This window comes from Sarcophilus harrisii, chromosome 5, assembly GCF_902635505.1.
Source record: "Sarcophilus harrisii chromosome 5, mSarHar1.11, whole genome shotgun sequence".
NCBI lineage: Eukaryota > Metazoa > Chordata > Mammalia > Dasyuromorphia > Dasyuridae > Sarcophilus > Sarcophilus harrisii.
Window position 1 is genome coordinate 230661883 of NC_045430.1, and position 288358 is coordinate 230950240.

A 288358-nucleotide genomic window follows, 5' to 3' on the forward strand; every position below is an offset into this window, starting at 1 on the left:
TTTCTACCCATCACATCTTCTGTCTTTCCCTTTTCCTTTTGCCTTCAATATTTCCCAACATTGGGATCTTTTCCAATGAGTTCTGTTTTCTCATTATGAGCTCAAATTAGTTAAGCTATAGCTTCAGTATTTAACCTTCTAATGAATTATCTGAATTAAATTTCTTTTAAATATGAACTAATTTATCTCCTGGCTGGCCAAGGGAATCTCAAAAGTCTTTTCTAACACCATAATTCAAAGTTCATTCAATTACAAAAATCAAATATCCTCAAAGTGTACATTTAGAAACAAGTAAAAGACAACACTTTGTCTCCAAACTATTCACCATCCTTGGATCCCTGAAAGGTAAACTAGTATCCCCAATATAGAGAGATGGAAATATCCTTGCATGAAAGAAATCTGGGAAACCAGCAGGTGAGCTGCAACATAATCATTCCAACATCTGTGCTGTCTTGCCCTGGCTTTCCTGATGCCCTTGTTGACTGTACAGAACAATCTTTTATAATTCTTATCTAAAACATGAAAATCTTATACATAATTTTTTTTCTTTCCTTAGTGCACACACTGATTTTTTTATATCACTTATCTGGAGAAGCCTTTGCTCCAAAATATAGGAACTGAAATGCACAGAAAAACTGTATCCTCAATTGAAAAGTCTTAGAACTCCTACCAACAGCTCTCCTTTAGACTATTATAGTGAATTACTCTAAATGGTTCAATATAATTGGACCCAGGAATAGGGTTCCTTTAGTGGGGTTAATTCATACTTAGTTGCTACAATTAAGTAAAAAGCCACAGAGCAAGATGCATCTAATTCATCTCTGCAGCTTACCCCACTCTGGTTAGGTGGTATAACAAAGCTTTCTCTAAAAGACCTGGAGTGTGCTTATTCGGTTCTGATTGTGTTATTTGTTCGAGCTATGCTCCACAGTGCTGTGATGGCAGGCTACCCCAGGTCATATTGAAAAAGGGTGGTCCTGGAGTGAGGAAGTCTCATCTTCCTGAATTCAAATCTTGGACACTGCCTAGCTTTAAGCAAGTCACTTAATGCTGTTTGCCTCAGTTTCCTCATCTGTAAAATGAACTGGAGAAGTGTACCACACCAGTATCTTTGCCAAGAAAATCCTATGCTTAGTATGATGTGCTATATTTCACAAAGTCATGAAGAGTCGAATGTTACTGAAAGACTGAATAATAACAACAAACATTCACAATTGCTTCTTCTTAATTGTTCTAGAATTCTGTCGGTCCTTTTTCCAATCCATCCTCAATACGGCTTCTAAAGTGATCCCTAAAACACAAGGCAGATCACATCATTCTACTCAAGAAGCTTTGTTGGCTCTCTCTCACCTTTAGTCTAAAGTGCAAACTCCTCTCTTGGGAATCTGAAGCCTTTTATAATGTGACTTGGACCTATCTTTCTAAGCTGATTACACTATTACATTTCCTCTCTCATCTCATCATCATCATAACTACCATTTATATAGTCCCTACTATGTGCCAGGCACTATACAAAATGCTTTTCCAATATTATCTCATTTGATCTTTACAACCACCCTGGGATATAGGTGTTGCTATTATTTCCATTTTTACAAATGAGGAAACTGAGGCAGACAGTTTTAAATAATTTGCCCAGGATCACACAGCCAGTAAGTTTTTGAGGCTGTACTGAAATGCAGGTCTTCCTGATTCCAGGTCCAATGTTCTCTCTATTGTGTCAGCCCAACCTATTTACTGTTCCCTATTCACAATACTTGATCTCTCATCCTCATGCCTTCACAAGGGCTGTTCCCCATATCTAGAATGCTCCTCCTTTATACATCTGCCTCTTGGAATCCCTAGCTCCCTTCAAATGTCATTTCCAGGGTCACCTCCTCTGAGAGGGATGCCTGTCTTGACTTTTAGCAATTGTTATTATTCTCCTTCCTTCTTCCAGTTTCTGATTTATTTTGCATTTACTTATCTGCACAAATGCACCTTCTTTTCAGTTGATTGTGAGCTCCTTGAGGGAATGAACTATTATATATTTTTGATTTTGTGAGACAGGACTTGACTTGGCACAGAGTAACTGCTAAATAAATGCTTCTTGGATTAGACTGAACAATCTCATTTGAACAAAAGAGAAAGGAGACCTGACTTTTAGCTTCATCTAAAATCTGTATCATGTCAGTAAGACATATTCAAGGATCAATTTACTTGCAACTTTTCTACCTTGCTAGTGGTCATATCTGAACTGTCACCAATATTATATTGTTATGTTTTTTTTTTCCTCCAGGCCAAATCCCATTGAAATGAACACTCAGGGACTACCTGAATTTCCTTTCTTGATTTGGTTGTATGTTGTTTGAAACTTTGCCTTGGATTTGGAAATACTGGAAAAAGAAAGGAGAAAATAATGCATGTAAGTGTGTTCACAGAAAGTGAAACTGCCATTCTGTGGCAGTCAAATCGGCACTATCTTGCTTTTGACAGCTGATGTCAGAATGCTATTTCAAGTAGCCAGTGGATGGTTCAATGGGTAGAGCATTTAGCCTGGAATTAGGAAGACCCAAATTCAAATCCCTCATTAGACACTTACTAGCCAAGCAAGCTCCTTAACCTCTGTATGCCTCAGTTTCCTCAACTGTAAAATAAGGGTAATAATCACACTGACCTTGTAATGGCAACCAAAAATCCTCCTTTGAGGCAATGCCCACTATTTATATAATTTATTTTATGTAAGTTATAATTATATCATTTATTATAATAAATATAAATTATATAATTTAAATGATCACTAAGATTTCAAGACAATAAAGAGCTATATCAATGAAAAAGCTGAACAGGAAAAAGCATCCTGAATATGGAGGGAAATGGTTGGCTAAGGCTGGACGAAGGAGAAGGAAGGTTTATTGTTTTTTACTCTGAACCAGCCTGTAGCCATGCAAAAACATTTGCCTTGAAGAAAGGTGTAGTGCTTCTAAAGTGATCCCTAAAGCATATAATTCTATATTCAAAAGTTTAATTTAAGGTTAAAAAAAAAAGCTGCTAATTTCAGACTGACACAAAATTCCAACCAAGCTATGCTCTGAATAAAGTACTAGATATATCCTTATGCACAATATATCATGGTATCATAGTTCAACTGATAAAATGTAGATCACATGGGCAGATAGACTCAATTATCCAGTAAAAGTATGAACATGGAGAGTAATTAAGAGCTTCATCCTCATTCTGTCTTAAGTTCCATATTTAGAATATCAGGAAAGCCCTTTGGCTTCCTTCTTTAGTCAAGGGGAAGGGAAATAGAAGGAGAACGTCTTGACTCCCATTTTTATAGCAGTTTAGCAATGCATACAGGACACACATTTGTAAAACATGTTGATCCTGTAATAATTAAGAGACTTCACAGAACTGTTGACCTCTGGCCCTGTTTAGCTCATCAGTTGTCACAGTCAGCAGCTCTTGTGGGGGAAAAGCTGGCATGGGTAAACTGTTTAGGCAGGAGTGTTAATGCTGACTTTGATCAATTTTCAGGAAGTTCTTCACCTGCTTAAAAGCTGCCATTCAAAACCACCAGGTGGCTGAGAAAGCACATCCTGAGGAATCTATTATCCCCAATTAGCAAAGTGTTGAGTTTCTGCCTTGGAGAATTGCACCTCTCTGGCAGAATTGTATAGGGGATGTGTGGTTGAGCCATACCGTGAAACCACACAATAAGGAGGTTTGACATTCTGTGTCCATAAGAGCATAGACCCGAGTCACGACAGATCAGTGGAGGTCATCTAATCCATTCCCGTGGTTTTCTCAAAGGAGGTCACTGAGGCACAGGGAAGCCAAGGGCCTTGCCTATGGTCACTGGGGAGAGTAACTGATAGAATCAGGGACTGCAAATCCAGGATTCTTTCCATTGGACTACACGGCCTCCCACTGAGATGTAATACCATTATTCCCATCAAAAAGCGAACCATTGAAATGTTATTCTGTGCTGTAAGATGGATTGAGCAAATAACTATACAGTTAGTCTCCATCACTTTATTTTTTAAAAAGAGTCCAATTAAGATGACCTTAAAACAGTTGTCAAAAGCAGATCACAATCATTATTAGCTCCTCAAAGAGAGACTTACAAAAGAACAGTGCTGAAAAAATGTAGGCAACCAAAGAGAAAAATTGATTTTAATTATGTGGACCTTACCAGTAAGGCATAGGCAGAGATGTTAGTTGCCACATGCTATCAATATTAGCTACTTCATTGTGTTCTTGTTTTCACCCCTTTGCAGAATAGATTTACCTCACAGATTACAATATCCAACATAAACTCCGAGGCTCAGACATCTAAACCTCTGTTCGGACTTGGCTTTCAGATGGATCTTGTAAATTTGGATAATTGCTCCATTTTTCCTATGGGGATAAAATAATATCTGCTCAAACATTTACAGAATATTATAATCTTCTTAAAAAACCCACCTTAATAATATTTGGCCCATGATCATTAGCAGGTAGAAATCATCTCCTAAAATATAAACACATTTCTCTTCTGGTCACTAGAATTTATTGTTGTTCAGTCCTTTTGGTTACGTCCCATGGGAACTTCAAGAGCTGATTGGCGTTTTCTTGGAAAAGATACCAGAGTGTTTTGCCATTTCTTTCTTCAGTTCATTTTTACAGATAAGGAAACTGGGGCCAACAGGGTGAAGTGACTTATCCAGTATTACAGTTAGTCAGTGTCTGAGGCTGGATTTGAACTAAGGAAAATGAGTCTTCCTCATTCCAGGTTTTAGCACTCTGTCTACTGTGCCATCTATCTGCCCAGGTCACTAGAATAGGGGATTTTCAAAGGTCCAGGTCCAAAAAGAGGTTTAAATGTCTTCACCTTGTAGTTAACATTGGATATTATGTTCCTTGAGATAAATTTATTCTAGCTGGACCTTATTCTAGGGAGTGGGGAGATGGACAGGGAGGCAAAAACAAATTAGATATCCAAATACATTTCTTAAAGTGACTTATTCTAAACTAATATTGTCTTTACAGAGCATATAATTTTCTTGGGGAGAGTTGTTTTAAGGAAATCATTCATTTTACATTACCAGATATCTTTCATAGATGACAATTGCTTATTTTTTTTTTCCCTCAAAAAGGGGGCTGATTCTAAGGCTTTGCCAAATGTGCCCTATAATTGCTTGGAAATTATAAATACATCCAAATCTTACTGGTATGATCTTTATCCAAAATTATATCAATTCTGAGCACTGTGACGGAATTCTAATTACTAGAGGGAGATAATTACAGGCAAAACAAATAGAGTTAATCAAAATCATTAGCAGAATTTGCTAATCAATCATTTAAATCCTGTTTGGCTGTCCAGAAGCTTAACAAAATAGAACACTGAGTGAAATTATTTTAAAGAATTCCCATAGTACCCCACTAATTGACAAAGGTGCTACAATTTCCACAAATTGTGCTTGTAAAAAGCTAACTAAAGCTAGTCTTATAAATTGTTTATATGTAGTTTCTACATTTCCATGGAAAAGAACAGTCAGCAACAAACTTCAGTGATGGTTGTTCTCTAAGATGCTTCTAGCAAAATATCTCTATTTATAACTTTGAATTGCCACCACACCACCCAAGTGGCTGAGGCAGGGGAATGTGATCCAAAATAGTTTTTTCACTATTTCCTGTCTTCCTAGGAAATTGGTTTGACACCAGCTCCTGAGTTAGTCTGTCTTATTGACTCTTCCCTGGTCACCTTTGGATGCCTCCAAAAGAAGGATGGTCCAAGACTTGTGTGATTTTATAATTTCAGCCAAATTTACTCCCATTTTATCTATTTTTAACAGACTAATGCTCTAAAGAAAGAATATAGTCAAAAGGAATTTATAAAGAAAGATACAAAGAAGATTAGATATATCTCTATCTTGTTTTAAGATTTACAGAGTACTTTTGTCATACTCATGACATACATGAAGTATGAAGTGTAAATATTATTATACCATTTTATAAATGGAGAAAGAGGTTCAGAGAAGGTAAGTAATTTTCTTAAGAATCACTAAAGCTAGTAAGATTAGAACTAGGATTAAAATGAGTAGGGTTCAGAAGGGTGTTTAGATTAATGGGAGTGGGATAAGTTGTGTAGACTATGAAAATGGGATAAAGAGGGAAGGGGAAGAAAATAGGGAAGGGATCCATGGTGGGGTAGGGAAGGTTAATAAATAGCAAGGTAACTTAAGGAATAGAAAAGTAGAAGAGTTAGCAGAGATAGTAAATAAGAGATATACAGAAACACAATAATAATGATAAGAGGAAAAAATAGCAGTAGTAATCATTGATCTCAAATAAAATCAAACTAAAGATTCAATCAAGAAAGAAATCTAAATTATATCAGCCATATTAATATTATTTTAGATGTATGTCTATGTATGTATATATATATATATATGTGTGTGTGTGCATATGTGTATGTTATGTGTGTGTATGTATGTATGTACAATAAATATATCTGTAGTCTGCTGGGGGAGAGGTGAAAGAGGGAAATAATAAAGTAAAAAGTGCAAAGCAGAAAACAGAAAAAATCTACAAGGAAGCAAAGATGGACAATCATGACTATAAGGTCTTCTGTTATTATATATGCTTTCTTGATATGAGACTTTATTGTTATATATTTGAATTTTCCCTGATGTTCTGCTGGACACATGACAATTTTTTCCCCTTTTTCTATTTTCTTTTCTTTTCTGTTTTTTTTTTTAATTTTGTATTTTTTTTAAACATACTTTTTTTAAAAAAAAATGAGAGTGATGAGAGAGAATCATTTAAAAAGAGTCAACAGCTTAGGAAAATAAAAATCCTTAAAAAGTGGAATTGGCAAGAGGATTCTGGGAAGATTGCAGAGTGGGTCAATAAATTTCAAGCTCTCCTGATTTTCCCCCACAAATTTGTGCCTCAGAGCAAACATACACTGGTGAAAAATCAAGAAGACTTGGGATAGAACAGAGGTCCTCCTGATACTACGGGCCCAAGGCTGGGATTAACAAACACTTCAGTCTAGCTCCAACAGAATCACCAAGTGGTGCTCCTAGGACTATCTGGGTATGGCTGGAACCTCGGCAGGAACCACAAGTACCTTCACTTCCCTGACTGTTGGTGGAATCGGGGTCTGAATCTGGGAGCGCTGAGGGAATCTTGGCTGATTGGGAATGCCAGGCCCAATTGGGCTGCAGGACACAGCCTTAGGCTAGAAGGATCAAGCACCTGTGAGTGCAGAGGCAATAGGGCAAGGATGCTGCTGGCTGTGGGCACTTGCAGGAAGGGGGAGTTCTTGATTTGGAGTGCCTGGTCAGGGTGGAAAGCTGAAGTAAAGCCAGAGATACCATCTTCCCCATCCCAGGATTAGGGGTGCTTAGACTAATACTGCTTATTAAAAAAGTGAACTGACAAAGAAGAAAGAACCCCATCATAGAAACATACTATGGAAACAGGGAAGACCGGGGTTCATCTTCAGAAGAGGACACTGAAGTACAAAAAAGCTTCTACCCCAAAGAGTAACATGAAATTGCTCACTGACCAGAAAGAACTGATAGAAGAACTCAAAAAAGAATTTAAAAATCAAAAGAGAAACATTGAGGAAAAACTAAACAATAAAATTTTTTTAAATCATCCAAGAAAAACAAGATTATGGGGAGAAAAAAGTTAACCAACTGGAAAAGGAGATGCAATCTCAAAGGTGAAAATAATTCTTTGAAAATGAGAATTGGGCAAGGGGAAGCCAGTGAAAGTATGAGAGACCAAGAAATAACAAAACAGATTATAAAGAATGAGAAAATAGAACAGAATGTGCAACATCTTATAAGAAAAATGACAGGTTTGGAGAACAGATCAAGAAGAGAAAATATAAGAATAATTTTCTTCCAGAAAGTTCTGACCAAGAGAAGTACTTTGACGCAATAATTTAGAAATAATCCCAAAAAAAAGTTGTCCTGGAGTTATAGAACATGAGGGGAAAGTAGAAATAGAAAAAAATCCACTGATTGTCACCTCAAAGAGATACTATATAAAAAACACATAAGAATATTATTGCCAAATTTTGAAACCCCCCAGATTAAAGAGAAAGATTTTCAAGAAACAAGGAAAAAACAATTCAAATATGCTGGACCTAAAATTAGAATTCAACAGACACATTAAAAGATCACATGTTCTGGAATCGTACCTAATGACAAAAGAACTAGGCCTATGGCAAAAATATCATATCCAGCAAAATTAGCTACAATTTTGAATGGCAAAAAATGGACATTCAATGAACTTGCAGATTTTCAGGACTTTCTATCAACCAAACCAGAACTTAGAAAATTTAACATATAAGATCCAATATGAAAGATCAGTTTTTAGGAACTTAATATGGGCAAACTGTTTAAACCTAGAGAAATTGTTTATGTTTTTTATGCTATGTATGTGTTGAAGATTCACCTCAACAATAGGATAGCTCAAAATAAAGACTAGCAGGATTAAGGCAAAAATAACAATCATACAAATGAGGTACAGAGGAAGAATAGCTATAGAGGCATTAGAGGGGGGCTTGTAGTTTTGAAAACCTATTCACATGGGGAATGGGTTCAATAGGCAATGGTACACATATACTAAGAAGGGTATGGCACCCTCCAAAATCTATAAATCTATATCTCCAAAATAAGAGGGAAGGAATAGGTGGATGGGGAAGCAAAAGTTAAGGGAAAAAGACAAGGGAGGGATCCTTGGCAGGGGGAAGGGAGTTAAGTAATAGCAAGGCAAGTTATAGAGCAGAATTTAAATAAAGAGACAGAAAGGATAGGAAAGACATGTATATGTATGTGTGTGGGGTTTTATATCTATATCTATATACATAAATATTTTTTCTTAACTATAGCTTGCTTGGGAGTTGTGGGGGGAACAAAAAGGAGGAAAAGAAAAAAATAAATAAGGTGTGGAATAGAGAACCAAAGAATAATTTATAAGGAAGTAAAGAAAAAATGGCCATTCATGAATATAATTTCTTCTACTAATATATATATTAGTAGAAGAAAAAAATATATATATATATACACTTTCTTGATCTGGTCATTTGTTGTTATATATTTTGAATTCTCCTTGATGTTCTGCTGAGTACATGACAATGTTCTCATTTGTTCTGCTTTATTTTGTTTTGTATTTCTTTTTTTCTTTTTTTTCTTACTCTTTTTTTTTCCCAAATAAAAGAAATTAAAAATAAAAAAGAAATAGAGGTCAAAAAAAGTGAAATTGGGCAATTGGAAAAGAAGGTACAAAAGTTAACTGAAAAAAATAATTCCTTAAAAAGTAGAATTGGAACTCTGGATGGAAAATGCCATCTGCCCCCATAGAGAGAATTATGAAGACAATGTAAATCAACACATGCTATAATCATTTTTTTTTCTGTTTTTTTCTTTCATTTGTTTTTTTCCTTTTGTTCAGATTTTTCTCTCCCAACATGATTCATAAGGAAATATGTTAAAAAAAAAAAAAAAAGAAGGTACATGTATAACCAAAAAAGGTTGTTTTTTTATGTGTAATTGGGAAAAACAAAATTTTTAAAAATAAAATTAAAAAGTATAATTGAGCAAGTGGAAGCTAATGACTCTATGAGACATCAAGAATCAAACAAAATCAAAAGTAGGGGGGAAATGCAAAATACCTCCTTGGAAAAACTACTGATCTAAAAAGTAGACCTAATTTAAAACATAATTTAAGAATCAGTGGACTTCCTTGAAAGTCATGATCAAAAAAGGAGACTGAACAATATCTTTCAAGGAATTATTAAACAAAACTATCCTGTCATCCTAGAACCAGAGAGTAAAATAGTAATTGAAAGAATCCACTGATCACCTCCTGAAAGAGATCCATAACAAAAACTCTCAGGAATATGATGTCCAAAGTCTATAACTTTCAGATTAAAGAGAAAATACTGCAAAAAGTCAGAAAGAAACAATTTAACTAGAAAGGACTCCCAGAATTACACATGATTTAATAGCTTCAACAATAAAGGACTGAAAGGCTTGGAATATGATATTTTGGAAAGCAACAGAACTTAGATTATAATCAAGCATCATCTACCCAGCAAAATTGAGCATAATCTTTCAGGAGTTTTAAAAAAAAATTCAATAAAATAGAGACTTTCAAGTTTTCCTGATGAAAACACCAGAGTTGAACAGAAAATTAAATTTTTGAATATGACTTAAGAGAAACATAAGGAAAAAAAAAACATGTTATTCAAAAGATTACACTGTTTACATCCCTATATAAGAAGACGACACTAGTAACTTTGAAAACTATATTTTTATTAGGGCATTTAGGAGAAATATACATAGAGGGTACCAGTGAAAGTTGATAAAATATTTTAAAAATAAAGGATGAAGAAAAGGATTGCACTGGGAGAAGAAGGAAAGGTGAGGCAAAATGGGATAAATTACATTTTTGCAAAAGACTTTATTACAGTAGAAGGGGGGAGGGAAGAAGTATGCATTATTTGAACTTTTCTCTCATTAGATTTGGCTCAAAGGGAATAACAAACATACTCAGTTGCATATAGAAATTTATCTTACCTATAGAGAAGTAGAAGGGGAGGGGAACAAGTTTTATAACTTTTTTTCTTTTAAGAATATCCTTTGTTATATAGCATGACTCTCTTGGAGTGTACAGGAGAAGGAATACAAGAAAAATTAAGGCAATATGAAAACAAAAAATCAATAAAATGAATTTAAAACAACAACAAATTAAAATTTTCAACATTATCCAAAATATTCCCAATTTCTGACAAAATTTCAAACCATACTCAGTACAATTAGCTCCAGTGGTTTCTGTTTTCCTCCAGTTTCTTTTTTTTTTTTTTTTTGTGAGGACAAAATTAAATATTTTTTTTTTTATTTAATAGCCTTTTATTTACAGGTTATATGTATGAGTAACTTTACAGCATTAACAATTGCCAAACCTCTTGTTCCAATTTTTCACCTCTTACCCCCCAACCCCTCCCCCAGATGGCAAGATGACCAGTAGATGTTAAATATATTAAAATATAAATGAGATACACAATAAGTATACATGACCAAACTGTTATTTTGCTGTACAAAAAGAATCAGACTCTGAAATATTGTACAATTAGCTTGTGAAGGAAATCCAAAATGCAGGTGGGCATAAATATAGGGATTGGGAATTCAATGTAATGGTTTTTAGTCATCACCCAGAGTTCTTTCTCTGGGCGTAGCTGGTTCAGTTCATTATTGCTCCATTGGAAATGATTTGGTTGATCTCGTTGCTGAGGATGGCCAGGTCCATCAGAACTGGTCATCATATAGTATTGTTGTTGAAGTATATAATGATCTCCTGGTCCTGCTCATTTCACTCAGCATCAGTTCATGTAAGTCTCTCCAGGCCTTTCTGTTGGTCATTTCTTACAGAACAATAATATTCCATAATATTCATATACCACAATTTATTCAGCCATTCTCCAACTGATGGGCATCCATTCAGTTTCCAGTTTCTAGCCACTACAAAGAGGGCTGCCACAAACATTCGTGCACATACAGGTCCCTTTCCCTTCTTTATGATCTCTTTGGGATATAAGCCCAGTAGTAACACTGCTGGATCAAAGGGTATGCACAGTTTGATAACTTTGTGAGCACAGTTCCAAATTGCCCTCCAGAATGGTTGGATTCGTTCACAACTCCACCAACAATGCATCAATGTCCCAGTTTTCCCGCATCCCCTCCAACAATCATCATTATTTTTTCCTGTCATCTTACCCAATCTGAGAGGTGTGTAGTTTTCCTCCAGTTTCAAATATAATATTTCCCATTTGGTTTTTAAATCCCTTCATTATGTGACTCCTTTCTACCTTTCCAATCTTTGTATTCTTTATTCCCCTTTACCTATTCCACAATCCAGTGACACTCAACTCCTTGACTGGACTACCCCATTAGGTTGTGAGCTCCTCAAAGGCAGGAATTATTTTCCTGTTTCTTTGGATCCCCAGCACTTTGCCTAGTGCCTAGCACATAATAGATGCTTAATAAATGTTTGTTGACTAAGCATTGAAGTAATCTCATAGTCTCTTGAAGATTAATATAATGGGATTAATACAGGCAGAGAGAACAAAAGATATTCCTGGATTTAAAGGATAATTGCTAAGATAATCCAATTCACAAGGAGTGTGTGTTTCAATTCTAAGGCTCTTATTGTGTTATTATTAAATCAATTTTAGTTAAAAAACCAGTACATTTAGTACTTGTTGATCAAGTGCTAAATGTATTTGAACTACTAGTATAAGACTTTAGTTTTGGCTTAAATTGGCTATATGATGTGGCTCCTTGAGCTCTTTTCAACACATTTACCCCATGTTAACCCAATTACAGTATTCTTCTAGGTTTCTAAATATTCTTTGTAATTGAACCTCACAGAATCCTATGATACCAGGATCTTCAACTATAAAGGACCTCAATTCATTGATGACACTTACTGGAAGCATTAAGATGAGTAAGAAAAATACCAGTTGACTTAAATATTTGAGCTAAAATGAAATAGGGTGGGAAGTAAATGTAACAATAAAATTGGTGAAAGGAGATAAGCTATATTCACAGAAGCTAGAACAATGCAACAAAAATGACTTAAATTTTGATAGGAAAGAAGAATATCCTAAATATGTGAATCTGATTTCCACTCCTTGGAGGGGAACAAGTGATGTCACTGGTGTGGGCATTCCTTCCAATGACTTGTTATTATAAGATTATAGCCCACCTTTTCATGGGTTGTCACAACCAAAGAATTCATCAACAATTGGCCTGATTAATGATAATAAAACACTGGAATGTATGACTAAAAGATCTTATCAAATGTCTTCTATATCCTTTTAAAATTAGATTTTTTCTGCACCTATATACCATATTTGCCCTTTAAAATTTGGTCTGTTACCTCATTTATTCTTCAAGGTGAGATGGAATTTAGTGACTCCCTCTCCCCCCCTCACCCCCCGCCAGGATCTTTTTAGCACTATATCTACAATTCTATGAGGCTAATTCTTTTATAGAAGTAATGTGTCTTGGGGCATCTAGGTGACCCAATAGATAGAGTATCAGCCCTGAAGTCAGGAGCACCTGAGTTCAAATCTGACCTCAGAAACTTAACACTTCATTTAACCCCAATTGCCTCAGATATACTATATATATATATATATATATATATATATATATATATATATATATGAAGAAGAAGAAGAAGAAGAAGAAGTAATATGTCTTTTTCATGAAAATATACACATATACACATCCCACTCTGTACTCCAATCAAATTTTTCCCAGCTAAATAACAGATCTAGGGGGTAGAACATGACAATACAAAACTTCATTCTCCTTTGTCCCTCTTCAAGCCCAACTTAACCACAGAGCAGGGAACTCTTACTCATACTGACTGTTGGGCAAGAAGAAGGACGGGCCCTGAGAACTCTTTCTCTGATATTTCCATCTACTTCCCAAGACACAAAATTCCCAGGCTTGGAAGAATAAAAGACAAGCTGTCATTTGGGGCTCAGTGGTATTTTTCCCACAAATAGCTTTCATTTCTGATCTCATCTTTGCTCCATCTGGGGGGAACAAAAGTAAAAAATATAACTCATGTGGCATTGCATTGTTTCACTCCAGGGTATACTTTAATACTTTTAAAAACAAAACCAAAGTAAAAGAAATGTCTTGTTGTCATTAAGAAGAAGGCAATATTTTTGGTAGCAAAAACCACGATTCCCAAACAACAATCTCTTTGACAAAATGCCAATAGACAGCAACAAGCTTCTTATAAATGAATAATTCAAACATGTTAACTATTTCTTTATAAAGTGGATCGTGACCCAGTAGGGACTAGGGTGACTTAACCTTTCTTTTCTTGGTTTCCTTTTCGGCAAAATGATGCTTCTTATCAACTTCAAACTCTTAAATGATAATATTGTTACAGGGAGTGTGAGGAGGCTTGTGAGGAACAATCATTCATTCCTGGATTATCTTTTCATCAAGTGAATCAAACCAATCTTGTGACTTAACTGGTATTCATTAAATGAAATAGCAAATTAAAGATGTAGGGATGAAAGAAGAGTTCATCTATTTCAAATTAAATGTCTTGATTTTTTTAAGGACAAAGTATTCCAGGGATCACTTTGTAGTTTGGGGGGAAAGCAATGAAATTAGAGTTAGTAAATAAAGGTTCACTTCCTGGCTCTGTTACTTAGAACTTAACAGTATGTGATCTTGAGCAAGGAAGTTCCTTTCTCTGAGACTCAGTTTTCTCCTCAATAAAATGACAGAATTGGATTTGGTGGTCCATAAAGTCCCAGTTCTGAATCTATGATTTCATCCATTTTTAATTTTCATTACAAAAAAAAATACCTCGCCATTGCTTTTTGGTAACATCAGAAATAAAGTATTGGTTTCATAATTTTTTTGCACTTAATAGTATATTTTCCAATTAGATGTATAGTTTTCAACATTCATTTCTGTAAAATTTTGAGTATCAAATTATTCTTGCTCCTTTTTTCTACCTCTCCCCAAGACAGTAAATAATTCAATATAGGTTTTACATATACATGTATACATACACATATATATAATATATAATCATGTTAAACATATTTCCATATTAGTTGTGTTGTGAAAAAGAGAATCAGAATGAAAGGGAAAAAAACACAAGAAAGAAAAACCAATAAAAAGTGAAAATAGTATTCTTTGATTTGCATTTCGACTCCATAGTTCTTTCTCTGGATGTGGATATCATTTTCCATCATAAATCTTTTGGAATTGCTTCATATTATTGCATTGTTGAAAAAAGCTAAGTTTATCAAAGTTGATCATCATCGAACAATGTTGTTGTTACTGTATACAATATTCTCTTAGTTCTGTTCACCTCACTTTGCATCAATTCATGTTAGTCTTTTCCAGGTTTTTCTGAAATCTGCCTGCTCAGCCTCATCATTTTATAACAATTGTAATGATAATAATAATTATAACAATAATAATGATGATAACAAATATAACAATAATTCATATTTATGAAGCAGCATGGTCTTATACCACAGTAAGAAAAAGCATGACAGAGCTGGTCTCAAAGAAAGAAGGACATGGATTCACATCCCATCTCTGTCATATACTAGCTTTATCACTAAGTGACTAGACAAGTCATGTAATTTCTTTCTCAATGCCTTAGAAAAGGGATTCTTAAATATTTCCCACTCACAACCCTTTTTTGTCTGAGAAATTTTTACACAACCCTGGGTATATAGGTATATAAAATAGGGATACAAGTCAAACACTTACTGATAACAAATCATAATTTCATAACACCACATTCAGTTATGAAACCCTATATGGAGTTTTGAACCACAGTTCAAGAAGCTTTGTTCTAGACCAGTGGTGTCTACTACACTGCCTCAGCACCTAACCAGATTAAAATATAACTGAGAAATGGTTAACAAAATAAATAACAAAACAAAATAAATAAAACAATACAATAAAACATAGATAATGTTAATTTGTAGTTTTCTAATTCAGCATAATGTCTGCAGGAATATGTTTTTATTTAAATTTGATATCATTGCTGTAGGTAACTCTCAAAAGATTGTAAGTTTCAGAAAAGGGATAGATTAGATTTAGTAGAGGCAGTTTCCTTAATCAGTTGTTCCCTATAATCATGTTTGTCCTTTATTTTCTATCCTTTTATGCAATATTTCTCATAATCTCATTTGATCAATAGATGCAATTATGTGCAGTTACATATTTGTTGTTGTTGTTCAATTACTTTTGTCATATATGATTCTTCCTGACCTCATTTGGAGTTCTCTTTCTTGGCAAAAAGAGTGTTTTGCCATTTCTTTCTCCAACTTATTTAACTAATAGGGTTAAGAGACCTGCCCAGAGTGGTATAGCTAGAAAGTTTCTGAGGCAGGATTTGTTTTTTTTTGTTTTTTTTGTTTTTAATTAATTTATTTATTTAATAGCCTTTTATTTACAGGACATATACATGAGTAACTTCACAGCACCAACAATCGCCAAACCTCCTGTTCCAATCTCCCACCTCTTACCCCCCCCCCACCCCCTCCCCCAGACGGCAGGACGACTAGCAGATGTTAAATATATTAAACTATAAATTAGACACACAACAAGCATACCTGACCAAAACGTTATTTTGCTGTACAAAAAGAATCAGACTCTGAAATATTGTACAATTAGCTTGTGAAGGAAATCAAAAATGCAGGTGGGCATAAATATAGGGATTGGGAATTCAATGTAATGGTTTTTAGTCATCTCCCAGAGTTCTTTTTCTGGGCATAGCTGGTTCAGTTCATTACTGCTCCATTAGAAATGATTTGGTTGATCTCGTTGCTAAGGATGGCCTGGTCCATCAGAACTGGTCATCATATAGTATTGTTGTTGAAGTATATAATGATCTCCTGGTCCTGATCATTTCACTCAGCATCAGTTCATGTAAGTCTCTCCAGGCCTTTCTGAAATTATCCTGTTGGTCATTTCTTACAGAACAGTAATATTACATAATTTTCACATACCACAATTTATTCAGCCATTCTCCAACTGATGGACATCCATTCAGTTTCCAGTTTTTAGCCACTACAAAAAGGGCTGCCACAAACATTCGTGCACATAAAGGTCCCTTTCCCTTCTTTATAATCTCTTTGGGACATAAGCCCAGTAGTAACACTGCTGGATCAAAGGGTATGCACAGTTTGATAACTTTTTGAGCATAGTTCCAAACTACTCTCTGAGGCAGGATTTGAACTCAGGTTTTCCTAACTCCAAACCCAATGTTCTATCCACTGCATTATCTAGCTGCCCTAGTTATATACTATCACCCCCATTTTACAGATAAAGACACCAAGGCTTTTAGAAGAAAAGAGATTTGAATTACAAGACCCACCAACGTACTTCAGACTACATTTTTGAAAATTGTTGGATTAAAGTCAAATGTAGCACTCATGAAGTCAAAGGTCCTGAATTTAGTTCTAGGGTCTTCATCACCTCTCCCCCAGTTCCCCCTTCATTATTACATCAGTCTCCTGTTTACTCTTCCCATCAGTCTCTCCTCTGTAAAGTCATTCTGCACACTGCTATCAGATTAATCTTCCCTTCACTCCCTTTGCCCAGTTGAAGTTCATCTAAACTCTTTTGGCCCAGCTTTTAGAGCCCTGTAATATCCAGAGTTCTCTAATTCTCTTATTTCCCTGATATCATTTTATTATTATCAGAACGATCTCTCTATCACCCCCCCTCACAACAACAATAGCATATTGTGCTATATTCTCTGTCTTCCTGCTTGGGTTTACACTGCTCTTCCAGCCTTAAATGATGCCCCCACCCTTCTTTTATCTTCCCAGCTAGACCACAAATGCCTGGAGAGCAGAAAAGTATGTGGCACTTTTTATTCAAGTCTCATAATCCCCAGACCATAGTATTTTCTCATCAATACTTGGTGAGTCTAATAATAACAACTCACCCTATACATAGCAATTTTAGGGTTTATAGTGCATTTTCTCTACTTGGCCCGATTCTCAGCAGAGTGCTAGGGGAATAAGGACATGGAATGTTGCATATGCAGTCTAATGTGGTCTTTCTGGTCATTGATTTTGCTTAACTTTTTTTCTTGGTTACAAGAGAAGGCTCTACTGGGGTTAGAAAAGCATATCTCAGGAAATGAATGAGATATAAAAAACAAAGCCATCAAGAAAGATTAAAGCTAAACAACAACAAAAAAACAGATACAAATTAAAATCTGAGTAGCTCTGTCTTCAATTTTCTAATAGCAGCAGCCTCATCTTCATCCTCAACATCCTATTTACATATTCCTCATGGTCTCTCTTTCTGAAGTTACTTCCTCACCTAGCTTAGCTCATTCTGAGTTAGTTTCTAACACTATTCTTTTAGGAAAGACTGCATTGCTTTTATATTTACCTGCCGCTATCTTCCCTAGGTTTCATCTACTATAGTTATTTTTAAGGGGCCATTTATAATAATTTATTTTTAATATTATTTCCTCCAATTACATGTAAAATCAACTTTATCATTTTTTAAAAGTTTTGAGTTCCAAATTCTTTCTTTCTTTTCCTCCCTAACCCTGTTCCTGAGGTATAAACAACCTACAGTATACCTATCTTTTAAAAGTAAAGATAGTTCAATGGGTTGGAAAGAAAGCTTTTCCTTTTTATTTCTCACTGAAATTGTTTTTGTTTTGTTTCCACAACTAAATTCTTGGTAGCTTGGTAGCTTCCTATACCTGACAAATCCGGCCTTTCCTCTCTCTGAGTTCTTTGATATTTGCTAAAATTTCTCCTAATAATCTATGTTACATGTCAGACTATGCCTGGCTTTCTGCCTCTTTCATGAATTCTTAGATTGGGAGATCTCCTTCCTAGACAGTTCTGATCACTTCTCTTTGAGCAACTAGTTCTACAGAGTCAGAAAAAGGTCAAGGATAAAAGCTCCTCATGTTGCCTCTTTGAACGATGAAATAATAAAGGCAAGTCAAGAATTTATACATTAATATTGTCAAATATAGATCTCATTATACAATGGAATTATGTGATACCTCCAAAATTCCTGAACTTCAAAATTCCTCTCTAATCACAATCTTCTATCTTTCCAATTCTGATTCCTCAGTATCATTAAACCTTGCCCTCATTGTAACCTCCCATATCATTTATTTCTGTTCATTAGGTTCATTTCCCCATACTGGCTTTACTTGCTCCATTACCTGGCAAGATCATCTTAATTACTTACTAATTATCATACTAGAATCCACAAGCTCAAAACCTGTTGAAGTTTACTACCTACTAATCCTCTACCTTACTCTTAACTTGTTCCTAGGCTGCTGAGCATTGCTGGAGAAAATCACAAAATCAGGGTCTTTGACCCACTATAAATGCTGCTGGTGTATAGCTCAATAGGGACTTCTTTGCTGCTTGAAAGTCCTTATACTCTTCTCTACTTCTGCTCATTGATTTTGTATTTCATTCACTAAAGAAAAAAGTGTATAAACAGAAGAGAGCTAAGGAGACAATCTTGAAGGATGCTTATATTTAAAGTATGAAAGCAGGTAAGCAATCAACAAAGGAGAAGTGGTAAAAATAGTCAAAAAAGTAGGCAGAGAACCATAAAAGTACAGTTGACATGAAATCTGTTTTGGGCTGGGCCTGATTCATCGCAGGCCCCTGGAAGTTTTAAATATGACTAAGAATAAAATATATTGTACAACAAAATAACTGTTAGGACATGTATACTTATATTATATTTAATTTATACTTTAACATATTTAACATGTATTGATCAACCTGCCATCTGGGGGAGGGGATGGGGGGAAGGAGGGGAAAAATTGGAACAAAAGATTTGGCAATTGTCAATGCTGTAAAATTACCCATGCATATAACTTGTAAATAAAAGCTATAATAAAAAAAAAAAGAATAAAATATAGGTCATTCAATAGTTAACAAAGAGTTTTACTGAACTATAGTAGAAGAAAAATGTATCCAGATATGTATCCAGAACTCCTTGAATTAATTCTACTTCAACCTTTTCCTCTTTCTTCAAGTCTCCATTCATTCAAACCAGTACTTGAAGAAGTCCTATATTTTACTTAAAATATTGAGGGGATCTAACATGAGTTCCCCAAATCCTGCAAGTTTTTCAATATAATCAGCCACTCTCTTCTTTCCCTCCTAGGACAATAGGTTTTCTTACATTTCATTAAGATTAACAGCATCTAATCCCATCCCCTTCTACCTTCTCTACCAACCTTCCTTTCTCTCTTTTACATCTTGTGTCTTCTGCTTCCTCAGTGGTCCCTTCTCAAGTCTATAAGGATATTCCAATTCTTTTCAGGCCTAACAAAAGGGAGGCAAGAGGTTGGAGTGGGGGCCTTTTCTTAACAACTTTACCCCAATCAACTGAAGTAACATGGTTCTCCTACCCCTTATGGTCAAATTTCTTAAAAAGTTGTTATAATTCCTCCTGTGCCTCTACTTTCTAAATATCTACTCATACTTTAATGCTTTATAATATGGCTCTCCTGGAACAACAATTGATTTCTTCATCACAGAATCTAATTGATTTTTTCAATATTCTTATTCTTTTTTATTTTCTCTGAAATATTTGATATTGTGGGCTACTTCCTCCCTGTTCACACCATCTCATTCACTGGTTCCGCTAGTAGGAAAAATATTCTTGCTCCCTACTCACATACAAATTAGGAATGGTATCTTAAAAGTTAGTGAATGAGATGAGGTGAGATCTTTCAAGACAGTTGTGAAAATCGAGTAAGGCTTCATCTACTTCAGAGTGTGGATAGGCCTGAAGGCCCTCGAAGATTGAGTCAAGGGTATACTTAAGTGCCCTTCCTGCTATCCTCCCATTACATCAGCGTCTCCCTATTTCAGTCAAATATGGGCAACTATCTACTTATTGGTCAAGTTCAATTTCTTGGGTAGTTCCCGCATTTAGGATGTAAGATCCTCAGCCAATAAGGATGAGGGTCAGTGGTGGGAGGGGGTATTTGCATTAGGGATTAAAAGTGTTGACACTGCCCCCGAAGGTACTGCCTCCCTTGGATTGTGGGATGCCCTTCTTGCCTATAATAAACTTTGCTTGGCTTCTAGAGATCTCTCCAGTTTTTTTTATTAAATGGTGACCCCTCACCATTTCTGAACCACACATTAGGAATGGTTTTGGAAATCATCCTTGAAACTTTACTAACTCAGGAAACTAAAGGCTTGGGCTGCTGACATCACTTTCTAGTCATTTCGGTATTCACTGGAAGTTCCAGATGCTCTCTGATACTTGGCAGTCAGACTACCATGGACAACTCAGAGGCAGCTTTATCCAGCTCAACAACTTGAATTGTTCTTAATTCACAGACTAATTGAATATACTTTCCTTGTTATGCTTAAATAAATTCCCTTTTGCTACCTGTTGAGTGATCTATGGCTGTTTCATTTCATTCCGATATCAGACTTAAAGTGGTTGGTTGGCTGTTGTCCTTTGTTCTCAAAGAGGACCAAAATGACATCTCTATGTTGGGCCAACTTAAACTATGTTCAACCGTCTCTGATCAGACTTAAACTACTAGGGAACTGGTCTAAGTCAGGCATGATTCCCATGACACTGAATTTTCAGGTTCTCTCTCTATCTATCTCCTTGACTATTTCTGCATGTCTTCTCATACCTTTTTTTATAGTTTAATTGTAGATGTCTTCCAATGTTCTTTACTTTGAACTCCTCCCTATATTTTCTCCAGTGATGATTTTACTCTCTTCTCATGATTTCAGATTACTGATAACTTCTTTGTCTGTATGTTAATTCCTGGTTTCTTCCAAGAACCCAAACCCTGAATTTCTAATGTATGCCATATATCTTCACTTGGATACCTTATCCACATCTCAAATTCCGTATATCTAAAATCAAGGCACCTATTTCACCAAATGATCCTTCAGTCTCACAGACTGATGATCCTTCTAATCACATTCACCCTTTTCCAATGTTCAAAACCCATATGTAATATTTTACTTTTTCCTCTCTCTTCTCTCACACTCAGTTGTCACAAATTCCTCCCTTGTCTATAGATCTGACCAGTAAATTATTCTTTGCTCTCCTAATTTGTTTATGAGGTCACTGTCCAATCAGTTGTCAAGTATTGTTGATCCTACCTCAAGACAGCTAGACAGATAAACTCCACCTGGAGTCAGGAAGGTCTGAGTTCAAAATTGTGTGCAAACAATTATCAGCTGGGTGACTCTTGGCACGTTACTGTCTGCCTCAGTTTCCATCTATAAAATGGGTATTATAATAGCCCCTACTTCTCAGGATTGTTGTAAGGATCAAATGGGATAATATTTGTAAAGCACTTTGCAAGGGTTATATAATTGCTGGTTGTCCATGTCTTGCAACCATCCATTCCTCTCTATTTCTACTGCTTCCTTGATGGTTCAGGTCCTCATTCATCCTCCCAGACTATTCCAGTAACTCATAAGTTGTTCTTTTTTTTTTTTTTTTTATCTCATTCTCTTTCCTTCAAAACCATTCTTAATATCACACTACCATAATTATCTTCTTTATGCATATATCTTGTCATGTCACTTCTCTCCTTAATCCCCTGTGATGGTTCTCTATTGCCTATCAAATATACTTCAAACTCCCTTATTTGGTACTCAAGGCCTGATGCATTATGGTGCTGTCCTTCCAGGTCAGGGTTGCCTCACATTATTTCTTCTCTGCTTTCTAATCAATCCAGCCAAACTGGATTAATGAGAGAGCTTTACCATCTGATGAGAGGAGCAACATTCTTTAGTCCAAAGAGGTTAGTCTAATTATTTTCCTTAAAAGGTCCTGAAATTCTCCTTGAGATGTGATTGGCTAAGAGGACTGACTCAAGCTTCCTGGTTGTCTGAATATAAAAGATGAGAAGGCCCTAGGCTCCTAAGACTTCTAACTGTAGGCTGACAGCTTGACAAACACAGAAAAGCTCTAATTCAATGCGATGTTCTCACTGAATAACCTTCACTTTACAAATTCATTATCAATTCCATTCAATAACTGACCCATATCTTATTGGAATGCCACTTGGCTAAATGTTTATGTAACTAGAGATAAGATGACATTTTAAATGCAGAAATAATTTGTCAATTTTTAATGGGGAGCATACAAACACTCAGCTGTGGCTAAGTGAACCTCCTTTGGTTGAATGACTTACAAGTATTTTTATTTTGTTCTATTATCAGACTTAAATTACCATGGGAATGGCCGGAGCCAGGCCCAGCCCCAGCTTCCTCATGCTTTGCAGATGCTTGGAATATTCTCACCTCTCCTTGTTGAATTCTAGCCACTCATTTAAAAATCAAATCAACTTCAACCTTCTCTAAACAATCATCTAGTTTGTAATGATCTTCCCCTCAGAGACCACACAGCATTTTGTCCCTTTTATGTATCCATATCACATTTTATCCCATGGCTATTTGTAGATGTACTCTCTCTCTCCTAGACTATAAACTCCACAAGGGCAGAAATCCTATTTTATCTAAACTTTGTATCTTTCCCTTCACTCTTATGTAATGCTCTATACAAAATAGGGATTTAATATAGCTTTACTGAATTTAATTGAATATTAGTCTTTGAGGTGACATCTTCATTTGGAAGTATTCAGAAAAAGATTTTGCCTTCTTTTTTATGCCCATGACCATTATAAACAGAAATGAGCGCTGGGCAAGCTTAGTGAACTAGCTGTTTCTTCTTAGAAATTGAAGTTTTGCTGAACTATTTAAAAAAATATTTATACATTCTAAAAGCCTGTTCTGGATGTTCATAACTGATCATTTTAAAGGAAATATAATAAGGAGAATGTGTTGAGCAGATTCTTTTGTACTTTAATTTGACTTACTTTAATTTGACTCTCTCATGAGCACAGAGTTTTATATCACCAGTCACCAGCTCTCATTTGGGACTTGTTTTAGAATGAATTTTCAAACCTTTATGGATGACTCACTGGAGATTAGAATTTGAAAACAAAATAGATAAGATGATAATGCTGATTAGAAACCACAGGACCTTACTTCAACATGTCTCCCTCAGTGTTTACACCTCCCTCTCCCCTCCCCTCTTCCCCCCCCCCTTCTCCCCCACCCAAGATTGCCAGAGAAAATGAGGATCCTTATTTCCAAAGGGCTAAAATTATGTGAATCTGCTTATTAGAGGAAATTAATTCTCTTTTGTGATTCTAGGCTCAGTTCCTTTTTTTGTGATTGTTTTCATTATTGTTAGTTTGAGCAATCTAAAAATAAGAGGAGGGAAAATTGGGGGTATCAATGGGCTCACACTACTATTAAAATGATTGTCTCAATAAGCCAATAAGAAGCAAGGTTCTTTCTATCTAATAAACTGTAAAATTATTCTTATTTAAGCCTGTATTACAATGTTTTAAGTATATTATAAATCTTAAATAGCCTTTCTTGTCAAGTTTCATGATATGGATTGATCTAGACAATTTCTTAAATTTCTTTTTAACTCTAAAATCCTATGATCTCAATGAAAATTTGTTTCTGCATGACATATGGGCCTTTACTTGGTGTTAAGTCAAACTCCATATATTACAGTGAAGGCCCAAAGCTTCCAGGGGACAAAAGTCTAGAAGGATCAAAATTTTCCAACCTTTCTAGGATACTCAAATGCATAATTCTCTGTATTTTATTATGAAGGATAGATTAGCACAACACATGCTATTTAGACACAGTTTTACTTAAACAGTTTAAATACAGAACTAGAAAAATGAATTCAATCCTCATTGTTGTGAAATCACATCAATTTCATAGAACTAACCCCTCTTCAAAAACTAATCCATGTCCAGATTCAACCAACTTTAAGGGTTGATGCTGTCTTACTGGATGGGTAACAGTAATAACAATAGTCTACAGAGACAAAACAGTTATGGAATAGTGGCCAGAGAACTGGAGTGCAAGTTAGGTCCCCTATATTCAGATCCTATCTGTAAAACATACTGGTTCTGTGGCCCTGAATATATCACTTAAGCTCTCTCTTTTACCTCCACAAAACTCTCTAAGACAGTGGTCCTTTTCTGTATCACTGATCCTTTAACAGTTTGGTAAGAACTAAGGATCCTTCTCAGAATGATGTTTTTAAATGCGTAAAATAAAGTATGTAAGTTAAAAAGGAAATTAATTATATTGAAATACATTATCAAGTTAATCAATCCCAAGTCTAAGACTAAAAACTACATTTTTTGCTTCACATTAGTAAAGAATGTTAGTTTTTTTTTTTTTTTTCCAGGAAAAATCTTAGATTGATGAAACCACAATTTTTTTTTTAATGTCTATAGAATGCTGAATATAAAACAGTAAAAATAGGTTAAGGACTCATCATTAGAAGTTAATCAGATGAGATGAATGAGATAGCAATAGCAAAAACAATAATAATACATTTGCTATGTCTGTGATTGAAAATTGGCCAGCAAATCCAAGGGCAGCAGAGCTGGCTGTGGTCTGCCCTCATGTGGTACTTGCCAGTGGTAAATCAGCAGTTCCACTACAGGACTGAATTTTTATAAAAGCATGGAAAACTATATGGATGGAAATTAGTAAGATGATATTGTATCCAATGAACCTCTTGCAAATGTTGCCAGAATTGCAGAGTATTTTGATAAATACACAGTGAAAAGGACACTGGAGATTGCCTTCATAGTGGGGATACATTAGGGAAATTCTGGATGTCTCTTGGTCTAAGACCCTTTAGGAAATAAGCCTGTATCTTTAAAGGGGGATCACTTATGGAACATGAACTCTTCTGCTATCCCCAAGCTCCCCCCTAAAAAATAGTTTTGGTGAGTCTTGTGTAGAAAGATGGACTACATGTGTGTTTCTAGGATTCCTGGAGAAATTTTTAGTTATTTCAGTGATCCAAAGGATTTTGGTGTAGCCCATATAGGAAAGGGATTCAGGAAATTTTATCAGAACCTCCATTTGGATCTCCTATATGTTTTGGAGATTCACTAAGACAATCTGAGCAATCTACATATTTCAGGGATCCTGAGGAATTTTATAAGATTAAACTAGGTCTGTGAGTATAGGTCCAGAATAGAGGATAGAGGGGAAATTCTCCTAATGAAAAAAAAAAGAGAGGGAGAGAAAGTTTACTAATTCCTAATCCAGACCCAAGTGCCAACTTGTTGCATCACTAGTGCCTGCTGTTTTTGTTTTTTTAGTGTTCATTTGTGTCCAACTCTTCATGACCCCATGGACTACAGCACATATCAGGCCCTTCTAACCTCCACTATTTCTTGAAGTCTGCCCAAGTCCATGTTCACTATTTCTATGTCACTACCTACCCATCATCTTCTGTTACTGCCTTCTTCTTTTGCCTTCAGGCTTTCCCAGCATCAGGGTCTTTTCCAGTGAGTCCATCTTCTCATTAAGTGGCCAGAGTATTTAAGTTTCAGCCTCAGTATTTGATTTTACAGTGAATATCTTGAATTAATTTTTTTAAAGTACTGACTTGATCTCTTTGTGGTCCAAAAGACTCTCAGAAGTCTTTACCAACACCACAACTCAAAAGTGTCAATTCTATCGTACTCAGATTTCCTTGTAGTCCAACTCTCACAGTCATGCATTGTTACTAGAGTGTGGCTATATTAGCCCAAAGTCAAATTGGTTTGATTTCTCATCTGAAGGATAACTGGGAACTTCCAGGTCCCTATTTCCAATGGGTGGAACAAGTCCTGGATATCCTGGGAGCTCTGTAGGGACCTGATTTTCTTGTCTTTTTTTTTTTTTTTTTTTCATTTACTAGTTGGGTATTGAGGAAGACATTTTGCAATCATTAAAATGAGTAATTTAAAGGAACTTAGTAAAGTTATATTTTACATATTAGATTATATAAGTGTGTGTATACATATATATATTCTTATTCATTTGGAAGTATGAAAGAACATTAATTTCCAGTCTTTCTGTTATGAATGGTTCCATTCTGAGACTCTTTTCTGGATGACAGTGGACAAGCAAATGAAAGCTTCCTCAGGATCCCCAGGAAATGAAGATATAAACACTGTGTCCAAAATGGACTTCAGCCAATATGTGGAGAATGCCAAAATTACATTTTTAGGGGGCAGAGAAGATAGGAGTGGAAGAATGTAATGAGGTGCTGGCTAATAAGGTCCCATTCTTGCAGTGTGTTCAATATGTCTTGCCTGGTTCTTCAAAATCCATGTAGGTATTCTCTAAATTTCTTGTGGGTTTACTACATGGTCAGGAGAAATAATGGTTCCTGAGCAGAACTAAGTAAGCATACAAAAGGATAGCATGGTTGAGGAAGACTTTTTCAGGGAAGCACATTTAGATGCTTTGTATTCCCACTTGTAGAGAAGGGGAATGACCCTCCTTACCTGGCCCAACAAGGAGCTAGCCAAAGTAAGTAACCTGTTCATCAGCTATGTAACACTTAGAAATTAACTGAGAGGAAGCAGCTGAGGGGAAAACTGCTATGTTTTGTAGCAAATGTTTTAAGCTTGAGTCCACTTTTCCTATGGATCAGCTAGGTATGCAAAAAGAATGAATCTTTGATTTGGGGTATACTTCAGTTCTTGCTATTCCTTCTAAGCAGTGAAGTTCTGGAGTCCACTTGTACCGAGAGCCGACTGTTAAATTTTCATTGTGAACATTTTCACCTTAAATATCAGCAATTATGACAAATTGTTTTGTTGTTTTGTTGATTTCTAGACTTATAGAAGAGAAAATGTTAATAATAGACTAAGCTAAAAAATATGTGTCTGGCACATATTTTTCCCAGGGAAATATTTATAATAAACTCTATAAATGTAGGCAAGTCACTTATCCTCCCTGGATCTTATTTTTCTCCTGTATATAATGAGAGAGTTGGACTAAATGACCTCTAAGATCCCTTTTAATTCTTAATGTGTGATCCTATACTTTCACATATATAAGAAAAACTGAATTAGGCAAACAATTTGTCTTGGTGTAATAGTAATTAGGCAATATCACAATGAACAAGATAAGAATAATTTGTAAGAGGAATATCAATAAAATATTTATGATGTTGCATGCTAGCTAGCTAGCACACAATAAGTGTCTACTGTGTACCAGGAATTTTACTAAAAACTGGAGATTTGAAGAAAGGAAAAACACACTCTCTATTTGAAGGAACTTGTAATTTAACACAATATGCAAACAGCTATGTACATATCAAGATATTCAGGATATGTTAGAGATAATCAATCTTAGATTGTCATTATTTCATTAAATTCCCAGAACATCCCTGTGAAATAATTAATCACAAGTACTATTTTTTTAACTGATCAGAAAGTAAACTTGTAGATAGATTAAGCAACTTTCCTTGATCACACATCTTGAATTCAAGTTTCTTTTCTTTCTTTCATTTTCTTTGGAGGGAATCATAGATAATGGCTCATTCAGGGTCACACAGCTAATATCTGAGACTAGGTTTGAACTCAGGTCCTCTTGATTCCAGAGCAGGTGTATTATCTACTCCATCACCTCATTGCCTTGAACTTGTCTCAAAAAAAAGTGAGTTCCTCGAGAATAGGGACTATATTTTTCCTTTCTTTGAATATCCAGCACTTTTTAAATACTAGCTAACTGATTAACTTTCCTTTGTTCATCTCTATCTACCTTACAGTAGAAATTAATGTTCAAAATTATGACACTCGAGGAACCACAAAATTTTTCATCATGAAAGGATGAATAGATTATGGTTACTTTACTCTCATTATCTAATTTGGGTTATTTTACCATAATTATTAAAGCAGAAAAATACACTGATGCATTTTAGAATTAGATTTTCAAAAACAAATTTTGAAATGAAAAGTTATTTTTCCAGATAATTCAAGTCAACATTTGTGGAGTATTTAATAACCCAAGCTAAAGATGCTGGGGATATGAAGACAAAAATAGAACAATTCATGCCCTCTAGGACCTTATTATATTCAACTGATCCTCCTAAATCAATTAGAAAATTCAATTAACCCAAAACACCCTGTCCCCCAGACTATATATAAATGGCTACTTCTAAACTACCCAAGCCTGACTGCTGATTGGTTATTAAGGAAAAATTCTTCCAAATGTTCTAAAAAATACTGGGTATTAAAGCAAAAAACAAACAAACAACAGAAAAACCTTAACTGTTCATATCTGTTTCCTTAGGTAAAATCCACTCCTGGACAGGTATCTCAAGGAAATCAGTGACAGAAAGATCACATAGATATCAAAATATTCTTACTTCACTTTTTGTGATTAAAAAAAAAGAAGCTGAAAACAAAATCAGTTCCCATTTATTGGGGGATAGAGGACCAGATTGAGCTCAGTGAATTTTTGTAGTGAATAAAACAATGAACAAGAGGAATCTAGAGAAACAAGAGGAAGTCTGAATAAGCTGACAAAGAGAAAAAAAGCAAAATCAAGAGAGCAATATAGTTGATTTGAAAAATACAAAATCTGACTCAATGCTAATAATAAAATGATACCAGGTTTCTTTTAATATAATCAAAAATTCAGTTAATGAGATGGATGAAAACTAGATAAGATTTTTTTTTCATCAGTCTGCATTTGCCTATCATCATATGTGGATGTGATATGCTATATGCAATGAACAGTTTGTGTTCATTTTCTTAGCACCCTTAAGAAAATAAACAAAAGGAAGATTTCAGACAGAAATAATATCATCCCCCCTACAAAATTTTTATAATTATTATTATAGTAGAAAAAATGTATATAATTGAATGGCACAAATATGGTCTGAATAATTCTAAAATACAACAGAATGTTGCAGAGCTTGAATTTAGATTATTGAATATAAAATATACAGATGAAATAAAAGTAAAAGGCAAAGTTGCATCAGCTTTTTTGTGATTTGCAAAAAACTACAAGGAATAGAAATGTTACAATGATAGTAATGGAGCAGCATCCTTTAGCTGTATGCAGTTGAAGACTGCAAAGAAAAACGCCTTTCTTGTTGCAGAGCATCCATTCAGACAAAAGCTTCAAGTATATTTAAGGCAGTGAAAGCAAATAGAAATGAATGGTGAAGTTTTTACCGAATGTGTTGGCTTTGGAAATCAAGTTCAATTGCTTGAAGTCCCAAAGAAGTGGACAGTGCATCTGAGGATGCAGCAGCTGAATATCTTGATATTTTGAAGAAAATAACAAATGGCAGAGTTACTAATGGGTAAAGTTCTAATATGGATAAAAGAGGCTTATTCTGGGAAAGAATGCCTTTTAGAACTTATATTTCTAATAAAAAAAAAATCAACTTGCATTGAAAGTGCCTAAGAATTACTTAATACACAAAGGGATTTTTAAAACAAAACCAATGCTTATCTATTGGAATTAAAATCCTGGCATTCTAAAAGGCTACACAATCATAGATTATTGCCAGTTCTTAAGTGGTCAAATAAAAAAGCAGAGGTGAACAAAGCTACTTTCAAAGACTAGTTTTCAAGTTATTTTAGTCCAGATATTGAAAGATATTACAAGGATAATAATGTTATATTTAAAACATTCATGATTTTGGATAATGTGAGAATATGAGCATACAAATTCATAAAGATGTGGATGGAGCTTTAAAGAAAGAGAATACAATTGAATCTACACTGCTAAAATGTTTTAAAATAACAATAAAAATGCTTTTATTACATTGTCAACATAGGCTTATCTTCAGGTATAATAGTACTTTAAAAATCTTGTTCTCTATGGCTACTCTATTACTATGTAGTATACCTAAATCAGAAATGCATTTTCTTATTCTTTGGTATGTTAATAAATAGATAAAATCTTACTGTAAAAAATTTAATTGACTATTTCTATGGGAATGGAACCAATTTACATATAACTGAAATTTCAATTCAAATAATGTGACCACTTCAAAGGATTCATTGTTCTCCCTAACTAGGACCTAGCTGTATACATGATAATAATAATGCAAATTTAAAACAAAACACAAAACAATAAAAGACATTTGAATTCAGATTAAAGGCAATAATCAAGATTGATTCCAGAGTATACATATTGAAATATACTTCCCTCTTCTTGGTACAGAATTGGGATGGGGAGGAGGCATTCCTCCCCTATCCTATGTGATAAATGTTATGTACACTATTAAATGTTATTGTTCTGCCCTTTGCTTTTGTTTAACTATCTGTATCTATATCTTTATATACATGAATATATATGTTTATATTACATTGTATGTTACATATATATTTTAATAAGAGTGAATTTTATGTGTGTGTGTGTAGGGGGGAAGAGAACATATCCCCAAATGATCTGTGATATTAAAAAAGGGCATCAATAAAACTTTAAATAAAAAAAATATTATCGCTTAAGAGCTTCCCCACTGCATTTCTCTCTTTTTTATTTTTTTATTTTATTTTATTTTATTTTTTATTTAATAGCCTTTTATTTACAGGTTATATGTATGAGTAACTTTACAGTATTAACAATTGCCAAACCTCTTGTTCCAATTTTTCACCTCTTACCCCCCCCCCCTCCCCCAGATGGCAGGATGACCATTAGATGTTAAATATATTAAAATATAAATTAGATACACAATAAGTATACATGACCAAACTATTATTTTGCTGGACAAAAAGAATCAGACTCTGAAATATTGTACAATTAGCTTGTGAAGGAAATCAAAAATGCAGGTGGGCATAAATATAGGGATTGGGAATTCAATGTAATGGTTTTTAGTCATTACCAGAGTTCTTTCTCTGGGCATAGCTGGTTCAGTTCATTACTGCTCCATTGGAAATGATTTGGTTGATCTCCTTGCTGAGGATGGCCAGGTCCATCAGAACTGGTCATCATATAGTATCGTTGTTGAAGTATATAATGATCTCCTGGTCCTGCTCATTTCACTCAGCATCAGTTCGTGTAAGTCTCTCCAGGCCTTTCTGAAATCATCCTGTTGATCATTTCTTACAGAACAATAATATTCCACAATATTCATATACCGCAATTTATTCAGTCATTCCCCAATTGATGGGCATCCACTCAGTTTCCAGTTTCTAGCCACTACAAAGAGGGCTGCCACAAACATTCATGCACATACAGGTCCCTTTCCCTTCTTTATGATCTCTTTGGGGTATAAGCCCAGTAGAAACACTGCTGGATCAAAGGGTATGCACAGTTTGATAACTTTTTGAGCATAGTTCCAAATTGCTCTCCAGAATGGTTGGATTCGTTCACAACTCCATCAACAAACACTGCATTTCTCTCAAGAAAATGTGGAAAATATGTCTGGCCACACATATTCATCATGACATCTATCAGAACTCAGTGTGAAACTCAGAAACACTCATTCTGTCATCTCAGTATTAAACCTTTATTAGTTCAGGAGAATGAAGTCAAATGAGCCTTCAGAAGCATTGCTAACAATAAGGTGATGGAATTCCAGATGAGCTATTTAAATTCTTAAAAGATGAAGCTCTTAAAGTGCTACACTCAATATGCCAGCAAATCTGGAAATCACTGAGTGTGTGTTGCCTCAGACAAACTGAGACTTGGGAAAGACCTTAATTTAAAAAGGTCAAGGTCACTCATTACATCCAGGGCCATCAAAAGTTATCTTGATTTTTGTCTTGCCACAAGTTTGAGGACTTTGCACAACTCTACCTCACTTAAATACAATTCAGGAGTAGGTCAAGATATCAGCCTATGAGTTCACTGATTCTCTTTGAGAAAGAAGGACAAGGGGCAACTAGATGGTACAGAGAATAGAGTATACACTCAGGAGCACCTGAGTTCAAATCCAGCCTTTGACATTTAACATTTACTAGCTTTGTGACCCTGGGCAAGTCAGTTTACCCCTATTGCCTTGCCAGAAATATAAACATAAATAAATACACACACACACATTTATATATATATATACACATACACACACACACACACACACACATATATATGTCTCTGTGTGTATGTATTTATATATATATATATATATATGTATTTATTTATGTTTATATTTCTGGCAAGGCAATACACACACACACACACACACACACACACACACTGAGAGAAAGAGAGAGAGAAAAAGAGAGAGAGACTGTCTTCTCTTTTTTAATGTATCTCCTCTGTTGCCAAATCTTGTTCTCTCCCTACTTCAGTCTATCTCCATTCACTGCCAATTTCTGAATGATTGCAATATTTTCTCCTTGACTTGGGAGTTCTAGAATTTGACTATAATATTTCTGGGAGTTTTCATTTTGGGATCTCTTTCAGGAGGTGATTTGTGGATTCTTTCCATTTTTATTTTTTTTATCACGACTTTCAGATAGACCAATAATTTTTAAATTCTCTCTCCTGGATCTATTTTCCAAGTCAGTTTTTTTTCCAACAAGATATTTCACATTTTTTCTATTTTTTTACATTTTTGGTTTTGCTTTAATGTCATGAAGTCATTAGCTTCTATTTGCTCAATTCTAATTTTTAAGGAATTATTTTCCTCAGTGAGCTTTTGTACCTCCTTTCCCATTGGGCAAATTATCCTTTTTAAAGTATTCTTCTTATCATTGGTTTTTTGTATTTCCTTTTGCACCACTCTCAATTCTTTCTCTAATTTTTCGTCTACTTCTCCTCACTGATCTTCAGAATTCCTTCTAAGCTTTTCTGTGGCCTGAGTTTCCATTCTTATTGGGTATTTGTTATCTTTTTCTGAGTGAGTGTTTTGATCTTCCTTGTCACCATAATAACATTCTATGGTCAAAAACGTTTTCTGTTATTTGCTCATTTTCCTAGCCTATTACTTGGCTTTCAACTCTTTGTTAAAGTAGGACTCTGTTACCAGGGGGAAGGATGTACTGTCCCAAGTTTTGATAATTTTGTGCAGCTGTTTTCAGAGATGCTTCTAGAGACAGGATACAAGGCCTCATTTCTGCCTTGGAGTTGTTAGGAGTGGCTTGGTTCCACTGTAGCTGTAGGATCTAGTGTGCTAAAGGAACCGTCTTGCTCTGCTGACAATGGGGCTAGAGCTGCCCTGTAATGGGCTGTACTGGGATTGTGGGCTGGGCTCCCACCCTGGTTCCACAGACCTTTCCTGCTGATCTTCCAAATCCTCTTTGATGTCTCTGGGCTGAGAGGTCTGGAAGCTTCCAGTCCTGCTATTAATGCAGAGGTCAGGGCTGGGGCTAACTCTGGGACCAGTCCAGGACTGGGACGGGGGCTGTGCTGTGCTGGTGCTCCCTGCATCAGGACTGATTGTTGGCTTTTCACCCTGGTGTCATAGACCATTTCTTCTTCTTCTTTTTTTTAAGTTCCTTTTTTTTTTTTTTAAATTATAACTTTTTATTGACAGAATCCATGCCAGGGTAATTTTTTTACAACATTATCCCTTGCACTCACTTCTGTTCCAATTTCCCTCCCACCCTCCACCCCCTCCCCTAGATGGCAAGCAGTCATATATGTTGAATATGTCGTAGTATATCCTAGATACAATATATGTGTGCAGAACCAAACAGTTTTCTTGTCGCATAGGGAGAATTGGATTCAGAAGGTAAAAATAACCCGGGAAGAAAAACAAAAATGCAAACAGTTTACGTTCATTTCCCAGTGTTTTTTTTTTCTTTGGGTGTAGCTGCTTCTGTCCATCATTGATCAATTGAAACTGAATTAGGTCTCTTTGTCAAAGAAATCCACTTCCATCAGAATGCATCTTCATACAGTATTGTTGTTGACGTATATAATGATCTCTTGGTTCTGCTCATTTCACTTAGCATCAGTTCATGTAAGTCTCTCCAAGCCTCTCTGTATTCATCCTGCTGGTCATTTCTTACAGAACAATAATATTCTATAACATTCATATACCACAATTTACCCAACCATTCTCCAACTTATGGGCATCCATTCATTTTCCAGTTTCTAGACACCACAAACAGGGCTGCCCACAAACATTTTGGCACATACTGGTCCCTTTCCCTTCTTTAGTATCTCCTTGGGGTATAAACCCAGTAGTAGCACTGCTGGATCAAAGGGTATGCACAGTTTGATAACTTTTTGGGCATAACTCCAGATTGCTCTCCAAAATGGTTGGATTCGTTCACAGCTCCACCAACAATGTATCAGTGTCCCAGTTTTCCTGCATTCCCTCCAACAATCATTATTATTTTTTCCTGTCATCTTAGTTAATCTGACAGATGTGTAGTGGTATCTCAGAGTTGTCTTAATTTGCATTTTTCTGATCAGTAGTGATTTGGAACACTCTTTCATATGAGTGGTAATAGTTTCAATTTCATCATCTGAAAATTGTCTGTTCATATCCTTTGACCATTTGTCAAGTGGAGAATGGTTTGGTTTCTTATAAATTAGAGTCAGTTCTCTATATATTTTGGAAATGAGGCCTTTATCAGAACCTTTAACTGTGAAGATGTTTTCCCAGTTTGTTGCTTCCCTTCTAATCTTGTCTGCATTAGTTTTGTTTGTACAGAAGCTTTTTAATTTGATGTAATCAACATTTTATATTTTGTGATCAATAATGATCTCTAGTTCGTCTTTGGTCATAAATTTCTTCCTCCTCCACAAGTCTGATAGATAAACTATCCTATGTTCCTCCAATTTATTTATAATCTCGTTCTTTATGTCTAAATCATGGACCCATTTTGATCTTATCTTGGTATACGGTGTTAAGTGTCACAGACCATTTCTAATGAACTTCTAAGTTGCCTTCAGCTCAAAAATGTTCTACTTCTTTTTGGGTGTTCTCTATAATTTGTTGAAAGCCATTATTTTTAAAAAGTTGGAGTAGTTTTGGAAAGAGGCTGGGCAAAGTTCCTGCCTTTACTCTGCCATCTTGGCTTTGGCTCTACCTCCAACTCAAAGTAATTTTCTGAAAGCATACATGTGAGCATGTCAGCCCCCATTCAATGATCTCCAGTGGCTCTTAATTACTTCCAGGGTCACATATAAAATTCCTCATATGGCATTCAAAGTTCTTCCTCTTATGCATTCAGTGATCCAACTACATTGTCCTAGTTGCTGTTTAGCATATACAACGTAGAAAGTCTTTCACAGGGCTATCATGAGTTTCACATGTAATTTTATCTATGTGCTTATAGATATCTATCTATATACAGAGTATATCTATATATAGATACATACTGATTATGTCTATATATATTTAGGTATGTGTTTATGTATATATGCACAATATAATACATTTATGTATATTTATATATATATATATTTATATGCATATACACAGTTCCAAAAGTCTTAATAATTATTCATTATTAAATGCAGTATACAGTCCAAGAAGCAACAATTAAAATGAATGTGGAACAACCAATTGGAAATTGGAAAAGGAGTACAACTCTGTAGGTTGTCACCTTATTTATTTAACTTATATGCACAGTACATCATATGAGATACTAGGCTGGATAAATCAAAAGCCAGAATTAAGATTGTTTGGAGAAATATCAAGAATTTTGGATATGCAGATAATACTACTGTGGTAGCAGAAAGTGAAGGAAAAATTAAGAAGCCTCTTGATAAGAGTGAAAGAGGAAAGTATAAAATTTGGCTTAAAGCATGAGGCCAGAAAATGAAGATCTTGGCAACTGGTCCTATCACTCCATGGAAAACAGAGGGAGAATACATGGAAGTAATGTCAGATTTTATATTCTTGGGCTCAAAGATCACCACAGATGGCAACTGTAGCCATGAAATTAAAAGATGCTTGCTCCTTGGAAGGGAATCTATGGCAAATATGGACAGCATACTAAAAAACAGAGACATCATCTTGCCAACAAAAGTCCATAGAGTCAAAGATATAGCTTTTCTAGTATAGGAAAAAAGGATGGCCGAGGATGAGATGTACAGATAATGTCATGGAAACAATGAACATCATTTGGACAGACTTCAAGAGTCAGAGTAGGATAGAAGGGTCTGGTAGAGTGTGTTCTATAGGATCAAGACAAGTTGGACACAATTGAACTACTGAAAACACACACACAAACACACACAAGATCTTAAATATAGAGCAACTTCAGTTCAACAAATATTTATGATTTAGTGCCTATCATGTGCAAAATTTACTATATGTTGGGAACATAAAAACTAAAAAGGGAAACAATCTCTGCTCTCAAAGAGTTTACATTTTTCTGGGAGACAACCAATAAATGAACAAAAATGAAAAAATAATTATGTAAAAATATATATAATGGGGCAACTAGGTGACGTAATGGATGGAGCACCAGCTCTGAAGTCAGGAGATCCTGAGTTCAAATTCGACCTCAGACAACACTTCCTGGCTGTGTGACCCTGGGCAAGTCACTTAACCCCAATTGCCCTGGGGGGGGGGAAATATATCTATATCTATCTATCTATATATATATATAGATAGATATAGATATATATAATGTTTAGAGACTTTGCAAAGACTGCTTAAAGAAATCAAAGAATAAAAAAAAATGGAATTGTGTGCTGTTGGGCAGTGCTTTTTTTCTCTAAGTTATAGATGTAATTTTTATAAATAACAATGCTATGTTATATAAGCCCCAAACTGGGGTGCATGCTAAAACTTGTCCTCCCTCAGTCTTCTTTTCTTTTTCCATTCCTTTCTTCTAAAGTTCATTCTTTCTCATGAGCTCAAATCTCAACCATAAAGCCAATGACTCCCAGATCTTTATTTTCAATTTTATCCTTTCATCAAGATTTCTGCCCTTTATATATCCAAATGGTTATTAGAAATGTTCACTTGGAAGACTGTCACTTCATACCAAAATATAAAACTAAAGAAAGTCTCTCTGTCCTCAACCATACAAAAATATCCCATCTTTATCTATCAATGGTACTACAATTGTTTCCATGAGAAAATAGATTTTAAATTTATCATTTTGTTTTCTACCACTTTTCCAAAGAATGCATTCTTTAGAGAGTACAAGAATGGATCACACAGTGTAGTATCTAGTCATTGTACATTGTCTCACAATGTGGGTTTATTTGTTGTCTGTATCTTGACTCCCCACCTAGATAGCAAGCTCTATGACAGCATGAATCACATAATATTCCTTTTGTATCCAGTATCCAACACAATGCTGAATACATAGAAAGTCCTCACCAACGGCTTTTTCACTGATGCTATTTCAAATACAAGGGCAGCTAAATAGGACAGTGGATGGAGTACTGGACCTGAAACTAAAAAGACCCGAATTCAAATCTAGCCTCATATACTTATTAGCTGTGTGACCCTGAGCAAATAATGTAACTTTTTTTGCCTTAGTCTCTACATATGTAAATGAATCCAGAGAAGGAAATAGCAAACTACTCCAATATCTTTGTCAAGAATATCCCAATAGAGTCATGAAGGGTTGGACAGGATTGAAAAATGACTCAAAAATAAAATAAATATAACATCCCAGTAAAACAAACAAAGTGATAGATAATAATTTTGTCTAAGATATAACATGATGAAAATGAAACTGGAAACAGAAACTGGATACAGAAAATGAAACTGGAAACAGGATACAGATACAAATAAAAGGCAAGAAAGGCATTTTTCAGACCATCTCTAAAAATTAATTTAACTTAATAGAAATTTAAAAATAGTAGGGGAGCAAAAGAAGGGACAAAAACATAGTAATTTAAACATTTTATGTGGCTAAATTATGAAGAATGATAATCAAAGACTTGAAGAATAAATATGAGAAAGACACCTCCTTTCCTACCTTTGTGGAGGTGGCAGGTCTGTGTATATGTGTAGAATATTTCATACTTTCAAATATTTTTTATATAATGATAACTTATGCTAATTTGGGGGAGTTCCACTTTTTCTTCCAAAAAAATCCTGTTTATAGAGGATGAATCTTTGTGAGGGAAGATGAGACATTAGAGTGAGTTTAATTGATGTAAAAACAAAAGATATCAAGAAAAAATTTAAAGAAATAATCCAGACAATTCTATTCAATGAACTTACATCCTAAAATGAACACAGATGGGATTGAATTGTTAAAGATGACAAAAAAAAGTAAAATGACAAATGTTGACAATGTGGTGCAGCTGTGAAATAGCCCAGCCAGTCTGGAAAGCAATTTAGAACTACGCCCTTTAAATCACTAAACTATGTATGTCTTTGGAGCCAGTGATACTTCTACTAGACCATTTCAAATGGGTATACCCAAGGAGATTAAAGCTATTTTGATGGATATACTCCTAAAGTAAAAGGACCTACAATTCTAGCAGCTTATTTTTGTAGTGACAATTGAGGAATAACTGAAGCAATTATAATTTATTAGGTAACTGAATATTACAGTACTCTAAGAAATAATGAAAGGAGTCATTTCAAGGAAACTGAGGAAAACTTGCATGAACTGAAACATAGTGACATAAGTAGCAATACACAGTTTCTAAGTAGCAACCTTGTAAAGACAAACAACTTTGAAAGATTTAAGAGTTGATCAGTACAATGCTTGATTAGAATTATATTTATAAGATCTGTCCTAAATATTAAGCAAGGGGAAATAATTTTTAGGTTCAAGCTGAGATTCTGGTCATTAGCCCTTAATGGAAAAGGGGTGCTCCAAGCTACATATCAAAGACTTGATTACTCTTCCATCAAAGTCTAACTCAACAAAGACTACATGTGGAAAATAGCAAATAAAATTATTTGAACTGAAAGAAAAGAGAGATCAGAAAAGTTATACAGATGAGATTATCAGAGATAATACACAAAGCTCTCCAACTTGGAGCGAAACATATCAGTTTAATCAAGAAAATTCCAGATCTCATCCAAAGAGAGGATTATCCAGCCCTACTTTGTCAAGAGGTTGAAGGATCCGGACCTTAGAAACAATTCCATTCTTCAAGTTTCAGATCTATCTGTTTCTTACTGGTTTACAATACAGTACAATTCAAAATCATCTACCATCATTCTTTATAAGGTATTATAGATGAAATAATACAATATAGATGAGACAATACAATACTTTACTGATATAAAGTAGTCTTACCTTTGATTGACAGGGCTCTCTTCTCAGCAAATAAATCAAGAATTCATTGACTAAGGAATTTTTAAAGATTATTTTTTAGCTCTCTCCATTACCCATTTATTTAGTCTCATCAAGCCTGACCTCCTTGGACCATTTCTCTGCTTCCACTTCAGTGGCCTTTACATGCTGGCAGCAGCTCCATTCCTATAAATTCCCTCTCCAATTAGTGAGTTCTTCCCTGCAATTTCTCTATGAGGTAGCACCTATATCAGTCAAGTCCACTTTAAACCTAGTACTTCTCCCCATTCTTGTTCTCTTTTTTTCAGTTCCCTTATAATGTTGTTTTCTCAACTAGAATATAAGTTCCTTGAAATCAGGAACTGTCTTCTTTTTGCTTGTATTTCTATTTCCATTACTTAGCACATTGTCTGGCACATAGAAAACATTTAACAAAATTTTTTTTCTTTATCTTCATTAGGACATTTGATAAATTTCTACAAGAAATTGTTAAAATTATTTTTATATCCTGTCTTCATAAACAACTTTGAGAATATTTTGTCTAATACAGTTGGTACTAATATTCATTTATGAGATGGTCTATAATTTTTCCATTCTATTTTTTCTCTCCCTGGTTTAGTTATCAGGATCACAAAAAGAGTTAGTTTAGATGCATTCTTCTTTATTTCTTAGACTAATTTAATTTTTTAAAATTTTATTAAATTAGAAAAATGTTTTTAAATGCCTGATGAACTTTTTTTTTGTAAATCCATGCCCAGAAAAGGGGATAAGAAGATGCTGAGAATCACAGTTTTTGAAAAAAACTATGAAAAGTAGCTTAGGTGTTTGTACCTTAAGTGTGAGCTTTTTGTTCAATGACCAATGAATAGAGATGCTACTGGAGTAACTAAATTGAAAGGGTTTTGATAATTCTCACTATTAATGAAACCTAAGACAATAGGAAAGTTGCAACTAAATTGAAGTCAACTCATAGAATTTCTCTGGAAAGAGGCGAGTAACAGTTGGCAAAATTGGTTTTACTATACATTCAAGGATAGAATAGGACACTTGTTCGTCTTATATTGAAGTATTCATGATATGTATTAGCAAAAATGCCATCATGAAAATGATTGCAGTGTCTGTGCCAACATTTGTTGCAGAGGATATGAAGTAGTGAAATTATATGAAGAACTCTTTAAAACCCTCCAAACTAAATCAATATATACTTTGTGGTGAGTTTGATGCAAAGATAAGAACAGATGAAGACAGTGGAAAATGTATTGGTTCAAGGGCAAAGAATCAGAGACCAAAGATGTAAGCTAACAGGAGCCTTGCTTTCTTTCAAAAAAAAATCACAAGGTACTTAGTAGCAAATACTGAATAAAAACATAAAAATTATAAATATAAATTGGGTACATTTTAGCAGACAGAAAATGATTCATTATTGATGTAGGAGTCATACTTGAATCAACAGCTTATATATAGTCAAACTATCAATTTGTTAGAGAAAAAGTCAAAATAATAAAAATAAGGAAAATATATGTTTTAGTGTTTAGTGTTTAGTGAAAGTAATTCTAATCTAACCTATTTAAATCAGATTTTGTTCTCCTTCCCCCCAAAGGTAATGCATGAAGAGAAGAATACCAACACAAATTATAGCAATTTGTATAGATATTTAGGCAATATAAATTAGTTGCCTCACTGAAAAAACCAAATAATTTAAATACTGCCTTAGTCATCAAATATTTTAATTAATTGCCAGCAGAAAAGTCAAGATCAACAAACATTTATTAAGTGCTTACTATGAGCCAGGACTCTCTTAAGTACTGAAAATACACATATAAGCAAAAAGAAAGATAGTTCCTATCCTCACAGAACTTTCATGCTAATGAGCACAGACAGAAAATGGAAGGAAAAGAAAAAGAAAGGAGGTGAGAGAAAAAAAGAGAGAAGATTCCTATATAGAGGAATAATGGAGAATAAAGTCCAAGGATTCAAAAATGAAATCTAATGGAGTAAGCACAGATAGAAATGGAGGTTCTAAGAAAAACTCTCCAGAAGAGGGAACTGCAGGGGAAGAGTCATCTTCCACTGTAGAATCATGATAGAGAAAAAAAAAAATTAATCAAAACATGGCAATGAACTGAAAGATTGGTTCATAATATAAACTCATTTGTAAAACATTTTGACCAGCACCAGGAACACTGTTTTCCCTCTTAGAATTAGGGTTAGGATTAGGATTATTATGGAGAAGTATGGTGGAAGATTGTGAGCTGTATGACTTCATAAAACAATGAGAAGCAATGAAAAAGAAATAAAACAAAAGTTTAAAGTTCTGTGAGAGACCTCAAACAGGAACTCAGAGGGCAAAGTTCTTCATAGATATGTGATGTGATTTTTTTTTTAAATTTACCAGTAAAGCTACAACATTTGGACTTTTACATCAGGTTGTGCTGATAGAAAAGTGGAAATGATACACAGACAGGGAAGCAAATGTGGGGAAAAACACTCGTACTCGAAGTAAACATACACAAAGAAGGGAAGATTCATGTTGAGGGAAGTAAAACAATTCTGCCAGCATTGAGACTAGTTCTCAAGAAAGCTGAAGGAGAAAGATAAGGGAAAAAAATCTCAGAGTTTATATTATAACTATAAAACAATGAACAAGATAATCACAATAAGAGCAACATAGCCCATTTATTAGAATTTTTATGAGAATAATCTATAAACATACTAAAGGTATTTTTGTTATGGGCATTGGATAGCAAAAGACAAGCTTTTGCCAGTGATATTCTACCATAAAGCACATCTTTACTATCATAAAATTGACTGAAAAATACAGGATTCCATTGTACTTATTATTTGTTGATAACAAAAAAGGATTTTATTCAGAAGAGCAAAATGCCATCTTAATTGCTCTAATCCAACATATATATGTCCCAAACTATATAATATTCCATGAATGAAAAAACAACGGAAAATCTTGTTTAGTGGCACTTTTCTTATTGTCAGGAAGAAGATAAATAAAGAGGTATATTCTCACCGAAGTAAAATTTGCCACTATTATGGGTGTAAGTCAGCAGAGAAGCCAGGCTGGGAAAGATTACCTATAAATCATGAATTCTTCCAGATGTTTCTGTATGTGGAAGGCATTGTACTGAGTTGAGCCCCAAAACACTGCAGATACTCCTAAATGAGATTCATAATTACTTACAAGAGACTGGTTTAACTAGACACAAAGGAAAAATTAAGGGGATGAATAAAGCCTGTGACTCTGTAGACTACAGTATGGGGTTTAATGGATAACCTGTGGAACTCATCTATCAGTCTGTATCTTGGACAGACACGGTAAATAGACTGAACTGAACACAAGAATGGAGTGGATTTCTTTAGGGAAACTCACAAGTTATTTTAAAGACTCCAAGATTCTCCCTGAAACAAAGAACCATCTTCTTAAGACCAATATACTTCAAGTGCTGGAGCATGCCTGCAAGACATGAAATAATATAGTCTCCAAAGAACTGATACTGAGGATCAGCTCAAGGAAAGCCAGCTGCAATTCTGCATCTCTTACAATGAATCACTCAGATTCCCTCAAATAAACATTCCTTCAAATAAAAGCAAATCCAAATTTGTAGGACCCCCAGTTCCTACTGGGGTTAAAAATCAGTTTATAGGAAGATTAAAATAATAAAAGCTTCCAGCAAGGAAATAAAAATGAGCAAAGAAGTTTTCTGGGAATTTAGGGGCTCACTGCCAGAGTCTTAGAGCCAAATTTATGCCCTCTTTGCCCAAAGAGCCCAGAGCTGGGCCTTTGATCAATCTATATGGGAGCAAAGTTAACTGAAACTGCCCAAGACTTTCTTTGCTCACAAGAAATGGTATTATGGAAGTAGGGGTCGGGGGGGATGAGGGAAGTTTCTAAAACCTCCTCAATTCTACGAGTATCCTGGCCAACAACACACCGTCATGGTCTCTGGCTGCCAGTTACAGAGGCAGCTGGATCACTATGTCAGCTTCATAATACAACAGCTCACCCCTTTTTTCCTTGCAACATAGTAAGGGGGACCTGTCAAAACAGTAAAAAAGGATTGCTTAGGGTCCTCTTGCTAAATAATGCAATTAAGTGGCTGATTGGGGCCATCCTATAACTGCTTCTGTTCTGCTCAGCAGCTTCAGTCCAGTTGATCCGGCTACTTCCAGCCCACAATAAATAGAAAGATGCATGGAGGATGTGAGTGGCCAGCTACATATTATAAAGGAGGAGAAGTGATAAAGCATATCAGCAAAGAAATGTATGAGCAAAAAAAATAAATAAATAAAACCTAACCAAAGTGATCTGATTAAGTGGTGAGATCAGTGGAGCAGCTAGGTCCTCCACTGGCATCTTTTCAATGTTCTTAGTAAGTGATTAATTACCTTGGCATGTTGAGTTCTATAATAACCTAATGGGAAAATGTGGACAAGAGTAACTGAGAATGGGATTGCATGGATAGGTTGTTATTTGAATCTTTGAAGGGAATGCCTGTATTCATGAGACCATAGTTCCATTTGAATATTTTAATGTCTACTCAAATAATTTTTATTTCAATTCTGTTTAACTGATTTTTAAAATGTATTGCTTTATATTGGTTTGTTAATTAGTTGATTCTCTATTGTTTTTGATCATATTATTATATTATATTCATTAGTCATCACTTTCTTTCTTCTTAATATATGTTCTGAGATCTATGTGTTCTGAGTATAGCCAGGATTATTTTAGCTGCATTCCCTAAATTTCAATATATTATCCTATTTTATATTATTTGATATAATTTATCAAAAAGGTAATATATTCTATTATTTCTATGATTTTTTCCTTTGGTTTACTCATTATTTAGAATAGTATTACTTAACTTCTTTTAAGTCTTAGTCTTTTATTCACATTTCCTTTATTAATAACAATTTAGCATTATGTTTCTACACATTTGTATCTACATTTATTCATAAATACTTTAAAACATCAAATTTAACTAGATCCATAAGAGGCATGTAAATGTTACCTGCAATTATTATTAACCTTTTCTTTTTATAATTCCATTGACTTTTGTATTTAGTGCTATGTCATTAAATATGCCTATATTTAACATTAATATTGTTTTATAATCTATGGTTTTTTTAATTTAATGTAGTTTGCTTGTTTATCTCTGTTGAAAGTATTTACTATAGTCCTATTTAAATCTTTCTATTTTTGGTTTTAGATTTTGGGTTGTTTGGGATTTTTTATATTTAGCTAAAGTATAATAAATTCTCCCTAAACCTTTTCTCATTTAACTATGTGTGCCTCTTCATTTTTTAATTGTGTTTCTAGGATTTATATTCTCATATATCAAATAGTAAATTTAAAAGGGTTGTTCTCTAATCCATTCTCATGCCTTTGTTATTTATGGTTATGATTAAATTTGATTTTCCTCCAAGGAGGAAAATTAAATCCAGTAATAATATTTTTTCTTTCTTTTTTTTTAAATGAAAAATTAGCACTGGGAATATCCAGTTTGTTTTGCTTGGAAAAAATTGATTGCAGTCTTCTTCCTTCAAACCCCATTATCTAGCCCTGATCCATATCATTATTCCTTGATCTCCTCCTTCCACTTGTGATCTGCCTTTCAAAACTCTGTTGTGTCTAATTTAATGCAGTATCCTCCTTGAGACCCTCTCACAAACACATTCCTTTATCCCCGCCATAATTTAATCCACTTGCCTGTTCACTTTTTTTAAGGGATGTGCTGGCATATGATTAATTGAGTCGCTCAAAAAAAAAGTTCACACGACACACTTTTCAAATTTAGTATGCATTATTAACTTTTTTCATCACCTTGCAAAGTCTAGGTAATCAACAAAACAAGAAACCACTCCCCAGTTTGAAATGTTTACCAATTTCCAAGATGTAAATATTCACGCTGACAAGTTAATATTAATTCTTGAGAACCAATTTTAGCTAGCCCCAGTATACTTTTATCCTGACTTTTTTCTTGTTACATTTTTTTAAAAACTGTTCTTGTGCTCAGGTAAAACTATAAATCAAAAGCTGATACCTTGCCCTCTCTCCTATCTGTGTTCTGGAATGATCATCATCTATAGCACTTCAAGTTTAAGAAATACTCAGTTCCTTCATTCTCTGTCGTATTTCTTGTTGTATATACAACTCTACCTTTCTTCAATGAAAGGGACAAAGGTACTCTTGTCTCCCTCTTTTAGGGGAATTTTCTTCTCTTTTTGATGAGCAGTCCTTTAAAATTCAAATTGGAGTTCCTTGAAACGTAATATATCTTCTTACTCCCTTGCAATATTTTCTCATATATTAAGAAGTGTTGAATCTTGGCAATCAAATTGAAGGGTGAGTTAACTCTGAGATTTCTTTTTAAGTGTATATTTTGGATTCTCCCCATAAATATTTTATTCTAGTCCTGAGAATTTTTTTTTTATTTCCTGAAATATATAATTCTAGATTTTTTTCTTTTGATTTTTGGGACCCAGAAGTCCTTATATGGTTTCTCTGTCTTCTACATCTTTGTCTATAGAGATTTCCTATGTCTTTATTTTACTCTCCTTTAAATTTGTTTGAATAACATGTTGTAACATATATCTTTAAGATCTATCTTCTCTATTCTTCTTCAGAGTATCCGCTACTTTTAGATTTTTCAGTTTCTATTCTGCTTACATTTTGTGTTTTTCATTAAGAGATCTAATTTCATTTCTTGTCTCTTTCTTAAATTATTTCATTATCCTCAGCCACTCTAGGAGTCCTTGTGCCCATTTCACTAATTTTTTTCCTAGTTGTAGTTACTGCAATGTTTTCCCTTTTCTTCAGCTGCATTCTTTTATCCTACAGCATTTTCTTATTGTTCCTAAAGGTTTTTCTTTCTTCTTCATTTTTTTAGCCTCTGGAAAGATTTTTTTTTTTCATGATTTCCATGCAAGAAGTGCTTTTCTTTTTTTCTCATTTTTGTTGTATCTCTGACTTTATTTGATGCATGTCTTACTGCTTGAGGAAAAACTCATCTTAGACACAATCTCTCACTCAATCACCTTACTGAAAGTCTCTCAGCTGTAACTTTTCGAATAACTTTCTATGAAGCCTTTAGCTCTTTTATTTGTACTCTTGACATTTTGCTCTTCCCGGGATCCATGATCTTTCTACTCTCTATATTATTAGCCAATTCCCATAGGTAACAGTATTCCTCACTTTATTATACTCTTATTTTTCCAAAATATTCTCATGAAGGAGACAGTCACTTTCATCTGAAATAGAAAATGGAGTTTCTACATCTCATCTTTGCCATCTTGGATAGAAATTGTAGAATTTGAAAATGTAACAGAAAAGGAACCTTGGAAATCATTCAAACCACTGCCTAATATACAGGAGGAAACAAATTCAGAGTGATTAATTCAATTTCCCAAGGTCACACAGCTGCTGAATAGTAGAGCTTAGATTTAAAATCATGTCTCCCTCATTCCAAATTGATTCTACTATCCTGTTTTTCATGACAGTCCTGCCATCACTTTTTGGCATATCACCATTCATTTAGTAATTTAGTCTTCCAAAATCTAAACAGTTGAAAGAAAGAAATATTCTAGGGCAGGTTCCTCTCACTCTACCCATGAATGCTATCTAAGATCATCCAGCCTCCCCAATATGGGTATTAGTTTAGACAGATTATTAAATTCTCATCCCCCACTCCCCAATTTTAATTCCACTCAAAACTTTACCCCTGTCATTCCAATATTACCCTTTCATTTTCTTGGATCTTGAAGACTTTCTTCTTTTTCAACACTTTTCATTTCCCAGAAAAGGAAATTGAAGCCTGGATAAAGTGGCTTGCCAATAGTCATATATTAGTAAAAATAAATGAGAACCAGGATTCTAACCCAGAGTTATAACTCCCAATCCAGAGTACTTTCTACTACTTGATTTCTGTACTGTGTTCTCCTTTCAAAACTTAAATATCATAAAGAGGAATTCCATATTGAATCTTATGAATCCTTAATGATTCCTTATTGGTATCAGTTAACAAAAACCTGAATTGAGACACTGAAAGAAGACTTCCTCCAGTTGTCTGGAGGAAGCAAAGAAGCACAAATAGGCAATATGGGAGTGCACCAATTCTAAGACTACAGTTTTACTGAGAGCCTAGATGTTATAGTTGTGTGTGTGATGTGTGTATTGAGGGAAAGACTAGGAGGAATTATCTCAATAGGCCATTTCCCTCATCATATCCCCTGGTACATACTACTTCTCATTCCCTGTTCTCTTCAGGAAGCCCCTGCATCTAGAATTTTTGATGCTCAAAACCTTCCAAGATAGAAACTTTTATCTCTAAACTTTCTAGTGAGATGAAGAACCAAGAGTCTTTACCATTTGCCTTCCCACTATATTCTTCAGTCCCCTGGGTACTATTATCGGACCTGCTGATGCATCCTAAGGTCTTCTGGGTCTTGTCATCCATACCTCACACGTGGGGACTTTTGGGTTTTTCTATTTAGCCTGCAACCGAATTCCTTAATATGTACTGTCTTCATCACTGGGGATGTGAGCAACTTGAGAGCGAAAACTATCTCCTTTTTCTTATTTGTAAGTCTTGTACGTAGTATAGCAGAAACACTTAATAAATATCTTTTTTTATTGATTTCAGTCTTCTATATCACCCCAATGAGTGATGTCTCTCTATCTCTAACATCAAAAGTAATAAATCAGTCCAATGCCTGATCATCTGAAAGTGACTCCCTATAAAAGACTCCCTTCTCTTCTTTCTTCCAGTATCCTGATGCTTGAAGAAATGATGAAAACAGAAATCCCCTCCAACAACTGCCAAAACCGTGTAATGATATACTAACTTCTGGGGGCAGACTGTCACAAGACCTTTTCCTGACATTGTCTGAACACTCTAATTCTTCTTTCTGGCAACATCTTCAGTTGTATCCCTGCCTTGTCCTTTGTTCCATTTGGGAGATGGAAGTACCATAGGAACAGTTACTGCCCCTTGTTCAGAAGGGTTGCTGCCATTAGGGGAGTGAAGGTTGCCCAAATAATCTTCCCTTATGACCACTGCTTTTTTCTCCATGTTTCCAGACCTGAGGTGCATAAACATACCAAATAGAAGGGCCATTATTCTTCAGCATTAACTAGATGATTGTCCAATTTGTCTGAAATCTTGAGCCTCAGTAATGAACCATAATACCAGCCATGCTACTCAGAATGATCTTATTGCCATCTTTAACACAGGTGCCTCAATTACCTCTAATGTACAAATGTATTCATGTATACAGCATATATATATATATATATATATATATAAATATATATACGTATATACACACATATATTGATAGGGTGACTTTATTTGGAATCTGATAATCTTTGAAACAAAAAAGTAATCAATTTCATTTAGTAATACTTTTCTGTGATGACTCAACTGGCATTATTATCTTAAAGGCTCTGTATGTGTCGATTTAAAGGGAGTTGAATGCCTCATCTTGTTCCTGATTTTCTATTTATAGCAAAAAAATCACAAGCTGGGCACGTGAAACTTTTGCTAACTAGAAGGAGAGCCAGAATTACGTGTGGCTCCTTGGTGTGTGGGAGCATGACATAAGATTCAGAAAAGGACAGAATCAAAAGTGAGTGGTAATTATCACCTTAAGGAAGCTAAACCATATGTCCTTCCTAATTGGTCATTAGTGCTTTTATGTGGTTTTGAATCTAATGCATGTGATCAGGAGCCTTGAATCCCGACAAAGCTAGGATACATTTGTGTTACCTCTATGGATAACAACTTGCAAGTGCTTGGTAGATTTAAATATGTAGTCCAAGAGAATTGGGAGATATCTCAATCAGGAATTTTGCTGTGCTTCACACATTTTAGAAGAGCCTCACACAAAGGTTACATAACTGTCTTTACAGACAAACCCTGTCATTCAGGGCTGTTTTCGAAGCATGTCAGCAGCTGAGTGTTTACTAAATCAAGCACTAAAAATGAGATTTACACTGGTTGTTCCGAACTGAAAGCCAGCTGCAGCTGCCATTAGAGCAATTCAATTTCTTCTTTATAAAGCACAAGTAAGGCTCAATTTACTAAAGTTTTATATCCTTTTTATGCATCCCATATGCTAAGGGAAAAAATTAAGTTTATGAGATTAAAAATGAGTTTTATGCTAAATGTTTACAAAGTTTCAGCTGGTTGCATTAAAGAAACCCTAAAACTTAAAATGTCTGACTTCTGTCCTTCATTTTTGGGGGTTGTTTGCATTCTTCACAAAGAAGAGATTTGTATTTGCAAAAGGAAATTACCCTGATCTGACCTTTCTCTCTGCTTTCATCTACCACTAGCTGCCTACTCCTCATCACATAATATCATAACTATTGAGTAGGAAAGATAAACAAGATTTTCTGATGCTAAGGTTTTTCAAGAATTTTCTTGCATTGACTCAATTACTCATCAAAACTTTAGCTTTCCTTTCTCTGCTATCTCTGATTTCTTTCACTTGCTGGTATTTTTTTCAATTCTGTAGGTAGATCTGAATATTAATACCGTTCCTAAATTAGCTATATTTACTTCATTGAAGGAAATAACTTAGATTGCTGAATTAATAGAATATATATATATGTGTATGTATTTAGACAGAAAATAACTTGGATTCAAATGAACGCAAATGAATAAAAAAGAGAATGTTTATATAAGACTCCAAAGTTAACACTTTCTTCAAAAGGAAAATCAGAAGGTTCTAAATATGTCAAGAACAATAAAATAAAAAGCCTACATAGCAACCGAAGACTAGTTATTAATTTGGGAGCTATTTCAATATCAGCTATATCTATATGGTCAAATCAACTATGTACAGCAAGGTTAAAAAAAGAAAGATAAAGAAAAATGAAAATAAGATTCTACTGGTAGCTAAATTGCACCAAAGTTAATGCAAAAAAAGGAAATGGATAAAAAAAAACACACAAAAAAAGGAAATGGATAAAATTAAAAACATTCATTCTGATTAAAGAAATTTAAACAACAATAAAATAATTGCGACAATGGTAAAAAAGCTTGCCACATTGTCATCTCTTTGTCAAGCAGAAAAATATGGCAGCCAATAGCAACAGTGGTTTAAAGCACGTACAAATATGTTGCAAAACAAGACAGAAGCTGAGATAAAGTTACCAGCATCATAATCTCACAAAACAACAAAAAGTGAAAAGAAAAACAAATCTTAAAAGTGTTCAAAACCCAACTAAGCTGGATCATCTCAAGGGCAATTACAGATCAAACTGGAAGAAGGATACTGAGCAATTACGAAATGGAACTTATATCCAGGATTTCAACAATGATCTCTTCTTATCATTAATGACAGGGGAATCATCACAATTTCACTCACTCACTTTAGAACAGAATATGCTCTGAAAAAAAATTGATTCAGTATTCAAGATGAAGTTAGGGGAAATAGATGAATCCAAAATACATGCTAGAGGTCAAACAGTGTTAAAGGTATTCAGGGAACGGTTTTAAGATATCTCAAAAAAGGAAATATTTCAAGAGATTGGAAAAGATAGAATTAATACTTCATGTCAAAAAAAAAGGCAACCAAGAAAACATCACAGTAGCTACCAAGCAATATTTCACTTTTTCATCTCTTTAAATTTTTTATGAAAGTAGTCTATGCATACATCAAGTGTATTAGTGATAAAATTAATAATGGAACAGATACTCTTTCACAGGTGATTTGCTATACCAAAACACCTCTTTACCATCTTCCATTTGACAAGATATATAGAGAATATAAGCTCCCAGTGTGTATTAGTTTAAGATTAGTCAATATAAAAAGAGTACTTGATTTAATGAAGAAAAGAATAGACTATTTTAAAATCATAAAAGATTCTAAGAGAAATGTAACCACTGAGATAGCTTTGTTCAAAGATTCACTGACCATTGATATCAAATGAGGCATCAAAAAAAGATGCATGTTCTGGCTCTCTTCAACAATGAGATGAACCAAATCAGTTCCATTTATTCAATAATGAATAGAACCAGCTACATCCAGTAAAAGAACTCTGGGAAATGAGTGTGAATCACTACGTAGCATTTCCAATCCCTCTGCTTTTCTCTGCCTGCATTTTTGATTTCCTTCACAGGTTAATTGTACTCTATTTCAAAGTCCGATTCTTCTTGTGCTGCAAAATAACTGTATAGACATGTATACGTATACTGTATTTAATATATACTTTAACATATTTAACATGTATTGGGTCTACTTGGCATCTAAGGGAGGGGATGGAGAGAAGAAGGTGAAAAATTGGAACAAAAGGTTTTGCAGTTGTCAATGCTGAAAAATTACTCATGCATATATCTTGTAAATAAAAAGTTATAATAAATAAATAAATAAATGTAATTTTTATTACCAAAAAAAAAAGAAAAAAGAAAAAAAGATGTATGTTTATTGGAGTACAGACATTAGATAGGAGAGTGAAAGAATTAACAGATGGACAGTCAAAATTATCAGCAGTCACATGAAAAAAATGTTCTAAATCACTACTAATTAGAGAAATGAAAATTAAAACACCTGAGATCACCTCACGCAGATCAGATTGACTAATGATGGAAAAAGAAAATGACTAATGCTGGAAAGGATGTGGAAAAATTGGGCCTCCCTCTGAATAGTTGGTGGAGTCCTGAACTACTTTCACCATTCTATAGAATAATTTGGAGCCACACTCAAAGCGCCATAAAACTGTGCATACCCTTTGAACCAGCAATACTACTACTAGGTCTGTATCCCAAAGAAATCAAAGAAATAGGGAAAAAAAACCTATATTTACAAATTTATTTATAACAGTTCTTTTTGTGGTACCAAAGAAATGGAAATGGAAGAGTTACCCATCAATTGGGGAACAAATTGTGGCATATGGTTGTGGTGGAGTACTATCGTACTCTAAGAAAAGATGAGCAGGATGGATTCAGAAAAACCTAGGAAGATTTATAGTACTAATGCAAAGTAAAATGAATAGAAGCAGGAGATCATTGGACACAACACCACCAATAAATAATATTGTTAAGATGATCAAGTATAAAAAAATTAGCTACTCTGATTAAGACAGTGGAACAAGATAGTTCCAAAGGGCATATGACAAAAAGTGTTATCCATCTCCAGAGAGAAAATTGATTAATTCTGAATGCAAATTAAAGCACATTTTTTCACTCTTTCAATTCTTCTTCAGTTTTGTCTGTTTTCTTTTACAACAATGCTAACATGAAAATATGTTTTACATAACTTCACATGTATAATCAATAATATAAAATTGCTTGCCTTCTCAAGGAAGGGGAAGGGGCTACAGAAAGGGAGAATTTGTAACTCCAAATTTTAAAAACTAAATGTTAAAAATGTTTCCATGTAGTTGGAAAATACATAATGGAATAAATAAAAATATTTTAAAATGGACAGCCATTTGTTAACGGACAAGGAAGTTTATTAAATAGACAAGAGCTACACTGGTATTTACAAAAAAAAAAATTAAAATAGCCAGAGGAAGATCTCCAGAATATTGGGTAATTGTCTACAGAGGATTTGTGGGAAGTCGTGAAGAAAAATCTAATGCAGTGAGAAGGCATAGATGGGACATAATCTTCACTGATAAAATGAATAACCAATATCAGTGAGATCATAGATCTATTGGTGTGTTTGAGTATGTCAAAAAATAATTGATTAGTACACTTTGATATTCCAGTGGATCTATTATCTCATTGATGTGGGCACTCCTTCTGATGCTACAAATTTCAACCCATCTATGCCTTCTATGCATTTATTTATCTTTCCTCTCCTGCATGGCTGGTCTGACTCTTTTATTAGTCATACATTTTCTCTAAATAGATCCTTTATGCTGTTTCTTCTACATAGTTCTTTCACTTAAATACTATAGTCCATATGACACATTTATAGCCACATGGAGTCATTGAAAGAATATTGGTGAAGAAAACAAAGAAGGAAGGGAGGGAGAAAGAAGAAGAGAAGGAATAAAGGAAGGAAGGAGGGAGGGAAGGAAGGAAGGAAGCAAGGAAGGAGGGAGGGAGGGAAGGAAGGAAGGAAAGAAGGAAGGAAGGAAGGAAAGAAGGAAGGAAGGAAGCAAGGAAGGAAAGAAGAAAGGAAGGAAGTGAGGAAGGAAAGAAGGAAGGGAGGGAGGAAGGGGAGGGAGGGAAGGGAGGGAGGGAGAGAGGAGGGAAGGAAGGGAGGGAGAGAGGAGGGAAGGAAGGAGGGAAGGAAGGAAGGAGGGAAGGAAGGAAGAAAAGAAGGAAGGAAGGAAGGAATGAAAGAAGGAAAGGAAGGAAGGAAAGAAGGAAGGAAGGAAAGAAGGAAAGGAGGGAAGGAGGGAGGGAAGGAAGGAAAGGAGGGAAGGAAAGGAAAGGAAGGAAGGAAGGAAGGAAGAAAGGAAGGGAAGGAGAGAGGGAAGGAAGGAAGGAAGGGAGGGAGGGAGGGAAGGAGAGAAGGGAGGGAGGGAGGAAAGGAAGGAAGGAAGGAAGGAAGGAAGAAAAGAAGAAAGGAAGGAAGGAAGGAAAGAAGGAAGGAAGGAAGGAAGGAAGGAAGGAAGGAAGGAAGGAAAGAAGGAAGGAAGGAAAGAAGGAAAGGAAGGAAGGAAGGAAGGAAGGAAAGGAAAGGAGGGAGGGAAGGAAGGAAAGAAGAAAGGAAGGGAAGGAGAGAGGGAAGGAAGGAAGGAAGGAAGGGAGGGAGGGAGGGAAGGGAGGGAGGAGGAAAGGAAGGAAGGAAGGAAGGAAGGAAGGAAGGAAGGAAGCAAGGAAGGAAAGGAAGGAAGGAAAGGAAGGAAGGAAGGAAGGGAAGGAAGGAAGGAAGGAAGGAAGGAAGGAAGGAAGGAAGGAAGGAAGGAAAGGAAGGAAGGAAGGAATGAAAGGAAGGAAGGAAGAAAGGAAGGAAGGGAGGAAGGAAAGAAGGAAGGAAAGAAGGAAGGAAGAAAGGAAGGACAGGGGTTAGAGCAGAAAAGAAAGGATAGACATTTGTTTCAGGGAAAAGTTTGAGATCATTAACAGTATTTCATTTTTTCCCAAAATCAGTCTAAACCATCAATCCTTTTATTCATTTCAGGACCCAATTCTTTATCTATCTGAAGAACCATCCAAAATATATGTACTGATAGTTCATCTGTATGAACAGTCCACCTAACTTGTTCAATCATTTCATTCATGTCCAATTTCTCATGATTCCATTTAGAGTTTTCTTGGCAAAAATACTGGAGTGATTTGCCATTTCCTTCTTCAGTTCATTTTACAAATGAAGAAACTGAGGCAAACAGGGTTAAGTAACTTGTTCAGGGTCACACAACTAGTAAGAGTGTGAGGCCAGATTTGAACTCAGGAAGATGTCATCCTAAATCCAGGCTTAGGGCTCTACTGTGCCATTTAGTTTCTCTGTTCCTCCCATTATACCTGTTTTTCTAGACATAGGTTCCATAGAATGATTTCAAGGAGTCTGTGAAATTGGATAGGAAAAAAAAGTCTTGATTTTCACAAAACTCTAATTGAAATGATCATTTCCTTCGATTATATAAAAGATTATTCTGAAAAGAGGTCCATTGGTCTCACCTGTCTTCAAACAGTTCCATAACACAAAAACATTAAAAACCTCTGCTCTGGCCAAAAGATATTTTTAATGTAAGCATAATAAAAGGAAAAAAAGAAAATAACTATAAATGACAATTATACTTTCTTTAATACTGCATGGATATGTGATTTCACTGGTGTGAGAGTCTCTTCACAGATAGATAACTCTCCTCCTGCCTTAGAGGATTATATTCATAACTTGCTAGAACTAAGAACATTGGGGGAAAATATTTCAGAAAGGGGCAGCTAGGTGGCGTAGTAGATAGAGCACCAGCCCTGAAGTCAGGAGGACCCAAGTTCAAGTCTGACCTCAGACACATATCCTAGCTGTGTGACCCTGGGCAATTGACTTAACCCCAACTGCCTCAGCAAAAAAAAAAAAAAAAAAAAAAATATATATATATATATATATATATATATATACACACACACATATATATATATATGTATGTATGTATCAGAGTCTTCTGATATAAATCCAGCAAAATAAAAAATAATAATAAAACATAGATTTTGTATGATAAATTGGGGTAGGAAAGAAAAAAAATTCATCTCAAAGGAAGAGAACAGGATAAAAGGAATGTAAGTGAGACGGGCATATCTGGATCCAATCAAACCTGAACCAGTCCTTGGATGACAGACCTACAAACATACAGAACTGAGCTTCCCATTTCGGCAGACTCCAGCAGACCCTGACTTCACAGGGTCACCTAAGCATCATGGTGAAGCATTGGAGCATGAATTTAGGGGAAATAACTCTTGTCCATATTACAATAATAATTCACATTCATTTAGTGCTTTTATAAGGTTTATAAATCACATCCCTTTGCCTGAAAGTTACTGAACAGAAAGTAAGAACCTTTATTAAAAATAAACATGCATCTTTTCAGGTACCCAGAACATTCATTATAAAGAGATTTTCATTAGTCAAATTCCTCTCTTTTGTTCCATAAGGATCTCATCCAGAAATTCTTCCATGTGACTTTTAGATCACTGGGAAAGCATCATTTTATTATTATTATTTTTACAAGATATATGCATGGGTAATTTTTCAGCACTGACAGTTGCAAAACCTTTTGTTCCAATTTTCCCCCTCCTCCCCACCCCCTCCCCCAGATGGCAGTTTGACCAATACATGTTAAATAAAGCATCATTTTTAGCACCCAAACTTTGGAAGATGATTGAGGAAGAGGAAGGCAAGGACAACTACAGGCAGGGATAGGACCACAATTCAAATGACCAACTTAATTTTTCTATTTCCTTTTCTCATTGATGCAATTGGTGTAGTCTTGTGGTCAGGAAGACCCAGAGTCAGTGACCTCAGACACACTAACTGTGTGGAAAAATAAGTAAACCTCTATTTGCCTCAGTTTCCTCAATTGTGAAATGGATATAGCAATAGCATTTATGTCAAGATTGTTGTGAAGATCAAATGAGATGATCTGTAGTATGCTTAGCACAGTTCCTAGATTATAGTAAGTAAAGTAGACATGCTTATTCTCTATCTTCCTCATTTTCTTTCCATCTTAAGTATAAGAGGATTGACTAAATCATTCCAAGTAGCAAAGAAGGAAATTTAAAAATATTTGGGTGTATTCATAGACTGTCTGTGTATGACAGAACAGAAATAAAAGCAAAGAGGGCTCTCTTTGGGGAAAAAATGGTGAAATAAATTAATGAATGTAATGGAATATCACTATCTTGTTAGAAACAATAAACAGGAAACCTCAAGAAGCATAAGACATAAAGAAATGTCTAATTGAATAAATAAAGCCAAGGAAAAAATATCTACAATGACTTTAAACAATATAACTAGGTCTCAGAGTGGATAGAAAGCTTCATTTAGAATCAAGAAGACCCAAATCCAAATCCTTCCTTAGTGTGAGACATTTATTCTCAGTTTCCTTAATTGTAAAATGGGGATAGTAATAGTAATAGCATTTATCTCATAGGGTTGTCAGAAGGATCAAATGATAAAACATGTAGAGTACTCTTTAAACCTTAAAGTGATAAATAAAAGCTAGGTATTATTATTATTATTAGTAGTAGTACAACTATATAAATGGAAAGAATAACAACATTTATCAAAATTATAATGAACATGCTTGACGCTAGAGATAAATAGGAAAAACGAAATTTCCTTACTTTATTAAGGAGAAGACTGTATTGAATATACTATCAGACACAATTGGTATACTGATTGATTTTCCTAAACTGCTTTTATTAACTTTCTTTTAAAATTTTTTTAATAAGGGATGGCTCAGTGGGTAGGAGAGGGGTGAGAGGAAGAAATATATTTAGAAATTAATGTCATATAATTTCAAGACAGCAATAAAAATTAGGTAAAATTGAAAGAAAAAACAAAGATATATTATGAATTGTGATAGGAAAGAAATAATATAAGACAAATGAAGATATAAGAAAAATGAAAAACAAGGGAGACAGAAGACCTAGATTCATTCGTTCTGACTCAATGAATAGTCAGTGCCTCCTATGATAGAATTAGAGAAGTCTGAGAGAAAATATAGAAGAGGAGGGAAATCAATATTATACAATTAAATATTATTCATTTGTGATAATTGTGATCCTTTTTCTTCCTATTTTTGTCAAAACCTTACTCCTGAAAAGTCTAAACAGTTTCTGAAGCAGACAACTGAGTAATGTGATCATTCCTAGCACCCAAAGTATTTGTTCCTTAACTTGTTTGGACTGAAACTCAGCAGAATCAGACTCTGGCTTTTGTTTACTCTTTAAACAAGAACCAGTTTGAGTTAGATGCTCCCTCAGGGAAGATGAGCTTTGACTATGCTCCCTTCATTAAAATTGGGGTTACCTGGTCTACAAAGTATTGCCAGTGAAAACCTGATTGGATGGCTCGTGTTTTTCTGGTCACAATTAGGAGCAACTTGCATTTCTTACAAATCAAAGGGAGGGTGTCTCATCTGATAGGCTAACCCTGGCCTTCTTCTTACTCAGATGTTTCAGTCTTGTGTCCAGCTCTTTGCTGGACCAGTTGGGGTTTTCTTGGCAGATATACTAGAGTGGTTTTCCATTTTTAATTCTCTAGCTCATTTTATAGATGAGCAAATAGGCACATAGGGTTAAGTGATATAACAAAGGTCCCACAGACACTAAGTGTCTAAAGTGCATTTGAATTCAGGTCTTCTTGACTCCAGGACCAGTCCTCTATTCACAGGAGCTGAGAATTCTTAGCCTACATCCTCATTAAAATGTCCACATTTGGAGTTGCCAGGGGAGATCCCAATAATGTACTGTCAACTCAATCAGAAAACACACCGAGGTACAAAAGATCCAACCAGCTCTCACTCAGAGTCTTTGACTAGCCATTGACCTGTCCCTGATTAATAGATGACATGTCCAGATTGATAAATTATGTTATGCTCAGAGGAATGGCTTCGTATTATTTGCTGGTTAAATTTCCACTGCAACAAAGAGGAGGTATAATTCTTGCTCTTGAGGACTTCAGAATCTCATTAGGAAGTAAAAAACATACCGATAAAACAACAAAAATGATTAGAGAAATGAGCTATGTGGTTCTTACCATCAACATAATAACATCTCAAAGAAGGAGAGAGCTAAGTGAGGTGCATTCCTGAGTTAGTACTGAGATAACAGGTAGGATTTTGAAAGTCAGAGAGGATTGCTGAGGAGGTAATCCAAGTGATGGCAAACCACAGAAACAAAGATATCTGGCATGGTTTGGGGACAATCAGGAGATCAATAAAAAAGTTCTAAAGTCAGAGGGGAACTTAGAGGTCACGTAGGTCAACCCCATCATTTTCTAAATCAGGAAATTGGGGCAAAAAGGGAAGGCTGGAGAAGAAGGCTCCCTTTGGAGAAAGTAGGGGCCAGGTGGGGGGAATAAGGGAATAAGGAAGGATAAAGTAATCAGATTGTAAAGGAAACTAAATGGTAAAGTGAGTAGTTTGGACTTTGCCAATAGCTAAAGTTTTTGAAGAGGGCAGTGAGAGGAAGCATGCAGCATTTTAGGAAAATGAAGATTCATTTCTATGAAATCTCCGGCACTGCCTTTGTTCTAAATGGAAAGTATAGCTCTGTAATACTGAAATTAACCACAAACACCATGGAGCTGAAGAAAGGGTGAATTGGAGGTAGAGACTATAGGCAGAAGGGACAATTGGAAGAAACTGATTGTCATAATTTCTTATGGACTATGCTTGCAAGATTATTTGTTAATAATACTCTTGGATATTTAGGATGGAATGGAAGGGAATGGATGGACACTGTGTAATCCTTGTCCCTGACCATTGCTGGGGGTAGGGGGAAGACCCACCTACGATTTCATTTGCACATAACACTCTGAGTTAAGAAATTCCTTCTTCCAAGGAGATCAACAATTGATATTTTATAGCCTTGGAGAAGTATGTAGGTACATAGAGTTCAAGTGGCCTGTTCACAAAAGAAATGAGATTTAAATGCAAATCTACATGACACTGAGTAAGCTCTCTGTCCCCTATACCAATCTCCTACTCTGACTGATGGAATCTAGGAAATAAAGTAAAGGTTTAGTCAAAAAAGTAGCAACTTATACTTTCGTGCTTCCCACATATTCCCTTTTGTAGAATCTCTGCCATCCCATCTCTCCCCCAAATCCTAGTCTCTCTTGTCCTCCCTCCTATCTGTCAGCTCCTCTCCAGAACCATGTTTCTTTCAGCCCAACACGAATTATCTGTAATTAACTTCTCCCTATTGTACATACAGCCTCCTTATCCTAGAGTGGAATTCTTAATCTGGGGTCCATAAACATACTTTTATAAAATGTAAGTTCCTTTATAAGTATAATTGATATCATATTGCTTACCTTCCCAAGGAGTGGGAGAGGGGTGGCAAGGAGGGAGAGAATTTGGAATTCAAAAATATTTTTAATGAATTGTAAAATGTTTTTCATGCAATTGGGAAATATTTAACAAAATAAATAAATATAGTTTTACAAATATATGTTACAACCTAAGGCTGTGAGTCTGGGTTAGTGATTCTATTCATAGAAAAAGGGACACAAGGAGAGGGTGTTAATGTTCCCAATGTCTTCACTGTTTCTTCATATTTAAGTTTTAAGAAATAAGGTTCCATTAATTGAATTGAATGCTGAAAGTGATCACAAAGAGAAAATATTGATGTGTCCTTTTTGTTTATAAAGTGGTCACTGGTGAACTTCGAGAGGTGCACTTCAATAAAGATGGAAACGTAAAATTTAGGGGGAGCCTAAAATTAAGTAAAAAATGAAAGGAGACTAGTGATTATCAAAGACCAATAATAAATGGAAGAAGGTAAATAGAACAAGAATATATATATATATATATATATATATATATATATATATAGACTAATCAAAAAGTTTTCAAGACATAGGGGGCAAGATTATGTATAATAGTAGAGGCAAAATAAAAATGATGGAGTGGAAAAAGGATGGGATCTAAGGATCTAAGGGAACATTAAAAAGATGGTCTTAGTGAGAAATCCACAGCAAGGATCCCTTAGGCACAAGGATTTAATCCCAAATGTTTGTGGTTTATTTAAATACTAAAAATGGGATGTTTCTCATTTAGAACAAAGCTAGCTCTTGATATTTTGATAATTAAGGTCCAGCTGTGAATTGCAAGCTAGTCTGAAAATAAAATAAAAAAATCTGTGTGGCAACCCATACTTTCTTGCTTCCCACATATTCCCTTTGCAGGATCCCTGCTGTCCCCCCTCATACCCAAATCCTACTCTTGTCCTCCCTCCTGTCTGCTGTCTCCTCCTATACTGTATTTCTTTCCCCAACATGAATTGTCTGAAGTTAGTTGCTCTCTGTTGGGTATTTAGCCTCCTTACTTTAGAGAAAGGGTTTTTAACCTGGGTTCCATGAACTTATTTTGTAAAATAAAATAATGACTATCTTAATGTAACTGGTTTCCTTTGCAGTCCTATGTCCTTTATTTTCTGCATTTTAAAATAATATACTGAGAAGGGATCAAGACGCGAATTTAAAATCCAAATTTTATGAACACACCTGCCTAGGACCTGATAGGACTACCATGCAATACATTTCTTTTTCTAGAAAGGTCTGAATTACTGCCAGTTTCTTGGGGACAATCCTTATGTCACCATGTGCCATGCCAGTGTTGTTATGAATACCTGAAAGGAGACAATGGACAAAAACTCAACTATCAGAACCAAATAATCATGACCCATTCATATATGCTACCATCGTTCCTACCTTCCTTCCCCCTGCTTTGTAATCACAGGCAGATATATACAATACCTCAATTTGGAGGATGCAGATAATTCCTTTGGGGTCTCCTTTCAAGGCTCATTTGCACTTATACCTCTAATTTTCCTTGCCTGAGTTTCAGTGCTACCATATTTAAGCTTTAAACAGGCCATCACAAATCTCTTGTTGTTTCTATTCCCTGAACCTATTTTCAGCATGGTGTAGTGTAGACAGACCCATCAATGGCAATGACCTGTCTTTATGTGGCTAGAAGGGATTCGGGATATTCTCCCTGCCCTTATCCAAAGGTAGCATGAGGTCAGAGGCCATTCTGTTCTCCTAAGAGAGAGGGGCTACCTGGCTAGAAGTATATCTCTCGGCTACCTTTAAATCATTCGTTTAGGTGAATATGATCAGGTAATGCCTAACTTTGGTCACTTTGTCCTTTTGTGGGGAAGAAGGACCTTAAGTCCCATACTCAAGACTTGACTCCTTCCCCATCAAAAACCAGTCCCACAATCGACATACAGAACAAACAGCAAAGCTTGCATGCTGTCTACTCAATTAAATATACAATTTAATCCTTAAGGACAGGGACTATCTTTTGTCTCTTTCAATATTCCCAGGATTTAGCAGAGTTCCTGGCACATAGTACTCCCTTAACAAATGTTTGCTGGTTGGTTGATTGATTTAACACATTGATATCTCTTCCAGCAATGCAGATTGCAAACCCTACATGCTTTAGGAGATAATTTCTTGAATTGTTTTGACCAAAAATGCATCAACTGATACACACACAAAAATTAGTCTTTCTGAACTCTGTCCAGATAGTGCACTCATTTCACCAAGGGAGTGCCACTGTCCAGAGAAGAACTGGCCTCTAAGTTCCTCCCTCCTCACTGCCTAATGGGGCAGAACTGAATCCTTCTCAGTCCTATTCTGTCTCCTTTTCTCCAGTCACTGACCTCTCTTCCCTACATCTTTTTTTTTTTTCCTAGAAATTCAATTAACTATAGCATGTTACAACAATTATATATTTTTAGGTTAATTCAATACTAACGACCCTTAGAATCTGCTTGACCCCTTTCTGTTTTATGAAATTTATTAGAGCTCCCCTTTGATATCATCTTCCATCTGCTTTTTATGTATTTTGTAGTATTATGTATTTTATAGATATAAGTATATATGCTCAGTATATCTCCTCACACAAAATAAGCAGTTAAATGCTTTTTCAATGGCTGTTGTTCAGATAGTAGGCATCACATGCAACTTCTGACCTCTACTTAAGGTGTTTCCTATTTGTTAAGATCCACTCAAGTTTGTTCTGGCACTAATTTAGCCTTTAAAAACTAAAGGCCGCCTCAATGCCACATGGATGGCATGAGAAGAATACTCCAGTGGAAGAGGAAGGTAATAAAGTGGGTAAATTAGGAAGACCAAGTAGTCAATTCTCTTGATTGATCTTTATTTTAAAAGAGACTTTTTAGAGATATTTGACAATTTTGGCAAACTCGAACTTTATTTACTTAAATTTTTTAAATTACATCCTTGGAATGACAAATGAAAAAACCACTGCTCACAGTTAACAAGGCTTACTCTCGGCTCTAACAAGTGAAATCAGCAATAAGAATTGAATGATCTGAGTTATGCTTGAAGCTATTATGTGAGAATAGATACAAAATGGAAGCTTAATTTGATCTACAGTTCCCATTTAAGGAAACCTAAAATTAGCCACAGTATATTTTGGGTATGGAATGTATCTCATAGACCACTGAGCAGGTCTGTAATTAACTTTGGTACTTTGAGTGTAAAAGGATGTGTGATTGATGATGGGCTGGACAACAGAACTGGAAAATGTAGCTGTGTCACAGGCTTCTTATTCAATGTTACTTTTAGTTTAATCACTGATTTGTATCTGAATAAATGACTAGCTTTTGTACTTCGTCAATTTGCCCAGTAGAACAGAGTGGAAATAAAATGCATTTGAAGCATGAGTTTGTAATTGATGTTAGTAATTTAAAAGAGAAAAAAAATCAGTAGAGTGTTTGATATCTGTCCCATTAGTGTATATATTCAATCAATCAATACACATTTATTAATACTGTGCTGAGCATTATGAATATGATGTAAGCAACAATAACATTCCTACTTCCAAAGTACTACTTCTAACTAGGAGAAGCAACAAGGATATATTTAAGAATATAGATCCAGAAGTGGGGATTCATTGAATCAGTCAGTCAACTCCCCCCACTTCCACTCAAAATTAGTGGAATTGTGAATTAGCACTCAAGATGTTATGCCCTGATACTTTAACATTATTTAAAAAAAAAAACTTTTTTTATTGATCCAATCATAGATTTTGTACTAAGTAGAAAAAAAATAGTTCTTGGTAAACTTAGATGTTCTTTAAAACACTAGATAAACTAGAGTTTTTTTGCACAGGAATTATATTTGGATTGACTGAGGAAATTTGTTCATACTTTCTGTGTTATCTATAAAATGGTAGGCCAATTTGGAAGTCAGAGATTTGAGCATCTTGTGGATGAATATTGAAGCCTTTAGTCTAGTCTCTGAGTAGATTAATGGACACTGGGGAAAAGACAGCATTTAGGAGGAAGGGGAAGAGCCCTAAACCAGCCACCGCTTTGATTTCGGGTTTCTCTGTCCCCATTCCCTTGTTGATAGGAATGCATTATGGACATTGGCAAACCAGAGGATTTGGATATTTTATCAGTGTCCTAGTAGTTACATGGGACAACAATAGCTAAATAGTATATGAGTCAAGAACCATGGATAGACTGAACATAATGAGGAAAGAAAGATGAGAAATCTAGCAGAAAGGCTATATCTCACCTCAGGGGAACACCTGAGAACTGTAGCAAAAGGGCTAACAAGAGTTTTATTCCCTTGATGTGTATTCTGTAACCTTGAGCTCACTTTGCTCTGGACTTTGCATGTATTGATGGGAGACTGTGACAGAATTTTGGGGAGATAGTTCTATCAACTGTTCTCCTTTTGCCACTCTAGAAAAATCCCTTTTCTAAAACCAAACTGTCAGGTCAATTAGATATCAATCAATAATTTGAGGAAAGACTAATTGTGGAGACTTCTGGGTTATAGCTTCCAGGCCTTGAGAGCTTACTCTAGAACCTCAAGTGGAGATGAAGCTCTGAGGACCTGACCTAAGAGTGTGAGAGTTGTAATAGTAATTCCAGAGGCAATATCACATATAGAATAAATAGTGAAAGAAATAGAGTTACAGATAAAGCATAGTCATTAAATGTAAGGTGATTTGGAAGGGAAAACAGCAATTGAGGTCAAGAAAGGCTTCATGTAAGAGAAAGTGCTTGACTGCATTTTGAAAGAAAAGGATTCTAAAAAACAAAAATAAGGAGGGAAGCATAAAAGTTGGCCATGTAAAGACATAATGATAGGAGATGAAATCTTTGAGTGTGGAGAAAAAACGAAGGTCAGTTTGTCTGGTATGGCAAGTATAGGGGGAAGAATAAAATCCAATAAAAAGGATAGGTTAAGGCAAGCTTTCTCCTTACTAGTGATGTCAGTTGCCATTTTGTTAACAGTAACTGAATAGAAGTAAATATCATTACACATTATTTTCTGAGCTAAAGATAATATTCTTAGAGGTAAAATAGAGTTGAAAAGTTATATGAAGTTTTAACTTTTATAAAATGTTACCTTCTGTCCATCAATTAATACTAATTAAAAAAATCTAAGTCTATTAGTGTTACCTTGACTTAATTCAGTCCAATTACATTAGATATAATGCTAGAAAGCTGCTAAACTGCTTTTTAATGTAAATTATAGTTCATTTACATTATCTTCAGGAGGCTCAGCTGACTGAAATTCTGTTTTACAGTGTGGTTAGAGGAGAGAGAAAGTCCTGGATGTCTAAAGATGTATTTATTTGTTGCTTGATTGTATACTTAACATTTTCTACAAACTTTCACATTATTTCTGATCACATTATGGTAATAGTTGGTATTATAGGAGATTATCTTAATGTAAATTATGACCACATATGGAATTTTTATGAAAAAAGGGGAAATTAGCCCACAAAATAAATGTATCTGGTTATTTTTTATCATGGAAAAAAATGCAATAATAAAAAGACTTAAAAACTTACCCACTGCCTCTGAGAACAAAATGTCAGATGAACTCTGGACCTTTTTGTTTTCCACTGTATTTTATTTTTAATTTATCCAGACATTTATAAAAACTGCCTGCTTTATTTTCTAACAATCATTTTATTTATGCCTTTTAGCAGCAAGCGACTTGCAGTACAAGATGTGGCCTTTCTTCATCCAGAAAGCTAGAGTTTGGGGACAGACCTTGCAACTCAAAGCCATCCTTATGTCGCAGTAATTTATTGATAGGCAGGACTCCCGAGGGGCTAGGATATGACTACGATCGATCAAACCGGTTGGCTTGAAGCCCTTTGCTCTTTACAAATAAAATGAAGGAGTGAATCTTTGCTTTCAAACATTAAAAAACATCATGTAATAATATTCTGTGGCTACTCCAAAGAATGAAGTGGTTTAAAAAAAATAACTCAAGGAATGGAAATGGTGCTATAGATTTTGAAAGGAAAGAGAAAAACAGCTTTAGATACCTTTAAAGAGGAAATGAGGAATGAGGAACTTTTAATGAGAGGACTTCTTAAGTACTTCAATCAAGAATTGTTATCTCCTTAGTTTATTCTGCAGGTATTCTGCTCCCTGTTACATCATAGGTCCAATAGGAACTAGCTCTACTTGATGCTTTGCTTCTCTTCCAAATTGAATTTCAGGCAGATGATAATCTTAATGAAAGAGACTTATTCCTATATCCTGAGTCTGAATAATGTAAACCTACAGTAAGTCAGAGAGGATTGTGCCCATCAGCCTTTAAGCTTAATTAATTAATTAATTTAATTGGAGTATGGCCTCCAATTAACTGAGGAAGCAAAAGGCTCCAGTTTTTAGGAGACAGCTACATGGACAAAGTAGCAGAGATTTGGGGTTGAAGTTTTTAATTTTTTTTTTTTTTTAATTTTGTGAATCCCTTTGGCAGCTAATCTGGTAAAGTCAAAGGATGCCTTCTCAGAAGGCATAAAATAAATTACAAAGGATTATGCAGGAAAAGAAAAGTTAGTGAAAATAAAATCTAATTTCTCCCATATGAGTCGATGGATCCCTATTTGTAGGCCCATGGAGATCTACTGGATCCCAGTTAAGGACTCTTGATTTGAAAATTGAAGGGGCCTTCTAACAATCATTGTCAAGTTCAAATAGAAATATATGGACTTAGAAAATCACAAATTAACTTTATCTTTGTTATACTGGGTTTTTTTTTTGTTTGTTTGTTTTTTTTTAGAGGCAGCAAATAGAAAGCTGAAATAATCAGGAAGACCCAAGTTCAAATGTGTTCTCAGACACTTACTAGCTGCCTGACACTAAGCAAGTCACATAACCCGTTTGCCTCAATTTCCTCATCGGTGAAATGGGTTGGATAAGGAAATGGTAAGAAAATCCCATTGCAAAGTATGGTTCATGGGATTGTGAAGAGTTGGACATGGATGAACACAACACTGTATTTTCATTTATTTTGTTAAACATTTCCCAAGTACATGTTAATCTGGTTCCTGCCATACTTGGCAGATTTATAGGCGAGGTTGCAGCCAGTGGGCCATATGTTTGACCCTTTTCCCTTAAGAGTTCCCTCATTTTACAGATGAGGAAACTGAGATCCAAAAGCAATTTATTTAAAGTCATGCAGGTAGTAGATAATAATGCTGGGATTTGAATCCAGGCCTTTCTGACTCCAAGTCCATGCTCTTTCCACTCTACAAATCCTTCTGCCTCTAATGAGATGGAAATAAAAGAGACATCAGAAAGCTGGCCATTCTGTCTCTCTCGGAGCTGAGCAGTATTTCCCTTCTTAACAGAGTTTTCTTTTTTCTGTTGAGACATCTTTAATATTTTCCTTTGTCATTTCCTATTTGTCATTTGGCAACACTTAGGTATCTTTGTTTGGCTTAAAAGAAAACTATTGATTCTCCTCAAGGCAGCCATAACTCAGTTTCAGCTGCAATAATAGCAAGTCCTGATACTTGGTATTCATATCCAGGCACCTGACATTTAGATTCAATTTGAATGCAGCATTGTAAATGCGGTAGAAGCTTATTATTGCACAACTCATTAGTGCCCAGGTTCAAATTATGTTTCCTCAAATGTAACAACAACCTATAGTAAAAGCTTGATATAACCAGTTAGCTCATAAGGAACACCTTGGGCCTAATTCCAACTAATGTATTATAAACATATTCTGGTGTCTTCCAGGAGAATGGAAGCTTCTTGGGGGCTGGGACTGTTTTCTGTTTGTCTTAGTACCCCTAGGACCTAGCTCAGTACCTCACAGATAGTATATGCAAATTAGAAACTTCCTGAATTGAATAAAATTTTAACAATACTAAATCATTTTTAAAAAACACACACAAAATGGGATGATTTTATCATACAGCTAAGTTTAGAAAGTTAAAAGCATCCATTTCCATTGATCACCTACAGACCTGAGACCCAAGACAAGCACCACAAGGGGATCAAATATTATATAATATATAGAAAGTTATATGGAAGTGCAAATATTATATAATATATAGAAAGTTATATGGAAGTGTTAGCTATTGCATATATATATACAATGTATATATGCAATAACTAATACTTCCATGGCAACTTAAGGTTTGCAAAGTATTTTGCTAAGATTATTTCATTTAATCTGTCATCTCCTTCTATATTTTCATTTTCTTAGAAAAGCCCAAAATCATAATAATAAAATAGGTGTGTGTGTGTACACACACACCTATTTTATTCATGTAATCCTCATATCAACCTTGGAAATTGGGTAATTGTCCCCATTTTCCAGATGAAAACAGGGAAAATAAGAGATTTAAATGATTTGCTCAGGACCACATAATTAGCAATAGTTTGAAGTCTTCCTGACTAATTTAAAGCTTTTCCTCCTACTCCTTGATGCTTCTCAAGGAAACAGGAGAACAACATACACAATAACTACAAGTAAGGTAAATAAAAACAATACTAAAAGCATCTATACTCAGATTAAATACAACACAAAGTCTTACAAAAATGAATGATGAAAACTATGTATTTGGGAAAATAAAATATCATTGAGAAAAATTAAGTAAAAAGAAATGTTCATGTATCACATTTTTGTTTATTCCTCCTTGCACTTTTACATTCATTCCATGACCATGGGATATTGACAATCCACATTTATGATTTTGTTGAGAGTCTGAGACTGATGGTGGAGTTGACTAAGGTTAATCCACCAGATGGGGCTGCTCAGGACCAGTCCAATCTGTACTTTGCAGAAACAGAAGAAGGAAAAAAGATCATCCTTGTTTGCATTTGCAGCAGATCTGGGGGGCAGGGAAGGCAATTTTACACATTTTCAAAGGTTTTAGGATGGAACTAAGCTAAACCACCTGCAGTTGTCTGGCATTTCTTTTAAATTGGACTGTCCTTGCTTTCCAAGTAACTATATTCTAATCAGAAGGCATCTTCCAGAGAGTTTTGAATGCAGATTAGAAATTAATGAAATGAAAACAGTGGAATGAAAGATCCGAGCTGTAGATTTGAAGCAAGACAAATAAAGCAATATCTGAAAGGGCGTCTTACTTTCAGAATAAGGGAATAGCTGGGGGAAACAAAATGACATTGTTTAGAATGTCTAGAAGCCAGAAGAATTACTCACCCTGAGTAGCCCTTCTAATAATACCAAAGGACATACTCTCCTCAGGAACTCTGCAATCCCAGCTGATCCAGGTCTAACTTTTCCCTGGTGCCCATAGGGAGAAGAAGTAGCTTCCCAGCCCCTTGTCATAAAGATAATGAGGGAGAGTCAGAACAGCGACAACCACAATTACACGAATAAATGTGCAGCCTGTGCCCTTATGCTTGAAAGAGACTATCTTCTGTTGAAAGTCAAAGCAACCTAACTGATTCACCTCTACTCTTTGGTGACTGGAAAGCATCATCACCAACTTTGGAGCCCTCACAGTGCTGATTAGTTTAGAAGATCTAATTTCACAATGTGGGAATCATTAGCATCTTATTCTTAGAAGCTTCCAAGTAGAGGAATAATTCTCCAGAGAGATTCAGTAAGGCTTTCTTTGAAGATGAACTAAAATGCCAAAGAATCAAAAATGAATGACCACTGTTGTAACAGTTCTGTCCACTTCTGTGTAATCATTATTGTTTGCCCAGAATGTCGCAAAGGTATTCCAAGGAAACTCCAAACTGCTCTTAGAAAAACCAAAATATTTACTCTAAAACAGGAAAGGAAGTAGGGTGTATGAACTGTCAGTGCTCTATATATGTTAATGCCCTGGGGCAAAGCTTTGACTGATCCCATCCCAGTTACAATTCTTCCGGTCTCCCAAAGAATAATTTATAAACCATCTTGCATTTGACAGACATGCTTTTTAAAGAAAATTGTGGTTTTTCCATGGAATTTTGGATCTGGCAGGAAGCTTAGTCACCTGGTCAAATGCCTTCAGGAATTACAGGTAACTGATGTTGAAACAAAGACAGCTGTTTGCTCAAAGTCTTTCCAGGACATGAGGGAGAGAATTTGTCCGATTCCTAAGCCAATGTACTCTGTGTTCACAAAACCACATAGTCGGCCAGTCTGTAGCTAAATTCCTCAGCAATATAAATTAGAAGCCATTTGTAAATAGCAACAGGTACGCAATGTTAGGTGCAAGACATGCGTTTAGAAATCCATACTGATTTAGTAATGAAATTTATACAATTTGACATTGTGTGCTTAAAAGGGAAAGCATAGTTTTAATCAACATTCTAATCTCTTCAAGAAGCATGATTCAGGGGACAGCTAAGTTGTGCAATGGATACAGCACCAGCCCCAGAGTCAGGAGGACCTGGATCAGACCCTTACTAGCTGGGTGACCCTGGACAAGCCAACCTCCATTGCCTCAAAAAAAAAATATCAATGGAAGGGATGCTAGATTTGTAATCGGAGAATCTGCATTCAAGTCCTGGTTCTGCCTACTTTTTACCTGAGACTTTCTGGCCTCAGTTTCCTCATCTGTAAAATTAGGGAGTGTGGACTAGATGATTTCATTGATTTGTTTTTATTTTTAACTTTTACAAAGGAATACTTATTTTAAAGATAGAACAAGGACAGAATTGTAAACATTTCCCTCTAACATCTGGGCACACTGGTCTCAGATTTAATGCAATTGTTTCTACCATCGAATTCAATCCAAATGTGCCATCGCTGATGGACCAGTTAGTCCCATTGGGGGTTTTCTCGACAAAGGTACTGGAGTGTGTGTCATTAACTTCTCCAGCTCATTGTACAGATGAGGAAACTGAGGCAAGCAGAGCTAAGTGACTTGTTCAGGGTCATATAGCTAGTAAGTGTCAGAAGCCGGATTTGAACGCATGAAGTTGAGTTTTCCTTACTCCAGGTCCAGCACTCTGCCCACTATACTACCTAACTGTGCCCTAGTTGTGTGGCCCTCTATAATAATCCTTTAAATGCTCTCTGCCTTAGTTTCCTCAATTGTAAAATGGGGATAATAACAGCATCTACCTCCCAGAATTGTTATGAGCATCAAATGAGATAACATTTGCACAATACTTTGCAAATTAAAGTGTCACATAAATTAAATTAAAATGCTTTATTCATGCTAGCTCTCATCATTGTTATAGCAACTGAGAAAGATCACAAAGGAAAGAGAAACTAGAGGAGGAGAGAATATCAAAGAGGAGGTGAAATGGGAAGAAAGAAGGAGGAGAAAAAATATGGGGGGAGGGGACATGTTGGGGAAAATGAATTGAAAGGGGGACTCTTAAAATCTAAGACATAATCTTTCCCTGGCATCAACACTCAAATGGATGTTTATCCCTGTACTGCCACCTTCAGGACATTCAGAAATTTGTTTCCAGTTTGGCTATTTGCTTTTGTTAAACTTTTAAAATTTTTCTTATTATTATTAAGCATTTTTGTTTCACAGACCCCTTTAGCAGTCAATGTGGCAAATGCTGTGAAAGCCTTCTCAGAATTACACTTTAAACATGTAAAATCAAATACATAGAATTACAAAGAAAATCAATTCTAGTGAAGAACACTTATCAATATGTTGGGGGGGGGAACGAGATCAGAGACCCCAGATTAATAATTTTCTGCATCTAAATTTGAAAGGCATATATAATCCATTTTCACGAGTTTTCCTCCCATAGCTAGTTACAATGATCCTTAGTTATAACCAGAACCAATGAGAATTCTTGACAGCAGTAAGATTAGAGGAGGTTGGACTATTGAATTTGGATGGTCAAAGGTACAGAACAGAAGAATCCAAGGTCACAAATTTAAACTTTTTGCAAATAGAGTTACTTTTTCATTTCTTGAATGAGTATTCTCAGTACCCTGCAGTGTCTGCCCCAAAGAAGGCACTTAATAAATACTTGTTGATTTGGTTGATTGAATTTGGAGAGATGGTATTGTAATGAAAGCTATGGCACAAGGGAGATTATTGGTATTGTTCAATCATGTCTAACTCTACGTGTTCCCACTGTGGGGTTTTCCAGATAATAGAGGTAGAAGATATTAATTTGTTAACCAACCGTATCACAAAAAGATCATGAAAAGTAGAAAAGGACCCCTATGTGTAATATATATATATATATATATATATATATATATATATATATATATATATATATATATATACATACACACATATTTATAGCAACTCTTTTTGTGATGGTAAAAAATTAGAAATTGAGGAAATGGCTGAATAAGTTGTAGTATATGAGCATAATAGGATAATATTGTGCTATAAGAAATGAGGAGCAGGTAGATTTTAGAAAAACTTAAAAGTTACATGAACTGATGCTGAGTAAAGTGAGCGGAACCAGGAGAATATTATACATAGGTAAGAGCAATATTGTGTGATGATTAACTATGATATACTTAAATCTTCTCAGCAATACAATGACCCAAGACAATTCCAAAAAGCTCATGATGGAAAATGCTATCCATATCCAGAGAAAGGACTATGGGATCTGAATACAGATCACAGAATATTTTCACCTTTTTTGTTTTTTTTTCCTTGTGTTTTTTCCCACCTTTTCACAATATGACTCATGTAGAAATATGTTCAAAACGATTGTACACGTGAAACTTATATCAGGTTTGCCATCTTGGGAAGGGAGAAAAAAATGGAACTCAAAATCTTATAAAAGTGAATGCTGAAAACTACCTTTATATACAATTGGAAAAAAATAAAATACTATTGGGGGGGGGGGAGATTTGCTAAGCAATTGCAAAATCTTACAAATACCTGTTATATTTGTAGATACACAAAATGACTTCCTTATCTCAGTTTTTTTTTTTATATTTTTGTTCTAAGTTACTATCACAGTTTCCTTACTTTTAATCTAAGTTTTAAGGCTTCTTCCTGTCTCAATTTGGGACTAAGGTAGTCTTTTCTGTAGTTGCTTCCTTTGAATGTTGTGGAGTATTTTTTTAAAAAAATTATCATGTAGTACATATGTCCTCCTTCCTTCAAGACTCTTTATCTCACATACACACAAGACTACTAATTTCCACTTCAAAAACTGGTAAGTTCCATGTAAAATTCTTAAAAATTCTGCCTTTTAGGAAAGAAATTAAACAAAGAGGAATTTTGCTAATTTGTAAAATATTTTTAAACATAAAATGAAAAACTTAGCTTTATCTATTCACTAATTACTAGTCCTATTTACTCACTAATTAGGAATTAATAGACAGAGGTTGAACAGTGGCACTGCCACTGGCCAGCAGTGCCACTGTTCAACAGTGGCAAATACCTTCCTGCATTCTACCACAATTTTGCAGAATTTGTGAAAATTTTCTGTTCTACCTTGGCATTCCCTTGGGGCTCACTGATCACATTTTGGGGCCATGATTCTGGGCTCTTTAACAAATCCCCCAAGAAACCTAAGCTCCTCAAGAATATGGTAAATAATAATTCCAGCATTTACTTAATTGTATACTCGCTGACTTTTTTTTAATTGAAGAGATGTTTTCCCAAAGCAAAGATTTGAAATGATTTAGGAGTAATCTTAAATGGAGATGGTAGAGTGCCTTAGATGCTCTGGATGTAGTCAAAAGTTATGGCTTCAAGAATGTCTTTAAGCAGGCCAGTTAACAGAATGGGCCCCAATATCTTATTTGGATAATAAGGAAGTTGAGCAAGATGATCTCTAAAGTCCCTAAAAAGATCATTTCTCAAAATATGGTAACTTGTAGGGAAGGCACAGTCCCCAGTATTCTCACCAGAGTTCATGGGCTTCAGGTAGCTCCCCATCCTAGCATTTAATAGACAACCTTGAGTATTTCGCTACTAAGGCAAGTCAACTTTGAGCAGCAAAATAGTTAATTTTCCCAAAATACAATGCAGCAATAAAATGGTAAGGTCTATATTCCACCCATGTTCTTCTTTATCCCTTAATTTCACTTTTCTCACGTTCTCAGTAATCTAAATAGATTTCATTCATACTGTGATATAAATCATGACATCATCATATTATGATATAAGTTCAAACTATTATACTATTATATGTGTTTCCATAAAACTGGATCATCATTAAAAATATCTTAGCTACTCTTGAAAGACAATGAATTGGGCCCAAAGAGTGTCCTGAGTTGCATTTAAGAAATTAATGGCATCAAAAATTCCCTTCAAATAAAAACCTGTGTTTTTAGTAGGGTCCACCTTCTTCACTGGCTACTTGAACTCAGCAACTGGGGTCCACAGAAGGTGATGGTTATTACTCTCTTCAGAATTCTGTGGGTAACCAGGAGGGGTAAGTCTTTTAATACCATAGCTCCTAAATTCCCTTCTGTGTGTTTCCCTTTAACATCAGCTTGAATTAGTTTTTAGAAAAGACATTTGTGGTATACCAAGGATAACTGACACAAAACCTTACCACCCCCCCCCAACCAGGGACACACTTTTCCCTTATACACACAAGGGCCCTAAGAAGAATGAGCCCGGCCATAAAATAAAATTGTAGTGAGATACAAACGTAGAGAACGGTGAATGGTGGGAGAGGTAGCTCCCTACTCCTCCCCATCAGTGAACTCCTCATTAAGTTAGCCTTCCTTATAGATCTCTCTACTGGACTTGCTCCTTGAAGGGCACAACACTCCTCGGAGCCCAGCTGCCTCCCATCAGTCCCTGCAGATCCACAAGGTGAGTGCCCCAGCACATCCCATTGCAACCTCACTGTTTGGTCCTGCACCGATTTGTGTGACTGCTTCCGCCTGTTCTTGGTCCTTCTGAATCGGAGCCATGGGGGAAAGATGCTGTGATGGGCAGTCTGCTCTTTTGTAAGCGTACGCCGTTCCAGCTCAGCAGCTCCTGAGCCTGGATTCTTCCAGCTCCACAGCCAACAGACTTTATCCTCATTCCATACTCGAGTCTGGAAGCTGGTTCACCAAAGTTTCACATGGTTGTATTGGAAGCTGGCAGAGAAAATCTGCACTAGTCCTAAGGACTGAACCTCAGTGGGCAGCCCTCACTAGATTAACACTGACATTCTACTGCTGGGAAAGTCAGTTATCCATTGTTTGCCTTAGTTCCTTCATTTGTAAAATGGGGATAATAATGGACCCTGTCTCAGAGTTGCTGGGAAGACAAAATTGAGATATTTGGCAAGTAATTTGCAAATATTAAAGCACCATAAAAATGTGAGAGATATTTCTGCCCAATTCTTCACTGATAACGTGTTACAGCCAATCCATGCTCACATATACTTGTGAGCAGTGCCTCTAATACTGGTAAATGCTAGAGGTGATGTTTTTGGTAAATAGGCGGGGCTCATGCTTGCTGAGTACCTTTTATTCCTTTTAATCTTTCCTTTATATGCACGCCTGGGTTGGGTTAACAAAGTGTGTTGTAGGGTACTAGTATGTGGTTATAGTTATTTGTTTGGTTAAGTGTAAGCTGTTGTTCTGATCTGTATCCATACTTGTGCAAGGAGAATACGTTCAGGTTACTCATTCCTCCTCTTTCAGGTGACTTACAACTTTAATTCCTTCGAGGCTGGTATTCATGCTTTCCTCAGAGAGCATCACCGGTGTTGGAGCCTGTAGTGGAACTTTCTAACCCTAGGTCCAGTACTCTATCCACGTTGCTGCCTAAAGCAGTGTAAACAATGGCTTCAGGAAAGGATTTGGTTTGTAGCAAGAGTAATATATGACAAATGGACATCTTATGCTCCAGTGGTATTCGGACAAAGTCAGTAGAGTAAGAATACCATCACAATGGGTGAACCACCATAGAGAATTGCTAGGAGAACATGTACAAGAGTCATAAAATTTAAAAAGGCATATATACAAATGCCATAATATGCATTATAAACTGTAACACTGGAGAGAACATCCATATCAGTGAGGTCAAAGGTTTACCGAACTATTTAAATACTAGTTGATAGTTTTAAAAATAAGCAGAGAAGGGCAAAGAGGAAGGTCAAAGGTCTCAGGTTCATGCCATATGAGGATCAGTTGAAATCCAGGTTCTTTCATTTGGAGACGAGAACATTTTGGGAGATCTGAGAATGACCTTCAAGCATGTGAGGAACAATCATATAGAAGAAAAATTACACTCATTCATTGGAAGGCAAAATGAGGAGCAATAGAGAAGAAACTACAGAAAAAAACAGATTCAGGTCTGATGTAAGAATAAGACAGGTATGTCCCAGTAAAATATCTAAAGGGCCATAAGGCTTCTCTAAATGCCTAGGCCATGACTTACTAAGTGTATGTATAGACACTTCTGGAATTCAGGCCAGGGAATGGTGCAGTTTCTGCCTTGAGGGAAGAAGTAGAAGCTCTCCAGAATTTTTTCCTTCCTATCTCCAAGAAAGGTCAAATTAAATCTGTCTGGCTTCTCAAATATTTCTGGTCTAGCCTAAGGGTACAAGTCTGATTCAGAAAAAAAAAAAATTCTTTCCCTCATCACTTTTAAGGGGGAGGGTGGAGCTTAAGGTGTCCAGCTCAGCTTCTTCCCACCAAACACTAATTACTCAAAAGATTTTCAGAATTGGAGAATAGTAAGTAAAACCATTTATCCAAGCAAACCACAGACAAAAGGTGGAGAAGTTAGGCAGATACACAATATGTCAGAGACTATACAAGAGTGAATGAGCTCTTTATGTAGGGGCAAGATGAGGTCTCATCTCAAACTAAGAGAGGGAAAGGGGCTCAATCTAATCTAAAGATGTCTACTTTAGCAATCTCTGGGGAGACAAGCTAGAAATCAAGGATATGCTTGAGGAACCATCTTTCCTCACATTTGGACTCTGTCTCTTTGTTTTTCCCTTCTCTGTCTTATTTGCCTCTGATCTTTCTGCCTTTGACTCTGTCTCTGTTTCTGTCTGTCCTGTCTCTGTCTCTCTTTTTTCTGTCTGTTTCTCTTTCTCTCTGTCATGTGGGTCTCTTTGTCCCTCTGTCTGTCTGTCTCTGTTTCTGTCTGTCCCTATCTCTTTGTCTCTGTGTCTGTCTGTCTGTCTCTGTTTCTGTGTATGTGTGTGTGTATCTGTATCTATGTGTGTGTCTGTCTCTGTTTCTCTCTCTGTCGTTCTTTATCTCTCTTTGTTTCTCTCTGTCCCTGTCTTTCTCTGTCTGTCTCCTATATATAGATATAGATATACAGATCTGTCTATGTGCCTGTCTGTCTGTCTCTCTCTTTTTCTGTCTCTGTGTCTCTTTATATATATATATATATATATATATATATATATATATATATATATATATATATATATATTTAAATAGATAGATATATCTGTCTCTGTGTGTGTCTTTCTGTTTCTCTGTCTCTGTCTCTCTCTGTGTTTCTGTCTCTTTATCTCTGTCTCTCTATCTTTCTACATATAGATATAGATATATATCTCTCTCTATGTGTCTGTCCGTCTGTCTCTCTCACAAAAGAGTTTTGGGAAACTAAATTTATCTTTCTCCTAAGAGTTCCTGATAGATTATATTGCTGACAGAGATCTGTAGCATCATGCATATTCTGTCAATGCAGTCATATCTCGTTGCAAAACACCCCAGATTGGGCTGGAAGCCTAAACAAGGAAAAACTTCCTGTCCATCAGTTTTCCAAAGGGAAAATGGGCTGCCTTGAGATACTAGACATCTTCAAGCAAAGACTGCATGGATATTTGAAGGATGTGTTCTTGTGTTTCTTATTTACTATGAAGATACTAGATGATTTTTAAAGTCCCTTCTCAGGTCAAGATTCTTTGATCTCGTTCCTCTTATATCTCTATGCCTCCCCCATTTTATATTTAAATATGTCTAATATATTTATATATTAGGCATTTTTAAAATCCAAGCAGAGGACTTTATATTTCATCTGGACCACTGTTTTTAGTGTTGGGATTGTTTTGGATACTAGCTCCTTTGATAACTTATAAGTTATCTCTCTCAGCTTTGATGAATATACTATCTATACCTTAATCCAAGTAACTGATAAAAATTCTGAATAGCAAGTGGCCAAAGGAAATTTCTGGCACCCTACACCAGATAACTCCTCCAACTCCACAGGACGCAAGAGTCCTACGGAGGGAGGTAGCTCAGTGGATCGAGTGCTGGGCCTGAAGACTTGAATTCCTCAAGACTCAGATCTTAGACACCTACAGGCTTGGTGACCCCATGCTTGTCACTTGACCTTTTACTCAATGGAGAAGGAAGTGATAGACCAGTCTAGTATCTTTGCCAAGAAAACCCCATATGGGTTCATAAAGAGTCAGACACAACTTAAAAAGGTCACAAAACATTTCAATCTCATGGGCTTCTTAGGCAATAGAAAAAGCACTGGTTTTGGAATAAGAGAATTTGGGTCCAAATCCCAGCTGTACTTCTTATTACTTGTTGGAACTTAAGCATATCACTTCCTTTATCTTTTCATATGTAAACAGAAGGGGGTTAAAATTGCTAACGCTTTCAATTTTCAATCTGTGATAAATGATCCTATAAATTAGTAAAAAGCTGAGAAAAAGGAGAGAATGAATGAGACTCACAGTTGTGAAAATGGCATATTTCTTCCCCTGGGCTGAGCTATTCCACCCACATCCAGCATTTACTAGCCCTTCCTAGCCTGTAATCAACAAATATTTATTAAGCACCTACTATGTGCCAGGCACTGTGTCAGTCACTGGGGATACAAAGAAAGGTAAAAGGCAGTCCCTGCTCCTAAGGAGTTCATAGCCTAGTTTGGTGTCATGGCCTAGTAGTGGAGAGCCTCCCACCCCAACACAAGGAAAAAGCCTGAATGACTTTACCAGCAGACTCTTGTGACTTAGAAATTTGAGGCTATTTCCGTAGTCTCATAGATTCAGAGGTGAAAGTACTCTTAGAGATTATCTATTGTAGCTGCTTTTTTTTACTGTGAGGAAACAAGATCCAGACAAATCACAACACTTGCTTCAAGTCCTGCGGACAGCATTAAAAAAAAAAATAATTCTTAATGAAATAATTAAAGAATAAATTAATTAATAAATTCTTAATGAAAGAATTAATATACATTCTTATTAATGGAACTCAAACCTGTGGCTTTTAATGTCAAATCCGGTAATCTTTTTTCTATACCACAATGTTTGAGAGAATCATGATTCCATGGCAGTTTATGTTGGAAGGAAATCAGGAGAAGTTAGTTGATTACAGGTTCAAGATGAATCAACAGGTAAGCATGGCTAATGCACACCTGTGTGATTTGTCAGTGTGGACAATTGTGAAACCGTTTAAAGAGCTGTCTGGGCTTCAGAAATATTAAATGACTTATCCATGGCCAAGGAATGTAGGGTTTGAGCTCAGGTCTTCAGTTCTAGTACTCTATCCATTAGACCATGATATCTCTTAAATAAGTCTGAGTGGCAGAAAAAGGAATAGTGTCTAAAACAAGGATATTTATCATCCCTCTGCACTCCTCTCACCTGGTCAGAACACATTTTTGGTTCTGGGTACCATAATTTAGGAAGGACATCACAGACTTGGATAATATGCAAAGAAAGCTTTCTAACAGGCTAAGGAGAAAGGAAACTGCCCTACAGTTACAATTATCAAGACTGGAAATATTCTCTTACTTGGTTCTCCCCTCCCCCTTACAAAAAAAAAGGACGAGGAGTAACAGGTTAAATTTGAAGGTAGGTATATATGTAAGGAAATACTACTTCAATAATTAGAGTTGACTAAGAGGAAAGACTTGCTTCAAAAAGTCAGGAGTCCCCCATCACTGGTGGTCTTCAGACAAAAACTACATGACCACTCACTAAAAATATTGTGGAAGAGTTTTTTTTTTTATTTTTATTAAAGCTTTTTATTTTTCAAAACATATGCATGGATAATTCTTCAGCATTAGCCCTTGCAAAACCTTGCAAAAAAATTGTATTCCAATTCCCCCTCCCTTCCTCCACCCCTTCCCCTAGATAGCAAGTAATCATTATATGTCAAACATGGTAGAAATATATGTTAAATCCAATATATGCATCCATATTTATACAATCATCATGCAGCACAAGAAAAAAAAAGCAAAATAAAATGCAAGCAAACAACAACAAAAAGAGTGAGAATACTATATTGTGAACCACACTTAGTTCCCACACTCCTCTCTCTGGGTGTATATGGCTCTCTTCACTGAACAAGAGGAACTGATTTGAATCATTTCATTGTTGAGAAGAGCCGCATCCATCAGAATTGATCATCATATCTTGTTGTTGCCATGTACAAAGATCTCCTCCTGCTCCTTTCACTCAGCATCAGTTCATGTGAGTCTCTCCAGGCCCTTCTGAAATCATCCTGTTGGTCATTTCTTACAGAAGAATAATATTCCATAATATTCATATACCATAACTGATTCAGCCATTCTCCAACTGATGGGCATCCATTCAGTGGGAAGACTTTCTTGATCAAGTTTTGTTTGTTTCCCAAATTCTCTCAGCTACTGTCAAAGGTGTGTTAGACACAATTATAGAATCAAAATAATTTTATTAATAAAACAGATTTTCCTAAAAGCACAAGCATAAAATGAACTAAGGCTAACTCCACAGTAACCATTAATGGAATTAATTAGATTGTGAACTCCTTAAGGGTCAAAACTGTCTTTCACTTCTTTTGTGTCCCAGTGTTTAGCACAGTATCTGGAACATAGTAGGTACTAAACAAATGTTGATTGATTGATTGAGTCTAATATAGAAAATAGCCAAGAATAGGGGTTCTTAATCTGGGTTCTGCAAATTTGGGATTTTAAAATATTTCCATAACTGATTTGAAATATTAATTAGTTTCTTTTGTAATTCCATTTATTTATTTGAAAACATTATTCTGAGATGAACATCTCCTCAGCAGTCACCTAACTGCTGAAAGAGTTCATTAAAAAAAAAAAAAGGCTTTGGGCTTTGAATCCTTGACCTTAAAAGAATTTACTACCCATAATGTTCTTTCTCAGTCTTTAGAACATTATATGGGTAGCCCTTCATGCTAGTTATTAAGCAAACATGGACTAAATCTCTTCATACAATCTCCTATTAAAACAAGAAGACGTATAGCAGCTTTCTTAGAAGATAATTTTCAAAAAGCACAATGTAGCAAAGTGCTATATTTTGCTGTGTGAGTAAAATGAGCATTGCAATAAAAAAAAATAAAATAATTAATAATTGAGATACCCCTAGAGTTATAATAATTTGCAAATGACATAAAATCAGACCGAGATGGTACATTTAATGAGGGAGCCCTTTGTGTGCCATTAAACTTCATGTCCAGTTAATGGAGAACAATGGGACAAATTGTTGCTAATAGGAAGTAATTCATGAATATGAGCCTCTAAATACTGTTAGAATGTCTGTTCCATTCCAATCTTTGTGTTCTATTTTGGTTCTGAAAAGGGCACATTTTTCACACAGAAAAATTGCAACACAAAGATTGAGTTATTTCTAGTTCAGATGTAGTTGTATTTTTCTGTTGACCCAAATAAAAAGCTCCGGAGATAATAAGTAGAACTCTAAAATGCCCAAAGATTGGCCAAGAACTCACAGTAGGTGTTTGGGCAAACTTGGGAAAGGAATGGAAATCTATTCATTCAAATTCAAGAGGTTTTTCTGACAATAAAGTTAAATAAACACTAAATCCTAGATCAGCTTCATTTATGTTCCCTGATCAGGTTCATACCAAACAGCACAATTACAAAGCCTTTGGACAAGATTTAAACTATTCCCCTTATCATGAAACTAGACCAGCAAGAATTATATTTGGCTCATGCTCTGGGAGATATCGCTCTGAATTGTTAAAGACATGTAAAATTACATGTTCTTTAATGGGGGATTTTAGAAACAATTTTAAATTATGTTTTGGTGCTAAACCCTGAATTATTCATTTTTATTTTTTAACCCTGAATTATTTTAACCACACCTTGGTAACATGGTTCCTGTAGCAAGAGAAGGCCTCAGAAAGAGAGAGAGGCCTTATAGATTTGTTTTACCTATGATGATTTAGAAACAGATTATACTTAACACTGGACAATTTTACACTGCACATACTTTTGGAAATTTCTTGATTCCTACAAATTTTACCAGGATAGAATCAGTCAATCTCTTGAATTGAGGAAAAATCACCCCCCCAAAAATTGTTAAAATTCTATAGGAATTTCTTTTTTTTTTTTTTTTTCATTTTATTAGCCTAAAACTATTCTTAGCTCTGCATCATTATGGTAGAGTACAATTTAATTTTTTTCTTCATTCATCTTTTGAAGGCAGAGTGATAGTTTAATAAGCACTAGTTCTGGAATCAGAGAACCTACATATGAATCCTAACTCTCAATATACCACAAGTGACTCGCTTTCCCACAGCCTCAGTTTTTTCATCCATAAAACTAGGATCAGACTAGAAGGCCTCCAGATCTAAGATCTTAGGAATTGCAATTTCCTTGGTGAGGGAAAACCCCAGCATAGAAACTCCCTTCACCAATATCAAACATCAGATCCTTTGTAGCTTTTACTCTTGGAGAGCTTCCTGGAGCACTGAGACCTTAGTCATTTTGCCCAGAGTCACATAACTGGGGTGTGGGAGGAGAGTCTTGAACACAGGCCTTGTGAACTCCAAGGGCAGCCCCATACTCCATACCTTGGCTTCAGCTCAGGATCACTGCTGGCCCAGCCAAGTACCACAAGAGAGAGCATTAAAACCCTCGCCTGACGGCTGGTCAATACCAGGCTTTACTTGACAATATCTAATCAGTGATTGCTGGGTGCGGCAGATTTCTGGGAACTTGTTTCTTGGATTTAGCTCACCCTCATCATACTTTTCCTGGGTAGGATGGAATACATACTCTTGTTTTCTTAGAAAACCACATTGATATTACCTATGTTATATTGTATTTACATTTGTTTTTTAAAAAATATTTCCCAGTTATATTTTAATCTGGTTCAGGTCTCACTTGTGAGTGTTATCTCAGAAATGCAGCTCACTGACTGCATATTTGACACCTTTGCTCTACATCATATAAACTGATTTGGGACATATGACTGGGAAATATATATTTTATTTCTGTTTATCTAAAATTTTTATTTTTGTTAATTTTATTTATCTTCATTTATTTGTTTATTCAAAAACTGGATTTTTTTATTTAAAATATTTTATGCAAATATTCAAAATTTTATTCAAATCATTCAAATATTCAAAAAATGGATTGAGCCCTGTGCTCAGGTATGCTATGGTAGCTATACAGGGGTCACAAAGGGGTCTTCTAGGAGTTTAACAACATCCCCTCCTTCAGAAGCAGGGCCTAGAGCTCCACCTGCATCCATTACATCCTGAGTGAGAAGGTGAGGATGCTGACAAGATAAGGGCCAAAAAGAAGTAAGTGGCAAGCCTTCCTTCCTCAACATTTGTCTCCCCGGTAGCACACATGATCCCATTTAATCCAGGCTGAATGTTTCCCTGGTCAGTGCTTGTTTGCAGCTTTGCTGTGTGGTCAGCCACAGGCTTTCCTCTGTTGGGCACTTTGTGATCTCTGGAATACATCAAAACCCGACTTTGCAATCACAACCGTCTCTGGGTCCCACACGAGTCATTTTCCTTCTGTGCCCTCTCCTCCACAGTTGCTAAGCAAGTCCCTAATAAACTTCATGAAGCAGGAAAGCCAGATGCTAGAAGAGAGAGCAACAAAACCCTGGCCTGAAGTCTGGCCAATACCAGGCTTTATTTGACAATGATTGCATCAGTATTTGTAGACTACAGGAGAGTTCTGGGAAATTATTTCTTAGCCTTGGCTGACCCTTAGCATACCCTGCCTGGGCAGGATGCAATATGTCCTTTGTACTTCCATGAAGTCTTATAGAGTTAGAGATTTTTCCTGATTAACTAACTTAAACTCAAGAGGGAAGAGAGACAAAATGGAGAGCAGAGAGTGGGAAACTGTCAGTGAGCCACTGCAAAACCTTCAAAGGCGGATGGGTCTAGACCTAGCTGCACAATCAACAAGCCATGGGAGCTCAGGCAAGTCATTCTCGGAGCCTCGGATTTTTCACTTGTAAAATATAATCCTATATAGCCTTCACCCTATCAATTAGTAGATTTGAAGTGAACCTCTTCAAACATTCTCCTGCAAACCTGCAGAATTAAAATAATCATTTTTTTAAAGAACAATACAAGTTCGAAATGCTCGCCACAGGTCAGACACATTGAACACTGGGGAGGATTCTCTCATTTTGCATATTTCACAATTCCTTTGGGCTAATTCAATTCTGCTTTGCTCACAGAACATAGCACCTTTTCTGATGAGGACTCACCATGCTGGGTTTTATATAGTAAATATGTATACATGTATCCATGTATACACACATGTGTACACAGGTATATATACATTTATATGTGCATACGTGTATGTACATTTATGTATGTATACATACATGAACTATAATGTATAATCCATAAGCTTGAAATTTAGGTTAAAAGAAAAAAGACATTTATTACCTAATATAAATGCTAAGGGAGTTGCTTCCATAAACATTTATGCTTTAAAAATATGTGGAGAGACAGAGACAGAAAGAGATGAATGAAGTGATCTTTAATGTCTCTTCCAGTTCTTATAGAGGGATGGAGGAAAGAGTGCCAGACTTATCATCAAAGACCAGGATTCAAATCCCATTTCTGACATTTATTAGCTGTTTGATCTTAGGTAAGTCACTTAACTTCTCCCAATTTCCACAACTATAAAAAAAAAAATTAGCAATACACATGGTAACCTCATAAGATTGTTGTTAGGCTCAAATAATTTAATATACATAAAGTACTTTGCCACGTGATGTGTAAATATCAGTTAGTATTATTACTATATCAGGCATATATTAGGTACTGGACGATGATGAATGAATGCATGCAACAGCTAAAAGAGAAAATACGTATTGGTTGTTTTGACAATGGCAATTTCTATATACTCATTTGTGAGTGTTTTTGTGGTTTCTCTCAAGTACAAGAGATATTAATGATCTTAGAGGAAAGAGAAAAATAATACAGTAGGATTGTTATCCAAATCAGTCTATCCAAACTTATTAAAAAAGCAAGTATAAAATTTCTTCTCAGCACAGTTAAAGGTTTTAACAAATTAGTGAAGAAAAATGTAGTTACTTTCTCTCCATTAACTGTATAATCCACATTTTGAATTAAAGAGACGAGATACTGTTAATCAGATAATATGTGATAGAATGCATCACTATAAGATTATAGTGCTATAGATGTTGAGCCCCAAAGCACCTTAATTTATAATTTCATTGTGTGAATGAAGAAACTGAAAAAAAGAGAGATTAAGTAATTTGAAGCTCATACCACTAATAAGCAGAAAAAGTCAAGATTTGAACTCGGGTACTCTGGTTCTATATAGTTCTAAATATAACTATATGTTACTGTCCCCCATTAATAGCCCTTTAAATAGATTCTGAACTGAACTGGAAGAGACTTTATAGACCATCTAATCCAATCCTTTCTCTATACTAATGGGGAAACTGAGGTTGGAGAGGTTTGATATATATAGAGTTAGTAGCAGAGCTATATTTGAACAGCCATTCGCTCCCTCCAATTGTGGGCTGAGAAAAAGTGGAAAAAAAAAAAAAAACAAGGTAAGTAAAATCAAGTCAGAAGATCTGGGCCTTTACATGATTCTGTCACCCATCTCTATGGGTAGTTGTGATTGACTTAAAAGGAACAAAGATGGTCCTTGGGAAAATGATGAAACAGATGAACTTTGCCTCTACTCTCCTTCTCTCATGATCTTCTCTTCCTGACCTTTCCAAGGAAGCATCTCAAGATCTACCTCAACTAAATACAATTTATCTTTGCTTAATGTCCTGTTCAATTCTTTGCAAGCTAGCAACTAGCTATTTTTTACCAGTGGGATAGCAAGAGAGAATCTCCTCTCTCTAGTTGAAATACTTAATTGTAAGAATAGATTTTGGGGTATAATGTACTTGCCTTTGTTACTCAAAAAAAATTACTTTGGTGATAAGCATTTTGGATCAAGTAGGAAGAGACAGGAATGTTATAATAGGGTAAAAGGAGAAGATATTTAAGGAACAGGTACTTCTTAATCACAACAACCCAAACAATAGGCCATTCTCATAGTGGGAGCCATCCCACTATATGTATGACCACTCTTAGTTTCCACATCATAAAATGAGGGAATTGGAGCATATTATCATAAAATCCCTGGTAGATCTAAATATCTTACTATTCATATCCTGGGATCTTAACATTAGTAATCTAAAAGACAGATCCTGTTTTGATACATACTTTGAAAGAGAGTACTGACTACCTGGAGAATTCTCAGCAGATTGAGAAATCTATCTGGAATATATTTTGTATCAAAAAAAAATCCAGACATCATTCATAATTCAAAGTCTAACCCAATGTATGGAAATCATGTAAAGTTAATAACATTACTTCCTGAAATCAGCTGTTTAAAATATTCTATCATAGTCTGGATCCAACAATAAAAAATTTTTGAAATTTAAGAAATAATGCACTTGAGAATCTTTTAATTCTGTTGCAGAAAAATCTATAGAAGTAATTTCATCACAATTTCAGAATCATAAAAGACGTAAAAATCATGGTAAGGTTAAGTCATTATCTCCTAAGAGAAATAAAAAAAAAATCTCATATCATCTTTAACATTAATTACAAAAGATCCAAACTTTTGGGAAAAAATTCATTATCTGACAAAAATTTCTGGGAAAACCAGAGAGCAGTTTGTCAGAAAATGGGTATAGGATAATATCTTATACCCTATACCAAGATAAGGTCAAAATGAATACTTGGTTTAGACATAAAGGTTGATATGAGCAAATTGGGGAAGCATGAAAAATTTTACCTGCCATATCTATAGATAAGAGAAAATTTTATGACCAAATAAAAAATAGAGAGGATCATGAGAGTAAAAATGGATAATTTTGGTTATAAGTTAAGAAGGTTTTATACAAACATTTTCAATACAGCCAAGATTAGAAGGAAAGCAGAAAACTGGGTGGGGGGGGAGATTTTATAACAAGCTTCTCTGATAAAGACCTCATTTTTCAACTACATTGGGAATTGGAGTCAAATTTATTAATATGTGAGTTACTCCCCAATTGTAATGGCCAAAGGATATTTATAGCCAGTTTTCAGAAGAAGAGAGCAAAGTTATCTATAGCCATATAAAAATGCTCTAAATCACCATTAGTTAGAAAATTAAAATTAAAACACCCTGCACCTATCAGATTGACTAATAGGACAAAAAAAAAAAGAAAAATATTGGAAGGGATGTGAAAAAACTGGAACACTAAGACACTGTTGGTGCAGTTGTGAACTGATCCAACCATTCTGGAGAGCAATTTGGAACTTTGCTCAAAAGGCTATAAAACTATATATACTATTTGACCCAGCACTACTAGTCTGTATCTCAAAGAAATCAAAGAAAAAGGAAAAGGTCCTAGATGTACAAAAATAGTTAGAGCAGCTCCTCTTATTGTGGCAAAGAATTGGAAATAGAGGAAAAATCCATCAATTGAGGGGAGGCTGAACAGGTAGTAATATATAGTAATATACAATCATGATGGAGTATTATATTGTGCTATAAGAAATGATGAGGGAGATAGTTTCAGAAAAACCTGGAAGGACTTACATGAATGGATGCAAAAGGAAGTAAGTACAATTAGGAGAACATAGTACACATTATATCAATATTGTACAAAAACCAACTATAAATAACTTAGCTATTCTGATCAATACAATAATCAAATACTATTCAGGATTTAGGATGAAAAATGCTTTCTAATTCTAGAAAAAGAACTCATTGAGTCTGAATGCAGATGAAAGCACAATTTTTTTACTATATTTTCCTTTCTTTTTATAATATAGCTAATATGGAAATATATTTTTCATTTTATATGTATAATTTATATCACTTTTCTTGCTTTTTCCATGACTGAGGAGAAACAGGAAAGAAGGGGAGATTTCAGAACTCAAAATTTTAAAAATAAATGTTAAAAATAAACAATAAGTTAGAAAAATAAAATAAAACCTGGACTGACCAAACTGAATCAATGGCATGGATTATCATTGAAACCAGGGAGCTCTCAAAACACTCACTGTATATCTTTACTATAATGTATTAAGAACTCATTTTTGTAGCTCTACCAGTAAACTTAACTTGGAAGATCATTCAAGTCTTGTTTCTACTAAAATCACCTTTATTTGCCAAGCTTCCCTACCAAAGCTGGGACAAGCTATGTAACCAAGCAAACAATAGCAAAACCAGTTCTTATACAAGAGGAACTATATCACCCTCCCATTAACATGATTACAAATATTTGGCAAAGAATACTTTGATAAGACTGCCAAGCACCACGTATTTCTGAGTGTTTGAGTCAAAGTGGATAGAGGGGAAAAGTCAATACCCAGTTTTTAAAACCTGAATAAAATTTTACATGAAAGCCATTAGTTACTTAGTTGGTTCTATGTTCCCATCATTCATGGACACTTCCTCTACCAGTGCAGCTTAGACCCCCTACACTCTATTTTCTATATTATTTTTTTCCATATTTTCTCTATAAATTCTTCACCAAAATCCATTCAACATGATGGAGGCCTTTCTCTAGTGGTTTTCCAGTCACTTGGACAATCCATCTGCTTTCTCTCATTTTCAATAACCATCAGGCCACTTCCATTGCTGTTAACACAACTCACTTGTATACGGATCTGCTTATCCATGAGCATCTACTTTAAGAAGCAATAAACTAAGAGATACAATGACATAGCAAATAGAGAGCTAGCTTCAGTATCTTAAAGATCTTTTTCAAATTTGACCTATGACACATACTGACTGTGGGATCCTGGGCCCATCACGTAGTAACTTTTCAGTGCCCTTAGACAAATCTTTAAGACTATAAATTAAAGAACATTTGTGATTTTTACTGGTGGAAGGAATTTTTCTCATTTAAAATTCCCTGATCTCAAAAGATTTTAGATTAGGGCAGCTAGGTGGCACAGTGGATAGAGTACCAGTCCTGAAGTCAGGAAGACATGAGTTCAAATGTGATCTCAGACACTTAACACTAGCTGTGTGAATCTGGGCTTAACCCCAATTGCCTCAGCCAAAAAAAAAAAAAAAAAGATTGATTATCTGTCCATTAGACTAGGAGAAAAGGTTTTTTTTAACCTTTATTTGTGGAAAATATGTGACTGGAAAGAGTTTATTAAAAAAAAAGAAAACTGAAGAGTTTAATAAAATACAAGCTCAAACAAGTAAACGGTGACATAGCCAAAAACACTAATTTAATCTCAAGCAGAAATAGAAGCAAAGTGACTTTTCCTTTGTCAGGGCACATATAGACTAGGCATGAATATTATCAAACATTTTTATTATAGAACATATAGGATATTATGATTCTATATATTATATATCAAGTACTTTATCCATATTATGATTCTATATATTACATATAGAATAGTATGAGTTTACATTACAGAATATATAGGATATTGCGATATATATAATATAGGATATATATGAGATCACATGTTATGATCTCATGTAATGTTATAGAATATTATAATATTTTAGGTAGTATACAGAAGATTATGGAAGACAATTCTAAATGTCACATCTTAAGTAGAATATTGACAATCTAAAGCTTATACAAAGAAGAGTGATCAAGATGATGAGAAAATGGAAATGGGTTATTACCCACCATGGTTCAGCTTCCTTTTAAGTGTGCTCTTCCTCCACCAGAAGATGAGCTCCTTGAGGCCAGATGTTATTTTTGTAACCAAGGAGTCAAGACTTTCATAAGACTTTCTTCATTGATGGAGATTAATTATTCTCAATGCTTCATGTCCATTTGATTGGCAAGAGTTTGGGATAAGAGGGTCCTGGCTTCTTTTGGTTTCTACTTTCAAAAGAGAAAAAATACACATCCAGCTTCTCTTCAAGGAAAAGTCCTGGAAAGGACAGGACTTGAAGAAGAAGCTAATGTGTTGAGAACCTAGCATGTCCCTAAACCCAATTTATCACAAGTTCCTTTTGGGTGATATCTAGGATTTTCTCTTTCATTCTCCCTCTCTTCCTGTCTCTCTCAAGTTCTCTTTTTCTCTCTTTCTCAATCTCTCTCTTTTTCCCTCCCTCCCACTCCTTCTCTCCCTCCCTTCCTCCTTTCCTCCCTTCCTTCCCCTCTCTGTCTTTTTCTCTGTTTCTGTGTGTGTGTGTGTGTCTCTCTCTCCCTGTTTCTCTGTGTGTGTGTCTCACTCTCTGTCTTGTTTCTCTGTTTTTTTGTTCCTCTCTGTCTTTCTGTCTCTCTCTGTCTCTGTCTCTCTCTTACACACACACACACAAATACCTGATTTGAGATGTTTCACTCCCCAGTAGGAGTGCCCATTCACTCTGTATTATTTGACATATTTTCCTCTGCATAACTTTTCTGATTTGTGTTTACTACCATCTTGCATAAATGCTATTTACTATGTGTGGTCTTCATGTAACTAGTACTTGGTGGGAAAGGAACCAAGCCAGAGGGCTGGGTGCTCTCCTTTCCCATTTAAAGACAGCAATTGAAAGCTCAGCTTGAATCTAAAAATTATTTCCCTGAGATTAATGACATTTAGGGTAGGGCAGATAGATATAATTCTCACCCAGTATCTTCCCACTGAGGAAAGTAGATTGGCCAATCTCAGGACACCAATCTCCTGTTCCCCTCTAGGCAGGAATCAGTTTCCCCTGGAGAAGAGTAAACGGAGGAAACTCTAGAACTATTTCTCTTTCTGCCTCCCTTTGAGATGCATCTAGATAGACATAATTTACATGGAAACATACCCACCCTACATTTGTATTCTCAGCACTTTGCAGAACAAGCACTTGATAAAAACTTCTTGACTTGACTTGACTGGTTAGGGAGGGGAAAGGGATATGTTAATTGTCTTGAAATATTTGAGGGATTGCCAGGTTGAAGAAGGATTAGTGACAACATGATTTATTCTATATATTGTCAGATTTGGCATAGGAGGGCCTATGTTCAGATCCCAATCCCTGCCTTTTCCTGCCTATGGCAACAGAAGCCTTTAAGCAGCTGATGAATTGGTGTTGAACTTTCCCATTTACGAGCTGCTGGAACTAAACTAGATGATACCTCAGTATGGGACATTGTTGAAATAGCATTAGATGGATACTTTAGGACTTGGATGCAAATCCCCGCTGTGCTCCTTCTCACCTCTCTGATACTGAGGAAGTCATTTATAGCCTCTCTAGGATTCAGGGTTCTCATTTTTAAAATGAGAACATTGCACTGGGTGACATTTAAGGCTTCTTCTAGCTCTAAATCAATCATCCTAAATTTATAGTGTTAATTTTTATCTTTGAAGATATTAAAAAATACATTTTAAAATCTCTTTTTTTTTTTTTTTTTTTTTAGAATGAAAAGAGAATTTTAAAAAAAATCCCTAAGCCTGAGGAAATCTCAGATCCACCTTTAACTGGTAGAACAAGGAAGCATTCAACAGGATGGATTTAAACTGGCCAGGAGCTCAAGGGCCCTTTTGCAAGATAATAGATCATACAGCAGGAGCCAAAGTGAAGCCATCAATGAAGGCTAGGAGGAACTATTTTGTGGGGTGTTATTAACCAGTGAAAAGTACACTACAGAAATCTACTGCCTGACATTTATCAACAATGGAGGGTTTCAGACCAAGGGTCTAAAACAGGAACGCATTGCCACCTACTGCTTACAGCTGATTATTTTTCTTTCAAACCATAATTACCCACAGGAAAACCAAATGCCACATACATCGTTTCAACTCTTAAAGTTCATCCATTAAAGTTATTGCCGTGCATGCAATTATAAAATATGCAACATAAACAACGAAATCACTTTTAGCACAGAAAACTTCCAAAGTCTTGCAGTGGTCTGCCAAATTATCCAACTCCTATTACCACTGACAAGTTAATGTGCTCTCAGCAAAAGCCAAATGTGCTCCTTCAAGCAATTGACAGTCATCTTGGCTCCCGCCTTCCTCGTTGCATATATTTCTGATGGCATTTTGGTCCCAGACTTAACGGAACTCATGAATCCAGTTACCGTCTTTATTAACTGTACCTTCAGATCAGCTTTGCAAACACCAAATTGTCTGAGCTTGCTTTGCCTGCTTCATTTCAAGTGGCCCTCACAGGTATTCATTTACAAGAGAATAAGGATACATGAGCATTTGGCAAGATCTGGAATCTCCTTTTCCAAGTTTTAAAAAACAGCCAGCTAAACCCAAACCCACAGAAACAGAGTGGCCCCTGGGAATCTGTATGGTTAACAAAACACTGAGTCACCTTTGTGAGAGCCCAACTTGGGCAAAGTTCTGAATCTGTTTGCACTCCACCCATTTCCAGTATTACTCAAGTAGACTCCTACTAAGCCCAGAGGACCGAACCAAGAGAATCAGGAGCAAGGGCAAAGGCAGGTTTAGCTCCAGAAACATTTTCTAACAGTTGGTGCTGCCGAAAAGCAGCATGGACCCCCTGGAAGGGTATGAGGTTCTCCCACCTTGGAAGAAAGCAAAAGATGAATGGATGCTTCTTGAGGATTATGGATAGGGCTGTGATCCTATCATTGTGTGTTGATTTCCATCAATATAGCACTTGGGTATGAACTTGACATACACATAGAAGCCCTTGCTAAAGGAAGGTCTTTAAAGGCTACATTTTGCTCTATAAAGTCTTGTTTTTTTTGGTATCCCTGGTGCTTAGCACAGAGCCTGGCACATTGTTGGAACTTAACAAATGCTTTTTGATTCACTGACTGACAATAAACACAAGGGGATTGTGTATTTCTTGAATTTGTTATCAAGTTGCATGTTTATATTTTATTAAGTTGCTGAAGAGCCTATCTATTGCTGTTAACTTATGTTCATCAAGGATGCCTACCTTTGATGTGAATAGTCGATTTCCACTTATTGGACCTGTGATTTCTTCAGAATAGCTAGTCTCCCTCTTCAAGTGCAATTTATAATCTTGAAGTGGGTATTATTGTTTTTTGATTTTTTTTTTAACAGCTGAGGCAACTAAGGCAAAAAGGTTAAATGACTTAGCCACTGTCACATCCCTAGAAAGTGTCTGACTCCCAGCCTAGTTTTGTTTTATATTGATATACAGAAAATATTAAAAGACCTAAAATGGCCTCAACCTGAAGAATTTACACTCCAGTATGATCCAGAATCCCACAGAAATGAATGGGTTGGGCAAAATCATCAAAGTAAGCATACCACTTTTCTATTTGCAAAAAAGCTTTTTATAATCATATTTTTCATTAATTTCCATAACCGCAGTATGGGAATAGTCCATTATTCACTGTACAGAAGAGAAAACTTGTGAGAGATGGGCAAAGTGATTTGCCTGAGAACATTCAGACACTCACTGACATGATTTCCCAAAGACTTTTTTTCTATCTGTGGCCACAGTCCCACTTCTCTCTTTCAAAAATGATAATGTTAAACTACCAAGAGAGGGGCTATTCCAAAGAAATCACGTCCATTAAGTGGAAATTTGTCTTTCTACTGGTCCTGATGGATTTTTGGTAATGTTCTCTCTCTTTCTCTCTCTGTCTCTCTCTGTCTCTCTCTGTCTCTCTCTCTCTCTCTCTCTCTCTCTCACTCACACACACACACACACACACACATACACACACACACACACACACACACACACACACACAGAGTTATTTGTTGCTGTTTACTGTCACCAGCCTAAGTCAATAGCCAAGCACTGTCCAGGAATGGCCAATGAATCCAAAGAGTGATGGAGCAGCACCCAATGGTGTCCAGGAGGACATCATCCAGGGCAACAGTAGTGTCTCCCAGACACCTCTGGCCCTTCATGACGTATCCCTAATTCATTGTACATCATGGCTGCATTATTCCCTATCTTTACGATTCTCCTTTTATGATTTTTGTTTGTGTCTACTCTTCCTACTGCTGCTATAAATACTTGTGAGGGAATGCATCCCAAGTTTATGGGAAAGATGTTTTATGATTATTTTATTCTAGTAAATATCTTGGCTTTGAGCTAACTTTGTCCTCTGGCTGGGTATTCAAGACATGCACATCCATCAGAGGGGACACAAAAGCCATAGTTTAGAATTGTGTTCTTGAAGTGCTTGTCTAAATGGCTTCCAACTCTAAAGGCTTAGTGGATAAGGGAGAACCAAGGGATACACTCAGAAAGGACATACAAAAGCAAAAGCTATCAATGAAGAATATTTAAATAAAAATTTGCCTTACCCATTTTAGATCCCAGGCGTAGATAAAAAGCATCAACAATAATCAACTGAAGGCCACATAGAGACAAGGTTGGAGCCCTAGGCCTACTCTAATTATGAATTCTTATGTACAAAACAAGGAGAAACTTATTCATGTTATCATAATTACAACAGGCATGTGTTCATCACTTGATGTTTAGTATGTTTTTCAATCAACAAACTTGTTTAAGCTCTTACAAAAAACAAATTTTTTTTAAGTGTGTGGACCCAGAGAAGCCCTTGAAACTGAGGTAATCATCTTCTAGGACAAAGGTATCCTGATGGCTCAGAGTAAGCTGTTTTGGTCAGAAACCTAAGGGTTCTCTCCCTCCCTGATTGATTTTCTTCTTCTTCTTCTTCTTTTTTTGACTAGGTAAAAGAGGCCATTCTCTACTTCATTTCTTATATAGCCTTAATCCCTGATTGGGCACTGTCTTGGTCAAACTGAGATCTGTTCAAGACTTTAGCTTAAAAATGCCCAAGTCTCCCACTGCATCCAGGGTCATCTCCAGTCATCCTGATCTCTCTCTGGCCACTGGACCCAGATGGCTCCAGAGGAGAAAGTAAGAGCAGGTAACTCTGCACAGCCTTCCCTCACTTAAGTCCAATTCACTTGCATGTCATGGCGTTACCTCCCTGATGTCATGGACCTTTTTGAGAACAAAGGATAAACAACAAGGAAACACATAACCCTTGGGACTACAATACTCTGAAACTAGATTAAAATGTAATTCCTGTGTAATTTTAATGTATTAATATATTAATAAAAAAAGAAGTATATTAACACATTTGGCTTTCTAAGTCAATCTATGAGCCACAAGACTCCTTAAGAACCTCCCCCCCCCTTTTCTATTTGGGTTGGATGTCACAGACTAGTTAGATTCAATGTGTAAGTTGGATGGAGGGTATGGGGAGGACAGCCAAAATCAGTGCTAGAAATTTGCAGTCATTTTACATATTGGTCCTCTGGTTATATTTTCTTGACTCTACATTGGCTCAGAAAAATCTTCCCATGTTTCCTGAATTCTTTAATAGATAAAATGTCTATGCACTATTAGCATTGATTCTGGATAACTCTCCCTTCCCCCTCAACTCACATTCAGTTTGATTATGATAGTTCCCTTTTCAAAATCCCTTAATGAGTTTTTATTGTTAGCATGTTAAAGTCCAAAATCCTTAATTTAGCATTCAAGAACCACCTTAACCTAGTCTCAAGTCATCTCATATTTCCCAATGTGAACTCTTTCCAATGTAAAGTCTAGTCTACTCCCTGATCCCCAAATATCCAGATCACATTGCTGATCAGGAGCATTTCCTGCTTGAGAGTGGGTGCTCAGAATTCTTACTTTCCCTAATTTATCAGAATTCCTCCTAGTTTTCAAAGTACAACTTGTCAGTTCCTCTGCAAAAGTTTCCTTGAACTCTGCTGTTCAATCATTTTAGTTGTGTCCAACTGTTGGTAAATTTGTGAGATTTTCTTGGCAAAAATATTGAAGTGCTTTATCATTTTCTTTTCCAGTTCATTTTACAGATGAGGAAACTGAGACAAACAGGATAAAGTGATTTGCCCAGCATCACACAGTTAATAAGTATCTGAGGTCAAATTTGAACTCGGCTTTTCCCTGCCTCCGGAGCTGTTGTGCTATTTTACTGAGTCACCTAGCTACATCCTTCAGTTCTAAAATTCATGTAATATAACAACCTTTCCTGATTTGCTGTAGCACCTATCTGTACCACTCACTTAACCCTTCATCCCACTCAGTCCCACTTTGCTACATTACCTGTTATTAACTAAAATCTCTCATCTCCCTTGTTTATACATCACTAAAAATTTCTGCTAGCCTCCAAAGTATATATCTCTGTGTATTAGTTACTGCAAAAATGGAAATGTGGGACTGTTTCTTTCACACATTTTGTTATTTAAGAATATGCACTTAGAAAAATTAATATAAATGAAATGAATTACACAAGAAAATAATGACATAAAGGAGATTTTCTATCTCTCACTAATACAGATGGTAAACACATCCACAGATGTAACAGATGTATTTGGATTAGAGTTGTCGACACTTTTTCCAATGTTGTTTTTTGATACCTTTTCCACAGAGTATCTGTATATAAACATACACTCACACACATATATACACATGCTCTCTCTCTCTCTCTCTCTCTCTCTCTCTCTCTCTCTCTCTCTCTCTCTCTCTCTCTCTCTCTCTCTCTCACACACACACACACACACAGTATTTTCATGCTTAAACAAAATGCTCAAAGAATGAGTTATTAGATCAATGACCCTATAATACACAGAAATGAGATGAGAAGTAATATACTCAATCCCCATGTAATAGAATTAATTACATATCAGTGAAACATTCAGTAAACCAAAAATGGCCTCAACTTCTAGTTATCTACTGGGCTTGGAATATAAGCCAATGATAATTTAAATAACATATTTTATGAGAAAGAATATTCTCAAATTTCAAATTCATGGAGTATGGGAAAGGGACGCCCCAAAAGCTATATAAAACCACAAAATCATAGATTGAGTTAATAATAATAATAAGAAACAGCTTTACCACCTTAAAATAATCCTTTAGCACTGTACCAGAGCACATCTCTCTCCCACTGAACATGAGCTCACACAGCCAGTTCTATGACAGTTGCCCCAGGTTCAGAAGATCAATGGAGCTTCCATGGTCATTACCTCCTGTGATACTCAGAAGACACAATTCTCAAATTTTACTGTTCATCACACCAAACATAGCTACACTTATGTTTACCTACAACAAATTAGACACTGAGAGAGACAGATAGAGACAGAGAGACAGAGAACATTTGTTCCTAAAGGACTCATGAAAGTCTTCTTGGAACAAGTTGCACCCAAACAGAACCTTGAAAAAAGCTAAGGATTTTGAGTCATGAATGAGAATGGAGGACATTACAAGCAGGGGGGCCATCCCAAATGACAATTATATTTTTAAGAGATGACGAGAAAACAAAATCAGTACAACTGATCAATCCATTGAAAAGTTCAAAAACATATACAAAGTGTAACACTCAAGAACCTCCCATCTCCATGAAGTAGTTGATATTCATCTTTTAAAAAAAATTTTTATTCTGAACTTAAGAAATAAAACAAATAGTCACTTTTCATAGTTTCATGGTTGTTTTTTTTTTCTTTTTTACACTATGTAATAATACTAACTTCATATGGGATGGCTCTTTCCAAGGGGGAAAGGGAGGGCTACATAGAACACTATGATGATGGATTTTATATAATATGCATTATATTATTATGTTATTTTTATTATTTGTTATATTATTATTGAGATTGTTACTATTATTAATTGTAAAATTATTAATATATAATCTATAACATATAGACATTATAGATATACCCGCAGCATTTTGCTGACCTTAAACCATCATATATTAAGCTAATTATTCATTTCTCAGTTCTGCCAATTAATAGTTATATGACCTTGGACCAATCTTTTTACTTTTATAAAGTGGGTATTTTTCAGCAGGTTATACTGAAGAAGGCCCTTGGGCTATATTTAATAAATCACATTTTAATTATTTTTAAAAATCTGTAACCATAAATCATTGTGTTTGCTTTTTTTTTTCCATTTATTTTGGGTCACCATTGTACTATTTCAAGGTTGTGAGAGCAGGGATTGCACATCCTATATCACCCCCACAACCATTCACATGTGTTTGTTTGCACACATAGCTGGTTCCCATTCTAAAAACACACATACAAAAGAGGCCCATAAATGCTCCTAGAGGATGAAACAATAAATCCTTTGTTCACTAAGTATTTCATTACTTTTTCCTCTTTCTCTTGATCTCTGGTGATATTTCCAGTGCTAAGTCCCAACATATGACTTGAAATGTAAAGGATTAGAGATGAAGAATAAGAAATAAAGTGAGATATCCCACTATTCTTTTTGATGACCCTAAAATCTATTCCATCTATTTTTTGTGGTCCCAGAGCATTCTAAGAGGACATTTTAACCCTTTCCCACTTCTTTCATTCTTTCTTCTTCCGTTTAGACTTGGGATAGGTGCCCAGAACTGATTCTAGAGGCAGAGATGAAAAGAAAAGGAGGCAGAAAGAAGCCATGATGATAATATTTCCAATAGTTTTATATTGAGTGGATGATGAAGCTGTCTGAGCAACCACTGAATACATACATCAAGAGTTAACATTGTCACCAAATAAAATTTAACCACAGTTAATCTGACACATTTAATAGCAAGAATAATTGTTATTGTACAGCATACTAATTAGGCATATAAGGCAAGCAAATTCTACAAATGACTGTAATTTAGAATTACCTCTACAGAAATGAAGCAAGAATTTCTTAGGTAAATTTGCAAAGGGGTTGAGAAAAGGAATTTGGGTGGAGTACGAAGCTGCTTTTAGATTTACCAAGAAATCCCCGAGTCTAAAAAAAGATGAATGAGATTCCTGGCTTCTTTAGAGCAGTTGCAGAATAGTTTTCAATTCTACTAAGTTCTTCCTCTTTGGGCTGGCTTAGGAATATCTGGAATACACAAAAGGTACTTTTTATTCTCCTTCTTCCATTCAAAGGTCATCAGTATCCCTTTTCCAAAAATCCTTCTTCTGTTTACTTAATATTTCTTCTCCCAGATGAATCCCTGATATCTCTGATGTGGGTACTCCCCTTAGCAATTTATGTTGCAATACATCCGTGCCTTCTCAACCTTTTTAGGATTCTTGTCCAAAGATCCTGGATAAGGAATTCCCCAGCATGACATTTCTTTCTCCCCATCTTTTTACTTGTCACAGGCAACAGAATATTATTCAGAGTGTCAAACTTTTAAATCCTTCCATTTTGCAACATGACTGATCAACCCCTAATTGCAATCATAGTTTTCTTGGATATATTTCATATCAGGAATTCTTAAACTTTTTCCACTTGTGACCCTTTTTTGCCCAAGAAATGTTTACATGACTTTGGGTATGTAGGTCTCTAAAACAGATATGCAAATCAAGCATTTACTGATAATAAATCATGATTTCATGACCTCTACATTCAGTTATAAGACCTCAGATGGAATCATGACTCCACAGTTTAAAAAGGTGGGTCATATGCCACTAGTTATACATATTATTGCAAAGATGTTGTAACCTATTAATACATTGAAGTTTTTAATTAGGATCAGGCTTTTAGAGTTTTCATTTTAAGAATATAAAGAATATTAAATATAATTATTTACATATATAATCATTTGTTCTTTATTATATATAATATTCTTTTTATATGTAATTATATATTCCTTATGTATATATGATATTCTTTATATAACATGAGGATTAAAGATATTCTTATCAGTTCCTATCCTGTTCTGGGCTGGACCTAACTCAAGTCACTTCCTGGTAATTTAGGTCCAGTTTATGAATAAAATGAGATATTTTGTAGGCCATTCAACAGTTAACAAAAAAGAGAGAGAAAGAGAGAGAGAGAGAGAGAGAGAGAGAGAGAGAGAGAGAGAGAGAGAGAGAGAGAGAGATTTATTTGATCATAGCAGGAGAAATTTATTTTACAGAGAACAGATATTAAAGCCCCTCAAGTTGATTCAGGTCAGCCAATCAACATTTATTAAGTATCTACTGAGTGTTAAGTGCTGGGCTAAAATCTAAGGGTCCAAAATGAAGCAAAAGATTATCTCTGTCCTTAAAACCCTTATAAGTTAGTGGAGGGAAGGGGAGTAGGAGACAACATGCAAACACATATATACAAAGCAAGCTAAATACATGACAAATAGGAAATAATTCACAGAGGGAAGGCACTGGAATTAAGTGGGCTTACTAAAGACTTCCAGGATTTAAGTTGGAATTTAAAAGAATCCAGAGAGATCAGTAGTCAGTGGAAGAGAGGGAATTCCCCATTCCAGGATGGGGGACAGTAAGAGAAAATGTTGGGAGCTAAAAGTATTTATCAGGGAATAAAATGTAAGACTAGAAAGGTAGGAGGGAGCTAGTCCATGAAGGGCTTTGACTACCAAACAGAGCATTTGGAGGTCATAGGAAGCCATTAGAATTTATTAGTTTATTTATTGATCCTGACATGATCAGACTTGCATTTTAAGAAAATCACATTAGTGATTAAAATGGGGAGACTTGAGGCAGGCCGACTCACCAGCAGGTGATTATAATAATCCAGGTAAAAGGGAATGAGGGCCTGCAGTGTCAGAGGGGAAGAGGGACATATATGGGAGTTATTGTCAAAGTGACTTGACAATGGATTGGATAAAGGGGATGAGGGACAGTGAGAATCTATAGTGATCTTAGGCTGACAGCCTGAAGGGCTGGGAGGCTGGCATTGCCCTTGACAGTAAAGGGAAACTGATGGGAAGGGAGAGTTGAAGGGAAATAAGTTCTGTTTTGGACAGATTGAGCTGCACATGTCTGCTGGACATCCAGTTGATGTGTCTGGAAGGGAGCTGGATTGGCAAGACTGGAGGCCACAAGAGAATCAAGAACACGCCAGGCAGATTTGAGAAGCATCAGCACAGAGATGGAGCTCCTACTACATGCCCCAAACAGGCCCCTTGCTTTGTGATATCTAGAGTGGAGAGGGGATTTGGAAAGCACAATGGCAAGCGGGTCACAATGAACTAGTTCCACAGAAGGATCTCTAGGGCTCAGGACTAATTGTGTGCAGAAAAAAGGGGGTAGGATCTGAGCTGCTTCATGATATTTTTGAGTAAGCTTACTAAGGACTATTATTTGAGTTAGATATATTTAGGAAAGGGACAAGCCAGCATTCTTCCCCCCCTTTTTTCCCTCTACTTATTTCTCTATTAATACTGTTCCCCATCCCTGAAATTTTCTGTGTCCTGTTTTCTTTTGTCTTTCACACAGAAATGCCTAAGAAACTAGCTACTGAAACATTTGCAAAATGTCTCCTGTCTCTTATCACTTATTATAAATTAATTTCATCTTGATCATTGGGATTTTGCAAAGAAACATACAAAAAGCTTGAAAAAAAAAGTAGCAAAGATGAGCTTGCCTCCTGATTCCTAATTAACAAGACAAGTTTCCAATGATTTGTTCCTGTAATGTCATCATGAGGCCAGCCTGCTGAGAATTATATCTGAGGATCACAGGAGAATCCCGCAGGGTGACAGCTTCAGCTGGTAAAGGAACTTTCTTAGGCTGCTTCAAGGTGAGTAGGCCTTTTCATGTCTATTTGAAAAATTTCCTGTCACTATAAACAGTTTAATAAGGTACAAAAGTAAAGTTTAATGAAGATATTTCAAGATACAAAGCTTATTTTGTGAGGTTTGTTTGGAAATAAGATTACTCAATTGATGAATATAAATAGGCTTTTATGAATCTGGATCATGTGAGAATAAACAATAACAGTGGAATTATTCCCCTTTTCTATTCACTATTCTAAAATATAGATATAAAAGTAGGAAATGTTTATTTTAACAAGAAGAATTTAATTTCCTTCCATTTGTGGAAGCATACAGCACTGAAATCTCAGCTGTATTATGAAAATTTGGAATTAATATTTTAATAGCATCCTGATCTAGAGTTCTCAATCTCCTTTGAATGAAGAAAGACCTAGCTGGTTTTCTTTAAATAGAGCACTTAATCAAAATTGGGGAGGCACATGATTCTGTAAAGAAAATAGAACATGTCATGAGACAATCAGATGGCATTTACCGGGGCCACACTAGAGTAGGAATACCTGTTTTTACAAACAAAAGCAAGAGAAGTGTTTCTTTTATTTACTATTGACTAGACAGAAATGGGGAATAAGCTTCAGGAAGGCATCTTTTCCAATAATGTGTTAACATTAACACTGATCTCTGTTTATTCTAAAAATCCTAACTGAAAGAATGTGCTTTTGTTTTTACCATAGTTGTGGAATTTCATCTTTTGTTTCACGATTACAATAAAATGTGATTGGAAGTTGGCAGGGGGAGGGGGTAAGGGAGGAAGGCTTTTCTGAAGTAAAGGGGAAAGGCTGTCAGGAGCAGACTTTAAGCAGAAGGTACTTTTATGTTACATAAAAAATATGTCTCAGAGCTAAAAAAAAAAAAAAAAAAAAGAGAGAAAAAGAGTAAGCTGTTTTTCTTCCATGTGTTTTGATGTATGACTTAATAATTATTCTTTTTTAATGGGGAGCCTGGTCAAGAATGACCTGGTCCTTAAAGCATGCTATTCCTCACTTGGTAATTAACTCAATAATGCATCATTCAGTCGTATACTGCATGGCCAGCAGACCCCAGTTACTAGGAAGGCTGAGGCTGGTGGATCACTTGAGCACAGGAGTTATGAGCCATTGGGATCAAGCCCATTGGGTTTCCTCATTAAACAGCAGCAATAAAGTGAATGCCTAAAAGCAAGGGGTCATCAGGCTGCCAAAGGAGGGGCAAACCAGCCAGTGCTAAAAATGGAGCAAGTCCAGTTTATTTCCCATAGAGTGGGGCCATGAGTAGCCACTGCACTTCTAGCCTATGCAAGATAGGGAGACCATTTTCAAAAATATGTGTGTATGCATAAATATGTGTATATGAATATATACATACACACATTATATGTATAGAGAGAGAATTAAAATGATCCAAGATGTCCCCGAAAGGAGACAGAACATAGCATCTCTCTGCTTTACTTGCATAGATGGAAAAACTATTGCACTCAATGTCAGACTTTTTGGATATGTGAATTTTGAGGAATCAATTCCCCCCCTCTTTTTATTCTTTAAGGAATGGCTTTTAAAGAGAGGAAGAAAGAAGAGACAAGAAGAAATGTAAATTTTATATATATATTTTAAAGTTATCCAAAAATTATTTTTTAAAGCATCAAGTAATCAATAAAATCTTAAAAACAATGTTCTTCTAAACTAATTCAGGGGAAAACACTTTGTTGTCACCTACAAACAGCCTGTTGGTGAAACATTATCTAGTATAAAGGTTTGAAAAAAAACTAGGATGATTCATGCAGATAAGTATTTGTTAAACAAAAACAACAGATAGGATTTTATGAAAAAACCTGTTGAATTTAAAACCTAATCTTGACTTTTTATCATAACCAGACATTCTTTCTGAGACAGAGGAGATGGAGGTAGAGGAAAATAATCACAGTTGTTCCTGGGAGGAGGAAGATTCCCCCCACTCCAGGTTCTTGTTTTATAAAGAATTCCCAAATATGAAAAGGATGTCTGACAAGCAACAAGGGTTCTTTTAATTGGATCATAGAGCCAGAAGGAACATTCAAGGTAAAATGAAGAAACTGAGTCCTAGAGAGTTGACTGAAGTCACCCAAGTAATAGATAAAGTCGACAAAACCTTATTTCAAACTAGGTTCTTAGATCTAAATACACTGCTCTTTCTCCTATATTAATCAGTTTTTCATGGCCTGAACCTGAAAAACGCTCTCTGTCTTTCTGTCTCTCTTTTCCTCTCCATCCTTCCCTTCCCACTCTCCCTCTCTTCTCTCTCTCTTCCTTGGTCTCTGTCTCCACAGCTTTAACTAGAATGGGCAAATAGAGCTTTTGCCTAAGGCAATGCAATTTAGAGAGCCCAAAATCCAAAATAATGCTTTTTTAAAAATTGTGTCATTTGTAGATTAGTGGATAAAATATCAGAGTTGGTTTCAGGATGAGCTGGATTTGAATCGAGCTTCCAACCTTTATTCCTTAAGTAGCTTTGAACAAATTTCACCTCTTTTAGTCTCACTTTCCTCATCTGTAAAATGGGTTAATAATAGAACTACCCATAGTTGTTGTGATCAGGAGAGATTCAATATAAAATTATAATAAATGTATAAATAATACATAAAATTCTCTATAAACTTTAAAGTGTTATTATATAAATACTTACTATTATTTTTACCTTTTGAAAGTACTTTCTATCTTTCAGGGATTCAGAAACAACTGAATTTAGTACCTTGCTAGTAAGAATAACTAGCTAAATTAAGAAACTACCAGATGACCTTCTGTCACCTAACCCCAGAGGAAACAAATCAGAAGAGCTCCCCCTGGCCTAGCTTACCCTGATGGGTCATTGCTAGCAATGGCTTTGTAGTGGACCAAGGTGTATTCCAAAATTGTTTGTATTTTGTAGCAGCCCTTTTTGAGGAACTGGAAATTGAGTGGCTTCCCCTCAGTAGGGGATGGCTGAAAAAGTGATGATATATGAATCATGTAATGGAATATTATCATTCTGGTGTCAGAAAAGTCTGGAAAGACTTACATGAACTGGTGCTAAATGAAGTGAGCAGAATCATGAGAACATTGTACACAGTAGCAACAAGATTATGTGATGATGAACTGTGATGGACTTGGCTCTTTTCAACAACGAGGTGATTCAAGGCAATTCTAATAGATTTGTAATGGAAAGAGACATCTGCATCCAGAGAGAGAATTATGGAGGCTAAATGTGGATCAAAAAATTGAATTTTTACCTTTTTTATTGTTTTTTGTTATTGCTTGCTTTTTTTTTAATTTCTCATGTTTTTTTCCCTTTTAATCTGATTTTTTTCACAACATGACTAATATGGAAATACTGTAGAAGAATTATATATTTAACCTATATCAGATTGCTTGCTATCTTGGGGAGAGGAGGAGGAGGGGAGAGAATGAGAAAAAATTGGAACACAAGGGTAAATGTTGAAAATTATCTTTGCATGTATTTGGAAAAATGAAATACTATTAATTTTTTTAAGAAAAAGAACTTACATATTAAAACATGTTTTTTCTTTATTTTCTGAGAGGGTTTGCCTGACATGGAAATATGTTTTATATGACAACTGCACATATATAACCCTATATCAAATTGTTTGCTTTCTTAATGAAGCAGGGAGACAATTTGGAATTCAAAATTTAAAAAAAAGATAAATGTTGATTATTGAATAGTTCAACTATTCTATAACCTCTCTCTAGCTACTCATTGAGATGGCAATATGTGATGCCATATATGCCATAACTCTGCAAACTGTTTTTTCCTTCCCTCGAAATAAGCTAGCCACTCATTACCATTTCCTATATCTCACTGTCCCTGCTATCTTTGCTTACTGGAGATAGCTACACCTCTCAGTCCACTGCAAACATAAATACCCACACTTCCCTCTGCTCCTACCCCTTCTACTTCTTTCAGAAACAGAATACTAACTTCAAAGTTATTTGAATAGAATAGTGGACAAAGCTCTACCACAGAAAGTATGACGGACACAGGGTCATTAATGTTACAATAACAGACAGTGAACAATTCCACAGTTTACAAAGCTTGTTATTGTTAGTCTCCATCCTCAGAGCCAGCTATAGCACTTAACTTCCTCCTGCCTTTCAGAAGAGCCTCAGATTTATTCTTTATATTCATTCTTTTCTGGTTGGACAGCCTTGACTCTGGCTAGCCAAAACTAGCCTTCCCATTCTTCTGAAATTTGTTTCTTTGGATTGTAAACTGGTGTGGGAATCTAGGGACTAGACAGAGGCTCATTTCATCCAGTTCTCAGATTGCTTTCCCCAAAGAATATAGATTATCCTTACCCCCCCCCCAGTTTTGATTCAGATTGTTTAACCTAATATGTTTATCTTCCAAATTCTTTATCTGGGCAATAATTTTACCCCCCACTTGGTTCAATTCTTGGCATCTCCTTTACCCATATGCATGGATCTCTACCTTCTTGGGTTCCACAATCTGTTTGCTCTCTCACCTCTTAGAGGCAGCAAGATGCACTGGTTTGGGAGTCACAGGGTCTGGGTTAAAATACTACCTTTGTCCCTTAGCACTTACATGACTTATATTACCTCAGTTTCCCCATCTACAAAATAAGGAGATTGGACTAAATAACCTTTAAGGTCCATTCTAGTTTTAAATCTATGTTACTAAGATTATCTACTTTATATGTTTTAGCTAACTCACAGAAGCAAGTTCTACTAATTATAATAACTAACATTTATATGGCATTTACTATGTGCTAAGGCACTTTACTAAGGCACTGTGCTAAGTACTTTATAATTATTATCATATTTAATCCTCACAATGAGCCCAGGAGGTAGGTACTACTATTATCCATTTTTATACACAAGAAAACTGAGGCAAACTGACGTTTGCCCATAGTCACACAACTAGTAAGTATTTGAGGACAAATATGAATTGTGATCTTCCTGACTCCAGGTTTGGTGCTCTATCACTGAACCACCTAATTAAAGGTAGAATGGTATAGTGTTAGAGTGGTATAGTTTCCTACTTTGGATTAGTTTAAACTGATAAAGATAATCACGAGACATCTTTTTCTTGTCCTCTACTAGATATCCAATCAATTCCCCATTGCAGATTCATGACTCACTGAACACATTCTCCTCTCTTCTCCCACTTAGCTTCTTCAGGAATAAAACCTAAAGGCTAAATGTTATTACAATAACAATAATAAAAAGTCTATGGACATACAGCATTACCAATCCCACGTTCCATTCTTCCCTGGCTACTCTAGTAAAGATTCAGGATTGGATAATTTATTTTAATTATGTTCTTAGACTTATTTTGCATTACATTCTAATCTGGTACGAAGGAGAGCTTTAATTTTTTTTAGATGGCAGTGATCTGGGGTATTGAGGATAGTGATAGTGATTTTAAACAAAGGAAGAAATGAATGTCAATGAATGATTTTAAAATAAACAAAAGAGAGCTGAAGGAAATCCAGAAAGTGACGTACACAAACAATGCAGTATAAGAGCCTTCCTGTAAATTTGGGGGGGGGGGAATTGAAATTGCAAATAATAGAGATTCACACTTCTGTAGCAGTCCCTTTTTCCTGTTCTTTGCATAGGGAAATATTCCTATTTGTCAGAGTGATAATAATAAAAAAGGGGAAGAAATGACAAAAACAGTAACAAAGGGACAGGATTATTTTTAGGTACCCCTAAGCATTATGCCAGATCACAGTCACTTGGGTGACACTGCCAAGAATGGGCACTGACCCGTCCAGCAGTGGCCCTCTGCAAGACTTCTCTTCTGGTGATGGCTGATCCCTATTAGTCACTCAAGTTGTTTCTTAAAATATCCTTATTCACCAACTGAATGCTAACCATTCTAAAAGCTTGACCCTCTCAAAAGTAAGCAAGATCACAGCATTATCTAGGATCATAGATCTAGACTTGGAAGGGGGATTAAAAAGTCATTTAGTCCAACTCCTCCACCCTCCACTCTGCCACCTTCATTTTATTTATAAGATACTGATACCTAGTGAATTGCTCTTGAACTTGTACATGGTCACATAAACAGTGGGAAGCAAAGCTATGATTCAAATTTAGGGCCTGTGAGAAAGGAGTGGGGGGTGTGGCTGAGGAAGAATATATCCAAGCAGAAAATCATTCAACACGATCTCTGATAACTTAAGGACAAAATCCAAATCAATCTCATTTTTATGTCAAAGTAGTGTTAGAAATGATTTTCAACAAGTTCCTCCATGTGACTAAGGAAAGTCTTATGTTTTTATTTAAAATATTATAATGATAGTGAACCAAGTTTTACAAAGATGTAATTTAGAAATAACAAGTAATCTAACTTTTAAAATAGTATCAGAATCATATATATATATATATATATATATATATCTCAATTATCAATTTAAAATCCAGAATCCAGCATATCACACTTTTACTATGTTTGATAATAACACCTAGCATTTATATAACATTTTAAGGTTTTGAAAAGTGCTGTTCAAATATTATCTCATTTTACCCTCACAAAAACCCTGGAAATAAAGACTATGATTATACCCATTTTATAGATGAGAAATTGAGGCAGGAAATAGGTAAGGGACTAGGGTCTTATAGCTTAGAAAGTGACCAAGGCTGTATTTGAATTCAGATCTTCTTGACTTCCAATGCTTTATGCATAGTGCCACCTAGTTGCCTCTGGGTAGCTACAAAGATTTTTTTTTTTTTTTTTTTAAGAGAAAACTATTTAGAATTCTTTGTTTTATCTATTTTAATTCACGTAATGTTAGACTCTCTAGTGAGGTTACTAATTACTACCACTGATCTCACAATTAATATACAACTCTATTAATAGCTATTTAGCTATCAAATTAACAACTGAAGCAGAGGAATGCTTATTTGACTCATCATATTAAAAGTATTTTCATAACACTTAACATTTTGAGTAATATTCTCTGTTTCTGCCAAATGAATGAGCTCATTTTTGTCTTTGGAACACATATCTATAAGACCTTTCCACAGAGGAGGTGGATAGAGCTTCTTTGAATTTGATGGAGTTGTAACTTCCAGTTGAGATGGCAGATCAGGAAGGAGTCCAATACAGCAGATATATTCCAGCAAAGATCTAAAATGGGTCCTACATTGAAAAATGATCAAGAAATACAAAGAATAACAAGCTTCTTTACTTAGCCCAGAACGTCACAAAAAAGCCAGAAACTCTGGGTTCTAGAATAGAGATCTTACCAAGGAAGCTATCATAAACTCAGGTAAACAGGCCAAAGTCCAAAGAATACCTGCCCCAAAGTAGATGGAAAACTACCATCATAACACACCGATTTGGGAAGCCCTAAAGGGCCAGAAGACTATAGCAGAAGTCTGAATAGAAATGATAAAAGGAAAGGGCAACAGTAGGTAAAGACAAAAAACCCACAGAGTTCTTGCTGGGTCAGAAACCTGCCAGCATTTTTGAGCCCAAAGACAGGAAAAAGGCAAAAATATAGTAAGGAAAGTTCATGAAATTGAGTCCAAGACAACAAGAGCCTGACCAACTCCAATCTCTGGAAGGGGGCAAATCTTGGTCCTGGTTCAAAGTCCAAATTAAGAATTGAGGCTGCAGATATAAATAAACAGGAGACACTGAATACTATGAAAAAATATAATGGGTCAAGGGATATCCTAGGAATAAACCCAGAGATAGAAAGTAACTCTATAGCAACTGCAAACAGAGCTGAGGGAAGGTGAGAATGACTTGGTCAAAAGGACAAAAGTAGCTGGAATAGATGAAATAATTTTTTTAAAAAATTAAAAGAAATTTATATGTAAGATTTTATATGTGAAATTAGATTTATGGAGGAATAATAAATAGTTTGAAGCTGACCTTGCCAATGTAGTAGAATCCTTGAAAATTCGAATAGATCAAGTATAACTCAATGATTCCATGAAAAAACAAGAAATCAGTGTAATACATTTTTTGAAAGTAGTATGATGGTTTACTTAGAAAACCATAAAGATTCAATTAAATTAATTAAAACACTAATTTCAACAAAGTAGAAGGATATTTAAAAAACCTATACAGATTATTTACCATGTGTATACTATAATAATATAATAAGCAAGATAGTAGGAGTAGTAGTAAAGTAATATGAGAGATAATAATGGCTCATGGTTGGGCCATGTCAACACAATAGAAACTAATTAATTTGTTTCATACCATATTAATCAAATTATCAAGGGATTACATTATAGTGGTAGAAAAATAATTATCAATTCATCTTAAAGGACAGAAAAATCAAGAATCTCATAGGAAAAATATGAAAAGGAAGAAGAGGAAAAAAGGCCTAGCAGTACCAGATTTTGGACTATGCAACAAAGTAGCAACCATCTAAATAATTTGGTAGTGTTTAAAAACAGAAATAAATTTTTAAAAAAAGCTTTAGGTACACAAAGTCTAGAAAGAATTAAATATATTATCATAGTGTTTGATAAACCCAAGGATATAAACTAGTGAAGTAAGGATCACTATTCAACAAAAACTAAAGGAAAAACTAAAAAGCAATCTAGGAAAAATTAGGTTTAGACCAGTATCTCATATCATATACCACAATAAGCTTCAAATGAAAATATGATCTTAGATATAAAAAGTCATATCATAAAAAAATTAGAGGAGAATGGGAGAAAATTATCTCAAAGCTCACAAAGCTCAAAGAGTCAAATAGTTTAGCTAAGAGCAGGAATAGACACAGCAGAGACAGAAGTAACAGGTGGGGGTGGGATGTGGCCAGTGGTCCAGGTAAAGAGACAAAGATTCAATACTTCTTTCTTCAGCAGGGACTTAATACTGCTTGTCTCTTCACTCAAATGCAGTCAAGCAAGAAAAAGAAAATACTTTGGCTATTTAGTGGCTTTTAAATTCATTCCTATTTCTAGCTCAGCAGCCAATTAAAAGACTCTCTTCTTCACATGATAATTAGATCTGAATCAATACTTGTACATACTCTGAAGTACACATTGAGGATTGTATTAGTAGAGTATGCTAAGCATGTTCATAAGGACTGATCTTGTGGGCTAGGTCCCTGTTAGAATGAATAATAATAGAAATAAATATAAAAAACAATTGTCAGGTGCCATATCATATCCATCAGATTGGCAAAATTGATAAAAAAATTAGCAAATATATAGACAATGATACTTGTTGAAGAAGATGCAGGAGGATACATTTGAGGCACTCTTAGTAAAGCTACAAATTGTTATAGTCATTCTGAAAAGCAATTTGGAAAGATTCCTGAAAAACGTGCCTTCCTCTTTGATCTAGCAATGTTAGAAATCTACTTCAGTGAGAATAAAGGAAATGGGAAGAATCCATTTGGGTGAAACTATTTATAGTAGTACTTTTGTAGTAATAATAATCATGATAATAGCTAGCATTATGCCGTGCTAAATTCTTTATCCCATTTGATTCTCACAATCTTCCTGAGAATGCCCATCATGTGGGGAATATCTAATCAAGTTATAATATATGCATGTAATGGGGTGTTAATGCACTATAGCAAGGAAAGAAGAAATGGATTGAGCTGGGAAAACTTTTCCTAAATAGATACACAATAAAGTAAGCCAGTCCAGTAAGACAATTTATGAAATAACATGATAAAGAAAAACAATGTGGAAAAAACTCTAAGTAATGTAATGACCAAGCATGAATCCAGAGAGCTGATAATTAAATAATTTATCCAATTCTTAACAAGAATGATGGACTAGAGCTATAGAATGAAACATACATTTTCAGACATGGCTAAGATGTGGATATCTTTTGCTTAATTAAGGGTATTGGTTCCAAGGGAAAGGTTTTATTGTTTATTTAATGGGGATGGGGTCTAATTAGAGGGAATGAGAGGCTTATAATACCAATGTTAAATAAAAAGAAAGAAGAAAAGAAAAAAAAAAAAGAAAAGAGCATTAATTTTTCCCCCCAAGTATTTTCCCCCCAAGCACAGAAAAGAACAAAAGAGATTCTAAAAGGAAACACAGATAAGCAGGCCAGTTTTTGGAACAAATGGACTAAATTTGTTCATGTACGTTAAAATTTATCATATACTTTTTTTTTTTTTTTTTGCTGAGGCATTTGGAGTTGCTCAGGGTCACACAGCTAGGAAGTGTTAAGTGTGTGAGGCCAAATTTGAACTCAGATCCTCCTGACTTCAGGACTTGGTGGTCTATCCATAATTTATCATATACTTTTAAAAAATAAGCCGTGTAAATAGCATAAGTTCATTATTTCTATTTGCTATATATTAAAATGTTTGTGTTTGTTGAAATTTTCAAGTTCAGAATGAGAAAAAAATGTTTAATGGTTGTGCCTCAAAAATATTGAGCATGATGCTCTTGATACCAATATCTTATTCTACTAAATTGAAAAAAAAATGTTGGAAGGGAGCTGGGTCATATTCTGATATTTTTCTTGTTCCCTAGGTGTTAGTCTGCATTTTTATCAGTCTGAGAAAGGAAATTAGATAGTGGCAAATCATCCATTTTGGGGTATAAATTAATTTTAATATAATATAAGATGAGGAGAAAATCCTGCCCTCTGGACCATCTGCAAGAAGAGAGCATTTCCCTTGAAAATTAGAAATTTAAGGTTTGCCTTTAAAGCCACCTAACTGTGCTATTTTACATTAAACCTGTCAATATTTTGAATTTTATTTTGTACTCCCAGGTCATTTTACATCAATCATTACAATCCTCCACCCTCAACTCTGACTTGAATTTAAATGACACACTTCCTAAATTTCTCCAGATAGAACTCAAAAATTCCCTATATACTCCAGACAGACAGTGAATTGTATCCAACATTGAAGACAGAGAAGATATTGGGTTAGATCACCTTGGGAAATTGCACAGTGATTTTAGTGACTCTCTGAAACAAGGACTCATCTTTTTAATTGTAATATTCTTCTGCCTAGAGAAGAGGCCAGTACATCATCATATAGTCTACAGAGAGCTGGCTTCTCAGCCAGGATGCTCTAGATTTGAGACAAATCTCTGACACATCCTGACTGTGTGACCATGAGCAAGTCAGTGTGCTAGGTTCCCATAGCAATGGTAGATGGAATTTCTCCCTGACGACTTCCAATGAAATCATAGTTCCAGTCTCCTGCTATTTTTCACTCATTTTTAGTCATGTGTTTGAGATCCCATTTGAGGTTTTCCTGGCAAAAATACTAGAGCGGTTTGCATTTCCTTCTCATTTTACAGATGAGGCAAACAGGGTCAAGGGACTTGCCCAGGATCACATAGCTAGTAAGTGTCTGAGTCCAGATTTGAACTCAGGGAAATAATTTTTTCTGACTCCAAGTCTGGTGGTCAATCTGCTGCTACAACTCTCTTTGTTTTTCTGCATGTTCATAGAAGTGTGAGGTTGTGGATAGAGAGTGAGACTTAGCATCAGAAAGAACTAAATTCAAATCCAGCCTCTGCCATTTACAAGTTGGGAGATGCCCCACAAATCACTTACTATCTTAGAGCCCCAAAGCAACTCTCCCAAACTGTTGATTGGAGATTAGAGGCTAGTCTACATTGACAGGGAGTTTCCTCATCAGTAATCTACTACATACTCTCTGGCACTAAAAAAAATAAAAATAAAAATAAAAATTCTTCTGGTGTTGCTATCTGATGGCATATAATGGAATTTCACAGTCTCCAAAGAATTAAAATTGTGAGTCACCCACCATGAGTGGTGAGAAAAATGGCAGGAATGAGATATTCTGACTTCAAAGCCGATCCCTTTCCACTACTTTATGATACCTTACTTACAGGTACCTTTTGAACAGCTCTAGCTACATATCATGTATCCTGACTTGGAGAGGGAGACAAAAGATTGAGGGAATAGAGGAATTAGAATAAAGCCTACTTAGACCAACATTGTCAACCCCAAATGGGACCTCAAAGACATGATCAAAAATGAATGAAAAACAACAAGAGATTAGAGCTATGATTTCATCAGTATTGGAAATCTATAAGGAGAAATTTCAACTATCAACATATATATCCAGGGAAGCATGAATTAGGGGGAAGAGCTGGGGAACCCAGACTTACAATTTGCTGTTGAATGCTGCAAATCCTTCTCTCAAAAGTGTATTCAGGGGCAGCTAGGTGGTGCAGTGGACAGGGTACCAGCCTTGAACTCAGGAGGACCTGAGTTCAAATCTGGCCTCACACACTTAACACGTCTTAGCTGTGTAACCCCGGACAAGTCACTTAAGCCCAATTGCCTCAGCAAAAGATAAGAATAAAAAAAAATAAGCGTGTCCATATCCTATCCATTCTCTGAGCTCCTTAAGAAATTTTCATTTATAGCCTTTTAATCCCCAGCACCTGGTATAAAGTTTAGCATATGTAGGTAGATGAGGGAAAGAGGAGATCTGGGTGGGGAGGTATCTGGGCAAAGGATTTCTTTCAATGTAAAAATCTCCCATTGTGTAAACTCTTTACTATGTAGATTGGCAATTTATCTATAATTTCCAGTTTTAGTGAGCTGCCTAAGGCACTGAGAGATTAAAGGGGTTGCCCCTGGTAACCCAGTTAGGAAGTATCAGAACCTGAAGCCAGGTCTCCTGATTTCAAATACAGCCCTCTATCCACTATCCCATGCCGAGGAACACCTTGTCTTACACACAAGTAGGCAGCACAATGATTGTTTGTTGAAATGAATTCAATTTATCTTTTCCAGCTTTTTCCACAAAGTCTTTCCTGATGTTTGTAGCCCACACTGATTTTTTTTTTCTTTTCTAACTTTCTTTGTACTTCTTACCCATGTTGCCAGGTTAGCAAATTATATGCCATCCTTTGCACCAACTGGTAACATATAATTTAGCACTTTACTTCATCAGCATATATAATACTGCCTTGCTTATTGCTTAATATGTGTTTCCTGCTTTTCCAACTATGGGGTAAGGTCAATGTGGACAGAGATCACATCTCACATTTCACTGGTATTCCAAAGCTCCTATTTAAGTATTAGATAAATAGTGAGAATTCAAAAGACTGTCACTGATGGCTTGACTGAAGATCTCCATGAGGACAACTTCCCCTAAAGTGATAGTATTAAGGAGAGGGCTTTCTGGCCATTGATGTTGAGTCTGATGATGGGACAGCATCCCGGCAGAATGAATATGGGGCAAGGGAATGATCCTCAGCTTCGTAACCTCCAGAACAATTTTATCATCCCACCCAGACATGATCAAGTTCAGAGGAGTGAATCATGGTAGTCACATTCTTCAGAAGATTGTCAAACAAAAGGCCAACTTTCTAATTTGCAATGAAAAATAGAACTGCAGACTTCTCTGGAACATTGATACTGGCTGGCTGGAACAGCACATTCTCTTCCCAGTAAGAAAGCTTGCTTTATTAATTAATAATACAAAGTTGATTAATGAGCCCAGTCAGAATAAATGGAAAATATAATCTTAAAGGGAACCTGCTCTACATCTATAGCAGTTTGATAACTCTACCCTTCTCATTTTTAAATTTTTATTTATATCTTTTGTTTTGACATGATCTTCATTTCCAAATAAAGAATGCTCCCCCCTTTTGCAAGGATCCATCTTTTGAAACTGTTGTTGTTCAGTAGTTTTCAATCATGTGTAATTTTTCATGACTTCATTTGGGGAATTCTTGGCAAAGTACTGGAGCGGTTGGCTATTTCCTTCTCTGGCTCATTTTAGATGGGCAAATTGAGGCAAGCAGGGTTGAGTGACTTCTGCAATATCACACAGCTAGTGTCTAAGGCCAGGTTTGAACTCAGGTAGATGAGTCCTCCCAACTCCAGGCTAAGCATTCTATACACTATATAACTGCCAATCTCTTGTAATATTTTGTTGTTGTTTTTCAGTCACTTCAGTCTTGCCCAACCCTTTGTGACCCGTTTGGGGTTATCTTGGCAAAGACACTGGACTGGTTTGCCATTTCCTTCTCCAGTTCACTTTACAGATAAGGCAATTGAGGCAAACAGAATTAAGTGACTTGCCCAGCTAGTCAGTGTCTGAGGCCAGATTTGTAACTCAGCAAGATCAGTGGTCCTGACTCTAGGCCCAGCACTCTATCCACTACACCATCTAGCGACCCCTTGCCAGTTAACCCTTCTGTTTGTGCCTTGGAACCCATCCCCTTTTACGCCTCCATAAATTTGCCTCATTAATCATTCCCTCCCCTCAATTTCATCTTCAATCTCTCCCTCTCTTCTGGCTCATTCCCTACTGAATGCGACTGTGTTCAAGTTTCTCATCCTTAAGCAGGGGTGTTATGAGACTCAAAGGCGATCATAAAAAAAAGCACATTGCAAATCTTAAAACTATATTTATGCCAGTTATTATTATTATTATCAGCCATTTGTCTGATGATGACTTCATCTCCTGAGCCTTCCATTACACTCCTGCTGAGCTCAATGTTTATAAAGCAATACAGGGGTATTCTGGCAAATGTTTAATCACCTGAATGGGATGGGAGCGAGAGTAGAAGAAGAAATGCATTAAACTTAAAAGTTTAATCTGCATTATTAACACTTTATCAAATCTAGTCAAACAACAATACAATAAATCAAGTCTGGATCTGTAGCAATTGCCAATTTATGAGGAATAAATGCTCGTACTCAAAATTTAACGAGGACTCCAAAAGCTAGTTAGGGCTGGGCCCACATATCCTTCTAACTTTCACTTGATCTTGCCATCCCCATTCTTCCTCCGGTTATCAACTTGTATCTCTTCCTTGTATCTTTTGTTTCATATCCAAACTTCAAGAAACAGTCACAAAAAACCACCTCCTCCTTTTTCCCACTGACTCATTTCTGAATCCTTTATACACTGTTCAGAGGTCATTTCTTGGTTGTCTTCCTCCTTGACTGCTTTGCAGCTTCTAAGATATGTCTGTTCTCCTTGTAATCACCTTCTCCTTTGGTGTCATGGTTTTATTTCATTCCTTTCTATCAATCACTTTTTATTCTCCTTGGCTGGATCATTACCTATCACCCCTCCCCCACCTTAAACAGATGGTGGCCCCTAAGGCTCTATCCTAAGTCAATCACCTTCATTTCTATGTGCCTTCTCTACTGGTCATCTCACCAGCTCTCCTGGATTCAATTATTAATTCTATGCAGAACGATCTCCGAATTTACATCACCAGTTTTCATTTCTCACAAGGGCTCCTGTTTATTTTATCACCAATCTCCTGGCCAGGCATCTTTATTTGCTGCTGGCATTTCCAACTCAATTTATTCCAAGAGCTTTTAATCTTCTCTTCAAAACTTTTGTACAAAACTTTGTTATTTCTAATGAGAATATCATCATCCACATATGAATATGCAGATTCATATTTTCAACATTATCCTAGATGTTCCCTTTCCCTCACTCTATCTCATCCAAACAATTGTCAGATGATGTTAAATCTCCTATTACAATGTCTTATTTATATCCTCTTCTCTTGACTCCATCACCATTCAGAGTATTTGTTGGCTCACTGATATCTTCCCATTTCATGCTGAATTTAATTACCATCAGTCTCATAGGGTGATGATTACCAACTCTGTTCCCAGATTCTAAGTGTAGATTCTGTTTAAGTCTCGTGGCCTTCTTACAACTCTGACTTAGGGGATCTATCTAGATCAATAACCTCCTCAACTTTCCTCTAAGTTCAACTGACAATTAATTCCAAAAGAAGATCTTCACCCATCAAAACAGCATTTCAGAATATTTACATTGTAGATAACCCCCTAACTGTTGTTTCTAGAAGCCACAGTTAGAATTTCCTAAGTAATGTTGACTTAAATCATTGCTCCAGGTTATGTCATGCTCTCTGAAACCAATCTTGCATCATCCAAAGCTCATTCACTGAGGAAAAGGATCATGGCAATTGCAAAAGTTGCATTTTACCCTATTAAAAAAATGACCATTGGACATTCTTCAACACGGGGAAGATTTATAATATGAAGTCTACTCAGAAATTTCTAAAATATTTCTGGTAAGGATGTGTCCCAATACTGGGCCAGAAGTCCCAGAATCTCAGAGCTAGAAAAGATTTCAGGGATCATCTGGTTCAATCCTAACCTCAACAAGAATCCTTTCTATGACACCAGTGGTTCTCCAGCCTCTGCCTGAAAATCTCCTCTGGCGGGGAACCTACTTCATCTTTCAGCAGCCCATTTTGCTTTAATTGGGAGGTGACTTTCCCTTACATGGAATTTAAATTTAACTCCATCACACTATGCCCCTAGTTCTGCTACCAGACAAACTGAATGTGGTACCACTTCCACATGTTGTTATTGTTGTTGTTACTATTCTTGCCTGATTCTTTGTGATCCCATTTGGGATTTTCTTGGCAAAGATATGGGAGTGGTTTGCCTTCCCTTTACAGATCAAGAAACTAAGGCAAATGGGGTAAGTGATTTGCCCAGGGTCACAAGGCTAGAAAGTGTCTGAGATCAGAGCTTTCTGCACTACCCAAATGACCAGCAATAGTCCTTCAAAAACTTAAGATGTTTATATTCCTCCTCCTAAGTGTTCTTTTCTCAAGCTAAATATCCTCACTTCCTTTAGGCCTCTCAGAAATGTCTGGCAAATAGGTGACAAGATGGAGAGAGCCTAAGATTTTGGACCCGATTTCAAATTCTGACTCAGATACTTACTAGATGTGTGAACCTGAGTAAAACATGGCATCCCTGTTTCAGCATATGTAAGGCTCTTTGCAAATCTTAGAGAGTTATATAAATACTAACTAGCTATTTCTCTGTCTCGATATACTTCTTTTAGGTACATTACAGCTTTTCTGAGAAACCAAACGGCTCAGGCTGAAGAGATCGGATTTGGAGTCGGTAGAAATCTAGGTCTCAATTCCACTTCTGGAACTCACTAGCTATGTGCCCATCGTTAATTAGTTAATTAGTTAACTTTTCAGACACTGTTTCATCCATAAAAGGGAGATAACAACACTTGAACTTCCCAGCTATTAGGGTTGTGATGAGGAAGGGGCTTTGCCAGTCTTCAAGTACTATATGTAAATTTACAAAAATGGTAAAAGAGACAGCTCGATGGCTCAGTGCAGAGTGCTGAATGTCGTGTCAGGAAGCCCCAAGTGAGAATCCTGCTCCAGATATTAACTAGCTGAACGAACTCCACATAAGCCAATTAACCTTTTCGTGTCTCAGTTTCCTCATCTGTAAAATGAGGGCAGGAGTGATAATAAGATGATTATTATTACTCCCAGGGTTGTTGTAAGAATCAAATGAGATAACACACATAAGGTGGTTTTCAAACCTTAAAGTACTGCACAAACACTAGCTACTATTATTACTGTCTACATCCTTCCTTAATATACAATTGCCAGAACTGAACACAATATTTCAGTCTGACTCCACTGAGTACAGCAGCTCTGGGTAGTTCTGATGCTGTGGTTATTTTAATGCCCTAAAATGACCTTTGCTTTTCTGCATGAATGTCACACTGTTGTTGACACTTATTGATCCTGCAGTCTCCTAAGAGCCCCAAGAAGTTGTTGTCTAACCCCAAATCTCTTTTCCACATTTTCTAATGCAAACCTAGTCAAACAGTTATCCATCTGAAAAATGGGAGGAGGGGGGGAAAGGCACAGCTAATAAGTAAACTCTTTCAAAGTTTTTAAATGAAAGTACTGAGTTCAGTTGTATCTGGCTACATGACCCTGGCAGAAGACAGTTCTGGCAAAGGCATCTGTGCTTCCCACATCATTCTCACCAAATATCCAACTTCAGTCTGGAAAGGAGACTGTCGACAAATACTATACCCATTCAACCTTTGGTTTCCATACTAAAACTTCTTTCAAAATCTTAAGCAAATGTCAACTTTGCAAAGCACACTGCCACCTAAGAGTTACATATTTCTTGTGATTTAATAATCTGAAAGGTATCTGATATAGTCATGGAGACAGGTAAGTAAATCATATTACCATTGTACTCAGAAAGAAGTCTGCGTCCATTTGCACAATACATATTTTCTCCACCTCCTTTTGCCCTTTGGGGCTTACTGAGAATTAATAAAATAGACACACTATTGAGACTGTAACAACATTAGTCAAATATACCATCCTCTAGACAGGTATCAATTTAATCAGCATCTATTTATTATCCTAACTTCTACCAATTGGGTGATATTCATTAGTAAATCAATCGAGCAGTAGTAAATTATTGTGCTAAAAGAGTATATTGTCTTATATACTCACAAAAAGCTTTTAACACATCAAAAAGTGACTAAAAATAAATTTTAGTAACAAAGGGTAAAGACAGAACTTGTCACTTTTCCAAGATCAACCCTCTTCTGATTTAGAAGTAAGGACTCCCAAGGTTACGTAGTCCAATCTCTATCCAAATCATCATTCCCCATCTATAGTATCATTCATCTTGTCATCCTGTCGAATCTAAGAATCTCTAGTAATGAGGAGCTTTTTAACGCTGTTTAATTTTTGAGGAGTTCTAATTGCTAGGAAGTTTTCCCTTTAGTACACTAAAGTCTGCCTCCTTGGAATTTCCAAGCCATTCCAATTTATTCTAATTCTGCCCTCCTCTACCAAGCAGAAGGCTTTCAAACATTAGAAGACTATGATTACATATTACCTAAATCCCCTCTTCTCCAAGTCAAGGCAACTCCTCAAACTGTTCTATTTATGGCAAGGCTTCTAGTATCACACTGTCCCACTCCTGCTTTTCCAGAAGAGGGGGCTCTGAGTGGGCCAGAGTACTAGAAAACTGTAACCTTCCTTCCTCTGGACAAATATATTTTTATCAAAGCACCTTCAGACCGCATTAACTTTTTTTGGCTGATACATTATACTGATGACTCCTACGGAACATACAGTCTACTAAAAATTCTAGGTTGGGTTGGTTGGGTTTTCTTTGTTTTTTTGTTTTTTCACATGAGCCATTCTCATGAGAACTAACTTATCTTGTGAATTTTTGAAAATCTAAATGCAATACTTTACATTTGTCCCAGTTCAGTTTTATCCCTTTCACTTACACCCACTATTCTAGGCTCTTGAGATCTTTCTGTATGCCAGTTGGGTAATCCAGCACATTAGCTATCCCTCTCAGCTCCTTATTATTAATATGATTATGCAATTTAAAATCCATCCAAAGCATAAAAATGTTGAGCAGAACAGAAATGGGGAGCAAACAAAAAAGTGTGCTGCTAAAAACCTCTATGTTGACATAACCCTGTTTTCCTCAGTCTCCTCATTTGTAAAATGAGCTGGAGTAGGAAATGGCAAACACTTCAGTATTTTCACCAAGAAAACCCCAAATTGGGTCGTGAAGCATCATACACAATTAAAAAATGACCAAATTTCCAAAGCAATTTCCATATATTATTTCACTGGATGATCACAACAACCTTGTGAAATATGCACTACAGATATTCTTACTCCCATTATACAAAGGAAGCCCAGACTCAGAGAATTAAATAATCTGCCAATAAATATCAGAAGTTAGCTTTGGATCCAGATCCTCCTGACTGCAGTTCCAGCATTCTCTCTGATTGTTAAAAATGAGCACATTGTATAAGTAAGTAAAGAGCTCAGATTGAATCCCTGGTAAAGTCCTGGAATTTATTGTGAAAGAGATTGTTAGTGAATATCTAACAAAGGAAACTCTGATCATAAAGAGAGAGCAAGAATAGGTCATGCAAACTCATTACCCATTTTGATAGGGTTACTGAGCTAGTATATTAGGGAAATATAGTAGATAAAGTTTACCAGAATTTACAATAAACAATTAGCAAAGTCTCTCTTGCCATTTTGTGGAAAGTGGGGCAGGAGTCAGGAAGATTTGGATTTTAAAATCCTTTCTAAGTCCATATGATCAACCTTTCTGCATCCCAGTAAATAGTCTCTGAATCTAAATATTACAGAACAGAAGCCAATCTGCATCATTAGGGAAAATGTATTTATCAGAAGTTCTATAAAACAATGCAAGAATGGATCTTCTTTAAAAAAAAAAAATCTGGGTATTTAATTGGTTGATGCAATTAACAATCAGATGATGCATGCTTCCCATTTCTTAGAGGTGATGGACTAAATAGATGAATAATGAAACATTTATTTCCAAACATTCAATTTCCTAGACAATTACAACACAAATCTGTTTTAATTATACTTTTCAGAAAAGTCAAGAAAGGGCTTTTATTTGAGCAGGGGTAAAGAGAATTGTGGAAGAAAATAAGGGAGAAGTGATAGTGATGCAAAAAAAAAAAAAAAAAAAAAGGAAACATCAATGAAAAAATTACCCAGAGGAGACCAGAAAGCAAAGGGAATGTATAAAAACAGAGAAATGTTGGTACTATCACATTAAATTTAATGTATATTCAGAGGAATAAGCCATAGGTACTGATGTCACAGTTTCTGTACATTTCCTACTCTTTCTTTATACATGGAAATGCTCATAATAGTTGATGCTTTTCCACTTCATAATTAAAAAAAAATTTAAATAACAAGACTCAAATCCTATTTTTCTATAAAGACCATCCCAAACCATCCCAGGCTAAAATAACTTCCCTTCCTTCTGAATTTCTATTATAATTATTTGGACTATTCATTTGGCAATTAAGGTGAATTTTTTAAATTATCTGCTTATTTTTATTTGTTAATGTCTTCTCTCCTCAAGTAAAAGAGAAGTTCCTAAGAGAGTTTTGTATATCCAAAGGTCCTTGGAATTGCTGGTATCTTAAACACAGTGGGTTCTCCCTACTTTAGTGAGTCAAAGAATTAATAGTATGTGGCCATAAAGATCTTCCCTCTCATTTTCCTTTTTTTTTCTTATTAAGATTATGTAGTAAGCTTGCACTTACATCAGGGAAATGAAAGAATAATGCAAAGTATAACTACTTTATCCTGATAAATCATATTCCAAGATATGTTGTTGTTCAGTCATTTTTTAATCATATTCAACTCTTTGTGAATCAAATTGAGATTTTCTTGGCAAAGATATTGGAATAATTTGCCACTTCCTTCTCCAATTCATTTTGCAGCTGTGGAAACGGAGGCAAACAGGGTTAAATAATTTGCCCAGTATAATACCATTAATAAGTGTTTAAGGCCTGATTTGAACTCAGAAAGATGAATCTTTCTGACTCCAAGCCTAGCACTCTTATCCACTGGACCACCTAGCTGCCCTGTTCAAAGATATGATATAGCCAAATGGATCCTGAGACAAATTAATGGCACAGGAACATGGTTATTTAATGGACCTAATGTGTGTTTATTTTATCTTCTTTGAAAGGTCTGAAGGGTGTCCTACATTAGCATTCTCCATTGATATCAAGTACCAATGTCTGTAGGTCACCAGAAAGAAAAGAAAGTGACATAGATTTGGGGTTGGGGTTTTATTGAAGGGGAAAGAAGATTCTTTGGGGTGGAAATTGAATTATTTTTGCTTTTAATATTATCTCTTATAACATAGAATACAACCATAATTTAGCAAAATTGATGCAGATTTAATTGTTCAGAGCTGTTATTCCATACTTATCAGTAATATCGCCAAATCTCCCTTCCCCAGCTTGACTTAGGGTTTTCTAGTATTTTATCTGATAAAGAAGCAAGATGTTATGTTCTTGACTTGCTTCTGGACCATCTTCAGAATCTCTGGGTATTTTAACTAATTAAAGGAGCTAAAGAGGAAGGAAGAACCGTTTCCCTGGCCTGTGGCTAACCTTGCAAGTTTATCATATATTTCACAAACATAAAATCCCTCACCTACATGATATTGCAGGTGGCTATTATCTTAACTATATTAATATTGGAAGCATGAATTGTGGAGTTTGCAAAAGATAGAGACAGAGACAGAGACAGGGAGACAGAGACAGAGAGAAACAAAGAGACAGAGAGAGATAGAAATAGAGACAGAGGAAGGAAAAGGGACACAGACAGAGGGAGAAAAGAAAGAATTACTTCCTTTTTTATTTGTGATGAGATTACAAGTGCATTATTTGTTAAACACTCCCAATGGACCTGGACATATTCATTCAGCTCCTTTCAAAGAGGTACCTTCTGGGGGAGTTCATGATTCCTTCCCAGTAAGATATGTGTCCCCCAACAAGAGATCCAGTGTCTATATTCAGCTCTAAGAGAGGTATACCAGTACTACAAAAGTATACTCCCAATAATGTCATCAGATAAACTCAAACATGAGTTTCCCAGACCATTCCTGCCAGAGATAACACACAAATGATACATGTTACTAAGCATTTAATCAGAAAACTAAAGTGTAACATATATAACTACATACTAACACAAACATTGCTATCTTTACCTAAAATTTCCTATAGGAGGTATTGTTCATGCAATCATAATTGACCAGACCTTAGGGTTGACGCAACAATCATTCATCTGGAATACAATTTGTCCCTTCCCACTCACTCCCATACATTACTTAATAAACTCATCTTCAATGAACAATATCTATACACATTAGTCCCCAAACCGGATGTCCATGTTCAATCTTCCCCTTACTTACTGCCAATTTCTACTTATTTAACCTGCCAATCCCTCAAGTAAGAAACATTCAAAATTGAACTCATTCTCTTACCCCATCCCCAAGTCAACTTTCTTCCAAATTCCTCCATTTTTATTAATGATTTATCACCATTATACCAATCATTCAGAATTAAAACCTCAGTCATCACTGATTCTTCCCTTTCCCTCATTTCCTATAACCAATCTGTCTCCCAATCCTGTCAATTTCACCTCTACAATATCTGTTAAATCATTACCCTTTGTACATTCTACATTCCAATTTCATTCAATAAATATGTATTAAGCACCTACTATATGCATTACACAGAGGATACAAAGACACAAATGTCATAGTTTTTCTTTTAGGGTTTACATTTTACTGACCTAATTGCAATACCAATTATTCTTTAATTTCAACCTGCCATATTTCATATAGCCCATGCCCAATGATCATATTATTCACTCCTTCTCGTCAGTTTTGTTAAAATCCTTCTTTTCCTTAAATGTACTTTAATCAGTTGCTACCTTCTTCAGTTTCCCTGATCACCCACTGAAGAGTTTTATTTTCCTTCTCAATTTTTTTAGAGATTTTTCCCCCTGAAGCAATTAGGGCTAAGTGACTTGCCCAGGGTCACACAGCTAGGTTAAGTATCTGAGATCAGATTTAAACTCAGGTCCTCTTTATTTCAGGACTGGTGCTCTATCTGCTATCCACTGCACCACCTAACTGCCCCTTTTTAGATATTTTAAATAAATTCTCCATTGCCTTGCCTGGCACATAGTAGACATTTAATATTTATTGACTGAGTAACTGATAGTTTATCTTGTATTATAATAGCTAGGTCTTGTCTAGTAATGAATTTCATGAATTTGCCCTGCCTATTTCCAATGGTTTAGAATCAATTGTCAGATTTTACATAGAATTATAATTTCAAATTGTGCAAATTTAAATAAACACAATCATTTCATAGAATTCATTATTCTCATTACTAGAATTTAGCTGTATATTATTTACTTGTACACATTATATTTTCCCTAGCAGAACAAAAGTTCTTTGTAGGCAAGGATATATCATTTTAAATCTCTTTATCTCCCAATGTTTGGTAAAATATTATTGTTATTGTTTATTCATTTAAATTATATCTGATTCTTCTGATATTTCATCAGGATTACCCTCAAAATAGCTTTGTCTCAACCATAAGTTAGCACCTAGTAGACATGTTAGGTGCCTAGTAAATGCTGAGTTTGAACTGTGAAATGAAGAAACAATTCAGAAAGCCACACTCTCAGAATACATGGTCATACACAGCCTATTGTGCCTTGCATAGTCAGCCTTCTTTATTTATTTAAGGCTTCTTGATACTTCTCTAACAGTTCTGATACAGAAAGAGACAAATGTTATAACCTATTCTCTTTCTTCTTTTCTCATCCCGTTTTCCAATTTTCTTCTCCCCATTCTCTCCCCATTCTTCATTTCTTTAGCTCATCTACCTTGCAAGTCAAGATGCGAATTTTAGTAGCTTACCTCCTCACAATCATGTTTTTTCCCACGTATGCCATAGTTTTCTAATTGGGAATGCATTGGTCAGAGAAGTGACATGGAGGAAATGGATAGCTAGCCAATGCCAACTTTTACTACAAGGATCAATTCCAAGAAGTAGATCTATTTCTGTTGTGGACATGTTGGTGTATGAAACTTTATTTACCTAAAAGAAGAAAAAAAAAGGAGAGAAAAAGAAAAAGGTGGTTGAGATTCATTTTTTTTAATTCTTAATTTGTTTTGTTGATGTGTTTTCTTTGTTATATTACAAATATTTAAAGATTACTACCCCTTCTTGACAAGTCTTTTGTAACAAATTAAAACAGTTAAGTTGAAATAATAAAACAATGACTTTATTTGAAAATATATGCAATATTTCACATTTATAGTACCTCATATCTTTCCATTAGAAAAATGAACAGAAATACATTTTTTTTCCATATCAGTCAAGAAAAGAGAAGACAGGAGAGGAGAGAGAAGAAGGGAAAAGAGGGGAGAGGAGGGAAAAATTTACATAGCCAAGTAAAACAAATTCCCATAATGGCTATCTGCAAAAATCCAGGACCAGATGGAGCCATAAGTGAATTCTATCAAACATTCTAAAAATAATTAGCTCCATCAATTCATAAATTGCTTGGAAAAATACCAAAAGAAGAGACACTACCAATTCCTTCTCTGACATGGTTAGAAGCTTAAAACAAACTAGAGAGACACAAAATAGAAAAAAGAAAACCATAAACCAAGATCTCTAAAGGACATGAATGCAAAAATTTTAAATGAAATATTAGCAAAGAGGCCAAAACAACATATTACAAAGATTTTACAATATGAACAGATTAGATTTGTACCAGAAAGGCAGGGTTCACTTAATATTAGGAAAGTTTCCAACTTAATTAATCTTATCAATAATAAAAATGAACAAAAAACATATAATTACATACAAAGATATATAGAAAGAGCTTTTGACAAAATGTAACCCTCATTTCTATTAGAAATACCAGAAAGCAGAGAGATAAATAGTCTTCTCCTTACAATGATAAATAGCATACAGTATATATCTAAAACTAAGAACACTAGAGATAAATTATAATTTTGATAAATTCTGGGGAGGAAACAAAGATGTACTTTGCCACTACTTCTATTTGACGAAGGACTAAAAACGTTGGCTGTAACAATAAGAAAAATAAAATGGAGCAACTATATGTAAAGAAAAATGATAGTATACTTAAGGAATTTCAAAGAGGCAGTGAAAAATTAATTAAAACAATAATTTCAGCAAACTTGGAGGTTACAAAACAAATTCACACAAATCATTAGTCTTTCTATATAATGCCAATAAAATCCATTGGGAAGAAATACAGAAATTCCACTTGAAATGACTTCAGAATGTATAAAATATTTGGCAATCCACCTTTTAAAAAATACACAATTAGTATAAAAGTATGACTACAAACAATTTTTTACAGAAATAAAGACAGACCTAAATAATTGGAAAATATATTAATTGCTCATGGGTTGAATAAACCAATATAGTAAAAATGAAGACATTATATAAGTTAATTTAGTTATTCAATGCCACACAAACTACCAAAAATTATTTTATAGATTAGGAAAAAATAGTAACAAAATCTAAATGATTGGAAAAAAGTCAAGAATCTTAGGAGCATTAATAATAAGAAGAAATAATAATGAAACGGGCCTAGCAATGCCAGATCTCAAAATGTACTCTAAAGCACTAGTTACTGAAATAATTTTGTACTGGCTGAAAGATATGTATATTGATTAAACAGTCAAATAGATTACATATATAAAATATAGAAGCAAATATGTCTAATATATGATAAACACAGAGATCACAGCCACTGGAATAAGGATTCATTATTTGACAAAAACTACTAGGAAAAATTGGACAAAATGGAGGATATATTGATGTGATAAATTTAGTTCACACTTTATTCAAAGATAAGGTTCATATGCCTAAAGGGCTACCAAACTGTGCATACCCTTTGATCCAGCAGTGTTACTATTGGGCTTATATCCCAAAGAAATCATAAAGGAGGGAAAGGGACCCACATGTGAAAAAAATGTTTGTGGCAGCCCTTTTTGTGGTGGCAAGAAACTGGAAACTGAGTGGATGCCCATCAGTTGGGAAATGGCTGAATAATTTATGGTATATGAATGTTATGGAATATTATTGTTCTGTAAGAAATGATCAGCAGAAAAAAATAAAAATAAATAAAATTTTAAAATAAGGGCAGCTAGATGGCACAGTGGATAGTACACCAGCCCTGAAGTCAGAAGGACGTGAGTTCAAATCTGGCCTCAGACATTAACACTTCCTGGCTGTGTGACCCTGGGCAAGTCACTCAACCCCAAATGCCTCAGCAAAAAAAAAAAAAAAAAAAAAAAAAAGATAGAAATGATCAGCAGGATAATTTCAGAGAAGTCTGGACTCATATGAACTGATGCTAAGTGAAATGAGCAGAACCAGGAGATCATTACAAACAGCAACAACAAGATTATATGATAATCAGTTCTGATAGATGTGGATCTCTTCAATAATAAGATGATTCGGGCCATGTTCTTGAACATGAACTTGTAATGAAGAGAATCATCTGCATCCAGAGAGAGGACTGTGGGGACAGAGTGTAGGTCATAACACAGTATTTTCCTTCTTTTTGTTATTTGTTTGAATTTTGTTTTCTTTCTCAATTTTTTTTTGATTTTATTTTTTTTATGCAGCATGATATTTGTGGAAATATATATAGAGGAATTGCACATGTTTAGCATATATAGATTACTTGCTGTCTAGGGAAAGGGGTAGGGATAAGGGAAGAAAAAATTGGAACACAAGGTTTTGCAAGAGTGATTGTTGAAAATTATCCATGAAAAATATTCTTTGAAAATAAAAAGCTTTAATTTAAAAAAAAAAAAAAAAAAGACAAGGTCCAAATGGCTATGCAACCTAAATTTAACACATTAAAGACATGGGGAAAAAATCACTTATTAGATCTTTGGATAGGAGAAAAGTCCACAGCCAAGTAAGGAACAGAAAAGATAAAAGAAGAGAAAATTAATAATTCTAATTGTATAAAATTTAAAAGTTTTTGCACAAACAAATCTAATAAAGTTTATTTAAAAGGAATAATTGGCTGGGTAAATCTTTTCAACCTGTTTCTCTGATAGAAGTCTCACTTTCAAGATATATAAACAACTGAGTCATATTTATAAGATTAAGAATCATCCTCCAAGTGATATGAACAGGCAGTTTAAGGATATGAACAGGCAGCTTTCAAATGAAAAAAACTAGGCTATGTGTAACCAAAGGAAAAAAAATCTCCAAATGCTCACTACTAATTAGAGAAATGCAAATTAAAGCAATTCTTAGATTCCACCTTCACACCTATCAGTGTCAAAGGTGACAAAAAAAGTAAAGTGATAAATGGAGAATGTGTGGAGAAAAAAGATTTATCAATGTACTGTTGGAGGACCTATGAATAGATGCAACCATTCTAGAAAGCAATTTGGAATTATAAACAAAAAAAGTTACTAAACAGTGTGACCAAGTGTGTTCCTGTTAGGGGGCTATACCTACAAAAGATCAAGGGAGGGGAAAAGATCCTTTGTGTATGAAAATATTAATAACACTTCTTTTTGTGGTAGCAAAAAGACAAAGAGACTGTTCAACAATTAAAGAATGACTAAATGAGTTGGGGTATGAGACTTCTGGGGGTAGAACCAAGATGATAGAGTGAATCCAAGAAGGTGCTTGAGCTCTTCCAGTTTCCTTCAAAAACTATATGGTACCAAGCCCCTGAACAAAGTATGACAGAATGAAATCATTCTCTAGTTCAAGATAAACTGGAAAAATTTCAAGGTCAATCTTACTCGGATGAAAAGAGTATTCAGCCCACCTCAAACAGACTCTGGGAAAGCCGGTGAGAGGGTCTTAATCATAGCAGATCAACAATAGAGAACCTCATTTCTGGCTCAGTAAAGGAGGAGAGGGGGGGGGGGGGGGGGGGGGGGGGGGGAGACGGGGGGGGGGGGGGGGGTGAAGGGTGGTGGCAGCTTCCAGTCCAGCTCAGACCGCAATCATCTTTCACGGGAGGTGATGGATCTTCAAAGAAGTACAAAACTTTCAATCATTTCTATTAAAAAAAAAAAAAAAAAAACTCCCAGAACTAAACAAAATATTTAATCTACAAACCCAGGACTCAAGAGAATCATAGGAAGGTAAACATTGAAAAATATATGTTATTTAAAGTCAAACTATTTACCTCTTGAGAATTTGTATCTATTTCTAGTGCAGACAAAGGAAGCACACATGGATGATACTCTTTAAGAATTCTAGAAAATCATTCAAAAACCTATTTGAAACCATTAACAGCTTTAGCAAAGCTGCAGTATATGAAATAAACCCACACTAATCATCAGCATTTCTATGTATTACTGGCAAAGCCCTATCAGCAAGGGATAGAAAAAGAAATTCCATTTAAAATAACTGTAGACAAAATAAAATATTTGGGTCTCTACTTGCCAGGACAAACACAAGAACTATACAAACACAATTACAAAACACTTCTCACACAAATAAAGTCAGAAGTAAACAATTGGAAAAATATTTATTGCTCATGGCTAGACTGAGCTAATATAATAAAAATGTTAATTCTGCCTAAATTGGTTTACTTGTTCAGTGTCATCCCAATCAAACTTCCAATAACTTATTTTACAGAACTAGAAAAAATAATAACAAAATTCATCTGGAAGAACAAAAGGTCAAGAATATCAAGGGAATTAATGGGGGAAAAATACATTTGTTTGTGCAAATATGGGGGGCTTAGTAGTATCAAACCTAAAACTGTATTATAAAGCAGTTGTCATCAAAACCATTTGGTACTAGGTTAAAAAAGAGTGGTGGATCAATGGAGCAGATTAGATACACATGATATAATAATCAAGGCCTATAGTAATCTAGTATTTGATAAATTCCCAAACTCTAACTTCTGGAGTCACTATTTGACAAAAATTTCTGGGAAAACTGGAAAATAACATGTCAGAAACTTGGCATCAATCTATATCTCACACCCCATACCAAAATAAGGTCAAAATGGGTAAATGATTTGGGCATAAAGGATAATACAATAAACAAATTAGGAGAGCAAGGGATAATTTACTTATTAACACCTTTGGAGAAGGGAGGAATTTATGACCAAAGAGGAACTAGAGAACATTATGAGGCAAAATGGACAACTTTGATTACATTAAATTATAAAGGTTTTGCACAAACAAAATCAACAGAAGCAAGGTTAAAAAGGAAGTACAAAGCTGGGAAAAAATCTTTATAACCAATGTTTCTAATACAGGTCTCATTTCTAATACATATAAAGAACTATGCCAAATTTGTAAGAATACAAGCAAGACATTCCCCAATTGGTAAACAGCCAAAGGATATGAACAGACAATTTTCAGATGATAAAATTAGAGCCATCTATAGTCATATAAAAATGCTCTAAATCACTCTTGATTAGAGAAATGAACATTAAAACGACTCTGAGGTATTACCTCACACCTCTCAGATTGGCTAAGATGATAGGGAAAAATAATAAAAAATGTTGGAGAACATATGGAAAAACTGGGACACTAATGCATTGTTGGTGGAATTGTGAAATGATCTAATCATTCTAAATAGCACTCTGGAATTATGCTCAAATAACTATAAAACTGTCCATATCCTTTAACTCAGTAGTGCCAGTACTGGTCTGTATCGTAAGAAAATCATAAAGGAGGGAAAAGGATCCACATGTGCAAATATGTTTATAGCAGCTTTTTCTGTCAATATTTTTAAATGAATATTTTAATGAATTTTAAATATTTTAATATGAATATTTTAAATGAATATTTATTAAATGAACATTGAATTAAATGAATAAAAATATTTTTAATGAATATTTTTATCCCCAAAAGGCAATCAATTCATACCTTTTGATCCATGGCCCATAGAGGGATTGAACCTGTGACTTTGGTGTTATTAGCACCACACTGTAACCAACTGAGTCTAAAAATTAACACCAAAAAGATACAGGTCCTCATCAGCCAGCACCACACTGTCCATACAACAAACCCTTGGATTCAGCAGTATCAAGAAAAGTGACAGAGCTAGAATGTGACTTATAAATCCAATGGTTTGGATTCTCATGTGCCACCTTGCCTCCTTTAAGATGAAAATAGGCTGTCTTTTTCAATACTTGGATTATTCTTTTCTAATTTTATTTTTAGACAGCTAGGTGGCACAGTGAATAGAGCACTGGACTTTGAATCAGAAAGACTAATCTTTGTGAGTTCAAATCTGACCTCAGATACTTACTAGCTATGTGACACTGGACACATTACTTATTTCTGTTTATCTCAGGCCTACATCCCAAAGAGATCATAAAAAAGAAAAAAGGACCTAAGAACCTGTGTTTACAAAAATATTTATAGTAGCTTTTTTTTGTGGTGGCAAAGAATTGGAACCTGAGGGAATATCCCTCAATTGAGGAATGGCTGAATAAATTCTGGTATTTGAATGGAATGATATACTGTTGTGCCATAAGAAATGATGAGCAGATTTCAGAAAATCTCAGAAAGACTTACATGAATTGATGCTGAGTGAGTATAACACTGTATAAAATAACAGGAATATTGTGTGATGATCAAATATGATAGCTTTTCTTAGTCATTCAATGATCTAAGATAATTCCATGAGACTCATGATGGAAAATCCTATCTACATCTAGAGAAATAACTGTAGAATCTAAATACAGATTGAAACATATTACTTTTACTTTTGTTTGTTTGTTTGTTTTGCAGGGTTTTTTTTTCATTTTTACTCCTTTTGTTCTATTTTTCCTTTCACAAGACTAATGTGTAGATATGTAATGTGTTTAACATAATTGCATGTGTATAACATATCAGACTGTTAGACATATTGGGGTGAGGGGAGAAGAAGGAAAAATTGGGAACTAAAAAATCTCATAAAAATGAATATTGAAAACTATTTGTAATCATAATTGGAAAAAAAACCATTATTTACAAAAAAAAATTAATTGGAGACTAAATAACCTAACTTTAAAGAATGAATGAATGGGCTAAAGTAGTAATCATAGAAACAATACATAATTTTATTAGAGAATTACAATAATGAGAAAGTATACCAAAAATTATGGAATACATTAAAAGGAATAATCTGAGAAGATATCTCTGGAAGCTTATGCCAATAAAAGTGAAGAAAACACAAACCAATTAATTGGGTATACAACTTTTTAAAAACCTAGAAAAAAGAACAAATTAAAAGTCCCCAAACAGCAAACTGAAAATTAAAGGTGGATTAATAAAATTAAACATAAAAGAAATCCCACTAAATTAATAAATAAAACAAGGAATTGCTTTTATGAAAAATAAAATAAATATATAAACCTTTGGTTAACGTGATTTTCCCCCATTTCAATAGCATTTTATTTTTCCATAATCACATAAAGATAATTTTCAACATTCATTTTTGCACAACTTTGTGTTCCAAATTTTTCTTCCTCCTTCCCTTCTCTCCCTTCTCCCCAAACAGTAAACAATCTGATGTTAAATATGTGCAATTCTTTTAAACATATTTCCATATTTGTCATGTTGTGTAAGAAAAATCAGACCAAATGGGAAAAAACCATGAGAGAGAAAGAAAAACAAGTAAAAACAACAAAAAGGTGAAAATATTCCACTTTGATCCACATTCAGTCTCCATAGTTCTCTCTCTGCATGTGGATGGTATTTTCCATTCCAAGTCTATTGGAACTGCCTTGAGTCACCATGTTGTTGAAAAGAGCCAAGTTCATCAGAGTGATCATCACACAATCTTGCTGCTACTATGTACAATCTTCTCTTGGTTTTGCTCAGTTCACTGAACATGAGTTCATGTAAATGTTTTCTGAAATCAGCCTGCTCATTTCTTGTAAAACAATAATATTCCCTTACATTCATATACCAATATGATTTTTTTTTTAAGAGAGAATACCAACTCATCAAGTCCACATTTTATATCTAGTGATTAAAGCTTGTTGATGCTTTTCTTGGTCTGGAACAAGCCTTGAGCTGGGCTAATACACAAGGGATGTTATACCTAAACAAAGGGATTCCTTGTCCTTCTTGCTTTCTCTTATTTGGGAGGATTACCTTTACAAGGCACCAATCAATCCTTTCCTCTTCCTATCCCTATCATAAGCTTATTCTAGGTTCTCTATGGGGGAGAAACAAAGAAAGCTGAAGGTCGGAAGACAAAAATTATTGGTTGTAAGAAAAATTCTGAAACAAAGATCATAAGCTAAAAGACCATTCATGAAAAAGTGAGAATCATATCATTAGAATAAGAGACATTGATTCTGGATAAGAAATTTCTAACCTTTAAAAAATCAGTTTGTAAAGGAATGGTTAAGAAAAGCAAAAAACAAAAAACAAAAACAAACAAACAAAAAAAACCACATACTCATGAAAGTCTAAAGTATCAGTTAAATTAAGAGCCAGAAAAGCAATATGTTTAAAGGAAAATTATCTATAAACAAATTCAGAAAGTATGTATGAATTGTCCTTTTCCTTCTTAAAAGATTAATCTAAACCAGGCTTCTTATACTTTTTCCACTTGCAACCTCTTTTCACCCAAGAAATGTTAATTCAATCCCACATACATAAATATATAAAAAAAAATTTATCAAACATTTACTGATAATAAATACTAATTTCATGATTTACATGACTCCATATGGGGTCCCAATCCATAGTTTAAGAAGCTTTGATCTAGACAACAAAGGCAAAGTGCTTTAGGATAATCCTTTTAGCCTGTTCTATGAATTAGAGAGGAAAATCACTGAATCTAATAAAATATATTATTTGTGATTAGTTTCCTTATTTTGCTTCTAAGAGTACACAAATGCTATTTTACCGTGTTTTGCCATCTAATTTAGCTTTTATTCATTATTATTGCTTGTCCTTCATTCTCTAAGAGGACTATGACATCAGGAAGGTGATACCATGACTTGCAAATAAATTGGATTTAAGTGAGGGAGGACTGTCATTAGCCATACATATATACATACCTATATTAATATGTCAATCTGGGATGGGAAGATACTCAGTATTTCTGGCCCAAACAGAAACAATTGCTATTTACTCTCACTCTGATCTATCTGGTCCCAAACAACCAATATAGGTTTGAGTTGGCACCTATTGTTGGCTAATCAGTGAGAATCAGAGTAATTTAGGTTTAAGGCCTAGTCCTGAAAAAAAAGACATCTAGCCCATAAACCCCAGATGTCTTGCAAGGATTAGTTACTAGTCAACCAAATGTTTTCTCAAAGGCAAATGAAGGATGTATTGATGATGTATTGAGTCTTAGTTGCTAAAATTCTTTACCTTAGGCTGGAGTGAACCTAAATGCGTGACATTTATAAGTACTTAAACAAAATTAGAAAGGGTTAATTTTTTTTCTTTCAGAGTTAATTTAAAAATACAATCAAACCAATTTTCAACTTTTTCTTTTAGAAAATATGAATCATGCAACTACTCATGTATTACAAAAACCAAAAACTGAAAATATCATAATAAGACAAATTTGAATTAATAGTTTTTATTGAACTGAGAGTCACAAGATTTTGAGATGACAAGAGAACTAGTATAAGTTGCCAGCTTAGAGAACAAATGAAGAGGAAATTTTAGATGTCAGAATTAGTTCATAGATGTCTTTGGAAATGACTCATTTTCGAAACTTGTTTTAACTGATCAAAAAAAAAAATTGTGTTATACTCTAATGAAAATTTTAAAAAGTAATCACCACCATAGAGTGACTAAAGCATTAAGATATTAAAATATGAATCAAGTAGAGAAAGTACATTCATTTTTATTCCAAGATATACCATAATAAGTCAAGAGATGAATTATGGAAACGAAAATACAATTATCTAGTGGGATCAGATATATGCCAATATTGTCGGTTCAAGATTTGCTTCTGACACTATCCATGTGGTCTTGGACAATTCATTTAGCATCCTTTATTTTCAATTTCCTAATCTGTAGGAATCTAGACTAAATACTGTCTGGGGTTCCTTCAAGGTCTAAATTTGTGATCTTATTAACTAGACCAGATAATCTAACATAAAACCAAATGCCAATTTTTTAAAGAACTTAACCATGAATAAGGAATCATATAAAAAATTTAGACTTCTCCCTCAAATAGTATTTTGGCCACAGGAATGAAAAGGTCCACCATTACACTGCTTTGGCAGGAAGGAGACTATTCACTTGTTAATTACTTATAATATTCCCGTTTCTACTTTCCTAATATTAATCCATTGTTGTCCTAAACTATAAGCATTGATAAATTTTAGGAGAAAACCTAACAGAAATAAAGTGATTTAAATTAAAAATTTAATCCAAGACTGAAGTACGTGCCATGTTAACAGAAGTCAACCTTTTCCCCCAAAGTTTGGTCTAAGAAAGACAAACCAGTTAGGTTCTATCTGTGACTTTATTCCTCCGAAGTTAGCGGACACATATACATGGGAGCACAGCTAGAACTGGGCTCAGGGTGGGCACAGGGAAGTTGCAATCGCATGGTAGTCTTATCAGGTCATCTCTGGGCTGGGATGGCTTTCAGAACGGGGAGTTGATATGAATCAGTTTGAGGTGGTTATCTGGCATAGCAGGGGAAGTTCTGGGTTCAGTATGCCAGTACTGCAGGGAACTTCCGATACGATACGCTCAGCTTAAGGAACGTTCAGTTTTATCTGATTCCCAGGTCAGTCTGGCCTCTTCTGCATAAAGAGAGCATGAACAAATCAAGGCGATTAATACAGTCATTAACTATTCCATTGTCACACAGATAGATACCTTAGTCAAAACTACTTTTACCTGAACCAAGATCTTTAATGGAATCTTTTATTTTTAATCAGCAATAGTATTTTTAAACATCTCCCAGCATTAAACGCTATAATAAATAATTCCTTCTCCGGCTTCCAAGGACTCATTCAAATAACAAGAAAATAGTAGTGACAAAATAAAGTTTAGTTCTATACTATAGCCTTCAGCCACTATTACTCTTATCCATTACCAATCTAATTGTTTCTTTATCACCTCCAACTTTTGCTGCACTTGTACAGTACAACTAGTGTATAAAGCTCACACTGATGTTCTCAGCTTCCCTGGGGGACCTTGGAGATAACAGATATCCTCTGCTTGCTTCCCTATATGACTTATCATGATCTAAATAACAACAACAATAATACCTCTGTCCCTATCATTAATTACTGAGCTGGCAAAACTGAGGAGACAAGAGGCTAAATATGATAAGGGGGAAAATTATAGCTTCGGGATGGTGGATCTCTTGGAGCCACTTCTTAAGGAGAAATGATCTGACTTCATTGGAAATTAGGGGAATAGAGAGGAATAAAGTCTTTTCCTATAGCAGCATAATGATAAGACTGGGCCCTCTATATGATCCTAATCACATCGCTCCACCTTGTAAACACCATCAGGGGGAGAAGAGAGCAAGAGCATTATGTACCAAATTACAGCAATGGTGGCAGGCTTGAGTTTATGATGAGAAACGTATGGACATCACAGAAGGAAGCCTCTGGAAGGAAGATTCCTCTTGGGGTTCAATCAGAATGACCTCAGTTGAGGTGAAATGTGAATTGCCTACTTAGCAGCTTTGCAAAAACCACTTATGTCAAACCCATGTCAAAACCCATTATGTCAAACCAAGACTTGACTATTAGCCACTCAAATGATCATTCTAGTAAGGATCTTACTAGATTCTGTTCTAATCAATCTATGATTTTTTTAATTGCCTAACATTCCCTTTTCTGAGTATAGTTATTTTTCAAACTTCATTCTCAATGACAACTTGACTTGCAAATGAATTTTATTTAGATGAGGCAGGACTGTGCAAGGCCACCAGCTAAGGTTTCTCCCTCAACATCAGAGTCCAGAGGCAAGACATATGTCAGGCTGTCTGGCAATGGCTCCAGATCCAGTAGGAGTCTTTGGCTCTTTGAAGCTCAGGTTTTTTCCAGGTCTCAGTTTGAGACAGCCCCCATTCCATAATTAAAAGCTAGGCCAGAATTAAAAGAAGAATCAATCTGGGAGGGGAAGAGCCCAAAGTCACATCACGTGCTAGAGGAAGGACTTCCTCACTTCCAGTACAGCTCTCTAGCCACTCTTCCCCAGCCCTTCACGTTCCCCCGTGGCTAACCACGTGTGCACTTGAGAAATAAGATAACTGTAATGCTCTGAATCTGGAGGAAACCACAGTGACAGGTAAAGTACAGGGATTAGCACAGGTTACCAGTCTCCGAAGCCTTCTCTAGTTAGTGCCCAGCTAGACACTCTACAGAGATAAAAGAAGAGTCTTCACTCTCTCTACCCAATTCCCAAACCCATAGTTCCAACATGGTCTTGAGAGAGATTCAATAACATTGTGTCAGCTATTGCTATCAGGGAATCTGGTGAAATTGGGTCTATACTATGGGTTGAGAGCCACTATAATTAAATGATAAGTCGGAGTTATATAATGCATTAAGTCATTCTAACCCTGGAAGATAACTAATGTTACCTTCCTCCATTTTGTAGGGAGTAAGTGAATGACCTTAGTGACCCAACAAGTTAGTGTCAGAACCTGGCCTCCTCAATTAGAATTAACTCAAATCCCAACAGACCAACAGCCCTGAGGATTTTGAGAATTCCTTAATCACTGGGACAGCTGTGTGCTTTAAAATCAGTCTCAAAGTAAATTATTTTTAGGACAATAATGAGTTCTGATTGCCTTTGACTTTTTTCCCTCACTGATAAGAGGAATTCAGACATACTCTCTCTTGGCAGAGGTATGAATTGATTGCTTCAACCATTCTGAAAAGCAATTTGAATTTAGGCTAAGATAGTGACTAAAATGTCCATGTCCTTCAATGCAGAAGCCCCATTGCTAGCCATATACCTCCACGATGTGAATATAAAGGATTACAACAAAATAAAAACTGAATACATGTAATCATAATGATCCAACTTGATCCCAAAGAGACGTAAGAATTCATCTCTTCTTTTCCTTTCCATTCAGCCTTTTGTATATGGTATAGTACACACACACACACACACACACACACACTGTTGAGCTTGATTTATGAGTCTGTCTTTTACTTCCTTGAGGTAGATGGCTAGCCATTGGACATCTGAATCAAAGGACATGGACATTTAAAAATCACTGTCTTAACATGAAAAATTATACAAATCTTATAACATTTTATATTTATAGAGTCTAAGATTCTATACATATTTTTGTAGTATATTCACATCTCATATATTTTTCCCAAATATGTGTCACTTTTTCACACGATTTGTTTCATAAATTCAAGGATTCAATTGAGTTTGAAGATGCTGCTACCTGTGTTATCAAGCAGGTGAATCTCACAAAGACTCAAATGGATCTGTGAACTTACTGCCATGGAAATTCCTTGCAAAAATAAAATAAGAGAAACTTATTAAGTGCTTATGATGTGTCAAGAACTGTGCTAAAGTGCTGAGGATGCAAAGATCAAAGTTAATCAGTCCCTGCTTTTGAAGACCTTACATTCTACTGAGGGAAATAACATGTAAATGAATACAAAAATTAAATATAAGGCAATTTGCAGATAGTAGGAGCAAAAGCAGGAGAGGGAATGGATGGGAGATGAGAGACAAATTATCCTTTGTGAAGAATAAAACAGCAAGTTTAGCTAAAAAAGGGAATGCAGGAAGTAATGTATAATATAACTGAAAAGGGTAAATTGAAGTTTGTGAGAAGTTTTAGTTGCCAAATAAAAGAGTTTATATTTAATATTAAAGTTATTGGAGTTTATTGAGTAGGGGACTAACACATGCTTTGCCAGCTATGCTGAGGACAGATTGTTTAGGTGAAAAACTTAAGACAAGAAGACCAAGGCGGCTATTCCAATGGTCCAAGTGACAAGTGATGATGGCCTGAACCAGAGTAGTAGTCTTGTGAGTAGAGATAAAAAGACAGATGTGAAAGATGCTGTATAAGTAGAAACAAGATTTGGCAAGTGACTGGATAAAGTTGTGAGTGTGAATGGCTGGAAAGATGGTGGCAACTTCAGGAGAAAAAGGAAAATTCAGAAGGGAAGTGGGGTGGGAGGAGGGAGGAATGTAAGGTCTACTTGGGAGATCCTTACCTATCCATGACTGCTATCCTTTGTTATTCACTCTATGGGACCATAAATGAAGAAGGTGGAGTAGGGGTAGGGCTCTGACTCTCCCAGAGCCAGGAATCCAGTGTCAAGCCATTTAGGTGATTGTCCCAACTATGAGGTATTCTTGGAGGCAAATGTGAATTTACTGAGAAGGCAGGTGTGGGGTATGTTAGTGTTGCCCAGGCTGCAATTAAGTTATAACTACTCTCAACAAGCTAATACCTGGCCTAAGAAGAGAAAAGCTGGGTATTTGCATAGTAGCAGGAGCAAGCCAAATAGTGGGGGGAAAGGTGGTAATATGTTGGAGAGAAGCCCCACATTTGGCTGTTATGGGGAAAGTGGGATATGACCCACTATCTGCTGATTGTATACTTCCTAAGATTATCGATCTGGGGTTACAAACACCCACTTTGGAAACTGCTGCATCATACCATGATGCTGAAGGGTTAAAGTTGTTCTCTGCCTAGGTCTATTTAGGTTGATAAATCTTTACTACCACAAAACAAACTAACTTTCCACAATGACTGGGAAAAGCATTTAAGGCCAGTAACCTATACTGAAAGGTTAATAAACCTACATAGAACTTTTTCTGGGGAGGAGGAGAAAGGTCCAGACCTGTGAACATATTAGAGTAGGATCCACCTCTCTCCTCAGGAAGAAATATCCTTATAGGTCATATCTCATGTCCAATTCATCAGTGGTAACAAGAAGCAACCAACTTATAATTGCTACGTGTCCTATTCATTGCTCTTTTGGTCACCCACAATTTCAATTCTTCAGAGATCATAGCATTACATGATTCACCATCATATGCCCTCACGAGGAAACTCTTGGGTGTTAAAAAGCTGGGTTTTTACTGAAAAAACTGGATTAGTTAACATCAAAAGCACTATGAAGTTTCCCAAATATGATTCAGCCCAGTTCCTTATTTCAATGTTGAAACAATTTGATGTGGCTACCATACATATACATACATAAACGTAGACTAACTCAATGGGCTACTCAACCAGCTGCATGTTGTTATATAGGCCTTATGTAATTTTCATGTACTTTTATTTTTCCAGTGTGGATAGTTACACTGATTTCTTTCAATAACTATGCATTTCATCAACTGAGATTTTGCAGTGTGCTGGGATTCCATGTAATTCACATATCATCTTTAAAGACAAACATTTGGAGAGCCTTGTCATTTATGGGAAATTTCTTTGTATTTTGTACAGGGCATCCTCTAAGCCCTTGGAAAACACCTTAAATCTTGGCAATAAATATATCTGACATATATTTTGCTCAGTATTGATGTGCATTGAGTAATTGGACACATTTATTTTCATGGTCATATCTTTCATATCATTTTACATAGTTTTAAAACATCAATAAGAAACATCTTGTTTGAGGAAGGTATTTAAATTGCATTTTGCCCTAGTATTTTAATGTTAAAACAAAAAAAATCAACAAATAATAAATAGGGCAGAATCTTATCTCCTCCATTTGTGTGTCAAGTCCTTTACAATATGGTTCCAAATTATCTATTCTGATTAATAAAACATCACTCCCTTGACATATTCTACATTCTGGACAAATTAGCCTACTTGCCAATGGTCCCACATGCCTAGAATACTGTCCTTGGAAACCCCAGCTGCATTCAAAGCTCTGACCAGGTGTTACTTTCCTGACCCCTTTAGTTGCTAATGTTTTTCCCACCTCATCCCTCTTAAATTTCTTGTATGGATTTTTAATTTACTTGCCCCTGTACAAGTTGAATGTAAACTCCTTAAGGGAAAGTGTTATTTCATTTTGTCCCTGTATTCTCATCACCTAATTGAGGATATTTTACATAGTATGCACTTAATAAATGCTTGTTAATGTTCTTTCAGTGCATTGTGACTTGATTCATTAAAAAAAAAAATGCAGACATTATATATACACATTTGTGTTTTATATCATATGTAATTTTATATTAAAATATCTATATAATACATACACATATGTATGTACTCTTGTATGAGTCAAGTCATACAATGCATTTTAAGAGAATATTCATATATATAACATATATATGTAAAAAAGAAAGTTTAACTCATCTATAATGAACTTTAGAAATAGATCTGTTTGTATTATTCACAAAAAACATATGATATGCCACAATCCCAATTGCCTCAGCAAAAAAATAAAATAAAATAAAAACATATACTGGGTAAACATTCTCTGTAACCCAGCTTTTTGTAACCCCATGTGTGCCCTTTTAACTGAATGGAGGGGTCACAAAATTACGATTTATTATCAGTAAATGTTTGCTTTCTAGACTTATTTATATACCTGTATACCTGGGATCACATAAAAATTTGTTACATAAATTAAGACCCAGAGGTCAGTTGACTTGCCTGGGATCGTACACCCAGAAGTGTCAGAAGTTTTTAAATCTAAGTTTTCTTAAAACCAATTGACTGCCTATCCAGCAACTGGTTAGTAATAATTATTAGTTAAAACAGGAAGCTACCAGATAACTCACTTCTTCCATCCACCTATCCACCCAGCATCCACCAGACTCATTTCAAATGAGCTACTCTCGAGCTAGATACCTTAGATGCCACATTGTTCTACTCTGACCTCCAACTGAATTTGTATTTGAGGGCACATTTTGTGAAGCTAATCTTAATGCTATTTAAGGTTCTGCTAAAATTTTCTAGGTAAATAAATATATATACATACATATATATATATATTATATATCACTAGGACTTATCTATGGGAAAATGCTAGGAATCTGTGTCACAGAAATGTTCATTGCCAAATAAAGACCAATGGAATCACAATTCCAGACCATTCAGTCAGTAAACTAACACTTATTAAGTACTTATTATGTTCTAGGCAATATGTTGAGAGCTGGGATTAGGAAAAAAAGGAAAAAAACAAAAGCACAGAAAAAAAAAAAAAAAAAGATTCCTAGCCCATAGACTAATGTGGTAGATACCATGCAAAAATATATGTACAGAAAAGATACGGGATAAATTAAATTAAATTAAAATAAATTAAAGATAATCTCAAAGTAGCAGTAAGGATAGGGAGTACAGGGTAAGGATTCTTATAGAAGATGGGATTTTAGTTGCGTCTTGAAGAAAGACAAGGATGATAAGAACTGAAGATAAAGTGGGAGAGAATTCCAGTTCCAGAGTTGCATGGGAGACAGTGAGTGAAAATGCTTGAGTCAAGATAGAGGGTGTCATGGGTGAAGAAGAGCTAGAAGACCTACTCTCCTTCCCTCCTCCCTCCCTTCCCCCCCCCCCCCCAAAAAAAAACCCAACCCAACCAGATGCTAAGTCTTTTATTCCCAGTTATTAATGCTACAAGGACCAAATCTTGGTGATCTTGGTGATCTTGGACAAAGCTTCAGTTGCTCTCCTGATTATGGTTCTGGTCTATAACATCTTCAAATCTAAAGCCTTTGCTATAAATTTGCTCTAAACTCCTCCTAAAGAAATACAAAATACTAATGTTCTATCATCAATATGATAACATAATTAAACAAAGGTGGGCTTTCATAATGAATATTAATATACAAATATCTCCTCAGATTTATAAGCTATCTGTATATAACACAGGACCACTGCAGAGAAGGTGTAACAGAAAAAGAACTGCTGTCAGCAATCAGGAGATCAGGGCACTAATTTCAACTTAGCTACTATCTATTTGAGAATCAAAGAACCATAACAATGTTGGAAACCCTAGGGATCATCCTATAGAAGACCTTCATTTTATGGATGAGGAAATTGAAGCTTAGAGAGTTTAAGTAAATTGGAAAAAACCAAAGGAAGGAAGCAAATATTTATTATGCACCCTTTACAAATATTATTTCAGTTGATGCTCACAACAACTCTGAGAGGTAGATGCCATTTTTATTCCCCTTTTACAGTTGAAAACTTTGAGGTAGACAGAGGTTGTAACTTGCCCAGGATCACACAGCTAAGATTCTCAGGCTGGATTTGAACTCTAGTTTTCCTGATTCAAGGCCCAGCATTCAGTCCACTGTGCCACCTGAATGCCTCCTAGTAAGTGGTGGGCCTGCCTAGAAGCTCAGTGCTTTTTCACCTCCACTGCAACTTTGAGAAACTGATTCTCAGAGCTTCAAGGTCCTCATCTGCCAAATAGGGATATGATGTCTGTTCAGAGTTGTCATTAAATCAAATGGAATTTCAAGCAATAAGTGCAACATGGAATCTCACAATTACCACTCAACAAATGCTATTGGATTAAAGGTAGTATCCGAATGTTTCTGAGCCAGTTTTCATGCCATTAACCCAGAAAATTGCACATGATTAAAAAAATAATAAAAAGGTCCCAGCACAGATCCCAAGTAAATGTATCAAAGATAAGCAATCCACTTTGAAGTACTCTCCAAAATCAGGTTTGATTATTAATCAAACTTCAGCAATCAAAAGCTCTTCACTAACAGCATGAATGTGAGGCTCACAAAACCAAGAATGATCAGAAAGAGTTAGAATTCCCATAATGGTTGGTATTTTTCAAACTTTGTCAGTTTGTTTTGATGCACTGAAGTACTCATCATTGTCTTGATAGGTATGATGTGCCCAATATAAAAGACAGTTGTATAAAAACCCAGTAAAGCATTGGCAATAATCATAATGAACTAAAAGTCATCTTATTCCAAGGATCAGTAATTAATATTGACACAGAACCATAACTAAGATGGGGCAACAAGGGCTATGCTTTGGGCTGCCTAACTCAGAGGTTTCTCTGGTAGACTTGCTATGTTAATAGTGTAAAATTAGAAATCAATTCAAGGATCAGTAATTAATATTGACACAGAATCACAACTAAGGTGGAGTGGCAGGAGCTTTGACTTAGGCTGCCTAACTTGGAGGTTTCTGATGGATTTACGGTGCTAAAAGTGTAAAATTAGAAACAAAAGAACTTAGTACCTAGGTAGCAAGAAATAATTTATTAAAATAGAAACGATTGGATAATGAGCTCTCCTCTCCCATATTGCAGCATTACCAGCATTGATCTCCTATATCTCCTGTTTCCCTTCCACATGGATGTTCTATCCCAAACCTCAACTGAGGCAACAATTCATGTAGCTTGTTTCCATCACAAAAATTCCTAATTATTGCTCTGCCAATCACTTTGGAGATAAAAGCAGGGATTTGTGATCTATGTGGAGCACATGAACTTAAAAAGAAAAAAAAATCCTGGGTGTGATCCATAAATTTAAATTTTTTTATAACTACAATTCAATATAATTGGTTTCTTTTATAATCTTCTCTATTTTATTTCATGCATTTAAAAATATTATTCTGAGAAGGGGTCCATTACATCAAAAAGGATGTAAAGCATAAATCTATGCTTAAAGCAAAAGCCAGAAGATCTAAGATGCATTGTGCTTGTGGTCAACAGGATAACAATAACTGATCACAGAAGCAAAAAACATTCTAAAGATGAGTATAACTGTGAACAAAGTTCAAAGTGCATTTTCTTCAATTACTGAATCACGGTTCATGCAAATATTTAGTTTTCCCTCAATATTTTCAAGATTACTATTTGCTCCTTCTTATGAGAAAACTAGGTTACCTACACCAAATCTTTTCTGAATAATGCATGCTAATCTAGCTACATTCCAATTATATTTTTGTTCCTTCATTTTTAGAGATGCTCAATTTAAATGGCCTACAGTAAATGACTTAAAGACCTAGCCACCAATCTTAAAGATAGGAAATTTTTCCATTTTTGATGGTATCCTTTAAACTTCAAATCTGACTTCTCACACTGTAACATATTTAGTATAATTTAAGTATAATGCATTAGGCTCCAACATTCTAATTGTTTCTTCTGCTAATTCTAGACTTATCTAACATTTATCTTGCCCAATTCCTTCTGGGCAAAAGTCCTCATCTTACATTTCTCTTGTATTTTTGTATTCCTCACTATTAATTTGTTTTGTGAATTTTTGTGAGGCAATTGAAGATTATCCAGGATCACACAGCTAGGTGTGGTGGGTTTGAACTCAGATCTTCCTGACTCCAGAGTTGGAATTCTATCCATCGCACCACCTAATTGTTCCCTATTAGTTTGCGTTTAAAACAAATTTATAAATTTAAAACTATCTACTAAGTCTTGGTTCCAATGTTTTGCAATCTTACAAGAGTTGTAACTGCTCAAACCACAAAACAGGAAAGTGAAGTGAAGTATCAGTTACAGTGATCCTTAACCATTATTAGGCTATGTATTTAGCAGAGAGTTTTCTCCTGGTGTTGTTTGGGAAGCATCTATTGTGTAAAAACAAAATATGTAACTGCTCACAAATTACTATGTGTCCAATAAAACAAAGACCATGCTAACTTTTCTGTTGCAAAATTTACTGGAACAAATTCGGGATAGGGAGATCAAGCTACATAATTTTCTCTCTTTTTAAAAATGCAATCTATTAAGGAAGAAAAAAAGAGAGAAAGATCAACTAGTATTCATTTACAAAGAACTGTAGAATCACAAAATGAAGGAACAAAAGTATTTCTTCCTGATCAATTCACTCCAATAAGGAGATATTCATTCTGAATTAATTTTTTTTTGTTTTGGGTTTTTCTTTTTTTTTTTTTTTTGGTACTAGCCAAACACCAAACATATCCTGTGTTATACAAAACCATAGGATTTAATCCCTTAAAATATAAATTTGAGCCAAAGCATGCAGATGAAATATGATTTTTTTAAATGAAGTAGAAGCAGATCCTGTAGTACAATATGTACTGCTTTATTTCCTTTTCCTATTTTTCTTGTCCTTTTCAGTCTTTCCTTACATTCACTCTCTAACTAGACAAACAATAAAGGTCAGACTGTTTCAAGCACAGCATGTATTAACATGGAACAAAATCTACCAAGAGAAAAGAAAAAACAGAATGGAGGGCAAAAATGCAAAGGAATGAACAGGAAAAGATGGGAGGAATATAGTAGTTAATATCTGCAAGAGGAAAGACTTATAAATTTGAGAAATGTTCATGTTTAGTTTATTTGTTGTTAAGTTGGAACAAGATGGCATTTTCATTAGTGGCTAGTTTGAAGAGTCACATTCTTTTATAAAGGTAGTGGATTGTACTGACCTTTTCAAATGGGTGTGGATTAAAAGGACACAAAAGCTCCTCACAGGATCAGTAAGACTTCTAAATAAATGTTTCTTTGCAAGTGTAGGGTAGTATATTTATTGTATGTGATTCCATGATCTGTGAGCCACCCTTTTTATCATTGGAGATCTTATAAAATACCTCAAATATTAAAGTAATAGAATCCATATATATTCTCGTTTTCTTTTTTCACAAGATTTCACTGCTAAAGCAGTTTGTTCAGACATCACATATCATTTGTGATCCACACAAGCACAGTCTTTTTGTTTTTAAATTGCCAGTGTATTCAGTGGTACTGATCATCCCTTTTGCTGGTCATAATCAAACTAATTCTTTAATAATCAATACCTTGCAGAATTCTCTCAAAGAAATGTCCCACATCCACCAGAATTCTTTGCCTTCTTCCTCCTACAGTAAACTCATTTACTGGAGCATTTTTCTATAAGGAATCTGCAGTGATCAGTTCTAGAGTCATAGACCTTTAAAGAGCTAACTGCTATTTCCTCTCTGTAAGGCTTTTTTCCTCTATGGTAGCAAAAACTGTGAATTGACAGCTAACTCCAAACTGCCTGCCTGTATTCTTCCATTTAACTAATGGCATTTCCTTCTTTTTTTATTCCTGTTACATCATCAGCATAGCTCATATTTCACTGTAAGAGCTAGCTGAAACAAATAGCATGAATGTTTCCTGTTTGTCATTAGAACTGAAAGCCTCGTTTGAGTTTATTTTACAAACTGGCAGTCCTGGTGTTATATGACACATTGGTATAAATTCCCTTCACAATTGTTTGTTTAGGGCACCGCCTTTTCTGTCCCCCTGATAAGAGAAGAAACACAACTAGCCTGTCAATCTCTAAAATTACTCAAACTGAGAACTGAAACAGGAGGGTGGTTTTGAATCTGTTGTTACTCCCCAACAATGTCATCATGGTTACACTTTTATAAACACACTTGGCATCAGCAGGTGCTTAAATCTGAAATGGCAACAAGCAGATTGTAGTTGTTTCTACTGATTTAAGATCTTTGAATACTACAGGCTTCCTCAAATGTTTAAGTTTTATATAAAACTAAGCTGATGCATCAGTGCCTTTTTGTGGTCCTATGACACCATCTAAGGCATCATCAGAATAAAGCCCACAGGCTTTTAAGGTGTAAAAAGGGAAAAGATGTTAAGAAGTAGGGAGGTACCGATTTCCACATTAAAAAAAACAAACAAAAAAACACTATAAAGGAGAGGAAATCGGTCACATAAGTATTAATATTACATATCTAATCAAAGAATTTTCTCTTGAATTTGAAAAGACTTCTTGCAAGAAATGAGAATGGACTAATAACAGGCATGCTAATTAATTTAATGGTAGAAAGGAAACATGGGATATTCTGGTGCAAAAACGGATAGGCCAGAGGATGGCAGATGGGAAACAAAAAGCAAACTGGCATAATTCTGAAAGAGTATACTCCTAGAAGAGAGTAGCAGTAGCAAGTGATCAATGGCAGAAAGAGCAAGAACTGTGAAGGAGAACAATCTGAGAATAATGAAGGAAGAGCTGGAAGTAATCTTGGAGTCCATCTCATCTAATTCCCCTCATTTTATAGCAGAGGAAAGAGTCCCAGAGAGGTTGTGACTTGCCCAAGATCACACAGATAATAAGTGACAAGCAGGATAAGAATCCAGATTCTTTAACCTTTAAGTCAGTCTGTTTCTACCATACTATGAACTTGAAGAATGATAGGAAGTAGTTGTCCATTTGTATATTAATAGACACGCTATCTATATATCTTTAGAACTTTAACACCTTATTTAATATATTCAACTAGGTACTTGAAACAGTAAAGAACATGTAAATTCCAAAGACCTCTAAGCAGCAAAAACAAAATGGCAAATAACACGAATATAGGTAAGCTACAACTGTTTTATTCATTGGCAAGTCTCTTAGACATTCACTTTGAGCTGATTCTTTCTGTAGACACCATTCTAATAAACTTGGTTTTCTAATTATTAGCAGATTAGAAATAGTGATTTATGTAGAATAGAGAGAATGATTTAAGAATGGGGAAGGTCCACTGAGAATGGATGCATGGAGAGCTGCAAAAAAAGTGTCCCCATGAGAAAAAAAGGAAACTAGAGGAAGGAGACACAAGAATAAAGTCTAAGGACAAAAAGTCCCATGTAACTCAATTAACCCTGAAGGCAGAGATATATTACATATAGCAGAGTATAAAAATGTTCATAACAACATCCCTAAAAATAAAAAAACTGCTAAATTACAAATAGAGAAACGGGTCATTCAATCAGAAGGATTCCCCTCATCTAAATGTTTAAAAACTCTGCATCATATTCTTCCCCAAAATTGCCAGATCAATAAATAACAATTTATTAAGCACTTTATTTATGTCTTAAACCCTGGGCCAAGCACTAGAGATAAAAAAAAGAAAAAGGACAAGTGTAAAAATAATATCTTCATTCAATAAACGTGGTGTCTGATGTTGATGATGACTAAAGAGAAGCCATATATTCTCATGATGGTTCAATAATATTGGGCCTTTTACATGTGGAAATGCCACTGTATTAATTGTTCCATTAGTGGTAGTAGCTTAGCACTGATTTGTTTTTGCACATTTTCCCAGTCCCATCACAATCCATGGCATATGTTTACAGTATAACTGGCCAGACTTAAGGAGGTTGATATTGAACACAGTAAGCCTAGGGAATACATACTTTAAAAGATTCATGATTTCAATGGCATAAATATCACCTGGATCACAATCCTCCATGCCTTCTAATTCTGTGGGTTTTACCCAGGTTTCCTCATAAACTGTTGAGAATCTACTCAGAGATCCTCCTCTTTTCTTATTTTAGGAGTTATCAAAGTACCAACTGATTTGACTATATGTCGGATCTCACTTTTTTCTTACTTTGGTGGGGTGAGGTTGGGATGAAAAGACTGGATCTACCTTTCTCTACAAGGCCATTCACATTTTAATCCCATTGGTGATAGTAATAGTGAAACAAAAACAAACCATTGTGGAAGCTTTGATCTTCTCCATTTCTGATCTGGGCCATTTTGCCCCTTCTTGGCTAATCAGATACACTCTGATCCTCACTCATAGCATGGCTCTTCATACTGCTGTCAAATATAAGTGCATTTTCCCTTTCGGACTTTAGGTCCACAACAGCTCTGACGTTCCAAATTCAACTGATGCACCAGTTTTGGCCTCCCCTCCACCCCCATCAGGGATTACAAGTTTTTGCCACCACACCCAGGCAAATCTCATTCTTTTTACTTGCCTGTTCACCTCTTTGTCCACTTATGCAAGCTTTTTAATAATCTATTTTATAAAACACGAGAAATTGGTCTATAAACAAGAGTTTGACTTGAAACTTCAGTTTACCAGACCCTAAACTAGAAAGATCTGTAAAATCATGTTTCAAAATACTAACAATTCCTTCTCTCCAAGACCAAGGGAAAGAGAATAAATGAACTTGGGATGGGTGTAGTTTTCCTAACATGTCACAGCAAGTCCCTGTGACCTAGACAAAGTACTTTCAAAATCACTTTTGATTACTGGAAGAATTACTTTGAAAATAATTTGGCTTAATTCCGAAAATGATTTGCCCCAATTAACCAAGATCCCTCCCTTTAGATGATAAAGATAAATTATATGGTAAAGATGAAATTCAACCCCAACTTGAAAAAGACACTACGATGTTTTCAAAAGAACTTTCTTCCATTTATAATCTCTAGGATTATTCTGCCAACAGTTTCCAACATTCTTGAGGTTACAACACCCTCTCCAATGTTTGATTTCACAACAATCTCCACCTGAAAGTCCTATATGTCTTAGGCTTTGAAAAATAGAGTTAATTTTCTTTGGATAATTCCAAATTTTTTTTTTTAATTTATTTTTAGAAAACTGGAAGCTATCAGAAAACCAGCACAGGGAATTGTAGCTTGATATAATGGGGTGAGAGGGGGGAAGGAGGAGAGGTGGGGAAGAGAATTCTTTTAAAAGGTGAACCACATTTGTTCTCAGATAGTACATTCAGGGGTCCTCAAACTTTTTAAATAGGGGGCCAGTTCACTGTCCCTCAGACTCTTGGAGGGCCGGATTATAGTAAAAACAAAAACTGTTTTGTGGGCCTTTAAATAAAGAAACTTCATAGCCCTGGGTGAGAGGGATAAACATCCTCAGCTGCCACATCTAGCCCACGGGCCATAGTTTGAGGACCCCTGATTATCAAATACTTCTAAAAACAATTCAATAATCTGTGAACAGATCAATATATTCAGAGTTTTCAGGGATATCCTAATCTCTTCAGCACTGAATTAACACTTAAATTTATATAGTAGCAGGATTATTTAAACAACTATGTTTTAATGCAATAATCATTAAAAAAAAAAAAAAAAAAAAAAAAAAAAACACTTCAATCTGGCAATATTCCCACAATGAAGAGGTTAACTAGTTCTAGGTGTTTAATTAAGAGCCTTACATTTGACAAAGCACTTGTCTCACAAAGATCATAATTGGGCAGGCTCAAAAAAGTTTGTCTACTGTTCTCTACCAGCTTCAAAATTGGTCAGGACTTAAAACCCAAGCCTTTTCATTTTCTATAGTGCAGTGCCCTTCGCACCACACAGTACAGGCCTATCTTATCCTGTTGCACTTCACTTTATTACTTTGCAGATACTGGGGATTTTTTGGGGGGTGAGGAGTTGTTTTTTTTTGGTCTTTTACAAATTAAAGATTTGTGACAACTCTGTCAAGCAAGTCTATCAGTCATTTTTAAAAGTGCATATGCTCATACTGTATTTCTGTCACATTTTGGTAATTCTGGCAATATTTAAAACTTTTTCATTATAGTTATATCTGTTATGGTGAACTGTAACCAGTGATTTTTTTTATATTACTATAGTAATATAATTTTCATATTACTATTTTGGGGTACCATGTACTAAGCCCACATAAGACAGTGAACTTAATCAATAAACGTTCAGTATGTTCTGACTGCTCTGCCAACCAATCATTCCCTATCTCTCTCCCTTTCCTTGGAACTCTCTCTTCCCTCAGAAACAACAGTATTGAAATTGGGCCAAATCAATAACCGTACAATGGCCTCTAACTGTTCAATTGAAAGGGTCAATCAATGCTCAAACTTATGAAACGGCCACAGCCATCCCAACCTTCACCATCCACCACCCTGATCAATCAATAGCCATCATCATCAAGGAAAGACCCCTCCACCAGCAAAAATATTAGGACTCACTGAAGGCTAGATGACATGTTTTAGCAATAAAGTATTTTTTAATTAAGGTATATACATTTTTTTAGACTCAATACTACTGCACGCCTGCTAGACTGCAAAATAGTGTAAAGATAACCTTTTATATATGTGGGAAACCACAAAATTCATGTGACAAACATTTATTTCAGTGGTCTGACACAGAATCCACAGTATCTGTGAGGTATGCTTATACTATCCAATGTTCTTCCCCTCATTGCTTGTTATTGTGCATATACTTTAAAAACAATTCATAATGTGAAATTTCTAAATTAAAATAGACAAAGACAGGAAACAAGCATTTTTTATGTGCCTTGTGCCAAGCACCTGACCAATATCATCTCATTGGATCCTCACAACAATCCTGGGAGGTCCACGCTATAATTATTCCAATTCTACAATCAAGGAAACTGAGGCTGAGGTTAAATGACTTGCCAAGATCATGCAGCTAAAAAGTATCTAAGTCTGGATTTGAACTTGTCTCATTGAGTCTAATCAGTGCTCTAGCCACTGTGCAACCCGTCCTTATGAAAAAAAATTTTAAGGAAATAGGCGGAACCAAAAGAACATTGGATACAGCAGTAGCAATATTATTCAAAGAACAACTGTGAACAACTAACCTATTCTAAATATTCAGATTAAATACAAAGTTATTATGAAGGAAGATGATATCCACATCCAGAAAAAAAGTGATAAATAGGAGTGTACACAGGATGATTTTGTGTGTGTGCCTGCACAAGCATGGCATACACACATGGTAAATGGTGGCCTTCTCTAATGTAGGGGAGAGGAAAACAGCTTGAAACTTAAAATATAATAAAAATACATTAAATTTTAAAAATCAAATGAAATATTCTTTAAGAAAGGTAAAATAGGTTTGGGATATAATACATGTATATTTGACCTCTATCAATAATTTCTCTTTTACATGAGATTATGAATCAAAGATCAAATGTTAGTTCCCTGCTGGAAGACACAACTAAGCATTAGTTCTTTTGCTTCCTCACATATTTTTTGGTCACTCTCTCTTCACAAAAATTGAAAATAAAAAATATTGGGGGGAATCTTACTTTTTGAAAAAACATTAAAAAGATTAAAAAAAAAAATCTATCTCCTGAGCCAGGAAAATTGGACTCAACCTGACACATGGTGGTTGTGATCAGCAAGGAAGAATTGCAGAAGATGTTAATCTTTTTTAGTGGAGGGAGTTTCCTCATCTCTGTACCAATGGTGTCAAAATCAAATAGAAAAAGACTATAGGTAAAATGACTTGGATAATTACAAATCAACATTATGTTGTATTTTTGTTTTATTATTTTCCCAGTTACGCGTTAATTCAGTTCTAGCACACTGGGAAGCAGCCTACTTGTCCTGCCTTTGACACCTCTGCACACCAATGAAATCACAAATCCTATCTCTCAGACGTTTTATGAGCATAGATTTCTAATCAATCCAATCCAGATTTAGAGCTGAAAAAATTTGCTAGAGGACATCTAGTCCAACACCCTCGTTTTGCAGACTGGAAACAGCGTTGGAGAGGTAATTGATTTGTCCTAGGTCAGGCTGTTAAGTAGTCAAGCTGGTACCCAAAGCTATGGGGCTCAATTCTTCATCGAGTCTTTCTAGGCTCAGGGCTGCTACCAGATAACTGGAGCTACCAAAAGTGGAATGATGCAGTAAGGAGGGAGGAAAAAAGCTAAATGACTTCCCTGGAATTGTCTCCTTTCTTTGCTCCCTCCCCATCCCATCCCCAATTGCTCATCTGTGAATACACACACACACACACACACACACACACACACTTTTTCCCTCTAGAACACCAAATCTTTAAGGAGAACTTTCTCCTTTTGCATTTATTTGTACCCCAGTACCTCTTTTAATAGATATTCAATGTTTGTTGATTGATAGAAAGGGAAGGGAATGGGTTTTTATTTTAAGGAGAGTGAAACAAAGACTTGGTAAATGACTGAAATTCAAATCAGTCATCTGCCTCTAGCCATCTAGTATTAGTGAAAACATCCTGGGTCTCAGGAGTCCTGTTAAAATGGTATTAAATCTTGTTTTAACACAGAGCATGGGCAAGACACTTACCTATCTTAAGGTTTAGTTTCCTCATCTGCAAAAGACATGTAATTAATTTACAGACTTGTGAGTCTCAAATGAGACTTTAAGGGACAAAGTTCCATAAATGTCAGCTAGTCCACTATTAATTAGCAAATAGATAAAGGAACTTTGCAAAGATTCGAGTTAGCAAGAGATTGAAATAGAGACATTAATATTAGATTAAGACTTCTCATATCCTATGTAGAATTTAACAGGAAATGATCTGAGGGAATAACAGACAAATCTAGCTTTCAATATCCAAGTAATCTATGCCCATCCCTTTTTCTCCCAAATCATGTAAATTATGCTTGATCTACTTCTTGAATGAAAAGACTAAAGACCTAATACTAAAACCAAAATGACAAATTAAGTTTTTACTTGACAATAATATTAATTCCCACTTTATGAAGGAAGTCCAGTCTATTACTGCAAAAACAAGTGAAAAAATACCAATTGCTTTGAATATGGATACTTTGATTTCTTTAAAAGGGATGAAGGGCTGGAGATTAAAAGATGTAAGGAAAAAAATTAATAAGCAGCAGTTTCTGCAAAGTTTATCTGTTTGTGTAGGTCAAACATGAACGAAACATTTCTAAACTTCTAGGATTAAAAGGGATGGACTGTTAGAATCCAGAATGAATCAAAACTAGAATTTCCTTTAAAAATTTTAAAAGTCAAAATATCTACATTGAAAACCAAACCATTATATCAACTAACTCAAATGCTTAAATAATTCTTTTCACTGCTCTGGAATGCCAAAGAATTAAGGTTCAAACTATCTAGAATTTGCTAGGTAAAAATACTTCTATGTAAATAATGGCAGCAATTAAGTTACTCTATAATTGCAAATTGTTTCTTCACAAAGACTTTTTTTCTTAATGACTTAATGGTTGCTACTATTAAAGAATTCAGTGTTATTACCACAGCTAAGGAAAAATGTGACTTGTGAAAGAGAAATGAGTCCCCTACAGAAGTCATTTTAGAGGGGTAGGCCCAGAGCAGTGGATCATAAGTCAAGTCTCAGAATCTGTCAGGCTGAAATAAAGTCCCTTCTCTAACAACATACAAAGCTGTGTCCCATGATGTGGGCAAGTCACTTAACCTCAGTGCCCTTGAGCAACTAACTCCAACCCCATAAATTGCAGAGTAGATGTGAAATGAAATGGTGGAGGATACTTATTCAAAAACAACCTTTCCACCAATGAAATCACACATCAATCCAAAAGGCAAAAAAAGATCACTTTCAAACTTGCTACTAGGAGACAAAATTAAAAGTATGCATTTATTCATTCCATTAGCTGAGAATAGTCCTATTATACAAATACAGTAAAAAGTCAAAAAAATCACAAAATATTACAAAATAAAAAAGTACAAACTGCATTACTTAATAAATATGACTAAAAGTAGTTAAAATTGGAAACAAGATAGCTTTTTTAAGTTGGAAACGTTTGACCCAGCAAACCATACAAGCTCTTTTCAGATAGCTTTACATAATACAGAACAATTCCATTTTACCCTTGAATGTATTTCAAGGAACAAAGTACAAAGATAATATTCTCCTGCCACAATTTAATTGCCATCAGGGGCATTTATTCTGTTAATTTCAAAATCCCCAAGGTGAATCAGAGACGCTTATTATAAAATAAGCAGAAGACTATTATCTCGTCACCACGTTTTATCCTATGTTAAAATCCTATTGTAACAAATGAAAAATAAATAAAACGGAGCACCAGACAATCAGAGGCCACTTACACAGTAACCAAAGTACAGAATCACCATAGCAATGAACATGGGAACTCAATCAGTCAGAACAGACCTGTTCTGCCCTTTAGACAAATCGTTTTTCCTCTATCTCATTTCCTTCCAAAGCTTTTTTTTTCCCCCTTTTCTTAAAAAATCCAACGGGTTCCAATCAAATTCTTCTCATCAAGATGGAATGGTTCAATTATCTGGTAACACCAATGACATCAATTTCATTTGAAAGAATACATGTAAAGTTCCAATCCCATACAGCATAAAAGAACACAAACTCTGTACAAAATAAGCTTTATACAAAGTACTTCTCTGGGTCTCTGCCCAAAAGCCATTTGCCAAAAGGAGACATCATAAATGGAGGTACACCAATCTTAAAAAATATTGTGCAAAAATACATTTTTATAGAAAATAGATTACCGGGAATAAACAAATATACACTATGAGAAGATCAGCTTGCAAAGAGAGGGGCGCTAACTTTATACAGCAACTGAGAAATAGCGCTAAGACTACCCAAGGCTCTGCCCCGGCGCCCGGTCGCGCCGCCACCTTCGCTCCGCGGAGGCTCGCTCCGACCCGCCCCTAAGGCTCCCCACCTCCAGCGGGCGGCCGCGCTCACGAGCACGCGTTCTGCTCGATGTACATCTTGGACAGCGAGATGGCCATGGAGCGCGCCAGCTCCTCGTCGCGCCGCCGCTGCACCTGGGTCTGCTGGCACCAGCTGTCGTACTCCGGGTTGGGGTACGAGCGGTCCAGGACGGCGTCGTAGTGGCCGTTGCTGAGCCAGCTCAGCCAGATGCTGGGCCGCAGCGCGTCCTCGGGGCCCAGGTAGTGGATCATGGTGGACACGGTGGGGCTCTCGAGCCGGCCGCCCGTCGTCAGGTGGATGTTCACGTTGAGCATCTGGCCCATGGCCAGCAGCTCGGGGTAGCCGGCCCAGGCGCCGTCCTGCGCCGCGGCGATCAGGAACTCGCCCACGTCGCCCTCGATGAGCGGCCCGAAGTGGTCCAGGTGGTCGGCGATGTAGTGCACGGTCTGCGCGCGCAGCTCGCGGTGCTGGCTCTGCTCGCCGGACACGGCCTTGCTCACGGCGCGGTACAGGCAGTTGCCGTCGGGGATGATGTGGAAGCGGAACTTGCTGCGCTGCCGCAGGTACTTGTCCTGCCGCTCCACCTCGGCCAGGTACAGGGCCAGCTTCTCGTCCTTGGGGCCGGCGGCGGCCGCGGCGGCAGGGGCGCGGCCGGGGGGCTCGGCGGCCCGCGGCGCGGGGGGCTCAGGGGAGGAGGCGCGGGGCCGGGTGGCGGCCAGGGCCTGCTGGTGCTCGCTCAGACGGAAGTTTCGGTCGGGCCCGTCCGGGCGGGGGCCGGGCTCCGGGCTCGGCTTGAGCAGCTCCTCCAGCAGCCAGGCTGACGAGGAACAGCGGCGCGGCGGCTCGGGCGGCCGGGCGCAGGGCTCCAGGCCTCGCAGCGCGGTGCGCTCGGGGCCCAAGCAGCGCACGCTCATCTGCGCCGTGGACGTGTAGTGCGGCGGCGGGGGCGGCGGCGGCGGCGGCGGGGGCAGCGGCGGCTTACACGAGCCCACGGCCGCGGCGGCTGCAGGGGCGGCGGCCCCCGGCGGCACCATCTCGAAGCACGAGGAGAAGGCGGGCATCGCGGCGGTGGCGGCGGCGGAGGCTTCTCGGGCGTCGGCGGCGGGAGCGGCGGCTGGAAGGCAGTCAGCGCCGGCGGCTTCGGCGGCGGGGTCCGGAGGCTGCAAGGAGACCTTGAAGGGGGCGGGGGCCGCGGAGGGCGGGGACGCGGCGGCGGGTCCCCCCGAGGGGTAGTGGCTGAAGCCGGGGCTGTAGAGCTGCATGTCCGCCCCGCGGCCGCGGCGGCCCCTTATAGGCGCGGCGAGCCCCCGGCGGGGGGACACGCCCTCCGGGCTCCAGGGGGCCGCGGCCCAGGCGGGTGAGCCGCCGCCACTAGAATAGAAATGACCCCAGCACCATCCCGGGCCGGCCGCCCGCCGCTCGTCAGCGGCCGCAAATAGCGCCCGGGCCGGGCCCGCCAATTCCTGCTGCGCCACAGGGCGGGGGACGGGGGTGGGGGAGCGCGGGTCACGGGGGCTGCAGCGGCAGCGGCGAGTGCTGCCGCCGCAGCAGCGTCTCTCCCTGCGCCTCTGCGCGCCGACTGCTGCTCCAGGACTCCGAAGACTCCCCGAGGAAGCCGCCCGCCCCGCTGGAGTGAGTCCCGGAGGCCGGAGAGAGTGTGTGAAGGGACCGGGGAGGCGGGCTCCCCGCCCCCTCCCTCCGCCCAAAGCTTGTTTACCTCAGGCCGCGAGGCCTGGTCACGTGGGCACGCTGGAATGTGCGGATCGTTGCCGCGTCTCATTCACCCGCCCCGGAGATCGCCCCGCCCACCGCCTCCTCCCGGATCCCGGCGCTCCGCGCGCGTCAGCCGAGCCCGTTCCCACTCCGCCCTTCCCCCGCCGCGCCCCGCCCCGCCCCTCCTCCCGCCGGGGGAGGGGGGGGGGGTGTGTGTGTGTGTGTGAGCCGGCTTCATTCTCTATGTGCTCTCGGGTCCCGGGATTCCGGGCGGCCCCCCACGTGACTTCTGCCCGGCCTCCCCTCCCCCTGCCTGGCCTCGGGTTTCTCCCCCCCCCGCCGGCGAGCCGCGAGCTCCTGGGCTTTCGGCGGAGGAGCAGGTAGCCGCGGCTGCGGGGCTCCGATAAGGCCGTGCGGAGGCCGGCCGCTGCGGTCGGGAAAGCTTTTCCAGGATGCTACCGAAGCACCCGTTATCGTTACACTATTTTGAAAGCCGTTATTTTTAAATTTTCAGTTACCCAGTTTTGTCATTAAATTGTTCAAAGTAAATTAATTCAGTTCGCGTGATTTACATTATTTTACATTGAAGCCTGCCTTTATTTTTAAATTATTCAAGATTCCGTTATTTTTAAATTTATAGTATTATTAAAGCTTTCAGGAAGGGGAGCGCGTGATGGGACTGCTTAGGTGCCCCTGCCCCATTTCCGTTGCCTTCCCCGTTTTCCGTTTTGGGCGACTTTCCCCAGCGCACCTTTGGTCACCCAGCTGTAACTCCTCGGCCAGGACCTTGCTTCCCCGATGGAGCTAACGCAGGGATTGGAGGGAGCCTTGGGAGGGTGGACTTGGTGTCCTGGTTGCGCAGGGGCAGCTGAGGTCCCCTCTCCTCACCTCTCAGGACTACTTCTCAGTGACTGCCCAGCTGTAACGGTCTATTAGTCTGTGACAACTTTGCCGGCTCCCTTTACTCTGCGTCCTCTACCTAACAACGTTTATTTCCGAGTCAGGCTTGTCCCGCCTAAGTCAGCCTCCCTGAACTGTAACTGTTACTCTGTGGAAGGCGGCAAGAATGTATGTAAAGATGTCTAACTTTTTTTAAGGACAGAAACTGGCTTCATAGGTCACTTCAGCTCTCGGGTCCTCCACTTTCTCATCTGTAAAATGGGGCAGCCAGATGACTTCAGTGAAGATGCTGGGCCTGGAGTCAGGATATCCTAAATTCCAATATGACCTCCCTTAGTGGCTAGTTTTGTGACTCTGGACAAGTCACTTAATCCTTGTTGGCCTTAATCCACTGGAAAAAGAAATGGCAAACCACTCCAGTAATCTTTGCCAAGAAAACCCCATGGATAGTATGGTCCATAGGGTCAGGAAGAGTTAAACACAGCTGAACAATAAAATGAAGGGATTAAACTAGGCATTCTCTTAACCTCCATAACTGCTCCAAATCTGATCGATAACTCCTAACCTCAGCCAACAGAGTGATCTTCGCTGTCCTTTGTGATAAAGGAAGATAAAGTGCTATGTTAAATGACAGGCAGCTTATACCATTCCTAAGCCTCCTGTAGCACGCAGCTAGACACTGAGCAAAATCTGATACTTACTAAGAAGTACCTGCTGTTTCAATCCCACCTCCTAATTTATGCGTTGTTTTTGTGATTCTCCCTCCTTACTGGATTTAAAGGCCTACACAGTATGGTTCCAGACTACCTTTGCAGGCTCACTGCGCTTCCATTCATGCACACATTTCAGCTAAGCTGGCCCACTTGGCTGTTTTCCAACCCAGTACTTTGTCTCCTGCTCTTGGTTCTTTGCTCAGTGATTTGCTCAGGCTCACCCAATTTTCCTACTCCAAATGTGAACTATAGATAAAGTAATCATTATAATAGTAGGTGCTCAATATATATTCCTTGAATAGACTGAATAGTCTTGGCCACACACAGCCGGGAAAATACCAAGTTAAAAAGTCTGAAATGATGTGTTTTAAGTTGGAAAAAAAAAATAAATTGGAAAAAAAAATAAAGCTCAACTGTAGCACTCATTGTTTGGGGAGGTTGAGACCAAGTATCTGTAAACTTTTCTCAAAATATTTAATATAGCAGTATCTTCAGTCTTGAAAAATATGTAGAGAATCTACTTAAGATTCCTTCCACATCAACAGTGAAAACAGCTTTATTAAATACCCTCCATTGTGTGGTGGTGTCAGTGGCCCAGAAAGGCTTAGACTACATTCTATTCCAATCTTTCAGCAGCTGCATTCCCAAACAGATAACCTGTAAGAAATCAGACCATCTCCAAAAAAATACTGGCTAAAGATAGGAAGAGACAAAAGCCATCCCTCAGCCTCAAGGAGGGCAAAAGATAATAAGAAAATAACTAGATACAGGCCAAAAATATCCGGAACACACAGGAGGTAATCTGATAGGAGAAGATGTTAGCAGCTGATAGAACCTACTGAAGGTAGGACAAGCCAAGCCTTGGTGGAAGGCAAAGGATTTAAGGGGTGGACAGGGGGGAAACTGCATTCCAGCCAAAGGGAACAGTCAGTCCGAAAGGAACGGAGACAGGTGGAGACGAATCACATTTAAAGAGCAACAGCCTGGCTGGACTTGTAAGGGGGTGAGGTAAGCGAGTAAGCATTTCTGTCGCACCTGCTCTGTGCTCCGCAAAAAGATTACTTCATTTAGCTTCACCACAACCCTTTGAGGCAGGTTGGGGGTGCTATTATGCCCACAGTGGGGGAAACTGAGGCAAGCAAGTGAAATGATGTGTCTGAGGCCAGATTTGAACTGTACCACCAGCTGCCTGTGTAAGGTATAGGGCATAAGGTAGAAGAAGACGAGAAACAAGAAAGGGATGAATTATAGAATGCCAGACTTCTTTGGTTGTCTGTGGTTAATAGGGAGCCACTGCTACTCATTGGGGGAGGCGGAGAAAGCATGACTTGTTCTAACTTTTGCTTTAGAAAAAACTATCCTGTGCTGTAAGAGAAATGAGTAGCAAGATGTTTTTAGAAAAATTTTGGAAGGCTTCTATGAATTAATGCAAAGCAAGGTGAGCAGAACCAGGAGAACTTTGTACACAATTAATCATGATCAACTGTGGAAAACTTAGCTAATCTGACCAATATAATGATCCAAGACAATTCCAAAGGACCCTAATGAAAAATGCTATCTATCTCCAGAGAAAGAAGGAGAAACTCTAAGGCCAGATCAAAGCAAAGGAGTTTTTTTGTTTGTTTGTTTGTTTTACAACTTGGCTAATGTGTAAAATGGGTTAATATTGTATTACTTGTATTGCTTGTCTTTTTAATGGGTAGGGGAAGGACTAGAGGAAGAAGGATAACTTAAAAAATGAGTTTTTAAAAATCTTTTTTAAAAATCCATTCAGCACCCATCCTATTGAACTAAAATGTGTGTTCTAATAATGTATATTAATATTATCTGTGAAAAATTACTGGATTACTAGGTAGCCAAGAAATAGATAAAATCTCAAGTTAGGAGCAAATATACACATTAAGTGTATGTGCCCCATTCTGCTCCTCAAAACATTGATAGTGAATTTATGAATGAGTCAAGTCAAGTCAATGAGCATTTATTAAGCATTCACTGTGCCAATCCTGTGAACACAAAGAATAGCCAACTATTATCCCTGCTCTCAAGGAACTCACAGTTCACTATGGTTACCTGGGCCTTGGCCTGGGCCTTGAAAGCATGGACATACATGAGGGTGTATAATAGAAATGATTTGGAGAGAGCTTAAAGCATTCATCAACATGATTCAAAGAGGCCTTGCTTCTAGTTATTTAAGTCAATTGAAAAATGATCTACCTAGCAAAGATAATTACTCCTAAATTGAAAGAGATAATCAATGGAACCTCACTCTTACATAGGTATGAAAACATTTTAGCTGAGCCCCAAACCTCTGGGCTCATCTAGGGCTAGTTCAGGTTTGGAGCTGGAAGGGTAGGGAATAGGGGGTGAGAATCATAGATTTAGGGCTTTAGAGGACCTTAAAAATCATGTAGTTGACCCCCTCCAAGAAATGAAGAAAGGCCCAGAAGAATTATGTCATTAAACCATCAGCAGATAAACTGGACAAAATTTTTACCCAGGTCCTTTGACTTCAAATCTAGTGAGCATTCCAGAGGGTTGGATAGTCCTTTTCTCCAGAGACTCCCTTTTAAAGCTTCCACAGCCCTCTCTTAGAACTTCTCTCTGCTCCTCAATTTGGATTGATTATAGCTCTCCAGGACAGAAGCTTGTACTGCTTCTTCTGGGACACACTGCAGCACCCAATCAATACACAATGGCTGAGGTATGGGTTGGCTTACCTTTGCATTTATTAAGAGCCTGTTAACATACAGCACCAACCAAGCACTGCGCCTAAGCTCTTTATCAGCTGGGAGGTAGGTGCTATTATTATCTCCTTTTACAGATGAAGAAACTGAGTTAGGCAGTGGTTAAGTGACTTGCCTGGGAGTCATACTCTAGTGTCATCAGTGTCTGAGAATGGATTTAAATTCAAGTTTTCCTGACTCCAGGACCAGCATTCTATCTTCTCTATCCAACCTGGGTGCCAGGCTCTCTCCTAAGTGCAGGAGGATTCAAGGAAAAAGGGGGAAAAAAAAGTATTTTCTCAAGAAGGTCTGCTTTCAAGCTTAAAAGGGGAGACTATATGCAAACAACTGTAGAAACAGATATATAGATATATATAGATATCGATATATAGTATAAATTAGGAGTAGTCTCAAAGGAAAGAAAATAAGATTAAAGAAAACTGGGAAAGAATTCTTGTAGAAAGTATATGTCCTACATAAATCTGTGTGTATAGTATGTATATACATATATATATTCTACATATGTATATGTTTATATATATGTATGTACATATATATATATATATATATATATATATATATATATATATATATATATCCAAAAACTTAAGTGTATATATGTTAGAATTAATGAATTCTCTAAGATTATTGCTTAGCTAGTCTTTGAAAAAATCAATTTGTACTAGTCACTTCATCCTCTGATCTCTGCTATATTTGGTAACATTGCCCAAATGGAAGTATTACTGACTTGACAGTATTTGAATTTGAGATAAGAAATCTTAAAGAAGCCAACTGATTTGGCCTGTTCACCCAGGTTTTAATGGCAGAACTGACATTCAAAATCCAGTCCTCTGATGGCAATTCCAACTTTGTTTCCACTGAATCTGGCTGCTCTATTAACTTTATGCAGTCATCGTGCACCTGGGAGAGAGATACCTTATTTTTTCATCTGTAAAATAGAATTTGAAAAGCCAGCTTATCTCATGAGACACTAACAGCCACATTATTTCCATTCATTATTTACAAAAAGAGTTTTAAAGGATTTTTCTGTGCCTAAATTTGAGATTCCATACTTTCTGGTCCTTACTCCTTCCTTCTAGCATTTTTTTCCTTGTAGAGGGGTTTGCATATATTGGGGGGATGTATGTATGAGTGTGTGAATATGTGTATGTTGCACATATAGATTATGTATATATCCATAAAAGTTTATCTAAATGCAGCTCTTAGGGAAGTTTTGATAGATATTTCAGAAATTTGTCCAACATTCTCCAAGGGAGACTGATTCCTACCCAGTGGGAAGCAGAAGGGGTCACTGAACTAGCCACTCTGTTCTTGTTAGAGACTGAACTAGTATTATAAATATGGGTGTATACACACACACACACACACACACACACATTCATACATACATACATATGTATGTAGCCTCCACACATTAAATATTGGAGTTTTTTTCTTAAACTCAAGTCACTTTCTTGGTTGCTGGCCCTTAAAAAAGAAGGGGTACCCCAAGCTTATATCCAAAGACTTGACCCATTCTTATCAGATGACACTTTCATGAAAGATCATCATAAAAAGGTGTAACAAAAAAATCATTTATTCAAGAAGTTAGCAAAAGGAAATCCAATAAGTTATACAAATAGAACATATCAGACAATGCGTAGATTAAATTATTTCTCCCCTTGTAAGCAAGATGTCTCAGTTTAACCAAAGAGAGAAAGGTCTCTGGCTCACCCAAGGGGAAATTCTTTGAAAGCTCTAGAGATAGGGGCTGGAAATCAGAGACATGTTGGGATGCAGTTTTCCCCAGATATCTGACTTCTCTCTCTCTCTCCATTAAGTCTTTCCCCAAAGAGAGCGTGAACTACTTGTGACCTCCCTCGAAGCAAGATATCTCTCCAAAGCTCTCGGGGAGACTCTGCCCTACTCACACAGCCGTGCAGTCTCAAGTTTAGTTCATTTATATGTATATTCCACACCATAGCAAACTTCCACTAAAATCTTACCCTCATCCCAGGGAACCCCTGGTTCTCAAAGGCAATGATGGAAGAATATAAACTCTGGAAGGTTCTAACAAGATGGAGAACGTTTGACTACAAGTCTAGAAACACATTTTGCTTCTGTCATCTGAAGATAAACCTACATAATTTTAGGGATATGTTTTAATCCAACTACAAATATTAAGAAATATATATTTCTCAAACCTAAAGCCATTCCCAGCCCTTTCCCCATTCTTTTAGACCCAGGCCTTTTAGGAAAGTATATAAAAAGTCAAAAACGAGCCAGGCATGGTATCAAAGTTCACATTTGATCCCACAAGGCACACAGGAAGCCAAAAGAACTTCTTGAGCAGGGAAATGATATGGACAACAGGCCTGGGCTTTAAAAAGATCAGCTATGTGAAATACAAATTGGAGTTAAAAAAAAAAACTGGAAGCAGAGTAGCCAAATAGGAGCTGCTGAGAGGTGCTAAGGGCCTAAATTAGTGTGATGACTATGGAAGAGGTCTAAATTTGAATCTTGAGAAACAAGCCGGACACTTAGCAAATACAGTGTGCTTCAGAGGCAAGAGCTCTGGCTTTGGACTCTTAACAATCCTGTCCATCATTCCTACATGTGGGAGCATGGACGAGCCATTAAATGTCTCCACATCTCAGTTCCCTCACCCATAAAGTGCGGAGCTGGGATGAGATGACTTCTTGGGTTCTTCCCAGGTGTAAACTTGTGATCCTAATTGTGTGAGCTAAGGCTTTTCCCCATCTGCAAAATGGGATTAAGAATCCTTATTTTATCTATCGAATCTTGAAGAAAAAAAAGTTGGGGAGGAGACTTTTGGAAACCTTAAAATACTATATCAATAATGGAAATGCTCTGCTTTCTCTTTGTAAATCCTAACCCTGTTTAAATGAGGTATTTTCTAAAGGTCCTCACTAATTTAGCAGGACAAGGGACTCTGTCCCAGCCTGGGCCCCTGGTTCAGAGGAAATGGTAGACAGGTTGATGGGCCCCAGAGACAGATTTGAAGAATGAATAAAGCAGAGATCAGGCAAAGCTAGCTCTTACTACTGTATTGCTCCTATGAGTAGGCACAAGTCTAAGTCTGGAACCACAATCACAGCTTAGTGACTCATGGTGCATATAGGGATTTCCTGTCCTTCCCAGAAGTGAATTCGACCATCTATCTGTATAGGGATCTAAAAATCTATGCCTACGGGTGAACACTCAATCAAAGCGTCCCTTTGAATGGATCTCTAGTGCTGGGTGGGCCTGAATCATAGAGAATATTTGAGGGGTGGTTTTGCTTTTCTGGGTTCCCAACAATCTGTATCCAAGGTATAAAAAGGAAAGGAAGGAGTTAGAGGACTTCCCATATTCTCTTCTTCTTTTCTCTGAACTTACTTAATCAATCTCTTGCTGTTCTAGATATTTTGCTTTATTTGGCTCAAAAGAAACGGAATATATCTAAAGAGTATTCTTATCAAATGCATAGAACTATTCCCCTCATAGATAGCAATAGCAATACCTCCTGAACCCTGTTGCTTTCCATTTTCCATTTTAATACTGAACCAAGTCTTAAGTTTCCACCCACTTTGGGGGAAGACTTGGCTATTGGATCACTATCACATTTCCTCCTTTAGGTCTCCTGAGTTGGTCTCTTCTTGATCCCACTTGAGGTTTTCTTGACAAAGATACTAGAGTAGTTGGCCATTTCCTTCTCCAGCTCGTTTTACGGATGAGGAAACTGAGGCAAACAGGGTAATGTGAGTTTGCCCAGAGTCACACAGCTAGTGAGTGTCTGAGCCTAGATTTTAATTCAAGAAGATGAGCCTTCCTGATTCCAGACCCAGCACTCCATTCACTTCATCACCTGGTTTCCCTTGATTTTCCCGTTGTCCAAGATTTTCTTAAGAGAGTCCACCCCAGTAAAACTTCAATAAATGCAATAGGTATTGTCTGGCTAAAAGCCTGACACTGAAACATTAAAGAAAACTTTATATACAAAAGATATATTCTCCTCCCTGGAAATCCAAAGAGGCTTGAATGCCTTGATTACATATGAAGAAGCCAGCTGGATATTGAACTTAGCCTTGGCTACATACCTTAGCCACATCCCTAGTCTCTAACTAAAATTCCCAAAGGAGTAGAGGAGGTGAAAATCACTGAATTATTACTAACCATGCAAAGACAAACTGGAGTGATTTAATGAGGGAAAGGGCTTCTGAGTCCAGTAGAATTAGTTTAATAAGACAGGCAAGCCTTTTTCCAAATCTTGACAGGAGATGACAAACAACTTAAGAGTTAAAGCTAAGGCAGAATCCAAGGCAGGAAACTTTCTAGCCCTAATATTCTGTGATCTAGAATATTGGTTTTTCTAAATTAGTTTTACATACTTTTCTTTAATAGTACTTTAATAGTCTTAAAAATAATTTCCTTTACATTCTTTTAGGTAGTGAATTCATTCTGATAGATTTACGCCTTGATTAGTCAGTAGCCAAAATCTTGACACTGAAGCCAAGCTGTATCCATTTTGAGGTAAATGGAAAACTTTGAAAGTTGGTCTGTATTCTGGCACCGCTCTTGGTGCTGACTCATTTTCTTCAGCTCATGAATCTATTTTGAGGGAGATGAAATTGCTGAATTAATTAAAGAGCTTTCAAGCGGAGCACTTTCTAATGGCGTTTTTCCTGTAGCTTTATACGTATGCCCACCACCTTGCCATTTTTAACCACTCCTTTCCTTTTGGCATTAAAAGTGGAAGCCTAGAGAAATTTAAAGGCATCAAATCATAGCGTGTGGTTTCAAAAGTAATTTTTATGACTATTTCCACAGCAAACCATTTTCAACTATATCTTGGAAATTGTCAGATAATATTTTTGCCCTATTTTGGACATCAATCTCATACATTTTCTCCAAGTTTCTCCAAGATGTCCACTTGATTGCTCCAAGATTATGACTCCATCAAGGCATGTATTAACTGAAATGCTTCTGTTTATATACATTTTAGCAAATTAATATCACTATGCTAACTTGAATGCTCACAGAAACATGAGAAAGAAAAGAAAAATTAATATATAGCAATTATAATTTGCTGTCTAATTTTTTTTCTAACAATCTAGCCAAATACTTTAGGCTCTTAGAATTAGGGGGTAGATTCCAACTTACAGGACTATGATTCAAGAACTCAAGACATCTCTCAATGCAGTATTTTGAGCTGATTAAAAGCAGCTTGAAAGTGGAAGCCTTACTTAAGCAAACTACATGTCTTTTTATTTTTTTGTTTACTAAATGTTACAATGATAATTTTAATTTTTTTGTACCTAAAATGAAAAAAAAATCAGTATGTTTGAAGTCATGGGATCTTGGTTCAAATTATAGATTTAATGATGATTTTAAATTATGTTTTATTCCTGAAACAGAAAAAAAAAATCAGTATGTTTGAAATCATGAGACCTTGGTTCAGATTCCAAATTTATCATTTACTTCCTGTGTGATCCCAAGCAAGTCAATTAACTTCTTGGGTTTCAATTTTCTCATGTATAAAATGATAAGGTTGGAATCAGACCTCGAAATTGATTTTCATCTTTAAACCTAAGGTTTTATGAAAAAAAAGACAATAAGAAAACTACAAACAGGCATGCGTTTTCCTTATAAGAATTTCAATTGGACTTAACTGGCCTCTAACCTATGGATAGCAGAGCAGAATAGAGACAAGGAGAATCAGAAATCAAACAGAAGTTTAATTTCAAAGTGAGGGAAATGGCTTGCAAGCAAGAAAGCAAAATAGGCACATGTGTCAGGACTCTGCCCATAGTGGGGGACCCACTTTAGTGTGGTTAAATTCTTGATACTTATACCAAGGATGCAGTGAGCTATAGTCCTGACAGTGAGAGGTAACAACAATAAGACAAGTTTAATTCAAAGCAGAACTTCACAACTGGAACATGGGTGCTTATCTGAACCCAGAGAACACCTGCTATTGGTCAAAGCAAAATGTGATTTTGCCAGAGGGTGAGATCATAGCTTATATAGTCTAGAAAACAGGGTGTCTCCTAATATCTTGATTCAGGAGAGAGCTGTATATTTCTATTTTAGTTGAAAACAAAATGGAAATCAGTGTCCATATTTAATTACTATGTGTGAATCTGTGTATGCAATCCCTAATTTTAGGATATTTGTGATTGGGTTTTATAGTCAAGAGATGGGGAATAAAAATATTTATTAATTTGTATTGGACTTTGAGATCCTTGGATCAAAGGAATTATATAAATATAAGATGTTATAATTAATGTTTTACTTGTAGACCAGCAGATTATAGTTAGGTTTATTATCCTTTCTCCCTGTAGAACTTGCTGGGCACAGAGGAAGGCACTTAGTCCACATTGACTGTATTATACAGTACATGGAGAGGAGCTGTTATAGCTCAAGTGGGTCCAGATTTGGTCAAGTCTGATCAAGTTAGTCAGGTACCCCCAGAAATTTTGAAATCGGAACAAAATGAGACACTTGCAGTCCATGTAATTGTTGACAAAAAGATTGCCACTAAATGTGTCAAGGAACGAACATTTAGAGAGATATGGAATATTTATATAGAATATAGTTTGATTTATCCAAGCAGAGCTTTCCTTTGGCAGAATTGGTCATGCCATTGGTTTGTGGTTAGAAACCTGAATAGAGCCCCTCATGTCTGGGCCATTTTTACTCATATAATCAAGAAGCTCCATCAGAAGCTAGAATTCTAGTCTAGTGAGCCAATTAAATCTAAAGGACAGCATCAAGACTTTGAAGGAGATATTAGCCTAATCTGAATGGGATGGGACCTTAGGGTGTTTATCTCCCCCACAGGAGTAGTGTGTACAAACTGAAAAGATAGGTCCATATCAGATTGTAGAAGCCCTGAACTGCCAGGCTAAGGAGTCTAAACTCAGCAGGCAGTAGAGTTTTTTTTGAATGCCTTTGAGTGGAAGAATAAAGTAATCAGACCCACACGCAGGGAAGACGAGACTGGCTCATGTGAAGAAAAGATCTGAAGAGGTGACGAACTGTTAGACTGTGATAACAGGGATTCCTTGTAAATATAGCTTTGATTAGGTGTCTACCAAGATCCTTCCAATGCTCAAATCCTTTGATTCTACAAATATCTTGAGTTTTCAGATAGAATATGATAAAATTGCTTAGATTTTTTAAAAATGTTTATTTAGTTTAGCTATTTTTACATGGCTCAAATGTCTTGGTCATGTTGTTCTTAATTAATTTTGACTTGTATATTAACCAACAGATTTTGGGAATAATCATTTAATATGATGTTATTGAACTTTGCGAATGTTCTTGTGTATATTTAGATCAAATTTAGACAAAGTACATGGGAATTCCCAAAACAATTGAAATATTAGTGGCTCTAGAGAAATACTTGAATCTTAAAGGGAATTTAAATTTATCTAATTATATTTGAGTTTTTCACTTGTGAATAGTTTATCACATCTTGGAAAAAATACTAAATATAAACAAAAATATTTTATATTAGTGATTTATTGCAAAATCAGTGTCATTAAAGGCATGACTCAGAAGGGAAACTCCAACGCATGCCATAGTTTTTTGTTTTTTTTTCATCTGCCCCTTAGCAAGTTTTAGAAAATCAAATGCTTGTGTAGTATCCTGGTGCTGAAATCAACAAATTTAACCTTAAAAATACATGAAAAAAAATTCAGAGGCATGTTGTAATTCAATCATTTTCAGTACTGTCCAATTCTTTGTGACTTTATTTAGGGTTTTCTTGACAGAGATACTGAAGTGGTTTGCCATTTCCTTCTCCAGCTCATTTTACAGATGAGGAAACTGAGGCAAAGATTTCAGTGATTTGTCCAGGGTCACATGGCTAGTAAGTCTGAGGCTAGGTTTGAACTCTGGTCTTCTAGACTTCAGCCTGGCACTCTATCCACTGCTTTACTAACCTGCCATCACAGAAGCATAGTAGCCCCTAATTGGAAGGAATCTCAAAGATCATCTAGCCCAACCACTACTTAAAGAATGAATCTCTTCTTTAATATCCCAACAAGTAGTCAGCTAACAGGTGAAAATCTACAGTGTATTTGCTGCCTTTCAAGGTATCGGATTCCATTTCTAGTTAGCTCAAATCATTGCTAAGTTCTTTATACTGATCCATTGCTAAGTTCTGAAATCTGCCTCCAATTTTTAGCCACTGGTCCTCATTCTCCCTCTGTGGCCAAACATAACAAATCTGTCACTCCTTCACATGACAATCCTTCAAATATTTCAGGACTGCAATTATGTCTCCCATAAGTGTTTGCTGAGCTGTTGAATTGAGTGTGTGTACAAGCCCTTATGGGCCATTATTACGTCAACCATACTTTTTCTTCTACAACAAATAATGTTGGTTTCCTTAGGGTCTGCACCAACGGTATCAAATTCAAATAGAAAGCAGGGTCATTGATCTAAGGATCTTTGCTGGTCATATATTAATTTATCTTTAAAATGTGATATCATCTCCATTTTGTATTTTGTATTGTATTTTAATTGTTTTGTATTAAATAAAATTATATTGTATAAAATGCAAAAAATTGTATTTTAATTTACTTTGTTAAATATTTCCCAATTACATTTTATTCTTATTCTGCTATACTCAAGAGGGTTGTAGCCCATGAGGTACATGCATATTAACACCTCTGGTCTTACAATGAAAATATTCTTCAGAGTCCACATAGGAGAGGAAGCCTACATATGTATCCAGTGTGGTATCATTCGTAGTATATATTCCATTCCTTATTAGGAAAACAACACAAAAGAAAAACCATATAAATAAGAAAAAAATCATGAAAATCTTTTTTCAGAGCTTCAGTCTTTTATATTCTTCAGTGAATCAGCAGAAGGGAGAAACCCTTTAAGTATGAAATTTGTAAGAAAAACTTCAGCTAGAATTTACCACCAATACATCTAGGTGTGAAATTCTATAAATACCCTATGCTGCAATAAGCAATCAACAAGCATTAATCAAGTACTGACTATGTTTCAGGTACTATTTTAGTTTCTGTGGATTAAAAAAAAAACTGAGTTCATACTCTCAACCAGCTTACATATTTAGCAATCTAGTTTTTTTTTCAGAGACTGAAGTTTCAGGTTTTTTCCCCTGAAAGTAAATTATTTTCCTTAATTGTTTTAAAAGCTCCATTTATCAAGCTTCTCTCCTGTGTAAATTCTTTGGTAAACATCGTATTCTCGAATGCTTGAATTCTTTGGCTCCTTTATAATTTCTCTCACATATATCTCTAGTTGGAGAATACAGAAATTAAAGTAATAATGTGATAATAGTTTTAGTAAATATAGGAAAAGAATTCTTTCCTACGTTTTGCACTTTCATATATCTAATACTGTGCTGCTGTTTTGTTTTGTTTTGCTTTGTTTTGTTTTGTTTTGTTTACTGTTATAATGAATGAAAGAATGAGAATTTATGATAAAAATAGAAAAGCTTACACTGTATTTGGAGGAGATAATACATGTAATAAGAAAGTTCAGCAGTATGTCATTTAGCAAGGTACAGGGTCTTTAGATTATATCAGTAATTCAAATGACAGTGCTTGCTGTCTGGAAAGTGTACAGGCAAAACAGATGTCAAGTAACTGAAGACCTTAGGATACAGGGCAAGGAAGCTATTGAAGTTAGATGATCCTCCAAATTGCTTCTCTTCTCATTCAAGCAATCTTAGCAGTCTGGCTGAATGGTGGAGGGGCAACGGAAAGCAAGGGGGTGAGGATGTCCCCCAATGATGGTGATACTGAGTCGTCCTACAGGCTAACTGTCCCAAATGGCTTGTGAGGAGACGGGGGGAGGAGGAGTGGAGTTAGAAGGAGAGAAGAGAAGGAAAGGCAAAGAGGGAAGATTGCTTCTGTGCTTCTGGTTGTGGTGCCAGAGATTGTTATCCAACAAGACTCTTACAAGTTCTTCTGTTTAATTGACAGTTCTGCCTCTTCTAACATTTATTTAGTTTGCTTCTCTTCCTTGAAAACTAGACCTTCCTATAGATTTTTAAAAAATAATCAAATTCCATTCTGTTTCTTTTTTTTGACATCTCCAATAAATACCTGGGGTTAGTTTTTAATCCTAGCATCAACTTATATGATGCCCGTTATCCCCCGTCATCATCTGCTCACTCAGTATACTTGCTATTCCACTAGTCCATAATCTAGATCAGGGATCCTCAAACTATGGCCTGTGAACCAGATGCAGCAGCTAAGGATGATTATCCCCCTCACCCAGGGCTATGAAGTTTCTTTATTTAAAGGCCCACAAAACAAAGTTCTTGTTTTTACTATAGTCCGGCCCTCCAACAGTCTGAGGGACAGTGAACTGACCCCCTATTTAAAAAGTTTGAGGACCCCTGATCTAGATAATTAATTAAAATAGAAAAAAAAACTATAGATCTAGGGCTCACCTTGTCCAATACAAATTATTATGTCCTTCCCAAATGTAGACAGAGATTCTCTAGCCAAGTGGTACATACTCCCCATGGCCAAGTAATTTTTTAATCTACTTCATGTAGGAAAAAATTTATTTGTAACAAACATTTGCGATTAAAACTTATTAACAATTTCAATTTATTTGCAACAATTGCAACAAAACAGCTTTTTTACAAGCTACAAGATTACTGCTTTCTGAGTGTAAATAATTTGTAACCATTGCATGAGATTATAATACAATATAAACAGAACCAAAACACGTGATAGCTACCAACCTGCACTTGCAAGTCCTCATCATAATCCTGTGATATCCTACATTATTATATAATTCTCTTCTTCCCAGGCCTGAACTGACATTCCCAGAAAAGGAAGAGTTTGCATGTATGTATATATATATATATATATATATATATATATGTATATGGGACACTGGAAATAGAGAATGACTTGGGCCTGAAATAGGGCTTTGGACTATTGGGAAATTATATAGGATTTTTAGTGATATCAGATTTCTCCTTGAAACTGAATTCAATCCAATAAACATTCATTAAGCACCTAACAAGTCCAAGGCACTATGCTAGATGCTGGAAACATAACGACAAAAACAAAAGTGCTGGCCCTCAAGGACCTGATATTCTCCTTTGGAAACATGTGGTAAGTAAATGCAAAATACAGACTGAGTCATTTCAGAGAGAGAGGGAAAAGCTCTTGCCAAAGGCCTATCATTTTAATATTAATACTCTTCCAGTGACGTTAGGCATCTGTGACCCACTGAAATAGCACAGACTCCAAAGAACTGACCTGGCCCAAAGGACGGACAACAAAGAGACACAGGTAAGTCTAAGCAGCCTATAGTATTTTACAAATAAGGAATTGTGTGTGAGATGCACATTATGAGGGAGAAAAAATATGGTTTTTTCACATAGCAAGAAGAAAGGAAAACCAGGGGTTTGGCAAGTTACCATTCAGCTTCTGCTTGAAGGCTTCCAATGAGGGGAAATCCACTGCTGGCTGAGGGCACTCATTCCGCTCTGGACAGTCCTAATTGTTAGGGAGATTCTCTGTAATCAAGTCTAAATTGATCTGTGCAGCTTCCTCCCACCCATTGAGACTGGTTCTGGTCCTCAGGGCCAAACAGAGCAAAAGTAATCTCTCTTCCACATAAGCCTTTAAGATACTATCACAGGATCATAATGACCCCTTCCTACACACACACACACACACACACACACACATACATACATGTACACATACACACATAGACATACTTTACTTCCCAATCAGTCTTCTCTTCTCCAAACTCAACATTAACTGATCTTCATATGACATGGACTCAAGGCCCTTCATCTTTGTGTTCTTCCTCATCCTGGAGGATCTCCAGCTTATCCAAGCCCCTTCTGAACTGTGGCAGCTAGAACTGAACACCTGGTCCCGGCTGGGGTTTGACCAGGGCATAGTACAGAAGCACTATCACATTCTTATTCCAGGAGATGACGCCTCCCTTCACACAGCCCAAGATTACAGGGATCTGTTCTGATCAACAAGCCCACACCCACGAGATGGATCCCAGATCCATCAAGGAAGGTACAGTTGCTTGTATGAACATTTATTTCTCATTGATCTCTCTGGAAAACTTGTTTCCTACATAGAATTCTCCATAGAAGTCTATTCACACGATGTTTGAGCTAAAAGGGAATTTAGAAAGCATCTAATTCGACTCTCCAGTTATAAATGGAAGAAACTGAGGTTGAGACTTACCCAACATCACTTGTTCTAGCAAGTGCTACAATAAAAACTAAAATGCAGATCATGTGACCTTCCTGGCCCAGGAAGCTTTTCTAGCCCATCATGCTGTTTCCTTCAATCTAAACCAAAGGGCTCTCCATCTTCCTCTTTCATCCATTTATATTCCACTAGAACTAGAAAAATGAAAGAATACACCACCAGAGAAAAGGAACAACCTCAAAATAGTTTATAGAAAACTGAAACTTCTCTTTTTCTATTGGGGATTTGACTGCTTTTCTACAGAGAGGTTTCCTTTATCTCCAGTTTCTTCTCTTGAAGTCAGAGGCTCAGAAATAGCACAGTGAGTGTGCCATTTACTTGGGCAGTTCCACCACAGGGGATAAAGTCTGGAAACAGATCATGTTGTTTCATATGACTCACAGAAAGATAAAAAGATGAATCAGAGAGCACTGCTGAACACTGAAATACCTTAGCATCTAGTAGTTGGAGACTTTGAGAGGAATCCTTCTGCTTTTCAACTTGCAAACCATTAATGTGTGCTGATTAGTTTAATGGACTATTGAGATAAATGATTTTGAAATAGTATGTACTTGGCATAATAATATGCTTCACCAGTCCTTATTTGATATTTAAAATTAATCTTCAGAAGTGTGGTTATATTTTTGATGGCTTCAAGGATCAGTCAGGCCCCCAACTGTTGTTAAGGGGCCCCATGAAAGAAAGAAACTTTTTTCCATTCGATATGTCTAGTTTGCTATTAACATGGGCAAATGGGCCTTTTCTGAGACTTCTGAATGTGGGTACAGGTTAATATTTACATTAACTCAGAGAACTTATTAGATTAATATGTTTACACTGGTAAACATGCTTTTTGGTGGCGCAACTTATAGAAATGAAAACAGAACTTTTAAAAAATGTTTCATTGATGGTCTTGTCTTTTTTTTTTTTAACATCATGGTGATTTCTGAATGAATATAGTGCTTCTTGAATGCATGATTGTTCTGTCAGTAGTAGTAGTAGTAGTAGTGGCAGCAGTAGAAGTAGTAGTGGAGGAAGGAAGAGAAGAGGAGGAAGAGGAAGAGAGAAGGAGGAGGGGAGGAGGATAAGAATGGAAGGAGGAGGAGGAAGAAAGGAGGAGGAGGAGGAGGAAGAGAGGAAGAGAAGAGGAGGAGGAAGAAGAGGAAGAAAGGAGAAGGAGGGGAGGAGGAGGAGGAGGAAGAAGGGAGGAGGAGGGCAGGAGGAGGTAAAGAGGGAAGAAGAGGAAGAAAGAAGAAGTAGTAATAATAATAGTAACAACAATAGCAGTAGCAGCAGTAGTGTAGCTGTGGCAGTAGTAGAAGTATTTGCATTTGATCATCACAAAAACCCTGTGAGATAGGTATTCTTATCTACATTTTGCAGATAAGGAAACTGAGGCAGAGAGAAGTTAAATGACTTGTCCTATAGCTAAAGAAATGTCTAAGGTGAGATTTAAACTCATGTCTTCGTGATTCCAAGTCTAACACTCTATTACGCTATGCTGCCTGAATTAGATTTATTCAGTCAGTTGGACTACAGAACAGAGACAAAATGCATGTTATTTATTCTGTTGGATAAGATTTTATACTAAAAATGAACCCAATAATGGGGCTACAGAAATTCTCAATTATTGTGAAGGGGGAAATATGTGTGTATTTGTGTGTTTATATATTCATATGCAAATATATACACACAACACATATATACATACAAACATACACATACATATAAAACTTCAAACTGCACTAAGATTTGGGGACATCTCTATATGCTGAGCCCAAATTTCAGAGAAATATATATTAAATATATATATATATATATATTTATAGAAATATATAGAGAAATATATATTATAGGAAGATTATGTACAAATGTAAATATGTTCTGTAAATGTGACACTTCCTTACTTGAATCAGAACCACCAGGAATAGAAATCTAAGAGGATGGATGTGGTTCATAAATAGAAAGTAAGCTCATCTACACTGAAGTTCTTAGATGTTCTTGTCAGTTACTTTAGACTTCAAACTGTGACATATCCATGTTTATATTGTACACACACACAAGAAAAAGTGCTAAAATTTTTCTTAGTGATAAATTTAATATGGTAATGATTTAAAGCATCTTAGAATCAGTTGAATGAATTTATGACCACAATGGAATACTGCTACATAGGGAAAATGAGACATTGGAGAAGTTATATGAACTGATGAAAAATGAAGTAATCTCTATTTAAGGAGAAACGTTTCATTTCTCACTTGGCTCCTTCAGAACTTCTTTGACTTTTCCACCATGCCCCTGACTTCCCTCACCTTTATTCCCACTCTCCCACTCCTGATTTTCAGCCTCCTTTTGCCTATTGGGTGTGATCTTCCCTCATAAGATTGTAAGCTCCTTGAAGGCATACATTGTCTGTTCCCTTTTTTTGTATCCCCAAGGCTTAGAACTGTACTTGGCTCTCAATGTTTATTGGGTGACAAAGTCGAATTAGAAAATAGTATACCCTGTGAAGAGTATAAATAGAAAGAATAAGAACCAAAAATGAAACTAGATCCTGGCAGACTACAATGACCACTTTTGGCCCTGAAAAAGAGATGAAAAAACATACCTTCCTTTAATTGAAAAGTGGGGGATTATAACAATCAGAAAGCATTTATGAAACACCTTTGTGTTAGGAATTGTGGTAAGTGCTGATAACATGATGATAAAATATGAAACAGTTCTTTCTATATTAGGGTAGGGTTTCTTCTTTCCTAATTCCCAACCCCAGACTCCAGGTAGATTAGGCTAATTCTTTCCCTAACACCCCAAAAGGTTATTCCCTGTTCCAAGATTTTTACAACTTGGGGAACTAAGGCTGGTAGTCTCAAGTCACTTATGACTTCCTGTTTAGCAAAAAGCATAAAAAGGTTTTCCAAGGAGGAATCAGCCTGTCAGACCATCAAAAGAAAAAAGTTTCAAGTTGTAGAGTAGGAGTTCTTAACTATGCCCAAAGGGCTATCAAACTACATACCTTTTGATCCAGCAATGTCTCTACTGGGTTTATATCCCAAAGAGATCATTCAAGAATAGAAAGAACCCACATGTACAAAATGTTTGTAGCAGCCCTTTATGTAGTGACAAAGAACTGGAAACTGAGTGGATGCAGTTGGAGCATGGCTGAATAAACTGTGGTATATGAATGTTATGGTGTATTATTGTTCTGTAAGAAACGATAAGTAGGATGATTTCAGAGAGGTCTGGAGAGACTTACATGAATTGATGATGAGTGAAATGAGCAGAACCAGGAGATTATTATACACAGCAACAGCAAGATAATATAATGACCAACTGTGAAGGGCTTAATCCAAGACAATTCCAATAGACTTGAGATGAAAAATGCCAAACACATTTACAGAGAGAACTATAGAGACTGAATATAGATAAAAGCATAGTATTGTCACCTTTTTGTTGTTTGTTTGCTTGCTTTTTCTTTCTCATGTTTTTTCCCCTTTTGGTCTGATTTTTCTTGCACAACATGACAAGTTTGAAAATGTGTTTAAAAGGATTATACATGTTTAATTTATATCAGATTACTTGCTGTCTTGGGGAGGAAGGAGGCAAGGAAGGGAGAGAGAAAAAAAATTGGAACACAAAGTCTTACAAGGATGAATGTTGAAAACTATCTTTACAGGTATTTGGAAAAATAAAATACTATAAATAAAAAAAGAACCATGCTCTACACAGTTTTATTTGGTGATCTCAACAGCTCCCATAGACTCAATTATGTTTCTGTAGATGATTCCCAGATTTTTCAGGCCTAACCTCTTTCCTGACCTTCAGTATCTCATCACCAATTGCCTATTAGACATTTCAAACTTTATGTCCTATAGATAGCTCAAATTCAGCATATCTAAAACAGAACTTATCATTTTTTCTTCCAATCCACCTCTTCTTCCTGACTTTCTTATTACTGTCAAAGACACTGCTGTTCTCCCAAGTCCCAAGTTTTACAACCTAAGGGTCTTTGACTCAGCACTTCTACTCACCAAACATATCCAATTTTTGCCAAATTTTTCTACTTCCCTGATATTTCTCATATTTCTTGTCTCCACTCACATAGCTGACACTCTGATTCCACAAAACCTGCCCTGATGACCAAATGGACTATATAGAAGTAAAGAGGGCTGTGTCTAATCATACTAATGGAACAGAGAATTTTCAAGCATATTTTTATAAAAAGACCAAAACTGGGTAGGAACTTTGAAATACAGGCACAACAGTCAAGAAATATCTCGAATGATAAATATTAGAATAATTGGAAGGGAGTATATGATGATAAAGAACTGAAATTCTAATGAGGGATAAGAAACAAATATTCCTTGAAAACTATAATGTCTTTAAAAGGTATTATGGAAATTAAGAAAAATTGAAGACCTGAGGTGAATTGTTATGTTTTAAAGTTATTAAGAAGGAAAAGAGAAAGAGGAGTGAAAACAATATATTAATGGGGAAAAGAGGAATAGTGGATCTGTGTGATAAGAGTTTAGCAACACGGTGATAGGGGTTTTCAAATGGGCATCAAATGAAACCCATTCATTACCATCTGAACACCTTTAAACACAAATAGGCATAGAAATATGCCAAACTCAACAAGAAAATATTCAGGGATGGGGACAGCAGGTAGGGAAGAGATGGTAAGAAATAGAGCACCAGCCCTAAAGTCAGGAGGATCTGAGTTCAAATGTGACCCAGACACTTGACACTTCCTAGCTTTATGAGCCTAGGCAAGTCACTTAACTCCAATTGCCTCAGCAGAGAGAGAGAGAGAGAGAGAGAGAGAGAGAGAGAGAGAGAGAGAGAGAGAGAGAGAGAGAGAGAGAGAATACCAAGGATGGAATAGTCTTAAGGAAAACAAATTATAGTCCTGACAGGAGAATTTAAAAGAAAGAAAGAGAGGAAGGGAGGGAGAGAAGAAAGAAAAAAAAGAGAGAAAGAAGGAAGAATGAGGAGGGAGGAGAAAAAAAAGGAAGGAAGAGGGAAGTAAGGAAAGAAGACAGGAAAAGAAGGAAAGGGAGGGAGGGTGGGAGGGAAAAAAAGAAATTAAAGAAGTGCCCATCAAATTTTGGTACACAAATGTTACAAAATATTATTGCTATTTGTCTCTCATTCTTGAAGAGGACCATTGACATAAGGAAGGTATTATCTTGACTTGCAAGTGAATTGGATTTAATATGAAATATTATTATACCATAAGAAATGATGGAAGAGAATAATCCAGATAATCCTACAATGTGTCCCTCTGGCCCTACTCTCTCAATAGCAGGGAAGGCTACACTTCTCTCCTCAGGGTGCTAAGATAATTTGTAGATTTGGGGTATTTTTTCTGTACTGTGCACAGGGAAAAGAAGAAAGTTCAGAAGGGGGAAGAAATGAATAGGATGGTTTTGAAAGTAACACATTCAATTTATTATACACTTCTTTAAAAACCAGTCATAATGGAAAGAGATGAATGGCTTCATATATTCATATTCAATCCTTTTTGTTCTACTTTGCAAATAGAAATACTTTTGGGGGGGCAGTTGTTAAATTCAGAATTTTAAAAATTAAATTACAAAGAAAGGTTCCACAACTGGAGGACCCAAAATCATGTGTTAAGTGAGATCTGGTATTCAGAAGAATTGTTACATTATATTCCTTTCTTTTCTAAGGTTTTAAAATATATCCAGTGGAATCCCTTCATACCACTGTGGCTGTGGAGCAGATCTAATGGCCAACACTGTAGGCTGGCTGTTTGCTATTAGACTTTGCAGTTCATATTTGCTGGATTTTAAGAGTTGATTTGAGTTATGTTATGTCTAGTAGGTATAATAAGCTGTTTGTTCATGAAATGCTACTTTAACTGATCCAGTGTTCCTCAGAAAGAGAGCAAACAGAATTATGGCAAGTTTATTTTCAACTAATACATACTTACTAATTGCATCGCTAAAATGCCATAATACTGGACATGTCTATGTAGCTAAGCTCTAGGATTATGACATAGAAATTCATGGCGTCATTCTCCACTATATTTCCTTCATTACTGTACCATGTATTTTAAAGACAGGTCATCAGGGATAAATAGAAAACCTGTCATGTCACCCATGGTTAAAATTAACTCCAATCACTGATTACCCAGCACATTCTTGAAGGTTTTCAGATAGTCATAGAAATAGCTGGGGACTTGTGTGGTATGCAGTGACGTCTGTAATACTGGCACAGGATCTATTATTAGGCAAAGCAAGTCCTAGTTGTATGACTGGTGTATAAACAAACCATAAATAATCAGCTTAAAAAGAAGGAGAGCTAGGGAAAGCTAACAGGAGGAACTGGCACTTTAAATACCTGTGCAAATGATCACATCCATTTTCTTAATATAATGTCCATTCAAAATTCAAACCATTTTTCATTCACCCAGGGCTAGACTCTGTTGATATGAGTTCTGATGCATGAACAGAATTTATACGAAAGTTACTGGACCAGTTGTTCAGTTTATCTGGCCCCTTTGAACTCACTCAGGTGCATCTCCTCTTCCTCATAAGTTTCATTTGCAATTTGAAATCTGTATATTCATCAAAGAAGACCTGGATTGACTCTAATACCATAAGTAAGTCATAGAAAATCTGACTTTTAAATCTCCATTTCATAGAAGTGTCCATTCTTATTTATCTCTCAGATATAAGTAGCCAACTGGACTCCAAAGTATAACAACATCCACAAAGTAATTGCGCAATTTTATTTGGGTAAATATTTAACATTCTCAACTGATTTGACTACTGACAAAGCATGACTCTGTAGACTACAGAAATCCAAATAAAACTTGTGGCAACCATAGGGAAACAGCAACTAACTATCCAAGCAATTCGGAATCAGTCTCACAAATCAATAATAGTAACAACTAGCATTTATGTAGCATTTTAAGGTTTGCAAAGAGCTGTACATTATTTTTTTTTATCTCATGAGGTAGATACTATTATTATTTCTGTTTAGTAAGTGAAAAAGACTAAGGCTGAGAGAGGTTATTGATGATAATAATATTTATATAATGCTTACTGTGGGCCCAGCACTGTGTTGAACAATTTACAATTAATGTCTCATTTGATCCTCACAATAACCCTAAGAAGTATGTGCTATTTTAAAGATGAGGAAACTGAGGCAAACAGAGCTTAAGTAATTTGTCCAGGATCACAAAGCTAATAAGTATCCGAACTGGATTTGAACTTCGGTTCTCCTGACTCCAAAACTAGAGTTCTTACTTAATAGCTGCCTCATAATAATTATAAAAAAGGGGAGATTTTTCTGTTTGTTTGTTTTAATATGAATTCCAAAGGTCACTGAATAATTGTCTGGCTTGTTAGCTGCCCTCAAGAACTTAAAATATTTGGGTAAATTAGATAAGTGGCCAGTCATAGTGAGGTTTCATAGTTCATTTGGAGAAGAATATATAACAAATGCTTTCAACTAGTGTCTACTGTGTGATTCAGAAGATAGATGTTGATTTAAGGACATCCCCGGCTCACACGGAGTTCACAATTTAGTGAGAGATAAATAGCTAGAATGTACAAGATTTATTTAATAATGCATTAGGCAAGCAGGTAACAGGAAGCTTTACTTAAACTTCAAACAAGACACATTCATTCCTCTCAATCCTTCTCCATGGGGAACCTCCATTAGCCTAATATGCTGACTCACTCTGCACATATACCTGGCCCCCTTAACAGATGAAGAAATTCTGCTCTGAGTGAGGTCCAAGAGTGGAAGGTTACTGATGGGGAGACTCAGACAAAGGGACCAGAGGAGGGCATCCTAGTTATGGATAACTGTGTGACCTTTCACATTAGAGCATCAGTGGTTAAGCAATATGGCTAAGTGATTCTCAAGTGTCTGTCTAGTTTGAGACCTATGGTCATTAATGTCCTCTCCAGCTTCCACAATCCTGGTTAAGTGCAAATATGATGGAAAAAGAGACGAGGTTACAGAAATGATCAAAAAATCAATACAGCAGAATTCTAATTTGAAGGAAATTTTCTTAAAAGCAAATGCCATTTAGGAAAAGATCAACCAACACAAATGGAAAAGCCTTAGGAAGTAACACTGACCAACTTCCATACACCCTTGCCTGGGACCTAAAATAAAGCAAAGGGTTCTAAAAAAGTCAGGAATACTCAAAGCAAGGGAATCACTTAATGCATCCTCTACATACAAAAAGTTTAGAAACTGAAGTTCAGAATGAAATAATTTATGAAAAATGGAGCTAGTTTCTAATGAATCATTTTAAATTATTCAACAAAATAACCATGTAATTGATGTTATTGATTAATATTAACTTTCAGAACTCTGAAGTGATGGCCAGTGTACTGGAGACTGCTAGACTAGAAATGAGGAGGGGCAAGAGTTTGAAACCTACCTCTCATATTTAAATGGTTAATGGGTCCATGTGCAAACTAGTTTTTAATTAAAGAGAAGCAAAATGGTATCGTGGATAGGAATCCAGTCCCTGGGTCAGGAAAACCTAGGTTCAAACTACATCTCTGAACATAATGGCAGTGTGACCCTGGGAATCTCTCAGTGGGCTAAGAAACTCTTTCAAACTATAAATTGCAGAGTAAGGGCCCATCCACGCCAGGAATTTCTCCCCTAGTTCTTTATGTCTGTGATATCACAGTTCTAGTCCAAAACACAACAAAAACTTAGAGGAAAACAATCCTAGTGAAAAAGCTAGAACCCATTCTTTGCTTTAGCAATGATTGCTAGGTTGCATAAAAGAAAGTAAATTATTAATTGGCATTTATTTAGTTGCTTCTACTCTAAAACATGAAATCTCTGTCTAACAACCAATGAGTTAGAGGAAATGAACCACATTAATATTGACATTCTCACTATAAATGAACTTGGTTGAAGCTAAGTGGAAAGACAAGTCACAGGTCTTAATAGAGGTGAATAAGAATTGGTAGGATTGGTTTCATCTTGTGAAAACCAACAGCTGCAAGAAAATCATGGTAGATTTCTTTATCTTGCTTTGTAGGCTTCAGAATGAGTGAAAATAAAAAAAAAAGACCATTGTGATTGTAGTTATAGCTTGTTCCAGAATTAATTATTTTAAAGGATGAAAAAAATAAAGAAATTCCACAAAGAATATAATAAACCAAACTTACTTTGTTACTCAGGAACTTTAATGAGATGGGAAGAGCAGGTGGAGAACAGATGTTGAAAAACAGACTAAGAAATTACTCGGGATTGTAGACTTCTAAGAGGTCTCGCATCCCTTTATCACAAAATTTCTCTAAAATCAGGCAAAAGGCACTGGGCATAATAAATAACCAGGCAACATTGCAAACAGTGGAACTGACTCCATTTTTACAGGAAATGATATGGTGGGAATAGTTTAGGGGAACAAATCTATTTAGATCAAAGGTTAAAATGAATACCCGTTTAGAAGAAAGGATACAAATGAAAAAGTACTATAAGTAACTCACAACAGCTCTAATCCAACCTGTTTAAATAAATTCTGAAAAACAGAAAATGAATAAAAGAAAAAACCCTCTCATCCTAATTTCTCAAAGAAGCTTAACTGAGGTAGAAGTTATCACAATGAAGTGGCTAAAAGAGCTCCCAACTTTTCTAATTAAAGTTTTCCAATAAAATGCTAATTTTCTCCTGCTAGATTCTAGGTACATCATAATCCCTGGAGATATAAATTATAGGTGACACAATAGAGAATGGAGAGATTCAGTGGGCTTCACTGGAATCCACATTGATTTTGTGCACAAAAAGCATGGCAAAAATATCATTAACGGAATCTTTGATTTTGGAAAATAATTTGGGCCAATCAAGTAGGACTAGAACTGCCTTAATATCTGAGATGTTAAGACTTTGAATAGATCTGCTAGAGTATATATGATAGGATATATAGGAAAAGTCCAGAGGATGAGAAGGACTATAATTTGCAAGGGGAGGAGAGCTAGGCTCACATCAATGGGATTTATTCTTACCCTAAATTTTATAACTTCCCCAATTTATATTTTACCATTTGATTTGAAAAATAACTAAATAACCTAAACTGGCTAAGACCTAGTATTTTCCCTCTTTAGAGAAACCAGAGAAAATGACTTTTATTCTGAACCTCCTAAAAGAACACTGTACTCAGGGCACTTAGGTGGCAGAGGGAAAATTGCCAGGTGTGAAGTCAGGAAGACTTAACTTCATGCCTCAGACACTTCCTAACTGTGTGACTCGGAACAAGTCATTTAATTCTGTTTACCTCAGTTTCCTTGTTTGTAAAATGAAATGGCAAATCTTTCCAGTATCTATGCAAAGAAAATCCCAAATTGGGACGCAAAGAGTCTCCACAACTCAACAACAAATCCATCTATCTTTCTGAGCTTATTGTCTTCCCCATTAGAATATAAGCAGGTATTTGTACTTGTATTCTCAGTGATTGGAACGTTTTCTGGTACATAATAGGTACTTATTAAATACTTGTTGATGAATTACTTGTTAATTTTTTTATTTCTCTGTTTACCAGTGAATTGTTCTTCTTCTTTTTAGAGGGCCAAATTTTATAACAAAGAATTTTTTTTTAAAATAAAGAGAAAAACATTAAGCAAAATCAATCAACATATCAAGGTGGGGGGAATAAAATTTTTGAATGCAGTTTTTTACACTTTTGCAAAGTGAAATAAGGAAGGTCTCTTTTTTTATTTCCTGGAGAGGACCAAGTTTAGTTATTATAATTTCACAACATTCAACTGCAATTGTTTTGGGATTGTTTTTCTTTCCATTTTCATTGTTGTGATCATTGTTTATGTTTTCCTGACTCTGCTTATTTAACTTTACATCAGTTTATACAAGTCTTTCCAAGTCTTCCATATTCATCACTTCCTATAAGATAGTATTATTTACATTATGCCATTATGTTCATTGTCCACAATTTGTTTAGCTACTTCCCTTAATGAACTTGTACTTTGTTTCCAATTCTTTGCTACTACAGAAAGTGCTGCTATAAATATTTTGAAATAGATGGAGCCTTTTTTCTTTTGGTTAGTGACTCCTGAGGCCTAAATGTATAACCTCTGGATCAAAGGACATGGACATTGTTCAAAACTTTGATTACATAATTCCCAATTGCTTTTTGAAACATTTATATCAATTCACAACTGTACCAATAGTGCATTAAAGTGACTGTCTTTTGACAATCTTCCCAAGGAAAATAGAATTTTATAATCAGAAATTAGTTTTATAGACAATTTTTTATGGGAAAAGTCTTTGGACTTTATAGGAATCTGGTTTCCAAGAGAAATGCTAAAGTATTACTTATTATGATCTTGTTGATCTTGAACTTATAGATATAGTAGACAATAGGAAGAGGAAGAATTTGCACTAGATGGCACAGATGGATGGAACTACATACAAAAATTTTCAAGCCTGTCAAACATTTTTTAATGAGAAAACTTACTTTTAAGCTATTTGAGTGCAGGAACTGTTTTCCTTTTGTATTGTAAACTATCTTCTAGATGAGATGATCTTTAAAATGCAGCAGTAATCAAATCTTTACAAAGTACTGGCTGACTCTAAGCTTGGGTGACTGGGAAGGATGATGGTGCTCTTGGCAATAAGAGGAAAGTTGGAAAGAGGAAAAAAAATGATGAGTTATGCTCTGAACATACCAAGTTTTTCTAATAAGATGTCTAGTAAGTAATTGATGATGAGACACTGGAGGTCAGGAAAGCAATTAAGGCTATAAAAATCTAAGCAGGTACAAGATAACAATTGAGTCCATGAGATCATCAAGTGAAACAGTATAGGGCAGGGGTCCTTAATCTTTTTTGAGTTAGAGACCTCTTTGACAATATGGTGAAACTTAGAGGCTCCTCATAATGTTTTTAAATGCATATGATTTCAAATGAAATCCATTATATTAAAAGTTTCCAGAACAGATTAAAAAATAATAAGTTCAAAGAGTTGAGGTTAAAAATCTTTTGCCTAGAGGAGAAAATAAGAGTACTAAAGAGAGATACCTAAAAGATTAATTTGGGGAAAGGTCCCCCAAAAGAGATTGAGGAGTGATCAAACAGGAAGGAGAAGTAGGACAAAATAGTGTCACAAAAACCTAGAAAAATGAAAGTATATCTATGAGAAAAGGATAATTGATAGAGTCAGGGACTCTAAATGAAGAAGATGAGCTCTAAAAGTTGCCTATTAACTTTGCTAACTTTCAGAAAAGCACTTTTAGTTGAATGGTGTGGTCAGAACACAAATGGCAAAAGGTCATTTTGATAATCATGAGCATACTTACATGATATGCATGCTACATATATACACAGTTGTATACATATGCATATACACATATAGCTGGATGTTAGAACAGTGAAAAATATTGTACACCAGGTAGCAATTTCATAAGGTTTAGCTGCTTGTTGCTAATGAAGAACAGGATCCAGTTCTTCTGAATTTGGTCCAATATACTAATTACTACAGTATGGTTTCTCTCAGATTCTGATTTGATTCATTTGAGCAACTGGAGACAGATCATTCTGACCTCTCCTGTGTCAATCTTCCTTCACAGGTCTAAGTGCAAAAAACCTTTTCATCTGGGCATACCTCAAAGCCATATGAATATCCCAAATAAAAGGTTGTATAAGTATGTCATGTTATGAACAGACATGTCCTTTCATCTAAATGTTCCCATCTGGTGTGTTATTTTTACAAGATCCACTCCTTTCTCTCACCTCCTTGAAGTACAAAGAGAACTCAGCTTCTGTAGACAGTACTCAGTAGAGAGTCTATTATGTCTAGGACTCTGTGAATTATGAAGGAATTCCAAAAATTAAAAGGACCCTGCCCTTGAGGGGTTTACAGTTTAGCTCTGGAGAAACAAAAAAATACACAAGTAAGGACTTGAGTGCATTTAACCAAGCAGTCTGTGAATAAGAACTTTATAATGTTTGGAGTCTTTTTCTTTTTTGAGAGTGAGAAAGACAAAGAGAAAGAGAGAGGAGAAAGAGAGGGGAAAAAACCTTCTGCAGAAGTATAACTGAAAGGCCAGTTTTATGAGATGAATTGTTTGGCTTCATATTTAGAATTGACTTTTGAGATCATCTTAGTTGGGGTCTTCTTAAATTTTTTTCCACTTGACACTCTTTTTTATCTGAGAAATTTTTATTCAACCCCAGATATTCAGATTTATAAAATAAGTATACCAATCAAACATTTATTGATAACAAATCATAATTTCACAACCCCAGCATTGTTATGCAACCCCAGATGAGGTTGTATCCTACAGTTTAGGAAGCTTTGATCTATCCTATCCAACTCCTACATTTTACACATAAGGAAACAGCACAAAGTGAGAGAAACTTGCATGCCCAAGATCACACAGATAGCAAGGGAGAGCCTGTATTTGAAACCAGGCCCTTTTCAAAATTATTGTATAAATGAGATGCCAGTGCCAATGATCTGGTAATAAAGAGAGCCATCAACACCCAGAGAGAGGACTGTGGATACCGAGTCTGGAGCACAACATGGTATTCTCACTCTTCAATGTTGTTTGCTTGCATTTTGTTTTCTCTCCCTTTTGATCAGATTTTTCTTGTGCAACAAGAGAATCGTAGAAATATGTTTACCCATAAAAAATAAAAATAAAATGTTCTGGCTAAAAAAAAAAAAAAAACAACCAAAACCCAAAATTACTGTACAACCCGCAGGCCGAAGGACATTTTGGAAAATACAATATTTTGAAATTACAACATCATGGTACCATAGGATTATATTATAGTATCATAGAATTTGGAGCTGGGGGTGAAAATACATTTGTATTTCTACAGATGATGAAACTGAGATCCAAAGAAATCAACGATTCTGCCTCAGGCCATATAACTCATAGATGGCAGAACAGCAACTGCAGGGACTTTCCTTTCCTGAGCATCACTTACCTATATTTTCTCCCCAGATTAAATTTCTTTTAACAAGGTATTTAAGTTAAGAAAAAATTAAGTATGGAAGACTGAATTCATATTTATTAAAAATGAGAGTAGTAACTTTGCTATTTGTTATCTCTTAGAATCCTTACCTCCTGGCTCAAATATCACCTTCTACATGAAGCCTTCTTCCTCCTCTTCCCCTTTCCACCAACTCATATCTATTTTGTATATATTTTCCTAATTGGTCTTCCAATCTTCAATTGTTCCTGTTCGACTCCTTTTCCACTCAGAAGCTCAAGTAATTTTCCTAAAGCATTAAGTCTGACCATATTTCTCCTTTCTCAATAAAGGTGAATTTAGGTTCTCTATTGCCTCTAGAACAAATATAAATGACTTTGTTTGGTTTCTAAAGTCCTTCCCATCTGACCCAAACATCTCTTTCCTGACTTGTAAAACGTCATTCTTCTTCATGTACTACTCTATGGTACAAATTAAAACTAGCCTACTTCTCATTCTCTGTGCCTATGCACCCAGTGCCCCCCATTAATAGGATGTACTCCCTTTTCACTTTTTCCCCTTGGGATCCCTAGTGTCCTTCAAGATTCAGCTCAAGCTGCATTTTCTGGAGGAGGTTCTTCTTGATATCTCTAGCTTTTAGTACCATTTTCCTCACATCACCTCATATCTCTTTTGTGTATAGCTAAATATGTACATGTTATATCTTCCAATAAAATGGAAGCTTCTTGGGGTCTAGGACTACTCATTCATTTCTCACATCCTCAAGGCTGAATACAGCCTTCAAAACAAAGTAGGAGTTCAATACATATTTATTGATTGATAGCTCTCCAAGGTACTCATTTTAGGAACATAGATTCAGATCACTTAAGTGATTCAGTGAACTAGACAATGTTCCACATTGCTAAGACTATATTTAGTTTGGACTAGCAATGCCCTTTATTTGCAATCATGTGGCCACTGGAAAACGAGGCTCAAAAATTTCTGGGCTTTCCCTCTCTTGTACAGCTTCTGCCTCACATGTTTCTTCAGTTCCTCCTAGAAACTAGGAAAAACTACACTTCCCTGGCCAACAAAAGGCTATATTTATAAAACCCATGTTCAGTCCTGACCCCAAAGAGAGGGGATGAAGCTTTTGTTGTACACTTTGGCTATTCCCATCCAGATATTCCCATCCCAGAGTACAATGATTTGGAAAATCTCTAAAATAAAAATTTAGGGATGGTTCATGTCCAAAAGAGATAACAGAGCAGAGTACCTTCTTAAAAAGTAATAAATATATAAAATGATTGAAGTTTAGGATAGCTATTATTTCCCTCACTATAAAAGAAATAGTTTAAATACAAAAATTTCATAAATACACATTAACTAATATTTGAATCATGAAAAAGCAACCTATCACACAGTTTCCCTCTCCTCAGGAAACTGGTACTTAAAAACATGAGAATATAAAATAGAAAAAAAAGTTTTTAAGTGAGAATAAATCTGCTGAACAAGTAATTCACTTCCACCTCAAATGTCTATTATTTGAATATCTCAGATAAGGATGCTCTAGGAGCACGCATGGGGACAGCACTGTGCCCTGACCACTTTCACTGACATGTGTTCTGACCTCTTATTGAAGAATATTGCCCCCAAAGTGTCTTTTAAGGAGTTTTGGTCCTTGTGATAGAAACAAAAGGAAGAGAGCATTGACAAGATTAGCTATTGAGGAAGGAAAAAACCACCATTCAATAAACTTTAAAATAAATAACTGCCTCCTCATACTTTCTCTTCCCAGATGTTAAACCTGAATAAACTCTTCCAGCTTTCCCTCAGACTTTCAGCAAGAGAACAAGGGGATCTCCTTCTACTCCCAGAAGCAACGGTGACTCTTCACACATGGCACCAAGCTTATATACTTGCCTAGGTGAATCTGAGTTTGGATAAAATAAAATAACATAGATGAAGAATTTTCTATGTAAATGTTAACTATTTTTATCATCCCAAGTCTATAGCTAGAAATCTAGAGATAGATGTTCCCAGCCTTAGTTTCCTGACTTATGAATTTGAAAAGTACAGAGTTCCTTGGTACTAAATAGTAGTACAAATACTTTTACCAGGTATAGAATACTGGAGAAGATGACCTTTGGCCAAAACATTTGACCCTTGAGTGATTTACTTGGGCAGTACAGAGCCAGGAAAATATCTGTTTAGCAGCCCCACAAAATATTTCAGGTTTTGTTTTTTGTTTTTTTAAGTATCAACCTCCTAAGAAAAGTATAATGTGTGATAGGGTTCCTATATCATGTTTTAAGTATGTAATCTCTTGACACTGAATGGGTATCAATGGAGAACACATATCATCCAACTATTCTTATATGGCAACTCATAAAACTATCAGGCTGATACTTTATAAAAATGTCTCATGTGCCTATCATCAGCATGGTGGACTACAGATTGTTTCCAACATATTTATTTTTATTTAAAGTGTATTTAATATGTTTAGAAGAATTACACATGTTTAACCAATATTGGATACATTGCTGTCTGAGGAAAAGGAGAGAGAAGGAGAAAGGGAGAAAAATTTGGAACACAAGGTTTTGCAAGGTGAATTTTGAAAACTATCTTTACATGTATTTTGAAAAATAAAAATCTATTATAAAAATAAATTACAATGTGTCAATAGCTTTTAAAAAATAAAGCATATTTAGGCAGATTTCTCCTTGAGATTATCACATCTAATTAATCATAGTTTAAACATTTATTTTGCTTTGGTTTTATCCTAGAAGTTACTGATACAATCGCATTAAACGCAATTTAGTTTTAGTTTGCATGATTTTGCTTAATTTTGGTTTGGTCTCATCAAACTTGGTTGTGTACATAAATATAAGTTCCAAATTGGTTATAACTTGCTATTCCATACATTGATTAGGAAATCCATCTGGAACATTAGACTTGTTTTGCTTTGTTGATTATGAATTTTTTGTTATGTGTTTTGCAAAAAGAATTCACTTGGATCACACGAGGGCTACACCCAGTAAATGCTTCTGAAATGAAGGTTAGAGAGAACATTTGTACTTTTCTCCTTGGCAACTGCATGAGTCACCAAAGTGACTTGTTTAGTCTTGAGAGCTGTCTCTAAGAGAACAAACTGGCATCCGCATATCACAGCAGTGGTCTAAGCTGTAATACACACATATAAATTATACAGAATTATATTCATGTTTCAGGAAACTTCTCCTTTGGATTCTTCCTCTCTTTTTTTGGGGGGGGGGTCTGTTCTATGAATTTTTTTGGTTGTTGCACAGATATCAAATTTTATTTGATAAGCTTTCACTATTAAAACCTAATTTTGAGACTTCATCACAAATGAGGTATAAAAAAATCATTATGTAAAGTTGGTAGTATTTAGATTATTTCATGAAAATTCTATACATTCTTCCAACAAGAGGCACAAAAAATATACTGTGGCATGGGAATATTCCTCTAAAGCAGTGGTTCTCAAACTTTTGTTCTTAGTATTTTCATGTTGTTAAAAAACTATCAAGGATCTGTTCAAAGAGTTTTTGTTCACATGGGTTATATTTATAGCTATTTACTATATTTGAAATAAAAAAATGATTTTGAATTTGTAGACCCTCTGAAAGGGTTTCAGAGACCCCAACAATTCTTTGGACTACACTTTGAGGACCACTGCAAGTTTATGGAAGAGAAGTCCAAAGGTGTTCTGAGTAACCACAAGATGATACGTTCATATAGGACCTCTGGGAAAATTAATTATTATGATACAGCTTTCAGGGTACCATAAAGAAGCAGTGTACAATTGATAAGGTGATAGTTCCTTTTTTTTTTTTTTTTTTTTTTAATGTGAATCATGTGAGGGGGAAGGAGAGCTATGAGATAAGGAGCACCAGAAGAACCAGGACTTTAGAAACCCATGGATTTAGAACTGAAAGAAATCTTAAAGGCCTTCAAGTACAATTCCATCATTTTATAGATAAGGAAACTGAGGCCCACAAAAGTTATTCACCTAAGATAAGAAATTGCAAAGCTTAGTTTTAAATCCAGGACCTCTAATTCCAAATCCAAAGCCGTTCCCCTTGCATGCTCCCTTCTCCCCCTGCTTGTGGAACTCTTGGAGTCTTAAGTCAATCAATCTTTTCCTTTGGGGGTTAAAACAACCCTAATTCCTTTTTGCCTAGCCCTCTGAAGACAAGGGAATTTAAATATTCTAATTCAAATTCTCAAACTCTTTGATCTTGGGATCCCTTTGCCCACTTAAAAATTATGGTGAATTCTCCAAAGTGCTTCTCTTTATGTTATATTTATTGACATTTACTATATTAGAAATTAAACCATTAATATTATTATGAAAATAGTTTGTAGATTCTTTGAAAGAGTCTCAGGGTCCCTGGATCATTTTTTGGGGGAAGCAAGGCTCTAAAGAATTGATTCAGTAGCTTAGGAAGAGGTGAGAAAAAAATAATTAAGGTAAATCGAGAAAGTTGCTGGCAAACCTCAAGTTAGGAGCTCTTTTTAAGTCATTGGGTTTTATATACCATAAGTAAAGAGAGAATTAACAATTCTCCTCATAAAAGTGTGTGTATGGAGAAAAGAGTGAAATTGGGGCTAAAATTAGTTTTAATATAAATATGAAGAGTAAGATTTAAAGAAATAGAAATTCTGAAGTACAGCTAAACCTTTCCTAAGCTTTTAACAATAATCTTTACAATAGATTGCTATTTTAATAAGGAGTTCTATTTTTGTAAGAAGAAAAAAAGTAAAAATTCAATTAATTGATTAACTCAAATCTCAAGTCCAATTTGCATAAGACTTTCCTCATCTATAGAGTAGGATTACTCAATGTTTAATGCCTAGATGAGGTTAGAGCGAGTAAGAACTGGGTTAAAGGCAGAATTCATGCTATACAAGTTTCATTGCCATGTTATATTGTATTTTTTTTAACTTCTAAATTCCTATCCATGTTGCTAACTCAAACCTCAACTGGCTCCTCCCAAAGCCTTCCTTTATAGAGGGTGGAAGCTGGTCTCTCAGATCATTCTACTTTGCATCTGGTTTCAACTCCACTGAACAAGATGCCCTCAATACTAGTTATCTTGTGATGGCCCTCCCTCTTCACTTTCCTGCCTTCTTTTGTGTTGTTTCCTCCCTTTTTAGATTAAAAAGCTCAGTAAGGGGAGGAACTGCCTTTCTTTTTATTAACTGTAGCCTTAGCATTTAGCACAGTGCCTTAAGAGCTATATACTGGATTGGATTATTTTTAATATTTTTTAAAATAAATTTACTCCAAGGAAATGTGCAAGAGTTATAGCTTTTTTAAAGAGCATGCTTCAATGACTGTTAGAAATATTGCAATGACTCTTGGTATGTGGAAATCAAGTGTTTGATCTGTTGAAACCTCATCAATAGCTTGTGAACTCAATGTCAAATCCAATAAAACAAGTGATTGGAGGAAAAGGAGGACATATAATTTTAAAGTTTTTTTTTAAGATAGAAAATTATATGGTTCATTTTATGTCAATAGATGTCATTATTTTACTTTTTCCTAGTTAATTTACACATCCAATAGGTATATACATTGTTATTCTCAAGAACAGATCCCAACACCTAAAATAATTTTAGGAAGACCTTTATTAGATTGGTAGAGGAGAGGAAGTTAGACAGGAAGTATGGCTCTATATGTTATATACATTATATCATATAAGATTCAGATAAGGGAACTTACACACTGACTATGCATATAATTAAGCAATTTTGCAGAGAGCAACTTGAAAGCAAGGTAGGTTGAGATGGATATTACTAAATATAAATACTCAATAAAATTTGGGAAAAGTCAAAACAAAAGATTTTACATCTTTTAGAAAGATCCAGGACCAGGGAGAATCCACATTCCCAGCATTCCTGGAGAGTTACAGTGGTTGGGATTACATTCTGGGTTTAAACATTCTTTAGTCACATATATTTAGGTTCCAACAATATTAATAAATAATAATCTGCAACATAGATCCCTCAAATCTAGCTCTTTATAAACTATGAAGTAGTCCTTTTTCTTCAGTAAACTTACTTTTTCTTTCTATACCTACCACTCCACTTCACTTCTACTCTTGACCCTTTTTACAATCTCTCATTTTGTCCTCAGTTGTTTTATTACCCCAACCGTTCCTATTAAAAAGGTATGAGGTTAAGAAAATTTCTACTAAAGTATTAGTAACTTAATGTGTTGCCCCTTTTAGGAATATCTGAATTTTAAGTGGCAGCAAGAAGGGAGGTATGGACAAATAGAATGTTGGGCCTAGAGTCACCCAAACTTATGTTTCAGATTCCCCTTGTGATCTGACTTCAAATTTTATTAAATGTTTATATTTACTAAATTTAATCCAACTACTGACACTTAGTAGCTATATGATCCTGGACAAGTCACTTAACTGCTGTCTGCCTCAGTTTCCTCATCTGTAAAATGGGAATAATGGTAGAACCTATCTCTAAGGGTTGTTGAGAGGATCAAATGAGATACTTGTAAAGTAGCTGGCACATAGAAGATGCTGAATAAATGCTTGTCTCCTTTCTTCCTAAGAAAACGGAGATGACAGGGCAACACCTAACTCAAAGGAATTTCATTAACAATGGAGTTCTGCTCTGGGAAATGACTATGAACCACTACATAGCATTTTCGAATCCCTCTATTTTTGGCCACCTGCATTTTTTATTTCCTTCAAAGGCTAATTGTACAATATTTCAAAGTCCTTTTGTCAATGCTGAAAAATTACCCATGCATAAAATAAAAACAAAAAACCAAAACAAACAACAACAACAACAACAAATGGAATTCTGGATATAAGAAGAAAGTAGGTTTTTTTTGGCAATTGAGTGATTATTGTGCTGACCCTGTTCTCTATATACTGGATTATGGCCAGCATTTGGTGTCAATTATAAGAGATGAGTAGTTCTCTCAATAATTGAGAGGGTATGGTATCAGGACAGACAGAATCAAAGACTGAGGTCTACTTATAAGTCGATAATTTTTAAGAGGGTTATATGATCTTAGAAATTGTTGTTCAGTCATTTTCAGTCATGTCCAACTCTTTGTGACCTGTGATTTGCCATTTCTTTTTCCAGCTTATTTTACATATGAGGAAACTGAGGCAAACAGGATGAAGTGACCTGTTCAGGGTCACAGAGCTAGCATGTTTCTGAGGTCATTTCTGAACTCAGGTTTTCCTGACTCCAGGCCTGGCATTCTACCTGCCTGGTGGATTTTAGAAATTTTCATTATTTTACTAGAGTTCTTTTGGTATGCATTTAAAATTATTTCCTTGTTATGAACTTAATCAAGAAACAAACATTTCAGTCAACAAATAAGAATAAAAAGAATTTATGTGAAATTGTGAAATTCATTAAATATAGTATATTCATACACAGATAGACATGTGCATATATACACACTATGTAAGCATACAAATACATATTTGTATGCAAAACATGTTTCATAAATGTGTGTTTATATATGTATACACATTTAGATATATTTATACATTCAAAATGGGGGGTAACATAGATGCCATGTTTGTATCTTCTTTTTCTCCTCCAAGTACTTTTTTTTGGTACATATATAATTATGTATTTTTGGTGTTCTTTTTATTTTGTTTGATCTTAGGTCTCTCCATCACTTCTTACTAATCTTACCTCCAAACAGAAGCTGGTTCATCTCCTGTAACAGGCAAGTATAGTCAAGCAAAATTCATCGACCATGTCTGAAAACCCACATTTCACTTTGCACCTTTAGTCCATTGCTCATCTGCCAAGGAATAAGCTTGTATTTTTCCTCAGAAGCAAAATCCATATTTTGATAGTCTGGCCAGATCGGATGTATGTGGGATGAATGGAAAAATTTATACCATTCTGAATAAATGAGTTTCTTTAAGGGAAAAAAAAAAAAAAAAAAGGAACACACACACATCCAATCCAACCCACTGCTTGCTGGCTTGTCATTGCTTCCTCCCATTCAGAACAATGGAAAGATTTGCTTTGTTTTCTAAAACCTTAAGGCATATCAGTTAACCAGTTGTTCTGGATGTGGTTGTGCTGGTTTGTATAGCACTCAGAAATGAACTAAGAAATTTAAAAAAAAAATGAGTATGGGAGGAAATGACTTTAGTAAATGGTTACAAAAACATCAAGTGATTTAATTCATCCTTAACAATTCTGGATAATAGTAGCCATTGACAACCTATATGCCCTGTTCTCTCTTTTTCATATTTAAGGGGAAAAAATGTTTTCTAAGATGGTATTTTTTTTTTTAACTTCAAGAATGAAAACATCTAATCATAGCTCACTCCCTACCTAACTGTGCTATTCTGTAGACTGTACTCACCCCATTTTCTCACACAGATTTAATAACAAAAGCTGTATTCAAGTATCCTGTTGCGAGGTCTTTCCCTCTTCTGAAAGAGGAAGCAGGGGATTATCTCAGGGTTTACCCTACTGCTTGAAAGAAAATTAGACATTTATAGAAAATATGTGAATTCTCTTAGGTTGCCAGGATGTTGGAAGGTAGAACAAAACAATGACCTGCTAAATATCGTGCATTCTACTCTATAGAATAACTGATTGCTAAAACCATTCGTATCTCTGATTACTCTTTGTTATGATTTGTTCATACAAGAATTCAAGACTTTTTAGCACCCCTGGTACCATTGAGAGGCTTATGATATAATAGACACTTGAATTGGTTAGCCCTGCTGCCAGGAAAGCAATGCTGGGGTATAGAGAGCTTTGGAACCTGCTGGGGAAATCACAGGGAGATTCACCTGAACCAGCTTTTCCAGAAACAGACCAGGAAGTTATAGACACTAAGGCTTCTAATCAGTCAACAAAAGATTACTTCTTGATTGGCAATAGTGGGCTTCTGTGAAATCCTCAAAAGTGACTTAGCTTTTAACTCTAGCTCCGAAAAGCTGATGGGAAATTCAAGAAGCTCTCTTCAAAAGACAGAGGCATTGCAGCAGTTTGAAAAGGTGGACAGATCACTGATTTCAAAATTGGTGGATCCTGTCTTTGACGCTTGGTACCTCGGTGTCTTCAGGAACTTAATCTCCTTGGATCTTGGTTTTCTCCTCTCTAAAATGAAAGCCTTGGACTAGATGGTTTCTGTGATCTGTTTGTGGTTAGGGTGGTAGTTGTTTTCTTTTGCACAGCTGAGGTTTTGATAAAAATTAATTACTTTGCTTTGCTTCTGAATCTGCAATTAATAGAATTAATTCACTATTTTCCAAATCTACTGGAGTTACAATCCTCATTTACTGAGCAACTGGTAGCAGTGATGAGTATTGAATTGTGAGAATTGAAGGTAAGAGATCCCCTCTGGTTGATGTTGCAGATCCCTTGTAAAAGAATTCGCAAACCTGAAGTCTGTATGGCAAAAGGGAATTTATTTTCACTAAGAAGACAGCTTTCTTAGTGAACAAAGAATCCTAGCAGGACAGTTTTGCAGAGATGGGTTTACACTGAGAAGAAAATATCTTTTATCAGTGGGCCTTCCTGATGAGGAATTAGCAAAGATTGGGGTTCAGGGTCCCTCTTATTTAGCCTTCTGGGGTTTTGGGGGGTTTTCCTACCCCCCCAGCTGGGAACAAGTTGAGGAACTAATCTCCAATTCAATGGATGGTGGTGATTATGTCCCTGGCCAAGATCTCCAATTAAATGAGACCACTTAACTTGGGAAGGGTGTTATCTGGGAAAAGTGTTTGAGGCTTAGGAATACCCTTCCCCCAAAAGAGGGAGGGGAGGAGGGGAGGAGGGGGGAGGGGGGCCCAGAGGTTAAAAGGGGACACAATTTACATCATTTCCCCTAAAAGATCTCAGTTTACATCAGTAGCAGTAGGCTCTGGAAATATATATTCCCAACCTGCAAATACATAGCAGTCTTGCTAGTGAGAAAGCTCACTGACACGAAGCAGTTAAATAATAATGCAAAAATTGCACATACTTAATGAGAGCCAAATAGGTATTCCAAGTAATTCAAAAGAAGGAATATTTTTAATTTCAGAAAATTCTGCTCGCTGCAGCATGAGGTTAGGCAACTTAAGTACTTTCAAGTGAAAATCCAATACCTCCAATAGGCAGAGGACAAAATTTTGAAACTATGTCTGGAGTTAACCAATGGTGTTACCTCATCTAATTTTAGTCAAGTGTGTTTAGGTCAAGTACTCATGGATCCCAAGAGCAGGGTCAACATTTAAAGAAACTGAGTCATGGTGATGGTGATGATGATGATAATAATGATAACTCTTTTACTAAAAGGTTTATGCTGACAGATGTAGCTCATCAGGTTACCTGACAGAGACTCAACCACATTCATCACAACAACCCATGGAGAAATTTAAAAAACCAAAAATGATTAAGTGGAAAAATCTCTACCTCCTTCTTTAGAGTAGTTTAATAGGATTCTCCACAAAACAGACCTTAGGGCATTTAGTCAATCCCCATTCTTCTTCATGACTAAAGGCTACCCATGTGTTGTAAATCATTAATGCCATGTTATCTAGTTAGCTTTCCGGGGGGCCCAAATAGAACAAATAACTAACCTCCAAGACATCATGATCACAGAAATTTTTAGAATTAGGATAAACCTGGGTAACCATTTCATCCAATGAATATCTAAAAAGGAATTTTTAGTGCAACAGAAGAGAGATCATGTTTCTTAACTGTGAGGAACATTGCCAGCAGAGGGGGTTAAAATGGCATAATAAAGAGATTTTACTAATTCAGTTTTTGAAATATAACTTTCCTAAAGCAGAGAAAATTCAAGGCAATCCAAACCAAAAGAAACCTAGGTATATCTGAATTTATAGTAAGCCCTTTAGGAGTAAGGGCTGGAATTAGATCTGCTCAGGACAAGTGCTTCAGGGACCTTTGATTGGTTTGGGTTAGAATTTTTTTTTAATTAGAAAAAACATCCCTTGAGGTATGGCAGCTGAGGGCACTCTGTGAAAAAGAAAAGGCAGAGTTGGGCCATAAGTGGTTACATTTTTTAGGGGGAGTAATTAATTCTCCTGTTTACAATCCCTTTGCCTTCTACCCCATGCACTGCTTGAAATACCCCTTCTCAAGAAGTTTTAGAATATTTGCATTGTATTTGCATTGACATCATATACTTCACAAACATCTTAGGGGACTTTCTAATAGTGATGGGACAACAGAGGTACCAGAGTAAAGCCAGCAAGCCAAAAGGAACCCTCACCCCTTTTTGTCTCTACTCTGAATCCGATTAAAATGTAGCTGGGAAATGTTTAACTGAAATAAGTAAAAATACAATGCAGCATGGATAATATTAATTTGTGGCTTTCTAAGTCAATAGGCAGCCTGCAGAGATCTATTTCTCTTTGAGTGCCTCACAGCATCTTTATTCAAAATGAGTTCCTCACCTCTGATGTTTGATAGTTTGGTAGATTGGTCGGAAGGATCACTTATATCTACCTCAGTGAGTCAGCTGCTTCCTATGCAGAAGACAGTAGTGGCAGCTGGGAATTATCCATAGCTGTGACTCTCATCTGGAAGATGAACTCCCCATGATCTATTGCTTGAAAGTACAAGACTGTATCCTCCTCATCAAGTATGAGGCTCATACTGTGTTCCTTTGGTTTGTGTGGTGCCCAATTTTTCATGACCCCCAGGTTCTTGATTTTGCCTTCTCCCAGGTGTTATAGGAAAATGAGAGAAATATTCTCAGTGAGTTCAAGTGATAGGTGTCTGCTGCTGAATGACAGTATCACAATCCAGAGATTCCAGAGGTTAAAATTTAGGTTTTATTTAGGTAGGCAACGTTTCAAAACTCTAAAAAATAATTTCAGGTTCCTAACATAGCTTACATAATTTTCAATTATGTCAGAGAGACAGAAGATCACTTGTGATTCACACAGTGATCTCATATATACTCTTAAGCCATAAAAGTTAAACAGAATCATATACTTATTTATTCTCTAAGGAAACACACTTGGTTTTAGAGTCTATAGGTAAACTAAGGCACATTTCATATTAAATCCAAATCTGTAAAACTGAGAGTTTAAAATGACTAATTGAAAAGGCAGATTTACAGGCCACAAAAATAATCACAGGATTGGACCCAATTGGGATCCTTCCACAAATAAAGCAAGTTAAATTACTTGGGGAAGTTTTGAGGTCTTTTTGGCTTCTTATTTCAAGAATGTGTGAGGCCTTCACTAAAATTTAGCCTCCCAGGGGACAGGTTTCAGCCAGCTCACTTAATATTAACATGCCATGAGATGAGACAGGCTTTTAGCCAGTCAAATAACCTCCTAACCAAGAGAAATTGCCCTGAATCCCCCCCCCCAAAAAAGACTAATTAAGAAAAATTTACTGCTCACCATTTCTTTTTTTTATTATAGCTTTTTATTTACAAGTTATATACATGGGTAATTTTTCAGCATTGACAATTGCAAAACCTTTTGTTCCAACTTTTCCCCTCCTTCCCCCCCATCCCCTCCCCCAGATGGCAGGTAGACCAATACATGTTAAATATGTTAAAGTATAGGTTAAATACAATATATGTATACATGTCCATACAGTTATTTTGCTGTATAAAAAGAGTCAGACTTTGAAATAGTGTACAATTAACCTGTGAAGGAAATCAAAAGTGCAGGTGGACAAAGGTAGAGGGATGGGAATTCTATGTAGTAGTTCATAATCATCTCCCAGAGTTCTTTTGCTGGGTGTAGCTGGTTCAGTTCATTACTGCTCCATTGGAACTGATGGGGTTCATATCATTGTTGAAAAGGGCCATGTCCACCAGAATTGATCATCATATAGTATTGTTGTTGAAGTATATAATGTATAAGTATATAATGATCATTTCACTCAGCATCAGTTCATGTAAGTCTCTCCAGGCCTCTCTGAAATCATCCTGCTGATCATTTCTTATAGAACAATAATATTCCTTAATATTCATATACCATAATTTATTCAGCCATTCTCCAATTGATGGGCATCCCCTCAGTTTCCAGTTTCTTGCCACTACAATGTTTGCTGCCACAAACATTCTTGCACATACAGGTCCCTTTCCCTTCTTTAAGATCTCTTTGGGATATAAGCCCAGTAGTAACACTGCTGGATCAAAGGGTATGTACAGTTTGATAGCTTTTTGCTGCTTATCATTTTTTATGGCACAATGTTGGAATAACATAACATCCCACAGTTTATTCAGCCATTCCCCAGTTGATGGGCATCCCCTCAATTTCCAATTCTTTGCTCTGAGAAAAGAGCTGCTAAAAATATTTTCATAAATCAAGATCCTATTCCTTTTTTTTTTCTTTCTTAAAAAAAATCTTTTGGGATATGGACCTAGTAATGATATTATTATTAGGTCAGAGGATATGCATGGTTTTATAGCCCTTTAAAAGGCATAGTTCCAAATTGCTTTATGGAATGGTTGAATGAATTCACAACTCCACCAGTAGTACGTAATCAGCTCATTTTTTCCCACATCCTCTCCACTATTTGTCATTTTCCTTTTCTGTCCCATTTCACAGATGAGAAACTGAGGCACTCAGGAGTTACCTGCCTATTATCATCTTCAATTTTCACCTGGAAAAACTTAGGCAGACAGAATTAAGTGACTTGGCCAAGATCACATAGTTAACGAATGTCCAAAATCAGGTAAGAAGTCAGGTATTCGCTGACTGTAGGCCCAGAGCTTATACACTACAGTCACCAAGAAGCTTTTCAGAGGTCCTCAAACTTTTTAAATGGGGGCCAGTTCACTGTCCCTCAGACTTTTAGAGGGCCGGACTATAGTAAAAACAAAAACTTTGTTTGTGGGCCTTTAAATAAAGAAACTTCATAGCCCTGGGTGAGGGGGATAATTGTCCTCAGCTGCCGCATCTGGCCCGCGGGCCTTAGTTTGAGGACTTAAGTAAACTGAGGAGGCAAATCCTTGCTCAAGCCCTACCCAGACAGCATTCTTAGTCAGGCCTGGTTGCCAACAGTTAAACCTGATTGCTGTTGCTGTGATTTTGGCCAACTGAGAAAGATCAGTTTGCTGGCCTAAGAAATATTAGAGATGACTCAGTTTTTTATGATAATCACTGAATCCAGGAAAGAGCAAAGACTGAAATGGAGAAGGGTGTGTAGGAAATGCCCCAGGAGGAGTACAAAGGGAACTGGTGGAGGAGAAGGAAACAAAGCAACGGTTGGAGGAAAGGAGGGAAAACAAGGGAAAAGGAGGGCAGGCACCAGGAACAGCTACAGAAACATAAATCTTGAGGCAGCTAGTGACTGAAGCCATGGAAAAAGGTGTACTGAGCAGGAGAAATCTAGTGAGAAAACAAAGCTGCTGGAGATACTTCTTGGGCTCAGTGGGTAAATCTCTTGACTTGAAGACCTGAGTTTAAATTCTGATTAAGGTACTGAGCTAGTCACTTAATCTCTGTTTACCTCAGTTTCCTAACTTGTAAAATCTAGATAATAAAAACACCTACCTCCAGGAGTTGTGAGATCATAATTGTGAAGAGTCCAAGACATAATAAGCGCTATATAAATGTTAGCTATCAATATTTGGACATCAGGAAACCTACTTGTAAGTAAAACCCTGTAGAGACAATAATTTTTTCTATTCACATGTGCTGGGCAGCCAGGATCCATAGCATTTTGCATTATCATGGCTCCTTTCTCCACAGAATAGAAATTCTTGAGGGATATTTTAATTTTGTTAGAGTCATCCCCAGATTCCAGCACAGTGATTTACATACAGTAGATGCTTATTGGGTTGGACTGGGCGAGATAAGAAGAAAAAAAGGAATGCTATGAAAATCTGAAGGTGACAGAAAAGTAGGAGCAGCAAGATATCTTATGGCTACAGAGCTGTCAGTCTATCCTAGGTCCACTGTCCTACATCCATGCTGTGCTGGTAAATGTTTAACAACCAGCTTGGGATGAGGGGAGAGGGGAAAAGTACAAACAGATTAAGCATAATCTAACACCCTTCTATCACTCTCTTAAATCTAAATGGGCAAAAAAAAAAAATATATTTATCAAGGCCTGGTTTGTAGCATTTGCTAATTTCCAAGGTGCTCGTGAAAATTTAACAATCTGGTCAGTAAGCCCAGTCAGCCAGCTATATATACGTGCTTGGAAAAGGGTACATCCATTGAGAAAATTCTGTTATGTTCTGCTCTAAGACATAACTGGAGAAAGAAGTCCCTGGGTACTAAAGAAGGAAGAAGACTCTGCAGTGAAAGTGAACGGGGAGGGGAGAGAACAGAAAGAGGCCAGTTTATCATGGCTTAATACCATGTCTTCATCAATTGAACAGGCTTGGGCACTAGAGCAATAAAACTGGAATCACTGGTTTGGTACACGGTATTAACCATAATAATGGTTAAAAAAGAGGGGAAAAAAAACCCTATAGTAACAAATGAGGTAATACTGGTATTAGGCTAGGAATGATGTAACCAAAATGCATTTAAGTAGCTTAAGAAATTTGAGTCTGGGCTTGTGGAGGTGCAAAGGGTTTGCCAATGAATTAATTAGTGAAGAATGAGCCAAATGAGGGAATCCTCTTCTGGTCTGCCAAGAGTTCCAACTTTTCTTAGTAAATATTTCCTATAGATAATAAATACCATAGTAATAAGCAACAAGAGAAACATGCTTATTTATTACTAATGTCTTATATGTGGTATAAGGTTATCTGATATTATCCTTCCTCTTTAACCTAGTTGTTTAATTTGAATTCAAGAAGGGAAAATATTACTAATGAATGGATGATTTTACCATATTAATAGATCATTAGCAAAAAATACAATTTTATTTGGATGGCTAACCTAAGTGAATTCTTTCCCCTCTTAGAAATCTCTTTTAGCCTGGGGGGGGGGGTGCATGTGCCTGTAATCTCTGCTCCTGGGGAAGCTGAGCCTGGCGAATTGCTCACATTCTGGAGAGCTGAGTTGCAGGAGAGTTAAAAATGATCAGATGACCACATTACAACCAGCACTAATATGGTGAGCCCCAGGGAGCTACGGGGGAGACAGGAGTGGGGAGGGAGATAAGGTACACTAGACTATGTGGGATCAGGACAACGATCTGCTGCACTTTTAACTGTACAAAATAGGGAGATGCGATCTTAGCTAGTCTATAGTCATTCATTTAGCAGACACCTAAAAAAGGTGCTAGGGATGCAAAGACAAGTTTAAAATTTCCTACACTCAAGGAGTTCATATTCTGTTGGGGGAGGCAAGGAGCGACCACATGGATGTATTAAGTTGTAAAATAGAATTAGGAGAACCTATTTTCAAGCTCTCTCTTTGACACCTTGACTGTGTAATTCTGGAAAATCATGAAAGGCAAGACTATTCTGGAATAGATTTGCCTCAAGAGATCCATCTTAGAATTCAGTTGTACTGGTGAACTCTTCCTGTGTCTTGAAAATCTAGGTGGAAAGATATAAATATAACACCCCAATTCTTCTATATCCAAAGGAGATATTTAAAGTAAACAGCATTTGTTTGCAACATTAAAACAATGTGGGTAGAAGAAAAGCAGGCAAACCAGATTTGTAAGGATGTCGGGATTGGCTGGGGGGGCCGGGTCATGGCACAGAAATGTTCATTTGGTCGGGCACCAGGTGAAGGAGATGGCTCACACTTACAGGCTGCATTGTATGAAACATGTGTGACTGGGTGCTGGCCAGCAGGGGCCTTGTCTCCAAGCACGCTCAGCAGGTAGGGCCTGCTGCCAAACCACATCAGGCTGGGTGAACCTGCTTCAGGGCCTGTGATGGGGGCCCCTGCCTCCTCTTCAGATATCAGAGGTATTCCGGGCAGCTTCCTGTCTGTTTGCTGTGCGGTAACTGACGGATGAGCCGGAGCTCACTACACCCAAACTGATCGGGCCCATTGCTTGCCGGCTCCATTGTGAGTCAGTCAAACTGAGACTTGTAAAAGACCTTAGCATAAAAAGACTCCCCTGCATCTCCAGTCTTCCTGATCTATATCTGGCTCTGGACCTTGCCCAGCCCTTCCTCACTCAAATCCAATCCACTTGCATGTCATGGCGTCCCCTCCCTTCTTAGAGAACAAAGGACAAAAAACATCAACAAAAAGTGGTTCCTTAAAATGTTTTTCTTTACCACCCAGTAAGCAGACAGGAAAAAATCACATTAAACACCTGTTTAAACCCTGGAAAGAGAGACTGCATTTTGGGAAAAGGCTCCCAAGGCCCAGCACATGTGGGCAGCAGGCAGACCACATGGATGTTTGAAGGGACTGGGCCTCTATTTACCATTCCTGTTACACACACTAATATCAAAGTACCTATTTTCTGTGAGACAAGCAGAATCCAGGACCGATTCAGTGAGCCACAACTGCATCTTACCTGTGGAAAACACAGCGTGGTTGCACTGGCCCCTCTTTTTAGCTCTGTGAAGGAAGGGGCAGTAAGGCTACAGCTGATCCACACTCGCCACCTTTGCCAAACAGGCAGTGCTGCCCACCCCATGTGTTTCACACGATGAGGAGGTTAGCGTGGTCGTGACCATCGACAGGCTTCTAGTTCCTGCCCAACAAAAGAACCTCATCTAGTTGGGAGCCTTATGTTTCATCTGCCACCCACTACTCTCCCTATGGCTAACGTTTTCACACCATCTATTTCTTTTCCTGTCCCCTTATTACTGAATCACTGGCCACATGGACCAAACCATCCCTCTCCATCTCCCTTTTTCTCATAGTTCAGCTTCTCAACCCTGCCCCATCCAAGCCCCATTCAGAATCTTCCAAGTGCATCCACTGCGTTCTGTCGAATTCCTGTTCCAAGTAAAGAAATTTCATCATATCCCTTTTTTCTCTCTGTCTACTAGCCCTCCCTGAGACCTCCCCACCACGTTCTTCCTTTCCATCACTGACAATACCTTCTCTTCCTACCTTCCCCCCCCCCACTTCTTTGTTCTTTCTCTCTAACTTTACCTTCTCAGTCTTCCTTGCCTGTTCACCACCCTCTAACTGTGAGGGTATCCCCCAAAGCTTTGCTCTAGGCTCCCTACTCTCCTCTCTTTGTACTCTCTTTTTTAGTGACCTCATCAGTTCCTGTGCACTTAATTAATGCCTCTGTGCCAGTGACTCATGGATAGATGTATCTAGCCCCAGTTTGTTCCCCAGTCTTCAGTCCTACCTTGCCAATGGCCTAATGATAATGACAAACTGAGGTGTCCTGAAGATAGATCATGCTCCACATATCCAAATCAAATCCCATCTTTCTCCTCAAACAGCCCCTATCAAAGACATTCCTATTATTGTTAAAGAGCCACCATTCTTCCAGGTTTCCAAGTCAGTAACTTTATTGTTTTCCCTCATTCTATATATCCCATCTATTCCCAAATCTCGTCATTTCTACATCCACACCTTCATGTCTCCCAGCTCTATGGCCTTGGATACATCTTGTATGGACAAAGCTGTTTGAGTATTGTCTCCCCCTTATTAGAAGGGGAACTCCTTGAGGGCAGAGCCCATCTCTGTGTCCCTAGTGCCTGCTACTTCAATGCTTGCTGATCATGGAGTAAACTTCTCATGCAGCTGTCACCTTAGTTCATACCCTCATCTCATCACCTAAAATATTGCAATGGCCTCCTAAAAAGTCTAAGTAACTCAAGACTCTCCTCACTTTAATAGATCTTCCATACTACTATCAAAGTGATTTTCTTTAAGCTATAGATGTGACGATATCAACCCCTCCTCAATAAACTACAATGGTTCCCAATTGTTTATAGGATCAAAAGTTAACCACTGTTAGTTTTAAAAAACCTTCATTATTTTCCCCAACCAATTTCCTATTTATTCTCCCTCCCACAACCTGCAATCCAGCCAAACAGGCATTTTTTTCTGTTCCTCATGCACAATTCTCCATGAATCTGTACTGGCCCTTCCACATGCCTGGGACATACTCCCTCTGCACCCCACCTAAGAAAATCCTTCTTTTCCTTCAAGATGAAACTTAAGGTCACTCTCTGTGTGAAGCCCTGAATCCTCCAACTGCAAACATCCTCTTTCCCTGTTATTATTGTCATTTTAAAAGTTGTGTTTGACTCTACATGCCTCATTTGGGGTTTTCTTGGCAAAGATACTAAAGAGGTTTGCCATTTCCTTATGAGGAAACCAAGGCAAATAGAGTAAAATGACTTGCCCAGAATCACACACTGGTGTCTGAAGTAGGATTTGAACTCATGAAGATGGGTCTTCCTGACTCCAGGCCCAATACTCTATCTACTGCACTATCTAGCTGCCCTTCTTTCCCTTACTATACCATATTAACTAACTTGTATTTAGTCTTCTCTGTGTGTGTCTGGGTGGGGGCAGGGGATGGGAAGGGCAGTTAGAATGTGTATTCTTAATTTAAAAAGAGTACAGATTATTTCAGTCCTTATAAGTATACTCCTTATAAGTATATAATAGTAGATACTTTAAAATACTTGTTGAGAGATTGATATCCCTTATTTTATTCTAACTGTTCACATAAGGGGCCATATACTCAATGAGTGAAATAGTAGATGGAATCACCTCCATCTCTCTGTCTCTCTGTTTCTCTCTGTCTCTGTCTCTCTGTCTGTCTGTCTCTCTCTGTTTCTCTTCATCTTTGTCTCTCTCCTGTCTCTGTCTTTCCATCTTTCCATTTCTTTTTCTCTCTCTGTCTCTCTCTGTGTGTCTGTCTTTCTGTCTCTCCATCTTTCCATCTCTTTTTCTCTCTATCTCTCCATCTCTCTCTTTTTCCCTTCATCTTTCCCCCCATTTCTACACACACACACAAAATGTGACAATAATCTAGTGCTAAGGTAACAATGGCTTAAACTACAATGATAGCCATAGGAGTAGAGAAAAGAAGATAAGGAAAGAGAATCACAGATCTCAGGCTGAAAGGGAATTTGGAGTCGATCTGATCCAAATTCATTTTGTAATGAAAACTTCAAGACCAAGAGGTGCCTTGGTCAGGGTCACACGGATTGGAACCCAAGGTCAGCGTTCTTTCCTGTAGCATTCCATCAAGAGGACTAAGTGGATAGGGGGCAAGTCTCAAGATGGCACTAAAGTTTCACACTTGTGTAAATGAAATCTTACTCCAGGGCCTTCTTGTAGTGCAGGAGTGAACCTAAAAGGTTATACCCAAGACTTTAGCAGTTCCCACCAAGCTGGGAGACCCAACAACAGACCCTGAGGCTGTCATTCAGGAACCAGCTAGCTAAATTGAGTAGTGCTCATTGTTTCATGGGCTTAAGAATGATGGATTTCCCAGTCAATTTGCATGAATTTTTCAAGCTCCTCTCAATTGTCACCTACTAAGTTGGGACTGCCTGTTCTATATGTGGAGAGATTAACCTCCATGATGAAAGCTCAGACCTTTGAAGTCGTGTTTTGCTTCCTTTCTAATCTCTGTTTGCTTCCCTCATTGACCTAACTTTCCAAAGTTTCCAAAATTCAACCCCCACCTCACCTGTCTAAATTTATTTCTTTCTGCTTCTCAATAAGCATCTTCTGCTTTAATCAAGCGGTGTCCTTATTGTCTTAAGGACATGTAATACCGCTCTATTTTTTCTCCGTCCTAAAATACTTATACTTCTCAAAGCAATATAAATTGTACCCATTCTTCATAGTTAACTCAAGTATAGTACCCTTTCTGACTGCTTCAGCCCTTACGATTTTCCCTTTCCTGAAGTTTGGCAGCATTTTGTAGTCTGTGCTACACAATCTCAGAAGCTACATGCTATATGGAGAGAGTGCTAGTCCTGGGTTCAAATACAGTTTCTGTCACTTTCTCTGTGTGATGTGGGCAAGTCAATTCATCTCTCTAAGCCTCAGACAACTCTAAGATGATCTACTAAAGTAGACCCTTGCTATATGAAAGGGAATTGCCCACCCTGAGAGATGCTTCCTTGACCTATCCAACCATACAAAATAGCACCAAATTCTATGATATTGTATTCTTTGATTTAGTTTCATGTAGGTCACTCTTATCTCCCCAACTCTTTGTGGGCAGGCCCCCAAGCAGAGACAAGAGCTCTCTATCTCGGGGCATGTTGCCTAATCTCACTCAGCCTGTTTCTTATCTGTAAAGTGGAAATAATACCTATAACACTTACCTCATGGAGTATTTATGAAGCCCAAATGAGATAATATATGTAGTTCTTGACAAACCTTAAAGAGCTTTCACATTATCCCCTAGAATATCAGAAAACCAGCAGAAAGCTACCATTTCCCTCTTAAATCTTTGCCTTCAACAGTATCTAATGTCCTTCTGAACACACAGTAGGTGCTCAATCTGATTGATTTGTCCATCCTAATCTGGCTGCCTTTGCTTTTAAAAAGTTAAGTTCTGGTTCAGCTGTTAAAAGTTTTTCATAGAAACCTCAACGATTAAGTTGAGATCTTGGAGGACTGAGATTCTATTACTTGCTGCCCTCACTTTGCTTTGCATTTAAAAAGTAGCCATGATCTTTCCAAACTAGGACTTCAGTTATTCTACATTTCTAGTAGCCTACTGACAAGAGCCTGTGGCATAAAAAGAAATATCCAAAACTCATGCCTTTTTTTTTTTTTTTTTTTTTTTTTTTTTTTTTTGCTGTGCGGTGCTGTGGGTGGCAGTGACAACCTGAGAATTCGTTCTACCCTGTTTTTCTCTTTATTCCCATCTTTGTTTTAGATCATTTATTGCTGCCATTTGGAAAGAAATTCTATTCAGAGTCTTATGAATCATAGTCAGAGAATGTTACAATTGGAAAAACCTTCAGAGAAGTTAGCCAGTGCCTGACTTTACAAATGATGGAGCTGAGACTCATAGTGGTAAAAATGGTATGCCATAGCTCCACAGCTGACAGGGCACAAACTTAAAAGCCTAATCTCCGGATACCTAATCTGGGGCTTTTTCTACCTTACCACATCAGTGGCTATCACTGAGCTAAGAACTCTGACTGCTTTGTCTTTACTAATTTTTTTTAGTTCTTTTTTTTTAAGTTTTACTCCCCTTTTTATTACATAATTACATATTTTTGGAATAAAACAAACATTTCCATAATGTAGTACAATATAAAGGATGATTGTACATCATATTGAAAATGTACTACATACAAAATGTCATTCCTTTCGATTGTTTTTCCTACATACCTCTTTTTTTTAATAAAGCTTTTTATTTTCAAAACACATGCACAGATAATTTTACATTGATCCTTGCATAGTCTTATGTTCAAGACTTTTCAAGGATTTTCTCCTTCTTTCCCCCATCCCTTCCTCTAGATGGCAAACAATTCAATATATGTTAAACATGTTAAAATATATGTTAAATCCAATATGTATAAACATATTTATACAATTCTCTTGCTGTACATTTCTTTAGTTCTTTATGGATGTTTATAAAAAGAGGAGAAAACAAAATTTGACCAAATAGTTTCCCCGTTTTTTACCTCACTGCTTCATTTTATACACATACACACATATGTGTATATATAAAAACATATATATGTACATATATACATACATATTTGCAAAATGAAGTACAATATAAATATCAGTTAAAACTAATATGAATCATATTAGTCTTAGTCTAATCAAAGTCTTAGTATAATTTAAAGCTTAGTAATTTTTATTCCTTAAAAACTATACCAAGACTTTTGAGAATGCCTTGTATTTTAAATAATAATAAAATTATAAAAGGGACCATCATAGATTTGAAAAGCACCCTAACAAAAAGTCATGTAACATGAAATGAAACGCAGAGTTATGATAAAGTAGCTATAGAAAGATTTCACACTTCTGTAATAGAAGGAGGAAGATTTATAGCTATTCTTCAAGCACATGATAAAACAGGTCAAAAACGTATGTAGATACTTTTAGACAAAACAGGTACACAGCTCTGGATTGGCTGAATGCAAATTCAAGTAGTTTTTGTCTATATGGAGAGCTTCTAAACAACTGAGAAGCAAGAATGGAACCAAAAAACCCTCAATGAAGAACATCTGCATTGAACTTGGCCAGCATGACTTCTGCAGAGAAGCACTGAACAAGTGACTCATTCATGAATATTGGTTATAAAAACCAAAGGATTTATGATGTTAATTCATGACCAGGTAACTGTTTCCAAAAAGTGCAGAAAAGTTATCCTTAAGGAGTTCAAAGCTGGTAATTAATATAGAATATGCTAGAAAATAGAACCTATAAAAACATGACAGGCTGTAAAAATTTATCACCCATTGAATGTCTGGAATGATGTGGTCCAGTAGTTAGAATTAAATATATATTTGTATATGTACACAAAATGTATTTCTGTGTATGTGTGTATGTACATATGTATATACATATATTATTAAATCAGAATTTACCTCATGAGATATATAAATATAAATCTCATGAGATATAATTCTGATTTAATAAGATAATATTTAATTGTATGCCTATGTAAACATATACCCATATATACAAATGTATATGTAGATCATTAGATGTATGGCACAGTGGACAGATTGCTGGATCTCTGTTCAAGAAGATCTGTGTTCAAATCTAATCTCAGACACTTACTAGCTTTGTGACCATGGGCAAGTCATTTTATCTGTTTGCCTCAGTTTCTTCATCTATAAAATTGGGATAATAATAAGACTTATCTTCTGGAATTGTTGTAAGGATTAGATGAGATAATAATTGCAAAACACTTAGTATAGGATTAGATGAGATAATAATTGTAAAATACTTAGTATAGTATAGTATAGTGGTATATGAATTTTAGCTATTATTATTATTATCACTATTATGATGATTAGATGTCAGTGGACTGACAAATCTCCATGCTATAAATACAGACCTCAAAATATCCCAGAGAACTCATCCAATAGACTGTATTGAAATTGGACTATAATGACAGATGGAACAATTTGTTTACAGTCTCCCAGACATAATAATGATCCATAAAGACTTAAGAACAACATTTTAAATGGATGTTGCCATCTAATTTAAATATTCATTCTCTCCAAAAGTTACATGGAATGAAAAGCATTAGAAATATAAAGACATAATAGAAGAGATCAAAATTATATGAGAACAGGATGAAATGCAGATCAACCCTATTGTGTCTGCTACTGGAGGTATGGCAGGATTGCTTTTTCTATTCCTATAATCTGCTTCCATAGCCACTCCTTGCTGCTGATGTAATAAATTTTATAATGTGCATAAACTGGGTGGTATAAGAAAAAAAGTCAGAACTCTAGTCTCAGCCCAGTCACTGCATCCTGCAAGATCTCCTGCAAGTTCCTCTAACTACCTAGCTGACAAACTATCTTAAAAGGATAGATTTATAGCTGCAAAGGACATCTAGAAACTGGATTAGATTATCTCTAAGGATTCTCCTAGTTCATACATTAGTGTCTCTGAGGAACTGACAATTTCCCAAGAAAGCTGCAATTGGGACTGAATATTTTTAAGATGCCTTTTCTTAATTAGCAACCAATATCCACAGTGGGATCTTAAGGCAGAAGGATGTTACAATGGATACTGCCCCTGAGCCCCATTTTTACCTCTGGAATGTTAAGTTCCAAAAGTGGTGGTTCTACTATAAAAATATAAAAACAGTTTGCTGAAATGGCTTTAGCAAATATTTTCCTTTTATTCTGTCTGTAGTCTTCTTTTCATTTTCATCTTTGAATACACTTGGGATAACTTGGTTTAAGTCTATGGCTAGTTTGCCATGCTTTCTTTAAGCTGGTTTTACTTTCCATTGCTTCTACTTTATGAAATAATATTGCTTATTGTCATCCATTGTTTTTTATTTTTATCTACAAATGGATTTATATTCTAAGTCAGCATTGATTTTGGTAGCTCTTTTTCGGCTTTGGGCCAATAAATGTCACATATTTATTGACTAATGTACTTTCTGGGTTCCTTTGGCCTCCTTGCTGTGGCAATTATTTTGCACTGCTTAAATTTCTGACTGAAATTATTACAGCACATATTAGTTTCAATTCTGTTGACCATTTCCCATTTTTTATATTTAACTTTTAAAAATAATTCAGAGTTCAATCATTTTAAATTTCACTTTATATCTTTTTATCATCATTTTTAAAAACAAAATCTGAATTTATCTCTGATGATCTGAAGTTAACAGATTTAACTCGGGGATTGGGTGATTTCCACATAAATAATAAGTGTTTTCCCATAGAAAGAGAATTTATTTCATTCCTGTTGGTGTTATTTAGTGCTCACCATATCAGTGCTTTTTAAAAGGAAGGCATTCAAGATATAAAGACATGAGGCTCCTGTGAAAACTACAACTCTTTGTCTTCTTTCATTTCTTCTTTCTACATATTTCTCCCTGCCCTTGCTTTTCTCTACCTTTGTAATAAAGTCACAAAATATACTGATTTCTTTTGGAATATCTTATCACGTTCTTCTCAGGATTTCTCTTCCATTTTGTCTCCAGCACCCATTGTCTGTAGGTAAGCCGCAATTATATTCACACGTGTTCTTTCTGCAAATGTTTATCATGAGGACTGCAATATATGAACAAATGTCCCATAAAATAATGTTGCCTGTTAACTCTGCAACATGTGATAGAGTCCAGTCCCCCAACCCCTTTCTATAGCATAGCTGTAAATCATCTTTCCCTTTAGCTTCAATTTCCCTTTTTTTTTTTCTCCTTCTGGTTTCATTTATAACCAGAATATAAAGATTGGTATGATTCAACTCCTCCAACAATATGTTCCTTCAGTCACTGCACAAGAATCTCAGATCTAGGGTACTGAAGTTTGCTGATGGCCTAAATTTTGTGTGATTCTTGGAACTCCCTGCTCTGTTTCCTGCTCCTTTGCCACTGTTAGTGCAGAAAAGCAGAAGGGAGTCACACAGGACCAGGCGTCATCTTTTATTTATTCCTTGTTTCATATGTTGCCAGGGACAACAATAGGCAAATCTGTATGATTCTGCTACCTCTGTTTCTTCTGCTTTTTTGTCTTCATCTTCTAATACACTTCTAATCAATATCATTGATCCATTCATGTATGTGTGTATATATACATATGTATACATGTATATTTATTTACATAAGTATATATATATGTGTATACATACATGAGTATATGCAATCAGAGTTAAGTGTCTTACCCAGGATAACACAACTAATAAGTGTTTAAGGTCCAATTTGAAATCCGGTCTCCCTGACTCCATCCAGGACCAGTGCTCCATCCTCTGCATGACCTAGCTACCCCACATATATTTTTGGTACTTCTTGATTTCATTCTGCATCATCTCATATAGGTCTTTCCACGTTTCCTGCTATGTTTCATGTTTACCATTTTAAACAGCACTACAATATTCTATTCCATGTGCCACAATTTGTACATTCTCCATTTGTTGAACAAAGAGGCCATCTCTGTCTTATTAAAAAGAGCACATTGAATATAACTGAATTCTTTTTGATGACTTGGGAACATTTTGAACATCAATTACAGTGCTGTAAATACAGGTCTTGTAGCTGATTGAGGCCTCTGGTTTTTTCAACCCTTCAATAACTGACTCTGAAACTAAAGTGCTTTTTGAATTTTTTTCAAAGTGCTTTTGGCTGTTTTTCCTTCTCTCTCTCTCTCTCTCTCTCTCTCTCTCTCTCTCTCTCTCTCTCCCTCCCTCCCTCCCTCCCTCTTTCTCTCTCCCTCTCTCTCTCTCCTCTCTCCTTTTTTCTCCTCCCCATCCTCCTCCCTCCTCCTCTTCCTCTTTCTTCTTCTTCTTCTTCTCCTCTTCCTCTCTCTCTCTCTCTCTCTCTCTCTCTCTCTCACTTTGGCCAATAATAATGGTATGCTTTTGAAAAACTTTCTGATTCTTAGTCTTTTGATTCATTAAGTGGAATAATGATGCTTGCACAGCTTACAGTATTTATTTAGAAGATCAAATGAGACATTTTTAAAAATGTCATTTAAGGCCAAAAATGCTATATAAGTGATTTGTTATCATTAACCACCAGGTGGCACTGATGGCCACTTGCTTGAGGGTCCCACACCAGGTTAAGTTCAAACTGTTAACCAACTTTGAAGTACTATACAAAGATGGCTCTTATTATTATTTGCACATTCAGTAAGTGCTCTCTCTACCATTAGCTCTCCCTCTCACTGTAGGAAGTTACTCTCTCTTCTAGGGGTGAATGGGTTCATGCATCTAAGCCAGCACCCATTGGCTAACCCCATCTCCTTTGCCAATCACAAGCCCTTGAGGTTCCCCATGGAACTTGCTGTACCCCAGGGGACATGTGGGAATCTTACTCTTATTAATTATTTCTTAATTCCTAAATTTTAAAAAAGTTAGATAAAAAGGAGACAGTGAATTATAATATACAAAAAAACCCTCCTGAGGTATTTAAATCTAAATTTAAATTTAAATTCTCCTAAATCCTGGAAATCCTCTCACTTAAAGGACTGAGCTAGACCTGGGCATTCTTAGCAATGTACAAATTTAAATCCTCCCTTGAACAAGCAAGAAAGTGGGTGAAACAAAGCAGTTCCCACAGGGCCCGTGACTCATACTTCCCCCAGAATTGGTCATTAGGTGCAACCCAGGAGTCGAGGTCTTGGCTCACTGATGGCACAGGGGAATGGCATGTGGGAACCAAGGTGAACTGGAACTCAGGAGGGCTGCTGGCTTGTTTGGTGGCTGGCAGGAATGCACTGACCTCATGTGGTACAGAGATCAGGGCGCGTGGAAAAGCCGAAGCGCCGCCATTGCCCTTGCTTCCCTTACCCTCCCTGATGCTTCTTTTATCACCTCACTCCTCGATTCCTGTGAGCCTGCACTTGGGGAGAGCACACAGTGAGAGGGGTACAACTGTTATTCAGTGCATTTGCTTTGAGACCTCTTCATTCCAACTAGTTCCTATGGGCATAAAACTCCACAAGTCAAATTTATTAGAATATTGTAGAATGCAGACATCAATTAATTGCACCTGAGCAGAGGACTGAGTGTTTCTTCTTGGAGAGAAACTTTCAAGTGTAGACTTTTTTGGCTGTTTTTTTCTTTCTAAAGTGCTCCACATAGCTTAACATCTGAATTCCAGGTTTTTTAGGTCATATTCTGCATAGATCCTTGGCTGCCGTCCCACCAACAGACATTACTTACTATACAAGATGTTAATAAATGCCTTCTACTTTAAAGATGTTTCCTGGGCTTGTGCCTAAGCTAACATTGAGGAGGGAGTATAATAATAAGTCCTTTAATTAAGTTCTGTTGGTTGCCTGGAATAAATAAGTGGGTAATGATCACTTTACTCACTACTTGAAATGCAATTTGCTATAGCTGATGAAAAAGCACAATAATATTCCCGTTCATTTGTCAGTTTTCTGCTATTTGTAACACACACACATATTTTTGCCTATTTGAAAATGGTTTTAAGATTAATAATGAGGGAGACTTTAACTTCAAAAATCAAAAATCACCTGACCTTGCCCTAATAGTACTGGTTCCCCAAGGGATGCTGGAAATATATGTGTAGTGGGTTTGGTTTTAGTGTAGCATCAATAAGTAAATAAAAGCACTTGATAACAAAAAGACAATAAATTATGATAAACAAAAAAAACCCTATTAAGTCACTGTAAGCCCATCATTCTCCTAGACGTGCATTCATTGGGAGTAAATCTCCCATTTAAGTACTGAGCTGGACCTGGAAGTTCTTGGTAATATAGAAATATAAGTCCTCCCTTGAATAAGCTAAGGGGTGAAACAATATAGTTCACATGGGAAACATGGAAAGACCTATATGAGATGGTACAGAATGAAATCTGAAGCACCAGAAGAATATATAAAAGGATAAATCAATCAAATAACCCTTTTTGATTAAAATAATAAGAAAAAATTCTTAGTGCTTTTAAAGCTTGAAACAGACTTAAGGTTTTTGGACTACCCTGTAAAGTAACAAGCAACTGAGTCCTACATCAAACCTGACTCCTGTTTAAGAAGCAAGGACCAGAATCCCTTGTGGAACTTAGTTTGTTCCGTCTACCTCCTGCCAGGTGGCAAACCTTCACAGCTGTACGTTTTAAGAAGGTGAGGGCGTTCTCTTCATTACAGCACGAACAATGATCTCATTCTGGATAGTCTTCATAAAGGATTTAGTGACATTTATGTAATGCAGGCATTTATACCTCCCTGGTTTCTGAGCCTCGCTATTTCCATCCCAAACCCCTTATTTTGAGAAAATTGGCATATGGATGGAGCATGACACAACACAGATTCACGTAACTCAGCCAACCCCACATAACCAAAGATTATAGTTGGAGATAAAAGAAAAACAAATACTTTTCATGTAATAACTATCCTGAAGGAATTTAAATGGTAAACCTAGTCTGAATTCACAGGGCTTTTATTAGGCCATAGAACTGATCATACCCAAATAAAATATTTAAATTATGGGTTTTTAGAGTCAGCACTTAAATTTTAATCAAATCCTCATGCTACTTAATTTCTTTCTATTAATAATCATAATATGATATTCCCATGCAAGTATGCATAATACATCATGGAGAGTTGCTTCAGAGAAGCAAATGTAAGTTTTAAAAAACTAATTTCTGTTGGTTTGAAATATAAAAAATAATGGCCATTGATGCTCCTGAGATTTTCATCATTTAAAGAATTATATACTTATAAGGTTGTTCCTTAATGGTGTGGGTCACTGACTTTAATGTTAGCTTAAATGCACTTGAATTTAATAACAACACTTGCTCTTTCAGTCACAACTATGTCCGTTTTTTTGGAGGGGAGGGGGATTGGGCTTTTTTTTTTTTTTTAAGTTCACCAATTTGTTGCATTGTTATATTTATTCCAGGGCAGCTAGATGGCACCATAGTGCACAGAGTGCTGGACCTAGAATTAAGATATTTTCACGAGTTCAAATCTAGACTCTGACACTTACTAGCTGTGGGACTCTGGGCAAGTCACTTAACCCTTTTTGCCTCAGTTTCCTTATCTGTAAAATGAGCCAGAGAAAAGAATGACAAACCACTCCATTATCTCAGCCAAGAAAACTCCAAAGGGGGTCACCAAGAGTCAAACATGACTGAAACAACTGAACAAGTGAGATGTCAACTTACTTGGCCATGATGGTCCAGATCTATACAAACATGTAAACTGGTCTTCAAGGAATACTTTTAGAGATCCTGGGGTCTAAAACTGTACAGGACTTTTAAGAAGATCCTTGATCAACCGAGTCTTAAAGGCCTACTTACTATGTGTCCAAAAAACTTTTTATAAATAAATGAAGAAACCAAGACCCATCAAGATTGAGTGACTTGCCCTAGCTGTAGGTATAAACAGTACCTATACATGAACTCAGCTCCTGATGTTCAGAGATCAGCTTCCTGACACCTTAGCGCTGTGTGCTTTTTCTAAATATCTGTATACTGAAACTAGGCTTGGTTTTTATCCCAATCCAAAAAAGTAGATACTTATATCTGAATCTCTTTGAAGTATTACAGTGTAATTAAAAAGTACTGTCTAGAGTTTATATTTGTGTTTATGTAACTCTACTGTCAAAATCAATCAATAGAGCTCTCTGAATTATTGACCCAATGACTCATGGAATGGACTGGGAAAATTACCTCTCAGGTTTTATACCATTAATTTATAATACAATAACAAAATGGGCAAGAGTGCTGGGTCTGGAGTCAGGATTATTCCTCTTCCTGATTTTAAATCTAGCTTCAGACGATACTAACTAGCTGTGACCCTAGACAAGTCACTTCACGATGACTTCAATTTCCTTTTCTATAAATGAGCTGGGAAAAAAAATGGCAAAATCAGGATCTCTGATAAAAAAACAGCAATACAAAGATAGGAGATTATAATTTAGTTCCAGGTCATCACAAGCTAACATTTTATAAATTAACTTGGCATGTTATAAAGTATTTCAAAAAATAATTTTAGTTTACTTCTGGTGATCAAAAGGCCCATAAGATAACAAAAAGATAGTTTAACAATTTAGTTCCCCTAAGAGAGAAAGCCTTCTATACATACAGTTGAAGAAGGATTTTAAAAGTGCTTAATGTGCATATATATCTATGAAAATTAAGAATTTTCATGAGGAAAGCCATCTTTCTTTCAACTTTACTGATGACAACTAATTGTTTCAGTTTAACTTCTGGTTTTCATCTTTAGTTTTAATGCAAAGGATGGCTATTATGTTAGTATGAGTTATAGTAGCACTTTTATTTATGCATTAGTATTTTTCTAGGGAACTTGCAATTTATACATTTATATAATTAGGATTATTAGCCCTTGGAAGTGACTTCAGAAGTAAGCTAATCCAACCCTCTCATTATACAAATGGAAAAAAAAAGGAGACCTAGAGAGTTACAGTCTAAGATTACTCAAGGAGAAACTGATAGAATTGGGACCCTAAACTCCAAAGCCAGTGCTTTTATTGATCACTGAGGAGGGAAGGAGGAGGAAAAAAGGAGCTTATTTTCCTCCATAATATAAACAAGATGTAGACATTTTAAGATTGGGTATACTTTGTGTACAATGTTAGTTTTCTGAAACTAACCAAATTAGAAAAAATCTATTTGCTACAAGGAAAGTTTGGAAGAAGGAAGAGTAAAGGGGGTGAGGATGTACAGGGAAGTGACTTCGATATAAAAAATAAATGGCCTCAATAACTAGTTAAAAAAATTTTTTTTAAAGGGCAGCTAACAATTGCCACTTAGTGAATGATAAATAATGAATATATAAGTTTATTCTCAAATAAAGTTATCTGTAGATCCCATGGCTTAAGTACAACTATATGCTTCATAAATTCGAGTTTCCTGAGACTTAATGAGAAAATATGCCTTGCTGATCAAAATGACCTTTTCCTAAGTTCCATCCCAAATTCAGCCTTAATGAAAAACTGAGCTCTTTGACCCTCAAAGTCCTATATATAGGGCTTTTACACACACACACACACACACACACACACACACACACACACACACACAACTAAGCTGCAGAGATGATAGAATCAAGTATTACTCCCATACCTTGTGACGTTCTGTTACACAGATCTGATCGATCATTACATAGAAAACATTCCAGGAACACCTACTAATTTGGAAATTCGTCAGGCAGTGTGTGGTTTGTAACCTTCTATCTTAACACTGTCAGGTTAGAGTCCAAATCCTAATAAGGGATGAGAACCACTACAGAATGGCTTACCCAGAATTACCCTACCCAAGTAGATTTCTTCATCAGCTCTAGGAGGATTACGTTTAGCCACAGAAATGCTAGGAATGTACCTGAGTAGGTGATTGTGGGAAGAGAGAATTGGTGGGGCAGAGCAAGGGCAGGGCTGTGCTTTTAGTGTCAAAGGGAAGAGCTCTGTTTTGCTCTTGGAAATGAGAATATTTCTAAGAGGGGAGGCTGAATAAAGCTTAAGAAAAGGGCATTTTGATCGGCAGGGCATATTTTCATGCTATAAAGTCTCAGGAAAGTAGAATTTATGAAGCATCCCGGGATAATAGATCACTCATAGCTTTTGGAATCCCAAGAATCAAGGTTCCAATTCTACCTCTTGGGCCACTCCATTATGTTCTGTGGCTCAGTTTCCCCATCTGTAAAAATAATGGGATGAGGATAGATAATCATTAAATTCCCCTAGAGCTGGTGAGCTGAAGGCAGAAGGCAGCATTAGGGCATATTTTGTAGGAAATGGGAGAGAGTGTTGTGAGATGTCATGGGTATGCTAGGTTAAAACCATTTTTAAATTTTCAGTGTGAACAATTACACCTCAGAAATCTGCAAACAATCCTACAGATTAGAGTTTAATGTAGCATTGTGTTGATTGTGTCGGTGACATTGTGAATAGAGCATCTGCCAGGCTTCAGAAAGAAGTGAGTTCAAATTTAGTATCGGACATTTGCTAACTGTGCAAACCTGGGCACAACTGTAAAATTCAGATAATAATAGCACTCACCTATTGTTGTGAGGACCCAATGAGATAATCATTGTAAATCACCTGGCACTAGCTGTTGTTATATTATTATCAATAAGTATTAAAAAGTCCAGATTAAATTTAAAAGTGTGTGCACATCTTTTCTTATATCAGCACATCCCGTACTGCTACGAACATTTAGAAAAATACTTCCCACCTCCAGAGAACCAATGAACTCTGAATAAAGATTGAAGCATCCTTTAAAAAATTTTTTTAATTTAAAGCTTTTTATTTTCAAAATATATACATGGATAATTTTCAACATTCACCCTTACCAAATCTTGTGTTCTAAATTTGTTCCCTCTCTTCCTCCCCTTCCCCTAGACATCAAATAATCCAATATGTGTTAAACCTGCACAATTCTTCTATACATATTTCCACAAATATCCTGCTGCACAAGAAAAATCAGATCAAAAAGGAAAAAATGAGAAAGAAGACAAAATAAAGCCTACTTTTAAAAAAAGTTTATCTTTTTTGCCTTTTTTTTTCAATGTAACTAATATGGAAATGCTTTGCACGACTTAACATGCATAACTCATAGTTGCTTGTCTTTTCAAGGAGAGAAAGAATTTGGAACTTAAAATTTAAAAAAATAATGCTAAAAGTAATAATTTAAAAAATAAAAAATAATAATAATTAAAAAAACAAAAAATTAAAATTAAAATAAATTAAAAATATCGTTGTTTGAGCTCTGCAGGAATGCATCCGAAGACTCAGGAATGAAATCATCACCTGGTGACTAGTCTAACCACGACATTCATGATAAATTAATAATCATATTAAATGTCATTTTTTAGTGTTCAAGGTTGGCAAAGTGCTCTGCTTGCATTACTGCATTTAAGCCCCACAACACCCCCGGGAGTGGAAGCCCAACGCCTAAGAATAGCTGTGACGGATAGTGTCCTTGGGCGTGCAAAGACCTGGGTCTGATTTTATTTGCGTTTCAGAACAACCTTGGGAGGGAGGCGGTATTTCTCTCGCCATTTTACAGATGTGGAAACTGAGACCCGAAGAGCGTCAGTGTCTTGCACAGAATCCCAGCGGTCCAGCGGCAAGGATGGAATTCGAACTCGCGGCTTCTCAGGCACACCTGACAAATTAGCTCTCACGTGAATGAACCTCCGGGGGCAGCGTGAAAACGCCCCGCCCGCTCCTTACGCGCGCCCCGCCCCCGGTGCTATTTACGAAAACGACGTGAGCTTGCTCCTCCTTCCTCCCGCCCCTTCTCCATCTCCTCCAATCAGATTATAGATCCACTTCCGGCCCTGGACCGGTTGCCATAACAACAGACTCCCGGCTCTAGGCCCCGGCTGTACTCCAGCTGCCGGCTTCTCCGCCGAGACTCAAATGGCTGAGTTCAAGACCGCTGACCGATCTCGGGAGGAACCGTTGCTCCCCCTGCCCTCGGTGGAGCGATGGAAGAAGTTCCACTGCCAGCCCTTAGAGGATCAGTTGGAATTCTGCGATTTCCGCCCTCGGTAACTGGGGGCTCCCGAGCGCCCCGCGGCGGACGCCTTTCCCGTAGATTTAACCTTGGGCTTTGGGAAGCGCCCGCAGCCGCGGCCTTGACCTTGGCCCGCAAAGCATCCGCGGACGCTTCCATCCTCCCTGGCGCGCGATGCCTTCGCGCCCCTCTGGTCCCCGCCCGCAGCCTCCACCCTCTCCCCCTCCCCCATCCCTGCCCCTCCGGGCGTCTTCGGCTTTGTACGCACCTACTTGCGGAGGTCCCGCCTCGCTTTTCCCAAAGCCAGGGCGGCGAGGTCCCCTCGCGGCTCCCCGATCGCCGAGGCCTGACTTCTGCCCTCCGGTGCTCCGTAACCTTTGGTGTTCTCTCTTGCCCCGACTCCCGACCGAGAACAGCTCCGGGTGGGCCAGAGGCAGAATGAGCCGAGTTCTTGTTGCCCGGGTGCTCCGGGCAGGGGTTAAAAACCTTGTTTGTTGTTACGGAACCTTTTGGCTATCCGGTGAACCTTATGAACTTCGCTGACCAAAGTTTTTTAAGTGAATCAAATAAAATGCGTAGGATTGCAAAGCCAGTTTGGTTGAAATAGAGTTTTATCAACATATTTTAAAAGACAAGTTTACTGACATGAAGAATTCCTGCTCTAGAGAAGGGCTATGAGTCTGTAACTGCTCATTAATGACCTTTTCTGGTTCCAGGAGCAGTTTTTCAATGATGGGAAAAGGAAACTTTGAAAAATATTATTTTATTGACTAAAAAAAATTTTGTTTTTACATCATCTTCATTTCTAACTACATCCCTTCTTTCTACCCTGCTCAGCAAAGCCTTGTAATTGTTTAAAAAAAAGGAAAAATAAAGTAATTCAGCAAGCCAGAACACACATTAATTTCACATGTGCAAAAAGGAGAAAACCCTCTTAATGCAAGGTACTAGAAGATAGAGTGGTATAGTGGGGGAAACAATGACAAACTCCTTAAGTGTTAGCCCTGGAGTCAGGATCAGAAATTAAGAACTGGAAGGAACCTCAGCAGTTATAATTTTACACTTGAGGAAATTTGAATTCCAGAAAGATATTTGCCCAATGGGGCCCTAGTGAAAAGTATTTGGATCCAGATGCTCTGACTTTAAATCCATTTTTTTTTTTTACATCTGGTTTCCAAATTTTGTAGGCTTAAGCAAGTGGTTTAACCTCTCTGGAACTCAATTCTCTCATATATTTAAAAGGTGAGTAGGGTACCATATGATGCCAATATTCTATTCCTGCTCTATCTTTAACAGGCAATAAGAAGCCTGTTTGAAATAGCAGTCTCTCACTTTTTTTTTTTTTTTTTTTTTTTTTTTTTTAACTGAGGCAATTGGGTTTAAGTGATTTGCCCAGGGTCACTCCGGTAGGATGTGTTAAGTATCTGAGGCCAGATCTGAATTCGGATCCTCCTGAATTCAGGGCTGCCCCATCTCTCACTTTCTTCTGAGATACAAGGCCAGTTTAAAACATCCTAAAGAAAGACTGACTAATTCACTGTATAAATATGCCTTTTTAATCTAACATAGACATTTTTCACACATAGAAAAACACTTTTACTGTGGACAAATAAAACTGGGCTCTTAACTAGTTGTAATCCTTGAAGATTCTAGCAACTATCTTTTAAATAGTATGTGGACATTGGCCAAAATACAAATTTGGTAAAATTTCATAATATTAAATACACTTTGGAAAAATCTTACCAGCATACCTCATTAAAAAACAAAACAAACAAAAAATAACTACCAACAAAATCACAGCTTCCTATGGTTACCAAACCTAAATCTCCAAACCAAATCCTATTTATCTATGTAGGTCCACATCCTTATTGATGTAGTAAATTGTGTATGTCACACAATTTAAAAAAAAATTTTTTTCATACACACACTTTTTATTCTCTTTCATGTATTACTCATTTTTCAGAGCATAGTTAATAGAAATAAGGCAATCCTAAACTGATTATTTTTGATAGAAACTTCTATAGGCTAATAGCTTTGGCCACCAGGATGTCTGATTATTCCTTTTTTTTTTATGATCCAATTTTATTTTTTAATTTTTTTAATAATTATAACTTTTTATTGACAGAGCCCATGCCTGGGTAATTTCTTACAACATTATCCCTTGCACTCACTTCTGTTCTGACTTTTCTCCTCCCTCCCTCCACCCCCTCCCCAAGATGACAAGCAGTCCTATACATGTTAAATATGTCACAGTATATCCTAGAAACAATATATGTGTGCAGAACCGAACAGTTCTCTTGTTGCACAGAAAGAATTGTACTTGGATTCAGAAGGTAAAAATAACCCTGGAAGAAGAACCAAAATTCAAACAGTTTACATTCATTTCCCAGTGTTCTTTCTTTGGGTGTAGCTGCTTCTGTCCATCATTGATCAATTGAAACTGAGTTAGATCTTCTCTTTGTCAAAGAAATGCACTTCTATCAGAATACATCCTCATATGAAACTGTATGAGGTATATAATGATCTCCTGGTTCTGCTCATTTCACTTAGCATCAGTTCATGTAAGTCTCTCCAAACCTCTCTGTATTCATCCTGCTGGGCATTTCTTACAGAACAATTATATTCCATAACATTCATATACCACAATTTACCCAACCATTCTCCAATTGATGAGCATCCATTCATTTTCCAGTTTCTAGCCACTATAAAAAGAGCTGCCACAAACATTTAGGCACATACAAGTCCCTTTCTCTTCTTTAGTATCTCTTTGGGGTATAAGCCCAGTAGAAGCACTGCTGGGTCAAAGGGTATGCACAGTTTGATAACTTTTGGGGCATAATTCCAGATTGTTCTCCAGAATGGTTGGATTCTTTCACAACTCCACCAACAATACATCAATGTCCCAATTTTCCGGCAACCCCTCCAGCATTCGTCATTATTTTTTCCTCTCATCTTAGCCAATCTGACAGGTATGTAATGGTATCTCAGAGTTGCCTTAATTTGCATTTCTCTGATCAATAGTGATTTGGAACACCATTTCATATGGGTAGAAATAGTTTCAATTTCTTCATCCAAAAATTATCTGTTCATATCTTTTGACCATTTATCAATTGGAGAATGGCTTGATTTCTTATAAATTAAAGTCAATTCTCTATATATTTTGGAAATGAGGCCTTTATCAGAACCTTTAACTGTAAAAATGTTTTCCCAGTTTGTTGCTTCCCTTCTAATCTTGTTTGCATTAGTTTTGTTTGTACAAAGGCTTTTTAATTTGATGTAATCAAAGTTTTCTATTTTGTGATCAATAATGATCTCTAGTTCTTGTTTGGTCACAAATTCCTTCCTCCTCCACAAGTCTGAGAGGTAAACTATCCTATGTTCCTCTAATTTATATTATAATCTCGTTCTTTATGCCTAAATCATGGACCCTTTTGCTCTTATCTTGGTGTATGGTGTTAAGTGTGGGTCCATGCCTAATTTCTGCCATATTAATTTCCAGTTTTCCCAGCAGTTTTTGTCAAATAATGAATTCTTATCCCAAAAGTTGGGATCTTTGGGTTTGTCAAACACTAGATTATTAAAGAACCTAACCTATTCCACTGATCAACTAATCTATTTCTTAGCCAATACCAAATGGTTTTGGTGACTGCTGCTTTATAATATAGTTTTAGATCTGGTACAGCTAGGTCGTACAGCACCTTCATTTGATTTTTTTTTTTCATTAGTTCCCTTGAAAGTCTTGACCTTTTGTTCTTCCATATGAATTTTGTTGTTATTTTTTTCTAGGTCATTAAAATAGTGTCTTGGGAGTCTGATTGGTATAGCACTAAATAAATAGATTAGTTTAGGGAGTATTGTCATCTTTATTATATTTGCTTGGCCTATCCAAGAGCACTTAATATTTTTCCAATTATTTAAATCTGACTTTATTTGTGTGGAAAGTGTTTTGTAATTTTGCTCATATAATTCCTGATTTTGATAGATAGATTCCCAAATATTTTATGCTATCAACAGTTATTTTGAATGAAATTTCTCTTTGTATCTCTTGCTATTGGATTTTGTTGGTGATGTATAAAAATGCTGAGGATTTATGTGGGTTTATTTTGTTTCCTGCAACTTTGCTAAAATTGTGAATTATTTCTAATAGCTTTTTAGTAGACTCTCTGGGGTTCTCTGAGTATACCATCATATCATCTGCAAAGAGTGATAATTTGGTTTCCTCATTTCCTACTCTAATTCCTTTATTCTTTTTCTCAACTCTTATTGCTGAGGCTAGCGTTTCTAATACAATATTGAATAATAATGGTGATAGTAGGCAACCTTGCTTCACTCCAGACTTTATTGGGAAAGGTTCCAGTTTTTCCCCATTGCACATGATGCTTACTGACGGTTTTAAATATATGCTCCTGACTATTTTAAGGAAAAGTCCATTTATTCCTATACTCTCAACTGTTTTTATTAGGAATGGATGTTGGATTTTATCAAATTTTTTTCTGCATCTATTGAGATGATCATATGGTTTTTGTTAGTTTGGTTATTGTTATAATCAATTATTAATTATTAATCTTACTGGGAATGGTTCCACTTTATCTCCATTACATATGATGCTTACTGATGTAAGCTCCTGACTATTTTAAGGAAAAGTCCATTTATTCCTATACTTTCAAGTGTTTTTATTAGGAATGGATGATGGATTTTATCAAATGCTTTTTCTGCATCTATTGAGATGATCATATGGTTTTTGTTAATTTGGTTATATACTTTATCATATTTAACATATATTGGACCACTTGCTATCTAGGGGAGGGGATGGGGGGAAGGAGGGAAAAAAGTTGGAACAGAATGTTTTGCAAGGGTCAGTGTTGAAAAATTACTTATGCATATGTTTTCTAAATAAAAAGCTATAATAATTTTAAAAAATAAAATAAAAATATGAGTGCTATAACTAACATCTGGTACATAAAGGTTTAGTGTTGAAATTATTTTATTATCTAGGGTACTTTTTATCATAATGTAGTTTTCCTGTTTATCTCTTTTGATTAAATTTAGCTTTAATTTACTCTAAGATCATGATGGCTACCCCAGCTTTTTTGCATCAGATGAAGCATCAAAAAAATTCTACTCCAGCTCTTTATTTTTACTCTTCTAACCAGTCTTCCTAATCCGCACCCCTAAGTATCCTTCTCTTATCCTCTTCCCTCCTTCCTATTTCTTGATTTTACATCCTTCTAAAAATCTCTTTCTTATCCTGTCCCCTTTACCCTCCTATTTCTTTGTAAATTAAGACTGTTATACATATATATTTATAGATATCTATATTTGTCTGTCTGGTTATCTATCTATCTAATTTCTTCTTTAACCCAGTACTGATGAGAATATGATTCTAGTGTTACCAATCTTCTACTCTAAGTTTTTTCATTTATGCCTCATTTGTCTGAAATAATTGCTCCATTTTACCTCTCCCTAGACAATTGCATTTTTTAGTATTATCTCAGCATAATCACCCCTGGGCCCAAGTAGTGATAATATTCTTTTAGATGTTTTCACATATAAAAGTAAACAGTTTGAAATCTCTTATGACTGGTCTTTCATGTTTATCTTATATTTCAAAAGGTTGCACCCAGATCTTCTCTATCGCCATAGTAGCTCACTATTGTCACATTTTTTTGTCTTTTGCTTGCTGATTTTGTTTCAAGTGGCTTATTTCTCGACCTTTAACTTTGAGTTATGAGTTGGACTCTTGACCAGGGTGTCTCAGACTTCAGGTTCTTTGTGCTGTTGTCTCCTGAGTTCTTCAGAACCAATCCAGGGCCTTTTGCCTCCTGCAAGCGCCCCCAGCCGGCAGGGTCTGCTGTAGCCAGGGCCTGGATCGGGGGAGGGCTCTGCCATCTTCCCCTAATCAGCCTCCCAACCCCCTTTTGTCCTGGGACAAAAGTTCCTGAAGCTGAGGCCGCCCCCCCCCCCAGCACAGCTGCCTCCTGGGCTAGTTGTTCATGGATCCCCAGTATCTGACCAGAAAAATTTGCATTTCCATCAGGTTTGACAAAGCCAGGCTGAGGAAGCTGGGTGGGCTCAGGTCTTTCCCAACATCCTCCCAAATTTTCTGAGGCTGGACAACCCCTTCACCTGGACTTTTAATTCATTCTGCCATGTTGTGGAGAAATATGGGAGAGCAAGGTAGTTTACGGCCTTACCCCACCATCTTCCCAGAATCCTTTCTTCAGAAGGATCTCTTCTAAGAGCCAGGGAAGATCTAGGGAGTCCCTAGGTAAGCAAGAAAAGGATTTCAGCAGTTCTCATTATCCCCATGTGGAGTGAGAAAAGTGTCCTTAAAAGTCAAAAGCCCAAGGGAACACTGGTCCGGAGTGAGGATGGGATAATATTAGACTTCTAGAAGGACTGAAATCTAACAGCTAACAATTTTGATATTTGTAATATTTTTTCAGGTTGATTTTGAGGGGTTTAGGGGATGCTTGCATTGAAGTAAAACAGCTGTTGAAGTCTCACATTAAAATTTTTCCCATATCAATTATGGGAGAAATTAAACTTGTTTTACTTTCATATTTTCTAAAAAATATACTCTTAAGAAACAAATATCCATATTTAAAAATTTTTCAGACTATATATATATATGTGCATGTATGTATGTGTCTATATGAATATACATATAATATGTTGTATATATATTTGGCAAGGATTGTTTGTATCAAAGTTTTTTAAAACACATTTTTTCCCTAGCATTAGAAAGGTACTTGTTTATTCTGACTCCCATTTCACATCTTCTTTTTTAAATATATTGATAATAGTATTTGTTTTTGTTTTTAAGACAAGATTTTATTCTAAAGGAAGGGATAGACAAAAGGGGGGAGAGAAGAAGAGGGAGAAAGAAATATAGAAAGAGAGAAACAAAGAGGGAGGGAGGGAGGGTGAGGGACTCAGAGATAGAGACAGAGAGACAGAGACAGAGACAGGGAGACAGAGAAAGAGAGAGAGACAGGAAGGGGGGTAGAGAGACAGAGACAGAGACCCTTGGAACAAGTAGTCAGCAAAACAATTGCCCACATTGGCCTTTTACCAAAATGCCTGGCCTGGCCTGGTCTGGCCTGTCTCTTTGCCCCTTATTTTCATTACTCCCTTGGAATCATGCTTAGTCACTGCTTTGATCCAAGTTGCTGAGACTCAGTTGTACAGTGTTACTGTGGTAATACAATTTCAGGATGGCGGAGTTCAAAGAAAACCAGATTTGGACTCAGAACTTCTACTTTATCTTTTGTGCTTTAGAAAAATTCATTCTCCTTCGTTGGGCATCAGTTTTATCTGTCAAACGAAGTATTGGACCAAAGGATCTTTTTAAATCCATTCATAAACACTTTATAAAGATCATTTTATCAAATGAGATAAACATAACTTGTGAAAAGCATTTAATGACTACAGAGAGGTAGATGACAATTGTTCTTATTACAAGAATGGATGATTGGGGTCATCAGAAAGAAGAGTGTAGTTCAGATTGTTAATCATTTTAAAAAATAAATAGAAAGTTTTTTTTTAAATCATTAATCACAGTTTCTTTTAATGATGCTTTAAATTATGTTTTTATTCAGCAATGTACATGGGCTTAGAGGTTAGGGCTCTAAAAAATCATGCTCTGGAAAAAGCAGAAAATTTCATTTGAATTAAGACTTATCCATTACTACTATTTCCTGTTACTACCAAAATTTAACTGCCATTACTACTGTATTTGCAGATATTTTTCCATCTCTGCTTTCAGCCATATTATCTTTACAATATTTTTAATCATTAAAAATGAATGAGATAGGTTTCTATGTGTTTTAGAAAGCAGCAAAAGTAATGTTATAGTGCACAGAGCGGTGGGTCTGGGAGCCAGGAAGGCCTGAGTTCAAATTCTACCTCAGATACTCACTAGCTGTATGACTCTGGGCAAGTCACTTAACCACTGTCTCCCTTGTGACATGTTTTCCTAAAACAACTGGCTTGTCATTTCTTATCTATTAAATTCCCTTATCTATTAAAATGAGGATATGGATAGTACCTTCCTTCCAGGGGTGTTATAAGGAACAACTGCTTTGAGTGCCTGGCATACAGTGGGCACTGTGTGTTAGTTATTGTTATTACTATGGTATTCTGAAAACTTTCTAAACTTAGCTTGCCTGGCTTAGTTATATATGCATGTACCTTAACAGACTTAATCAAATTTCCCCAAAATTCTATTCATATATGCCATGTTTCAAAAAACTGAAAATATAGAAATTTCCAATTTACTAAATAGATAAAATTGGGGGTGTTTTTATTGCCATGAAGAAACCCTAGATTTGGAGACAGAAGTTCCAGGTTCAAATATGCCTTCTGTTACTAAATCACTGTGAGAACATTAATAATTCATTCAAGCTCACTGGGATTCAGTGTCCACAACCATAAAATGAAGACGTTGGAATTGATGATTGTAACCTTAAATCTATGATCTATAAATAACTATGGGATTCCTTTAATAAGCCCCCTAATGAACATAGATCCATGATAATAATCAATATGGATTCTCCAAGTGAATATTGCAACCCATTCTCATCCTATGCCCATAAATCATTAGCTAGCTAGATAGTACAGTGAATAATAGAATGCCTGGAATCTTTGATAATAAGAAGAGATTATATTGTCCATTTCATACATAGTTGTTGTCTGCTTACTTTCATTTATAGAGAGATTTTTTATCCCTTTTTAAAATCCCATTTATAAATGGATATTTGTGATGCCTTAGTTTGGCTAGTTTCCCACTACTATTTCTACACAGCAGATTCTTCTTCACTTTCACACTCTACCCCTTTAACCCCCCCCCCCAATTTATTTTCTCTTGTCTTCAACAAGCATGCTTTGTAAGTTTCCTGTGTCTGCTAATTCATTTATTTATCTTGATGTCAGCCATCCATCCCTTTAACTAAAAATTCTTTACATATTTGGGTCTCATTTATAGAAATGTCAAACATGAATATGACCCCATTTCTCTTGATGATGATGATCTCTTCTTTCAAAACTAACAGTTAAATTAATATTTATAGTCAGTCTAAAATTGTATCAGGACATACTGCTCACTCTTCTCCCACTCCACAGACATCACTGTGAAAGCAGGAAAAGGCCCACACAGCATCAAGGACCATTTACAAAATATATTTATTTTAAAACATTTTGAGCTCCAATCTGTTTCTCTCCTTCTCTCCCAACCCTGCATTAGAGAAAGCCAACATTTAACACAGATATATCTGTGAAATCACACAATACATACTTTCATATATCGGTTCTTTCTCTGGAAGTGGATAACATCTTCCTCCATAAGTCCTTTGCAGCTGATTTGAATATTCATATTACTCAAACTAGGTTAGTCATTCATAGTTATTCTTCAGTCTTGCTGTTACTGTATACAATGTTCTACTGGTTCTGCTCATTTCACTTGTCATTATTTCATGCAAGTCTTTTTGTGTTTTCTTAAAATCAACCAGCTTGTCATTTTTACAACACAGTAGTATTCTATCAGAATCATATATCACAACTTATTCAGCGATTCCTCAATTGATGGGCATTCTCTCAGTTTCCAGTTCTTTGCCACCACAAAGAGAGCTGCTGTAAATATTTTAGAATATAAAGGTTCTCTATTCTACAAGTTTCCCCTTGGTTTTGGAGAAACAGATCTAAGAATAGCTTTAGTGGGTTAAGGGTATGCACAGTTTTATACCTCTTTGAGCATAATTTCAGATTGCTCTCCAAAGTGGTTGGATCAGTTCACAGTGTATCAGGAAGGTAATAATGCCCTGGTTTTTTTCCGCATCCTTTCCAACACTTGTCCTTTTCCCCTTCTATCATTTTAGGCAATCTGATAGATGGACCAAGGACCATTTTCACCTTTATTTATTTCCCAGATTGCTATCACCAGTTTCTCACTTCACTATCCAAAAACTCCAGTGGCCTATTATCACCTCTGGCATCCAGAGCCCTTTGTAACCTAGCCCGCTCCTGCCTTTCTGGGAGTCTGGCACCTTACTCCCCAGCATATTCTCTTTGATACAGTGAGACCGGCCTCCTGACTGCTCCAGGAACAAGGTACAACATCTCTTAGCTTTCGATCCTCATGCCTCGAATGTTCTCCTCCACTACTGATTTCCCTGGCTTCCTTTTAAGTCTCCATTAGAACCCCAGCTCCTGGAAGAAACCTTCTCCAGCCCTTTTCATTTCAGTGCCTTTTCTCTATTAGTTCCTATTTATCCTGTGTTTAGTTTGACGTGTATGTATGAGATGATATTGTCTTCTCCATTAGATTATAAACTTTATGAGGGCAAAGATTGTTTTTTTCCTCTTTTTTTTTTTATCCTGAATGCGTAGCACGTAGAAGGCACTAAATAAATGTTTATTTAGTTGACTTGAACCTGTTTAAGCCTTCTTCTACTTGCTCAGCATGATCCTTACAAAGTTCTTTCCAGCCTTTGCTTCCAGAGCCTGTGATTAATGGGGATGAGGCCTGGAGAACACCCATCATGCAATAGGGAGACATTGGGCTCTGGCACTGGAAAACATCCCCCTTTCTGGCACATTAAAATTTTATTTGGCCTACACAAAATAGAAGACACCTTTTTTTTAGCAGGCAACATTTTATGTAAAGCAGTGATCACCATACTGACTGAAGCCTTTTTTGTCTTTCTTCCAGGGTGGACCTTTCAGATAATTTGAAAGTAGGCTATTTTTCAACAGATCGTGCTACTCAAACAGACGTCTCTGAAGTTTTTGAATTAAGACAGCTAAGTTATACAACACAAAAACTAGTCAAGGTAATATCTTGATTTTCTTTTAGATTAATCCAATACTTTCAGATCTTTATTATGTTAGCTTGTGTATCTTCTATTGATTTTCTTGAAACACACAGTGTGCTTTTTTTTTTTAATGATATTCAGCAGCTCTTGGCAGCATTAATTAAACCTCAGTGATGGTTATTTCATTAGTGAATATACTTAACCTCCATTAATATTCATTTATATTAACTTGTACGATGAAGTGTCAGTTTTGTTTTTCTCCCTGAAATTTGCTACACATCTGTGGAAATTTATTCAATTATATGTAGGGAGAAAAGGACTGAACCTGAAGCACATTCATATGTGTATGTGTATATATGTGTATATCCATGGGTTATAGTTCTAGAACTGGAAGTAAACACAGAGACCCTGTATACTCTAGCCCCTTCATTTTAAAGATAAGGAAACTGATTCTCAGGGAAGTTCACTGACTTGCTCTCACTCCCCCAACTACATTATATTTAGCTATTTTTGATTTGCTTGTACTTTATCTCTTTAATTTTTTCTTTGTATGATTGTATGTATACTTTCTGTCCTCCCCATTAGAAAAGTTTGAGATTAGGAATTGGTTCATTCTTGTATGTGTACTAGTAGTACTTCACATAATACCTACCACATAGTAGGTGATTAATAAATGCTTGTTGCAATGATTCATTACCTTAGATATACCTATATCTCTATCTTTTAAAAAATTTTAGAAATAAGATCTTGGTTTATTGTTTTGTATTGATTATCTAGACTTAAAAAGTGATGCAGAAAATGTTAATAATGCAAATTAAATGGAGAAATGTGTCATGTATACATCCCTACATTTACCAGAACTCATAGTTAACTTCTATGCCATTAGAGACTATCAATGTTAATGAAACCATAGATCCATGAAAATATCAAAGTATATACTATGTAATATAACAAAATTTAAGTATATATTTTTATATCAAAATACTTGCATATATGTTATATGAAGAAGAGAGAATAACATATTTGTAAATAGAACCCATATGTATAACTAAACCATAATGGTAATTTTTTATCTTGACTTTTATTTATGTTTTTTAACTCAATAGTTGTTTGTTTTTTTCTAATTACATGTAAAGATAGTTTTTTAACATCCATTTTTATAAGATTTTGAGTCCCCAATTTTTTCTTCTTTCTTCCCTTACCACCCCTCCAAAAAGACAGCAATCAATCTGATGTAGGTTATACATGTACAATCTTTTAAAAATATATTTCCATATTAGTCATGTTATGAAAGAAAAATCAGAACTAAAGGGAAAAACATAAAGGTCATTTTAAACAATGAAGGTCCTACTTTCTTGTTGGCCAAATAGTTTATAAAGGATTTCCAGCAAGAAGCAAACATAGTAATTTGTATTCCATTCCTCCTTACTGAAAAGATCATTAAACATCAAGTCAGGAGATCTGATCCTGTGTCTGCTATTTACTAACTCTATGATCTTATACAAGTTACTTAACTTTCCTGGGCCTTAGCTTCCCTGTCTGCAAAATGAAAGAAGGACTTAATCATCTCTAAGATCTCTTTCAGCTCTGTCTCCCATCTGATCCCTTCCCATACAGCAGAATTACTACAATTTTGCACTTTATTTTCCAAATTCCATGAAACATGTTTAACTGAAATTCATCTCAGATCCTTCTTTAAACCCAGCCTTTAAGCTCATAGGCCAATATACTGAGTCTCAGTCCCTCAATCCAAAACTATTCCAATGGGTTCCAGACACTCACTTATTGTTCCTCTCTCTCTCTCTGTCTCTCTCTGTCTCTTTTTTTCTGGTATCCCAATGGGGGAGGTAGAACAAAGTAAAAAAGTTGTTCATCCTCAGTATATCAAGCTCCTGTTGAAGGCTGTTGGGTCAATTCTGTCCTTTAAATCAAAGATCACTTTATCTCTTTAGTTGTCATTGTAAGAGTAAACAGAATTAGATAGGGATCATCTGAAATAAAATCAGGCCGGGATATCTCTCTCTCTCTCTCTCTCTCTCTCTCTCTCTCTCTCTCTCTCTCTCTCTCTCTCTCTCTCTCTCTCTCTCTCCCTCTCCTCTCTCCTCTCCTCTCTCCCCTCTCCCTCTCCCTCTCCTTCCTCTCCCTCTCTCCCCTCTCCCTCTCCCTCTCCCTCTCCCTCTCCCTCTCCCTCCTCTCCCTCTCCCTCTCCCTTCTCCCTCTCCCTCTCCCCCTCTCTCTCTCTCTCTCTCTCTCTCCCTCTCTCTCTCTCTCTCTCTCTCTCTCTCTCTCTCCTCTCCCTCTCCCTCTCCCTCTCCCCTCTCCCTCTCCCTCTCTCCCTCTCTCCCCTCTCCCTCTCCCTCTCCCTCTCCCCTCTCTCCCTCTCCCCTCTCCCCTCTCTCTCTCTCCCTCCCTCCCTCCCTCTCCTCCCCTCCCTCCCCTCCCTCTCTCTCTCTCTCTCTCTCTCTCTCTCTCTCTCTCTCTCTCTCTCCCTCTCCTCTCTCCTCCTCTCCTCTCTCCTCTCTCCTCTCTCCTCTCTCCTCTCTCCTCTCTCTCTCCCCTCTCTCATACAGGACACTGGTATCTTTTTATTGTATATTAAGATTTGCAAAGAGTATTAGAAAATTCAAGAACATCTTGTTGCCAGAAAGCACACCATGAGTGGATGAAGTTGTTAACTACCCACTGGGATTTTATTAGTGCATCAAGAACCCACCTGGCTTTAAATATTTTCCTACTGCTCTGCTGTGATACTCTTCCTTGCCTTGGTGGCCTGAAATTCGTATCATGAAGACCATTCCTTTGGGACAGACAGTGAAGGGAAGATCATAAAAGTCAAACAAGGTGATAGAGAGGAGGTAGAGGGAAGGAGGGGTGGGAGAGGAATATGGGGGAGCAGGGGGGCAGAGTGATGAGAATCACTCTAGCTTGTTGGAATCAATAAGTATTTAGTTTATCAAATGGATTAATTGTATCTTTGGAAGAGAGCCTGCTTGACCCTGTCAGAATGGGATGAAGAACAGTTAAATTTTAATGAAGAAGATGGGAGGCAGTGGGATTAGCACACTGGATGTCAAGAGAGAAAGGAAAGAGAGAAGACCTGAGGGTCAAGGGCAAGCCTGTCAGATGGAGTTAGGAGATGGGGTTTGTGTTCAGGTTAACCACTGACTAGCTGTATGACTTGCCTAGTCTCCCTGAACATGGGCCTCTTTTTCATCTGTAAAATGGAAAAAGGGCTGTACTATTTTCACTCAATAATTGGGCTGTTGGGTGATATATGAGAACAGTTTCTATAAAGAACTCTGTAATAGTCAAGCACCGTCTTCATAGGAAGTGCCATGCAATTATGGCCTACTGGCATTTATTTGCCTTTGTAATTTGGAGTAATTAACCTCTGAGCCTTAGTTTCTTCTTCTGTAAAACGAAAGCATTGAACTATATAATCTCTAAGGTCTCTGTCAGGTCTCAATCTGTGATCTTATGATTTAATAATTGCATCATTATGAGAAACAGGGAAGGAGGCAAATATTTCTTAGGATGGGGAAAGTCATTTAACCTCTGATTGCCTTAGTCTCCTCACCTGTAAAATGAAGATCATGCTTGTTGTGAGTTTATCATGCAATACTTAAAAATGCTTTGAAAACCTTAAAGTACTATATAAATGCTAGCTATTATTGTTGTTGTTATACAATTATATTGCTCAGCCTAGGAACTTGGGATGAGGGAACTACGTGGCAAATACCTAGTTAGTGAATATTCCTCTTTTCTAGAAATATTCCTCTCTACATCTGATAATGCATATTTTAATTTTTTTTAGCTTACTGATGTTCTTCAGCAAGATTTTAAATACCTCAAATTATACCTTGAGATGCAGTTTAAGGACCAGCTGAAAGAAGAATCCATGAAACTCTACCAAAAACTACAAATGATTATTCAAGAAGTAGTAAATCTTCATGAAAAGGTACAATTCTGATCAGTCTCTATTCTGTTGATCTAGTCTTGTTGATTATTTTTTTAGTGCTATTATGAATTAATCAAATAAAGGCAACAGATTGATTTGCATATATGAAGCCCCAACTCTGAACTTTAAGGGGTCCTCCCATGATTGGAATAGAATCAGAGAGAATGATGATGACTGTACTTTTTTGAGAAACTTTCCAAAATTCTGGCATCATGAGAGTCTCTTATCTAGAACAAAGAGAAGGCAGAACTTGAAATTAACTGCCATGTTGAATTGGAATAAGATTATTGATCATTTTATTTTTAATACAATTATAATTATGAATAGAAAGCAGGTTTAACTTTTGATCATCCAGGAGCTGCTAATCCATTTGAGTTATTCAGACTTCTGTCTTCCCTCTATTCCTCTTGCTGAACTTTTTGCAATATATGGTGCCTCTACCAGAAAGGACAGGGGCAAAGAGATGATTTGAAATTCAGATGGATCTTTATTACTTTTCCAGCAGCTCTGCCAGGAGGTTCAGGGAAGATAGTTTAAACTATTGCCTAGAAGAAATTTTAGAATTACCTTTTTAAGCCATATAATCCCTGTTTTTCTTGTTTTCTTGAATTATATATAATCAAGAATTGAATATATTAGGAAAAATATCTTAGTAGTTGAGGTTAGGATATGCTAATAATTTCATTTACTTTTGAATTGTAGAATGAAGACACAATGAGAAAAAGCTTCTATAAGCAGTTATGTGATGCCATTGCTTCTATCAAAGGGACCTATTCGGTAGGTTTTGTAGTGATAGAATGTTTCTGGTAGGATTCCATTTCAATTATATTGCCTAAATTCTAGGGCCTGGTCTTTTACTTCCAAATCTGCCATCTTAAAATTCACTCAGCAGCAATCAGGTTTTGATAATTAACTTAATTTATTGATTTATAGTGCCAGCTACATCTGCCAGTGGTCATGTAAATGTGTGTCTGCTATCCAAATTGCCCCTTTTCTTTTATAAAGATTCATGGGAAGCTAAATTGGTAATTATAATTATAATATAAGTAGTTAACATTTATATAGAGTTGACTATGTTTCAGGCACTTGTGCTAAACATTTGAATACTTATTATTTCATTTTATTCTCACAACAATCCTGAGAGGTAGGTGCTATTATTAGCCCCATTTGACAGATGAGAAAACTGAGGCTAAAATTGAGGGTAAGTGACTTGCCTAAGGTCACATAGCTAGTAAGTGACTGAAGATGGATTTGATTCCAGTTCTTCTGGACTCTAGACCCTGCATTTTACCCACTGCACCTCCCAGCTGGCCATAATCAGAAGGTTCTTTCTTGAACATAGGGTCAAAGAGTTTTGAGTTCATGAATTTTTAAATTATTCAGACCTCTGTCTTCCCCCTATTCCTCTTGCTGAACATTTTGCTCTGTATGATGTCTTTACCAGGGGCAAAGAGATTATTTGAAATAGGATCAAAGAAATTAAATGATTGTGAGGGATATTTAATAGCTAATGTTTACACTTTAAGATTTACAAAGCCCTTTACAAATGTTATCCCATTTGATCCTTACAACAACCCTATAAGATAGGTGACATTATTATCTCCATTTATTATCTCATTCTCAAATGGAAAAAAAAAAACAGGCTGAGAGAAACAGGTAACACAGGAAGTAAGTAAAAGAGGCAGGCTTTGAACTCAACTCTCAAGTCCAGGATACTATTGGATGACCCACCAGGTGCATTTGGATAGTTCATTTAGACCATGACAGAACAGGAGAGGCAGGATGGCACTCTTATTGAATGGAGAGCTGGCAAAGGTTCAGAAAGAGCTGGGGTTAAGCCCTGCCTCTGATATTTTATGTTCAGGAGGCTTCCTTGGCAAATTTACATGAGCTTCCAAGGATCTTATCAGGTCTCTAAGACTCTAGGTTCTCAAGGAGAGAGGGAAATGTCCTCCAGGAACTCCCTTTCTCATTGAAATCCCAGACCCCATATCTCTCCCTAAACTAGAGCATGATATTCCTGCACTGCTCCTTTCTGTTATACATGATCTCTTTCTCCCTTGGTCAGGACTGGTCGATTCTTGTGCTCTGGCTCCTTTTGTCCTTTTCTTTGTGTCCAGCCTTACAATGTTTTCTTTTGTCATTTCAACCTAGTCTCAGAGCACAGTCCCCCAACATGACAGATTCACTGGTTATGTGCTTGCCTGCTTTCTTCTTCATAAGGTGGTCAATGATTTCAATCTCAATTAAGTAGCTATTTCTTTTTTAAAAATAGATTTTATTTTTCCAAATACATTCAAAGAGTTTTCAACATTCACTTTTGCAAAACCTTGTGCTCCAGCTTTTTCCCTTCCTTCCTCTTCTCCTCTTCCCAAGACAACAAGCAATCTGACATAGGTTCATTTTATCCTCACAACGATCCTGAAAGGTAGGTGCTATTATTAGCCCTGTTTCACAGATGAGGAAACTGAGACAAAAATTGAGATTAAGTGACTTGCCTAAGGTGAATAGCTAGTAAGTAACTGAAGATGGATTTGAATTTAGTCCTTCTAAACATATTTTTGTATTCATCATGATGTGCAAGAAAAATCACATCAGAAGGGGAAAAACCACAAGAAAGAAAAAAGAAACAAGCAAATGTATAATAATAATAACAATAACAACGACAAAAGGTGCAAATGATATTCTTTGATCCACATTCAGTCTCCATAGTTCTCTCTCTGGATTTGAATGTCATTTTCCATCCCAAGTCTATTGGAATTGCCTTAAATCACCTCATTGTTGAAAAGATCCAAGTCCATCACCGTTGTTCATCGTATAATCTTGTAGTTACAGTGTATAGTGTTTTCTTGGTTCTGCTCACCTTAGGAAGCTGTTTCTAAAATATATTGTAGAATGAGTTATTCTATTTTACTTTTTAAGTTGGTTTATTTTTATCAGCAGATGATGTATGAATCCTTCTTAATTTCAGCTACAGAAAGCTTTATCCTTTTTCCCATGCTCTGTTCTATTTCTTTGGGTCACAGATACCTTTATGATACCATGACTCTAAGGCAGTTAGTGATTATCAGCATGGTAATACTGCATCTTACATTTAGTAGGTGTTAAATTAATCAATATTTGTGCAGCCTGAATTGTGCAGCAGTGGAAAGATTTAGATTTGGAGTGGAAGAACCCTCCAATTCAAGTCTTATCGAGGTGGCAAGGGGCAAAGGGCTTAAATCTTTAAACTCCTGTTTCTTCACCTATAAAATGAGAGGGGGGCTCTACATAAAAGCTTTATAATCTGTGGCTTGTGACTTCATTCACATAACTGAATGTGAGGGTCACAGAATTATGATTATCAGTAAATATTTGATTTGTATACCTATTTTATATATCTACATATAAAATTTCACTTAGAAATTTCTCCGGCAAAAGTGGTTAAAAGTGGAAAAAGTTTAAGAAGCCCTGTACTAGATGATCTCTAAAGTTTTTTTCCTGTCTCATTTTAATTCTTATGAATTAACACTTTTATACTAAGGTAGACCTGTGTTTGGTGAGCTGAAATACTTAGTATAAGTAAAGGTACCACTCCAGGCTCCTTTATCATTATATCATTGATTTGAAATGATTAGTATAAGTATAGCACCCCCTCTGGAGCCATTCACCAACTTCCACTTCTGCTGCTAGGTTTGGTCCCTAGAGCATGGCAATTGCTTCAGCCCTTAAGGATTGGGGGTTATTTTTAAAGTAATGAGCCCCCATCAAGTGTGCTCCCCACTGATGATCATATAACCCGCAGAAATAAATTATATTTTAAAAAAAGATACTAAGCAGGTCCAGCAAGAACAGATGTTACAAAAACACTCCCTTTCCCTATGTCGGTGACATATGCTCCCCCAAGTCTATACAGAGCAGAGACCAGAAAGTGGGCTCAAGCTCAGAGAGGAAAGCGCAAGTTGTAAGAGCTCTCTGCTCCTGGAAGTCCTTCCCCCCCCTCCACAGAGTCCATTGACATTCTCTCTGCTGGGCCCTGAGGACGGAGTTAGTGTTCTTGAGATCCCTGGAGCAACTTCTTTCAGCAAGATAGTTTGTCTTCCATGTGTCTCTGTACCCCCAGTGCAGACCCTGCCGTCAGCTACCACTATTCAGAGGCATTCCTACAAACTCTGCTTGGAAACTCAAAATCATTTGGCTTTTCATTATCTGGCCTAGAGGGGTTTGGAGGAGGAGGGTAGACTCCATAGCCTCTCTGCCCCCATTTCTTTTTCCTCCCTGCCCCTAATATGAGCAAAGAATCTGCCTCCTCAAGCACTCCTGAAACCTAACTCACTTCCGATTGGAATGCCTTCTTTGGAATACATCAGCCCAAATTGTCTCATTCTCCCAGGTAATCCAGATGGCTCAAAAGCCCTTTTCTCCTCCCACATTTGTTCTTTTCCCTACTCTATCTTGGACTGACTGATCAGTTCAGGAAAAGATACCTAGATCTGGTTGATAGCTCTGATAGCAATTGGCCAGAAGCCAATTCTGAGGGCCTCCCTTTCCCAGATGATATTTTTTATGAAGGTGAATTAGACTATCTATGTTTCATTCTTACCTGGCCCTTGGCCTTTGAAGGGGCATTGCCTCAGATGAAGAGAGATCCGCAAAAGATCTTAATCTAGCAGAGCCAAGTCTGCATCCTGAGCCACTGGACTTGATTTTCTGGACTCTAATGAGGCCAGAGGAGATGAGGCTGATGACTTTGCTCAGCTCTGCCTCCCTTAGGCCCCATTCGCTCGAAAGTCAAACCATAGCCCTCATGATACCATCGGTCCTATTCAAGAACAAAGGACAAACACTAACTTTAATTGACTCACTGATTCATCAGAGGTGTCTAAGACCCTGGGGCATCTGTGAGCAGAGCTTTGCTCCGAGTCAGGAAGACCTGAATTCAAATTCTGACTCAGTTGCATGCTAGCTGTGTGACCCTGAGCAAATCAGGTGTCCTGTGGCTGCCTTAGGATCATCAACTATAAAGTGGGATTAATAACAACTACTATTAGCTGTGTGACTCACAAAAAGAGGTTTATGACTGTTTTGTTAGATTAACCAGCCTAAATCTAATTGTCACCTTTTCAATTCTTTTGCCGATCAGTTAGCACTACTGCATCCAGTTAGCACAAGAAAAATCTTTTTTTTTTTGATTTTGTCTTGTTTTTTCCAAGCACCCTCACACTTTCTCTTTTGAATGGGAAGGAAGTCACCCAGGGTTTCCCTATATTTAGCTAGGAAAGGGAATTCTTCCCTCATCCATCCTCAGCTACTAGGATACAGAACACCCATGTAAATTGTTTTGAAGTCATAAGAAAACTTAAAGAGCTCAGCTGTTGCACCTTTTCCCTGACCATGGACAATGTTCCTTTATCTTTCTGGGCAACAGTTTCCTTGTCTAAAAAATAAGAGGGATTGAGTATTTGGCCTGGGAGATCCCTTTCAGCTTTAAATCCATGACTCTACAACCTCCTGCTGCTACATTTATTCCCTGGCAGAAGTGAAGTAGTAATTATGTGTTGCAGTGTAGAGATTTGAGTTTTGTATTGTGGAAACCTTGTCACCCAAGTAGCATCCAAGCAAGTACATTTTGTGCTACCAACTTCTGAATTTTTCTTTCTTGGTCAATTTCTAGCTTCCATTTCTTCTGATATCCTGGACTCAAATGATTTTCCATGACCGTTTTCTAATCTGGATTTAATTCCATGGATTTTTAAAATTATATTGATGGTTTTATGATATTGAAGGATTACATATTTCTCATAATATTTAGGTTACGGTTACAGGTTAAGGGGAAGGTCCTCTCTCTTAAATTAAAAGCCTGAGATTGTTCGGGGGCAGAGGCTTCCTCCCTCCTCTCTCCTATCTGTTTGATCATCCTATGTCTGGTTTTTCTGTCTTGTCATTAGAGCACCAATGATAATCGCCACCATATGACAATGTTAGGATCGTGAAGGTGTTAAACTTTCTGCCTGATTAACTAGTTAATTCTATTTTAATCTGAGATTATCCTTCTCAGTTTACTAATATTCAATATCCACAGTAAGAGTATTCTTAGGGATTACTATAAGGATCTGATTTTTTCAAGTTTAATATCTGACAAATTAGCAAATGTAATGAGATTTGAGGCGAAGGAGAGGGACTGTTATTTCCTCTGGGAAATTCCAAAACACTTTTTCTATCCTCAGCTACCCATCTTTTGAAAAAATATTTTCTTTCTTAGCATTATGAATTTGATAAGTATCAACAAATATTCTTGTACAAAGAATAGCAGAAAAGGATTATATATGCTATCTTGAATCTGTAGGTTGTAGTTAACAGCTATCAAGCAGGACTTCTTAAAAATCTGTATTAAAGTTAATCCAATTGGCCACCTTTTAAGCATCAATTTCATCCCAATGATGCTATAAAGGCATAACAATCTCTAAAAAAAAAATCAGACCAGAACCAAAAGGTACAGAGGGCACTCCTGGTGGATGTAAACAAGCTGCCACATATTACCAGGGTGTTATAAAAATAAAATGCATGTGGGGCTGTAGATGGAGTGCTACACTGGAGATGGGGTGGGAGTAAGCAGTAGTGGGGAGAGATCAGACTTAGGCTCTGCTATCTTATACCTGTGTGTCCCTGAAAAATTAACCAATCTGGGCTTCCCTTTTCTCATTTATAAAATAAGAGGACTAGACTAGACTTCTTGAGCTCCTTTCAATCAGGTTGCATCTATGATCTCATTATAGTAATTATTAGCATATATAACTGTTTTAGGTTTGCAAAACACATTATATACATTGGATCTCATTTGAACTACCCAATAGTTCTCTAAGGGAAGTACTACTTGTATTATTATTATCCCTTTTTACAAAGGAAACTGAGGCAGAGAGAAGGACCCAGGTGGGTTGTTCACACGACTGCTATGGGTTAGAGCTGTATTTTTTTTTTATTTAATAGCCTTTTATTTACAGGATATATACATGGGTAACTTTACAGCATTAACAATTGCCAAACCACTTGTTCCAATTTTTCACCTCTTACCCCCCCCCCTCCTAAATGGCAGGATGACCAGTAGATGTTAAATATATTAAAATATAACTTAGATACACAATAAGTATACATGACCAAAACATTATTTGCTGTACAAAAAGAATCAGACTCTGAATTATTGTACAATTAGCTTGTGAAGGAAATCAAAGATGCAGGTGTGCATAAATATAGGGATTGGGAATTCAATGTAATGGTTTTTAGTCATCTCCCAGAGTTCTTTTTCTGGGTATAGCTAGTTCAGTTCATTACTGCTCCATTAGAAATGATTTGGTTGATCTCGTTGCTGAGGATGGCCTGATCCATCAGAACTGGTCATCATCTAGTATTGTTGTTGAAGTATAATGATTTCCTGGTCCTGCTCATTTCACTCAGCATCAGTTCGTGTAAGTCTCTCAGGCCTTTCTGAAATCATCCTGTTGGTCATTTCTTACAGAACAGTAATATTCCATAGTTTTCATATACCACAATTTATTCAGCATTCCAACTGATGGACATCCATTCAGTTTCCAGTTTACCATACAAAAAGGGCTGCCACAAACATTCGTACATACAGGTCCTTTCCCTTCTTTATAATCTCTTTGGGATATAATCCCAGTAGTAACACTTTGGATCAAAGGGTATGCACAGTTTGATAACTTTTTGAGCACTAGTTCAAACTCTCTCAAAATGGTTGGATTCGTTCACAACTCCACCAACAATGCATCAATGTCCCAGTTTTCCCATATCCTCAACAATCATCATTATTTTTCCTGTCATCTTAGCCAATCTGACAGGTGTGTATGTAGGTATCTTAGAGTTGTCTTAATTTGCATTTCTCTGATTAATAATGACTTGGAGCATCTTTTCATATGACTAGAAATAGTTTCAATTTCTTCATCTGAGAATTGTCTGTTCATATCCTTTGACCATTTTCAATTAGAGAATGGCTTGATTTTTTATAAATTAGAGTTAATTCTCTATATATTTGGAAATGAGGCCTTTATCAGAACCTTTGACTGTAAAAATATTTTCCCAGTTTATTGCTTCCCTTCTAATCTTGTCTGCATTAGTTTGTTTGTACAAAAACTTTTCAGTTTGGTATAATTGAAATTTTCCATTTTGTGATCATTACTGATCTCTAGTTCTGCTTTGGTCATAAAAACCTTCCCTTCCACAGGTCTGAGAGGTAAACTATCCTATGTTCTCTAATTTATTAATAATTCATTCTTTATGCCTAGGTCATGAACCATTTTGACCTTATCTTGGTGTCTGGCGTTAGTATGGATCAATGCCTAGTTTCTGCCATATTAGTTTCCAATTTTCTACAATTTTTATCAAACAGTAAGTTCTTATCCCAAAGCTGGGATCTTTGGGTTTGTCAAAGACTAGGTTGCTATATTTGTTGACTGTTTTATCCTTGAACCTAATCTATTCCACTGATCAACTAATCTATTCCTTAGCCAATACCAAATAGTTTTGGTAACTGCTGCTCTATAATATAGTTTTAGATCTGGTACAGCTAAGCACCATCATTTGATTTTTTTCATTAATTCCTTGAAATTCTTGACCTTTTGTTTTTCCATATGAACTTTGTTGTTATTTTTTCTAGGTCATTAAAATAGTTTTTGGGAGTCTGATTGGTATAGCGCTAAATAAATAGATTAGTTTAGTAATATTGTCATCTTTATTATATTTACTGCCCTATCAAGAGCATTTAATATTTTCCAATTGGTTAGATCAGACTTAATTTGTGTGAAAGTGGTCTGTAATTTTGCTCATAAAGTTTCTGATTTTCTCTTGGCAGATAGATTCTAAATATTTTATATTATCAGTAGTTACTTTAAATGGAATTCTCTTTGTAACTCTGACTGTTGGATTTTGTTAGTGATATATAAGAATGCTGAAGACTTATGTGGGTTTATTTTATAACCAGCAACTTTGCTAAAGTTGTGGATTATTTCTAATAACTTTTAGCAGGAATCTCTGGGTTCTCTAAGTATACCATCATGTCATCGGCAAAGAGTGATAATTTGGCTTCTCATTGCCTATTCTTATTCCTTTAATCTCTTCTCAGCTCTTATTCTATAGCTAGTGTTTCTAATACAATATTAAATAGTAACGGTGATAGTGGGCAACCTTGTTTCACTCAGATCTTATTGGGAATGGTTGAGTTTGTCTCCATTACATATGATGTTACTGATGGTTTAAATAGATGCTGCTGATTATTTTAAGGAAAAGTCCATTTATTCTTATACTCTCAAGTGTTTTTAATAGGAATGGATGTTGGATTTTATCAAATGCTTTTTTCTGCATCTATTGAGATGATCATATGTTTTTTGTTAATTTGGTTATTATGGCCAATTATATTGATAGTTTTCCTAATATTGAACCAGCCCTGCATTCCTGGTATAAATCCTACTTGATCATAGTGTATTATCTTGGAGATGATTTTCTGTAGTCTTTTGCTAATATCTTATTTAAGATTTTAGCATCAATATTCATTAGGAGATTGGTCTATAATTTTCTTTCTCTGTTTTCAGCCTACCTGGTTTAGGTATCAGTACCATGTCTGTGTCATAGAAGGAATTTGGTAGGACTCTTCATTCCTATTTTATCAAATAATTTATATAGCATTGGGGCCAATTGTTCTTTAAATGTTTGGTAAAATTCACATGTAAATCCATCTGGTCCTGGGGATTTTTCTTAGGGAGTTGTTTAATTGCCTGTTCTATTCTTTTCTGAAATGGGACTATTCAAGCAATTTACTTCTTCCTCTTTAGTCTGGAAGTCTGTATTTTGGAGGTAGTCATCCATTTCACTTAGGTTATCAAATTTATTAGCATAAAGTTGAGCAAAATAACTCCTTATTATTTCTAATTTCCTCTTCATTGGTGAAAGTTCTCCCTTTCATTTTAAGACTACTAATTTCATTTTCCTCCCTCCTTTTTCTAATCAGATTTACCAAAGGCTTATCTATTTTATTGGCTTTTCATAGAACCAACTCTTAGTTTTATTAATTAGTTCAATAGTTTTTCTTTCAATATTTTTAATTTCTCCTTTTAATTTTAGAATTTCCAATTTAGTATTTGATTGGGGTTTTAATTTGGTCTTTTTAGTTTTTAGTTGCAAGCCCAATTCATTAATCTTTTCTTTCTCTGTTTCTTCAAGTAAGCCTCTAAGGATATAAAATTCCCTCTTATTACCGCTTTGGCTGCATCCACAAATTTTGTATGATGTCTCATCATTGTCATTATCTTGAGTGAAATTATTAATTGTATCTATAATTTGCTGCTTCACCCAATCATTCTTTAAGATGAGATTGTTTAGTTTCCAATTACTTTTTGGTCTATTTCCCCCTAACTTTTTGTTGAATGTAGTTTTTATTGCATCATGATCTGAAAAGAAAGCATTTACTATTTCTGCTTTCTTGCATTTAATTTTGAGATCTTTATGTCCTAATATATGGTCAATTTTTGAATAGGTTCCATGAACTGCTGAGAAGAAAGTATATTCCCTTCTATCTCCATTCAATTTTCTCCAAAGATCCAACATACCTAATTTTTCTAATATTATATTTACTTCTTTAAATTCTTTCTTATTTGTTTTGTGATTTGATTTGTCTAATTCTGAGAGTGCAAGGTTGAGATCTCCTACTATTACAGTTTTGTTGTCTATTTCTTCTTGCAACTCTCTTAACTTCTCCTTTAGGAAGTTGAGTGCCATACCACTTGGTGCATATATGTTTAATATTGATATTGCTTCGTTGTTTATGCTACCCTTTAGCAGGATGTAGTTTCCTTCCTTATCTCTTTTAATTAGATCAATTTTACTTTTGCTGATCTGAGATAAGGATGGCTACCCCTGCTTTTTTGACTTCACCTGAAGCATAATAGATTTTGCTCCAGCCTTTTACTTTTACTCTATACGCATCCCCCCGCTTTAAATGTGTTTCTTGTAAACAACATATTGTAGGGTTCTGACTTTTGATCCAGTCTGCTATCTGCCTCCTCTTTATGGGGGAGTTCATCCCATTTACATTTACGGTTAGAATTACTAAATCTGTATTTCCTGCCATCCTAATAACCCCAGATTGTGCTTTACTTATTCTTGCCTCCCCCAACCCTCTTCCTTTTAAACTTATGCCTCTTGTATCACGATACTTATCCTCTTATAATCCTCCTCCCCTTTGGAGTCTTTCCCCTTCCTTCCCTTATTACTCTTTTTCTTTTCCTTTTCCTCTCCCCTTTTCAATGAGGAGAGAGAATTTTCTCTAAAACAAATGTCAATTATTTTTCTTTGAGCCAACCGATGAGGTAAGATTCACACAATGTTCTCCCTCTCTAAATTCCCTCAGATATGATAAGTTTCCTTAGCCTCTTTGTGGGATGTGGTTTCCTCTTTTATCCCTCCTTCCACCTTATTCTGCCATCATCCCTTTTCCATTCTACTTCCCTTTTTATGTTATATCAGTACAATCAAATTATACATGTATTCTTTTTGTATATCCACAACAGAAATACAATTCTCAAGAGTTATTTTTACCTTTCTGCATCTCTTGAGTTCTATTCTTGGAGATCAAATTTTTTGTTTAGTTCTGGTTTTTTCTTCAGAAACAAATGGAATTCATTTGTTTCATTAAATGTCCATCTTCTTCCCTGGAAGAAAATGTAGAGCTGTATTTTGAACACAGCTCTTCCAGTTTCCAGGTTCAGCAGTCTATCTGCTAAGCCCAGGGTCCCCCTCAATCCTGTGATTCTATAAGAAATTTATGATCAGAGAATGAAATAGAGGTTGTCGTGTATTGAGAAAGGGGGCTAATGAAATGGACAGTCTGAGGGAGGCACTGCTACCCGTCTGAGGTGCAGAGAGGAAGAGAGCAAGAGTAGCAATTCACATGCAGTCGAGCATTTATCGAGTGCCTACTAGTTGCAACAACAAATCAGTTCCTGCATTCAAATGGTTTATATTCTATGTAAAAAGTGAAAATAAAGTGACATCTGTGAGACATGAAATAGGAAATGGAGATCTAACAGCTGAGGAGGATGCATCTGAGCAGTGCTTTGAAGGAAAAAAAGAATTCTGAGAGTTAGATATAATGAGAGACAGCATTCCAAGCACAAACCTGGGCAAAGAACTAGAGAACAACAGGTTAGGCCAGTTGGCTAAACAAAGAGTGAGTGAGGGGAGCCAATATGACATCATCCATGCAGGATTTATGGGAAAAAAAGGAAAAAATGTGTAGTACAAGAAAGTTATGTTTCCCTCCGGAGTCCCCACGTTAGTGAGATGATGGAATTGCCGGAGCATCTAAGTCAATATATTTCACTGTCTTACATTTGGGTTGGGGGGGGGGAGGGAGAGATAACCATAATATTGTGATGAAAAACCGGGAAAATAATGACAAGAAGTCACTGAAGAACAGAGCTAGAAAAGGAATTTGAGGACATCTAGTCAGCTAAGCCAGCCAGCATTTATTAAATGCTTCCTGTAGGCCAGTCCTGGCAGGCCCCCCAAATCCCTTACTATCCATCCCGGGATTGCTTTGCCTGGGGAAGCATCACTTAGAGAAAGTGGGGAAAAATAAGGCACAGATCGCTAAGAGCTGTGGAAGCATGCAGGCTCTTCCTAGTCCCTGGGATGACTTTGACTCCTTGCTTGTTACTCTCCTGACTGGTAAGCGTTCACCATATCTAGCCAGCCCTGCCCCACCAGTGTTCCAGCCGTCTCTGGCGATGATCTGTGCATTTGTCCATATACCTGGAGCTCAAGAAATCAAAGCAACATTGACTACCCTTGTGACTTCTCAAATCAAAACACTTCATCCTGGATTGTATGTCCCATGTGGGTTATTTCCCCCATCACGTTGTAAGCTTCTTGAGGGCAGGGACTGTATTTGTAATTGCAAGGCTTAGTGAGTAGTTCTCTCTGTCTCTGTCTCTCTGTTTCTGTCCCTCTCTTTCTCTCTGTATGTCCATCTCTCTTTTAGTGTTTCTCTCTCTCTTCCTCCCTAACCCCTCTCTTTCTCACTTTTTCTTTCTCTCCTGTCTTTCCTTTTCTCTTTTTTTCCTTTTTCTCTCCTTCATTTCTTTTCATTGCATTGTATACATGTGTACTTAATAAATGTTGTTTTGTCCTGTATTTATAAATTTGTTAACTCTTCTTTCCATATTGCTCCTCCTAATTCACTGCTTTTCTCCTCCTAAGCCTCTGAGTTATTTACCTGAATCTGAGGATAATACAACAATCTTGAGTTGAAAATATGGATACTTTACCTGTTCACATGTATAATGTGGTCTGGAAAACTATGGTACTATCCAATATACCTGAGACTTCAGAATATTTAAATGAAAAATTATCTATTTAAAATGAAAACCTTAAACTTCTACAGTAAATGCTGTTACTTTGAAATACAGTGTCTTTTTTTGCTGTACAAAAAGAATCAGACTCTGAAATATTGTACAATTAGCTTGTGAAGGAAATCAAAAATGCAGGTGTGCATAAATATAGGGATTGGGAATTCAATGTAATGGTTTTTAGTCATCTCCCAGAGTTCTTTTTCTGGGCATAGCTGGTTCAGTTCATTACTGCTCCATTGGAAATGATTTGGTTGATCTCGTTGCTGAGGATCGCCTGGTCCATCAGAACTGGTCATCATATAGTATTGTTGTTGAAGTATATAATGATCTCCTGGTCCTGCTCATTTCACTCAGCATCAGTTCGTGTAAGTCTCTCCAGGCCTTTCTGAAATCATACTGTTGGTCATTTCTTACAGAAAAGTAATATTCCATAATATTCATATACCACAATTTATTCAGCCATTCTCCAACTGATGGACATCCATTCAGTTTCCAGTTTTTAGCCACTACAAAAAGGGATGCCACAAACATTCGGGCACATACAGGTCCCTTTCCCTTCTTTATAATCTCTTTGGGGTATAATCCCAGTAGTAACACTGCTGGATCAAAGGGTATGCACAGTTTGATAACTTTTTGAGCATAGTTCCAAACTACTCTCCAAAATGGTTGGATTCATTCACAACTCCACCAACAATGCATCAATGTCCCAGTTTTCCCGCATCCCTTCCAACAATTTGGTCATGTATACTTATTGTGTATCTAATTTATAGTTTAATATATTTAACATCTACTGGTCATCCTGACATCTAGGGGAGGGGGTGGGGGGGTAAGAGGTGAAAAATTGGAACAAGAGGTTTGGCAATTGCTAATGCTGTAAAGTTACCCATGCATATATCCTGTAAATAAAAGGCTATTAAATAAAAAAAAAAAAAAGAAAGACAGTGTCTTTATTGAGCTTTCATTTTCTGAAAGTTATAGCAAATTTGTTATTTTTTTTAGCACTTAATATATGTGTGCAACAAATCATTATGAGTACTTGAGCAGTTGATGCAAGGAAATGGGATTTTTTTTTTCTTCCCAAACCCATCGACCTCATATCAACATTGCAAACCTACAGAGAAATAATTAAACTGTTGAAGTTTGCAGGTGTCTTTTTATAGCCTCCAATACTGCCAACTTCTCCGTAAAGAAAATAAGACAAGAAATTCTTTGGTATAATGAGTAGGAAGCTGGAAAAAAACATACAATCAAAAAGACAAATTATACTATGAATATCATTCTATAAATGTTTTATTGTATGATTTCTTAAATGTGTTCCAGTATAGAAAGTACTATGCTCAACACTGCTGATTTGGGAAAACTTGTACTTGAAGGTATTAAGTCATTTAGAATAAAGAGCAAGGATAGCTCGTTGATGCAGTAGGTAGAGTACCAGCCCTTAAGTCATAAGGACCTGAGTTCAAATCTTGCCTCAGATACTTAATACTTTCTAGCTGTGTGACTCTGGATAAGTCTTTTAACCCCAATTGCCTCAGGGAAAAAAAAAAGAAAGGAAAAAGAAAAGAAAAAAGAGCACAGAGGTAAAGGACCACATTTTCACTTAATTTTGTCTGATATGTCTGATTCTCAATTTTTTTTTAACAGCAATTCTTTGCAGTAGATGAAGATCTTTCAAAAATGCCTACAGTGAGTATGCACGTTTTCAAACAGAGGATTTTGGAGAAAAATGATTTAATAAGAGAATTACAAGAACAATTAGTGGCCTGCAAAGAAAATGAATGGCGCAGATGGGTAAGTTCCAAGGGAAAGGATGGACTAAAGTGAAAATATCTTGAGCAAATATCCAAAAGGTTCAATTTCAGAGAGAGGAATGTGGTCAGAATTAATACTCTTTTTGAGAGAGCGAGCGCCTTAGTATGTAAAAGGAATACAGTTAGCACTTTTTTTTTCTTCTAAGCTTGGATATACTTTGTAAAAGATTCAATTTAGAAATAACAGTAGCAATTTCATAACGGTCTTAAGAACAGTAGAAATTTTAAGGTTTGCAAATAGCTTCCTTATGGTCTTTTTTTTGAGATTCTCAGCAATCTTGGGAGGCAGGAACTAAAGGAATTATTGCTCCATTTTACAGTTGCAAAAACTGAACAATTTTCTATTTATAATGAAAACTAAATGCCCTAATTTTTCCCCCCATTGGCGAAAACTATCAAAGTAATAAAAATGAAGGTAAAACACAATTTTTTTGTGGTAGTAGGGGAACCAATCCTATTGCATTGTTTTTCATTTTAATCTTAACCTAAACCAAGAGTCTGAAACTCCCTATTTTATTTTTGAGATTCTGAAAGATGCAATGCATGTGAGCTCCTTGGAGCTCAAGTGTCTAGTGCCAGGTGTCCTCAAACTACTGCCCGCAGGCCAGATTCGGCAACTGAGGACGTTTATCCCCCTCACCCAGGGCTATGAATTTTCTTTATTTAAAGGCCCACAAAACAAAGTTTTTGTTTTTACTATAGTCTGGCCCTCCAACTGTTTGAGGGACAGTGAACTGGCCCCTATTTAAAAAGTTTGAGGACCCCTGGTTACAGACCATAGTAAGTCATTACGAAATGCTTTTTGACTGATTAGCTGATTTCCTGCCAAGAGCCTTAAGAATGATTCTAAATGTTGAAATTTATCTATGCATGTTTTGAAATAAAAAGCTTTAATTAAAAAAAAATTCTAAAGCAAGAATTGTGTGTTTTAAATTTACTTGCTTAATATTTTCCCCCAGTTTCTTCAAAAAAGTGTTTTACATTTGTTTTTAAGATTTTTGACTTCTAGGTCTTCTCCCTTATCCCCACACATAATTAAGAAACTACATGCAAAGTTATGCAAAATATTCTCATAAAAGTGAAGTTGTGAAAGAAAACATAAATCTTTCACCCTAATGAAAATAAAAACCCTCAAGAAAAATTAAGTCAAAAGAGAGAGAGAGAGAAAGAGACAGAGAGACAGAGAGACAGACAGACAGAGAGAGACAGAGACAGAGACAGAGACAGAGAGACAGAGAGAGAGAGAGAGAGATCATTTGGAATTGCCTTACTGCTCAAACCATGGGTTGATATCCAAGGAAAGAGAAAAGGAAATGGCCAGGAGATTTGACATCAATTTTTCTGTTTGGGAAAAGAAAGAAACTTAAAAGTCCAGACACCCTGAGAGAGTCATCCCCAACTTCTGCTAACAAAGAAGGCTTGAGGTTAAGAACATGCATAAAGTCTCTCCTGGATTTCCTAGGGAGTCCCAAGTGCTAGTTCAGATTTGTCTTATAACCTGGCCCTTTTATACCAATGCAAAGCCAGTTATACTCAAGAGGCTGAGGATCGTTTTATTACTAGGACAAGGGCTGAGCCCCTGACTTTCATATTTTAGAAGTTTTGTGGGCTGTGAGTTGGGTTTTCCATCTGAGGCCTGAGACTCAGAGGCTCCATGTAATCCCAAAGGCCCATACCTGTGCCTGATGGCAAATGAAACAAAAATGAAAGCATCCTGGTTCCTAACCCCAAAGAACTCATAATCAAATAAATGTATGTAAGCTACATACACAAATAAGGAGAAAGCAAAGTAAAACGTGGTAGGTAGTAGGAAGGCAAAAGAGATGATTTTTAAAAGGTGTGAGTTGGCAAGAACCCCATTCCCCCTTCCCTTTCTCATCCTCTTCTTGTGTTTCTACCTTAAGGCCAAGTACTATTTTATTTTTCTTTGTCCTCTGCCTCACCCTCACCAACAGGCTCCAGGTCCCTAGTTTCTGGCATAAGTGCTTTATATATAGTCAATTCTCCACATTTATTTATTTTTCCCAATAATATTTTCCCCAAATTCATGTAAAAGTCATTTTAAACATTCATTTTTGTAAGATTCTGTGTTCCAAATATTTTCTCCCTCCCTCGCTTAGCTCCCTTTCCCCCAGAACAGCAGCAAGCAATCTGATATGTTATACATTGACCTGTATTTATTGAACTTCATTACAAAAATCAAATCAATCGACTAGCCTTTATTAAACACACACCATGTGCTAGATACTAGACAAAACTGAAAAATGGCCCCAGGTCTTGAAGGTGCTTATATTCCACTGTAATAGAAAGGTCTCTCATCACTAGTTCACTTTTCCTAACCATGTTTTAGATTTTCTCTATTATACTGAGATCATCAGGAATTCAGTGGCAAACTACTTTGGGTGTATGTTATAGAGAAAAGCCTCCTGCTTGGGAATGACTGTATTTGATGCCCTTCCAAGATTGAGATGGTAGCAGGTCAGGGATATAGGGGATTTCTCTCATTTCATTTCATGATGATGTGATATATAGTAGAAAAGAAATAGGAACTTCCCTCCAGCCCCTATATCCTTTTTTTTTTTTTAAATACATGTGTACAACAGAAAGCAATAAGGCAAAAAACTTTATATCCTTTGGGAACAATCTAAGAAAGTCCAGGCCCTTGTAGTGAAGTACATTTTAGTAAATTGTGGTCTTCCTTTAAATGAGGGCTTCGCCTTATACAATTGCCTCCCCTAGTGGTAAAAAAAAAATGTGAGGTGCTTTGTGTCTGAAAAAAATAGAATGGGGGAGAATTGCTTCATAGAAGTCACTGTAAAACCAAGAATAGCCTATGATCTTTTACTGACATTGGTAATAAAAGCACACTAAAAAAAAAAAACCCAACACAATTTCAATCAAATTCATTATTTTTCCCATATACTTTTTTGGGGGGATTTATTTTTAGGAAAAATATTTCAACAGCTGTTTGGGGAAATTAGAATAGAATAATTCTTTTAAAAGGCATATTAGGATGAAACAAGTGGAACAAATAAAATAAAAACAAGAGGAAAATTACTTCCCTCATTAATTAGTACATGTTCCATGTCTTTGTGTTGCTTTGGAAAGATCCTTGTGGTTTTTTGTTGTTTCATTGGGAAGAGAGGAAGAAATGCAGTGATGTGAATGGGGAGGGGGCAGGTAGGTGGCAAAGTGGATAGAACAACCTCAGAAAGACCTGAGTTCGAATTAAATCTTAGACATTTACTAGCTGTATGTGCCTGGGTAAGCCACTTAACCCCGATTGCCTCAAAAATAAATAAATAAATGATGGGAGGCAGGGAGCACATGGGTCCAGGGAGTTGTCAGTAGTCAAGAATCTATTGTTCCTGTGCAGGAAGCATTTATATGCTCTTTTCTTCCCTGTTATGATGGCTTGGAGTTAGAGGGCTTTAAATCCTTGTTTTGCTATTTACTACCTGTGTTATTTGAACAGATAACCTCTGTGGCCCTCAGTTTCCCCAAATGGAAAATGAAGGGGTTAGATTTAAGTGCCCCCTGAGACGATGTGGACATGGATAGAAAAGAGAAAAGTTGTACAATGGAATAAACTTTCCTCTTGGGACCTCTTACTGCCCAGCCCTGGTCTTCTCCCTCCTCCCAAAGGCTGTCTGGCTCCTTCCCCCTAGGGAATCACCTGCTTTTCGCGAGGCTGTCAGGAGATGGGGGGCCGGCCTCGGGCGCCCCCTCCCCATCTACAGCACTCTGAGAAGCCCGAATGCTGGGCCTGGTAGTGGAAGGGATGAGACAGATTGGCTCTTCCACACTCCGAGGAGGCTGCGGGAAGATGCTCCTGCACCGGCCCGCGCGGCACACTGGGCTTTCTAAAATTATTTCTGCCTCCGGGGATGATCTGGGGCCTCCGGGGCTGGGATCAGGGAACGCAGCCTGCGTGATGAGGGTTCATCTGAGAAATGGCCTATGGGCCAACGAGGCCGCACGTTCCAGTCATGGTTGTGGGGTCACAGACATTACCAAAGTTGTGGCAAGTGCCCCAGAGACTCAGCTTCCTGGGCTAAAAAGCAAGCCTTCATTTCAGTCATGTAAACGCATATTTTTAATCCAGATTGGTCATAGATCTGCACAGAAACACTGGCGGCGCAAGGGGGCTTTGACCGACTGCCCGCATTTCGTTAGCTGCCGTTTATGATTGCCTTCCTCCTGACTTCGCTTTGCTTGCACTACTTAATTTAAAAGTCTCTTGGTTTAAGCAAGCCAAAAACCACTGCTGTGGGCAGATGGTAGAAAAAACACTCCCACAAAACCTGTCATTCAAAGTGTAACAGATGACTGTAGCTGCAGAGAACTATTCCTTTGTTCATTTTGCTAATGAGTGTCCTCATTGCTGCAGGACACTGAATAGTTAATTACTTGCAGTTCCTCTTCCGAACAGGTGGTGGAGCCAGAGCTAAAGATTATCTGAGCAAAGCATGAGTTAGAAATTCATGAATGAGGGAATTAACCAGTTCTATTTTCCCAAATTATAAAGACAAAAAAAAAAATAATAATGAGGTGAGGGTAGTATTTAGGTCTTAAATAATCAAGTTACATTTTACACATCACTTCCCCTGATTAATTCAAATTAGATTGTTTAGTTTATGATAATAGACTCTCAAGTAATCATCAGCTGTTGATGTTTAAATTCTGCCACTGGTAAGGAACTAATTCTTAAGCCTATTAAGGTCTGGACTGGTTACTCTAAAAGCCCTTTGAGTCTTTAATATCTTCCGAGATGATTTAGAGTTAAATCATGTCAGAAAAGAAATGAATGACTCCAAATATGAGAGGTCTTTCTTTATTAAGAAAACAACTTTGTTGATATCTATGAGATTTAGGCAGACTTTTTCTCGTTAACAATAATTATTTCAACCTTATTCATTAAAAGGGACCCAAAATTTCTTTTAAAAAATTTCTCATCAAACAAAAATAGAAGTATCATCAAAGATAATAGCCAAACTAATCTATTAATTCAGTTGCCCCTTTAAAACTCTAAAATAAAATTTAAACATGCATATTTGGGAGTGAATCATAATTTTATATAATGCCTGTTAGCTACTTTTTTTCCCCTTGAAATGACAGGGAATCCTGCAGGTAAACAGGTCATTTACCTTCATACAGCTTTTAAATTAATCAAAGCATCAGAATTCTATTAAATAGAACACTATTGGGGGTTTAGAGTGAGTTTCATTACCTTTCTTAGGAGTCATTCAGCATTTTTAATTATAAGATTTTTCATTTTTCAGTTTGATTGACGAGGGCTTTCAAAGCTCTGGTTTATTTGTAGTATTCTAGCTAGGCATCTTTTAAGAATCATTCTTATTCTTCAACTTAGTCACCTGTTTTGTTGTTGTTTTTTGGGTTTGGGGGCTTTTTTTAATAGCTAGGCACTTTTCTTTTGGAGTGATACATAGAAATGTCATGTTCCCCCCTCTGAATTATTTAATATCTTTATAGACACAAGACTTAGATTTATTATAGCTTGATATAAACTTTGACTCTAGCTTCTAAAAATCTGTTACATCTTCATTTTAAAGAAGAATGTGGCAGTCACATGAAGGGCGCCATCAGAGAGGATATTCAGATGTTTTCAATAGCTTTGAAACAGACAAGAAAAAAAAAGACTTAGCTGCCCAATAAGCTTCAGTTGCGTAAGAAAAAGCCTCTCCCATAATGGACATGGCAAGATTTAAACAAAAGACACACATAATAAAAATGTAAATGAGTTTGCTTTACTAAAACTATAACTTTAAAGTCTTTTGTTGCACGTTATCCTGAAACCTTCTTACAAGGTAATCACTGTTTGCATAGAGATTTAAACCAAAGTCTTCAATAGCATTAACCGCCTGCACAGTCCAAGTGTGACAGGCATGCAAAGCCACGTTAATGTTCAGAATATGAATTGCCTCTGGGTGGCTCCTGCACCAAGGAGAAAACCCAGTGTGTGGCTATCGGCGTCCCTGATGGACTCCATGCGGCTCCCAGCCTGGAAACGTCACCAGTTTGACATGTGATGTGCTCTTTCTGACACTGGCAGCAGTGACACTGAGCGATCGCACAAAGGCAACAAGCCCCCCTCCTTAGCCATGCACTTTGCAACCCCCTGGTGCTGCCCATCCACAGTCTCCCCAGCTTGCCTAGTTACGGACAGCACACAGAGGGAAGTGTGGGTGGAGAGGCCCCAGCTGCCTCCCCGGACACAGCCTCCATAAGAAATTGACCTGAATGATGAGGGCGCACAAACAGTATGATATGCATTATCCCTGTCAATAAAATGTCCCCATGTGTTATGGTCTTTGTACATAATGTACTGCGGCCTTTCTTCCAGCAAGCTCTTTCATTTTTCTCTATTCATAGGATAAATAAATGTGTAATAGAATTCAGAAAATGATATGATAGAGCTGCTGTATATTTGTGGCTCTTGCGTGTCACATATTTAAATCCTGGCTTAGAAATATGAAATTTCCGGTCTTTTAGGAATCTATACTGGACGAAAGCACCGAGAGAATGGCATATTTAGGAAAGGAGATAAACGACCTCAGAAAAGAAAATGAGAAACTGACAAAGATCATTTCGGGACTTGAAGAGGACGCTCAACTCTGTGAAAAGGCAAATACACTCTTAGGTAACATTTTGAAGCAGGCTGTGAATCAGTTGATGAGTACAAATCACTACAAGTCCCACTAAGATTTCAATTGCAGGCTACCATGTATGATGAATCTTGCAGATTTCTCCAGCCCTTTTGCTTGGTCTGTTTGGAATTTGGATCCTTACTATGGATGATCCATGATCTATTTCAGGGGGAAAGATTATTATTATTATTATTATTATTATTATTTTAAAGCATTCTTTTCTGAGAGCCAGGGCATTTGCTGCTCATTTCTGAATTCTACCGTTTTAAAACATGGTGATAATCATAATAGAGTTGTTTAAATCTTACCTCGACTAATGTTTAAGAAAATTAATCTAAAGTTTTCTACGCTTAGAGAAACTATAGACCATTTAAGATCTTTCAGCCAATTGTTATTCAAAAGTTATATTTTGTAAATATAATGCAAAGGTTACATTATGGACATGAAAAAGTTTAGATAATTGTGCATACATATTTGTATATGCCTTGTGCAGAAACCAAAAGTATTTTAGAAAACATGCTTCTCTGCTTCATTTTCTGGAGTTCATTTTAAAGCATAAATGGGAATTTATGTAACAAACGGTATCAACAACTTTTACAACTAAATTACTTAACATGGGTCCATTTATAAGTATATTTTAATTATGTGTGGATATGAATGTTAACTCCCCAGTTCTGGCATTAGACTGATTGTGAAAAGCTGAACTGTATGGAAGTAAAATCAGGCCATCTAACAGTTACCAAGTGAGCAGAGCTCAAATACGCCATCACCCAAAATGTCGGGATTGCACATTTTCACTTCTCATTTGCTCTAAGGCTTAGCAGGTGTAATCAAGAAGGACCTGCTAACACACTTCGTATTGGCTGTGACTAAGAGCAGAGATGTCTGTGGGTAGTCCTGAGAGGTGGTGGGCTCCTTGCCACACTTGGCTCTTTAACTTCCTTCTTCATCTCCATCTGACCAGCAGACTGAACAGCGAGAAAGAAGCTGGGAAGGTCAAGGGCGGTTGTGAAGGTCACAGTCCTGCTAGGACTTTGGTCCACTGTGCATTCCATTGGCTTACAGACTGACCTAGCGCACACAGTTGGAATGCATGGACAGAAGCTTGTAATTTCATGGTCTGCCTTTCTCTTCTTTTGTTTTCAGAAAGTGAACTTGCGACTCTGAAACAAAAAATGGAGAGGGATCAGAAAATTATTCAAAAGGTACTGTAACTTTTTGACATTGATGAATGACCCTTTTTAATTGAAATATCTACATGCTTGGGGGACCAGTAGAATTTCCAAATAGTTATGCAAAGCAAAAGAAAATGGAAATAATACATGATCATTTGTCCTATTGCTTATTGTTGGGTGACTAATGATAAGAAGGGATTTTCCTCTAAATTGCCTTTCTTTTGTGAAAAGTGGTTAGTTGTTGGAAACCTTTTCTTATTTTGTAATTTTGATATTATACAGGTCATAAGGAAGATTCATTGAAGTTTTATGGGTGTATTTGAGTTATGGGAAGAAAAATTATAGAAATTTGTATTTTTTATCTTTTGTACTCATCATGATGTTGGTATATATTTGTTTTTACTTACTTTAATGCTTTAAAGGATTGATAATTTCTTCATAGTGGGTGTCCTTTAAATTGATACAGATTGTTGTCCCTCTATGATGAGATTCCAATCTTTGTCTTTTCAGCAATCTTCCATAGAGGACTGACCCTTTTACTGAAGTCCCCCTCCTCAATTTTATTTTTTATATCTCAATATCATCTATGTGCTATTGAGGCTATCTTCTCACTATATAACTGGCCCACCTCCTTTTCCAGTTATACATGTCTTCAAGTGTAGTTTTTGCCTCACTTTTTTGCCTAACATGCCATAGCTTACTTGCTCCTTTTGTATGTGTTCCCCTTTCCCTTTGGACTAACGATTATTTCATTTTTTCTGATAGCATAGTGTCCTACAGTTTGCCATATAGCATCCCTTGGGGAATATTCTTCTTAAAGAATACCACACAGCATGCCAAATGTAAAACAAACAGGTCTCTTCTTCCTACCTACTGATAAACCTAGCTCATCATTCATTTATTCCCCCTTCCCAAGATGAACATGGGACTGACCGACTCAATGAACACTCATCTATAAATGGGCCAGACTCATAGTACAGAATATAAAAATTGATATTTTCATTCCTATTCTAAGGAAAAATTAATATTCATGATAGTAGGCAACTCTTCTGATATCAAGATACGATGAGACATCCTGGTTTATCCATGCCATAATAATAATAATAATTAATGGTAGGTTAAGGTTTGTTTCAGATAGTTTTAATTTGCAAAACAATATCTTATTTTGAAGGTAAATACCATTACAAAAGTATTTTCAAAAGAATGGTCATCTTGTTAGATCAATTTCAGGCCTTTGCCTAAAGGGTTCTTAGCTTCTCCACTAAGCTTTGTTTCTCCACTGGGTTATTCTTTCAAGAAACCAGTACTATCTCTATATTATGATGAGACAAATGAGTGGTGCTTAAGAGGTGGCCCAGATTGATGTCCATCCATTATTGAGCACTGTTTGGGCCCAGTTATTCAACCTGTTCCAAAATCAGATAGGAATATTCTTGGCTAGCCCAAATCTCTCCAATTCATAAGTCACAAAGAACAAATCTAATTTTTTCCTCTGAACAAAAGCCCTTCAAATTCTTAAAGACAATTATTATATTCCCTCTGTCTTCTCTTCTCCAGGATAAATATTCCCAGTTTCTTCAATCTCAAGCACAGGTCATCCCCACCAATTCCAAAATGAACTCCCTCTTTACTTCTGCCTCTTTGAATCCATATCTTCCTAGAAATTTCAGCTCAGGGATATTTCCTTTTATGTGTGTTTTCCTCCAGTTCCTTAGCTGCTAGTTAACCTGTCCCCTGGTTACCTTGAATTTATTTTATATGTATTTTGCATATGCTTGCATAGCAGGGAATTGATTTTCATGGAGCAGATTAGGAGAACCAATTGGGCAAGGGGCCCCTGATCATCTACCTCCTCCCTTGCCTAATCTTCTCTGTTTACATACTCTTTACTCTGATAAAATGTGAGTTCTTTGACTTGAAACCAAATTTTGACTTTTCACATTTCCCATCTCATAATTCATAGCTTTGCCCATTGGAGCCCAGCAGAAAAAGACTGAATCTTTTCCCACAGAACAGTTCTTCAAATATTGAGCCAGTGATCATGTCCCAGTTAAACCTCGAAAATTATTTCAACCAAGCTGCATATGGTGTGAACTCAGTTATCCTTCTTTTGATACTCAGCTGATTAATATTCTTCTTAAAATATGGTCACCAAAACTGAACATAATACTCCAGAAGTGAATTCAGACTAGAGAATTTCAATTATCCTCCTTACAACCCCAAATTTTTCATCTCTTTCTTAGTTACCATGTCTCACTGCTGACCCATCAAATTTGCAGTCTACTTAAACCTGAAGATCTCTTTAAAAAAGATTGCTAATTATATTGATATATTTTTTAAACTCTGTAATAATTTACAAGGAACCCTCCTTTCCTCATAGCACCCCTTCATTTGACAAAAGGGAACAAAAACAGTTAAATACAACCAGCTGTTATCGTGGCAGTGGCTGACAAAATATATATCATTCTGTCACCATAGTTCCCCACCTGTATATCAAGTGGAAGAGAGTTCTTTTAATCATTTATTCACAGATAGGCTGAGTCCAAGAGCCCTTCAGTATTATTTTCATTAAGATTATTGTAGTCATTGTGCTTATTTTTCTCCTTGTCCTGCTGTTTTCTCTTCGCATCATTTCATTCAAATTGTCTCATATTTCTTTGAATTCATATTTGCTGTTTCTTCATATTCCATAATATTTTATTATATCCATATTCCACAATATGTTCAACTGACTCTTTTTCCAGCTTTTTACTATCACAAAGGTGCTGCTATGAATATTATAGAATCATAATATATACATGCTCTAATTTATTCATCCATTTCTTAATTGATGGGCCTCTCCTTAATTTCCAGTTTTTTGTCACCATAAAAAGAACAACTATGAATATTTTTGTACATTTGAGTTTTTTTCCTCTTCACTTGAGCTCTTTGGAATATGAGATGAGTATTGGAAATACTAAACCAAAGGGTTTAAACAATTTAGTGACTTTCTGAGGACAGTTCAAAGTTGCTTTCCAAAATAGCTGGACCAATTTACAACTCTACCAACACTGCATTAACGTATCTGTTTTTTTGTAATCCCTCCAATATTTGTCATTCCTCTGGTTTGTCAGCTTTGCTAATTGATGGGTGCTAAATGAAATCCTGGAGTTGATAGAATTAGTATTTCTCTAATCAGTGATTTAGAGCATTTTTTTCCTATGTCATTTCTGAATTCTACCACTTTAAAATGTGGTGATATTATGATAAGAGCTGTTTAAATCTTACCTCTTGACGAATGTTAAGAAACTTACACTTCTTCTTTTGGTCACTGCTTATAATCTTTAACCACTTATCCCCAGATCTTTGTCAAATTAATGGTCACTTGGCAGCCAAATTCTCTGGAGATGAGGTGCTAGATTTTCAAGAATAACTGTAAATAAATTGGCTTTTCTTAAAATATTGTGAAGATATATGATAACAGTATTCTGTAATAACAGCTAGCAAATTATCACATTTCGATCTACCAGTGACTCTGAGGTAAATAGCTGCATCTAAATATCACAGTAGACAGAATGCTGGGCTTGAAATCAGGAAGATCTAAATTATACAATGCTGGGCAAGTCACTTAATCTCTGTTTGCCTCACTTTGTGAAGCATCTGTAAAATGGGAACAAGAGGAGCACCTACTCCCAGCATTATTATGAAATAATGATTGTATCTGGCACATAGTAAGTGCTATGTAAAGTTGTTATTATTATTATTACTTATATAGTATGTCACTTTTCTTGAATTCAAAGTGATTTGAAAAGTTTTTTTTCATTTATGTTATGTAGAGTAAAATTAATTTCACTGATATCCATTAAACAGAATTTTACACAAATTCTTTAATCAGAATCCAATATATTTTTTCATTTCAGTTAACCTTAATGAAACAACATTTAAGTGAAATTCTTGAAGAAGAGAAAAAAGCAATTCTAGACATGGTAAGAATCTTTATTTTTATTTCCTTTATTCTCCACCCTCCAAATATAGCCTATTACATTGTATATCATCATTTTCATGTTTTGAATTTTCTTTGCATATTTGTTGATCAAGAAATATTCATTTTTGCTATTCTTTATTAAACTTTACTATCTACAATTTGGAGATATTTTTAAAGTATAATTTTAAAGAAACCAATCTGTGCCATTTTAATATTTTACCCTTATATAAGAATCTTACTTAGGATCTTGTATTACATATTTTAAAAATGGCACACATATGGTTTTTTGGTGCATGTTTTTGTTAAAGATATTCAAGAAACATTATGCATGAGACCACACTACTATAAGGAGGTTTGCTAGTCTTAGTTACTAGTTTCCAGAAATGACAGCCACAGAAGGGCCCTCACTAGATATTTTGGCATCCTGTGGTAGTCTCATAAGAACACTGCCCTTTTTATTCTCTTTTTATAGAGCTTTCCAGACGGCTGGTCCTTTATTTTATCAGTTGACTTTTTTTTTGTTCCCCCCCACCCCACAGCTGATGGTGTATTTTGGCTTTCAACTGATCAGCACTAATATGTCTTTGTTATAGTCAACTGACTGTGTTTATTATAATAAAAAATAAAACACAGCTTGACTTGCGTCCTAAATGTGCCGGAAAAGAATATGATACTGTTGGGAAAAGAAAAGGTTGTTCATAGAAAATCAACCCCACTTCAGATATTGAAACGTTTGCTTTTTTCTAGGTTGTCACACTTTGTGCCAAGTCATGACTGCTTCCCTTATTTTGTTTGTTTTGTGGCTCTTAGCTCCATGTGCTTTTGGGTTCCTTGTCATAGAAATTAATGAAAAACAATGCTCCAGGACCACAATGAGGGCCTTCTATGGGACTGACTTGGAAATGCAGAAAACAAAAACAATTTCAGTTTTCTTTTCAACCCAAACCTTTCTTTTATAATACATATGTGTATATATGTGCATATATATATATATATATATATATATATATATAGTATCCTTAGAACTTGAGATAACTATGTCTCTCTTTATATTGGTACATCTGAGAGAAGAGGATTTGGTTTCATTTATATATCTTTATCCTTCTACTATTTATCTATTCATCTGTCTCTAGTTCTTTCTGCATGCACACACACACATATTAAGCTTTTAAGGAGTTTTGCTTTTGCTGACATAGAGAAAGGGGGAATATGCCCATATCAAAATAATAAAACAATGGAGTCCTTGCAAAGTGCAAGATATATTAAAAATCTGTAGAGAAAGAATCTTGGTCTCTATGGAAATCTAAATTGTGTTGGTATGAGAGAACATAGTAGTAAGGCACAAATACTGAATTTTTCACTTTGGACAGAAATTGTCTATTATGGTTACATTCTGCAAAAAGTATTTTTTCTATTACAAATAAGTAGCTATGATTCCAAGAAGTCATTCCTAGAGTGAGTCATCAGAAAGCCCCTAGGAAGTGGGCAGATCTAGTGATCTGAACCAAGACAATGGTCATCAATCACGGGCTCAGGAGAGATCAAGACTCCACAAGTAAGATGTGACATGTGGGTTCCTCCAATAGCAACAACGTGTGGGTGGATGCAGAGGCAGAACTACTGCATGGTGAAGGGGCATATGCCCACATGGCACCTGTGTGTGTACGTGCACATGTGCTGGGTGGGCTTTCTCCCTGGGAGAACTGGAGCTCGGTAACTTGCTGCAGATCTTTGAAAAGAACACAGGCAAACAGCTACTGCCTGCCATCCCCAGGATCCTTTCACTACAATCCATAGACCCTTTTCAGACTCACCTTTCCCCCATTCTTCACATGGGCTAAAGTGATCTTTCTAGTGTACCTGTATCTCCAGGGGCATTATTCTCTGTGCCTTCCCTTACCCCCAGTCTCAATTAAATTTCCCCAAGTTCAGTTTTGATATGGTCATAACTTTGGATGGAAGTCCAACTAAAGTTAGCATGTCTGGAAAAAAAAGAAATGAAATTATATTTCTGGCTGTTTTAAGGAAATAACATGGTGCAAGACGACTCCACTGATGAAAAAACCTTCCACCATAAGAAACTAGTCAGATCCTAGTATAAAAGTTGTACCAGCTGAAACCAACTTCTACAAATGGCTAATGAATATGATGTGGGGGAACCGCACAGGTGAGGGGAGAGAGTTCCAAAGGCCCGGGGCCAGTTAGATGTCCATGAGGTACAAAGGAAACCGCTCTAAGGTGGAAATTCTAGTTGCCTCTGCCACAGCACATCTTCACTTTTACTCCAGCTTGACCTGATCTTGGACTTGATTTGAGATCTCCAACTCTTTGATCTAGTTTCTTCGTCTACTTGGTCTTTATTGAATGGAGGGAGAAGCCAAACTTCTTGAGGAATTACAGCTGTGAACCAGGGATGTCTTGATGCAGTTAGCATCCATAAAATCTGGGGTTTGCCACCATCTTCCATGTGGAGTTTTTCTTCAACCGGGACACTAGAGTGTATTTCTCTGATCAGTGGCGAATCTCTCTGGCATTCAGAAGTCTCTCTCCCTGTTTTACGCCTTGCTCGGTGTTAGGAATCACAGAATCCTTGCACAGTTATTTCTGTTGTTATTTCTTCCAAGTGATTTTGAGATTCTTTATTTTAAAGAATCTATTAAATCAAATACCTTTTTTGGGTCATCAACAAATAATAAGCACAATAAGAAATTATATTCTCTGCATCTTCCAGTTAATTATAAATGTTAAGGACATTGTTTTTAACTAAGTGCTGAATTTTGGTTAAGAAAAGCTGCTTTTCTCCAGTTTTCACTGGAGATATTCCTCAATTCATTGCTGGTTACCAAAGTTTAATAAGAAGTGTGTAAAATTAGCATGTAAAACTAATCAACAATCTTATTAGGAAAACTAGTGAAGTTCAGCATACCTACCAATCAAATATCTACTCAGTTACTAATCAGAAAAGTTGCAAGTGTTAAAATATCTTCTTTGTATTTAATTTTGCTTAATATAGTTTATACAAATTGTTAGAGGATAGGTGTGTTGATTTTTGATAATTTTTACTATTATTGTAGAGCTAACAACAATTTTATTTTAGTTTTATCTTTTTATTAATAGCATCTATGTTAAACAAATGTACAAGTTAATACAGAATCATATTTCTGTTAAAAAGGCATTCTTTAGTCAAAAGTCTATTTTTAATTCATTGAAAACCCTACAGAATTGAAACATCAAAAAAATTTTTATCACTAAAATACACTATTAAACCTAAGTATTAATAGTTTTGGAAAAAATGTAAACTTGAATGCTTTAAGAGTTTCTGATGAAATTAAATCGACTACATTTATGTCTCTAATATAATTTCAATATATTTCTTTTTTAAATGGTAATAACTTTTTATTTTTCAAAATACATGCAAAGATAGTTTTCAACATTCACGCTTGCAAAAACTTTGTGTTCTAAATTTTTCTCTTTTCTGACTCCCCCCTTTAGATAGTAAGTAATACAATATAGGTTAAACATGTGCAGTTCTTCTAAACTTAGTTCCACATTTATCATGCTGCACAAGAAAAAAATCAGATCAAAAGAGGAAAAAAATGAGAAAAAAAATAAGAAAGCAAACAACATGAAAAATACCATACTATAATCCACATTCAGTCCCCTATTCCTCTCTCTATATACAGGTGGCTTTCTCCATCACAATTTCATTGGAATTGACCTGAATCATCTTATTGTTGAAAAGAGCCAAGTTCATCACAATTGATCATCATATAATCTTCTTATTGTTGTATATACTATTCTCTTGGTTTTACTCACTTCATTTAGCATCAGTTCATATCAAACTTCTCAGATCTTTCTAAAGAAAAAAATCGGATTTTTTTTTAGTTCAGTGTTTTGGTTAAAGGAAAAAAAACTATCTTTTGTTAAAAAAAAAAACAATTTTTGAAGGATAAACCCAAAACTCAAGCATACATTTAAGTGTCATTATTCATATCTGTTATTCTTTTCTTTTTCCTTTTGTCCAGATAGAAGTTATAAAATAAGGGCTTTGTTCTAATTTTATTTGGACTAAATTTTATGATTTCATTAGTAAACAAAGCTCCCAGTGGCAGACGTTCTCTAACGATTCAAATTTTCACATTCTTTGCAACTGTCTTAGAGAATCACCTGAAGACTAGAATGGTTAAATGATTTACTCAAAGAAAAACTGAATTTAGATCTTCTGATTCCCTAGCAAGTGTCAACTAAAACAGTCAGATTTGTATTAAAGATGCAAACTAAAAATATAAATTTGGTTCTTATTTCTATGGTGTACCTTAAAGCTTATATGCTTTATTAATTAAATCTATCTCCCTATTACAAATTCAAGAGAATATTAATTTGATATTTTATCAATTATGTGTCAAGAGTGAAAATAATAGTAAAGGGAGAAATCTTCAGCACCAGACTAAACTTTCTCCATCATTCCTTTATTCAGACACTAATCAATTTGGCACCATAGAATTGGGTTCACTTTAAGGTCTTTGACTGTAGAGTTTTAAAGATAATTTTTCACAATATATTTTATTTTCATAGTTTTATTTTTTACATTATCAAATTTCTTAGTCATCCTATATAACAAATCATATTGTTTATAGGAAAAAGAGAAAAAATAAGCAAAACTGATAAGCATATTTAAAAAGTCTGAAAATATATGTGGAATACTGCAGTGAGTGGAATATAGTGGGGAGTGAGGAGGAACTATTCTTTGTAATTTTACAGTATTCACTTTTTTTTGTAATTGTTTTTTCCATTTATATTGTTATTATGAATTGTTTTTGGTTTTTTTGTTTTACTCATTACTTCATTCTGTATCAAATAATGTAAGCATTTCTGTGCTTCTCTGTATTTATTCATCATATTCATCATTTCTCACAGAACAGTAATATTCTTTTACATTCATGTATCACAATTTGTTTAGACATCCTCCAAGTAATGTATATCTATTTTGTTCTTTGCTACTACAAAACCTCGTTTTCATAAATATTTTTGTTTACATGGCAATTTCTTTTTCCCCAAATAGTATTTTATTTTTCCAAATACACGTAATTTTCAACATCCATTTTTGTAAAATTTTGTGTTTTAAATTTTTTCCCTCCCCCCCCTTACTTCATCCTGCTATTTCAATTTGCATTTTTCTTATTATTAGTAACCTGAAGCATGCATTCAGGTATTTAATAATTTGGAACTCTTTTTTTTTTTGAGAACTACATATATATTCCTTGACCATTTATCTATTTGCTTTTGGCTTTGGTCACCGATTCAGCAAAGAACTGAGCTAAGAATGAATCAGAAAGAATTTGAGATGCCTGTGCAAAGATCACCTTATTCTTAAGTCCTTAAACATACATTTAAAAATGATACATAATTTTACATTTATATCTTTGTCTCATGGTTTTAAACTGTACTGAAAATGGCTCTTTTTTTAAAAAGGCTAAGATCACGCTTTGGTCAACTATATATCAAGATCATTTGAATATGTAAACCCTCATGTCAAACTGAGCATGAAATTCTATGAGGCATAGACTCCAACATCATTATCCATTATTCTAAAATGAAAGTGAGAATAGAAAGCAAGCTTTTATTTAATTTAAGTTGCATGATAATAGCTTTTGCAACTGAAACATTTCTTATATTTTTCAATTTGGACTTTAAGATGTACTGTACTCAGCAGTTCCAGCTTAGCAAATTGCATGTCATACTCAACATTTCTAACTTAATAATTTGTGTTTAACTTGTATTAGATAAGTCTGTGGTGAATAGACTTTTATTATTGCATTGTTTAAGAAGTTGGTTTTATTTAGTCATCTGCAATTGCACTTGCCAATAATGACAGAACTCATGCTAGTCATTGAAATACACTACTTATGTTGAATTAGGAATAGGAATGGGGACAAACCTGTGATTTCATTGGTGTATGGAACTCCTGGATGAAGAAATTCCCTCTGTAAATGCAAGCCTGCACCGCCTCAATAGCTTAGATTCTTACAGAGTTGCCTCAAACACTAAAAGGTTTCATAGCCAGTATTGTCAGAGGGATTCAGGTCTTCTTGATTCCAAAATTAGTACTGTATTCACTGTCCCTATGCTTTGAGAGTGGTGTGTAAGAATAGAACCGTCAAAGGTAGGTTTGAGAGAAATGAGAAATTGTGATGAGGGACTAGGGATTGGAAAGGAATACAATTAAATTCAACTATTTTTTAAGCTCCTGACACAGGCCTAAGAGTAAGCTAGATGGTAAGGGCATAAAGACAAAAAATGAAGCAATTCCTTCTTTCAAAAGATTTATATTCTTTTTTATTATTATAGCTTTTTATTGACAAAACATATGTAGGGGTAATTTTTCAACATTGACCCTTGCAAAAACTTGTATTCCAACTTTTCCCCTCCTTCCCCTCACCCCCTCCTCTAGATGACAGGTAGCCCCATACATGTTAAACATGTTAAGGTATATGTTAAATACAATATATGTATACATACTTATACAGTTATCTTGTTGCACAAGAAAATCGAATTTAGAAAGAAGATAAAAATAACCTGAGGAGAAAAACAAAAATGCAAGGAGACAGCAACAGAAAGATTGCAAATGCTATGTTGTGCTCCACACTCATTTCCCAGTATACTTTCTCTGGGTGTAACTGGTTCTGTTCATCACTAATCAGTTGGAACTGATTTGGATCTCTCATTGCCGAAGAAAAAGATTTATAGTCTACTGAAAAAAAAAGCAGCAACGATGGCCTTAATGTTGTTGGCAAGCTTGATGATTCTACTGGCTGAAGGGTTATGGAATTTGAGGTTAACTGGAAGAATTTTGTTTTTAGCTGCAAAAGGAAAATTTTGAAAATGAACAGGATATTAATATTCTTCAGTGATTGGAAAGCATATCCCTTTATCTGCTTCTTTTACTGTTGGCATTTCCTTCCATCCTTTTATAGGATATCCAGTATTCTTCCATATTTCCTAACTAAAGAATTATCCATAGGAGGAAAAGTTATGCCACAGACAAGGACAACTATCTTGGCTTAGGAAGCTGTCATCTATGTATATTCTGTTTAGCTTGATTATTTTCTCTGTGATTTCCTAGAAAACCACGAGTGTGTGTGTGTGTGTGTGTGTGTGTGTGTGTGTGTGTGTGTGTTTGTGTGTGTTGAGATATTTGCTTTTGGATATGGGAGAGGTATGGCATGTATACATATATTTCAAGTTTTCAGATACAATGGGGACTGTTGTCCTTGAAATTTAAAAATTTCAAATGGCTACTTTTTCATGAATACATTGATTTGGGCATACTGGTCACTGGGTTTATTAAACACCCATGCACTGTCACACATATACCTATATACTTGGTGGTATACCTATTGGGATGTACATAGCCCATTTCTAATGTGGTACATTGTAGTGCTAGTCATTGAACTTCATCAGAATTAAAAATTGAAAGTCATAAAATTAACAAGAGACCAAAAAAGTGATATTTAGACACAGCATTAGATTAAGAGTCACACATTGATGCATTGTTGGTGGAGTTGTGAATGAATTCAACCATTTTGGAGAGTAGTTTGGAACTATGCTCAAAAAGTTATCAAACTGTGCATACCCTTTGATCCAGCAGTGTTACTACTGGGATTATATCCCAAAGAGATTATAAAGAAGGGAAAGGGACCTGTATGTGCAAGAACGTTTGTGGCAGCCCTTTTTGTAGTGGCTAGAAACTGGAAACTGAGTGGATACCCATCAGTTGGAGAATGGCTGAATAAATTGTGGTATATGAATATTATGGAATATTATTGTTCTGTAGGAAATGACCAACAGGATGATTTCAGAAAGGCCTGGAGAGACTTACATGAACTGATGCTGAGTGAAATGAGCAGGACCAGGAGATCATTATATACTTCAACAACAATACTATATGATGACCAGTTCTGATGGACCTGGCCATCCTCAGCAACGAGATCAACCAAATCATTTCCAATGGAGCAGTAATGAACTGAACCAGCTATGCCTAGAGAAAGAACTCTGGGAGATGACTAAAAATCATTACATTGAATTCCCAATCCCTATATTTATGCCCACCTGCATTTTGGATTTCCTTCACAAGCTAATTGTACAATATTTCAGAGTCTGATTCTTTTTATACAGCAAAATAATGGTTTGGTCATGTATACTTATTGTGTGTCTAATTTATATTTTAATATATTTAACATCTACTGGTCATCCTGCCATCTGAGGGAGGGGGTGTGGGGTTAGAGGTGAAAAATTGGAACAAGAGGTTTGGCAATTGTTAATACTGTAAAGTTACCCATGCATATAACCTGTAAATAAAAGGCTATTAAATTTAAAAAAAAGATTAAGAGTCACAAGATATGGACTTGAATCCCAACTTTGTGATTCTCTACATGAATGACCCTAGCCATTTTATCTAGTTAGTTTCATCATCTGTTTTTTTAGAAGAAGTTAGACTAAAGAATTGCTAAGGACCCTTCCAGTTCTATATCTTATGATCTATGATTTTTTTGAGTATTGCAAGGATTCACCTGCTTTCTTTGATCATTTTTTAAAAATATAAACATTGTGTCTCAAGATTTTTCAAAACAGAAATTATTCACCAAAAATAAAGTATATTCAGCTGTCTCCATCATCTAAGAGACCCAGACTTCCAAAGAAAGTAAAAAAATAAACTGGGAGCTCACTGAGCTTGCTCAGCACCATTCCTTCAACTCTTACAATACTGATAATGAGCTGTACTAACAGACCCAAGGACCTGATAGCTGCTTATAACAAAATTCCCATGCCAAGTCCATCCTCCGGTTTGCCAGTGATATGGATACCCTTGCTCCATAGAAACTTGCCCTGGCAAACCAGCTTCTCAAGAAGAGAAGATGGCCAGGGGCACTGCAAAGTTCTGCACTGCCAGTGACAAGGGTGAACAATATTGCAACACTACATCCCTGTAGCACCAGTGTCATAAAGCTCTTGAATCTATTGCTGTCAAGACAAAGAATTAAGGAACAGAAGGAGCAAGACAGGACACCAGGACAGGAAACAATTTGTGGGAGATGGAATGGAATGGAGAGAAGGACTGTACAACACTCTATACTAAACCTGAGGGAAAGAGCATTCAACTGGAGCTAGTTCTGACCACTCAAAAACTACTTGGGGCAGAGACCTAGGCTGGTAAAAATGTCTATTACTCAACATTGGAGGAGCATTAAGACTCAGCCCCCAAGGAAACCAGAGGGGAAGGATTCAGAAAATAAAAGATAAGTAAAATAAGGAGGATGATGGAGGTCAAAATCACAATAAGATTTCAGCAACAAGAAAACTCAAATGTAAACCAATAAATCAACAGGAAATAAATAAATGGACTGTAAAATTTGAGAGAAGCATGGAACTACAATATACTGTACCATGAGAATTATGAGAGGAAAATTTAGTATGGCCTACACAGCAAAAATAATAGGCAGAAGAGTAAAACTTGAATCTGCAATGGCAAGTCTCACCAAAGAAACAAAAGAGAGAAAAATAGGTTGGAAATGCAAATACATAATAAAAGGCAATCTAAAAGAATAGAAGCAAAGAATGATAATAAAAATATACTCACTATGCAAGTAAAACATACTGATCTCAAAGAAGTATATGCAGCGGCAATGTAAAGACCATAGGTCTCTCAAAGAACATGGCAAGCCCTCCTAAAACCCCCAAACAAAAAATCTTAACACCATAATGAAGGAAATAATAGAAGAGAACTGTCTAGAAGTTTTGAATATAGAAAATGAAATTCCAGTTGAAAAGATTCACATATTACCTTCAGGAAAAAACAAAAACAAACTCAAGACTTCAAACTCAGAAACAAGAAGTTCTCAAATGATCAGAGAAAGACCTTCAAATACAAAGAAGAAAACATTTAAATAAGACACAACTATTCTTCACTGACTAAAAAACATAGACAAGAATGGAATAATGTGTTTTGAAGAGCATTGGAAGTTAAGATACAACTCAAGATGACATACCCTGCAAATCTGAGCTTAAACACACATGAAAAAAGAATGGAAATTAAAATAATAAGCAAGAGTTTGAAACAATTTTAAGAAAAAATTGAAGAGAAATCAGTGAAATTCTTCTATCTAAGTCAACACAGGGAGACAATGGGAAAGACAGAAATCTGCTAGAGTTGACAAAGAAGTGGCAGGAAAGGAACATTATGGACAGAAACTGATGACATCTTGCCTACAAGATGATCAGTGATTTTGTTTGCTTGTTTGTAATTTGATTGAACTACATTGCATCATGGGAGAGTGCATGAAAGGAAAAAAGGAGCAGGAGGAGGGAGAAGAGTGTATGATGTCCTGTGGTCAAATCAAGGGCTAGCAATGAGGGGAAAGTGACTCCTATAGTCTCAAAAAGAAAAGATGCTACAAGGGAGTGGGTGAGAAGAGGGGGGAAGGGTTGAAATGAGGGGAAAGAAAGAAGATTTACTTTAGTAAAGTGAAGAGGTTTCATTGATAAAGGTTTCTATGTTTGAAGGTAGATGGTCTGTGAAGGGAGATGAGGACCTTATACTGCGTGTGGCTGGGAAATTTGGTGCTTGAAAAATTACTTATCCTAAATTGAAAAGAGAGGAGTTTGAATCCCTGGGAATAATTGGCACCTGGGAGGGTGGGAAAACATGGATGCTGAGGTGAAATTTTGAGGCAAATATTGAGGAAAAACTCAGGAAAGGTATGGATCAATGGTGGGCTGCATAATCAGAAAAGATTAATGAACTTAATATTCATTTTTAAAAGGAGTTTATTAAGTTGGTTCTTTGAAAAAAATCAATTAGATTAATAAACTCAGATAATCTGATTAAAAAGAAGAGATCAACCCCAGATTTTGGGATAAGAATTCATTGTTTGACAAAAACTGCTGGGAAAACTAGAAATTAGTCTGGTAGAAACTATGCATTGACCCACATGTAACACTGTACACCAAGATAAGATCTAAAAGGGTTCATGATCTAGGCATAAAGAACGAGATTATAAATAAATTAGGACAACATAGGATAGTTTACCTTTCAGACCTGTGGAGGAGGAAGGAATTTGTGACTAAAGAAGAACTAGAGGTCATTATTGATCACAAAATTGAAAATTTCTATTATATTAAGTTAAAAAGCTTTGGTACAAACAAAACTAATGTAGACAGGATTAGAAGGGAAGCAATAAACTGGGAAAACATTTTTATAGCTAAAGGTTCTGATAAAGGCCTCATTTCCAAAATATATAAAGAATTGACTTTAATTTATAAGAAATCAAACCATTCTCCAATTGAAAAATGGTCAAAAGATATGAACAGACAATTTTTGGATGAAGAAATTAAAACTATTTCTACCCATATGAAAAGATGCTCCAAATCATTATTGATCAGAGAAATGCAAATTAAGACAACTCTGAGATACCACTACACACCTCTCAGATTGGCTAAGATGATAGGAAAAGATAATGATGAATGTTGGAGGGGATGTGGGAAAGCTGGGACACTGTGTGTTCTTGGTGGAATTGTGAACGGATCCAACCATTCTGGAGAGCAATTTGGAACTGTGCTCAAAAAGTTATCAAATTGTGCATACCCTTTGATCCAGCAATGTTACTACTGGGCTTATATCCCAAAGAGATACTAAAGAAGGGAAAAGGACCCATGTGTGCAAAAATGTTTGTGGCAGCCCTTTTTGTAGTGGTGAGAAAACTGGAAACTGAATAGAATGCCCATCAATTGAAAAATGACTGAGTAAATTGTGGCACATGAATGTTATGGAATATTATTGTTTTGTAAGAAATGACCAGCAGGATCCATACAGAGAGAGGAAAGACTTACATGAAATGAGGCTAAGTGAAATGAGCAGAACCAGGAAATGATTGTACATTTCAACAATACTACATGATGATCAATTCTGATGGACATGCCTCTCTTCAACAATAAGAAGATCCAAATCAGTTCCAATTGATTAGTAAAGAACATAACCAGCTACACCCAGAGAAAGAACTCTGGGAAGTGAGTATGGACCACAGCATAACATTTCCACTCTTTCTATTATTGTTTGCTTGCATGTTTGCTTTTTCTTCTCAGGTTATTTCTACCTTCTTTTTAAATCCAATTTGTTTTTGTACAGCAAGATAACTGTATAACTATGTATACATATATTGTATTTAAGATATACTTTAACATATTTAACATGTATGGGATTACCTGCCATCTAAGGGGTGGTAGTGGAGGGAAGGTGGAGGGAAAAGTTGAAACAGAAGTTTTTGCAAGGGTCAGTGTTGAAAAATTATCCATGCATATGTTTTGTGTATAAAAAGCTATAATAAAAAATGTATTTAAAAAGCATCAGTTCTGGAACAAATAAAAGAAATCAGAAAATCAAATGAACAAAATAGCAAATGAGCAAAATGAAATCATAGCTAAGGCAGAAGAAATCAAAACAAGCAGAACATTTTATGCATATTTATATGCTAACAAAACCAGAAACGCAACAAAAATAAAAGAAAACTTTCCAAAAAATGAAATATTCAGACTATTGGAAGACCACGACTAATATGACTAAATAATTACAAATGGAGAAAGAGGATTAGATTTGAAGCCAAAGGATCTTGATTCAAAGTCCAGCTTTATTGTTATTGTTTGTGGGCACTCCAGTGAATTCCTTCAACTCTCTCAACCCTAGTTTCTTTATCCATAAAATGGGGGTAGGGAGAAGATTGGACTATATGACTTTTAAGGTCTCTTTTGGATTTGGATTTGTGATCTGATTCCATGAATAATTATTTGTACAAATTACCTATTGAATTATTAAACTCCAAATATAAGAGGCAAAAAGATCCATGGAGATTATAGGATCTATTCCTGAAACAGCTGTCATATTTGCCACCAGCTTATAGAGCTCAGGGATAGACTTTTAATATTTTCTTAGCATGAGAAAAGGAAAGGAAAGGGAGCCATATAGTCAACCATCTGAGGCAGGAGCTGATCCGAAGCTTCCCCAGATTCTAATCAAGCTCACCACAACTACTCTGCACAAAGAAGGCAGATTGCCCAACAATATAATGACCAATTCCTGGATACATCTTCTGACTACTCAATTTCTTGGGCACCATCTTGTTCAATTCCAGGTCTATGGGGCTGATAATCTTCTGGGACAAGTAGGGACTGCCACTGAAAAATATTCAGCATCAACTTCCTTTGATGACTGGCCCTCAGAGAACTCTCTCAACTCAGTTCCATATTTCAGGGATCTATGGCTTGATCAATGTGAATGCTTCATCTGATGAATATCAGAATACCTTTTTGCCCCAGTAGACTTTTCATCATAATTATCCTCCTCCTCCTCATCATACTCAAAAATAAATTTTAAGTTTTGCAAAGCAATTATGTACATAATATGTGCTAAGTATGCATTGTTGTAATGGAAAAAAATTAAGACTCGGTGGCCAACAATCTGGTAATGAATCTTTATGAACCTAAAAGCCAGGCAAATGTTCTCTTTTCATCCATACTGGCTGACACTGGTCCCATACTTGAAGACGTTCTCCATGGTAGTACCTACTTAAACCTGTAGGTGGTATAGCCCTAAAAAACTTAAGAGTGAACTCTAGACTATGATAAGATCTCCAGGTATTAGTTTAATAAAGTAGCAGGGGGAAGAGAAGGGGAATAAGCTTTTATATAGAAGCTACTATGTACCAGACATTGTACCAAGTGCTCCTAGTTCCACCTCCATTTTTGCTGTCATGCTTACCTCACATTTCCACCACCTATATGAAACTTCCCCCACAAAATTACTTTATCTTTATCTTATATATACCTAAGGATAGTATGGCTCATCTCTTCCAGAAGATTATAAGTTCCTGGAGGGCAAGGATATATGATGTTTTAGTTCTTGTATCTCCACAGCATCTGGCATTTTAGTAGGCCCTTGTTAAGTTCTTGCCAATTAATTGGCTGCTTGCACTCTTTGTGTTCCAATGAATCTGGATGTTTTTTCTTCCAACTTTACATGGTGGTTCTTCATGGCATCCCTTAGAAAAACCTGAAGGACACTGATTCTCTTGTCTCCCCAAAAGAACCTCTGAATGTTGATTTACAGCATTGATTTTTATCTTTACAGTATGACATACAAAAGGAAGATTTAGAGGAAACGAGACTCTTCTTAGAAACTGAAAGTTCTGAAAGTACCAAGGTAGGTGCTGTTATTATCCCCATTTTATAGTTGAGGACACAGGCAAGAAGTTAAGTGATTTGCCCAATCCACACAGCTAGTAATTATTTGAGGCCTGATTTGAATTCAGATTTTCCTGACTCCAGGGCCGTGCTCTAGTGCCCCTTTTCCTCTTGGAATGGTTAATATTCCCAATCCCACCTAAGCTGTCATGCTTACTTCACATTTCTACCTTCTATATGAAGTTTCCCTCACAAAAATTACTTTGTAAGAATTCTGTGTATACCTAATGATTATGTGGCTCATATTTTCCAGAAAAATATATGTTCCTGGAGGGCAAGGAAAATATTATATTTTTGTTCTTGTATCTCCAGCACCAAGCATGGCATCTGGCACCTAGTAGGCTCTCAGTAAGTTCTCTCACTTAAGTGGCTGATCACCCTCTTTGCTGTCCAATGAGTCTGGGTGTTTTGCCTTCCAGCTTTACATGGTGGTTTTTCATGGCATCCCTTAGAGGAGACATCAAGGACATTGATCCCCTTGTCTCTCCAAAAGAGCCAATGAGTGTCAATTTATGACATTGATCTTTATCTTTGCAGGAGGACCTGCTAAGGGAAGAAGGGGAAGAAACAAAGTCCTTGGAAGATCAAGACTCTTTTATTATCAAGGAAGAAGATATAGTATGTACCTACCTGCTGCCTCCTGAGAGCAAGCTGTTCTCACCTTCCATTCAAAAGTCCAAGCCCCAAGCTTCTCACAGATGAAGTCCAAGTATACTACACCGGGCAACAGGGAATATGGAGGAGCCAGGATCCTTTACTATATATACGTGTGTGTGTGTGTGTGTGTGTGTGTGTGTGTGTGTGTGTATCTACAGCATTTGGCCATTGGATAGGACCAAAGGTAGGCAAACTCTTGAGGAATATGGAGGAGCCAGGATGTCATATATATATATATATATATATATATATATATATATATAGCAACTCGCCATGGGACAGAGCCTTATCCATGGCACAGCCAGGAGGCCAGAGCAATTAGCTGGAGGAGTACCCAGAAAAGGGAAAGATGTAAGAAGATTGAAGGGACTCGTGTTAAAAAATGAGCCAATTATACCAAAGAAATAGATAGTTTGACGACCATGCATTTAAATCCTTCAACACTGTCTCTTTCTTCCTATTTCTTCTCTCAATCCTCTTCATACTTCCTCCTCCCCAGATCCTCCAGGAAATATTCTATCCTTATATCTTTATCTCTTCCTTTCTTTTCCCCAGTCCCCTGAAGAAGAAACTATAAAGTCCATCTATGAAGAAAAGCCACTTATACGCAGGCCCATCATGGTAAGGAGTTTTTTTTATATCATCAGACAAAGCAACTGTAGTTTTACTTGCCCAAGTCAGGCTGTGTGGGTGATAGTTGCTTGCATACTATGGGTGCTTAATAAATGTTAGCTGGTTTTTGTCAAATTGAATCAAATTTTCCATCAGAGTTAGCTATGGGTCTAGTCTGGTTTGTTTCTGGGTTTAAGAAACAATGGTGTGCATTGGTCAGGATTCAGGAAGAGACCAACCTACTTAACAATTGAATTGGGGAAAATATACCAATCTGACCATTTGCCTGAGAAAGATTTAGTGGGATTTAGTCCAATATGAACCAAGGGTGGTGCATGGCTGCCCAAAAAGCTAATGTGCCTTTAAGCTGCTTTAAGAGAATTTGGGAAGTGGGAAATTATTTTTGTGTCATATTCTTTTTTGGTCATATCACATCTGGACTATCATGTTCAGTTTTGAGGGTCACATTTTAGAAAAGACACTGACAAATTCAAACAAATTCAGAGAAGGATTAGTAGGATAACAAAGCATACCCCAGGATATGTACATCACTTGAAAGGGGAAGGGGGAAAGAGAATATGCATTTATGTAGCACCTACTATATATCAGGCACTGTCCTAAGAGCTTTAAAAATAAATCATTTTGTCCTTACAACAACCCTTCATGATACATTTTATATATTTCCATTTTAATGTTGGACAAACTGAAGTGAAAAGGTTGTGAATCACATAGGGTCACACAGCTCTATTAAGTGTCTGAAGTCTGATTATAATTCGGGTCTTGACTCCAGGCCCAGTTCTCTAGGCAATGTGTCACCTAGCTACCTATAGCTACCACTTTTCCAAAAAATAGAGGATATTTGACCTGAAAAAGAGACGTTTTAGAAAGAACCCGATAACTATGGAAGAATTTAATTTTTTCAGCCTAGCCCCAAAACTGTGCCAGTAAGTAGAAACAGACTAAAAACAAATTTAGCTTGAGGTGTTGGGAGCCAGGAAAATTTCCTCTCAATTAGTTACCCAAAAGTTGAATGGATTGCCCAAGGTGGTAATGGTATTTTCCTGTCTAAAAGTCTTCATTTGTGTGTGTTGCAGAAGGGATATTTTGCTCAGGTATGGTTTGTACTAGATGGTTTTGGGGGTACCTGAAGTCCCTGCCAACGCTGGGAGTCTGTGATTCTGTATGTCACAGTTGCTCAGGACATGGGAGTTAGTGCCGTGGTTTTTACAGGGCAGCAAAGGGACCAACGCTGAGCAGGGAAGAGCCTTCCAAAAATGAGGGAAAGACCCAGCAAATTAGTGTGTGAACCACAAGGCAAACTACAGAATGTGCACATGTTGGCGATGGTATTAGGAAAGGTATTGATGCAGGAACAGATGAGATGAGTTTTTAAAATGGTAAATAGTTCTGTGTGCCAGGGGAGTAAATTATATGAAGAGGAGTATTGTGATATAGATTGGAGCAGAGGGTTGGTGCCATATTGTTGAGGTCCAGATAAAGAATATATATTGAGTAAGCACTAAGGAGCTGTGGAAGAATTTTGCGAAAGGGAAATAGCATTTATAGAATTGCAGATTAGATAGAGGACTTTGTTATTTATATGTAAGATAAATTAAAGCAAGAAAAAACGAGATTAGAAATGAGTTACAAGATTTGTAGCAGTAAGCCCAGACAAGAGGAAGCAACAAGCATTAAGCACTTATTATTTGTGCTAGCCACTGTGCTAAGCACTTTACAATTATTATCTCATTTGATCCTCTCAATAATCCTGGGAAGTACTATTATTATCCCTGTTACATAGTTGAAGAAATTGAGACAAACAGAGGTTAACTCACTTGTTATACTTAGCCTATTAAAGGCTTTTTTGATTTTATATTAAATATTATTTAATCTAATATTTTTGCTTTGAAAACATCATGAATTTGAGTTCAGCTGCTAGAATATAGAAGAGATTGGAAAACTTGGCAACCTAATTATCAGAAATTAATTACGAAATTCAGTTTGGAAGTCTGGTGAAGTCTTTGAGCTCCTTCTCAGAATGATGCTTTTAAATGCATTAACTAAAATATGTAAGGCTATAGGACGAACTAATGCTATTAAAGTGAAGTTATAAATATCTTTTATTAGAAGGTTCATGGAGCCCAGATTAAGCATCTCCATGAGACCAAGAGGTAACATGGGATAGCAAGCATGGGGCTGATTTTGGAGTGAGGAAGATCTGAGTTCAAAGCCCAATTTATAGATGATTCTATGACTATAAACAGGTCATTTAACTCCTAATTGTCCTTTAAGTACAATTACTATGAATTTCTCCTCTTCCTAAGACACAGTAGAGAAGTTATCAATAAAAATAAAAGTATATATATATGCATACATATCAATAAAATATATGTATAAGATTTTTAAAAAATGTTTCTTGATGGATTTCTTACAACTCTAAGGAAAAGAGGTAGCAAGCTACAGCTAAAAATTCAAAACTTTTCCACATTCTAATTTTTTTATTTGTAACTTTCAGCAATACTGTTGTTATGTTTCTAAATTCTAGAAATATTTCCAATATTTCTAGTGATATCTAGTAATATCAATAAATATTGAAGAGTTAGCATGTGAAACTGTATTAGTAATTACCTTATTCTTGAATAGTTAAATATCTTTTGTTTACTAAAAAGGATATTTTATTTTGCTGTATTAAATTATCTTCTAAGAATATAGTATAATGTCAAAAAATTTCCTCTTCTGCACACTCTGACATTGGTTTTTATGCATCTAATTTTCTATTTATCTCTTTTTAAATGTTTATTATGTATAGGTAGCTGGCCCAGTAAAAAAATGTCTTAATAGGGTTTTAGAATATTAAACATTTGTTGATCACCAACTAGTGAACTTAGTTCAGGGACTTTTTACATCAGTCATTAACGTAACTACTTAATCATACTTATTTTTGGGAACCCATGTCATTTGGTGGGAACAGAGCACATGCTGAGAGATAAACTGAATGTTTAGTTAGCCTGGAAAAAATGTTATAAACATTACTGTCTTATTTACATTTACAAAATGGCTCACAAAGCAAAAACTGTATTTGGACATTGTGTTTTTATTTAAAGTTTGCTTTTTGATATCCTTAAAATACTTGAGATACAGAGGTTTTATACAGCAAAGTTGGGTTAAATTCTCAGAAGACATATATATATATATATATATATATATATATATATGTCTTCTGAATTTATATACTTTTAATTTCTTCAGAGGAAAAAACAATATATGTATAAAGTAATGTTTATACGTATATTGTTTTTTCCTCTGAAAAAATTTGCTAACTAGTTAGTGTGGGTTCTAGCAGCTATCAAGCCAAAAAGACTTTGAATATGATTCCAGTGTTTGACTATATCTACTCTCTAAATTTTCATTTGGAAAGGCACATTACTCCAAGATTGCCTGCCAGGTATTAAACTGTTTGGGCCTGGCTACCTATGAAATAGATAAAAATACAAAACCGTTCTTACTCTTCTATAATTCCCTGACTCTTTTACTCTGGCAGTGGTGCTAATATGGTACAGATAAACATTAATTATTCATATTTTTAGCATACTCTATCCATCAACCAAGGAATTAAGACACTATGAGAAGAATTTCAGTTTCTCTGTAATAAGTCTTGAGCCAATTTTTCAGTTGTGACTGACTCTTTGTGACCCTATTTATGGTATTCTTGACAAAAATACTGGAGCAGTTTGCCATTTTCTTCTCCAGTTCATTTTACAGATGAGGAAACTGAGGCAAATGGAGTTAAGTGATTTGCCCAGGTTCACACAGCTAGTAGTGTGAGACTGAGACTGGATTTGAATTCAGTTATCCTCTAGTGTGCCTGCCCTAACTCTCAGTAAAATCAGAAGATGAAAAGAAATTGAGGTAACTGGAAAAATAGCTGTCAGTTTACCAGAGTTGATAGAGCTGAAGTCAGTTTGCTCAAAAGTAACAGTGGAACCTTGGTCTTCTTATCTTGCTTTATTCATTGAACATAAAAATACAGTTCACTATGAATATATTTATAAATCACATGCCAACAATAATTTCAGAAGAAATATTTTTGAATAATATTTCATTCTGAGGCAGTTAGATGGCACTGGTTTTGGAATCCAAGTTGAAATCTGGCCTTAGAGACCTAACTAGCTGTGTGAATCTGGGCAAATCACTTCATTCCAATTACCTTGCAAAAAATTATTTTTCCCCAATTACATGTATTTTTTAATTCAATTTAATATTCAATTAAAATTTGTTTTTGAATTCCGAGCTTTTTCTCTCCTTCATTCTTCCCTTTCCTAAGACAATAAAACATATGAAAATTAAAAAATAAATTTGGCAAACTGAAAACTTGACAGTCTTCTCAATTAAGTTAATGTACACTTTGATTCCTAGTGATTTCAGTGAGAAAATGGGCATAAGAAAATATGGGGAAACTATCTTGGAAAATATGACACAAGCCTATATTCAACTGAGCACTGTATGCTGATACAACATGAGTATCAGGAACAGGAATGTAACACGTCAGTCATATGCCAAGGACTTGATAGATCACAAAAATAAAAATGGCTGTCTCACCAAGAAAAAAACTGGTTACCTGTATTAATAGTCATCATTTCAAAATCTGATATCTCTATGTAGGCAGAATATCAATGAGATGGAGCAAAAGAAAATGTTAAGTGAGATAAAAGATAAAAGTGAAGGGTTTTCTTTGCCTCCATCTCAGGGTAATAAAAGAAGTCCAAAATTCTGAATCAGATATTTTTCCTCTGGCATGAGAAGGCTTCACTATTGGGTCTCAGTTTCCTCAGCTAGAAAACAAAGGTGTTAAATTAGATCATCCTTACAATCCCTTCCAGCTCTGATTCTTTTAATCTTGGGATGAGAACAATTCCAACTTGGTTTGTTCCAACAAGCTTTAGACTAGAAAAAATGAGGAAATGGACAGAAAGTAAAGACATTTGCTTCATCACCACTCCCAAAAAGCATTTAACAGATTCAAAACTGAACATGGCAAGGAGACCAAAAGAACCCAAAAGAAAAATCACCTATCAAGTACTTGACATCTTCCCAGGAAGAGATGTATTACCACTAGGGTCACACCATTTTAAAGTGAAAAGTTAATTTCAAAGCATGATGGAAGAGGCTGCTGAGATTACTAATGATAACTTATCTTTTAGAAGTGCCATAAAATGAATCATTGAGGTTTTGTATGTGACCAGAAAAAAGATGGACTGGCTGGGTAGTGTCAAAAAAGGCAACAGACTGACTGGATATGATGTGAAGGCTGGCTCTTACACACTTCTGGAGGGAAGGCCTGGGCTAGATCTGCTGCCTTTTTTGGGGGGAAGGGGAACAGAGTATTATTTTAGGATCTCAGCAATCTACCATCAGGACTTGCAAACTTTCAGTGTTCTCCAAGTGGGTCAGTTGGGAGAAAAGTCTCATTGTTGTGCCCCCGGTCTGGACTCTGAGAAAACGGCTGCTGGACTTGGCCCCTCTCAGGCAGCTGGGAAGCTCTGCTGGCTTAGACTCACAAAACTAGCTCTCCCTTTGGACTGGAATTCTTGTCTTGGTTCTTCTTCTGCGGGCTTCAGACTGACCTAGAAGCTGGAACTTCTGCAGTCTGAACGTGGCACTGCGCTTACTTTTGAGCTTGCTTCTCTCTTTGCCTTGCTCAGAACCTGTCACCACTCAGTAGCCCAGATTGCCACTCCTGGGCGCAGGTCCCCTCCTCGTTCTACCTGGCTCTGTGGGCCAGAACTGGGCAGTGACTGCCAAAGCTGCTGATGGCCCCATCATGGTGGCCCAATGTGGCTCTAAGACCTCCCCTTGCCTCTTCCCTGCACTGGAGCTCTCTGTGTGGTAGCTCCTACCCACAGCCCATATCCAGTGTCCGTGGGCCTGTCTCCCAAGGTGAACTGGGTTGGGAAAATGACTCATGATGATTTTTGTTTCTTGAATTTCCTCCTCAGCTTTACTTGTGATGCAAATGCCTCTAAACCAAATCTAGATCTGAGGAGGATTTTTTGGGTGAGGGGCTGTGAGGCAGAAATTCACTGTACTGTTTCCTGCTGGTTTGCCATCTTGCTTCTGTCTCCTAGATGGTATTTCTCTTTACACTATCAGCTAAAGCCCCAGTTCCTTATATCCTTTCTCTTCCCTTCTCCCCACATTCATTGTCAGTTGCCAGTTAACATTCTGGTTCTGTTTAACTAATTCACATCAATTAGCTTTTTAAAAAGGGATATTTACTTTAAAGACATACCAAAACCAGAAGCAGGAGTATTTTCCCTCCATACCTGAGGAGCTTATTTCCTTCTATGTCACCAGATCACCTTGATCCCTGGGAGAGTGTGCCCAGATTAAATGTAGTTTCTACAGAGCAGGAGCCCCTTGTGGTTCACATCCAAATATGGCCTCATTCAGGGATCACTGACAGGAGCCTTGCAGCTTGTTCCCGACTTTTCTGAGTCTCAATGCTGAACAGAATGGCTACAGAACCTTGCATACCTTCCACTCCCCTTATGTGGACTCTTGAAGGTCCTATGGTCATAACCATCTCCAGTATTCTTTAGAAAATGGAGCTAGTGGGAGGCAGATGCACAATTAGAATACTGATCTGACTTTCCTCCTCCTGTCTCTCCTTTTCCAGCTTTGACTGGTTGCATTCTCAGTACAATAGGAACTGTGATTTCATTGTAAGGGGGTCACCCACCTGCAGATTGCAACTCATGGTGACATGAAGTGACTTGTCCAGGGTCACACAGCTAGGATTTGTTCCCATATTCTTCTGGCTCCAAGCCTGGCACTTTATCCACTGGGCCAGACTATTTCTCTCTTACAGTCAGTATGGGTCATCTTGTCATCTTGTAGTATAGCAAAAAGGAAATTGCAATATGAGGCAAATGGGCAGAGAAAAAACACTTTGGAAATTGTAATGGTGTCCTTTTCATGCTCAGTTTTCTTATATTGTTAGAAGGCTAATGAAGTGGAAGATTAGCTCCTTCAGAGAATAAAATAACACAAATGAGGCCATATTTCTTTCTGATTGCTTTTCTTATTTTTTCTCTTGGCTTCATGGAGAAAGCAAACTACTGCTGTTAACACCCGGCTGTGATGTTAGCTGTCATTTTGTTCAGTGTTTATATTGCAACACTGATTAGGTTGAATAATATATAGATAGAAGAGTACCAGACACCTGCATCAGTTCCAAAGATTTTCTGAAGGACTTTCACCTTGTACAGATTGTGTTTACACACAAAAATTTGCTTTGTTACGGCCAAGCAAGTGAATTGGATTTTTGTCATATGCCAAAAACAATTATTTCCAAATCTTTGTGCACACACAGATGCATGTATATGTGTGTGTGTGTGTGTGTGTGTGTGTGTGTGTGTATATATATATATATATATATATATATATATATATATACAGCTATGTGTTCAGCTTGTGTGTCAGTTATTAAAGATTAAGAATCTGAGAAATACTGTCTTCAGAAATACTGAATCTGATCATAGATTCAGATCCACAAAGGTCATCTCATACCACTTCCTCATTTCACAGGTGAGGAATTTGAAAAGTTCTTTTTCACTTTACACAGAATTATAGTTGGATAGTTCAGTGGTAAATTACATCCATATTTTCAATCAATATTGTATTGAAAATTTTAATAAAATACCAAAATCTTTAAATACATTTTAAAACTATAAATATTTGGATAT

At 36.3% G+C, this 288358-nt stretch overlaps 2 protein-coding genes across 5 annotated transcripts in view; one reads left to right on the forward strand and one right to left on the reverse strand.

Annotated features, from left to right (window-relative positions):
* Nucleotides 1-3989: 3989 nt before the first annotated feature.
* OTUD1 (OTU deubiquitinase 1) lies at nt 3990-157925 on the reverse strand. 3 transcript variants are annotated; one of them, XR_004229789.1, is made up of 3 exons: nt 156637-157925; nt 125505-125685; nt 3990-4380 (listed from the first exon to the last, which is right to left on the reverse strand). XR_004229789.1 is itself a non-coding variant. In XM_031939863.1 (2 exons), the coding sequence occupies exon 1, from the start codon at nt 157889-157891 to the stop codon at nt 156656-156658; it is 1236 nt and encodes a 411-aa protein (XP_031795723.1). In that variant the 5' UTR covers nt 157892-157925; the 3' UTR covers nt 125504-125685; nt 156637-156655. The 3 variants fall into 3 exon arrangements, 2 of the variants coding, with proteins under 2 accessions (XP_031795723.1, XP_031795724.1); XM_031939863.1 differs by lacking the exon at nt 3990-4380 and having other exon boundaries at nt 125504-125685; XM_031939864.1 differs by lacking the exons at nt 3990-4380; nt 125505-125685 and adding an exon at nt 135068-136351.
* A 65156-nt stretch (nt 157926-223081) lies between these two features.
* C5H10orf67 (chromosome 5 C10orf67 homolog) overlaps nt 223082-288358 on the forward strand; it is a 113516-nt gene continuing 48239 nt past the window's right edge. Inside the window, exons 1-11 of one of the 2 annotated variants that reach the window (XM_031939866.1) lie at nt 223082-223308; nt 233983-234103; nt 237900-238043; nt 238746-238820; nt 253082-253228; nt 259762-259909; nt 261063-261121; nt 264991-265056; nt 279232-279303; nt 279882-279962; nt 280557-280622. In XM_031939866.1, coding sequence (XP_031795726.1) covers nt 223178-223308; nt 233983-234103; nt 237900-238043; nt 238746-238820; nt 253082-253228; nt 259762-259909; nt 261063-261121; nt 264991-265056; nt 279232-279303; nt 279882-279962; nt 280557-280622 — 1110 coding nt within the window. In that variant the 5' untranslated portion in view covers nt 223082-223177. Of the gene's footprint in view, nt 223309-233146; nt 233382-233982; nt 234104-237899; nt 238044-238745; nt 238821-253081; nt 253229-259761; nt 259910-261062; nt 261122-264990; nt 265057-279231; nt 279304-279881; nt 279963-280556; nt 280623-288358 lie in introns of those variants that run through there. The other variant, XM_031939865.1, reaches the window with a different exon arrangement.

Coding starts and splice junctions, on each gene's coding strand:
- OTUD1 (XM_031939863.1), bottom strand. CDS start 157,891: ATGCAGCTCTACAGCCCCGGCTTCAGCCACTACCCCTCGGGGGGACCC.